At 40.2% G+C, this 288,358-nt stretch overlaps 4 protein-coding genes across 6 annotated transcripts in view; 3 read left to right on the forward strand and 1 right to left on the reverse strand.

Annotated features, from left to right (window-relative positions):
* Positions 1 to 5,357: 5,357 nt before the first annotated feature.
* LOC136885923 (dehydrogenase/reductase SDR family member 11) lies at positions 5,358 to 101,602 on the reverse strand. 3 transcript variants are annotated; one of them, XM_068230693.1, is made up of 6 exons: positions 101,404 to 101,590; positions 89,675 to 89,882; positions 21,597 to 21,726; positions 20,412 to 20,538; positions 9,185 to 9,331; positions 5,358 to 5,522 (listed from the first exon to the last, which is right to left on the reverse strand). In XM_068230693.1, the coding sequence occupies exons 1-6, from the start codon at positions 101,533 to 101,535 to the stop codon at positions 5,481 to 5,483; spliced, it is 786 nt and encodes a 261-aa protein (XP_068086794.1). In that variant the 5' UTR covers positions 101,536 to 101,590; the 3' UTR covers positions 5,358 to 5,480. The 3 variants fall into 3 exon arrangements, with proteins under 3 accessions (XP_068086794.1, XP_067014718.2, XP_067014723.2); XM_067158617.2 differs by lacking the exons at positions 89,675 to 89,882; positions 101,404 to 101,590 and adding exons at positions 29,236 to 29,443; positions 33,264 to 33,451; XM_067158622.2 differs by lacking the exons at positions 5,358 to 5,522; positions 9,185 to 9,331; positions 20,412 to 20,538; positions 21,597 to 21,726 and adding exons at positions 56,931 to 57,106; positions 62,464 to 62,610; positions 66,822 to 66,948; positions 68,131 to 68,260 and having other exon boundaries at positions 101,404 to 101,602.
* A 9,607-nt stretch (positions 101,603 to 111,209) lies between these two features.
* On the forward strand, positions 111,210 to 190,143 carry LOC136885928 (uncharacterized). The gene is made up of 13 exons (XM_068230945.1): positions 111,210 to 111,368; positions 117,869 to 118,076; positions 118,876 to 119,005; positions 123,064 to 123,190; positions 138,618 to 138,764; positions 145,072 to 145,106; positions 145,665 to 145,806; positions 155,029 to 155,169; positions 169,509 to 169,716; positions 171,754 to 171,883; positions 176,454 to 176,580; positions 180,249 to 180,392; positions 189,991 to 190,143. The coding sequence occupies exons 1-13, from the start codon at positions 111,237 to 111,239 to the stop codon at positions 190,030 to 190,032; spliced, it is 1,713 nt and encodes a 570-aa protein (XP_068087046.1). The 5' UTR covers positions 111,210 to 111,236; the 3' UTR covers positions 190,033 to 190,143.
* Positions 190,144 to 214,427: 24,284 nt separating this feature from the next.
* LOC136885930 (farnesol dehydrogenase) lies at positions 214,428 to 259,049 on the forward strand. The gene is made up of 6 exons (XM_067158629.2): positions 214,428 to 214,609; positions 238,939 to 239,146; positions 242,388 to 242,517; positions 246,756 to 246,882; positions 253,925 to 254,068; positions 258,689 to 259,049. The coding sequence occupies exons 1-6, from the start codon at positions 214,478 to 214,480 to the stop codon at positions 258,728 to 258,730; spliced, it is 783 nt and encodes a 260-aa protein (XP_067014730.2). The 5' UTR covers positions 214,428 to 214,477; the 3' UTR covers positions 258,731 to 259,049.
* An 11,677-nt stretch (positions 259,050 to 270,726) lies between these two features.
* LOC136885927 (farnesol dehydrogenase-like) overlaps positions 270,727 to 288,358 on the forward strand; it is a 24,449-nt gene continuing 6,817 nt past the window's right edge. The window contains exons 1-4 of the mRNA XM_067158625.2: positions 270,727 to 270,897; positions 281,739 to 281,946; positions 282,998 to 283,127; positions 287,085 to 287,211. Coding sequence (XP_067014726.2) covers positions 270,766 to 270,897; positions 281,739 to 281,946; positions 282,998 to 283,127; positions 287,085 to 287,211 — 597 coding nt within the window. The 5' untranslated portion in view covers positions 270,727 to 270,765. The remainder of the gene's footprint in view (positions 270,898 to 281,738; positions 281,947 to 282,997; positions 283,128 to 287,084; positions 287,212 to 288,358) is intronic.

Below are 288,358 nucleotides of genomic sequence, written 5' to 3' on the forward strand. Positions count from 1 at the left end.
TATCGAAGTATTAACAAGAACTTTTTCACCCAGAACCGAATCCAGCACCTTCACCTCTCCCTCAAGTATGGACCACCCCTGCAGATCGAGTGGCTGGGGCCCATACAAAACCACACATCCTACCAAGCCAACAGAGGGATAAGAGAAAGAAGAAGAAGAGGAATAATAATAATAATAATAAGAAGAAGAACAAATAAACAACTACGAACAACCCTACCAATACCTCAAATATGACACCCCCTTCCCAGTTTCCCCTAAATGTTAATCAATTATCCCTCTCCTCACGAACACAGGACCCGTTCCAATCACCCACCACCTAATCATGAAGTAATTACACCACACACACCATGCCACATAGCAATCATAGAAGAAACCCACAACAACCTCCTCATCATAACCCCGATCAGAAACAAATCCATTTATACCATTCTCACCTTCCTCAAAGGTCTCGAAATCCCCCCTCCAATAATGATAAATCCACTAAATAACATCTCTAAACAACCAGAATCCACACCAGCACCCAGGCCACCTCCTCCCCCACCCATCAAGCCAGCAGAAACCCAAATTAACCCCGTAACTTCACCCCCACTAGGATCATTACCACCGCCACCTACTCAATCCACACAAGCCCAAACCAACCCACAGCCAACCCAAACAGACACCAGTACGCAGACCAGGAACAGGCGTAAAATAAGCCTGCTCCCAGGCCGCACACACGCAAAACACAGTTACAGACTCGAACTCACACACGCCCACGCCCGTCCCTCATAACACAGTGCTTTAAATGCCTAAAACTAAGTCATTCTGCAGCTTCATGCTCAGAACCCACCCGCTGCAATAGGTCCGCCACAGCCACAGTGATTATAAGGTTCCTCGGTACCACGCGAAGTGTGCCAATTACCAAGGCAACCATGCCGCTTCGTTCCCTGGCTGCAATTAGGGCACACTACAGCCAGTCACGCCACCTAGATCATCCAAACCCACAACCTCCCCCGCTACTAAACCACCCAGTCCCAACCCCACCACAATCGAACCCAAGACCCACCCCAACCAACCCAAGACCCATCATAAATCCCCCCCACCCATCCATCCCAGACACAACCACCCTGCTACAGTTACTACTACTGAATCGATCTCGACCCAAACCAGATTATCAACCCCCACGCCTACCCCTACACATCCTCAGACCACCATCCCAATCAAGCATCAATCCCACCAAGGCCAATAAGACTAATGAAAAAATTCTCATTTCCCACCACGAAGCCAAGATTAACCCACTACCGGCCTAAAAGCACAACAAACCATGTCAAACCCACGAAAGCAGTAATCATCACCAACACCACCGAAGCACTGGAAACCAACAGGACGCATAGGCGGGACGCGCACACATGCTGCAATTACCGATGCTGACGTTTCTCAAAAAATTCAGTGTCAATAACAACCGACACACGAGAATACATAATCTTCCTCTTCTTCTTCTTTTGCTACGGCCGGATGCCCTTCCTGACGCCAACCCTATATAGAGGGATGTAATGACTATTGCGTGTTTCTATGGTGGTTGGTAGTGTGGTATGTTGTCTGAATATGATGAAGAGAGTCTTGGGACGGCCACATACACCCAGTCCCCGAGCCAGAAGAATTAATCAGAATCGATTAAAATCCCCGACCCGGCCGGAAATTGAACCCGGGACTCTCCGAACCGAAGGCCAGTACGCTGACCATTCAGCCAACGAGACACGAGAATACATAATATGCTTGTTAAAAACAGTGACAGGTCTCACTGATGCTAAACAGTTAAGCAACATTGGGCATTGTCAGAATCCAGATGGGTGACCATACAGGTCTACCACCTGTCGCTGAACCATACTCATTTGTAAATAAAACATCTCAACCATGGTCAAACACACCGCGCTGCTGAAGTTGCGAAGCTCGACTTCCAAATTTTTCCTAATACAGAACCTCATTATAACTAGGCCTACATCTTTAATTATTATTGTTAGTAATAGTAATATTACTATCAATCAACCTATTCTTATTATTCTTATACTTATTTCCTGAAACAGTCCAGATGAGGATCGCTAAAGCGAAACCGTTACTGGAATACAATTAAAATGGCTGTTCCATTTAAAGCGCTGTAAGAGTGGTGGTGATTATTGTTTTAAGAGGAAGTACAACTGGGCAACCATCCTCTATTAACACTAATCAGAGAGATAAGAAGAAAGGGATCCGACATTTCGAAAAAATGAAGATGTCGGCCAAAGAAAGAGTAAGGTCACGAAGGGCCTGAAAAAGAAAGATTCCTAGGTCTCGGAAACCAAATGCCGTAGGGGTCGAAAAAGAACAAGAATTGACCAAGAGAGGTCGGATAGGACAGATGAAAGTGAGGAGCCTGGCACAAGTAAGTGGAGGCAGAGCCAGGTCTCAGCTAAATGGTCTCGTGGCCGCCAACACACGCTGTCAAGTTGGGAGCCCCTGGGGCCCCTTTTAGTAGCCTCTTACGACATTCAGGGCATACGTGGATATTATGCTACTGCCCCCATTCATAGAGAGATTTCACCCTAGGAGTAGAGATCAACTGACTACTAATAGTTTGTGCTGTAAAGATTAGATGGTGATATGCACAGTCAAGGCCTAGGTACAACATTGCTCCTGGCTAAGCATGTTCTTCTTCTTCTTCTTCTTCTTCTTCTGCTTCAAGTGCCCTGTCCGGGCTACCAGAAGTGGGCGCGAACACCTTGGAGAAAGCATCCGTTAAATAACGCGAAGAGCTGTTCGGTGTTGTCTTTGATAATAATAATAATAATAATAATAATAATAATAATAATAATAATAATAATAATAATAATAATAATAATAATAATCGTATGGCCTCAGCTACCGTGTGCAGACATTTCAATTTGACGCCATCTGGCTGTCTGCTCGTCAATTTCGACGTTCCGTTTTACTCTAGGCCCCCACTAGATGACAGATCGAGTAAACCGAAACTCTCTTGGGCGTCTATGGCTGAGATTTTAATTAATTTTGTCGGGTAAACACCAAATGTGTCACCAGAGATCTTTTACATGCCGACATTGCACGACATGGAGTGTCGAATGGACTTTTTTCCGCCCTTCAAAAATCCGACTACCTCTTCCGGGTTTGAACCCGCTATCTTGGGATCCGGAGGCCGACACTCTACCGCTGATGTTTCGGAGCGATGATATCGGTGGTCTACCATCTCCTCGCTTTCCTTGTAATATGAGGTGCAGAAGCCCGTACTTTCTACCTCGTAGAGCATAGCTTAAGTACGCTGTTTTCATGGCTTTGGTGATGTTTGCCAACTCACACTCCTTAACATTTCATTATTTGTTACAAGATCTGTGCGGGATATTCCGAGCACTCTTCTATGTAACCACATTTCAAAGGCCTCTAATCTGTTCATGGAAGAAGCTTTGACAGTCCAGTTCTGATCTCCATATCAATCAGTCACTACTGAGCTGCATTTAGAAATTGCAAATTTATTGAACATATCCTTTTGTAAGTTATTCCAATCCCTAACTCCTCTTACTACACAGTTCAAAAAAATTAGGGGAATATGTTTCTGAACGTATGCCATGCTCCACAAAACAATACCTCACACCCAGGTATATTACCAACTAAACCTTTGTTGTTTACAGTTGAATATACAAAAGAACACCGATGGATTCGCGTTCATTTTCAGAACACAAACGGAAATGTCCAAATAGAGGCGGAAACTAAGTGATAACATTCCTCCAGGGTGGATTTTTATCACAGTTGGAGAGCTTCAGTATGGTGTATGTCCTCCACGAGCATTTACCACAGCTTGGCACCTACGCGGCATGCTCCGTATAAGTCGACGGAGGTCACGTTGCAGTATCAGGTCCCATTCTTCAATGAGAGACTGTTGGAGGACTTGGAGAGTCTGTGGTGGAACAGGACGCCCACGAACACTTCTGTGAAGCCTATCCCACACATGCTCGATGGGATTAAGGTCGGGACTCACTGCTGGCCATTCCATCTCTTGAATGTCTAGTTCGCGCAAGACAGTTCTGGTGATGCGAACCAACGCATGCTGTAGCAACCTCTGCTCGATGTACCCGGCATCGGTAAGATTACCACGGACGACGACAAGATCCGTGCGGCCATCAATACTGATGCCACACTTTGTCCGAATTGGTCGCCTTCCTGGACAACATTTGGCAGGTACTGCTCACGGCGGCGTCTCCAACCACGTTGACGTCCATCACGCTGTGTCAGGGGAAATCTGGACTCGTCTGTGAACAACACAGGTCTTCACTGGCGAAGTTGCCATTTGACGTGGGTACGGGCAAACAAGGCGAGCCCTGCGCCATGTTGCTGCGTTAAACGGGGCACTCGAACAGGACGTCTGGGTCGTAAGGACACTTCTCTTAACCTGTTGCTTACTGTCTGGTCAGACGCTGTGACTCCAGTGATCCTCCTTAGGTATTGTTGCAGTTATCTGGCAGTTGCTGAACGACGCCGCAACACACAGATGGTCAGATATCGGACATCCTGCGAGGTTGTCATCCGTCCACGACTTTGTCCAACCCTCCTTGCGAACTGGCCTGTCTCATTGTAGCGATTCCACAAACGGCGAATAACTGACGGAGAGACATAGAGATCCACAGCAACACGACGAAAAGTCCATCCTTCCTGGATCAAAGTGACGGCCCTTGCGACTTGAACCTCGTTAAGATGTCTCATGGGATGTGCTGGTTTACGTATAACGTGCTCAAATGACCGCAGTAGTCTGCGAACCTCACAACGACACAGAGACGTACTGCTATTGACTTTGTTTTGAGGGGTCGTCTGACATGGGTACGCCTACAGATGGAATATAACTTCGATTTGACATATCCTGAGTAGCTAAGGTCTCAAGGTATGCTGTACGACCGTTGGAAGCCCATATACCAAATTAACGGTCACATACCAGACGTTATTAAACATGTTCCCCTAATTTTTTTGAACTGTGTATAAACGAATATTTGCCCCAATTTGACCTCTTGAATTCCAACTTTAACTTCATATTGTGACCTTTCCTACTTTTAAAGACACCACTGAAAATTATTATGCTACTAATGTCATTGCACGCCGTCTCTCCACTGATCGTTGGGCACATATCACGTAGTCGAGCAGCTCTTCTCCTTTCTCTGGGGTCTTCGCAGCCCAAACGTTGCAACATTTTTGTAACGCTACTCTTTCGTCGGAAATCACGTAGAATATATCGACCTGCTTTTCTTTGGATTTTTTCCAGTTCTTGAGAAAGTAATTCTGGTGAGAGTCCCATACAGGTTCGAATGAATAGCCTATAGTTACGGAACAAGAAATAGTAAGAATCAAACTATTCTAGATTTTATTTTTCTTTAACAGTGTATTTTTTAAAGTAAAAATAATTTCAATGCATGGATGCATACAGAACAATGGAACCACTCTCGCAGAACCATTCACTTTAGCACCATCTACAGGATTTCACCCACTGGCTTGATGATTATTTCGTGAATCTGGAAAAGAAATAAGATGTTGTTGAAGTATCTATATATATACAAAACGTTAACGTACATATTTCACAAAACTCAAGCTCTTAAACCATAGGGAGTTAACAGGTGCGGTTTGTACCAAAATCTTCCAAATCGTCTCAATAGTATAGCAAAAACCTTGCATTTCTTGAAAAAATATATTTATTTTATGTAATTAATTTAATTACAAAGCCGCACCAAGATTGGATTGACTTTGATGGAGAGGTTGTCGCTATGCGACAGCGACTTACTCTGTATCGTGATAGTCCGGTAAGAAATGCTGTATATAGGGGGATAGGAACAGGCCACCATGTTTTAAGAAGTCGTAGGAGGTTCGTGGAACTAGGCAACTCATTGCCTGTTATTTGGAAACAGTAATTCAATATGCCGTGATCGAGATATACTTTCATGTAACTACAGTAGGCAACTCATTGCCTGGTATTGAAAACAGCATGTATAAATGTGACCTGCATTCAAGTAAATTATGGCACACATTTTCATTACAACTGTATTTGCTCTTTTCTTCGTCATTAGAAATTTTTTCAACGAGGAATTAATATTTTTAGTGGTGCTATTCTATTTTTAATATGAAAAACTGAAATATTTCATTTTTTTTAGAATTTAGAGAAAATTTACCAAAATGCCACGGAAATGAAAATCAATCGAGACTCGCGTAGCAATGAAAATCATGCCTCATGCAATAAATTGACATTTATGTAAGCAAATACAAATATTTTGATCAAATCAATATACATAGGTATCTAAAAAACAGAACATACAGTATTTATATTAATTACTTCTTTGTTTTGTAAGTGAAATTAAAATTAAATGAAATAATAAAAATATATATAAAACCAAAAATAATGAAAAAATATTTAATAAAAATGTCATAAAATATAATTAATTGAAAACACATTCTATTTATTGAGGCGTAGCAGCTTACGCCGGGTATCATTTAGTTTTAATAATATGCATAAAGTACATTAAGGTTATACTGACGTAAGTGGTAATACTGTCAGTGTTAAAAGTGTCAAGGTTCCTGTATATATTAAATTATTGCAGGAAAAACTTAGAAATTCTTAGCATTTGTTTTAAGTAAATTCTCCAGTTAAGTAACATTGGAGTAGGTGTTTTAATGAGAAAAATCTGTACAAATCTCAAATTTGATGACAATGGGCGACCCGTCCAAGGTTCTCTGAAAATACAGGATGTCCCAAAAAGTCAGTTTCCCTACAGTTCACCGTTATTTTAATGTATTTCCTACAACGATGTACGAAAGATTTACCAATCTCATCATTAACATCAAATGCGTGTTTAGTGCTCTGTTATAGTTCCTCTGTATTTGCTGGTGATTAGTAGGGCTACGAGTTTGATGCCATGACATCTTTTAATTGGTTCACAACAGACATTGCTAACTTGTGCAGAAATCCTGATCATAGTTCTCACATTGTAGATATGTGAATGTTTAGGTCATTTTTTGTCATTTTTTTTGCCATTTTGTATTTGTAGGTCATTTTCTAAAATTATACGGCATTATTTGGTCACTTTGTGGAATTTATCGGACTATTTTATACTTTCGGAGAAATTTTCTTACGTGTTTGAGGATTTTGAAGCATTTACGCGTGAGGTATTGGATGAATACGGATGAGGATGAATGCGGAAACCTGGGAATCTTCACAACCCTTTGTCAGAGTCGGAAGTAAAGAAATTTTGTTCACCGCTTATTTGTTGGAAATCTCCACATTCCAGGAGAGACACCTCCAATTGGAGAAGTTTTTCTCGTGAAAAGTCGAGATTTTCTTTTGAAAACGCGGAGCTAACTTCTCTGCGAAACGTAAATAATTTCATCTTGTTTTCTTCACAGGACAAAAGCCCAAAAGCGTATTATAATGTCTATAAGATAAATATAGGTTATACCAACCCGATTAGTAAATTGACTGTACAATTTTATTTAAAAATAATGTAATTTTTTAAAATTTTAGGATTATTTTACTGTAATTTTACCGTCATTTTATAGATAATTTTTTAAACATTTTTAGGTCATCAAAATCCTGGTAGAATTGTTCAGATTATTTCGATTGTTTGACCTTCAAGAAAGTAATAGTGTGTGAATTTATTAAATATTAAGCTTCCTAAGATGGTAAGATTATATTGTTTTCTCAAATTAAAAAGAGCTAATTTATTATGTTCGTTAATGACTCAATTTCCTTAATTACTCCCCCACCTAGAGAAAAATCATATTGTTACGTGTTAGTCCTGTCGTAGCCCACTTCGGTACTTCCTGGAAGGGATTCATGAATCAGACCGGGAACCTCCCACAATCTTCTTGATTGTGCTTTCATGTGGTTCCCCCGTGGGCCTTCTGTAACTGGAAACGAGAACCTTCCCTTAGCCGTACCACAAATATTCTAATACTCAGTCATCAGGATATAAAAAGGAAGCTAGCCGCGAACAGCCAGTTCGGTAGATGGATTGCGACGGTAGTATTATCCGCGAAACTTTTAGTGATACTTCGGCTCCCTAGGGCTGAATCGGTAGACCTCGGTTATCTTCGACATTTGTATTGGCAACCTTGGACACAAAAAGTGCATCGCCGTGACATCTGGCGGTGTAATTGCTACACTTTACGTACTGTTGTTATTTACACAGCAAAGCCAAAATATAGGTTAGGATTGAGCAGGATTGAGGAAAGTATTACGGGAGACGTGTCAGCAGCTAACTTACGACGACTGACCAACGAGTCATTCCATTCAGTATCTGCCGCATATTGGGAGGGGTATTGCAGAAAGGTGAAAGAACTGGAAGAGGAATACTCGAGGCACGACGGTGTCATGGAAATAGCCATGGATGAGATTGTAATTAATAGTACTGCAGATAGCAGTGCGATTGTGAAAGTGATATGTCTGAGAATTCATGCTAGGAACAAGATTCGCATCGAGAAATGTTATATAATGTGTGTGTCACACAGTTGTTGGCTTAAGATAATAAAAGTTTAGACAATTCATATCCATCGATCATACTATAGATTCAATTCAGATTTCATTTCCATTCAGTTGGCAGTATTACCGGAACCGGGGTAATTCCCTCCTTACTCCTCACCCCCGTAAAACGAAGTATCACTAAAAGTTTCGCGGATTATAGTGCTGGCTGTTGTCGGTGTCCCACCGGAGTCAGAGCATCGTCGCGCACTGAGTGAAGTACTGAGTGTGTACTGCCTTGGAGTACTGAATGTGTATTGCCTTAGAGTACTGTGTGTGAGTGGCTGACTTTCTCTGGAGTCAAGCCAACGAACAGTTGTCGTGTATTGTAGTCAGATGCCATATGTCCATATCTGTCTGCATGCAGCTGCTGTGCGGGGTGACTGGACTTGCGAGACGAAGTGAAAGTAAGGCGACTTTTCAAGGAAATGCAAACTAGAAAATTCAATAACCAAAATGATCTTGTACGAATTAATGGATATCACCTGTTTCAGAGCGGGAAAAATCACACAGGGCATTGTGAAATTACCCAAAAGCTCAAAAACTGACGATGTCTTCGACCGAGTGGAATACTTATTTTTTAAACACTCGCTGTTAACAAGTTGGCACTGAAATATAATTCTACCCAATTAAAGGGTAAATTGTAAGAATATAGATGTTTTAAATTACCTGTACATGTGGAGGCGTTGCAAGAGCGTACAGCACGGCGTCCGCAACGTCTTCGGACTCCAGGCCTGGCATATTTTTGACCGCTTCTGTCTGGAAGTTGGGGCGGTTATCACGAAATTCGGTTTCTACCTTGCCTGGGGTTACAAGCTGAAACAAAGTACGGAACTTTCTTAAGAAAGCAGTTTTTGGCAAGTGTGAAACAAGAGAAAGAATAGGAATTGTAATAAAAATAAGAATGAGAATAGGAAATGGAAACAAAAATTAGAATAATAAAAATAAGAACTTACGAAAGATTAGATAACTCAGAGTTAATGAGGCAGAAACAAAACGTATGAGTAGCACTTACGACAGGAAACACCAACTTAAGATCTCAAAGTGCAAAATCTGTTATCTGAGAGAGTTTAAGTTTTCAAAAAACCTTACTGTAAAAATAATAGAGCGAATAAGAAGAAAATCAAAATTAGAATTACGAATGTCGACCGTTGTTATCTTAGCTTCAAAATTATTGTCTAGAAGCACAATCACAGGATGTACTGGGTGGACAAAATAAAAGTTGCCTGGATGATATTGATAAGACTGACGCGGAATTGACCTTCGCACGAATGCTGGAAACCATGATTTCGATGCACCAATCTATTGCTGTCACAAGTCTGCGCGTGCGCATCTCCCGAGTACGTCATTGTATTATTACGTGTGAGTGAGTGAGAGGAACTGAAGTGTTTAGTGACCAGTTGAATGGTGCTCACGATAAAACAGCGCGTGTTCATTGTCGAGTGTTATGCGAAGCACGATTCGTGGAAAACCTGTCCGGAAATGTTTGCCCAAGAGTTTAAGACTGGAAGAGTTTTGGCAGGACCTCCAGCAAAATCTGCAATGCAAATCATAGTGTCAAACTGATGTGAAATGGGCTCTGTAACGAATAAAAAAAAGGAACTATTCGAAAAGTGTTCGAACACCAGAAAAGGAAATCCTGGAACGAAGTCCGACGAAATCTCAACGCCGTTTATCTGTGCAAGTGCAAATTAAAAGACAAATTTACTGCTGTGCATGCGTTAAAGCGTTCAGACGAAGTTGAGTTGTGCAGGTGGTTTCTGAGTAGGGTTGCCATACGTTCTGAAAAAGCGGGATTGTCCTGAATTTGAGCATGTGTCCCGACGTCCTGACTGAATTAAAAAAAAAAACCCTAAATGTCCTGAACTTGAAAAATCAGAGCAAATTATTTTAAAAAAAGTCTCAAATGTTTTTGAAAGGGAATGGAATATTTTTGGTTGTAATTCTGAAGCAGAGTCTGACGTCATTACCTGACGTTGTCATGGTAACAGGCTTCACTTACGCTAACGCTGTCTACTTCCGCCCGGGAGCAGCGTGTTGAATAATGATGAAAATGATTTTGTATCCATGTTAGCTAGAAATAAATGGGTTCAGTTTTTAAATAAATGTAAATCCAGAGAGCAATATTCTGAAGTGCTTAAATGGGCTCAGTTCTATTTCTGTTTACCTGGCCATAATGCATATGTAGAAATAATTTTTCTTTAATGAATTCACAATGGACAGATGACAGAAATAGACTGAAAGTAGAATCTGTCGCAGCAATACAATTTTAAAGAAATATCTTGGCAGGAATTTCATGAGTACATTTTAAAAATGATGAGTTGCTAAGAAGTGTGTCAAGTTCAGAAAAGTATGATTGGGATCAGCATCAGGGCACTTATGTGTCATAAATATCTTTAAGCAAAGGTAAATAAATGCTGTTTATAGTTTTCATTTATTGGTGTTATGGAGAAATGTGTAATTCCACGTGAGCTGTGTCATCTGTTACTTAAAAATCTATTCAAATAACATTGCACATTATATAATTTTGGAATGGTCTGTGAAGTACATGTTTTACATAAAGTATGATTTCTTATTATTTCTATATTTGGTTTTTAGCATTAACATCAGATAACAAGTGTATCTTTTGGTAACGGACGGGACAGTTCATTTGGAATTACCCAAATACACTGGTTGGAATCATAGGTGCTGACTTTTGCTCTTGAGCACGGGGGCAAGGAGGAAAATATCAAATATTCTTACGGGAGCAAAAACACGATTGCATCCCCGTACCACTGTATGTTTGTGCGCAATTTTCCCCGTGGAGTCGGCGCCTATGGTTGGTGTCCTGAATTTCATCCTGGACCTTACGGCAACCCTATTTCTGAGAGAAATGGTGTTTGGATCCTGAGTTTTTTATTTCTTCAGTCGAGGCCATTTCCAGCATTTTCTGTGATGTTCTTTAAAAAATGTAAATATTTTTGGGTCAGTTTTATTTTACTCGCTCTGTACAAAACAACTATCGTACCAGTGTTACTGTATGGCTATGAAAATTGCATCATAACTAAGAAAAGCTTCCAATCACTTACAACATTTTGAATATAAAATTCTCTGCGAAATCTGAGGACGTCTAAAAAGAAAAACTACGCATATAATATTTATCGTATGGTGAATGAAAACCTACAACCTGTTTTCCAGTCATTGACCGGGTCAGGGATGTGATGAATGAAGCAGATATAGGCTATTAGTACGACGGGGTCGCCACTCCCAAAGTGATAAATTAATGACTGATAAATGCTATGACATGAGAATGGAGAGTGTTGCTGGAATGAAAGATGACAGGGAAAACCGGAGTACCCGGAGAAAAACCTGTCCCGCCTTCGCTTTGTCCAGCACAAATCTCACATGGAGTGACCGGGATTTGAACCACGGTATCCAGCGGTGAGAGGCCGACGCGCTGCCGTCTGAGCACCGGAGGCTTTTATCGTATGGTATACATGAAAATTATTTATTTTTCTGCATCGAGATTAGAGTGATGTATTGGAGTGCGTGTAATGTCCCGAGGAAATGTCTCTTAGTTGGCCATCGTAAGATCTTCGTGGGCATTCTTGAGCCATTTGCTTGACAGTCTCCCTTTCAGCGAAAATTCATTTGAACATAAAGGAAGTGAAACATTACATTGTACAAGTAATACACGGAGCGAGAGTGTGAGTTTACATGTACGAATTTGCAAGCGTGTGTATGAGTGTGTACTGTACCATTATTCCTGCTATTATAGTAATCTGAACTATTCATTTCGCAAGCACTTTCAAGTAATAAACGATGTAATCTAATGAAACAAATCTCCTATGTGTCATTTTGCAATAATAATAATAATAATAATAATAATAATAATAATAATAATAATAATAATAAAATAAAAAACCCCACCGAAATCTTCTATGTGCAACATCTAACAAAATTATCAGTATCAAATATGAAATATATAAGAAAAGATCAACTAAGAATCAATGGATAACTCAGGAAATACTAGATCTACTTGATGAAGGACGTTAATACAAGAATGCAAAAATGAAGAGGGCAGCAAAAAATACTGGCGATTAAAGAATGAAGTGGATGGAAAGTGCTGGGCAGCTAAGGAAGAATGGCTGAAGGAATGGCTCTAGGAAAGGTACATGCTGCATTCTGTTAGGTCATCAGCCCAGAGGATGGTTGGATCCTCAAATAGCACCACCAAAGGCTATACAGTTATAGGGAAACAGCATAAAGAAAAATAAAGGAAATCTTTGCAGACAGGAAAACTAGGTGTATGAATATTAAGAGCTCAGATGGAAAACCACTTCTTGGGGGTAAAAGACAAGGCAGAAAGATGGCAGCAACATATCCAACAGTTTTATCAGAAGAATGCTAAAGGTGAGGTGCATTAATCGAAGCACGAATGAAAAGATACTGAATCGAATGGCTGAAAGAAGAACGATTTTCCTGGTGTGGAAATGGGAAACCACGGAAAACCATCTTCAGGGCTGCCGACAGTGAGGTTCGAACCCACTATCTTCCGGATGCAAGCTCACAGCTGCGCGCCCCTAACCGCACGGGCAACTCGCCCAGTACGATTAGGCTAAATTTGATGAGGAGAAGAAGAGATAATGTGGCAGTATAAAGACAGCAGTGGGAATAGATTTGAAATTTCTTATTTTATTGTATTAATTTTTTTGTATAAAATTTTATTCTGTTTGGGCTTTTGGACTTGGAAGAATTGTTTCGATCTCATTAACCTGGACCTATCCAGGTTACTTTAAATTCTGTTTTAAAAACCTCTTATTTATGGGTTGTATCAAACATTATCGTACGTGAATTTTAATCTTTTAGTTTTTGTTTAAATTATGAAACATACTATACTACACGCGCACAGTTCTGGAAGCGCATTTCCTGCTGCGTAAATGAAGACCTTCTCGAGCATTAATTATCACTGTGTCAGCAAAAAAGAAGATACTTTTGATTGGAGAAAAAATGTTTGTGGGTTACTGTAGTCACGTCCTAGTTCGTGAACCATGGGCAACGGTTGAGTGGCCTAGTAAGTGGTCCTGAGAGTCGGGATACCAGTTGCTATGGAATGGGAGTGGGCATCTCGGACATATTCTGAGTCGTGGCCCTACTTGTGCTCAGGCGGCTAGGACTATACAATTCACCGGTGGTCCATAACCCGTTAGAGGAGAGATCCTCACTTGGACTATGTGCAAGTAGGGTAGCATCCTGCTTCATGAATTTACCGAGCTCAGAACATTTTAAGCAAGCCTCGGACCCATGGGAGTAATGGAGTCCCACTCCCATTTGACAGGCGAGGGACTCCTTGGAAACAACTTGGCGAACGAAATAGAATTCGATGGGGAGCTATCAATATTAATGGGGCTTATGGAAGAATGAAGGTAGAACTGGCTGAGTCAGCAAAGAGGATGCATCTGGATGTGCTAGGAGTAAGTGATATTCGGGTAAGGGGAGATAATGAGGAAGAGATAGGAGATTATAAAGTGTACTTGACGGGTTTAGAAAGCGAAGGGCAGAGTCTGGGGTAGGGCTCTTTATCAGGAATACCATTGCACGCAACATAGTTTCTGTTAGGCACGTAAATGAGCGAATGATGTGGGTAGATTTGTCAGTTGGAGGAATTAGGACAAGAATTGTGACCGTGTATTCACCATGTGAGGGTGCAGATGAGAATGAAATTGACAAGTTTTATGAAGCATTGAGTGACATCGTGGTCAGGGTCAACAGCAAGGATAGAATAGTGCTAATGGGCGATTTCAATGCGAGAGTTGAGATTAGAACTGAAGGATACGAAAGGGTGATTGGTAAATGTGGGGAAGATATGGAAGCTAATGGGAATGGGAAGCGTTTGCTGGACTTTTGTGCTAGTATGGGTTTAGCTGTTACGAATACATTCTTCAAGCATAAGGCTGTTCACCGCTACACATGGGAGGCTAGGGGTTCCAGATCCATAATAGACTATATCTTAACAGACTTCGAATTCAGGAAATCTGTTAGAAATGTACGAGTTATTCGCGGATTTTTCGATGATACAGATCACTATCTGATCTGTACTGAACTAAGTATCTCTAGGCCTAGGGTAGAGAAAGTGAAATCTGTCTGCAAACGAATAAGGGTAGAAAATCTCCAGGACGAGGAAATTAGACAGAAGTACATAGATATGATTAGTGAGAAGTTTCGAACAGTAGGCAGTAAGCAGGTTCAGGATATAGAAAGTGAATGGGTGGCATACAGGGATGCTGTAGTAGGAACAGCAAGGGAATGCCTAGGAACAACTGTGTGTAAAGATGGGAAAAGGCGAACATCTTGGTGGAATGATGAAGTGAGACCAGCCTGTAAACGTAAAAAGAAGGCTTATCAGAAATGGCTCCAAACAAGGGCCGAGGCAGACAGGTATTTGTATGTAGATGAAATAAACAGAGCGAAACAAATAGTTGTTGAATCCAAAAGGGCATGGGAAGATTTTGGTAATAACTTGGAAAGGCTAGGTCAAGCAGCAGGGAAACCTTTCTAGACAGTAATAAAGAATCTTAGGAAAGGAGAGAAAAAGGAAATGAACAGTGTTTTGAGTAATTCAGGTTAACTGATAATAGATCCCAGGGAATCACTGGAGATGTGGAGGGAATATTTTGAACATCTTCTCAATGTAAAAGGAAATCACCTTGGTGGTGCTGCAAACAGCCAAGCTCATGGGGAGGAGGAAAATGATGGTGGTGAAATTATGCTTGAGGAAGTGGAAAGGATGGTAAATAAACTCCATTGTCATAAGGCAGCAGGAATAGATGAAATTAGACCTGAAATGGTGTATAGTGGGAAGGCAGGGATGAAATGGTTTCATAGAGTAGTAAAATTAGCGTGGAGTGTTTTTAAGGTACCTTCAGATTGGACAAAAGCAGTAATTACACCTATCTATAAGCAAGGGAACGGGAAGGATTGCAACAACTATCGAGGTATCTCATTGATTAGTATACCAGGCAATGTATTCACTGGCATCTTGGAAGGGAGGGTGCGATCAGTCGTTGAGAGGAATATGGATGAAAACCAGTGTGGTTTCAGACCACAGAGAGGCTGTCAGGATCAGATTTTCAGTATGCGACAGGTAAATGAAAAATGCTGTGAGAAGAATAGGCAGTTGTGTTTATGTTTCGTAGATATAGAGAAAGCATATGACAGGGTACCGAGGGAAAAGATGTTCACTATACTGGGGGACTATGGAATTAAAGGTAGATTATTAAAATCAATCAAAGGCATTTATGTTGACAATTGGGCTTCAGTGAGGATTGATGGTAGAATGAGTTCGTGGTTCAGGGTACTTACAGGGGTTAGACAAGGCTGTAATCTTTCACCTTTGTTGTTCGTAGTTTACATGGATCATCTGCTGAAAGGTATAAAATGGCAGGGAGGGATTCAGTTAGGTGGAAATGTAGTAAGTAGTTTGGCCTATGCTGACGACTTGGTCTTAATGGCAGACTGTGCCGAAAGCCTGCAGTCTAATATCTTGGAACTTGAAAATGGGTGCAATGAGTATGGTATGAAAATTAGCCTCTCGAAGACTAAATTGATGTCAGTAGGTACGAAATTCAACAGAATTGAATGTCAGATTGGTGATACAAAGCTAGAACAGGTCGATAATTTCAAGTATTTAGGTTGTGCGTTCTCCCAGGATGGTAATATAGTAAGTGAGATTGAATCAAGGTGTAGTAAAGCTAATGCAGTGAGCTCGCAGTTGCGATCAGCAGTATTCTGTAAGAAGGAAGTCAGCTCCCAGACGAAACTATCTTTACATCGGTCTATTTTCAGACCAACTTTGCTTTACGGGAGCGAAAGCTGGGTGGACTCAGGATATCTTATTCATAAGTTAGAAGTAACAGACATGAAAGTAGCAAGAATGATTGCTGGTACAAACAGGTGGGAACAATGGCAGGAGGGTACTCGGAATAAGGATATAAAGGCTAATTTAGGAATAAACTCTATGGATGAAGCTGTACGCATAAACCGGCTTCGGTGGTGGGGTCATGTGAGGCGAATGGAGGAGGATAGGTTACCTAGGAGAATAATGGACTCTGCTATGGAGGGTAAGGGAAGTAGAGGGAGACCAAGACGACGATGGTTAGACTCAGTTTCTAACGATTTAAAGATAAGAGGTATAGAACTAAATGAGGCCACAACACTAGTTGCAAATCGAGGATTGTGGCGACGTTTAGTAAATTCTCAGAGGCTTGCAGACTGAACGCTGAAAGGCATAACAGTCTATAATGATAATGTATGTACGTATGTATGTATGTATGTATGTATGTATGTATGTATGTATGTATGTATGTATGTATGTATGTATGTATGTATGTATGTATGTAAAAAAAAGGTAACTCTTATTGGTGAATGTGAAAGTTGATTTCTGTATTCTGATTGGTTCTCCTTGGTGGTTGCACCATTTCCTGTTTCTCGATCTTACCCCGCTCTTTCGGTGGGAGCGAGGTACGATCTGTGCCTTTGATCATCTGACCATCTTAGCGAGCGGTCGTGCTCATCCTTTGGTCCCCTGTTTTGGTTTTTAACTTCACTCAAGTGTGATAATTTATCTTTTTTTTTTTTTTTTTACACAGGAGTTTACCCTCGAGTTTCACGTTCACCGCTAAATTTGTCGAAATGACTTAGCTTCTCAGTTAAGACCATATATTATTTGTTTGGTGGCAATGCCTTTTTTTCTTAACTTTTGTATTATGTTGTAATTATCCCTCGGGTTTGCCTCCCGGTCTTTCTGTGTCACCTTGCATAAGTACGGAAAATCTATGCACATTATCTGAAGTGTTTTAGATGATGATGCAAGTTTACTATACCTCTGTGTTTGGTTTTATTTCTCTACTAGCAGAAGTACCCGTTCTTCGTACGGGTTATCAGAAACTGGCTTTAGTTACTCATACTATCGATGTGACTGACTTCATTAGATATTTATATCACTGGTGTATTTACTTAAGTACGTAGAAATTATTTGTCATGTTTGGAATTATAGTGTATCTTCTCCTTTTCTTCATGGGGGCCTCTAAATATTAGTTCCTAATTAGCGTCGACCTCTAAGATCTTTTGCGACCATGTTTTTCCTTCATTCCCGCCTACCTGCTCCCTTCACAAAGCTGCAGGTTTAGTGTAAGTATACTTTCGCCAGATAGTACCACAAATATAAATATTATTGAATTTATTTGTTTGATCCGACATTTCATAACTATTACACATGATAAAGGAAATACGCGATGCATAAAAGAAACTACTATAATTATCGAGAATTATAATTCTCTGGGCTTGTCACTCATGTCGCACATCATATAATGAATCTGAGTATAAATGTTGAGAATTTTTTTTCAAGTCATGCGCGCACCATCTTGACAATTGTGTACAGTATATAGGTTTCATGGTTACAATGATCGTAAAAGTGGACCAAAATATGGACACTAATAACATCAGTGATCCTACTACTCCATGATTTGATAGAAAATAGTTTAAACTATAGGTAACAGACTCCTCAAAATGCTGAAACCTAAGCCAGTACGTAAAAACGGAGGCCCGTCGGCAACCGCTGGTTGCTGTACTACGAAGATCTCCGGGACTATTATTTTTATACTTCACTCCCCTTCCATCCCCGCCCAAAGGAGTGCTATGAGCGTCTTACACAACAGTTTATTTTTTCCAGATACTAAGTCATATGTGTATCAATTTTGGTTGCCAGCTATGCCCAAACGTACATGCATAATCTCGCTGCTGTAGAATCCTGGAGCTGACGTTGCCATGGTTACGGCCGTTCGTTTCTTTATCCGATTCCTAGAGCAGGGGTAGTGTGGTTTCAAGGTTCCAATATCTCCATAACGGTTGGTTTTAGGGCCTTCAAACATGGTTTTCGAACCCGAAGGGTTTACCGAGTTTTATTCTTTGCGTCAAGGGGCTTAAAATGAGCTTTGTCTCCTCCTTGTACGACAAATTCGATTTCGCCTATATTAGCCTATTATTTTAATATTTTTATATCTCACCCCCCCCCCCGTCGCCCCCACTCAAATTGTTTTGAAAATAAAATACAGCCCATATTGCTCACCAATGTAGCTTTCTGCAGGTGAAGTAATTTTTAAAATCGGTTCAGTAGTGTCTGAGTCTATCCATTACAAACAAATATACAATTTTTTCCTCTTTATAATATTAGTATAGAAGTATAAATTACATCCCTACACATACGGTTGCCGACATGAAGGGCATCCAGCCGTAAAACAGGGTTTAATCCACATGTGAGACACAGTTCGCACCCGCAACCTCACAGGTGTGGGTAAAGTGATAGAAGAAGAAGATACTCATTTAAAAAAAAATCACCCGCTTTTTTATTCTTTTCACCCCCTTGAGTGGATTTTCCAAAAAGAGTGTGTTCATTTTTAAAGGAGATTCCAAGTACAAATTTTAAAGTCTGTAACATCTTTTTTGAGATATATGTATCCTCATATAAATAATTCAATTCCTTCCTCACTTACTTTCACCCCCCCCCCCCTTAGTGGATTTTCTGAAAACGAATATTTGTGTTCTTTTATTTTTAAAGAGGATTCCAAATATCAATTTTCATGCCTGTAACATGTTAAGTTTTTGTGATTTATTGTAGATAATTTCGCTGCTGTAGAATCCTGGAGCAGACGTTGCCATGGTTACGGCAGTTCATTACTTTATCCGATTCCTATAGCAGGGGTAGTGTGGTGCCAATATCTCCGTAACGGTTGGTTTTAGGGCCTTAAAACATGGTTTTCGGGCCCGTATGGCTTACTGAGTTTTGTTCTTTACGTCAAGAGGATTAAATTGAGCTTTGTTTCGTCCTTATACGACAAATTTGATATTTTGCCTATATTAGCCTATTATTTTTAGATCTCCCCCCCGTGCACCCCACTTCGAATTGTTTTAAAATAAAATACAGCCCGTGTTACTCACTCGCAATGTAGCTTTCTATATGTGAAGACATTTTTAAAATCGGTTCAGTAGCTTTTGAGTCTATTCGTTACAAACAAACAGATTTTTCCTCTGTATAATATTAGTAAGGATAGAAGTATAGATTTGTGTAGAATGGGACTAGTCCTCATATTAGTCGACATGTATCGTCGGATTAGGGTCTCTATGGATTTGAATTTGGTGACCAAAAATTTTAAGCTCGTTGCGCATGTCTGGAGTTTCAATTTTTTAAATATTGTAATCCAAGGGCAATTACCCTCTCCATTTTCTTTCATAGCAAAATGCCGCTTTCCACATCAATTCTGTAGTTGTCATGTTTCCTAACCTGTCTGTTTACATTTTGTGGTGGGATGCTGTGTTGAATCTACATTTGTATTGTAAGGTTTAAATTTGATTCTTTATCATCATCATCACCATTATTATTACTATTATTTGTGTAATCAGCCAAACACGGCTACAGGTAGCATGATAGGACACACCAGGACTTGTTCAGTTGGTTTTTGAAGGAAGTGTAGGTGGTAAGACCTGTAGGGGTAAACCAAGGTATGAATATGACAAGCAGATTAGAGCAGATGTAGGATGCAACAGTTACGTAGAAATGAAAAGGTTAGCACAGGAGAGGATGGCATAGAGAGCTGGATCAAACCAGTCTATGTACTGATGACTCAAACAACACATAAAATATCAACATTCTGCAGATATTTAGACATCAAAAAGAAGCTAAGGGGTAATGATAAGCAAGAATTTTTCATAATCTTTGTCTTTAACCAAATCTCTTAGAAATAAAAGAGTTTTTTGTCTGTCCTGTAAAACGTTATGTTTTACACATAGGAGGTTTCTTCCCGGTAGCGACGATGATCATAATGTAACATCGAGTCTCCAGGAATGAAGAGGTTTTACTTACAGAAATTTTCATGTTACTCTTGTGTTCCACAAAGTCCTTCCTCAGTCCTTCTGCGAGAGCTCCTACCGCGTGTTTGGTTGCGCAGTAGACGGCGGCAATGGACGAAGGGACGGTGTGGCCAGCGATACTAAAACAGAACACTGAATTCTGTTAGGAGTGAAAGAATTGAAGTGATCAGCTGCTTTTCAGTTAGTGGTAGGACTAGATTGTGGGTGTTTTGCGCATTTTGGCGCCCCCCTCTTGTTGTTTTATAACCCTCACACACCTGGAAACATTTTTACTGATTTTTCTTTCAAAATATATATTTTTGGGAAGGGTAAAGATCTGAAAAAGAGAAAAAATATTTTTAAAATGCATTTCTGCGTTACATGTTCTGGAAAGGTACCAGCACAATTGTGATAAAGTAAACTGGAGTGCTCATCCTGAGGGGGAGGGGGGTGCGGGTCTTTACAAGCACACCCCCAATGAAGGTGAGCTGCATGTACCAATTCAACCACATACCAGCCCTCCTGCCATTCTTAAATTTCTGGCAGTGCCGGCAATCGAACCCCGGCCCCCGAGGATGGCAGCTAATAACACTAACCGTTAGCTATGGAGGCGGACACAATCGTGATGGTTAGCTATTTATAGAGGACGTTTTCATGTTAAGTCACGTCCAGATTTAGCAACATTGCTTCGCAAAGCCCATTTGAATTCGCCCGCGAAGCGATCTGATTGGCTAACTTCAGTACGTAGGCCTAATATACAAGTATGAACAATCCTCTAACGCACATTCATCCGCTTCACGTTGTTTCAGACCATCTTGTATATATCTGTAAAATCAAAAGTAAGTAGGTACGTTTGTTCAATCAATCAATCAATCAATCAGAGTGTCAGCGAAATTAACCAATTATGGTTAAAATTCTCCACCGTGCCGGGAATCGAACCCGGGCCCCCTATGACCAAAGGCCAGCACGCTAACCATTTAGCCATGGAGCCGGACAATAAGTCAGTGAACTGCAGGAACATATTCCTACAGCTTGGAACGAGTGTATATGTGCAGTATAGTAATACAATGCGTAACTTAACAAGTAAACTACTGTAAGACTCTTGAAGTATACAAACTAAATTATAATTGCATTTATACGTATAGAGATATGAAATATAATTCATTACAGGGTGTGAGTACGTATCTCTATGTCTCACCTGCTTATGTGGATAATGTGCCCATCGTCTACTCCTCTTGCTCTCATATTCTGTACAGCTTCACGTGTGCAGATAGAAAGTCCCAGGACATTCACATCCAGCAGCAAGCGCAATTCAGCAGTCTTCACCTCTGGAAACAACATAATAGAACAGAGATGTATTAAACAAGATAACAAATATCGTTTGAGAAACTGAGATCATGACCCTGGAACACTTGAGCACGTATAAAGTCTTCATTAATAATCAAAATATTAACCTAGTTCTACAACTTAAATATCTAGGAGAAATCATTACACACAACTTAAACGAGAAGGATGAATAGAACTAACAAAATGAAAAAAATCTAACCTGAAGATATGTCTATTAATAGACACCAAGATCCAACATTATATAAAACCGTAACTTACACTTGTGAAAACCTGTCATAAATTAAAACCGAAAGGAGAACTGATCAGCTCTAGAAACTGAAAGAAGCATCATCACAATTTGCATAAATAAAAATATCAGGTCGAAAGACTCCGGAGAATCCTTTCTAAAAAAAACTGTCTATCGAAAGACTGACCCAATCACCAGCACACTGATGAAGAAAAGAATCTCATATACCTTTCACATCTTGTGATGGCCTGGAAATCGACTTTTACGACAACTAGTGATGAGAAATCTTGGAAAGAAGATAGGAGGGCAATGGACACACGAAATTCAGCAAGATCTCAAAGCAGTTGGACAAAAATAAAATTAATACTCTTCTTAATACTCGAACATTTTCAGCAGAAGTGACTCAATGAAGAGCTAGAATGATTTCCCGAAATGAGAAAATTACGATCGGAACGAATGAAAAAGTACTGGGCAGGTCACAAGAACCAAAAAGTTCAACCTTCAAAGAGATAGTGAACGTGAAATGACTCAAGTGGTCAATGTCCAATGTGGTTAATAATAATAATAATAATAATAATAATAATAATAATAATAATAATAAAATTGAAACAGTATATGGGAAAAATTCACAGGTATCTTTTTTTTTAATACCTTGGAGAAATAATTCTTCCTTCGGGATTAGACAGTTTGACCAATACAGACAGAGCCTCAAAACTTCAGAGGGCATTTAGACTGACATGGGATCATACAATAAACGAATAATGTCACGTAATGGTAAATTGAAACATTACAAAACAGTTATTCTACCGGAAACTCTATATGCATCAGAAACCTTAACTTTAGGAGGACATTCTAAACTTGCAGCTACTGAAATACAAGAACGTCATATTCTTAGAAAAATTTTCGGCCCCATACAAGAACATGGAATTTGGATCAAAAGGCGAAGTGCAGACCTCTATAGTTACACAGATAGTTTTATCAGTACTGTGCGGAAGAAACGTTTGAAATATTTTGGACCACATTTTTGGGGTTGATAATAATAGACTCACAAAAAAGGTTATTCATTGTAATAAATTCCCAAAACAGGAGAATAAATTGTCTGGAGGAAACGAAGAAGAGACCAGAATGAATTGAACATCAGGGAAGACATCATGAAAATTCGCGAAGTCATCAGGACCTCAGTAAATAAACACACATTTGTGGTGAAAACTAGCAGCAGGACGTCAGAAGAACGGAAGAGGCAACATAGTGAGTTCAGGAAGAGATTTTGGAAGAATAGGAAGGTAAAAGTCATCAAGCCAATGAACAGGTTCCAATGTGCTCTATGAATGGGCATAACGAAACAATAATAATAATAATAATAATAATAATAATAATAATAATAATAATAATAATAATAATAATAATAATAATAATAATAATAATAATAATAATCGCATGGCCTCAGCTACCGTGTGCAGACATTTCAATTTGACGCCATCAGCTATCTGCTCGTCAATTTCGACGTTCCGTTTCACTCTAGGCCCACTAGATGGCAGACAGTGTAAACCGAAACTCTCTTGGGTGTCTAAGGCTGAGATTTAATTAATTTTGTCGGGTAAACACCAAATATGTCGCCAGAGATCTTTTACATGCCGACATCATACGGCATGGAGAGTCGAATGGACTTTTCTTCCGCCCTTCAAAAATCCGACTACCTCTGCCGGGTTTGAACCCGCTAACTTGGGATCGGGAGGCCGATATTCCACCACTGATCAACAGAGGCAGATAATAATAATAATAATAATAATAATAATAATAATAATAATAATAATAATCAAGGTATATCAACAGTCCATACTCAAATTTCTAGGATGATACAACAGATGAAAACGGTTATTTTCCATTAACCAAAGGTAGACTTGCGAAGTATTTAAAAACGGCATGGATATACTTGAAATGAATACTGTTTTAGTAATTTTTATTTGTAATCGTTACTTTTTACAAAATTTACTTCTTGAAATAGAATTGTAATCGCTACATTCTAGTAATCGATATATATATCGCATGGGAGCAGAAATGGGAAAAGAATTATCTGATGAGGATATCTTTCTTTTAGTTCTTTCTTTCTTTCTTTCTTAATCCGTTTGCACTCCAGGGTTGGTTTTCCCTCGGACTCGGCGAGGGATCCCACCCCTATCGCCTCAAGGTCAGTGTCCTGAAGCGTGAGAATTCCGGTCGTGGGGATACAACTGGGGAAGAGGATCAGTACCTCGCCCAGGCGGCCTCATCTGCTATACTGAACCGGGCCTTGTGGAGGGATGGGACGATCGGAAGGGATAGACAATGAAGAGGGTAGGAAGCGGCCGTGGCCTGAAGTTAGGTATCATCCTGGCATTTGCATGGAGAAGTGGGAAACCACGGAAAACCACTTCGAGGATGGCTGAGGTGTGAATTTACTCAGTTGGCCTCCCGAGGCTGAACCCCCCGTTGGCAGACCTGAAGATGGTTATCCATGGTATCCTATTTTCACACCGGGCAAATGCCGGGGCTCTACATTAATTAAGGCTACGGTGGCTTCCTTCCACTCCTAGCCCTTTCATGCTCCATCGTCGCCATAAGATGTAGATTTATTTTCTTAAATCAGAAATAGATTCGGCATTTCCTCGTCGGCTAATTGGTTCAAATCCAGTCTTAGATTGTCCATGTCTCGTTAGGGTTATGTAATATCGTATCCCATAATAGGTGATCTTCAATGCCTCCAAATACTGCGTTTTATAGCTAATGATGGCAAAACTTTTCAAAATATCGATATGTTTGTTTTTCGATACATCGGTATTAAAATATCGATGTCATTAAAATATCGGTATTCATAATATCGATATATTACCGATATATCCGTTTTTAAAATATTGGTGCTATTATCCATTATTGTAAGTCTAGTTTTACGTTTAACACAATAATTAAAGGATACATTAGGTTTAATAAGTCTTTACACAGATCAGGAAACAAGCTTAAAACAATGACCAAGTAACATGACTTTTTCACTACAATGACACATTATAAAAACATTTACAGCCGAAAGATGTTATGATACATAGAAAAACAGTATATGCAAGGTGTCTAGTAACGAGCTAATAACTTACATCGAAAAACCATATGAAAAAACTAAAAACGTATAATTTGTGTACGAAGTGCATCTGATAATTATCAGAGCTCTATAAAATAACAAACCATTTTCTTCCCAACTTCTTCCTCAGCAATGCAATTATATTTGTTCGTGAAAAAAAAAAACAAAAAAAACCAACAACATCAACATGAAGATGATCTTAGGTGAATTCCCAATACCTCTTAAGTAAGCCATTCAGAAAAAGCAGCTCTGATAACAGTTTGCTATTTAATCGGTTTCTCTTTTTCCCTGATGGTGTTACCGTCCTATGAAAGCAGTCTCTCTGCTGGGACAGAGGTCGCTATAATGCTCAAGTTTTGCCAAGCTAACGTGTAAAGTGCATACACGGTATGCACGATGAATGAGTTGTGATATTATCACTGTATTTACCGAAGTGAATTGAGAAATGAAAATTCAAATTTCGTAACCGTAGAATGCAAATATTGAAAGGGTCTGAAAAAGAATCAAATAGTAGCCAAAAGTATTAACAAATACAGTAGAGACAGTACGCGACACTTCCGGATTTAGCCTTGTTAAAATGGGAGTCAAGTCGCAAGTGGCGCTCCTAGTCGCTTGACCTGAAAATTCAGACTAAATTCAAATATTAATGGAAATGTATATCCGGAAATGGATAAATAAATTACGTCTAGAAAGAAAGTGTTACTAAGATATTAACTTCAAAGTTGCTTAAGCAATTCTGAATAAATGAATGAAGAATTATTTAACAGGTTATTATTTAAAGACTGAAATTAGACATATAATCAAGATATGAAATGGACTGCTGTGAAAGGGCTTGATCTTACATTTATTCATTACTGTTTTAGCTTTAGAATTCTTGCCTGAACTTTCACGGCTAGATTTTTCTTTTTTCTCATTTAAAAGAATTGTATCATCATATTAAAACACTTGTCAACAAAAATATCGGCACATTCCTTACACACATGACGCAATGAATTAACATTTAAAAGCTGGACAATTTTCCTCTTAATATGAAGCCTACTAACAGAAAGAAAATCTATAAAATTAGCCTCAAAAACATTCAAAACTTCTCTATAAGCAATACTTGCTATTACTGTATATTAGGGTAAAGCAAATTTGCATCATCATATTGCTTCAACAAAATGTGTACATTTCTTAAGTCACCCATATTTTGTTCAATGCTTGACAACGCATTACAGCATTCCAAATGGGGTAACTTGGAAGACAACCAGCCACACACATATGCATATGTATTTTCCTCAATTAAATCAAACCCACAGATCACACCTACAACAGTACATCGGTATTGAAGGTTAACTACTGCACTATACAATCAAATATGCGTATTATATTTTAAGCCAGTTAAAATATAGGTCGAGCAGGTCAGAAAATTATAAAAATCTCTTTGTCACTGGAAGAATATATATACAAACACAATATTACTTACACTTTTTGTCACGAGTGTAACGGAAGAAAGACCGCGCATTCTTCTCTACTTCATAGTTTACTGCAGCCAAACACAGCACATACCTTTCACCTCATGTTGAGAGGAGATATCAAGGAATGACACACGCTACTATTTAATTATGTCAACTCACTGAAAACGCATAAATAACACCAAAAACTTCACACACAAATACACGTGCTCTTATGACAGAATCAGTAGTTCTCAGGTGAATCCGCTAGAGAGAGAGCTCTAATAGCTGTCCCTCGATATCTCGCAGAGTGTCGCGTATTGTCTCTACTGTATTTGGTATTAAATTAGACAGAAATATCGATATATTGGGCACAAAATATCGAAATCGACAATATATCGGACCTCCGCGACCAATCACGTGGGGAGACCTGTCGCAGTTCATATCCACCTTGAACCCACTCGCGATTTAGCATGGCATCGGTAGAGTACAAATCTTCCCAGATGTCAGCCTTCTTCGATCGTAGGTCTCGAAGCAGATGTATATAGGGTGTTGTTGCTGGAAGTAACAGCTGTAACCTTAGCTCTTCCACATAAAATCCCTCTCTGGATAGCTCATACACGAGCCGGGAAGGAGAATATTTGGAGAGGCACCTTTTCCCAGTTACCTGGCGATGCACTTCGTATGGACTATTTACTATTGCGTGCTTCTGTGGTTGTTCCTCGTGTGATGTGTTGCGTATGAATACGAACACAAACCCGTAGCCCCCGATCTACAGGAATTAGAGAAGCGATTAGGTGGTGATTATTGCTTTAAGAGGAAGTACAATTGGTCAACACACACACACACACACACACACACACACACACACACACACACACACACACACACACACACACACACACACACACACACACACACACACACACACACACACACACAAGGAAGGGCCACGAAGCGCTAACCATTCAGCCAAAGCACCAAAGGAGGCAGATAACTTAACAACATCCATGATTTATTAATATTTCGGGAAAGAGAAGCTGCAGTTAAGGAAAAGGAATTTTGCTCCATTAATTTGACTTCTTCTTCTTCTACCCCTTCGGTACGGCCGATCTTCTCGAACTCTACAGGGGAACTCGCCTCACTCTGGTGTCTCGCTTTTGCTGTACTTACAATTTTCTGTTTCAGCTCTGAAGGCAGAAATACATAATCTGTATATATATATATAATACATATTTGGGTTAAGTGAGTGAACTACGATGTTCCTGACAAGGAAGAAGTGTTCAGTATTTCCTAAAGTCTCTTTCACAAATTTATGCATGAGGAATTACCATACACACGTACTGAAAAAAAAAAAAAAAATGAAATGGCGTATGGCTTTTCGCGCCGGGAGTGTCCGAGAACAAGTTCAGCTCGCCAGGTGCAGGTCTTTCGATTTGAATCCCGTAGGCGACCTGCGCGTCGTAATGGGGATGAAATGACGATGAAGACGACACATACACCCAGCCCCCGTGCAAGCGAAATTAACCAATGATGGTTAAAATTCCCGACCCTGCCGGGAATCGAACCCGGGATCCTTGTGACCAAAGGCCAGCACGCTAACCATTTAGCCGCGGAGCTGGACACATACGTATTAAATTAGGCGGACTGGTGCTCAAGTCTATACACTGAAATAATTTTCTTAAGCCGGGCTGAGTGGCTCAGACGGTTGAGGCGCTGGCCTTCTGATCCGAACTTGGCATGTTCGATCCTGTCTCAGTCCGGTGGTATTTGAAGGTGCTCAAATGCGTCAGCCACGTGTAGGTAGATTTACTGGCACGTAAAATAATTCCTGCTTGACTAAATACCGGCACCTCGGCGTCTCCGAAAACCGTAAAAGCGTAGTTAGTGGGACGTAAAACAAATAACATTATTATTTATTAGTATTGGATTCTATAATTTAGTTATATTATGACATTTCAGTGCTCGAGAAACTACCGAAATTTTCATTAAAACTTCCGAATTTCTTACGTACAATCTCCCGATTTTTATTTGTTGACTTGGCAACGCTGCTTTTAGTCCTCAACTGCTACCACTCCCATCTGCTTTCTTATATGATCATCGGCTTTTAAGGGGTAATAATATTACCCTGACTGAATGTTTCAAATTTAACCAAACTTGCATTTTTTCGGTAAAATCATGATTAAACAAAGTAAGACTAAAGGTATAGTTAACATTACGTGATAGCACAAGATTCGGTCGCCTAAGTAGTGATACTTCCAAAGAGGGCTGCCAGCGGTCGGCGAATGAAGCATGCTTGAATATATTTCATTTTCTCAATAAATAGTGGATAGATTTTGGAAATAACCACACCCCTGAATTTGCAATGTCCATGACTAATGCTGGATGTAGCAACCACTGTGATCCCATTAGAAACAGCGAAGTTATTGCCGTTATCTCGAATGATATTGGTACTCTGGAAAAATACAGATTACGAACCCCTTGAGAACATTATTTAATTCCAATACCTTTAAAGGCCACGAGTAATTTGAAGCGAATATTATAGCTGATTCACTCTGTTATATATTATTTATATCTCGTAGTGTACACATCTTTACTGTAATCTTGTGCGGAGAGTGGTTTGATGTTGAATAAGTGTGACAAAGAACAGGTGAGTGTTTATGTTGAATTTGATCAAACACATTTGAAGTGTTGTTATCGAGCTGATGTGTTCATCAGTTACCTGTAACCTTATCGTTTCCGCCGATGGCCGCGTTGTTGATCAAGATATCGACTCCGCCCAATGTCTCCTTGATCCACTTGAACAGAGCCAGGATGTCTTCTTCCTTACCGACGTCACACTTCTTGGCGTACAGTTTACCGGGAGTCGCGTTGGTGGCATGATACCGGCCTCTGTTCTTTGCCTCCTGCCTTGCTTTGGCCACAGCTCCCTAGAATGGAATAGAAAAAATGTGCCAAATTGCCTCTTGGAAAAATCAAATAATCATTCAAGAAAGGAAACCTATTGATAATGATGAATTTATTTGCGTCTAACGGATCGCTTCCGAGAGATATCTATATGAAATGGGGAGTGGACAAGTGTAGGATTCAGCGCATCGAAAGCGGGAAATTGACTCAGGACCTATCAAACTACCACGAATGAAGTGATCAGTTTTCGAGAGTATGATGAAATGAGGACTCGTTGATAAAAGAGCCTTCTATATGTCTCTCAGTTATGGCCACACAGAAATACACTTGCTAGATAACATCGTGTCACACATTTAGTATCGCTAAGTTCGTGACGTACATTTTCATATTTCCATAAAAAATAATCCGACTGGCTTCTACAGGGGATACGAGTGATCTTCAATCCAAGTAGTGACCAGCTAGAAGTTCGAATGAACAGTCAGTAAGTTCAGGATATAGATAGAGAATGGGTGGCATACAGGAACGCTCACGGGTTTAGTTAGTCCGGTAGCATCGAAACAGTTGCTAAATGAGTACTGGAAATGTCCATTAATGTTACCCATGAATATCCAGGTCATCACACGAAAATGGCTAGAAACACTATTATTCCGTAATTACCACAGATGGGTTGAGCGTACCCAACATACATTTATTTCCCATTTGTTATTTCAGAGACTGTCAGCCCAGATTCCGGCGGAGATACATTTCTAATTAGTAAGCACACGAAACGAAGGATTACAGCGTTTACAGTTTCAAATAGCACAGGCACATGAGACTCAAACAACACAAATAGAATCTTGGGAACTACCGCTTAAAATCGATATGAACGAGTTCGACTGGGTAAAGTCTGATTCAATGCAATTCAACAATATTATCTCCACAATACTTGGCGTTCTTTGTCAGAAGGGCCAACTGATCGAGGTTTCACTTTGAGATACTTAACCTCGGGTCAAACAGCGTCTCATTATTAAGATATCTCATTTTATGCCTACGTGTACCCCAGGGGTCAGTGTTAGGACCCCCTCTCTTTTCTATTTACATTAATGATGTCTCCCAAAACCTAATGCACTGCAAATACTATATTTACGCTAATGATGTACAAATGTACCTCCATACATCTTCAGATCTAATATTTTCTGCCATAGACAAAATCAATCAGGATCTAACATCGTTTTCTTCTTGGTCTTTGAGATGTGGTCTTACGTTAAACCCAGCCAAAACGCAAGCCATCATTCTAGGATACTCGAAACTACTCGCGAAGTTCAATCGACCAGAGATTCCATCTATAAGGTTATGTAATACTAACATACCATTCATGTCATCAGTAAAAGTCCTAGGCGTTACTTTCGATGATGACATGTCATTGAAAACGCATTTCACGAACATCACCCAGGAAATATTCTCTGCATTACACATGCTACGAGGGTATAAATACTTAAAAAAATGCTGGTGGAAGCTCTGGTTTTCCCTCATTTCGTCTATTGTGACGAGATTTATACAGACGCTGGGTGCAAGTTATCGAGAGGATTACAACGTGGTGAAAATGCATGTGTGAGATACGTCTGTAACCTACGGTACTATGACCATGTAACTCCTTCATACAATCACCTGTCTTAGCCCCGACTAGAAATCCGTCGCACTGTGCATACCCTATGCCATCTCCATAAAATCCTTCATTCTTCACAGTCATTTTACCTTACTTCATATTTCAAATACATCTCTTCTTATCACATGCTTAACACCAGATCTACTAATAATTCCATCCTTGCTTTACCTACGCATGGAACTGTTATCTACGATAATTCATTCACAGTAATTGCCAACCGTGAGTGTAACACCTCCTTCCCGAAAGTATCAGAGGGTTAAGCGCTATTTGCACTTTCAAGTGAGCACTGTGGAGACATTTTATGCACCAGTAAGGATCATCTGTAAACCTGATGCTGCTACTCACAACCATTCTATTGTTATGGATGTCGTGGTAGAAGATTAGTAGAAAATTCTTACCCGATATGTTTTTCAAATGTTATTAAAATTTATGTACTACCACTTTTTGTTACATGTAGGATATTAGTTAGAATGTATCCCTTTATTATATCTAATATATTTAATTTTAATTTAATTTAATTAGTATTAAATCTAATTAGTGTAAAGTAGTACAATGCGATATATGTATATTTCACTGCCTGGTTAGATGGAAGAGAAGGTCTGAAGACTTTAATCTTGCCAGGTAAAATAAAACCTTACTAACGAACTAACTACGTGCCTGCCATCTATAGAACCTGTCTACAAATATCTACACGCTGTGAACGACCTCCAGGGAGACCTAATAAGAATGACATGAACTACCTGAAGCTAGCTACAGATTTATAACAAAGGCCCCATAAAGCCGGAGCCACGCTTGACTGCATCACTGTCTAAGAGGCCCGCCTCCCCCTTCAGGGAATGAAAACATTTTAGTATTAGTAGTAGTAGTAGTAGTAGTAGTAGTAGTGTCAGATCAGCGTATCTGTATCGGCCTTGTGAAAACAGAGTTCTGTATAAAGATCGTATGTTAAATATAATCAATCAATCAATCAATCAATCAATCAATCAATCAATCAATCAATCAATCAATCAATCAATCAATCAATCAATCAATCAATCAATCAATCAATCAATCAATCAATCAATCAATCAATCAATCAATCAATCAATCAATCAATCAATCAATCAATCAATCTGTTGTTTACCTAGTCTTTTCTTAAATCATTGCAAATAATTTGGAAATTTATTGAACAACTGCTTTGCTAAGTTATTCCAATCCCTAACTCCTCTTCCTATAAACGAATATTTGCCCCCAATTCGTCGTCTTCGGTTGAGATCCTTTCCACTTTTAAAAACACCACCCAAATGTATTCGTCTACGGATGTAATTCCACGCCATCTCTCCATTGACAGCTTGGCACATGCCACTTGGTCGAGCAGTTCGTCTCCCTTCTCCCAAGTCTTCCCAGCCCAAACTTTGCAACATTTTCGTAACGCTACTCTTTTATCGGAAATAACCCAGAACAAATCGGGCTGTTTTTCTTCCGATTTTCTTTTCAGTTCTCGAATCAAGTAATCCTGGTGTGGGATCCATATCCTGGTCTTACCAGAGACTTATACAACCTCACTATAACCCCTAAAAACCCTCATAACCATATGCAGAGATCTGTACCTTTTATTTATGTGATTACCCCAATGAAGAATGAATGAAAACCTACAACCTCTTTTTCAGTCATTGACCGGGTCAGGGGAGAAATGAATGAATCATAATTATATAGGCTGTTAGTACGATGGGGTCGCCACTCCCAAAGTGATTTATGAATGACTGATAAATGCTATGAAATGAGAATGGAAAGTGTTTCTGGAATGAAATATGACAGGGAAAATCGGAGTACCCGGAGAAAAACCTGTCCCGCCTCCGCTTTGTTTAGCACAAATCTAACATGGAGTGACAGGGATTTGAACCACGGTATCCTGCGATGAGAGGCCGAAGTGCTGCCGTCTACAACACGGAAGCTCCTACCCCAATGAAGATATGGTCTTATATTAACACCTAGGTACTTACAGTAATGCCCAAAAGGAAGTTTCACCCCATGAACGCAGTAATTAAAACTGAGAGGACTTTTCCTATTTGTGAAGGTCGCAACCTGACTTTTAACCCCGTTTACCATCATACCATTGCCAACTGTCCATCTCACAACGTTGTCGAGGTCTTTTTGAAGTTGCTCACAATCTTATAATTTATTTATTAAGCTAGGTTTTAATGCTACATTCTTCTCACCTCTATTTTCTCGACTCGTCGTGCCACAGCTACGACATGAACTCCGTGGTCTTGTAACTGGTAGGCTACAGCTGCTCCTATACCAGCACTAGTTCCAGTAACTAACGCGACACGCCCCGACCAACGCTCCATGATAATACTGTATTATGTACTCGCTCAGACGTTCGGCGCAATGCAACTAATGATGTGAAGGCTACAGCTTATAGCGTGTACACAGGCGTCTTCGCTCGACCTTGAAACATCGCCAGATAGCTGCTTTTTTTAATCACTTATCAGGGGTAACCACTCTACATGAGTGTGTACTTAGAGTGTGTGCCACTAGATGACTGGGCAAGTTTTTCTTTTTCATAATATTGTGCAATAGTGTTAATGCTAAAACTGGTTGAAGTGCTATCCCAATCGCATGTCAAAATTAGTATTAAAAATCAAATACCGGCTATTGGGCAAAATGTGTATGATTTATTTGTTCAAATATAATACAGACGATTTAATAGAGGTTCATTTCGGAGCCTTATAGTTGTTTATATATTTAGTCGTATGGTGATTTTATACAATATATATATATATGTATATACAAGGCAAAATCAAACTTTGATGTCCATCCTTCTCATCTATTCAGTAAACCAGGTGTGAGAGCGAACAAATCATCAGGAGTGCCAGGGTACGAATTAAGAGGACAGCGTTGGACCAGGTGCTCAATCATCTTTTCTTCTAGGTTACAATCTCACATCGGTCCAACTCCACTTGTACCTGAAATAATTGCAACAACCATGCCCAGTGCTTAACCTGTTGATACGGCACCAGAGGTTCTTCGGTAGGTCAAAACCGTTTGGCTTCTTTGTGGGATCAAGATGGTGGGCACTTGTTCCCAATGCTTTTGTTGACCACTCATGCTTCCAGCTTTCAGTTAGGTCAAATCCATCTGCAATGAGTTGACCTGCAGTGACACTTGCTGGTCTTCTTGAATGAAGTCGCTGCTGTGACGGATGGCAGAATTCCTGGTGCAGTGGCAAAGAGGGTAATGCAAAGATTTTCTTAGCTTCCCTTAACAGAGCTTGCTTCCGTCTTAAGTGAGGTGGAGGGATGTGACTCAGCACAGATAACCAGTGACATGGAGTTGATTTGATGGTACCAGTAATGCAACGCATTGTATCGTTCAATTTTGTGTCTACCTTCTTCACATGTACACTTCCCGACCAGACAGGAGCACAGTACTCAGCAGCCGAGTAGACAAGGCTAATGCCAGTTAAAAGTAGACAATCAGCAGAGGCTCTCCAGGAGGTACCACAGAGCTTATGCAGTATGTTGTTTCTTGCGGCGACTTTATGAGAAAGCTTAGTGATGTGCTCTTTGTAGCTCAGGGTTCTATCTAAAGTGACTCCAAGATATTTTGGGAAAGGATTATACCTCAGCTTTCGTCCGTTGAGCAGAACTCTTGGTTTGTAGTATGCAGCACGATTCGCTACATGGAAACAAGAGACTTAAGTTTTTGTTGTGCTGGGGATCAATCTCCGGGTCTTAAAGAAAGTTGACATCATCTTAAGGTCCTCCGTCAGAATTTGTTCACCGTCTTCAAAGTTATTACTCTGTGCTATCAATGCGATGTCATCAGCATATATGAACTTAGTTGATGTTGTGTTTGGTAGGTCATGAATGTACAAATTGAATAGCGATGGTGCTAAGACAGATCCCTGTGGTAGACCGTTATTTAGTTTTCGTTTGTGGCTTTTATTGTTACCTAGAAACACTTCGAATTGTCTTTCACTAAGCATGATAGATATTAGATCTACGATTTCTCGACTTGGTACAACTTGCAGTTGTACGCCTCAAATACGATTTCCAACGGGAAACCGAAAATGAAAGGCTTGTGACTGGGCAGTACCGTATTAATTGTGGAAGGATTTAAATTAAAATAATACTAATTTTAAAGATTTTAGGGCATATTTTCAAGATTTTAGTGTCTTTTTGCTGCCTGTTTAGCAGTTTTTAAATTCGCAGGTATAACAAAAACCTCAAGCTGAAATAATTATAGAAAATTCAAAAATTGAACAAACAAGCCAAATTTTCTATCTCGTAAACATCATCGGTGATAGAAGAAGTGTCCATGAGGTGAAGAAGAGAATATAAAGAAAGCTTTCCAGAGCGAAAAATATATGGTAACCGATAAGTACGTAAATTCGGAACAAGGAATGTATTAGTGCAAAGATTGTCTGAAGTGAACTCACATATGGATGTGGAAGTTGGTCATTGGGAAAACAAGGAATGTATTGGTATCAGCAGAGATGTGGCTACAAAGGAAATGTAAGAACCACATTCTGAAGGAAGTTGGTGAAAAAATGCATATGATCTCTGGGGCACATCATCAGACAGTGTTATGAAAGGAAAAGTTGTTGGGAAGAGGAGAAGGGGACGTCTAAAGAGAGTGCCATTTTGTAAATTTGGCTAAGTGAATGACGCCCCCCCCATGGCACTACAGTCCTTGAAGGGCCTTGGCCTAGCAAGCGACCGCTGCTCAGCCCGAAGGCCTGCAGATTACGAGGTGTCGTGTGGTCAGCACGACGAATCCTCTCGGCCGTTATTCTAGGCTTTCTAGACCGGGGCCGCCATCTCACCTTCAGATAGCTCCTCAATTCTAATCACGTAGGCTGAGTGGACATCGAACCAGCCCTCAGGTCCAGGTAAAAATCCCTGACCTGGCCGGGAATCGAACCCGGGGCTTCCGGATAAGAGGCACACGGGGCCTGCACGAGAATGAGCTGGAGTTAATATACAGAGCTAAGGAGTACTGCTGAAAGCAGTACTTTTTGACAAGGCTTAGCATTTAGAGAATAATTAAATAAATAAATAAATAAATAAATGAGTGAATGTAAATTATCGGAGCTTTCTCAACTAAACAAGGTTCTTCGAGCTATCGCTAGGTTCATCTACACGAGTACAAACTCAATGCCTATTTGAAAATTCTCATTGTACGTCCATCCCTTATCCCGTTTCTCTACGGGGTCGGGTATGAGGCGAGAAGATTCCTCGTAGTGAGATATTATGACCGGATGCCCTTCCTGACGCCTGTCTGTACGCTGCCCAGTTGTAGTGCAGATACGGTATATTAGATAGTATCTTGCCTGTTATATTCGCGTGTATTTTTGGGCAAACGGCAGGTTTAATTCCTATTACAGCATAGTAGGATAAAGTATACAGTACTAATATTAATCTGTCTACGTGTTTCACTTTGTTGGTAATCTTTGAGTACCTACCTACCGGTAGTTCTTGCGAATATCTAATTTTATGCCTAATTGGAATTTTCATTTCTATTTGCGCTTAGTAATAATCTAGGATACGTCTGAACTTAGTTTAAACATTATTGTAGTGTAGTATAGTAACTTATTAGAAATTAGAGTGCCTGTTCTATAATTTTGAATAGTTTTGCGAATTTCGAAATTTAATGGTAATTTTCTTTTCTGTTTGTGCTTGGTAATAACCTGTTGTAATTAGAATACGTCTGAAAGGAGTTTAAAATTATTGCAGTGTATTGTAGTATCTGTATATACTTAGTCTGAACGTAGTTTAAAATTATTGTAGTGTATTCTAGTATCTTATTAGAAAATAGTGTGTTTATCCTATTACTGTGAAATGTTTGTGTGGTATAGTACCGTTTCTGTGGTATCTGTGGTAACTCTCTTAATAGAATTCTGTTGTTGTAATTAGGGTAGCCTTAACTGCAGTTAAGAATTGGTCATTCTTGTGTATTATTCTCTGTTTCCAGTAATTAATAGCAATTTTCATCCTGTTACCGCGTTGTATGAATAAAAAATCGTACAATTAAGTAGTATTGCAGTGTAGTAGTAGTAGCCTAGATTAATTATTGTCGTGTGATCTTTGTGAACTAACCTAGACAATATTTCTTTCCTTTCATTCTTATTTTGCACAGAATAAGTTATCTTATTTTCCCTTTCTTTTCATTATTTAGTAAAGAATGGCTAAGGAATGCGAGTGTAGGAACTGTGGGTGTGGCCAGGCATTAAGGAGTATGAGGGAGGAGTTGGGGAGCTTGAGGGAGATAATTAGGATTCTCTCTGGCCGAGGCGGTAAAGGCGTGCTCGGTTCGCCCGGAAGGACGTGGGTTCGAATCCCCGTCAGGAAGTCGTAAAATTTAAGAAACGAGATTTCCACTTCCGGAGGTGCACATGGGCCTGAGGTTCACTCAGCCTACACCAAAAATGAGTACCAGGATAATTCCTGGGGGCAAAGGCGGCCGAGCGTAGAGCTAACCACTCTACCCCATCAAGCTTTCCACTTCTCCAAGGGGATTCATGGCCTGTACGGAGATGACTTTGCTTTGCTTTGCAGAGGACAGGAAGGAAAGTAGGCCTCCCTCAAAAATGTACAGGATACAGTAGGTGTAATAGAGGGATGGGAAGGAAAGGGGCAATTGTAGAAGACAGGTGGTCTAATGCTTTAAGGGGAAGGAGATTGCAGGCTAAGGGCTCCATTCAGGATCAGAATTCAGGACAGGTATCGGTGAGAAATCGGTACGAGTCACTGCAGGTAGAACAACCGAGGGAAGATGAGGAACAGGGAACTGTTGCCGAGAAGTGTGGAAGTAGGAGAAAGGCAAGAGGTAGGAAAGGGAAATGTGGAGTAGTGGATAGGAAAAGACAGATGGAACAGGGACATGGGATGGAGAAAAGGGAGGAGGACGTAGCTTCTGCAGCTGTCAGGGAAGATGGGACTGACCAGGAAGAGAGGGAATCAAATGAGGTGGGTAGGGTTGAGGCTCTGGTCATGGGGGATTCCATCGTTAGACATGTGGGGAATGTGTGTGGAGGAAAGGGTACCAGGGTAGAGTGTTATGCAGGAATTAGGTTAAGTCAGATGTTGAGGAAAGTAGAAGAGAAGGAGGAGGGAAACGGGTAGGCGGCAGTGTTTCACGTTGGTGCTAACAAGGTAAGACAAGCGGGTATAATAGCAAAATAGTTGGGGATGTGTGGGACCTGGTAAATGCAGCACGGGAGAAGTTTTTTTTTTGCTAGGGGCTTTACGTCGCACCGACACAGATAGGTCTTATGGCGACGATAGGGGGGGGGGGAGTTTAGGAAGCGGAGATTGTTATCAGTGGAATACTGTGTAGGAGGGATACTGACTGGAGGGTGATTGGGTATTTAAATGAGACTATAGAGTGGGTATGTGGGAAACTGAGAGTGAGATTTCTAGATCCTAATGTGTGGGTAGGAGATAGGGATCTGCGCTCAGATGGCCTTCACTTAAACCGCAGTGGTACATATAAGTTAGGAAGATTGTTTAAAAGGGTTATAGGGAGATACCTTCAGGGAAACAGGGTGGCCTAGGGAGCGGTGTTAAGGGAACAGGCAACTGGAAATCAAGTAGGGATGACATAAAACTGTTAGTGCTCAACTGTAGAAGTCTTGTAACGAAAGGAATAGAATTAAGTAATTTAATAGATATATACTTACCAGATATTGTAATAGGAGTTGAATCATGGCTGAGAAGGGATATAATGGATGCAGAATTTTCTCACGGAACTGGAGAGTGTATCGTAGAGATAGGATGGGAATGGTAGGAGGGAGAGTATTCATTCTGGTGAAAGAAGAATTTGTAAGCTACAAAAAGTTAAGGATGACAAACACGAAATTCTAGGGATTAGGCTCATCTTTAAAGATAATAGGCAACTTGATGTCTTTGGAGTGAACAGACCAGGAAAGGGTAGCGCTGACGCTGATTCAGAATTATTTGATAAGATAATCAGCTATGTTGGAAATGATATGGAAAGGAATGCGATAGTAGCGGGTGATCTCAATTTACCAAATGTCAATTAGGAAGGTAATGCGATCGACAGGAAGCATGACCAACAAATGGCAAATAAGTTAATATGGGAAGGCCAACTGATTCAGAAAGTGATGGAACCAAATAGAGGGAAGAATATTCTGGATGTGGTGCTGGTAAAACCAGATGAGCTCTATAGAGAAACCGAAGTAATAGATGGTCTTAGTGATCACGAAGCTGTTTTCATGGTAATTGAAAATAATTGTGAAAGAAGGTAAGATTTTAAAATTAGGACTATTAGGCAGTACCATGTGGCTGATAAAACAGGCATGAGGAGTTTTTAATAAGTAATTATGATCGGTGGAAAACGGTAAATAAAAAAATAAACAGACTCTGAAATGGGTTTAAGCAATTTTTGAGGAATGTGAAAATAGGTTTGTACCTTTAAAGGTGGCAAGGTATGGCAAGGATCCACTATATTATAACAGAGAAGTAAGGAGACAAAGAAGGAGGTGCAGGTTGGAAAGAAATAGAGTTAGAAATGGCCGTGGAAGTAAGAAGAAATTGAAGGAACTTACTAGGAAATAGAATCTAGCAAAGAAGTCAGCTAAGGATAACATGATGGCAATCATAATTGGCGGCCATACTAATTTTAGTGAAATATGGAATGTATGTATATGTATTTTAAGGCAGAGACAGGTTCCAAGAAGGACATTCCAGGAACCATTAATGAACAAGGCGAGTGTGTATGCGATTATCTTCAAAAGGCAGAATTATTCAGTCAGCAGAATGTTAAGATTGTTGGTTACAAGGATAATATCCAGATAGAGGAGGTGACTAATACTAAAGAAGTATTAAAATGTACCTATGGCAGCTATGACATTTACAGTAAGATACAAAAGCTGAAAACTAGAAAAGCAGGTGGAATTGATAAGGTTTCGGGGGATTTACTAAAGACAATGGGTTGGGATATAGTACCATATCTGAAGTACTTATTTGATTATTGATTGCATGAAGGAACTTTACCAAATGAATGGAGAGTTGCTATAGTAGCCCCTGTATATACATAGGAATGGGTGATAGACATAAAGCTGAAAATTTCAGGCCATAGACATAGTTGCGAAATTAATAACTGGTTTGATAGAAGGCAGTTTGGGTTTAGGAAAGGTTATTCCAGTGAATACCAACTTGTAGTATTCCAGCAAGATATAGCAGATATCTTGGATTCAGGTGGTCAAATGGAAAGTATCGCGATTTACCTGTCCAAAGCATTTGATAGGGTAGATCATGGGAGACTACTGGCAAAAATGAGTGCAATTGGACTTGACAAAAGAGTGACGGAATGGTTGGCTCTGTTTCTAGAAAATAGAACTCAGAGAATTAGAGTAAGCGAGCTTTATCGGTCCCTGTAATAATTAAGAGGGGAATTCCTCAAGGCAGTATTATTGGACTTTTACGTTTTCTTATATATATCAATGATATGTGTAAAGAAGTGGAATCAGAGATAAGGCTTTTTGCAGATGATGTTATTCGTTACAGAGTAATAAGTTACAAGTTTGTGAGCAACTGCAAAATGACCTTGATAACGTTGTGAGATGGACAGTAGATAATGGTATGATGATAAACGGGGTTAAAAGTCAGGTTGTGAGTTTAACAAATAGGAAGAGTCCTCCCAGTTTTAATTACTGCGTTGATGGGGTGAAGGTTCCCTTTGGGGATCATTGTATATACCTAGGTATTAATATAAAGAAATATCTTCATTTGGGTAATCACATAATTGTATGGTTATGAGGGCATTTAGGGGTTGTAGTAAGGATGTAAAGGAGAGAGCATATTTGTCTCTCGTGAGACTTCAACTATGGTATGTTTCCAGTGTATGGAACCCTCATCAGGATTACTTGATTCAGGAACTAAAAAACCTCCAAAGAAAAGCAGATAGATTTGTTCTGGGCGATTTCCGACAAAAGAGTAGAGTTACAAAAATATTGCAAAGTTTGGGCTGGGAAGATTTGGGAAAAAGGAGACGAGTTGCTCGACTAAGTGGTATGTTGCGAGTTGTCAGTGGAGAGATGGCATGGGAGGACATCAGTAGACGAATTAATTTGAGTGGTGTCTCTAAAAGTAGGAAAGATCACAATATGAAGATAAAGTTGGAATTCAAGAGGACAAATTGGGGAAAATATTCGTTTAAAGGAAGGGGAGTTAGGGATTGGAATAACTTATCAAGGGAGATGTTCAATAAATTTCCAATTTCTTTGCAATCATTTAAGAAAAGGCTATGAAAACAACAGATAGGGAATCTGCTACCTGGGCGACTGCCCTAAATGCAGATCAGTAGTGACTGGAAGATAAAAGAAAACTTAAAAGATATATCAACTCTACCACCTGGTAAATTTATGGTTGAGGTTGTGATATTTGATTAGTCCCTTCATCATCAGAGAGCCGATGACTATGATGATGACTTCACATTGTAACAGCTGTAAAATTCCTACCAATTTTGAAATAAAAATGGCGCCTAATCGTGAGGCTCAGCATTAGTCCATGGAGTACACACGATGAGCTATAAGTTCTTTGAACAGTGTGGTTCTGTTATTGTTTGGAAGTACACTGGTTGTGTTTTTTGTAAAACTTCTGTAGTACTCACGCAAGTTTATAACATAGTAATCATGGCTGACGGTGGGCGAATGGACTCTGCCATTGGTTGAAGGTTACGCCAAAGAAATGTCGTTCCCATAATTCAAGACAGCCCGAAGTTATGACCAACTTACGCGATGAAAAGACCTAAGAGAATGAGGCAATGTAAAAGAATAAGCATATGAAATAAATAAGAATAACAATATCTGATCTTTGTTGTCAGCCATATTGATCATATTACGCGGTAAAAATTTATGTTACATTAAACTACAAATAAAAGTGGTAAAAGAAGAAACATTAAATAGTGAAGTGACTGTAAGTCATTTTAAGAAGGTCCCCAGTTCCTTTTCCCAACTGAAGTGACTGAGCGATCAAGTGGCATTGCGCTACGCTTATTTAATACACCATTGTCCCCATAGTAAGTGCTGTCGCAATGAAATTCGTGTGAGAATCCTTACATTCTAGAACTGATTGCGATATTGAACAGTTGTCATAGCTATCGCCTGTGGCAGTAAACTAAGTGCACATTCCCAGTGACTGTGTGAACCCTAAAACCTACCGAACTCGTGTGTTGTGCTGCTCTAGTGACAGTGTGGTGGCATATATATACCTGTGTAGATAGCTCTTTTGGAAGGGTCTACGATGATTTTTGGGGCTCCCTCTAATGAGGGTGGAGATGACACCCCACCACTTCCACCATTTGACGAGTTCTCTCCTCTCCCAACCCCTGTAGTGAAACCTGCTCCCGTAGATAGTCAGATTAATGTAATGAACCCTGGAACCTTTGGCTTCATTCCAGAGATCCTCCAGCTTCTTAAATTAGTCACAAATTCTACAGCCATCCCTTCTCAAGTCACTACCCAATCTATAGTGACAAATTGTGAACCTACTATGACTAACAAGGTTGTTAAAACAACCCCCTCCACCTCCGAGTCTAAAGTAGTTAAATCCAAATCCACCAGAAAGGCTATATTCCCCGGAAGAGTTAGAAGGACAACGCAACTAATCAGAAAATAATGCGCCCATTAAAATAAGTAATGCTTTTTCAATTCTCGCTGGGAGCAACCAACCGTGCGGTAATCAGCAATCCTCTTCTGCCAGGAGAGTTCCTGGTTAGACAGAAGCGACTCCCGCTAGAAGTGAACCGGAGGCTATGGCCTCAACTTCACAGTCCCGGGACCCCGAATCGGTCCCAAGTGAGGTCTCACCTATGGATGAAGAACCCATTTCGGTGCTCAGAAAAGGTAGGGCCCCCCAGTAATTGTTTTCGACAAAGTTAATTTTTCCCGTGATATTAAATACCTTAAAGGCATTCTCAGTGGGGAGTTACGAGTAATCAATAAACGTGATTGCTTAAAATATCACGCTGATAACATCGAGGATTACAAGAAGTTGAAAACATACTTAAAAAAATTCAAATGCTCCCCACTACACCCATCAGTTACCCCACCTCAGACCATTAAAAGTTATTATAAGAAATCTGACCGAGACCGTCGATATTGACGATGTAAAAATGGAACTAACAGAATTAGGATATGCACCTATAGATGTGCACCAGTTCTCAAAAAGAGACGACAGTACGAGAGTTATCAAACTCCCAGTATTCTCCCTGACACTTCCCCGGGGAGAATTCTCGGAGACGATTTAGAGCGTGCGGTATACCTGCGGCTGTAAAGTGAAAATTGAGGCGTTGAAAAGTGGCAATACCTCAGTACAATGTCATAAGTGCCAGCGGTTAGGCCACTCAGCTAACTATTGCTACATGCCTTTGAGGTGTGTAAAGTGTGGTTCCGCACATGCTCCAAATCAATGTCCGCTTAAACCCGAGGAAAAGGCGCACTGTGTTAACTGTGGTGGCGATCATCCTGCCTCTTGGAAATGGTGCCAGTTATTTGTTAAGCAGGTGGAGGCTAGGAAACAGACATCACCTGCGCAAAAACGCACGATTATCCAGCAAGCTAGACAGGTCACTAGTGACTTTTCTTTTGCGAATCCTTCAGGAGGAGACGCCCCTCCTGCCTCCTCTGCTCCAGGAGTGACGATAAGTGACCTCTCCGGTATACGATAAATTTTGTCTTTCTTAAGGGAACTTAACCTCCCCACGTTAGTTCTCATATTACGTGAAACCGCTATTAAGCTCAGAGAGTGTACCGATATATTTAGTAAAATAGAGGTACTATTTAACGCCTTCATGAGTTATTATGACTCAGAGTAGGCGACTGTCTGATTATGGACTCACTATATGTGCTTTTAATTGTGAAGGTGTGACTGACCAAAGACTTGAGCTCGAGGCCTTCGTTTCGGACAATAACAACGATGTTTTACTGTTATCGCAAACCTATCTTAAACCGTATATAAATTTTAAACTACGTAACATGGCAGTATACAGACTCGACAGACCGACGCCTAAGTGTGGAATAGCCGCATGTATTAAATCGAAGATAGTACATCACGTGATACTTTTCCCCTCTGACATGACTATGGAATGTATCGGTGTAGAGGTAAAACTGAACCACCTCCACTATCGTATATATTCCGTTTACTCAAGACCTAAAAGTCCTCCGCAACCAGCAGACTTGGACTTTTTACTAAACCAACAAGATAGGGTTCCGATAATAGTAGCCGGCGACCTTAATTCAAAGCACATAGACTTCAAATGTAGAACTACCAATCCAAAGGGAAGGATTCTAGCTAGTTTTTTGCATGATGATAATGCTCTGATTTACACCTCTGATGAACCCACGTACAATCCGTGGTCATCAAGGTTAAAACCAGACATTTTAGGCGTTGTTCTGTGTAAAAATTATTACAACTCGATTGAGGTTAATGTACACAGAGTTCTAAATTCAGATCATGCACCAATCATTTTTAATCTTACGTGGACATATCAGAGAGCGCCTCTACCTGACGTCAGACCTGGTATTAATTTTACTAGATATAATCGACATATCTATAAAAATATTAATACCAGGCTCACTTTCGAGACTAAAGACAAAATAGACTTTGCCATTACTCATTTTATTCATAAAATGCGTAATGCAATACGACACAGGAATACCTCCACCTGGTGCCAACAGAACAGGGTTTCACAACCAGTCACCAGACAACCAGACTCAGACACCAGATCTCCTTAAGGATTTGATCCAAATTAAAAATTATGTCAGGAAGCGCTGGCAGAGATTTCGGGACCCTGCTGATAAAGAAGAATTCAAACAATTGAAGAAAGTTATACAGGCCAGACTACTTGAACGTAAGATTGAAAGATGGGAGTCGCTAACTGCGACCTTAACTAAGAGCGGCAGTGACATTTGGCGCGTCACTCACTCCCTTACCAGATCTACAGCAAAAAAAGCCGAGGCTTTCGCAGATACTTTAGAGAGTCAATTCACAGCCAATGGGCTACGGACGACGAAGACATTGTTAACATTCATGACAATATTCCGCGAAATGTTTCGAAACTTAGAAGACAGTGGACAACGACCATGAACGAATTTGACACAATTACTTCTATGGAGACTCGACGGATCATCAGACAACTACAAAAGGGCAAAGCCGCAGTCCCAGATAGTGTAACAACAGAGCACTTAAAACATTTGCCCCCCAATGCATTGAAATTTTTGGCAGATATTTTCAATGCTTGCATTTCCATTGGCTACTTCCCTATTGAATGGAAAATAGCGAAGATAATAATGATCCCGAAGCCCGGAAAGGACTATCTTCTCCCTCAAAATTATACACCCATCTCATTGCTGTCCCATATTTCAAAGATACTTGAGAAATGCCTCTTAAGACGCCTCAATTCTCACCTCAACAGTCATGACATAATACGACCCGAGCAGTTCGAGTTCAGAACAAAACGTAGTGCCCGGCTACAGGTACTACGACTGGTATACGACATAACGACTGCCATAGATATCAGGCAGCCGGTCCCTGCTGTATTCATGGACATCGAACATGCATTTGATACAGTGTGGCACCCATTATTGTTATATAAAATGCACTTTGATGCCCATGTACCGCCTTACCTGACTCGAATGGTAGCCAGCTTCCTGGACAGAAGATCGTTCTTTGTGAGTGTAGATGGTGAGTGCTCCTCCATTCGCGTAGTGGAAGTGGGAGTACCCCAAGACAGCACACTTTCACCGGTGCTCTACAGCCTCATGGTGAAGGACCTTCCAAGATTACCACACGAACGTATAGCGCAGTACGCACACGATGTTACACTTTACGTTATAGCTAAACGGCATCTGAGCTTTAAATATTTATCTGAATATTTAAAACTCTTTGAGGACTGGTGCGACGTTAACGCGACGAAGACGGTTGCCATGAACTTTACTAGACTCAAAATAGATCCCCCGCCACCGACTTTTAACAATACCTCCCTTCTAAGGCAACCCAGGACAAGATATTTGGGAATGACCCTGGATAGGAGACTTTTATGCAGAGATCATATTGCTCAGGCCACCGCTAGAGCGAAAGTCCGTATGTCCGCTCTGTACCCTCCCGCCTGTTCAACTCAAAAAGACGATGTACCTAGCCTGCATTAGGCTTCTCTTAATGTTCAGCTGCCAAGTCTGGGGATATATCCCCAAGATATATATTAGAGCACTGCAGGTCGTGTAAAACAGGGTCATATCCATTATGACCAACTCCCCACGATTCACGAATGTACGAAGACTACACACCTCCCTACAAATACCAAAAATACGCAAGTTCATAGACAAGACAGCTCTAGGTGTATTAGGCCGTATCCCTGCCGGTCCTCAAGATCGCGGCATCAACATGATTAGAAGACTTTTCCAAATTTCAAAAATTGCCTACTAGGCGTAAAACCCGAGGACCGTGGCTAAAAAGCTAAAACTGATGCGTGTTAAAGTAGGGGTTTTTCATTCCGATCATGTATTTTATACATGACCGGATACGATTTCTCCCCGATAGCGAATATCTTTAAGGTCAGAAGAAACTTACCTTAGGTGAGTTTCTCTCTCCTTAATTAAAAAAATCAGATACATACATGTAAAGGGACCAGGTTTAGGTCCTGGGACAGGAAGATCTATATGTGAGACCAAAAAAAATCTGGCTGTCTTGAATTATGGGAATGACGTTTATTAGGGCAAATCTTCAGGCGATGGCAGAGTCCATTCGTGCCACCGCCAGCGACCATTATATATGAACACACCAAAGAGAAATAATAACATGTTGAAATAGTTGAGACGTAGCTATGCAGTAATTACGATTCAGAACACACTTGAAAGCATAGATTTCGCTACGTATGCTTTAATATGAATAGGAAATAGAGGCCTAAAGCCGCGCGACTTATGATTGAATATTAATAAGAAATAGAGACCTAAAGCCGCTTTGCTTTGCGGCTTCTAACGTTTGCTTGTTCACAGACCGATGGCTTTGTCAAGAGGTTAATATTTGCTTCTTCACAGATCAATGGTTTTGTAACTAGCCGGACCTAACGAATCCATACCAATCGCTTTGTCACTAGCCATGCAGTAATTTCGGATCTGAACAGTGTAAAGATTAGATTACGCCACTTATGATCTATATATTACATTGTTTTATGAAAACTGAAGTGAGTCAGTCCGGCCATTCTATCCGGTCGATTTCCTTCATTGTTTTTTTTTAACTGAAAGGTATTCATGCACAGATTTTTCAGCAGGTACTATACATCACTTTACGTCCGCCTTCCTCAAATTATTTGACTTTTTCAATTTTTTGTCTCTTTGAAGCAATCATATCTTTGGTTCTGATTGAGGTACGGAGTTCGTTTTGACCTAAAAACACTCAGTGGATCAAGCTCTTTCATTTCGACACGACATTTAGTAAAAATGAAATTCTAAAGGATATTCAGAGTGCTGTTCCCGTTTCCCAAGTGAAACGATTTACAAAGAAGCTCCCCAATGGAGACGCGCGACCAATTCCAGTCTGCCTCATAACATTTCGAGCCCAACACCTACCTCAACATATTCACATCCTAGGAACACGATGCGAAGTTCAACCTTACATCTTTCCAGTGATGCAGTGTCACCGTTGTTTAAGATATAACCATTCAGTAACGCAATGTAGAGGACAACAACGCTGCATTAGGTGTGCGGGACCCCACGACGTTAGAACTTGTTCTGACACTGCACCACCAACATGCATGTATTGCCACGGTCCACACTTAGCCACTGATAGGGATTATCCCGAGTACAAGAAATGGTTCGAAATCAAAAACCTTATGGCTCAGAATAATGCATCTCAAGAAGTAGCAATCCATATGTACCATAACGGGAATTATTCTACTGCTGTAATGGCCCCGTCTTTCAATTTACAAAGCAGTGAAGAATTCCCTCCTCTCTCACAATCAGCGGTCCCGTCTCAAGCTGACTTTCAGCCACATGTAGCACGCACGGATATTCCGCCGGCTAACATGCAGTCTCGGCATCCAGAACAGGGTTCTCAGCAAGTAAACAACATGACCAACTCGCCGTTAATCTCACAGCACCATCAACAACAAATAATGCCTCCTCGAAGACAACAAACGCCGATGAGTGTGCATCCTCGCACACAATAGCAGTTGCATCGGCCGCAGAGAACTCCTGCCCCATCTACACCGAAACCTACTTATCCATCTATTCAACAACGTCAGTATATTCCACCACATTTTCCTGTAACACCAATATCCCACAATCCCTATCCCCCACGACCACATAACATCTTGAAAACCACCTCCCAAAATTATGAGCATCTTAATCTTATCATGCTCCTCATTAATCAAGCTCAATCTACAACGCCCGAGGCCTTTAACCCCGCCATAATACATAACATGACCGCAAGTATATTTACTTCAGATAATGAATAAAATACCTCAATGGAACGAACGATCCGTACTTGCGAATAAAGAGATTTTACAGAGAGTTTCATACACTGAAGGTATTGATTTAGCAACCTTGAGTGAAACTTGGCTTAAGAACGTAACCTTTCCTGGCTATAATTCCATTCGACAGGACCGAGAAGACGGTTATGGAGGGGTTGCAATATTAATAAAGAATACAATTCCATACATATAAGCAGTAATTGATCACTCGCAGATTGCAAGTTTTCAGACTGTTGCCGCAAGAGTTCGCACTAACAACCAAGATATTACATTGATCTCATTATATAGCCCACCACGAACAAAAAATCAGCTTCAAGAATGGTATCGGCTTACGCAGCAGATAGAGCCACCTTTCCTATTTAGTGGTAATTATAACGCACATAGCACAACATGGGGTTGCGAGATAAATGATACATATGGCGAGGCTGTCTTACAAATAGTAGTTGAGTTCAATTTATTTGTATTAAAAGATGGATCGGCTACCCTGTTACCAGTACCGGGACAACGTCCCTCCGCTGTCGACCTAACCATTTTTTCTTCTAATATATCATCTGATTTTCATTGGAAAATCTTGCCGAATCCGATGGGTTCTAATCATTATGCTATCACCATTTCGCCTGTTTTACCATTTCGTCCTTCACCAGTCAAACCCACTATTAAATGGAACGTTCAAAACGCTGACTGGGTCAAATATAGAAGGGTGATAGACGCAAATATACACTCTGTGTTACATCAAAAAACACACTTGATAAATACAACGCCTTCGTACACACCATTAATTTAGCTGCCGCTATATCCATTCCTGAACGAAAACAAACCAACATCTCAAAAAGATTCCCTACTCCATGGTGTAATTCCGAATGCAGTCGACAGATAGCGAAGAGAAATCAGGCCCTTGCAAGTTAAAACAAGCAACTACAATGGAAAATTTCCTCAATTACAAGAATATAGATGCGGCAGTCAAACGCTTTCTGAAAAGGGTAAAGAAGAATAGCTGGAGATCTTATTGTGAAAAACTGACCAAAAATACACCCCTATCGCAAATAAGGTCACTGGTTAACAAAATGAAGAAAAAACCACCAGCCCCTAAAGCACTTCAATGTTAGACATAAGAGTTTTCAGATCTTACTGCTCCACCTACGACCTCGCTTCCCTCAAAACAGCGTCAACAGTTGGAACTTTCCCGCCCTACGCAAGATATTCTTACATCACCTTTCACGTTACATGAATTAGAACATGTTTTAAAAACTACTGCTAACTCTGCGCCTGGATATGACCATATACATTATTGCATGCTTTCTAACTTATTTCGCAACGCCAAGGAAATATTGCTATTACTTTTCACATATAATATTTGGAATGAAAACAATTTTCACGACGACTTGACGACGCAGATTATTGTCCCAATTTTAAAACAAGGTAAAGATCCGAACGAAGCTTCTTCTTACAGACCCGTCGCTCTATCTTCATGCATCGCTAAAACTTTTGAACGCCTGTTGAAATTTAGTCTGGAGTGGTGGTTAGAGTTTCACAATTTATTGCCTCGCTCTCAACATGGGTTCCGAAAAAGTCGATCTACTTACGACTATCTCAGTATTCTGACTACGGACATCGAACTTATATTTCTAAACTATGGTTACCTTACCGCCATATTCCTCGATATATCTGGGGCATATGACAGCGTTATTATACAAGTACTTCCAGAAATGCTACAAGACCTGGGTCTTCCCGAAATATACGTGCGAGGTATACATAATTTATTTTTCCGGAGGACAATCTATATTCGAACCCAAGATAACATCTTGTATGGGCCCAGAGTAGTAAGAAAAGGACTCCCTCAGGGTGCTATACTGAGTCCTTTACTGCATGCCATCTACACTGCAGATCTCGATCACATGTTTAGACAAACAGTCAAAGTTCTACAGTATGCAGATGACGTATGTATCTACGCATCATCTCAGTCACTTTGATTAACATGTGTATGGCTAGATGACGCTACAAGGAAACTCCACACCTTGACCTTTCAAACAGGTCTTAATTTGTACCCAACAAAATCCTCTATTATTGTCTTCACTCGAAAGAAACTCCACTCAACATCACCATATGTACATCTTGGGCCATATTCCTTCCCCTTACGGAATTCAGCCAAGCTACTAGGCTTATACCTATAAAGTAAACTTACATGGAGAACCCACGTCGAGTACCTGGCAACTAAAGTGGGCCGAACGTTAAACATCATCAGAGCATTATGTCGAGTCTGGTGGGGAGCTGACCCATCCGTTCTACTACTATTATATCGATCGTTAATACGATCTGTACTAGATTAAGGTTCCATCTTTTTCGGCAACGCACCGCAGTATGTTCTTCAAAAACTAGATGTCCTACAGTTCCGCGCACTCAGAATATGTCTCGGAGCCATGAATGCAAGTCCTACTAACGACTACTGGTAGAGGATAAAGAAATTCCCCTTCAGATAAGACGAGATCTGCTTGCCAACAACTTTCTTCTGCAAAGCTCGTCCATAACTAGCCACCCTCTCACATCTAAACTGCACCGCCTCCTTCCACTGTGTGACAGAGGAACAAACAGAAGACTACGGACACCTCTATTGGTCAAAAGCATCAAGAAATTACAGTACACAATACCCATTACTCTTCAAGATACATCGCTTCCAGTATTTCGACAGAGGTATGAACTTTCAGTATTTCAACCATACACATTTCATCTTCCAGATTTTATAATCTGCAATACAAATATCAACGAAAAAGTAACAAATTTCATCGATGCATATTGGGGCTGTTATACTCAAATATACACAGATGGGTCTAAGACCGAAGAAGGAGTCGGTTATGCGTACTACTGCCTTGCACTCAACACTTGCAAAATGTTTTCCCTTCTCCACGAAGCTTCAATATTCACAGTTGAAATACTTGCCATTAAATCAGCCAGGACATGTTAATTCTCACGGACTCCAAGAGTGCACTTCAAAAACTAGAACGACCATGCAGGAACAGTCGTTTCAATAAATACATCATGGGCATCCTAAGTAGCATATACCAAACTAAATAAAACGGAAAGGAAGTTCATCTTATGTGGATCAAAGGCCATACTGGAATTACAGATGAAAGTGATGAGCCTGGCACAAGTAAGTGGACTCAGCTAAAGGGTCTTGTGGTCGCCAACACACGCTAGCAAGTTGAGAGCTCCTGGGTCCCCTTTTAGTAGCCTCTTACGACAGACAGGGTATACGTGCATGTTACGCTACTGCACCCATTCATAGGGGGATTTCACCCTAAGAGTAGAGATCAACTGGCTTCTAATAGTTTGTGCTGTAAAGATTAGATGGCGATATGCACAGTCAAGGCCTAGGTACAGCATTGCTCCTGGCTAAGCATGTTCTTCTTCTTCTTCTCATCCTCCTTCTTCAAGTGCCCTGTCCGGTCCCCCAGATTTGGCGCGAACACCTTGCAGAAAGCATCCCTTTCCTTAAATAACGTGAAGAGTTAATCAGTGTTATATTTGATGTTTGGGAGTGATGATGTCGGTGGCCTACTAACTCCTCGCTTTCCTTTTGTTTTTCCTTGTAATATGAGGTGTAGAAGCCTGTACTTTCTACCTCATAGAACATTAGCTTAAGTACGCTGTTTTCCTGGCTTTGGTGATGTTTGCCAACTCACACTCCTTAACATTTCATTATTGTTACAAGATCTGTGCGGGATGTTCTTAGCACTCTTCTATATAACCACATTCCAAAGGCTTCTAATCTGTTCTTGGAAGAAGCTTTGACAGTCCAATTCTGAACTCCATATCAATCAACTGTAATATACTGTTAATTATAATAAAATAATCATAAATATAATTACTGAAAAACTTTAATTTAAATTAATAACAATAATCGATCGAAATGTCCGTAGCATGGGCGCCAGAGTCCACCAGAATGGATCCCTCGAATTTTAATAGAGCATGATAATAATTATTTCTCTCCCAGGTAGTGTACATACAACCTGCGTAATGGTACATCTGCTTCAGACCTTACCTAACCTTCTGAAAACGACTAAATAGGTAGGGATTGTACCTAGGTTCATCAATAACTCCACTGATTCAAAAAACAAACAAACATATTCTCAACAAAATCTGTGTATGAGTACCTCATCAACACACCAAAATATATATCGTCGCTCGACCGGTAAAAGGTTGTATTCCACAAAGCTCTTCCTATCAATTACTCTCCTTAAGACTGGTAACGCCTCCCAGCCACGTATGGATATGCAGTCCATCAGAACAAATTTTGTTGTGTTCATTTTACTATGCCCATGTGTAAAAGAAAATGAACCTTACAGTAGGTACTGTATGAATGCTACTTGTTTTACGTCGCACCGACACAGATAGGTCTTACGGCGACGATGGGACAGGAAAGGGCTAGGAGTGGGAAGGGAGCTGCCGTGGCCTTAATTAAGGTACAGCCCCAGGATTTGCCTGGTGTGAAAATGGGAAACCACGGAAAACCATTTTCAAGGCTGCCGACAGTGGGGTTCGAACCTACTATCTCCCGAATACTGGATACTGGCCGCACTTAACCGACTGCAGCTATCCAGCTCGGTACTGTATGAATGTACGTTTGCATTACGTATTTACGCACTTCTAGTGTACAATGGATGTAAGGTTCATTTTCGTTTAATCATAGACATAGGAAAAATGAACACAACAAAATTTGTTCTGATGGACTGCATATCCATACGTGGCTGGGAGGCGTGACCAGTCTTAAGGAGAATAATTGATAGGAAGAGCTTTGTGGAATACAACCTTTTACCGGTCGAGCGACGATATATATAATACAGCCACAAAATATTGCTGGAAGACTCCATATTGACAACAACATCAATTAAAACAGTGGGAAAGCGAAAGCGAGGACTAAGCTACCATTTGCAGACAGTCCGTTGAACAAGCACATGTATGTAGATCAGTACCCTTCACTGTCACTGTATCAACACGCCATACCGATTCTCATAATCGGCGCTTATTATATCACACAGATACTGTACCAGGAAATGATTTTGGGGTTTGAGCATGGGAAGGATCTCACGTAGTGACCGGTGTTTTTTGGAGCAGGTACAGAGATGGATAATATAGCAGGGCGAATAATAGATGGTAATTCCTTTTTTCATAAAATTTATTAATAATAGCCACAGATATATCACCCTGCAATTGCAACTTAATTTAATATTTGCCAAAATGTAAAAGAAAAGATTTGTGTTATGATTTTCTTGTCGTCTGTTTGCTTGAGAATTTCAAAAATAATTATAGTTCTTCTGTAGATCATGAATAGCCTACAGTCTCTCTAAATTTTTAAATCACAAAATAAACACACACTTGTCATGGAAAGATAAATTAAATATCTGAACTCTTGCAGAATGTATTTCAGTTTGTTTAAATTGAAAAGATGAAATGGATAAAGCACTTCAATTAATTAAATGACTTAGAAAGGAATTTATAGCAAAATATGAATTTTTTAACTGACGATGAAATTATGAATTAATGTCCATACGCATAACTTATAATAGCACTGTACTGAACAAAGTGCTCCGTAAAAAGTCAGTCAGTGGTGATTACTCAATCAGATTGTGTGAAGATCTGCTTACTAATGTGGGAGTTGTGCTGTACGGTGTCTGGAACATTCCGCGGAGTGCGGAATGAGACTCGAACTCATCACCGTAGACTCCCTCGTAGACGTCCCTCGATGGGTACCATAGCTGAAGACATCATGTAAATCCCTCGTTGGAAGCGACGTTTGAAGTACCTGGATCTCGTAACGCTTTTGCCAAGATTTCCGTGGTTCTTGGAAGTAATATCGGAACACGGAAACTTCAATAGGCACTATTGAAAATATTACGGATATTAATATCACACACCATCGTAATACACAGTTCTACTCTTATACTGATTTAACGGCGTTAAATTAACATTCACAGTCCATGCTGCAGAAACACAGTCTTTATATAAACAGTTCATAAGCACTTGAAAACGTGATCTATCACAGTCTCTGATGGAGTATCATTAACAGATTAAGGCTATTTTATGGTTGTGTTCACACCACCCTAGTCCGTACTACTTAATCTTATTGTAAAAAGTTCTTAAGGTGCACTGTTTTTCTCACAGTGGTGATCGAATGATCGAGAAATTACACAATGAAACTAGTTGATTCTTGCCCTGTTCTGTGACGAGTAAATAGAGTATAACACAGTTCACTGTGAGGGAAATATGTCTTAGAAGTGGTTTTAAATTACTATTTCAGTTTGTCATACGCAATGATTTATGATATTAGTACAGTTTAGAATTATGTGGAATTACTACAGTTCACGGTGTCGTATTTTAGTTAGTGAAATATTAGATACTTCTGGTCTTACTTCCTATTATAGCTTCACCTCTATAATAAACTTGCAAATATTATATCACGCTAATTCACCTTGAAAACGTCCATAATCTTACAGTCGTCGCGGCGCGGCGGAAACTTTACGTACGGCACGACGTTCTTTAACTATTATAACAGCGGTTGAGCACGGCCACTATTATGTCCTCGCGAATCGCGACGGAGCATACTTTCTACACACACTGTGCACACATTGCACTGACAGGACTGCACTGCACTGTCTATGGCCTTGGCCCAGTGGCCTATATATACACGTCAGGCGGGCAGCGCTTGGAATCAGGTGATAAGGGGCGAGTATTTCTCCCAAACTTTAAATTGTCATATTTCAGAAACCACTGGACGGATTGACTCCAAATTTGCAGGGTTTTACTTTCAGAATAGTAGCTATAATTCAGCGTTGGTCTAGTGTTAATCGGTCCAGGCGTTAAAAAGTTCGTAAAATAGCCGAGAAGCTTCTGTAGGGGAAGTAAACTTCGGGCGGCGGTGACGTCACTAGACCTTGCTGAACTCGCGTTCTCATTTGTGTCGTGCAGTAGATACGAGAACATTCTCTTACACAGCTGTTCATACAGCGGGACTGAATTGTATGTTAGAAAATAAAGTTTATAATTTATATGTGCCAGGACTTAGGCCTTCCTGTTACAATACTGTACCTCATGATTCTGTGTTCACTGACTCTAACACTTGTTTTGAGGATATATTCACTTGAGCAACACACGTTTGTCGTTCTAAAACGTAAATTCTGGAAAGTCTGAGATATAGCACCCCACAGCTTTCACCGACATTTTATACCAAGCCACCACAAGTGCTACAATACTCAGTGCCTAAGCACTCCACAATTGTAGGTCAGTCACGTTACATAAACATAAGAAAACTATCCTTCACAAACGTTTGAAGTCAAGTCCAGTACCATATAGTACAGCAATGTCCCTCCAGTACCGTATCAGAAGTTGTAAGTGCACCAATCTTTTCTTCGCCGTATCATCGCATGCCTATATAGACATCAGTTTTCCCCTTCTTCTCATATGATCCGTCTGGATTCATCCTGGCCAGCCAATCATGAGTAGATGCTCTAGACAAGACCACATCCTGAATCTCTTCCTGGCCCCAAGAAAATAACACCATCAACTTACACTAGGCTCTTTCACATGAGTCATCGGAACTTTTTGACTACAATAACAAGTCCACCTCATCAGACTTTGGGATATACACATGAGTCATACGAATTTTCTGAGTTGTGATAGCAATGATTTTCGCAGTCGTTGTACAAAACAAATTACTCATACCGCATATGGAGATCTTCCAGGTTAAAATATTAAGAATAAATATACAAATGAATTAATATAATAATAATAATAATAATAATCATAATAATAATAATAATAAATCGCATACTGTCAATAATATCCCACTTCTAAATATAGTGCGAGGGTGTGATATATGTACTATCACACAATCACAACTGATCTGCATTTAGGGCCGTCGCCCAGGTGGCATATTTTCCCATGTGTTGTGTTCCTAGCCTTTTCTTCAACAATTTCAAAAAATTCGAAATTTATTGAACATCTCCCTTGGTAAGTTATTCCAATCCCTAACTCCTCTTACTGTAAACGAATATTTGCTCCAATTTGTCGTCTTGAATTCCAACTTAAACTTCATATTGTGATCTATCCTACTTTTAAAGATACCACTGAAATTTATTCGTCTAATAATATCATTCCACGCAATCTCTCCACTGACAGTTCGGCACATACCACTTAGTCGAGCAGCTCGTCTCCTTTCTCTGAAGTCTTCCCAGTCCAAACTTTGCAACATTTTTGTAAGGCTATTCTTTCATCGGAAATCAGCCAGAACAAATCGAGATATTTTTCTTTGGATTTTTCCAGTTCCTGAATCAAGTAATCCTGGTGACAGTCCCATACAGGTTGGAATGAATAGCCTATAGTTACGAAGCAAGAAATGGCAAGAAATCAAATTATGCTTGATTTTGTTTATCTTTAACAGTGTATTTTTAAAATTAGGAATCGTTTCAATACATAGCTGCATACAGAACAATGGGAGCACTCTCACAGGAACCATTCACTTTAGCACCATCTACAGGATTTCACCCACTGGCTTGATGATTATTTCGTGAATCTGGAAAAGAAATAAGATGTTGAAGTATTTTAATAATATGCACTAAGTACATGAAGGTTATACTGTCTTAAGTGGCAATAACGTCAGAGTTAAAACTGTCAAGGTCCCTGTAGACAAAATTATTGTAGGGAAAAGTTGGAAATTCTTAGACCTGCTCTTAACATTTGTTTCAGGTAGGATTACAGTACGTATTTTTAATGAGAAAAGTCTGTACATATCTCAAAATTGATAAGCCTTTTTCGGGAATAGAAACTGCGAGAAAAGGGTTCTCTAAAAATACAGGATGTCCCAAAAAGTCAATTTACCCTACTGTTCAGTTATTATAATGCATATCGTACAATGACGTACGAAAGATTTACTAATACATGATAGGTAAGATTTGTCATCATTAACAACATCAAATGCGTGTTTAGTGCTCAGTTTTAGTTTATCTGAATGTGCTGGTGATTAGCAGGGCTACGAGTTTGATGATATATCATCTTTTAATTGGTTCACAACAGACATTGCTAACTTGTACAGAAATCCTAATCATTTCCACATTGTAGAAATGCTAATTTATTAGGTCATTATTTTTGTCATTTTTTGCCATTTTCTATTTGTAGATCATTTAATACAATTATAGTCATTATTTGGACATTTTATGGAATCTGTTACATTATTGTATACTTTTTGAGTCATTTTCTTACATATTTGAAGATTTTGAAGCATTTACGCGTCTGGTATTGGATATTATCGCAACTTCTTCACCACTTATTTTTGGAAATGTCCACATTGCAGGAGAGACACCTCCAACTGGAGAAGTCTACGTCGTGAACAGATGATTGAGAAATCTTTAGGAAACTATCGACTCGAATAGAATTAGAGGGAGAAACAACGATATTAACACAATGCTGTCCGCTCACGTATCAATACGTGTTTCCAAGCACGGTGCTCTGCAGCCGATCACGTATAAATACGTGTTTGTGCATGTCTGTCTTCTGATGCCATCTAACGGTTATTAAGGAACTATTTGGAGATTATCGTTGATGTGCCTAAATGGTAGAAAAACTGCGCTTCTTTTAGTACTGGTTTTGCCCGTTTTAGTGCGTCAGTTGCATTTGTTTTTGCCTTCGAATATCTTCCGTGTATCCATCAATGCTAGTAAACAAAAATGGCAGCCCCGGTAAACAAAAACAGTGGACTGGCTCCTGGTGATATTATACATGAATTATACGCTGATAATTTGTCATATGTTTCCCGTGATTGTGAGGAGAGTGAAGATGAATTGTCTAATGATAATTCTAGTGCTAGTGTCATGCATTTATGTGGAAGTGATACGTTGAATGACACGTTTATTGCACCATGTGAGCAATGACCTGATGCTTCAGATAGCAAAGATGGTCTAGATGTAAGTATTGTTGATAATATTCTCCCTATTTCTGGCAGTGAGTGGCCTAACAGGATATTATACTGTTTTTGGAGTCTTTCTCGTGGACGCCTGGCGTTAAAATTTCGCCGACTGAACCTGAAAATATAGGTTGTGATGTCAAGTTGTTCATTTGTAATGATTTGTTGGCGTATATGGTGGAGGAATCAAACATATATCAATACCAGAATGAACCGAAATATAAAATCTCACCAAAAACTTTAAAGTGGACAGATATAACTGTGAATGAACCCAAAATTATTAAATTATGATACCCTGCAATAACTGCATGTCTCTGCCAAAACCTTCCGGCCACAGGGGCCAGTTATACGTCAGATGGGCCGGACAGCAATGTGTTAATTATTGGACGCATTTCATTCTTAATTGAACATTCCCGCTCGTGAGATCAGTTATGTCAAAGAGAATGTTCCTCGATTCTCAGAAGTACTATAAGAAGAGGTTAAGTAGCTAAGATTATTCTCAATCAGAAAAACGCACACAGCTACATTATTGTAGTAATGAATTAGGTGTTGTTTTATATGATAACAATATAAAAGAAAAATGAGAATGGTCATCGCTTGGCACGAAAGAAAAGAAATCCAACTGCAGTGCAGTCGAATCTATCTGATAATCGTATGCCAATAAGTAAAGTAAACCTTGAAGTAGAAACTAAAGTGCCTTAAAGCAAGACATACAAGGCGAATGTGGCATCAAAATATTGAGATATTTAATTCGGTGTATAATATTGCACTAATTGAATTATATAAGTTGCAGGTTACTCTATGACGGATCAGAAGGAGAACTGTCATGCTGAAAGATCGGCCAATGTAATGATACAGGCCTAAACCGGGATGGAGTCCCGGCGGGCCTGGAAGATGTGGTAATATGAAAATATGACAATGTTCCGAGGACCGGTATGATCGAATTATATCTTCAAGATCTCAGCAGTTAAGATGAGCACAAAAGACTTGGCCTTTATTGGTTCTATTATATTGTACATTGTGTAGTTACATATTTTCTTTCACGTTTATTAGCGTAATGTGTTATACATAAAGCAACTTGAGCGACGATGTAGAATCATTTATATACGTTTTATAATGTCGATGGGCGCTCTAACCCTCCTAAATGATGGCATAATTGGAATTCGAATTGATGATGTGCTAATTTGATCTGTTTCGAGTGCTCAGTTATAGGTTGTTATAGGGGAATTTCATTATGATTTAGCTATCGTTTCCTTGATACGGTTTCTTTTCCATGAAATTAATTTGCCAATTTCTTCATGAAAAAGTCTTATTGGAAGTATTTGAAATGTATTTATTATGAGGTGAAGTGCAAAGAATTTTTCCTTATGAATAAGATATTTCATATGACCTGACCGAGTCTTCATAAAAGAAACGTTTCATTAAACCGCATTGCATACTGCTTATAGAAGTCACATGTGTTTAGAATTCGGAATAATTGTCTTCGGTAGTTATGAGCTTGTATATTCGAATGAAAGGTTTTATTAAGCATGATGCGTATATGAAGTTATATGGTTTGTGAATGTTAGGGTGGTCGATGTGATTGATTATGATATGATACGCGATTGTTATGTTGGATTATTTATTGGGGAAAAGGCGTTACGTATGATGTAGTGTTGTCTTCGAGAAATCCCAAGAATGTTGATATTGGAATATAGTATATTAGAGGCTCATCATGCGAATTTGAATGTGATACGGCGGAATAGACAAGCAGTTAAGATTTTATAATTATACCGTGAAGGTACTGTTTTCCGAAAAATGTTTTCGAGGTGGACGTGTGAATTATCGTCGGTAATAGTAATGTGATACAGGCATTATATGAACGAAAATAGATACATATAGAATGAAATTCTTCGAATAAATGTTACCCAATAAGACATTTAAGTTGCACTTTGATTTTTGATTAAGAATAAAGTTAGGGTCATACTACCCAATGTACAACCTACTTACTTTCGGTATTAGTGTAGTATTAGTGTATGCGTCTTGTAGATGTTGACAGAATTTCAGCAGTCCAGAGGAGAGACCGTGGATGAATCCAGATGTTGGTGTGTCTTGATCATTCCAATTCATGATTGTTCATTATAGTAGCATGTAGATTTGAATATCTATTTTTGTTTAGGTGCAGCAGCTTGAGGACACCATAATTATATTCTTCTGTTTAATACTTCTTCAATTTATTATCCGTGGTTAGCTGCAGAGTCTAGTTTTTGAGTGTTCTGTAATATTTATTTTTAGGTTCCACGGCATTGCATGTATTTATTTTAGTAAGCCCTCAAGTTGTTAATTAGAAGTCGTTATTTTATATGACGGCTGTAAATGATATTAATGGGTTACTAAAGAACAAGGTTTCTGGTCCAAAATGGACATAGACATGAACGAACGAATATTTTTTTATTTGTGGCGGATAAGATAAATAATTTGAGATTATTGTACCATCAATTGGATTTTTAAGCCTTCAGCAACTTTCGTATTAACAATGATAGTTTATTGACCCACCTTTATTCATATTGCTGGATTCGCGTGTATTTATCTTTAACATCAGGTAGGTTTGCCATCATTGTGAAGGTAGAATAACAGTATAGCGCCATATGAGCGGAAGAGATAATAACCAACAAAATAAATGTTAATGTATAGTTTAAAAAGTATCCAACCATGTTATAAAGATTTTATAATATTATTGTTGATTATATTGTTATCGATGATTGATTTCATTAAATCGGAATATCCTTCCAACTGAACTAGTTTTTCAGTATTTTCATTTGTATATTAGGATTTCTATTACCCTCAGGTAGATTTAAGCTATAATTTCTCACGATGGTAATATCAACGTGCTCATGATTATTATGAACTGTAACTGGTGCCTAATTGAACCTTCACGCCCATGAGTGGAATCCTATGTATCACCGTTGAGCAATGCCATGGCGTATTTACAACATTTCTTCGAACCCCAGTATTATACATTTGCGCAATTACGGTTACAGTTTACCTTTTTGGATTCCAATCTCGAGCATGAAAGGTTAAATTGATTGTAAATTGATTGTAAAAATTAATTTAAAATTTATGTCATTTTTTAAAGTTTTCGAATCATTTTACTGGAATTTTGCCGTCATTTTATACATCAGTTTTGAAATTAGTTTAGGTCATCAAAATTCAGGCCCTTGTGTTTAGAAATACACCATTTCCTTAATTATCCTCCCTATAGAAAAATCTTATTGTTACGTGCCATTCCTGTCGTTGCCAACTTCGGTACTTCCTGGAAGGAATTAGTGAATCAGACCGGGGACTCCCCAGCCTCTGCTTGATGGTGCTGTCATCAGGTTTTCCTGTGGACCTTTTGGAAGTGGAAATGAGAACCTTCCCTTAGCCGCATCACAAAGATTCTAATACTCAATCATCAGGTTATAAAAAGGAAGCTAGCCGCGAACAAGCAGTTCGGTAGTTGGACTGAGACGGCAGTAGTGCTGACTGCCATCAGTGTCCAGCGGGAGTCAGAAAATCATCGCGTACTGAGTGAAGTACTGTGAGTGTACCAGCGTGAATTTTAGATCCATTTGGAGTGTTTGTGTGAGTAGTGGACTCTCTGTGGAGTCGAGCCAACGAACAGTTGTCGTGTATTGTAGTCAGATGCCATATGTTCATATCTGTCTGCACGCAGCTGCTGTGCGAGGTGACTGTACTTGCGAGGCGAAGTGAAAGTAAGGTGACCTTTCAAGAAAATGCAAACTAGAGAATTCAATAACTAAAATGATCTTGTACAACTTAATGGATATCACCTGTTGCAGAACGGGAAAAATCATACAGGGCAGTGTGAAATTACCAAAACTCAAAAAATGACAATATCTTCAACTTATTTTTTAAATACTCGCTGTTAACAACTTGGCACTGAAATACATAATTCTATTCAATTACATGGTACAATTGTTTTAAATTACCTGTACATGTGGAGGCGTCGCAAGAGCGTACAGCACAGCGTCCGCAACATCTTCGGACTCTAGGCCTGGCATATTTTTGACCGCTTCTGTTTGGTAGTTAGGGCGATTGTCACGAAACTCTGTTTCTACCTTGCCTGGGGTTACAAGCTGAAACAAAGTATGGAGCTTTCTTAAAAAAGAAAGAAGCTGTTGCTGGCAATTGTGAAACGGGAGAAAGAATAGGAATGGAAATAAAACTAAAAATTAGAATAAGAAATGAAAAAAAATGATAATAATAGAAATAAGAACTTATGAAAGATTAGATAAACTCAGAGTTAATGAGGAAAAAGCCAAATGAATGCATATCACTGGACAGGAAACACCAACTGGAGATCTTCGTGTGAGTGAGTGAAAGGAGCAGATGTGTTTAGTGACCAGTTGAATGCAACACAAAATGGTGCTCATGATAAAACAGCGCGTGCTCATTGTCATGCGAAGCACAACTCTTGGAAAATCTGTCCGGAACTGTTTGCACAAGAGTGTTGTAGCAAAACCTCCAGCAAAATCAGCAATGCAAAACTTAGTGGCAAAATGGCGTAAAACGGGCTCTGTAGCGAATAAAAACCGCAACTGTTCGAAAAGAGTTCCAACACCAGAAAACATTGCTCGAGAGATGGAACGCGTAGAACGCCCGCCGTTTGTCTGTGCAAGTGGGAATGAATTGATCGTGGTTTCGAAGCATTATTAGAAAGGACCTGCATCTGTATCCTTACAAATTTACTGTTGTGCATGTGTTCAGGCGTCCAGACGAAGTTGAGTTTTGTCGGTGGTTTCTGAGTGAAGTGGAGTCAAGGTCTTTTGGATCCTTGATTTTTGATTTCTTCAGATGAGGCCATTTCCATGTCCAGCATCCTCTGTTATGTTCATTAACAAGGTCCGATTCCACGTTAGTCCTATTGTAAATATTTTCTGGGCAAGATTTATTTTTCCCATCCTGAACAACACAAATTTCCTCCCACTGTTACTGTATGGCTATGAAAATTGTATCTTAACTAAGAAAAGCTTCCAATCACTTACAATATTTTGAAAATAAAATTCTCTGGGAAATCTGAGGACGTCCACGCATATGAAGGTCGATCAAATCTAAACGGGATTTTTGTTCCTGAACATCAACAGGTGGTAAGACTGACCCCGCGCTTCCACTATGCTTAGGCGGGACCGTCAGGAGTGGGGAGAGCTTGCTCTTAAATATTTCCCGCCGTTTCGTTCGTAACGCTCACGATGTCGGAGCAACAGGTGCACACCTCCACTGCGCAACACATAATTATACAATTTCTTGCTTGTGAAGGAGTTACAGTGGTGGAAATTTGCTAGAGATCGACTGTACAGTTCGGTGATCAAACATTCTCAATGACGCGTGTGTGCAAGGAGTGGCGGAGGAAATAGGTGGCAGCATCAGTGAAAGCCAGTACTCGACTGTCAGCTGGCGAGGTTCTTGCAACCGTTTATTTGCGATCGGCGAGGTATTTTGCTGATTGATTTTTTGCATGAGCGATGCACAATCAATGCTGCTTACTACTGCGAGCTGTTGAACAAGGCGAGGGTTGCATATCGCCGTAAAAGACGAGACCAACCGATTCGACAATGAGCGGCCTCATACTGCAGCTCTATTTCCAAGCTACAGGAAATGCATTGGACTGCACTTGATCATCCTCCTTATAGCCCGGACTTATCACCCTGCGATTTCCATTTGTTCGGACCGCTTGAAGAAGCTCTAGGAGGGCAACGATTTGAAGCCGACGAGAGTGTGGAAGACTTCGTGGGCAACTGGCTGGTGCACGACCCTGTTCTTTTTACGATGAGGGCATCAAAAAGCTGCCTATAAACTGGGACAAATGCATTTCCAAAGCAGGGAACTATGTGGAGAATAAATTGTAATTGCCTTGTGTTTTTCAATAAATGACTTTAAACAAAAAATAAAATCCCATTTAAATTTGATCCCCATTCGTGTTATGTTTATCGTATGGCATACATGTAAATGATTTATATTTTTACATCGAGAGTAGATATTTATTGGAGTGCGTGTGATGTCCCGAGGAGAAAGTCTCTTAGATCGCTATCGTAAGATCTTCGTGGTTACATTCTTGAACTATTTGTCTGCCTTTCAGCGAAAATTCATGTTCACATAAAGGAAGCAAAACACTGTATTCTAGACCTACAAGTAATACGCTGAGTGAGAGTTTGAGTTTACATGTACGATTTTCAAGCAAGCTCGTGTACGAGTGTGTACTGTACCATTATTCCTGCTATTACTGTAATCTGAAGTATTCATTTGGCAAGCACTTTAAAGTAATAAACGGTGTAATCTAATGAAACAAATCTCCTCGTGCCATTTTGCAAAACACATGTCCCATGTGCAATATCTAACAAAATTATATTAATTCAATATAAAATATCAAATATATAAGGAAAGATCAACTAAGAATCAATGGATAACTCAGGAGGTATTGATGAACGACAAAAATACAAGAATGCATAAAATGAAGAGGGTAACAAAGAATACAGGCGATTAAAGAATGAAGTGGATAGAAAGTGCAGGACAGCTAAGGATGAACGGATGAAGGAATGGTCCTAGGAAAGGTAGGACCATACAGGAAACAGGATAGGAAACATTGCAATTAGAGAATGGATGTGGAAAGCGACATGGAACCCTGAGAGTTGATGGAACGTGGCCTTTTGTTGTGAAAGAAAACGGAAAGGGTAATTCCATACAGGAAAATTAAGGAAACCTTTGGAGAAAGGAAAACTTAGGTATATGATTATTAAGAGATCAGATGGAAAACCACTTCGAGGGAAAGAAGACAAGGCAGAAAGTTGCCAGGAACATATCCAATAGTTTTATCAGATGAATGCTGAAAGTGAGATGGATTGATCGAATCACGAATGAAGAGATGCTGAATCGAGCTGCTCAAAGGAGAATGATTTGGCTAAATTGGATGAGAATAAAAGATAATGTGGCAGTATAAAGACAGCACTGGGAATTTATTTGAAATGTCTTATTTTATTGCATTAATGTTTTTGTATAAGATTTTATTCTGTTTCGATTTCTATATTTGTGTAGAATTGGATTATCCCTCACGTTAGTCGACATGTATCGGCGGATTAGGGTTTCTATGGGTTTGAATTTAGTGACCAAACATTTTTAAGCTCGTTGCGCATGTCTGGAATTGAATCTTATAAAACATAATTTCTCTTTGTAAAAGTCTTTCAATTTAGAGTTTCTGATTTGGTTTAATTTTTTTTAATGTTGTAATCCAAGGGCAATTACCCTCTCCGTTTTCTTTCACAACAAAAGGCTACGTTCCATCACCTCTCAGCGTTCCATGTCGCTTTCCACATCCATCCTGTAGTTGTCATGTTTCCTAACCTGTTTGTTTCCTGTACATTTTGTGCTGGGATGCTTTTTTGAATCCAAGATTTTTACTAAGGTTTATATTTAATTCTTTATCTTGTTCTTCTTCTTTCCGATGAGGCCTGCTAAGGACTACGTTCTAATTTCAATTCAGTTCTTCATACTGTGTTGTTTTCTCTTCCGCTCCTTCCAATATTCTTTCATCCTTTCACTGTGCTGTTTCCTTCTGTCCTCGGAGCACTTCGCACCAGGCTTCTTGTTCAATCTTCCTTGGAATCCTTCCATACTTACTACCCTCTTTCTAAAAATGTATCTGTCCATCGTTTCTTCTTCTCTTATATTACTTCTTTCTAAATCTTTCCTTACTCCTCGAATCCAGCTAGTTGTTGCCTTTTTGTCTCAAAGGTATTTGAAAATCCTTTTTGTTAATCTGGAATCATTCATTCTGTAAATATGTCCGAAAAATTGCAAATCTCCTTTTCCTCGTGGTTTCTGTTATGTTATTATTATTACCATTATTTGTGTAATTAGCTAAAAATGGTTACAGATAGCATGATAGGGCACACCAGGACTTGTTTACTTGGTTTTTGAGGGAAGTGTAGGTGGTAAGACCTGTAGAGGTAAACCAAGGTATGAACATGACACGTAGATTAGAGCAGATGCAGGATGCAGCAATTACGCAGAAATGAAGAGGTTAGCACAAGATAGAGTGGAATCTCCAGTTTGTGGACTGATGACTCATACAAAACGTCAAATATCAACATTCTGACGGTAATTAAACATCAAACAGAGGCAAAGGGGTAATGATAAGCAAGAATTTTTCATTACCTTGGTCTTTAACTACACCCCTTAAAAATGAGAGTTCTTTTGTCTCTCCTGTAAAATGTTATGTTTAAGCATAAGAGGTGTCTTCCCGGCAGCGACGATAATCATGATGAAACTTTCAGAATGAAGAGGTTTTACTCACGGAAATTTTCATGTTACTCTTGTGTTCCACAAAGTCCTTCCTCAGTCCTTCTGCGAGAGCTCCTACAGCGTGTTTGGTGGCGGCGTACATGGCAGCAATGGACGAAGCTACGATGTGGCCAACGACACTGAAACAGAGCGTTGACTTCAGTTGAAGTGATCAGCTGCTTTTCGGTTAGCGTTAGGACTGGATTATGGGTGTTTGCGCGCTCGGGACACAGCACAATCTGGCATCGCCGTCCTATTGTTTTATAACCGTCACCCACCTGGATACTTTATTATTGATTTTTTCTTTCAAAAGAGGGTACAAGTTCTGAAAAGGTAGGTAGGTAAGGGTTTTTCTGCCCGAAGGCAGGTTCGAACCTCCGCAGAGGTGTTCCTGAGCCGGAGTTTACGTGCGGTAGGGTGGCCAGTTCCTTTCCGCTCCTCCATTCCCTTACCCCCGCACCAACAGCGCGTGGCAACCCATCCAACTCCTGACCACGCCCAATGTTGCTTAACTTCGGAGATCTCACGGGATCCGGTGTTTCAACACGGCTACGGCCGTTGGGAGCTCTGAAAAGGAGAACATTATTTTAAAAATGCATTTCTGCTTCACACCTTCTCGAAAGGCACCAGCACCAAGCAAACAAGTTATACACACTGAAAGTACATGGAGTATACATTACATCACTTAAATGCAACATCGTGCGTTATAATTTAAAAAAATCCGACTGCAGATGGAGGCTAGAAATGTTCGTGAAATACTTTGATACTGAGTGACCCACTTCTACTGGAAGACGAAAGTGTTAAAATAAAATATTGATTTTCGAAGGAATATGCTGGAATTGTCATTACCACAGTCAGAAATGACTTAATTAAGAATCCAAGAGGTGCCTCTATATCTTGCGAACTTCAAGTTTTCACAGCACTATGGACATGCGAGCGGAATGAGGTTAGTCATTATTATCAGTGACATAATTATTACTAGTGAGAATAATATACCGCTGAAGTATGTGTATTGATGTTCTTGTTTATTCGAATATTCTATTCCATTCGTACTAGCACACGGTTCCTCGAAAGGTTTTGTTCCCAGATAATCAAAAAAAGCTATCACAAAGGCGGTGGAGGTGAAGACATACGCTAGTGAACTGCAGGAACAGATTCCTACAGCTTGGAACGAGTACTATGTGCAAAGCGTTAAACTACTGTAAGGCTCTTGAAGTATATAAACTAAATTATAATTGCATTTACACGTATAGAGATATGAAATATAATTCATTCATTACAGGCTGTTAGGACGCCTCTCATTAAAATACAGTAAGTCTCACCTGCTTATGTGGACAATGTGCCCATCGTCTACTCCTCTCGCTCTCATGTTCTGTACAGCTTCACGTGTGCAAATAGAAAGACCCAGGACATTCACATCCAGCAGCAAGCGCATTTCAGCAGTCTTTGCCTCTGGAAACAATATAATAGAACAGAAATGTATTAAACAAGATTACAAATATCCCTTGAGAAACTCAGATCATGAGCATGGAACACCTGAGCATAAATAAAGTCTTCATAAATGATCAGAATTTTAACTTAGTTCTACAACTTAAATATCTTGGAGAAATCATCATACACAACTTAAACGAGAAGGATTAATAGATCTAACAAAATGATGCCTGTTAATAGACACCAAGATCCAACATTATAAAACCGTAACTCTCCTGGAAGCCACTTACACTTGTGAAACCCTGACCCAAATTAAAAACGAAATAAGAACTGATCATCTCTCAAAACTGAAAGAAGAATCATCAGAACTTGCATAAATTAAAAATTATCAGGTCGAAGGAGTCCGGAGAATCCTTTCTAAAAAAGACTGTCTATCTAAAGACTGACCCAGTCACCAGCACATTGATGTAGAAAAGAATCTCGTATACCTTTCACATCTTGCGACGGCCTGGAAATCGACTTTTACGACAACTAGTGATGAGAAGACAGGAGGGCAATGGACACATGAAATTCAGCAAAATCTCAAGGCAGTTAGACTCGAGATAGTATAGTCCTCTCCGTGTAAGGACGTACCCTAAGGGTGCAACCTTACCCTTTCTCCCCTGTAATATTAAGGTATCGATTTATAGTTACTTTTCTTGCTGTTGGGTATTTTGCAGGTCTTTTTCAGTGTCAGTAACCATACAGTTTAGGGACCCTACTTGCCGATACGACGTCTTACATTAACCATTAATCTGGCACGTTGGCAACGTTCAATCACTGTTCTAGCATGAATTGCGTGTTGCCACCGCATCGCCGTTAAAGTCACTAGTGATACATTTGCGAGAATATTTAAAGCATATTTTCTTTTTCTGTGGGACTGTAAATCTATTTGGCTAATACCAAGTAAGTAGAATTGTGGCATGTTCGGATAATGCATTTATTAACATTGTTTGCGTGAAATGATTAAAGTGCTGAAGTACGTCAGTCTCATGTCTAGATCTACCGGTACATGAAATAACTCTTGCAGGACGAAATTTTGGCAGTAGAACTTATAACATTATTATTTTCAAATCCGCAGTGAACTTGAAACCTGACCTAATTTCCGTTCACGGAGCTTGGCACATTAGTATTCCTATATGTTTCCTGACAAGTTTGAAGATATAACCAGCCTGCAGGCTGAAAATATGCCCAATAATTTCTCTCCTTACTGGTTACCGGTGTTGAAGAGAGAAGGAAATGTTCGCGTAAAAGAAAGGGAAGTCATTGGATGTCTGGAACTTTCTAAAATCACACTGCAAAGACTTATTAAATAAATTGCATCGTTTAACACGCCCCTCTTGTCAAGAATATGGTTATAGTACCCTTAGTGTATATCAAAATAAAGACGGATAATTTGAGCGAGAAAGTGTGTTTATTTCCTTAATTCCTCATTGAGCGTGGGAATCGACGAGATATTCATAATTATCTTGATTTATTTGATCTTATCTTTTATCATTTACTAGGGTAGGGAAACATTGATTATCGGTGTTTCCTACATTGAGGTTAGTTTGTTATGGTTATGTCTGGTGATTTTAATATGTAACCAGGCAGGTTGGCAGCAGTGATCAGCCATTACAAAAAAGAGAAAAGAAGAGCATCGGGTGGTGATATTTACTTTCTGGGGTATTTCCTTACGTGGAAATTACTATACATGCGGAGAACAAACATAAAATTAACAACCTTCTTAAGACTCACAAATTTTCAGCAGAAATGAAACATGGAAGAGCTACAAAGATTTTCCGAAATGAGAAAATTACGATCGGAACAAATGAAAAGGTACTGGGCAGGTCACAAGAACCAAACAGTTCAAGCTTCAAAGAGAAAGTGAACATGAAATGACTCAAGCGGTCCAATGTCCAATGTGGCCAGTGAAGTTAATAATAATAATAATAAAATTTAGACGATTTATGGGAAAATTGAAGAGGTATCTTATTTAAATACCTTGGAGAAATAATTCTTCTTTCGGGATTAGACAGTTTGGCCAATACAGAAAGGGCCTCAAAACTTCGGAGGGCATTTAGTCTGACATGGGATCATACAATAAACGGGTAATATCACGTAGGCTAATGTTAAACTGAAGCATTACAAAACAGTTAACCTACCGGAGGCTCTGTATGCATTAGAAACCTTAACTTTAGGAGCACATTCTAAAATTGCAGATACCGAAATAAAACAACGTCAAATTCTTGGAAAGAGTTTCGGTCCCATACAAGAAAATGACATTTGGATCAAAAGGCGAAGTGCAGATCTCTACAGTACCGGTAACACAGACAGTTTCATCATACTGTACGGAGGAGACGTCTGAAATTTTTTGGACACATTTTTAGGATGGAAAATAATAGACTCACAAAGAAGGCCATTCACTGTAATCAATTCCCAAAACAGGAGAATAAATTGGCCCGAGGAAACAAGAAGAGACCTGAATGAATTCAACATCAGGTAACACATCATGAAAAACCGCCAAGTCTTCAGGATCTCAGTATATTAACACACATAGCAGCAGGACTGGTACAAAATGGCCAGAAGAATGAAAGAGGCAACACAGTGAGTTCATGAAGAGATTTTGGAAGAATAGGAAGGTGGAAATCATCTAGCCAATGAACAAGTTCCAATGTGCTCTATGAATGGGCATAACGAAATAATAATAATAATAATAATAATAATAATAATAATAATAATAATAATAATAATAATAATAATAATAATAATAATAATAATAATAATAATAAAGAAGGCATATCAACAGTCAATACTCAAACTTCTAGGGATGATAGAACAGACGAAAACGGTTATTTTCTATTAACCAAAAGCAGACTTGCGAAGTAATGGAAGTACTTGAAATGTATGCTGTTTTAGTAAATTTTATTTGTAACTGTTATTTTTTCAAAATGCAGTCTTTACTCCTAATTTAATTCTTGAAATGAAATTGTAACCGTTACATTCTAGTAATCGATGTATATCGCATGGGAGCAGAAATTGGGAAAGAATTATGAGATGAGGATATATTTCTTTTAATTCTTTCTTTCTTTCTTTCTTTCTTTCTTTCTTTCTTTCTTTCTTTCTTTCTTAATCCGTTTGTCCTCCAGGGTTGGTTTTTCCCTCGAACTACGCGAGGGATCCCACCTCTACCGCCTCAAAGGCAGTGTCCTGGAGCGTGAGACATTGGGTCGGGAGGATACAACTAGTACCACCAGTGTGTTCGTAACCTCCGTGGCGTGCAGTTGCTTGTGTGTTCGTTCCGTGTGACTCACGCTCACTTATCGTACGGCAGTGCGGACTTAGTAGTTGTGTGGACATTTATTCGTGCCTTTCAGTGACTACGTCTACTAGTGTGTAGCCCAATGAGATGCCTTGCAGTTTAATTAGCAGTTAGTGCTATGGAAGGAGGCCTATATGGCAAGGGCGGTCATCCCCTATATCACAGTCTAATGTGCTCATACCGAGCAGTATACAGCAGGTGCCTCAGAGCGTCGGGAGTGCTTTGGTGGTTCTAAATCCGCCCCTACCTACGACTGTAATATGGAGGCGAGTTTTCCATCTGTTGTGGCGGCAAACAAGCGAGCATTAGAAGAACCTTCAAGTAACATCGATAAGAAACAAGCAGTTACACCAGAAAGCGCTACAGGTAATGTTTCACAACAGATATATATTATCCCAGTAATTAAGAGTCTAGCTCAGCTTCTAGTCAAGGTGATAGTATTTCTGACTTGAATGCGGTACCAGCTGTGTTTCCTCCTCAGAATGGCGGAGCACCGCCTCGGCTCAGTGCATATGATTATAACAAAGCTAATCGGCATCACATTGATTCTTCGTGGCCTTACTACACCTATGTGGAAGGGAAAGAAGGAAACATAGGTAACCTACATCCGATGGCGTTTGGTAAAATGATTTATCGGGGGTGTCCATCTCAACGTCTAAATATCAAAGATATTCCTTCCATCGGGGAAAATCGTCTTAAAATGGAATTTCATTCAGCACAAGCAGCAAACTGGTTCGTTAGTTCTAATTTCTTCTCCTCACATCAATTAACAGGTTACATTCCGTCTCACGTCATAACTCGACAGGGTGTCACTCGAGATGTACATACAGAAATAGAGGAAGACGAACTATTACAAGTGATCTGTTAAAATCAGACGAGTCTGTCGTATGTATGGGCGCACACTGAAGGGCAATGTTTCAACTGCTGTTCCAATACGGAGTTGTGTGGTTAGCTTTGACACTCAGACTCTGCCAGACAGTGTGTCAATATATGGGGCACGTTGTGAGGTTTCTCCATATGTGGCTCCAGTACGTATTTGCTACAATTGCTTGCGCTTCGGACACATTGTTAAACACTGTTGCTCACAGTGTAGATGCAATAAATGTGGTGTGTCACATACTCCAAACACCTGCTCACTGTCTCAGGTTCAGTGTGTACATTGTTAAGGTCAACGCAGTGCCCTCAGTAAAGAGTGCCCCGAGTATAACAAACGATTAGAGATAAACGAGGTTTCGGCCAAATATAACATGCCATTCAAGGAAGCTAAGGAATCTGTTATGAAAAAAATCATATGCTGAAGTGGTTCAGCCATTACTTCTCACACATGAGCAAACTTTTCCTCCCTTACCAAGACAAAATCACAAAATTACCGTTTTGCAACGTCGGCGACTTCCTCCGGAGTTACCCAGAACATCTATTCCCCACCCACCGGTAATTTACCATACCCATGAAGTCAGTGGGGGTCCAGTGGGCCAAAATCTTTATCCACTTCAGCCGCACTTAATAGCACCCCGTAGTGCAAGTTCCTTGCCTGGCAGCTCTTCTCAACCACTCCTTACCTCATCATAATCCCTTATTACCGGTATCCTTAACCTAGTTACACAGCTTCTACGTGAATTATCCTATCAAATCGTGGTATCCCTTCGGAATCGGAACTTCACGAAATAACACAAAATATTCATAGAGACTTTTATTTTAAAAATATTTCAGTGGAATAGCCAATCAGCGCTGGCTCATAAACACAGTCTTCAAAAAGAATTACACGATCGGCACATCAACTTAGCAGCATTATCCGAGACTTAGTTTCGCGCTGGTATACCAGTTATGTTTCCTGGATATCGTGTTCTGCGTTCAGACAGAGATGATAGATATGGAGGAAGTGGTCTGTGAATAGGCAACAGTATTCGTCACAGAGCAATATCCCTTACTTTTTCCGGAATTCTTTCATTCCAAGTGGTAGCGGCTTGTATCTTCCTCCCCACGGTGGCATTTACATTAATATCCATCTATTGTCCATCACGTATTGTAATTCAACCAGGTGAATGGGACAGTTTATTTAACCAACCGGAACCTCGATACATTATATGTGGAGATCTGAACGCCCATAGTGTAGCATGGGGGTGTACTTATGCCAACCGTGCTGGAATAGCCCTTCAAGATATGATGGATGACTACCACCTGGTCATACTCAACGACGGTAGTCCTACTCTTATATCTCGGTCTGGACATCGAACTTCGGCAGTAGATGGAACTATTTGTTCTCCAGCCATTGCTGCCAACATAACCTGGGAAGCACGACGATACTCCCTGGGATCTGATTTTCTTCCTATCGAAATTCATTTCCAAAATAGCTACGCCTTACCTACAACCTTCTACCCCACCACAAAATGGAACACCAATCGAACAAATTGGATTGCCTTCAGCGAGAACATAGACTCCGAACTTCGTACTGCAATTCTCCCTACCAACTCACTTAAAATACAACTGTTTAATACACATTATAAATGCTGCAACTTCGGTTAGTATCCCAGTGAAACAGCCTTTCTGTTTTCCGAAACATACCACTACTCCGTTGTGGTACACAGAATGTTCCCGAATGATTGCAAGAAGAAAACTCGCCTTTAAACAATATCGACGTCTTTCTTTCTGGGAAAATTATTCTAATTATCAATGCATCAATGCACAGGTCAAAAGATTTTTAAAACAGGAAAAGCTATCCAGTTGGCGAAGATACTGAGAAACCCCGCTTACTACAATCTGGAATAATGTAAGATCCTTAAAAAGGGGTGGGGAGTAGCTCCCCACGTTCTTCGTTTCCGTCTGATTGCGTCGAGGCTTTTCATAGTCATATTGCTCCACCGACTGTGCCGCAATGGCCCGTTGGCGCTTTTCACCCAACTGGGATCGCAATCATTTTCTGTTACGGCCATTTACTTACACGGAAATTCAGTGGGCGTTAAAACATAACAACACTGCCCTTGGTAAGGACAGCATCCGGTACTCGATGTTATCCCATCTCCCTCACATAGCACATGTTCTATTATTAGACAACATATTGACACGGGAAGTATTACCTTTGGATTGGATTACTCAAATTGTCATCCCTATTATGAATCCTCGAAAGGACCCTAGTGACCCTTCTTCTTATAGACCAGTTGCTCTTCCCTCGTGTATGGTAAAGACTCTGGAAAGGATAATGAAAGCACAACTTGAGTGGTGGTTAGGACACCAGCAGCTGCCTCCTCGGTCGCAGTATGGATTCCGCCGTGAAAGAGTAACATTAGACCATCTCGATATATTCACTTCTGCAATAGAACATGCTTTTGCGATTAATGGAAATCTTACGGCTCTCTCACTGGATATCAGCTCAGCTTATGGTAGCGTCAGTATACCAGTTCTCTTCAGTAAGCTTCAAACATTCCATATCCCTCCAGCTTTTATATAAGGTCTTCAGACATTGTTTCAAGAACAATAAATCTACGTACGAGATGGACACAGTCGTTTACATGGTCTCCCACAGGGCTCAGTGCTCGGCCCGTTTTTGTATACAACATATACTGCTGATCTTGAGCATATGTTCAGTCACTCGATTCAAGTTTTACAATACGCGGACGATGTGTGTATTTACATTACTTCCTCTAGCTTCGAGGTTATATAACTTCGTTTACATTATGTGGCTTGCAATCTGGAAAAACTGTTGCATAATAATGGTCTTGAATTGTCTCCATCGAAATCTACTGTGGTGACTTTTACCCGGAAGAGGACTTTACCTCAGCTTGGTGTTATCCATTTAGGACGATTCACATTTCCAGTGAAATCATTATTACGCCTAGTGGGTATGCACGTTGATAGTCGACCAATTTGGAGTTGCCATATTGCTCACATTCTTCCAAAAATTGAACGAGCAATTAATATTCTCCGCTGTATGACCCGTACCTGGCGGGGAGCTGATCCTGTTATACTTTTGACTCTGTATCGTTCTATGATACGCTCCATGATTGATTGTGGGTGTTTTTTTGTATGGGAATGCTCCTGCATACGTCACGAAGGAACTCAACACCATAAAATTTCGGGCGATCCGCATCTGTTTGAGTGCTATGAAATCCACACCAACAAATGCTCTGTTAATAGAAGCTGGAGAGTTATCGTTGTAAATGCGCCGAGAAATGATAGGCAAGAAATTTCTGTTACAACGTTCTGCTATTTCACAACATCCCATTCTAATTACACTTCAACGATTGACCGTTATCGAGGCGAGACATGGACGACGCTCACGATACAAGCTACAGCTTCTGTTGCGCTGCTACAACGAACTGAAAACGATTTTCTCATTAACTCTCAAAGCTCGAACCATGCCCGGATTTGAAGCCAGCTTTCAGTATTCTTCACATCGACTGCTGATATACTATCTACCTAGCTATCTCACCACAGAAGCTCATACACAGAACTACATTTCGGCTCTGATTCACTCCGTGTGGCCCAATAGTACTTTCATCTTCACGGATGGTTGCAAATTCGCAGACTCGGTGGGATATGCATATTACTGTCAACAAAGTGAAGAATGCGGTAGGATACAACTGCCACCAAAACCCTCTATTTATACAATGGAAATTTTAGCCATATGTGCTGCACTTCGTTTTCGTCCAAACAAGCGATTCGATTCTGCTCTCATCATTACGTACTCCCAAAGTGTTATGAAGAAATTACAATATCTCGAGTGAAATTTCTAAACACATGGTTCCTTGTATGACATCGCGGAGCGAGCTTTTACTATCTACTATGAAGATTGCCTCATAGAATTTATTTGGATCAAAGGACATAGTGGAATTTCCGGCAATGAAAAAGCTGACGTACTAGCGAAAAGTGGTGCACCGGAAGGGCTATTTACAGCGCTGCAACTCCCACGGATGGACTTTATTCCCACTACTCGACAACAAATTCGTCACAAATGGTCCACAGAATGGGAAACATGTGTCGTACAAACCAACATCCCTCCTAAGCCTAAGTTTCATCGGTTACGAGGTCTAGCGGTTTCCGTAATCAGAATGCGGCTCAATCATGGATCATTGCCTTCACATCTACATCGCATAGAAGTTTTGGCTTTCACCGCGCTGTCGATGTCAGTATGCGGAGGATGTAGATCTCAACTACATTTTTTTTTTTAAGTGTAGCCTTTATGAAGCTTCTCGAAGCCACTTTTTATTTGAACTATCTAATCTACAAGTGCCGTTCCCGACCAGCCGCTGCATTGGTGTTGCACGGTGAAAACAATTCAGTTCTCAATGCTGTGATGGATTTTTTGAGAAGCGCGGAAATAAGAATTTGACTTTGTGCTCTTCTTGTGTTTTGTGTTGTGTTTCCTTTTGTGTCTTGTTTGTTCTCCCTCTCTTCTCCCGGAAGAGAGATTCAGTGTCGTATTCTCTACATGAAGACTGTGGCCGATTTGGTTTTTTATTCTTATATGTACCTTGCACTGACAATTTATATTTTTTACATCTGCGCGTGCTTGTTAGTGTGCCTTATATATGGAGGTTGATCAAATGTTGTACCAACAAAGGTCAATTAAATTAAAAAGAAACCAGTACCTCGCCCAGGTGGTCTTACCTGCTATGCTGAAGAGGGGCCTTGTTGGGGGATGGGACGATTGGAAGGGATAGACAAGTAGACAAAGAAGCGGCCTTAGGTAAGACACCATCCCACCATTTGCCAGAAGAAGTGGGAGGTGGTGGTGATAATTGTTTCGAGAGGAAGTGCAACTGGGCAACCATCCTCTATATTACACTAATCGGAGAGAGAAAAATGCAAGGGATCTGACACTTCGAGAAATGAAGGTATCGGCCCCAAAGAAGACAAAGGCCATGAAGGACTTGAAAATGGAAGGCTCCCTAGCCCTCTAGTGCTCTAATACCGTCGGGGTCGGAAAAGAACAAGAGTTGATCAAAGGAGGTCAGATAGGATAGACGACAGTGAGGAGACTCACACAAGTAAGTGGAAGCAATACCAGGACTCAGCTCAGGGCCCCGTGGTCACCAACCCACGCTCCCAAGTTGAGAGCCCCTTTTAGTCGCCTCTTACGACAGGAAGGGGATACCGTGGATGTTATTCTACCACCCCCACGCATAGGGGAATAGAGAAGTGGGAAACCACGAAAAACCACTTCGAGGATGGCTGAGGTAGGACTCTACTCAGTTGACATTCCGAGTCTGAGTGGATCCCGTTCCAGCCCTCGTACCACTTTTCAAATTTCGTGGCAGAGCCTGGAATCGAACCCGGACCTCCGGCGGTGGCAGCTAATCACACTAACCACTACACCACAGAGGCATTCAATTTTTAGTTCTACTACAGCAGACCCAGAGAGAGCCTGAGCGAGTTGGCCGTGCGGCTAGAGGCGCGCAGCTGTGAGCTTCTATTCTGAAGATGGTGGGTTCGAACCCCACCATTAGCAGACCTGAAGATGGTTTTCCGTGGTATCCTATTTTCACACCAGGCACATACTGGGCCTGTACCTTAATTAAGGACACGGTCACTTCCTTCCAATCCTAGCCCTTTCCTGTCCCATCGTCACCATAAAACGTACAGTAGATCTATTTTCTTAAATCAGAAATAGATTCGACATTCCTCTTCCGCTAATTGGTTTAAATCCAGTCTTAGATTGTTTATGTTTCGTTAGTGGGTGTTTCTTCTTCTGTTAGGGTTATGTAATATCATATCCTCTAATAGGTGATCTTCAATGTCCCATACACTACTGCGTTTTGTAGCAATTCCCGCATTTTCTCGAATCTATTTTACCATAAGTAGGGTAATTCCGGTAGAGTTGCTGCACTTTTTATGTCTTTTGTTATATCTCGGTATATTTACTTTAAAAATTGTTGCAGATTCATCGAGCATAATTTGAAAACATGTACACTTGATCAGGGATGAACAAAATATTGGCAATTGAAAGTAAATGGGAGAAAGGAGTGAACAAAGGAATTGTTGCATCTGCGGCGTCTCTCCCTGGATCCCGGTATAGATGCCGACTTTGCTCGGGAGAGATGCCGCGAGTAAAATAATTAATGACAAAATCAAATTTAAGCCAATTTCTTCAACTTTAATATAACCGAACACTAGAACGTACTACAAGACAATTATATCCACATAATATAATCATTCAATGGAAAAAATCTATCTGATAATTTACAACATTAAAATCATATTTTAATTTCGATTTACTATAAATGTGCATGTGCAATGGATTCTTACTGTGATATATAAAACCCCACGGCACTTAACACCCTTGAAATGGCTCTGGCCTGCACAGCGACCGCTGCTCAGCCCGAAGGCCAACTATCAGGGAGAGACGCCGCACCCTCCTGTTTTCATACCTCAAGGCTATCATGGCCCAAAATTAGCTTACTCTCAACTACAGTTATGTTTCTGACGTCTACTGTACTAAAAACGTCTGATTTAAGCATTTGAAGCCAACTTAATATACAATAAATTAACACACGCAAAAACTTTGTCAGGAGGAAACATGTACTCGCCTCATGATATCGGCTATAATTGGCGTAATATACGAGCAAATTTTGTCACACTCGCAGACAGTAGTTCTTCCTTAGAAACTGAAAAACCACACATATTGCCATCTAGCTGTAACGATGGGAACCTTTAGCTACAGTGTATGCGGCATCTCTACCGGGGCGGCATCTGTCCCGGATTTACCTTATCAAATTATCGTTGTAAGATATTATCTATTTTCGTTTTTACCGTATTCGGTGACGTGACACTAGCGCATATCGTATCAAAAAATCACGTCAAGGCAAAATTTCTCTAATCTGTCAGCCCGTCTCTTATCATGGGGTGCACTGTAAATCACGAAGGCAGTGGTCAAGCACTCGATTGAAGTGTCTGTATTTTATTGCTTGAGAAGGACATACGATCAGATATCAATTCAAGACAAGCACAAGAGGTCTTTGTAAGAGTTTAAATAAATGGTTATATAATATGTAATCAACAACTCAGGTTTAATCTTTAAAAGATATCAATGAGGAGAGGCGGAGTCGTACTGTTATCTTAAGGGGCTCTATACACTATCAAGCGATATGCGCTACAAAATGTTTTGCACAAACATTTTCATGGTGTACGGCACGGATTGACTATAGCTAATTCCATGTTAAGAAAACAATATAATACTCTCTCTTATCGAATTGATCTGCTCAACATTATCACGGGAAAATGGCGGCACATACATTTGTGAAATTCAGTACCCTTAAGTTCAAGACAAAAAGCAGAGGAAACTAAGCTACAAATTATTTTTATGAACTAAAGAGGACGGGATTTTACAGGGGCAATTTTTGGTTTGTACATAAAAAAAAAACCGTCCGCCTCTGTGGTGTAGTGGTTAGCGTGATTAGCTGCCACCCCCGGAGGCCCGGGTTCGATTCCCGGCTCTGCCACGAAATTTGAAAAGTGGTACGAGGGCTGGAACGGGGTCCACTCAGCCTCGGGAGGTCAACTGAGTAGAGGTGGGTTCGATTCCCACCTCAGCCATCCTGGAAGTGGTTTTCCGTGGTTTCCCCACTTCTCCTCCAGGCGAATGCCGGGATGGTACCTAACTTAAGGCCACGGCCGCTTCCTTTCCTCTTCCTTGCCTATCCCTTCCAATCTTCCCATCCCTCCACAAGGCCCCTGTTCAGCATAGCAGGTGAGGCCGCCTGGGCGACGTACTGGTCATACTCCCCAGTTGTATCCCCGACCAAGAGTCTGAAGCTCCAGGACACTGCCCTTGAGGCGGTAGAGGTGGGATCCCTCGCTAAGTCCGAGGGAAAAACCGAACCTGGAGGGTAAACAGATGATGATGATGATGACGATGACATAAAAAAACCTCAGCATTTAAGTTTAAGGTAAAAAAACCAATTATGGTTAAAATTCCCGACCCTGCTGGGAATCGAACCCGAGACCCCTGTGACCAAAGGCCAGAACGCTAACCATTTAGCCATGGAGCCGGGCACAGAAGGAAAATGAAGGAAGGCAACGAAGCGATGTCTCTTCCTGACATTGTGGTTCCTCCCTAGAAATATATTTATGAAAAAGAAAATAATATAACTTATAGTTATTTTAATAACTGAGGACAAAATAGCCTCATCCTTTTTTTTCTTTCTTAAGCAGTTTACCCTCCAGGGTTGGTTTTCCCTCGGACTCAGCGAGGGATCCTATCTCTACCATCTCAAGGGCAGTGTCCTGGAGCGTCAGACTTTAGGTCTGGGGATACAACTGGGAAGGAGGAGCAGTAACTCGCCCAGGCGGCCTGCTATGCTGAACAGCTTGTGGTGCGATGGGAAGATTGAAATGGACAGACAAGGAAGAGGGAAGGAAGTGGCCGTGGCCTTAAGTTAGGTACCATCCCGGCATTTGTCTGGAAGAGAAGTGGGAAACCACGGAAAATACTTCAAGGATGGTTGAGGTGGGAATCGAACACCCCTCGTACCACTTTTAAAATTTCGTGGCTGAGCCGGGAATCGAACCCGTGCCTCCGGGGGTGGAAGCTAATCACGCTAACCACTACACCACAGAGGCGGACATCCTTTCCTTTCTACCTTCGATAATACATAACAAAGTACAGTATAATATCCCTTAATAACGAGGAATTATGGATGTCTCAGAGGGGGTGTGTTCACTCCCTGTAGGACCATAAGAGCTGTACTGTTTTCTTTAACGTGGAATGAGCTATAGTTGCACAACTGTTTGAAATAAATTGGGAGGGACCGAAATAATTTGCGCAACACACTCTGCTTGATAAGCGGTTTGAACGTCTATGGCTTTATGGCAGTGTTTGACGATAGTTGACCGTGTGAAGACCTCACCTGTATCTACCTGAGTCCGGTTTAGTATGGCGTCAACACAAAACGTTCATAAAGAATTCTGGCGAGAGCTCATTTCAGTATTGAGAAATGTTAATGGAGTTAAACTATTAAAATAAAAAGTTAGCAGCTTTAATTTGATCAACACATTCCTTTAATTAGAAATAAATTTCAAGAGATAGTAGTAAAAGGAATATACAAGATTTTATAACCTTATTGTTAGTTATTGTTAAGAAGTTTTGATTACCGTGGTATATGTGATGAATGTGGAATACTATGATGATGGACAATTTGAGAAGTGAATAAATAAGGAAATATAATTCTCGTAAGTTTTCCCTTCAGTTTATCGCGAAGTGAAGAGTGAGGTGTATAAAAATAGGAATATGAAGGATGCGGCGTATGAGAAACTGGTGGAGAAGATTAAGGAGATTGATCCCAAAGCAGAGAGGGCCCTAGTGCGTACCAAAATTAATACCCTTCGTACTTCGTACCGTACGAAATCCAGAGCAGGAAGTGAAGACACAATTTGTGGCATTTCACCGATATAGATTTTCTGAGGGACCAGGTGACTGAAATGCAGGGAACATCCACAATGGACAATATCAATGAAGATGTCAAGGGCATGGAGGAAATTAATGATAATGTAAACGTTCAAATTTCTAAAATGAACTGAGGTTTGCACAAAACATTGCAACCTGTGTGTACCAAAGTTTGCACATACAGGACGTTGCACAAACCCATTGTTGCGCAAATTGCTTGATCGTGTATGGGGTACTTTAGAACTTCAATTTTTGACATTGGAGTTTAATATCAACCAGTTGATTGCAATTTAGAAGGAAGAACTTGGATCCAAGGAGTTAAGGCGGCGAAGAGTAAATAGTGGCCAATGGGGAGATTGGTGAAATTGGAGGAGAATGATAATATTTTCATATCTGTGTAACTTTTAGAGAATAACCATCAATGCTACACTGGGACTAAATAAGGACTGAAATATCAACAAAAAAGGGAAAATGAGAGGGATAATTTCGTGGCTGATAGGAGAACATAAAAATAAAGCAATAAGACAAAAAATAGGAAAAATCGGTGTATTTTTTGCAATAAACATATGGAAACACTATGAAAACAAGAAAGATCAGAGAGAAAAATATAGATGGTAAGGAGGCAGTAGCGGTGTTTGGGAATTAGAAAAGGGGGCGAGAGTTACCGCCTTAAGTGCGGTAAAAATGGTTATTTGAGATTTTGATGCAATATTACACAATAAAACTTTCACCAAAGGAACAATATTAAAATTCAGTAGAAGTACGGCGTGAATATACAATTAAAATAATTTAGTATTTGACTCCAATTTTTTTTTTTTTTTTTTTTTTTTACAATTGGCTTTACGTCGCATCAACACAGATAGATCTTATGGCGACGATAGGATAGGAAAGAGTTAGGAGTGGGAAGGAAGTGGTGATGGCCTTCATTAAGGTACAGTCCCAGTATTCACCTGGTGTGAAAATGGGGAAACCACGCAAAACTATCTTCAAGACTGTCGACAGTGGGATTCGAACCCACTGTCTCCAAATAGCAGATTCTGGCCGCACTTTTTTTTTTTTTTGCTAGTTGCTTTACGTCGCACCGACACAGATAGGTCTTATGGTGACGATGGGACAGGGAGGGGCTAGGAGTGGGAGGGAAGCGGCCGTGGCCTTAATTAAGGTACAGACCCAGCATTTGCCTGGTGTGAAAATGGGAAACCACGGAAAACCATTTTCAGGGCTGCCGACAGTGGGGTTCGAACCTACTATCTCCCGAATACTGGATACCGGCCGCACTTAAGCGACTGCAGCTATCAATCTCGGTGACACTAAAGACACTAAAGAGACCGCCAAACTGACAAATGCGCGTGGCAAGCGGGTGAATCATACCTCAGTGTCCATGACTTTGGCTAATACATACCCCTGTACCCTTCCTCACAGCACATGCTGTCTCCACTACTTGCTGTGGCGCTATAGAAATCGGTTAGACGCGACGAACGACATTTTGTGCGTATTTCCACTAGTTATTTTGTTAATAATTAAAGAAAATAAAGGAAAGAATTAGCGGATAAGACAACAAGGCTTGTAGAAATTCCTATAAATCTTACTTTCAGCCTACTGTAATGGAATAATAATGTAATGTTTTCTCCACTAAGGAAGGAGGTGTGAACTGCGTCGGACATATGGATTTGGCCCTGTTTTAGGGCCGGATGCTCTTCCTGACGCAAACCCTGTATCGAGGGATGTAATCACTATTGCGTGTTTCTGTGGTGAACCAGAATTTCACACTCTTGTTCAGTTATTAAACAGAGAATGGAAGGCACCATCAAAAGTATGTAATATTATAAAAGGAATGTGACAAAAAACATGTAAAGAAGGTGAAAACAGAGAAGAAGCATGTAGCAAGTAGTTTTTTTTTTTGCTTTACGTCGCACCGACACAGATAGGTCTTATGACGACGATGGGATAGGAAAGGCCTAGGAAGTGGAAGGAAGCGGCCGTGACCTTAATTAAGGTACAGCCCCGGCATTTGCCTGGTGTGAAAATGGGAAACCACGGAAAACCATCTTCAGGGCTGCCGACAGCGGGGCTCGAACCCACAATCTCCCGATTACTGGATACTGGCCGCACTGAAGCGACTGCAGCTATTGAGCTCGGTGTAGCAAGTAGTAAGGATGTGTATGTAGAGCTATTTTACATCCTATGACTTAGTCTAGGAAGGGTCTCAAAACTACGATGGGATAAACAGGGACGAAAATAACAGTGGCCTTAATTAAGGCCTAATGTAAAAATGGGAAACCACAGAAAACCATCTTCAAGGCTGCCTACAGCGAGGTTCGAAGCCACCATCTCCCAAACGTAAGCTCCTGGCAAGGTGATCAAAATTGCGTAGCCATCTCGTTGAGTTTATCTTCTTATGATCCAGGCATTCACCCTAGTGTGTCCATGAATACACTGTGCTAACATCGTACGATTTTTAAACCTTCAGAGTCGCTGAAGGAACAGGTACAGGAAAAATGAATTTACGACCAGTGTTGCCAACTTAGCGGATTTTCCACTAAATTTGGCGGAATAGGAAGACTGTCGGCGGAGAAAAATATCATTTAGCGGACAGCGGATTTTTTGGCGGAATTCTAGATTTATTTTAGCGGAATTTAGTGTTTTATCAATTTTACGTTTTTAAAAAAAATTCGTATTGCAGTCCGTCTCCGAGCTGTTCCGTATTTCTTGTCAGGAGCTAGCAGTCACATGAGGAAAACATGTTATTTGGATTTGATGTTATGAGATCATGGTATCATAAATTTGTAATGCGTGGGGAAAGGGTACTTATCTCTTAGTTGACGACAGATAATGAAACTGTGAAAGAGTAGCATATATATTTATGCTATGAAGGAAGACGTTTAATGAACTGGCCTGTTCTGTGTGTGGCCCTTGAGGTAGGGGATTCACCTAGTTTGCACCCGGCACTAAAACGCCTACAAGTTTTATCCCGCCGGCTCGCAGGCAGGGGGTTAATCCCAGTGAAACTCACAGATCAGGCGAGTGCAGACATTTATTATTATTATCATTATTATTATTATTATTATTATTATTATTATTATTATTATTATTACTATTATTATTATTATTATTATTATTATTATTATTATTATTATTATTTGAGATCGGATTTCTTGGCGGAATTTTAGCGGAATTTTTAGTAGTATTTAGCGGATGTTGAAAATATAAGTTGGCAACACTGTTTACGACGGCTTCGAATAGATAACGTTAGCATCCTGACCTACTTTTTTCCGTGTATTTCACGATGGTGCAGGTTCCGCTTGTTTGATTGCTAATCGCCACTTCTATCTATCGAGGGCACTTGCATGACCTCCCTGATTCTGTCCAGCCACAGTTTCTTCGAGCGTCAAGGGGATTCATTTCCTCCGGGATCATAGCGGAGAGCTGTTTTTGACAACGAATTTTCGCCGCTTCTAGAGACATGTCCACACCACCGGAGCCGTGTTTCTCCCTTTTAGTCCTTAATTGCTGCTTGTCCGCCTCTGTGGTGTAGTGGTTAGCGTGATTAGCTGCCACCCCCGGAGGCCCGGGTTCGATTCCCGGCTCTGCCACGAAATTTGAAAAGTGGTATGAGGGCTGGAACGGGGTCCACTCAGCCTCGGGAGGTCAACTGAGTAGAGGTCGGTTCGATTCCCACCTCAGCCATCCTGGAAGTGGTTTTCCGTGGTTTCCCACTTCTCCTCCAGGCGAATGCCGGGATGGTACCTATCATAAGGCCACGGCCGCTTCCTTCCCTCTTCCTTGCCTATCCCTTCCAATCTTCCCGTCCCTCCACAAGGCCCCTGTTCAGCACAGCAGGTGAGGCCGCCTGGGCGAGGTACTGGTCATTCTCCCCAGTTGTATCCCCGACCAAGAGTCTGAAGCTCCAGGACACTGCCCTTGAGGCGGTAGAGGTGGGATCCCTCGCTGTGTCCGAGGGAAAAGCCGACCCTGGAGGGTAAACAGATGATGATGATGATGATGATGAATTGCTGCTTTCTTATATGTAGAACCCTGCACAGATATCTGTGAAGTTAGTGTCTTAGAGGATGTAAACTGTATAGCAGTGTGAACAATTTCTAAATGATCATGTTTATTGATTTCCACTCAGGAATACTCTAGAAATCTCGACAAGTCAGTCTTTCGTACATTTCGCGTAGTTATTTTTGCCTGTGGTGAGACGACTCTTGACAACGGTATGTGAGAATGGTGATGTATAAAGAGCCTGGAGTCCATACAGCCGTATAACTGGCTCGTGTTCGCAATTAATGGAAGAATTGAACAAAGGTTCCGAAAGAGAAATTCTCAATAATGTTTGTAGTTGTCGCAAGAGGAAATCTCTCACAAATCTGTGTCTGTAAGGGGGCTAATGCCGGGTGTCAGGCCTATTGTATTATGTCAACAGTACCGAGCTCGATAGCTGCAGTCGCTTAAGTGCGTCCAGTATCCAGTATTCGGGAGATAGTAGGTTCGAACCCCACTGTCGGAAACTTTTCCGTTTTCCGTGGTTTCCCATTTTCACACCAAGCAAATGCTGGAGCTATACCTTAACTAAGGCCACGGCCGCTTCCTTCCCATTCCTAGCCCTTTCCTGCATCATCGTCGCCATAAGACCTATCTGTGTCGGTGCGACGTAAAACAACTAGCAAAAAAAAATTTCTGTCAACAGATCTATACTTGGTGTTAAAACATGATGGCCTCATTCCTGGAAGCGAGCTGGAAGCCAGCTGTCAATCACTGCCTGCACCCTGCTGAGTGAACGAGTTCTAAGTGATCCTTGTTTGGTTTGGCGAGTTTGCCAAACCACCCTCTTCAGTCTTTACCCTTTCTTCGTGTCGAGTGCATTAGACGATTTGGCAACTCCGGTTGCAGTAGACGTAGTAAATCCTATAAGCCGATCATAGACACCGGGCTGCCGCTGTAGAGTAGTGGTGTGAGGCGAGGATTAGATTAGATATTTATTTCAATAATTAATTCCAACGAGCCAAAGACTCATACAGAGGAATTGTGCAATGAATGATATATTCAATGGCGGATATACAAACTCTGAATACTTACAATGATATAATCAGGTGACTTAAATAGGGAAAGTAGAGACATCAATACAGAAAGTGTAAAAAATAAAAATAAAATACCATTCAATAGTTCCTTAATTATACTAAGATACTTAAACTACTTAGTACTACAAGTGAGTAACAATGCAGCAGGATTGACAAAGCGGGGCGAGTGTTTGTTTTAAACATTACATATTTATATTTCACTTATGAAGTATCTAATCCATAGATTTTCCTTTGCCTTTCGTTTGAAAGTTATTAAAGTAGGGGCAATTTTTACGTCAGCAGGAAGTTTGTTGTATGCTTGAATTGCTGAGAATTTACAACTGTTCTTCCCATATTTTGAAGAGTGGATGTGATACAAGGCCAAGTCATCTGCATGTCTAGTTTGATACCTGTGGTTGTCTGAATTGGTTATTAAAGTAGTGTTGTGAAATATTATGTTTCTTTTTATTTTATACATTAGTAAGGCAGAATTAAGCTCTGTAATTATGCTGAGAGGTGGAATTTTAGTCTGAGTGTATAGGTCTTTTACTGGGGTGTATAATATACAGCTAAACAGTTGCAATATCCGCAGATACCTCATTCGCGGATGCGGAGCGGAATATATTTTTTATATCTACGCAGAGCTCTGCTTATGTGATCATCGGCTTCTAAGCGGTACTAATATTATCCTGACTGAATGTTTCAAATTCAACAAAAGTTGTACTTATTCGGTAAAATCATTATTAATGGAAAGAAAGCTGAAGGTACGTACATAATTAGACGCACAATAGTTAACATGATAGCAAAAGACTTGGTTGCCTGATTAGGGCTGCCAACGGTTGGCGAATGAAGCATGCTTGAGTATTTTCTCGATAAATAGTGGATAGATTTTGAAAGTAACCACACACCTGAATTTGCAATGTACCGGGCGAGTTGGCCGTGCGCGTAGAGGCGCGCGGCTGTGAGCTTGCATCCGGGAGATAGTAGGTTCGAATCCCACTATCGGCAGCCCTGAAAATGGTTTTCCGTGGTTTCCCATTTTCACACCAGGCAAATGCTGGGGCTGTACCTTAATTAAGGCCACGGTCGCTTCCTTCCAACTCCTAGGCCTTTCCTATCCCATCGTCGTCATAAGACCTATCTGTGTCGGTGCAACGTAAAGCCCCTAGCAAAAAAAAAATTGCGATTTCCATGACTAGGGCCCGGATATTTATGACATGTCATATTTTAGTTCTTTATATTATTTCAATGAAAGATTCAAGTTAAGTATGATTTTATCTACGGTGCCTAAAATTAGGCAATTTTAACGGGTCATTTTTTTTCACCTCCGTACAGGCCATGAAGGCCCTTGGAGGAGTGGAAGGTAAAGGCTTCCACCATTGTTAACCTCGGCACGTGATGGGGTAGAGTGGTTAGCTCTACTCCCGGCCGCCTTTGCCCCCAGGAATTAACCTTGTACTCAATTTTGGTGTAGGCTGAGTGAACCTCAGGGCCATATGCACCTCCGGAAGTGGAAATCTCGTTTCTTAAATTTTACGACTTCCTGACGGGGATTCGAACCCTCGTCCTTCCGGGCGAACCGAGCACGCCTTTACCGCCTCGGCCAGGCAGTTTAACGGGTCATACAAAGTCATATTTTGGCTCCTTTAACGTTTTTTGTAATTTTACGGTAATATTTCATATTATGGTCTTATTTCCCCGTGAATTTTCTTTTTTTTTTGTCATTTTTTTAATCTTTTCATTTCATTTCATTTTCGCTTACCTGGTTTCAGTCGTCTCGAAGACGGATTTTTTACATTCTTTTAGTGTTTGTCTGTAATTTCTTACAATTATCTTTCTTAGAAGTATGTATTTATGTGAATTATGAGGGCAAGCTGTATGCGGATAAAGCGACAGAGAGGTGAGCCTCACTTTAACTCTAATGATTTGACGTATTTAAAATATGGCCCAATAACATCCTGCAATGTTGAGCGATCCTTTTCCCGTTACAAGTCAATTTTGCGTGAAAATCGTTCCTATTTGTAAACTTAAAAAAAATATTTAATTTGCTATTGTAATGATTTCTTATCACCCAACAGAATGTGAAATTTATTTCATTCTGTGCAAAGTCGAGAGTTATCTTTCGAATTGGGTAATTAAATAAATTCAAAATATAATAAATTAATATTATTACAGAACATTCTTGATTTTAAAAATATATTTTCAATGTACTGTGACAAGATTTCGAAAATGTGACCAAAAACTTTCAAGTCATATTTTAATACAATTTAGGTCATAAATGCTTGCATATTATTTTCTAACATTTTTAGGCCATAAACATCCGGGCACTATCCATGTACTAATCAGTGTGATCCCATTAAAAACAGCAAACTTACTTCCTTTATCTCGACAGATATTGGTACTCTGGAAAAGATATTATGAACCCCTTCAAAACATTTCTGAAGTCCAATATCTTTAACGGTTTACGAGTTATTTGAAGCGAACATTTTAGCTGATTCACTCTGTTATATATTATTTATATCATAGTGCACATTTCTTCATTGTGCAGAGAGTGGTTTGATACAGTATCAGTGAAATATGAAAAGGTGAGTGTTTATGTTGAATTCGATCAAACACATTTCAAGTGCTGTTATCGAGCTGATGTGTTCATCAGTTACCTGAAATCTTATCGTTCCCGCCGATGGCCGCGTTGTTGATCAAGATATCGACTCCTCCCAAGGTATCCTTGATCCACTTGAACAGAGCCAGGATGTCTTGTTCCTTACCGACGTCACACTTCTTGGCGTACAGTTTACCAGGAGTCGCGTTGGTGGCATGATATCGGCCTCTGTTCTTTGCCTCCTGCCTTGCTTTGGCCACAGCTCCCTAGAATGAAAATGAAAAAAAAAATGTGCCCAATTGCCCTTTGGAAAAATCAAATAATCATTCAAGAAATTAAACTTATTGATAATGATGAATTTATTTGCGTCTAACGGATCGCTTCCGAGAGACATCTATATGAAATGGGGAGTGGACAAGTGTAGGATTGATAAAAGAGCCTTCTATATGTCTCTCAGTCATGGCCTTCCACCAATACTCTTGCTGGGTAACATCGTGTCACACATTTAGTATCGCTAAGTTCGTGACGTACATTTTCATGTTTCCATAAAAAATAATCCGACTGGCTTCTAGAGGGGATACGAGTGATCTTCAATCCAAGTAGTGACCAGCTAGGATTTCGAAAGAACAGTCAGTAAGTTCAGGATATAGATAGAGAATGGGTGGCATACAGGAACGCTCACTGGTTTAGTTAGTCCGGTAGCATCGAAACAGTTGCTAAATGAGTACTGGAAATGTCCATTAATGTTACCCATGAATATCCAGGTCATCACACGAAAATGGCTAGAAACGCTATTATTCCGTAACTGCCACAGATGGGTTGAGCGTACCCAACATAAATGTATTTCCTATTTGTTATTTCAGAGACTGTCAGCCCAGATTCCGGCGGAGATACGTTTCTAATTAGTAAGCACACGAAACGAAGGTTTACAGCGTTTACAGTTTCAAATAGCACAGGCACATGGAACTCAAACACACAAATAGAATCTTGGGAACTGCCGCTTAAAATCGATATCAACGAGTTCACATACGGTTGGTCGACTGGGTAAAGTCTGATTCAATGCAATTCAGCAATATTATCTCCACGATACTTGGCGTTCTTTGTCAGAAGGGCCCACTGATAGAGGTTTCACTTTGTGATACTTAAACTCGGGTCAAACAGCGTCTCATTATTAAGATATCTCATTTCATACCTGCGTGTCCCCCAAGGGTCCGTGTTAAGACCCCTTCTCTTGTCTATTTACATTAATGATGTCTCCCAAAACCCAACGCACTGTAAATACCGTATTTACGCTAATGATGTACAAATGTACCTCCATACATCTCCAGATCTAATATTTACTATCATAGACAAAATCAATCAGGATCTAACATCATTTTCTTCTTGGTCTTTGAGATGTGGTCTTACGTTAAACCCAGCCAAAACGCAAGCCATCATCCTTGGATACCTGAAACTACTCGCGAAGGTCAATCGACCAGAGATTCCATCTATAAGGTTATGTAATACTAACATACCATTCATGTCATCAGTAAAAGTCCTAGGCGTTGCTTTCGATGATGACATGTCATGGAAAACGCATATCACGAACATCACCCAGGAAACATTCTCTGCATTGCACATGTTGCGCGGGTATAAATAATTTTTTCCTGAAAAACTCAAAAAATGTTGGTAGAAGCTCTGGTTTTCCCTCATTTCGACTATTGTGACGCGGCTTATAGAGACACTGGGTGAAAGTTACTGAGCAGATTACAACGTGGTTGAAATGCCTGTGTGAGATACGTCTGTAACCTACCGTACTATGACCAGGTAACTCCTTCATATAACCACCTATCTTGGCCCCGACTAGAAATCCGTCGCACTGCGCATACCCTATGCCATCTCTATAAAACCCTTCATTCTTCACAGTTATTTTACCTTACTTTATATTTCAAATACCTATCTTCTTATCACAGTCTTAACACCAGATCTACTAATAATTCCATCCTTGCTTTATCTACCCGTATAATTGCTATCTACGATAAATCATCCACAGTAATTGCCTGCCGTGAGTAAAACCTCCTTCCCGAAAGTATCAGAGGGTTAAACGCTATTCGCACTTTCAAGGAAGCACTTTGGATACATTTTACGCACCAGTAAGGATCATCTGTAAACTTGATGCTACTACTCACAACCATTCTGTTGTCATGGATGTTCAGGTAGAAGATTAGTCGAAAATTCTTACCCGATTTGTTTTTCAAATGTTATTTAATTTTATGTAGTACCTCTTTCTTTTAAAGATGTCCGGCTCCATGGTTAAATAGTTAGCGTGCTGGCCTTCGGTCACAGCAGTCCTGGATTCGATTCCCAGCAGGATCGGGAATTTTAACCATCATTGGTTAATATCGCTGGCTCAGGGGATGGGTGTATGTGTCGTCTTCATCATCATTTCATCGTCATCATTACCACGATGCGCAGGTCGCCTTCGAGCGTCAAATAAAAGGACCTGCACCTGGCAAGCCGAACATGTCCTCGGACACTCCCGGCACTAAAAGACATACGCAATTTCATTTCAGTTTTAAGAATTTATCCTTTTATTATATCTGATTTATTTAATCTTAATTTTATTTAATTAATTATTCATTTAATTTGTATTCAATCCAATTATTATAAAGCAATACAATGTAATACATGTACATTTCAGTGCCTGATTAGATGTGCCAGGTAAAATAAAACCGACTACCTACCTACCTACCTACCTACCTACCTACCTACCTACCTACCTACCTACCTACCTACCTACCTACCTACCTACCTACCTACCTACCTACCTACCTACCTACCTACCTACCTACCTACCTACCTACCTACCTACCTACCTACCTACCTACCTACCTACCTACCTACCTACCTACCTACCTACCTACCTACCTACCTACCTACCTACCTACCTACCTACCTACCTACCTACCTACCTACCTACCTACCTACCTACCTACCTACCTACCTACCTACCTACCTACCTACCTACCTACCTACCTACCTACCTACCTACCTACCTACCTACCTACCTACCTACCTACCTACCTACCTACCTACCTACCTACCTACCTACCTACCTACCTACCTACCTACCTACCTACCTACCTACCTACCTACCTACCTACCTACCTACCTACCTACCTACCTACCTACCTACCTACCTACCTACCTACCTACCTACCTACCTACCTACCTACCTACCTACCTACCTACCTACCTACCTACCTACCTACCTACCTACCTACCTACCTACCTACCTACCTACCTACCTACCTACCTACCTACCTACCTACCTACCTACCTACCTACCTACCTACCTACCTACCTACCTACCTACCTACCTACCTACCTACCTACCTACCTACCTACCTACCTACCTACCTACCTACCTACCTACCTACCTACCTACCTACCTACCTACCTACCTACCTACCTACCTACCTACCTACCTACCTACCTACCTACCTACCTACCTACCTACCTACCTACGAGCCTGACATCTATAGAACCTGTCTACAACTATCTACACGCTGTGCACGAACTCTAGGGCGATCTAATAAGAATGACACGAACTACCTGAAGGTAGCTACAGATTGATACCAAAGACCCCATAAAGCCGGGGCCACGCTTGACTGTGTCACCGTCTAAGAGGCCCGCCTCCCCCTTCAGGGGAGGAATGAAAACATTTTAATAGTGGTGGTGGTAGTGTAAGATCAGTGTATCTGTATCGGCCTTGTGAAAACAGAGTTCTGTATCAAGATCGTGTGTTAAATATGATAAAATGATCGGATCGGGGATGTTTCCACCTGCTCACTACTCTGTACCATCGCCTCGTGTGTTGCGCATGCTCACAGTCCTGTCACTGCTCCCCATTCATCGTCCTTCCGACTTCGTTTAGTTTTGCGTCAACCTTCGTTTAGGGATCTTCCGATTTGCTTTTTTGGCTAGTGGCTTTATGCCGCACCGACAAAGATAGGTCTTATGGCGACGATGGGATAGGAAAGGCCTAGGAGTTGGAAGGAAGCGGCCTTAGCCTTAATTAATTTGCCCGGTGTGAAAATAGGAAACCACGGAAAACCATTTTCAGGGCTGCCGACGGTGGGATTCGAACCCACTATCTCGCGGATGCAAGCTCACAGCCGCAAGCTTCTAACCGCACGGCCAACTCGCACGGTGCTTCCGATTTGAAGTAAGTGGTTCATGGAACATGTTCAACTGTTGATAGGCTAAGTTATTATTGAGAAAAAAGACCGCTTTGTGGAACCCATTGTAATGGGTTGAAAATTAATGAGGCATGGGACGAAATCGCGAGTAACGTTGGGAGCCCTACCGGATCGTGCAAGAAATAATTAGAGTATCTCCTCGCGGCTCTTAGAAGAAATGGCAGCAGCCAAGTGCAGTTGGAGACTCATTGTCACTATATCGCAGCCACCACTCAATTGACGATACAGGACCGATGGGTGGAAAACTAACAGATACGCACAGATGGTAAAGATAAGTGATACAAATCTGGAAGCCTTGACAAAAGACAACTATATCATGGTCGCGTATCAATTTTCTTGATGCAGATACGCTGATCTGTTGCAAGTACGGACCCGGCTTTAGAGTTCCACCGAGCTGCATGCTGACAGGGTCGTAGCTTTATAATACAATACACATTTTCTATCGTAGGCAGGCATAAACGTTCCTAAAGAATACGCGAACCGATTCTGATGTTCACTGCATCATTAATATTGTAAAATCGAGTTTTCTGTGTCCCAATCAAGAAAGAACGACTCTAAACACCAAATGAAATCAACTAAACATAACAACGCAGAAAGTATCATCACATCATTTCAAAATATACAGTTTTTATGTTTCAAAATATTTTAACATTTTCAGAAACATGCATAATGATTAAGGAGAGGTAAGGAATTGAAACCTTACAGTACAATTCGTCCACTCATAAAGGTCTACATTTGGTCCATGTAAGAATGTTCATATCAAATGGCGCATTAGACTATATTTCGTCCATAGGGTCATCTAGGTCGCACAGAATGGTCCATAGTTTATAAACGTCCATGTGTATATTTGGTCCATGAATAAAAAATACATATATTTGAAAAGGCATAAACATTTGGTGCACATTTTATTTTTATGTGTAAATGTGAAAAAGGATGTGAGTACTTACTTCTTCTTCTTCATAGTACCGTATCAGGTCCCCCTGACGTTGGCGATCACTGTGGCGAATGCAGAACGATCTCTAGCTAGGTGGAAAAGTCTTTCAACGCTGTGAATTCCAGTCCATTCTTTGATGTTTCCAAGCCATGATGTTCGCCTCCTCCCGACACCTCTTCGACCCTGTATTTTGCCTTGTACAATCCGCTGTAAGATGAGGTAACGGTCATTTCTAAGGATGTGGCCAAGGTAAGAGATCTTCCGGAGTTTTATTGTTTGAACGAGTTCCCGACTTGCTCTTGCCCTTCTGAGTACTTCTTGGTTCGTTAGTCGTGCAACCCACGAAATCCTGAGCATCCTACGGTGGATCCACATTTCAAAGGCTTCCAAGCGTTTCACTGATATGTTCTTGAGAGTCCATGTTTCCACACCATATAGCAAGGCTGACCATATATAGCACTTGACCATCCTCTGTCTAAGTTTTAAATTTAAGTAGTCATTGCAAAAGAAAGATTTCATTTTTGTAAATATTTTTCGTGCTATTGCTATCCTCTGTTTCACTTCTTTCTCGGGATCAAGTTGTTCAGTGACAATGGCACCCAGATATTTAAAAGTGGTTACTCTCTCAATCTGTCGGTTGTTTAGTTGTAAGATTGCCTCAGCATTGGCACGTCTGCTGAAGATCATGAACTTGGTCTTGTTTACATTTATTTTTAGTCCCATGTCCTCACTTACTGCACTGATATTATTGAGCAGGAGCTGGAGACCTTCAAAATTGTCACACAGGATGACTGTATCATCCGCATATCTTATGTTGTTAATTATGCCGTTACTACTTAAGGCATTTAAAGAGAATTAAATGTGGACGACATTGAAAGGACTAAACAGCATGGACATTACTAAACTATATTCGCACCTTTCTTACTTTGACGGCAACAGTAGTGTTGTGCTGTTGTTTACTTGTCTCATCCTTGAGCACTGTGATATTATGTAAGTAGTTAGCAGTTGTACAATGGACTCTGCACACACTTCTGTCTTCACAACGCCATTAACTTTGTTAGTGAGGGAGGACCTCAGCTATCATACTATAATATAGCGCTACCATAACAGTCGGGGTGGTAGCGTGTTTAGACAAAAGTACAAGTAACGATAAATAATCAGAAGTACGCAGTGGAATATGCAAAGATATATAGCGATACGGTAGAAAGCTCAGCATACTAGAATAATAATAATAATAATAATAATAATAATAATAATAATAATAATAATAATAATAATAATAATAAATGATGATGAGGAGTAGTATAAATCAAGGAAAATCGCGCAGTAAGGAAGAAGCTAGGCCAATACAAGATTACCAAAATAACAATGCGAAATAGAATATGTATTTAACAACCATAATTTAACAACAAGATAAATAATTGCAAGTAGAAGAAAAATCCAAAAGGGTGTGCCACATTTACAAATAATTATCCAATGGTACATAAAGGAAAGCCTGTTGAATAAATTGGAAGTGTACAATATACATCGAAACTGAACCCTGAAAGAGAAAAAGCATGAAAGGGAGGGGGAAGTGAAGTAGGATGAGGATTAGGACGGGGAAAGGATTTTCTTCGCCGGGTATTGCTGAATTTTAGTAATAGCATAGATCTAGGATGACATCAGAAAATAATTTACAATCGTCCGTAGCGCAGTGCGTGAATAGAAGCAGTCTAAGTTATGAGTTTTTAAAGGGAAGCATAACCACTCGACAGAAGAAAGTATTATAGCAGGCAATAGCCCGAATGAAAGTTTTGAGTCCAAATGCAGATAAATATTATAAGTCTTGCTCACCGAGTCGCTGTAGATAGAGTCCAGATGAAATTGACATGATTACAATAAGCACTGTTTTAGTGTGTGGTCCACCACTCCGCCACGAAGCCCGACTCAACGGTGGAAAGGCGGAGAGAGCAATTTATAGTAGAAAGGAAGATTCCAGAAAAAGAACGCAGGCTACAAGCCAGTGAGTTCTAGAAACATAATGTCACGTGGTTACACAGCGCACAGGCACAGCGAAGTGCAGCGAAGATGACGTAATCAATCAAGTAGACGACAGGTGAGTGAGGTGCATGGTGCGGCGAGAAGGAAGTAGAAGCGAGCAGCAGTAAACAAGGTAGGAATATGTAGAGTAGATTCGGCGATCGTAATAACTTTTATTCCTAAGCCTGTTATAGGAGAGGAAAGGGTAATAACAGCTGTTAAAATATAGAATTGGCTTACCTTTCTGCGAGTATAGTATTTCTGTCATATTGCATGTTTCGAAATTAAGCGCTATACTGTCACCGAGAATTTTGTTATTTTAGATAACCCCTCCTAGGATTGTAACTGCGACATAATATTTGGACGATAACATTATAATTATAATTTATGAATATTTTTGAACAAAAACCCGTATACCATATTTTGAAGTTCGCCTTCTTTTTCACATTTTGGAGTGCACCAAATGCCCGATTCGAAGTTTTTAGTGGACGAATTATCCGCATATCAAGCATAAGGCTAATCAACGTTACACATGGGAGGCTAGGTGTACCAGATCCATAATAGACTATATCTTAACCGACTTTGAATTCAGGAAATCTGTTAGGAATGTATGAGTTTTCCGGGGATTTTTCGATGATACAGACCACTATCTGATCTGTAGTGAACTAAGTATCTCTAGGCCTGGGGGAGAAAATGAAATCTGTCTGCAAAGGAATAAGGGTAGAAAATCTCCAGGACAAGAAAATTAGACAGAAGTACATGGATATGATCAGTGAGAAGTTTCGAACAGTGGACAGTAAGTAGGTTCAGGATATACAAAGAAAATGGGTGGCATACAGGGATGCTGTAGCAGAAACAGCAAGGGAATGCCTAGGAACAACTGTGTGTAAATATGGGAAAAGGCGAACATCTTGGTGGAATGATGAAGTGAGAGCAGCTTGTAAACGTAAAACGAAGGCTTTTCAGAAATGGCTCCAAACAAGCGCTGAGGCAGACAGGGATTTGTACGTAAATGAACGAAACAGAGTGAAACAAATAGTTGTTGAATCCAAAAAGAAGTCGTGGGAAGATTTTGGTAATAACCTGGAAAGGCTAGGGCAAGCAGCAGGGAAACCTTTCTGGACAGTAATAAAGAATATTACGAAGGGAGGGAAAAAGGAAATGAACAATGTTTTGAGTAATTCAGGTGAGTATTGAATAGGTTGAACCTCCAGTTATTTAATTTTTAACATCAATAATTTCAATACGGAACAATGAAATTTTTATCTTTAATTCAGGTGAACTCATAAAAGATCCCAGGGAATCACTGGAGAGGTGGAGGGAATATTTGGAACATCTTCTCAACGTAAAAGGAGATCTTCCTGGTAGTGTTGCGAACAGCCAAGCTCATAGGGAGGAGGAAAATGATGTTGGTGAAATTACGCTTGAGGAAGTAGAAAGGATGGTAAATAAACTCCATTGCCATAAAGCAGCAGTGATAGATGAAATTAGACTTGAGATGGTGAAGTATAGTGGGAAGGCAGGGATGAAATGGCTTCATAGAGTAGTAAGAATAGCATGGAGTGTTGGTAAGGTACCTTCAGATTGGACAAAAGCAGTAATTGCACCTACCTATAAGCAAGGGAACGGGAAGGATTGCAACAACTTTCGAGGTATCTCATTGATTAGTATACCAGGCAAAGTATTCACTGGAATCTTGGAACGGAGGGTTCGATCAGTGGTTGAGAGGAAGTTGAATAAAAACCAGTGTGGTTGCAGACCACAGAGGAGCTGTCAGGATCGGATTTTCAGTATGCGCCAGGTAAATGAAAAATGCTACGAGAGGAATAGGTAGTTGTGTTTATGTTTCGCAGATCAGGAGAAAGGATCTGACTGGGTACCGACGGAAAAAATGTCCGCCGTACTGGGGAACTATGGAATTAAAGGTAGATTATTAAAATTAATCAAAGGCATTTATGTTGACAATTGGGCTTCAGTGAGAATTGATGGTAGAATGAGTTCTTGGTTCAGGGTACTTACAGGAGTTAGACAAGGCTGTAATCTTTCACCTCTGCTGTTTGTAGTTTACGTGGATTATTTGCTGAAAGGTATAAAATAGCAGGGAGGGATTCAGTTCGGAGGAAATGTAGTAAGCAGTTTGGCCTATGCTGACGACTTGGTCTTAATGGCAGATTGTGCCGAAAGCCTGCAGTCTAATATCTTAGAACTTGAAAATAGGTGCAATGAGTATGGTATGGAAATTAGCCTTTCGAAGACTAAATTGATGTCAGTAGGAAAGAAATTCAACAGAATTGAATGTCAGATTGGTGATACAAAGCTAGAACAGGTCGATAATTTCAAGTATTTAGGCTGTGCGTTCTCCCAGGATGGTAGTATAGTAAGTGAGATTGGATCAAGGTGCCGTAAAGCTTAATGCAGTGAGCTCGCAGTTGCGATCAGCAGTATTCTGTAAGAAGGAAGTTAGCTCCCAGACGAAACTATTTCTACATAGGTCTGTTTTCAGACCAACTTTGCTTTATGGGAGCGAAAGCTGGGTGGACTCAGGATATATTATTCATAAGTTAGAAGTAACAGACATGAAAGTAGCGAGGATGATTGCTGGTACAAACAGGTGGGAACAATGACAGGAGGGTAGTCGGAATGAGGAGATAAAGGCTAATTTAGGAATGAACTCGATGGATGAAGCTGTACGCATAAACCGACTTCGGTGGTGGGGTCACGTGAGGCGAATGGAGGATAGGTTACCTAGGGGAATAATGGACTCTGTTATGGAGGTCAAGAGAAGTAGAGGGAGACCAAGGCGACGATGGTTAGACTCAGTTTCTAACGATTTAAAGATAAGAGGTATAGAACTAAATGAGGCCACAGCACTAGTTGCAAATAGAGGATTGTCGCGACGTTTAATAAATTCACAGAGGCTTGCAGACTGAACGCTGAAAGGCATACCAGTCCTTAATGATAATGTATGTATATAACGTATGTATTATCCGCTAATGTTCGCAAAGCTCTCAATGTAGGTAATCGTTCCGTTACCGCCGCAGAAAATATGGTCCCATTACCTACTATTATCTATCAATCAATCAATCAATCAATCAATCAATCAATCAATTAATCAATCAATCAATCAATCAATCAATCAATCAATCAATCAATCAATCAATCAATCAATCAATCAATCAATCAATCAATCTGTTGTTAACCTTGTCTTTTCTTAAATCATTGCAAATAATTTGGAAATTTATTGAACGTCTGCCTTGGTAAATTATTCCAACCCCTAACTCCTCTTCCTATAACCGAATATTTGCCCCAATTTATTGTCTTCGGTTGAGATCCCTCCCACTTTTAAAAACACCACTCAAATTTATTCGTCTACGGATGTCATAGCACGCCATCTCTCTACTGACAGCTTGGGACATGCCACTTGGTCGAGCAGCTCGTCTCCTTTCTCCCAAGTCTTCCCAGCCCAAACTTTGCAACATTTTCGTAACGCTACTCTTTTATCGGAAATCACCCAGAACAAAACGGGCTGTTTTTCTTCCGATTTCCTTTTCAGTTCTCGAATCAAGTAATCCTGGTGTGGGATCCATATCCTGGTCTTACCAGAGACTTATATGCCCTCACTTTTACAACCTTACTATAACCCCTAAATACCCTCAGAACCATATGCATAGATCTGTACCCTTTATTTATGTGATTACCCCAATGAAGAATGAATGAAAACCTACAACCTCTTTTTCAGTCATTGACCGGGTTAGGGAAAGAATGAATGAATCATAATTATATAGGCTATTAGTACGATGGGCCGGCCCCGTGGTGTAGGGGTAGCGTGCCTGCCTCTTACCCGGAGGCCCCGGGTTCGATTCCCGACCAGGTCAGGGAGTTTTACCTGGACCCGAGGGCTGGTTCGAGGTCCACTCAGCCTACGTGATTAGAATTGAGGAGCTATCTGACGGTGAGATAGCGGCCCCGGTCTAGAAAGCCAAGAACAAGGCCGAGAGGAATCGTCGTACTGACCACACGACACCTCGTAATCTGCAGGCCTTCGAGCTGAGCAGCGGTCGCTTGGTAGGCCAAGGCCCTCCAAGGGCTGTAGTGCCATGGGGTATGGTATGGTATTAGTACGATGGGGTCGCCACTCCCAAAGTGATTTATGAATGACTGATAAAATGCTATGAAATGAGAATGGAAAGTGTTTCTGGAGAGAAATATGACAGGGAAAACCGGAGTACCCGGAGAAAAACCTGTCCCGCCTCCGCTTTGTCTAGCACAAATCTCACATGGAGTGACCGGGATTTGAACCACGGTATGCAGCGGTGAGGGGCTGACGTGCTGCCATCTACACCACGGAAGCTCCTACACCTAGGTACTTACAGTAATGCCCATAAGGAACTTTCACCCCATGAACGCAGGAATTAAAATTAACATTGAGAGGACTTTTCCTATTTGTGAAGATGGCAACCTGACTTTTAACCCCGTTTACCATCATACCATTGCCTACTGTCCATCTCACAACGTTGTCGAGGTCTTTTTGCAGTTGCTCACAATCTTGTAACTTATTTATTAAACTAGGTTCTAATTCTATATTCTTCTCACCTCTATCTTGTCCACTCTCCGAGCCACAGCTACGACATGAACTCCGTGGTCTTGTAACTGGTAGGCTACAGCTGCTCCTATACCAGCACTAGTTCCAGTAACTAACGCGACACGCCCTGACCAACGCTCCATGATAATACTGTATTATGTACTCGCTCAGACGTTCGGCGCAATGCAACTAATGACGTGAAGGCTACGGCTTATAACGTGTACTGTACACAGGCGTCTTCGCTCGACCTTGAAGGAGAGTCAGATAGCTCTGTCTTTTTTTTTTTATCACTTATCAGGGGTAACCACTCTACGTGAGTGTGTACTTAGAGTGTGTGCCACTAGATGACTGGGCAAGTTTTTCTTTTTCATAATATTGTGCAATAGTGTTAAAGCTAAAACTGGTTGAAGTCCTAACCCAATCGCACGTCAAAATTACCATTAAAATCAAAAACCGGCTATTGGGCAAAATGTATATGATTTATTTGTTCAAATATAATACAGACGATTTAATAGAGGTTCATTTCGGAGCTTTGGAGTTGTATACGTCAAATACGATTTCTAACGGGAAACCAAAAGTCAAAGCCTTGTGATTGGGCAGTACCGTATTAATTGTGGAAGGATTTAAATTAAAGTAATACTAATTTTAAAGATCTTAGGGCCTATTTTCAAGATTTTAGTGTCTTTTTGCTGTCTATTTAGCAGTTTTTAAATGCGCAGGTATAACAAAATCCTCAAGCTGAAATAAGGACCGAAAATACAAAAAAAATTAGCAGACAAGCCAAATTATCTATCTCGTAAACATCATCGGTGATAGCAGAAGTGCCCATGAGGTGAAGAAGAGAATATAAAGGAATCCTTCCAGAGCAAAAAAAAAAAAAAAATAATGGTTACCGATAAGTACGTAAATTCGGAACAAGTTGGTGAAAAAATGCATTTGATCCACCAGATGGAGACTTCGAAGGCAAAACCTGTGGGACACATCATCAGGCATTGTAATTTCCTTCGTAGTATTTTGGAAGGAAAAGTTGTTGGGAAAAGGAGGAGAGGACGTCTAAGAGAGTGCCATTTTATAAACTTGGCTATGAGAATGACCTGAAGTTCTTATACAGAGCTAAGGAGAACTGCTGAAAATAGTACTTTTTTGACAAGGCTTAGCATTTAGAGAATAAATAAATAAATAAATAAATAAATAAATAAATAAATAAATAAATAAATAAATAAATAAATAAATTAATTAATTAAAAAATAAATAAACAAAGTGAGTGAATGTAAATTATAGGAGCTTTCTGAACTAAACAAGGTTCTACATGAGTACAAACTCAATGCCTTTTTGAAAATTCTCATTGTATGTCCAACCATTATCCCGGTTCTCTAATCGGTCGTGTATGAGGCGAGATGAATCCTCGTAGTGAATTTTATGACCGGATGCCCTTCCTGACGTCAACCTCATCAGAAGAGTTACTGAGATGAAATGACGTGATGTATCATAGTAGGAAGGGAGAGGGTGAATCCTGGTACCGACACAGTCTACTCCTATCGAATAGCTCCAAAGGGTCTGCTCAAGGCTTAACGTCTTCATCCGGTGGACGAATCACCATCACCTGACTATGCAGTCGACACAAAGTGTTTACAGTGCACTACGCCTTCTAGTAGCGGATAAAACAAGTCTGTTACTTTCATTGACATGTCTCGGTCTCATCCTTGAATTTGACGATATGACAGTGACTGGGGTATTTATTATTACTTGCTTTAGGTCGCACCGACACAGACAGGTCTTATGGCGACGATGGGATAGGAAAGGGCTAGGAGTGGAAAGTGGCTGTGACCTTAATTAAGGCGTGAAAGTGAGAAACAGCGGAAAACCATCTTCAGAGCAGCCGACAGTGGGGTTCGAACCCACTATCTCCCGAACGCAAGTGCAGCACGGCCACTTGCTCGGTACTGGGGTATGAGGGATGCTTGTAATGATGTTTCATGTAACCATTCCCTGAAGCCCATAGGGTTTGTTGGTGCCTCTATTTGAGTAGGCTTGACAGACTGATGTGTAATAGCAACTTTTGGCTTGGTGAGGAAAGCAACAGAAAACTGCTTCACTCACTGGGCCTCTTCAGTGACGTCGAGACCATTTATGACAGGTGATGGCGGAGCTTTTGAGGATCAAACCAGCCTCCGGGCTGAATACTCAACATAGAGAGGTTAGCTCTAAGTCCGACTGTCTTTGTCCATTGGAATAAACATGTTGCTCATTTTTACGTAGACTGAGTGTTTCTCAAGGTCACGTGCTCCTCCGTTTCTAAATTTTGGACCTGCCTACCGTGAATCGAAACCACGTCCTTCGGGATAAACGAGGATGCCTTTACCGCATCAGCAAGACATCCTATTCTCTGTATTGTACTTCCTTAAATGTATTATTTTATAGTCGTTTTTATCAACTGTACGTTGCCCAGTTGTACTTCCTCGTAAAAGATACATCAACTCGACCACGTGGCAAATTTATGGTTGAGGTTGTGATATTCGATTAGTCCCTTCATCATCAAAGAACCGATGACTATGATGATGACTTCACGTTGTAACAGCTGTAAGAGACCTAAGAATTTTGGAACAAAAATGGCGCCTAATCGTGAGGCTCAGCATTAGTCCATGGAGTACACATGATTAGCTATAAGTTCATTGAATAGTGTCTTTTGTTATTGTTTGGAAGTACACTGGTCGGGCTTTCGTGTGTCGAAGTATTTTTGTAAATAGAAGATTGTACAATTTTTGTCTATTATATGCCTCGAAGTGATCAACGTTGGACAAAAATCGAGGAAGTTCGATGGCAAACTTCCAAGCTATCGAGAGGGAATAAAATCATTTACGATAAGGGCAACGGGGCAGCTGGTGTTATGAATAGCAGCGCAGACTGAAGCAAACTCAGTGGCAACTTTTAACTTGTTTCTTTACTTGTATGGGTCATCAATAGCTTTCCATGCCAACTTATCCTGTGCTAACCATTTCATTTCCACGTAACTACGGCAAGTGACTTTAACCACAATGACATTTGTTTGTCAAGTATTAATGCAGCCCGCGGGCCAACATATTTCTAATGTTGCAAGTAGTGTAAATTACTGCAATCTTGCTTGGAGAGCGTCTGAGAGGAGAGATGTGTTCATTTCGATATCCAGAAACCCACCATCCCTAATTAAGATCATTACACGCCATTTTCAGTTCTGAAGTAGCTACTTGTATTCTTATTGACCTCTGTAAAGTGGCAAGTGATCTCCTTCCCGTGAAGAAAGTTCATCATAACCCGTTACCAACCGCAGCACAATAAAAGCACAGGGTAGACCAATCGTATTTCCTCACGAAACTAGGGGCCTAGGACCGCTTCGCGGCTTCTAACCGTCCAGACCAATGGTCTTGTCCAGATTCTATCCTAACTGTCCGCACGGCAAGAATCTTGTACAGATCCTATCCTAACCGTCAGCACGGCAAGAATCTTGTACAGATCCTATCCTAACCGTCCGCACGGCAAGAATCTTGTAGAGATCCTATCCTAACCGTCCGCACGGCAAGAATCTTGTACAGATCCTATCCTAACCGTCCGCACGGCAAGAATCTTGTACAGATCCTATCCTAACCGTCCAAACCAATCGTGTTTCCTCACGAAACTAGGGGCCTAGGGCCGCTTCGCGGCTTCTAACCGTCCAGACCAATGGTCTTGTCCAGATCTTATCCTAACCGTCCGCACGGCAAGAATCTTGTCCAGAGCTATCCTAACTGTCCACACGGCAGGAATCTTGTCCAGATCCTATCCTAACCGTGTTACACTGGTGTCACAATAATCACCACCACCAGCTATCGAAGCATAACACCGTATCCCCTGCCTGTCGTAAGAGGCGACTAAAAGGGGCCCCAGGGCCTCTGAACTTTACAGCGTAGGATGGCGTCCAGGAGGTCCTTAGCAAAGTCCTGGCATTGCTTCCACTTACTTGTGCCAGGCTACTAACTTTCATCTATATTATCCGACCTCCCTTGGTCAACTCTTGTTCTTTTCCGACCCCGACGATATTACGTGTGGAGGCCTAGAAGTCTTTAATTCTCATGCGCTTCGCGGCCCTTGTCTTCCTTTGCCCGATACCTTCATTTTTCGAAGTGTCGGACCCCTTCCATTTTTTTCTCTCTGATTCGTGTTATATAGAGGATGGTTGCCTAGTTGTACTTTCTCTTAAAACAATAATCACCACCACCACCTATCGAAGCATAGTTCTAAGTATAGAGGTTGGCAGCACTGAGCACTACTGGACAACATACTTTCCGAGAAGACCGCGAGCGAGTAAACAAACGACAGTCGTTACGCGTCTGTGAAAGTCTTGGCCCGCGGGCTGAAGTAATGATGTCTGTCATATTTAAGCGTTGGTCAATCGCTACTATTTTTACCCCGTATACCTCTCTCAAAAAGTAACTGAACAAGCCTTGGATGATCCAGATGTATCGTATCAATGTTTCTCTGGTGCACCGAGCTCAAGTTGAAGTTGAGTTGGGAGAAAATCAATTTGGACAGGGCTGAGTGGCTCAGACGGTTGAGGCGCTGGTCTCCTGACCCCAACCTGGCAGGTTTGATTCTGGCTCAGACCGGTGGTATTTGATGGTGATCAAATACGTCAGCCTCGTGTCGGTAAATTTACTGGCACGTAAAAGAGCTCTTGCGGGACACCAATAACATAATAATAATAATAATAATAATAATAATAATAATAATAATAATTGGAAAGAATCGCCAGCAGAACTGGCTTAAGAATTTCTGCAGAAAAAACAAAATTTTTAACAAATATTTGGGATGCACCAAAATTTCTGAAAACAGATATTGGCCAAATAGAGAGGGTAAAAAAATTCAAATATCTAGGGGAAATAATCCAAGAAAATGGTTTAGAAAAATCTGCAGTAGAGGAGAGGGTACATAAAATGGAGAGAGCTTATGGTGTCACCAAAGATATCTACAATAAAAGATGCCTATCCAAAAATGCAAAAATAAGGCATTACAACACAGTAGTGAAGCCAGAATGCCTATATGCAAGCGAGTGTCTGGCATTAAACTATAATTTAGATAAGCTAGAAATACTAGAAAGGCGAATCATGAGGAAAATATTAGGCCCACAAAACACAGCAGAAGGTTGGAAATTACGAAGTAATGCTGAAATATATCAAAAAATAGAAAATATATCAGATGTAATGAGGAAAAGGAGACTTATGTTTTTTGGACATTTATATCGAATGCAAGATAGTAGATTAACCAGTAAGATTTTCAGATATTTGTGGAGTAAGAAATCAACGACAAGCTGGGTCAATGAAGTAAGAAAGGATTTAGAAAAAAACAATATAACAACAGAAGAAATAAATAATAGAGAAGGCTTTCGGGAAAAAGTATTGAAAATAGAAGGATTCCAAGGTAGGAAAGTAAAAAAGACTGGTTCAAAGTGGTCTGAAGACAGAAAGAAGAAACATAGTGAACAGATGAAAGCGTACTGGAAGAAAAGGAAAGAACAAAGAAGAAGGAATTGAAATTGGCACGTGGTCCTCTGGTGGCCCATTCGAAAGAATAATAATAATAATAATAATAATAATAATAATAATAATAAATTGTATTATTATATATAATATATTATAATATTATTATAATTTATTATTATTATTATCATCATCATCATCATCATCATCATCATAATCATCTCTGGTGATGGGGCTTCGATACCTATCCCGCATGTTTGGAATCACAGAAAAATGATGTATACTTATAAAAAGGAATTAAAATTGAGATGGTGTAAATTTGCGAAATGAGGTTGCAATTGATTGCTCAGATGAAGGTAATGTTCATATTGTCTCCATATTGTCTCCAGTAGAGCTCACATCATGAGTGGCTACAGGGGCTGCTACATTCAGTGAAAATCACGAAGTTTGGGACTATCATAAAGTGGGCCAGATTCGATCGTTCTGTCTTTGACATTTACAATAAGATACAGAACTTGAACACTAGAAAATCGGCTGGAATTGATAAGATTTCTGGAGATAATACTAAAGACAATGGGTTGGGATATAGTACCATATCTGAACTATTTATTTGATTATTGTTTGCATGAAGGATCTATACCAAATGAATGGAGAGTTGCTATAGTAGCCCCTGTGTATAAAGGAAAGGGTGATAGACATAAAGCTGGAAATTGCAGGCCAGTAAGTTTGACATGAGTTGCATGTAAGCTTTGGGAAGGCATTCTTTCTGATTATATTAGACATGTTTGCAAAATTAATAACTGGTTCGATAGAAGGCAGTTCGTGTTTAGGAAAGGTTATTCCACTGAAGCTCAGCTTGTAGGATTTCAGTAAGATATAGCAGATATCCTGGATTCAGGAGGTCAAATGGACTGTATCGCGATTGACCTGTCTAAAGCATTTGATAGGGTGGATCATGGGAGACTACTGGCAAAAATGAGGCAATTGGACTGGACAAAAGAGTGACTGAATGGGTTGCTATATTTCTAGAAAATAGATCTCAGGGAATTACAGGATTTATCTGACCCTGTAATAATTAAGAGGGGAATTCCTTTAGGCAATATTATTGGACCTTTATATTTTCTTATATATATCAATGATATGAGTGAAGAAGTGGAATCTGAGATAAGGCTTTTTGCGGATGATACTATTCTATATAGAGTAATAAATAAGTTACAAGATTGTGAGCAACTGAAAAATGACCTCGATAATGTTGTGAGATGGACAGTAGGCAACGGTATGATGATAAACGGGGTTAAAAATCCGTTTGTGAGTTTCAAAAATAGGAAAAGTCCTTTCTATTTTATTTACTGCGTTGATGGGGTGAAGGTTCCTTTTGGGGATCATTGTAAGTATCTAGGTGTTAATATAAGGAAAGATTTTCATTGGGGTAATCACATAAATCGGATTGTAAATAAAGGGTACGTATCTCTGCACATGGTTATGAGGGTGTTTACGGGCTGTAGTAAGGATGTAAAGGAGGGGGCATACAAGTTTCTGGTAAGACCCCAACTAGAGTATGGTTCCAGTGTATGGTACTCTCACCAAGATGTCTTGATTCAAGAACTGGAAAAAATCCAAAGAAAAGCAGTTCGATTTGTTCTGGGTGTTTTCCGACAAAAGAGCAGCGTTACAAAAATGTTGCAAAGTTTGGGCTGGGAAGACTTGGGAGAAAGGAGACGAGCTGCTCGACAAAGTGGTATGTTCCGAGTTGTCAGTGGAGAGATGGCGTGGAATGACATCAGTAGACAAATATGTTTGAGTGATGTCTTTGAAAGTAAGAAAGATCATAATATGAAGATAAAGTTGGAATTGAAGAGGACAAATTGGGGCAAATATTAGTTTATAGAAGAGGAATTAGGGAATGGGATAACTTACCACGGGAGATGTTCAATAAATTTCCAATTTCTGTGCAATAATTTAAGAAGAGGCTAGGAAACAACAGATAGGTAATTTGCCACCTGGGCGACTGCCCTAAATGCAGATCAGTATTGATTGATTGATTGATTGATTGATTGATTGATTGATTGATTGACGTGAACACACGTTGGCCGTCGAGAAATTAAGTTTCCCCATTTCTCTTCTTGTAAACATATTTAGTCGGGAAATATAAACATGCACGACAGATCTATGAAGTAGCAATCATATACCGGCCGGACAAGTCCCGCCTGTTGTCAGTAGCGTAGTAGCAGTGGTTCGTGTTATTTTTTCCGTCGCCTGCGAGGTTCGATCTGTGGTGAAGTTTCTACGGAAATTGCGATGGGCCGCAATTTCGGGTGACGACAAGAATCCGGAATACAAAACAACTTAAAAAATACCTAATAGAAATGTAATGTTATCATTTGTATAGGTCTTACCAAACGTTTTAAGGGCACCTGCATATTTCATTAACATGATTGCTGTCCTTAAACTTTTAGTCTTAGGCATATGATTGTTTACAGGGAACTAGAGCATATTTAGAGGAACATTTGCTGATATATTTTTTAAAAATATCGTCCTTTGTTTCGAAGTTATTGAAATTCTTGTTTATAATAATTGGAAAGAAAATAGGCTAACTATTTTTTATATTTGAGGAGACCTGGACATACAATATGGGGATTGCAGTGATAATTTTTGTCGTGGAGAGACACAAAGAAGCAGAATATATTGTCATTGAAAAATATCCCCCGTTTTATAGCTCACAACAGAACCACAGAAAGTGGTAAAAACCAATCATTCCTTGTCCTTCGATGGACAGGAAACTCATACTGTCCAGCCAACGTCAAGGAATGTTTTTTTTGCCACTTTCTGTGGTTCTGTTTCGAGCTATTAAATGGGGGATATTTTTAAATGAAACATATTCAGTTGTTCTATTACAGTTATAAATATTGCTCAGGTATCTGTGTTCCTCCATAACAAGGATTATTAATGTACTGTCCAGAGCTTGTCAAGTATAAAAAAATAGCTATTTTCTTTCCAATTATTATAAACAAGAACTTCAATAACTTCAAAGCAAAGAACGATATTTTAATGAAAATGTCACCAATGTTCCTCTAAATATGATCTAGTTCGCTGCAAACAATCGTATGTCTGGGACTAATAGTTTAATTAAGGACAGGAATCATGTTCATGAAATATGCAGGTGTCCTTAAACTTTTGGTAGGACCTGTATGTTGTGTCGCTTTGTATAATGGGAGTAGGATTTGTCCAGGGGACACCAGAGGCCTGTACGCCACTTCGTGACGTGACCTAACCTAACCTAACCTAACCTAACCTAACCTAACCTAACCTATGCAGACTAAAATGGTGTTCGTCCGCACGGCAAGCCTTGTGTAGTACATTGTGACGTCGTCCGAACCACGCTATGGTGGATTTCTAACCTATCTTTCGCGGAAAGCGTACCGAAGTTTTACCTTAGAGAAGAATACTGAAGGTGAGTTGGATAGGTCAAACCATAAATGAAGATTTACTGAATCGTGCTTTTCTTTTGTGGGTGGGATCTATAGAATATAACCAAGGTATACTCTGCCTGTCGTAAGAAGCGAAGGGGTGTGTAAGGCTCCTCACCTTCACCTGTCCTATCCGACCTCCCTTGGTCAACTCTTGTTCTTTACTGACTCCAACGGTATTAGGTTTGCGATGCCTAGGGAACACCACCAAAAAACTTCGATCTTTTGAGATGTCTGTTCAGAATATATTGGGTTCACAGAATACGTAACACTAAAGTACTCCAACGCCTGAACAATCAGCTAAAGGTCATCCACATCAAAAAGAAGAAATTTGAGTACTTTGACCATATCATTTGAAATGATGGGCTCCTTCAGCTTATCTTACAAGGTAAAATGGAAGGAGGGAGAAGTAGGGGAAGAAGGCGAATATCTTGACTAAGGAATCCACGAGAATGGTATTGGCTCAGTATCCCCACTCATTTTCGAGTTGCTGAGAACAAGAACCAGATCGCTCTGGCAACAGCCGACATCCAATGAGGATATGGTACAGAAAGAAGAAGAAGAAATCGTAGAGAGTCCTTCATTTCCACATCGATACCACAATTTTTTGAAGTGTCAGACCTCTTCGAGTTTCCTTCTAATTCGTGTTAATAGAGGGCGGTTGCTCAGTTGTACTTCCTCTTAAAACAGTAATCACCACCACCAGCTTACTTCGTGCCAGCTAGTGTGTAACTGGTCGAATATTAGGCACAGTCATCATTTGACTCTCAAGGGCGCTCGTAATTGGCATGGCAGCTGATATGCTGTATCTGGCCTTGGGGAATATAAAAGGAGCGCTCCAACACATCGCGAGTACAGTAGAAAGCAAGTTACTATCAGGCACATATCATGGAGCGTTGGTCAGGTCGTGTAGCTTTAGTGACAGGAGCCAGTGCTGGTATAGGAGCAGCTGTAGCCTACCAGTTACAAGACCACGGAGTTCATGTCGTAGCTGTGGCCCGGAGAGTGGACAAGATAGAGGTGAGTGGGGAATACAACTTTAACATCACATGAATTTTATAATATATTATTGGCTTTACGTCCCACTAACTACTTATACGGTTTTCCGAGATGGCCGAGGTGCCGGAATTTTGTCCCGCAGGAGTGCTTTTACGTGCGAGTAAATCTACCAACATGGGGCTGACGTATTTGAACACCAACTTGGACTCAGAAAGCCAGCGCCTTAACCGTCTGTGCCATTAGATGAATTTAATTACGTCTCAGTTTATTGGTTGCTATAATAATAATAATAATAATAATAATAATAATAATAATAATAATAATAATAATAATTTCGTGTGGCTATTTCTAGAAGAGGGCAGCTCTTGTACGGCAGACACTCCGATGAGAATGAGCCATGTGTAGGTAACTGCGTGTTATTGTGGTGGAGGATAGTGTTGTGTGTGGTGTGTGGGTTGCCGCCGAGCCATTGGAATTAACCAATGAAAGTTAAAATCCCGGCCCGGCCAGGAATTGAACCCGGGACCCTCGCCTCTGAACCGAAGACCATTCAGCCAACGACTCGAACAAACACGTGTCCTCATACCATTTCAACGACATACCAGCCCGCAGTACTGGGAATCGAACCTGGGCCCCCGAGGTAGCTAATAACACTAACCGTTACGCTACGGAGGCGGATGTTGCTACTATGACAACACATAATATTACATTAAAATATCCTAATGATGCTTTATGTTCTAAAAAACCTTCGCTTTTTCATCTAGAATACATCTATTTTTATGATCCAGTACGAGCTCTCTCGGTAAAATATCTGTGATTCCCCAAAAAGTTTGCGGTAAGCTGTCACTATTGCAACGGCAGCAGGTTTTTGAGGGTTTTGAAGGCTTACTTTTTACAAATAAAATACAGATATTACGTGGATAATAAATGCTATTCATAGAACGTGATACACTTGGAATGAGGGTGAATAACTCGGTGTGGTATGGGTCTGTGATACGAGTAATAAGAGACGTAATTTAAGAGTATCCCTGCCTGCCGTAAAAGGCGACTAAAAGGGCCCCAGGGGATCTGAAGTTTGGAGCGTTGGTTGGTGACCACGGGGCCCTTAGCTGAGTCCTGGCATTGTTTCCACTTACTTGTGTGCTCCTCACTTTTATCTATCCTATCCGACCTCTCTTGGTCGACTCCTTTTCTTTTCCGACCCCGACGCTATTAAATTTGCGAGGATTAGGGAGTCTTTCATTTTCACGCCCTTCCTGGCCCTTGTCTTCCTTTGGTCGATATCTTCATTTTTCGAATTGTCGGATCCCTTCCATGTTTTGCCTCTGATTAGTGTTATATAGAGGATGGTTGCCTGGCTGTACTTCCTCTTAAAACAATAATTACCACCACCACCCCACAACTGACCACGATGTATTCACAACGACAGCTAACCTCCAAGTGAGAGCGCGAGTCAATAAAGCGCCATCTTATTACAGAGTATGCGTGTGACGTCAGATATTTAGCACAAATTTCGCTATTTCATGGAAACTACGTTTTCAGGTGTTCAATTATTATTATTATTATTATTATTATTATTATTATTATTATTATTATTATTATTATTACTATTATTATTATTATTATTATTATTATTATTATCATCATCATCATCATCATCATCATCATTGTTCCGGGGTATATGTGGAACGCAGAGAGATGAAAGAAGGTGTGGGCTTGAATGGGTCTATCTACCATATCAAAGATTAATTTACAACTTTAAAAATAAAGGTTATATTTCATTTCAGATCTCAAACTTAACAAAATTCTTCACTATGTGAATGTACAAAATGTCAGGTACAAAATAGCAAACAAGAATAGAAACCCAAGGGTTGGAAATTACAAGTTTTGAGCTTCCAGCTCCAATTCACAAGTTTACAACGTCGCAAACGTTGCGTTTGGTTAGATCAGGAGAGATATCTCCCAAGACACAGTTCAAGAGCACTTTGATCCAAAGGTTACAAATACGGCCTTCCAAAGGCCCCACTCAATATTACACCAATATCAGAAAGAGGTTACATGCTCTATAAATTTTACCAAGGAGACTGTGCTCCCAATTACTTACAGCCTACTCAAGGCAACATTACACAAAATCTTACAATCTGGCCTCTCTAGGCACAACCTACAATTTACAATCTAGTTAATACAGGGGTATCTAGTACCCATACTACTGGGCCTACGTGAAAAAGAAGAACAGGTTAATATTACTGGCCCTAACTCAAAATGTATGGAGGCGTACACTCGCGTTCTTTGAAAACCAAGTTTTAAAACCCTACTTGGGCTACGTCGACCACTCCACCTCAAGTGCTCAGGCTAGCAAGGAGGCCCCTATTGTCAACACATAATCAGGTCCAACTTGCATCAATATAACTCCACCTCCCAATCAAGAAAGCTATTATAATGTGGCATCATCACAACACTATTTTATGTATATTATGCACATAATTTTATTCGCATAGCCGCTTACGGTCTTTTATAATTGACAATTCGTTGTTTTGAACAACAGTTTTAACATATGATTTTAATTGGACTTCATGCTTCACATCATGTTCACACTGCACCATTTTAACATTGAAGAGTGACAAGACGCTATTACGCCGCGTCACAGGATACAAAGACATTGCATTTACTTATTTTAATGTGTCCTCGCCTTATTTTTAATGTTATGTATTTGTATTTGTGACTGAAGATGTCCTATAAGAGGATGAAGCATGTTTCACGAGTGTAATTTAATGTAGTCTTTTTAATAAAGACAATTACGTATTGTAAAGGTAGAATTATAAAATCTAAATTTTCACAAGTTGGACACGAATGCAGTCACAGATACAAACATGATAAGACTCAATAGTATTAAAGGGTATCGTAATTAATATTTGATCGGCAGGGTCAATGGAACATTATTTGTCACAGGACGAAAATTGTCACCTATAACCTCAACCAAAGGTATGGTAGTATACTTGTTTAGCATGGATCTGTTTTTGAATTCACTTTCACTATACTTCATTGGAACATTTGGCCGACGATGATATACTCGTGGTCGTTTTAGACTGTTTACCATTTCTACAATTTCTTCGTCGGAAGAAGATGAGAAAGCCATAGAAAATTTTAACAAACACAATTTTAGCTGCTGATACTGTAGTACTGTGCACGCGTCCACCAGTTAACAAATATCTCTGTTCTGTAAAAATGGGACATGTAACTGCAAGTACTGAGCCTTTTTCTTAAAAGGGACATTACACACATCCTGTTAAATATCGGTTATGCATTTATTATTATTATTATTATTATTATTATTATTAATATTATTATTATTATTATTCGATAGGGTACTGTACATAATACTGTACTTCCTACGTTTCGTAAAAGGAAAGGTGTCAAGAATACAGTACTATTTTAAAGAAGATACTGGATATTGAAGAAGCAACTCTTTCAAGATTTATTGATGAAGTAGCTGAATTACCCGTCGTTGATGGATGGCCATTTATAGCTACAACAACCACCACCACCAGACTGTGAAACCAAACCACGCTGACACAGGCTAAGGACTTGTGTGCTTCGTTCATTCATTCTTTTTTCTTTCAGAAATTTTTAGCCCATGCCTGCTTCCGTGAGTTTTATTACTATCTGCGCGGTTCATTTTCGGTTCATAAATCAAGAAAAAAATTCCCGTTATTTGAAATATGATTCTGCACATGCATTGGATTTCTAATAAAACCCTCATTGCCGTTCAGTATTTTGAAATAGCACTTATACTCCTGACCTATTTTCCTACTACAATTTGCATTCCTTCCCTAAAGGGGGAGGTGGAATTCCTAGGGCCAGTTTCATCAACTAGTGTTAAAAATCCGCTAACGTGGCGTTAGTTAACGCTTTGTTAGGATTTTAACATGGCGTTATGGAACGCGTTTCACAGGACATTAAAATAAGCTCGTTATCTAACGTGGCGTCAGAAGCGTTTTCCTTTAACGATACAGTCAACAGTGTGTAACATTAAGATTATTTCACTCTTCTGAACGGTGCCGGGCAGAATTTTATTCATTTGTCACCTTTGACCTGGACTCTTATTTGCGCGGAATAAGAGGTCTCATTTAAAACTGAACATACTTGGTAATAGGACGATATAGTAAATTAGACTACTTACTGAAGAAAATGATAGTGGAAGGTGACAGGAAAAAACGTGTTGTGGGGGGGGGGATAATTTTACTTCACTGGAGAAAGAGATTATTGTCAATTTGCTTTCTAAATATGGAGGAATTTCGGAGTTAAAAGAAAAGAAAATGGCATATCCCTGGATGGAAAAGAAAACCCGTGAAATGAGTTAGCAAATGAATTCAATAACCACTGGAATGTGACCACACGGCCAGTAAAATAAATAAAATACCGGTTCGACAACCTGAAAAGTAAAGCTAAAATAAATATTCAGGGACAATTTGGAACGTGGAACAGTACAACACTAGAGGTGATACATTTGTCGGAACATCTACAAAGATGACTTTGGAGTTTATTAAATTAATAACAATAATAATAATGTTCAGGGGAGAAATTCCAGTCTGCGTTCAAATTAAGACAGGAATGAGACAAAGAGACGGGTTCCCTCCTCTGATTTTCAACTGTGTTCTGGAGAAAGTTATTCTAGAATTGCGTAAACATCTGAGTAATGAAGGTGCTGAGAATGGGGTTAGACTAGGTTGTAAGAGAAACAATCTAACAATTGGAGCCTTCGCGGATGATTGGCGATTTTTTAATTCACTTGACGCAGCCGAAAACCAAATAATCCAACTTCAGATGCAAGCGGCTAAGGCTGATTTCATTTGAGAAAACACAGTTCATAACAAAGACAAGCAATCAAAGGCATTTATATTGACAATTGGGCTGCAGTGAGAATTGAAAGCGGAATGCGTTCTTGGTTCAAGGTACTTACAGAGGTTAGAAAAGGCTGTGTTCTTTCATCTTTGTTTTTGATACTTTATATGGATAATTTCCTGAAAGGTATAACGTTGCAGGGAGGGATTCAGTTAGGTGGAAATGTAATTATCGGTTTGGCTTATGCTGATGACTTGGTCGTAATGGCAGATTGTGCTGAAAGCCTGAAGTCTAATATCCAATACTTTGAAAATAGTTGCAATGATCATGGTATGGAAAGGAACCTTCCCAAAACGAAACTGATGTCAGTAGGTAAGAAATCCAACAGTACTGAATGTCAGATTGGGGATACAAAGCTGGAACATGTAGATAATTTAAAGTATTTAGGATGTGTTCTCCCAGGATGGTAGTGTAGTGAGAAGGAATCAAAGTGCAGTAAAGCTAATGCACTAAGCTCGCAGTTGCGATCAACAGTGTTCTGTAAGAAGGAAGTCAGCTCCCGGATGAAACTATCTTCACACCGGTCCGTACTTAGACCTACTTTGCTGTATGGGAATGAAAGCTGGATGCATTCAGGATATATTATTAATAAGTTAGAAGTAACAGACATGAAGGTAGCAAGAATGAGTGCTAGTTCACAAAGAGGTGGGAACAATGGAAGGAGGATACTCGGAATGAGGAGATACAGGCTAAGTTAGGAATGAACTCGAGGGACGAAGCTGTACGCATAAACCGGCTTCCTTGGTAGTTTATGCGAGGCGAATTGAGGAGGACTACTTAGGAGAATAATGGATTGCCACGTTCTGGAGCCAAGCCCTTAGTACCAGTCTTCGCGATGATGAAAAGAAATGAAAAACGAAGTAGCGTAGTGTTTTAGTGCCGCGATTGTCCGAGGACAAGTTCGTATCGCCAGACGCAGGTCTTTCGATTTGACTCCCGTAGGCAACCTGCGCGTCGTGATGAGGATGAAGTGATGATGAAGACGACACATACACCCAGCTTCCCTATGACCAAAGGTTAGCACGCTAACCATTTAGCCATGCAGCCGGACAACGGGATGATGAAATGTGATCAGCTCATCCAAATACTAGAAAGCCGAGTTGTTAGTGTGAGCTGCAGAAGAGGTTTCCAGATGGTGACGGAAATTTTCAAGAAGATTTAGCTCCTTTACCATACTTCAAAGAAAGTGAAAAATTCTTCATTGAGAACAACATTCGTGTCTCCGAGTGGCCAGGGAACTCTTCTGACAATAATCCAATAGAAAACGTGAGGGATATTTGCAAAAAGTACTCTCAGAAAATTTGACGGTTCCACAAAAACACGCACAGTCTCAATTCACAGCGTGCTTTCATGTTAATGAACTTAGAAACATGTGCTCAAGGCTTGTGGAATATATGACAAAATTGTGTAGAGCATCTTATAAAAGAAAAAGGAGCCCATATTAGTTATTAGGAAAGATTAAGGGCATAATGCCAAGAGATGTATAATGCGGTTTTATTGGGTTACGATTAATTCGCATGGGATTGTGAGTTCCGTTTCATGCTCTTGGCTTCAAAAATATGACATGATAACGTGCAATATGGTAGCTGTAAAAAATTAAATTTCGATTCTTTTTCCAGGAAGCCATTGCCAATGCGAAGAAAGATGCGAAAAGTCGCGGCCGGTATCAAGAACCGAAAGGGAAGCTTGGTAAACTGTACGTCAAGAAATGTGATGTCAGTAAGGAAGCAGACATCCTGGATCTGTTCAAATGGATCAAGGAGACACTGGGCGGTGTTGATATCCTCGTCAACAACGCTGGACTTGGAAAGGATACCGGTGTAACAGGTGAGTAATGTTTGTTATGAGATGAGCAGGGATTGCGCGTGGGTCACCTCGATTGATGTTAGGTATACGCGGAGAAGGATGACGTTATGGCCAGTGAGAGAGTGAGCGCGTACAGTGGTTTGGGTACGAGTGCTCACAAGACTTACTGACTGTAGTTCCGGAGAGCAAAGAAGTAACTTTACCGTGTGATACAAATTACTGTAGAGCCCGGATTTTTATGCATTAATAGGTTAGAATGCAAACTTACTGAAGCATGTAACAAGTATAGTCTACCTTCACAAGGATTATGCTATGGGGTTTGCATAAACATTAGGGGTACTGCCCATCAAAACCCCTACAATTTATGTTACTCTTGCTACATTATTGAAGAGCGGGTGGCCTACACTTCATACTAACCAAATTAGTTTGCAGTCTAACCTGTCACTGCATAAAAATCCGGACTTTACACATTAGTAAGGGGCATGCAGAAAATACAGAGCACCAAATACTCTCTGCAGTACATGCATGGAGAGGATTTTGGCAAGGAATATTTTCTTATTTTGCCAACAAAATATAATGGCAGATATAACTATATTCTTTACAAACCACTGTAATGGCAAAAAAAGAACACAAAATAAAAAATAAACGTTAAAGCACGGCAAGAGGGATCCTCAACATCAAAATCACATCCAGAAAATTATAGAGAATAGTCCAGACTGTGTACAGCTCTGTAGTGTACAATGCAGAGTACGGTGAAATTTCAAGTCCTCGTTTATTCTCTCACTAATGCTTATTTTTATTCCTTTCTGTTACAACGCAGAAGCCCCAACAGCAGACTGGAGGATCATGCTCGATGTTAACGTTCTTGGACTCTCCATCTGCACTCGTGAAGCTGTTCAGAATATGAGGGCCAGAGGAGTGGACGATGGACATATTATTCACATCGGCAGGTAAGATTATCTAATACTAGCAGTACTAGTAGCTTCGCCCCCAAGGAAGTCACATATAGAAAGCGGATTTGAACCCAGTTGGTAACAATATTGAACAGTCCAATAATCTTACCTCAGTACAAAATCTGGCTACTCTCATGCTCTTCCCGTTAATTGCACTGCTATTGACAACCTATCCTTCATATTCCCTGCTGGGACGTAACACACTGGTTCATCATAGTATTCCAGCTATTCGATCCCTAGTCTGACCATCTTTTGAATGAGCAGTGTGCACACTTAAGGCAGTGGCTCACTTAGTGGTAATAGTATGACCTGGTTTAGAATTACATTTTAGGCCTATTCCAAATTATAGTATAACAGTTCATTAATAAACTCAAAATCCAAACCTCAAGAGAGCCTTTTCTTAAGAAGGGCTTCTTCCTCTTCACTTTTATTAAATTATACACTGACTGACAGAGCAAATGCAACACCAAGAAGGAGTGGTCAGAACTTTATGCCAATTGCAGGGTAGAGTGACGTCACTGAGGTATGCTCATGATGTGAAATGCGCCGCTGTGCTGCGCACGTAGCGAACGATAAATGGGACACGGCGTTGGCGAATGGCCCACTTCGTACCGTGATTTCTCAGCCGACAGTCATTGTAGAACGTGTTGTCGTGTGCCACAGGACACGTGTATAGCTAAGAATGCCAGGCCGCCGTCAACGGAGGCATTTCCAGCAGACAGACGACTTTACGAGGGGTATGGTGATCGGGCTGAGAAGGGCAGGTTGGTCGCTTCGTCAAATCGCAGCCGATACCCATAGGGATGTGTTCACGGTGCAGCGCCTGTGGCGAAGATGGTTGGCGCAGGGACATGTGGCTCGTGCGAGGGGTCCAGGCGCAGCCCGAGTGACGTCAGCACGCGAGGATCGGCGCATCCGCCGCCAAGCGGTGGCAGCCCCGCACGCCACGTCAACCGCCATTCTTCAGCATGTGCAAGACACCCTGGCTGTTCCAATATCGACCAGAACAATTTCCCGTCGATTGGCTGAAGGAGGCCTGCACTCCCGGCGTCCGCTCAGAAGACTACCATTGACTCCACAGCATAGACGTGCACGCCTGGCATGGTGCCGGGCTAGAGCGACTTGGATGAGGGAATGGCGGAACGTCGTGTTCTCCGATGAGTCACGCTTCTGTTCTGTCAGTGATAGTCACCGCAGACGCGTGTGGCGTCGGCGTGGAGAAAGGTCAAATCCGGCCGTAACTGTGGAGCGCCCTACCGCTAGACAACGCGGCATCATGGTTTGGGGCGCTATTGCGTATGATTTCACGTCACCTCTAGTGCGTATTCAAGGCACGTTAAATGCCCACCGCTACGTGCAGCATGTGCTGCGGCCGGTGGCACTCCCGTACCTTCAGGGGCTGCCCAATGCTCTGTTTCGGCAGGATAATGCCCGCCCACACACTGCTCGCATCTCCCAACAGGTTCTACGAGGTGTACAGATGCTTCCGTGGCCAGCGTACTCTCCGGATCTCTCACCAATCGAACACGTGTGGGATCTCATTGGACGCCGTTTGCAAACTCTGCCCCAGCCTCGTACGGACGACCAACTGTGGCAAATGGTTGACAGAGAATGGAGAACCATCCCTCAGGACACCATCCGCACTCTTATTGACTCTGTACCTCGACGTGTTTCTGCGTGCATCGCCGCTCGCGGTGGTCCTACATCCTACTGAGTCGATGCCGTGCGCATTGTGTAACCTGCATATCGGTTTGAAATAAACATCAATTATTCGTCCGTGCCGCCTCTTTTTTTTCCCCAACTTTCATCCCTTTCGAACCACTCCTCCTTGGTGTTGCATTTGCTCTGTCAGTCAGCGTACATTCATTTTATTCGAAATTATCAGTAAAGAGGGCGTACGGCACGGATTGACTGTAGCTCATTCCATGTTTAGAAAACAATATTGCTCTTATCGAGTGGATCTGCTCAACATCATCACGGGAAAATGGCGGCACATACATTTGTGAAATTTAGTACTTAAGTTCAAGACAAAAAGCAGAAGAAACTAAGCTACACATTATTTTTATGAACTTATGATATTGATACAACTCCATGTATTTAAATGGAACGGCACGAATACATACAGCTTGCCTAAAAGTTCAACCACCGAGCTCGATAGCTGCAGTCGCTTAAGTGCGGCCAGTACCCAGTATTCGGGAGATAGTGGGTTCGAACCCCACTGTCGGCGGCCCTGAAGATGGTTTTCCGTGCTTTCCCATTTCACACCAGGCAAATGCCAGGGCTATATCTTAATAAAGGCCATGGCCGCTTCCTTCTCACTCCTAGCCCTTTCCTGTCCCATCGTCGCTATAAGACCTATCTGTGTCGGTGCGACGTAAAGCAAATAGCAAAAAGGAAAAAAAGTTCAACCACGTACGAATTCAAATATGTAATTATCTTCAAAATCGGACAGTTACTTTTTGAGATATCACTAAAAGCACATTTGGGCTTTTGCGTGTCCCATCAGACAGCGTACGATCAGCCAAGGATATGTTGACACGCATGCTGTTTCCTGGCATTGATTCCAGCCACAGAACGGATACCAGGCATGTGCTGTAAACTATCGTTCACATAATGTGATGTACCGTAACATACCCTGGGTGTCCAACGTTACTGTATGACACAACGGGGAAAGGAGATTAAAGCTTCTTTGTTTTGTTTTGAAATTCATGTGTAGCAGGTTGCGCTCAGTTTGGCGTTTTTCCCGACGGATGTGAATGGGAAGGATTCGGAAAGGATGTCGGCCGTGGCCTATCTCAAAGGTACCAATCCGGTATTTGCCTGGTGTTGAATATGGGACACCATGGAAATCACTTTCAGGTCGGGCGAGGCAGGACTCGAACCCGAATGCACGCTACTACGTTATTCATTTGCTTTTCTAGAAGGAGCTCTTCAGGTGTTCCGTGTTATGTTTATTTCTCAATTCTCAAGCCAAAGTTATTATTTTATTCCTTTAAAAAACATCAACCCTGCCTGTCCTGTCATTATTTCACCTGTCATACACACTTTGCAAACCCATCACATGTGTACGATATGCTTACATGCCTGGTATACATTCTGTGGCTGGAATCACACCCAGGAAACTGCTTGCGCGTCAGTATGTCCTTGTCCGACTGCGCGCTGTCGGATGCGGCATGCAAAACCGCGCGTGATTTTCTTATTGATATCTCAAAAAAGTAACTGTCCGATTTTAAAAAATACTTACATATTTTACTTATGCGCAGTTGAACTTTTAGGCCAGCTCGTGCTGTTCCATTTAAAAATATGGAATTGCTATCAATATCTCGGATATTAATCACCTCATGATAATACGTAGCACACTATTTTCAAGCCCCTGTGTATCATTTACGAATATGAAAACAGAATACCGATATCATTAATGGTTTAGACGTTATTTCCGTGTTAACATCTTAGGTGAATACCCCTGTATCATTGTCATGTCAATCACGGGTAATACAGCTAGTCCTGTATATCAGGGCCTCTCAGGGCGCATGCGCCAGTGCATTGCGCGGTGCACGGTGCAAAAGACGACTTCGCTTGGTTGACCACAGTGCAGACCCCCACCCCTCTATTTGGAGCAATAGCGCTGTCTCTCCCCTTCCCCGCACCTGTCGCTGGCTCTGTCTGCCTCCCCCTTCCTCACTTGCTCCGTAGTGCTCCAAATCCGAGCCGTGTTGAGCCGGGCTTAGCCGAGTCGCCCCGAGACGACGCGCTGGTCCGAGCCAAGCCGAGTGGGACCGATGCACTGTACAGAGGACCTCTGAGCCTCAGTTTGCACGCGAAAAGATTTTGGGCGTTTGAGAGGCCCTGCTATATATATGTGTGCTAGGCCCTGAGAAGAAACACATAATATGATGCGGAACATTGTATCAAGCGGAGTTTCACTGTTCATTTTTCCAAACAATCTTTAAAAAAAATCTAACTCATCATACTTACCGAAGTCTGTAATGTGTTGTGTTCTCTCCTATTCAATAAGCTACTCGCTCGTTCATACATAAATTATATTTCTTTTTCAGTATTGCTGGACACTCTATTGCAACGCCCAAAGTTACTATGTACTGTGCTACCAAGAGCGCTGTACTGGCTCTCACGGAAGGACTGAGGAAGGACTTCGTGGAGCGCAAGAGTAACATGAAAGTGACGGTGAGTTACTTCATGAACATTAATAAATTGAAGTTGGAATAAAGGATGACCGTTAATCAGTAGAGCAAGCTAAGCTCAGGAAAATGCCTTCTATGAAATGATGCTTACAGAGCTCTTCTTGCAGTTTCAGAAGAAATAATAATTTATTACAGCTGAAATACCATACAAAATAGTTAAATCTTACTGTATTAATTAATGCTATAGTTATTTTAGTGCACTTTGTTACGAGGTATTTGTCACATTCTGATTGCACAGTTTACATACACAATTTTCGCTGGAATTGTGGTACGATTTGATCGGCATATTTTGTGATGAAAACCGTTTCGTAGTTCCCGATTTTCTTTCACCCAGTTTATCTCCATCATTGTGCTTGTAGCGTAGAAGTCCCTCTTAGCCTCTCTTGTTTCCAGATGTTTTGTATATTATTCTGTAGCTACTAGTAGCAGTTCTTTCTTCAGGTCCTCTGCATAAAATGTTTCCTTGGCTAGTATATAAACCATTCTTATTGGTGCTGATTTTCCAACTCTCAGTGCATTTTTGAAAAAGCGGGCTTTGGCAATTTCTATTTCTTTTTCCGAAGTCTCTGAGGTTTAGACGATCCTAGATCAGTTCTAATCCATAAGTGAGTATTGAGATAAAGTGGTATCCAGTATCCAGTAATCGGGAGATAGTGGGTTCGAACCTCACTGTCGGCTAACCTGAAGATGGTTTTCCGTGGTTTCCCATTTTCACACCAGGCAAATTCTGGGGCTGTACCTTAATTAAGGCCACGGCCGCTTCCTTCCCATTCCTAGGCCTTTCCTATCCCATCGTCGCCAGAAGACGGTGCGATGTAAAGCAAAGAAATAAAAGATACAGTTGTGTATCTAGAGACAGAGCTGAAAGATTATTTATGGCCGGGATTGCTCTTGTGTCTGCTGCAGTTTTTTCTTGACTAAGATATCTACGTGGCTTTGTAGTACCACAGTCTAGTAATAATAATAATGGCGTATGGCCTCCGGAGAGGCCTGGTGCAGATCTTTTTCTAGTAGACGGCCTATTAGGCGACCTGCATGTCTGTGAAGATAAGGGCCGTACCTAGGATGATTTCTAACGTTGAATACGCCACACACACCCAGCCCCCGAGCCATTGGAATTAACCAATTAAGGTTAAAATCCCAGACCCGGCCGGGAATCGAACCCGGGACCCTCTGAACCGAAGGCCAGTACGCTGACCATTCAGCCAACGAGTCGGACACCACAGTCTAGTATACCAGTCACAAAGCTCTGATGAAATTTTTCTACCGAGGAGACTACAACGCTCCAAGCGGCGAGGAAGAGGAAACGCTGTAGTTCACTACAGCTGTACTGATTAAAATGCAGTCAACATATTACGGAAACGCGTAACTGTTGAATATCTCCATTATTACAGCTCATACGGTTAAAAAAGTGTCAGATATAAATGACTTAATGAAATTATATAAAATTAACATTATTATGTGCTAATAAACTTTTATTTCTGAATATATTTCGAAGTTCGTGAAATAATACAGTACTCCTGTTCCGATATACAGTAAATACGGAGAAAGAGACAAAAAGGTCGGTCGGTCACTTGCTTTCTTGGCTTACGCTGCGCGAACCATCAACGATAGACCCCAAGTGTAAGCATACGAATTGTAGAGCATAGAAACCTCTGTGAAAGTATATACCTATTTCCAACCGGTTGCCCTCTAAAAGCGATTTTATGTTATGTTATAGTCCGCGGTAAAAAAAAAATCTCCGTAAAATTAAATACATATTTCGATATTATCGTCGAACTTGTCGAAATAAACCGTTTGACCTCCTCCACTATTTTAATAAGTATTGTAATAACCTTGTCAGGACATTATTTGTGTGAATTGTTCAGAAGTTATGACCATTTTAGACTGTAGTGGTAGAGCGCGTTCCCTGTTGTCTGCTAGCAAGTTGCCTCAACCTCGCCGTAGAGGTGCTAGCGTTGCTCTAGCTGTCAAATGGACGAACCTTTCTCTTATTAGAGCCTCGCGTTCTAGTGAACTGTTTCATGTTCTTTGGAAACATTCTTTGTGTCAATTCATTCTATGTTTAACTCAGTCTGCAAGTCCTTGTCCAAAAGATAATCTTGAGAACATCATTTGTGTACTAATTTATAGGAATTTGGTGCAAGTGTAGAAATTGTACAATTCTTTATAAGTAAAGCCCAGATTTTCATGCCGTAACAGGTTAGATTGCAAACTAAATTTGGTTAATAGGAAGTTTAAGCCACCCGCTCTTCCATAATGTAGCAAGAGTGACATAAATTATAGGAGTTCTGATGGGCCGTACCCCTAATGTTTATGCAAACCCCATAGCATAAACGTTGTGAAGGTAGACTATACTTGTTACTCTCTTCAGAAACTTTACGTTCTAACCTATTAACAAGCCCATATCCATTTCAATAAGTAGAAGAGCTTCGCGACTGGGTTATTAGACTGTGGTAGTATTACCTACGTCTCACGAGAAGTCACGACATCTTGTACGTATGGCACAAGTATCCGATACTATATTAAGCTACAAACACTAGTCGTGATAAAGAATGCGAGCTCTCTGAGAGAGATGCTTATTCATTATGCAGTACTTATGTGTATCTAAAGCGCAATTGCTCTACCAGTTTGAAACTTCAGAGCAGCACCATAGTTCACAAGAGTCACAGCGGACGGAACCGATATTTATTGCCAGGCCTTGAGATTGGCACATGCGCAGCAGTGATGCTTATCCTCCGCACCCCTTACCCCGCATGCACGTGACTTCCCGTCAGACGACCATAGTAGTTTTACAGGGTAATTCCAAGGTATCTAAAATGACTAACACCGAACTCGATAGCTGCAGTCGCTTAAGTGCAGCCAGTATCCAGTATTCGGGAGATAGTGGGTTCGAACCCTACTGTCGACAGCCCTGAAGATGGTTTTCCGTGGTCTCCCATTTTCACACCAGGCTGTACCTGAATTAAGGCCACTCCTAGCCCCTTCCTGTCTCATCATCGCCATAAGACCTATCTCTCCCCGGTGCGACGCAAAGCTACTTGTAAAATAGAGACTGAGAATTTTTAGAGATTTTCCATTAAGAGTGATACATGTCTACATGTGATTTTCCCTCCTTTCCGAAATGTTATTTGGACTGTATTTTCCGAATTGATGGCGAGGTGATTTTTCTTTACACTTTTCTCCATTTCTATTAGAGATCCTTGTACGTCATTTTTATTGGAACACTCCAGCACTATGTCATCAGTGTATAAGTTTTGTATCCGTTGTATTGTACTCTGAAGGATGTCTGTAATATCAGCTGTGGCAATGTTAAAGATATTATTTTCCAGAGAGATTTTCCCATATGAGTTAAGGTCGCCCGAACCTCCTTTCCCTTTGTGTAGTATCCTGATGGATAATTTTGAGAAAAAATAATGAACATGGCAACATCACTCGTTACCTCTACGTGCTTATGTTGTAAATATTCCTGGCATAGCAAATGCGCACATGTAGTGTCATCTGTTGGCTTTCTCTGTTATATGGTTGGGTACTGTTTGGGCACACTGTGCCGGTGCACAGTCCTGTTCCGTTGTTCCGGAACACCGAGTGTCAGTTGTTTCGAAACATTCTCAAGCGAGACCGAGACAGTGATTCGCTGTCCTATCAATAGCGCCACTATGCACTGCCTTTCACCTACTAGCAGACTGTGTGCCTCCACGTGCTGGAGTGTTCTGTGTTCTGTCATATCCTCTTTGTTCTGTGAATCCAGTTGCACTGTCCATTGGCCTTCAGTACAAGTGAATCACTTGTTCGGTTTTGTTTTCAACTGCTCTATAAGAGTTTTCGTTGAAGCCTAGTAACATACTGTTGTTTATAAGTTTCATTTCCGTATTGATGGATATTACTTTACATAAAAACAATATATATACAATTCTCCACCTTATCAATACGAGTTTATTTTACATTACAAATATTCAAGACTAGTTTCGACCCCTATGGGGTCATCCTCAGTTGACAATTGTAAATTGTTCATAAAAACATCACATAGTAAAAGTTAGACTAGTTTAGGCTGATCATTAATGTTTGGTGTGTCTAGTACATGACTAGTGTGCATTGTTCATAAAGACACATATTACCTTACTGCTATTACTATCCAATTTTAAGTTATATAGTATGGAACACAGATATGTTTGTGTAACTCAACAGTGACAAGTTCAAATATTTACAGAATTGGCTGTTGATTAGTCACATGATATAATAGAACACAGGCTTGAACATTTTTGATTTAAGTATCAGTGCAACATCTTGCTTTTGTACATACTAGAAGCTAAATTCATTTTGTAAAGTCATTACATTCTGATTGAAACTTAGTGTGAGGTTAAAATTGAATAAAAATATATGCTAATGTGGACATTAAAATATTGTTAAAATGGGCATATAATCAAAAACAGTGGTATGTATGCCACACATGTCTAGTATAAAAACTCATTACACTGGTGCTGTTAGTGTGCAGTACAGCATATACACTGATTTGGAATAAATGGATTTGTATATATATCGTTCCAACAAAGTGGATCCATAAAAATATAAGATGTATAGGTAATTAGTATTATAATGATCCACTGCAAATTAGGTAATGCTGTTGTTTATCTGAAGATCTGTTGGCAGCTACAGATGTTAAAGTTATTAAAAATGTTAATGGAGCATGTTTTCTTCCGTAAACGCGATGTTTAAGATTGGTGGCATTAGTCAAATATGATGAAAGTTATGCGTCTTGGTGCGTTCTGGAAGCTGGTATGTTATGAGAAACCAAGGTGGAGTGTCTGGAAATAGAAATAAAAGTGTGATAATGTTGTGGATAGAAAGTGTGGTAGTGAAACGTATGTCGTTTACTTACGTAAAGTGCTGGAGCCGTGCGTTCTTAGTAGCTGCCTGTTGGGATCTGGTGCGCGTAGCTCTGAGATTGTAGTTAGCGGCGGTAGAGGGGAGGTTTGGGGGGATAGGTGGAGTGTTAGTAGTAGGAGTGGGGTTGGAGGGGAGAGGGTTTTGAGGCGGTTGATTTGAACATATCGATTTTTGCTTGTTTATTCTTTTGATATAGAAATCTTTTAATAAGGGAATTACTGCATGAAAAAGGATGTTGTTTCTGTCTATACTTTCATTTAGGTTGAAGTTTGGATTCACATATTTGTCTAAATTTATATAAAATTCTTCTGTTATACTGAGTAAGGGACTTTTTGGGTTCATGTTAAGGATTTGCATGTCGTTCTTAATGTCTGTGAAATTATGTTTTTGATCGTCAATATGCTGACCCATAGCTGAAAAATGTCTGTGTTTGACGGCGTTTACATGTTCATTATATCGTATTAAAAAACTTCTACCGGTAAGTCCTATATAGCTGGCTTGGCAGTCGTTACATTTTAGGCGATAGACTCCTGAATGATTGTATTTGTTTGTGTTATTAACTAATTTGGAATTGTATAGTATGTTGGTGTTGTTTCGTGCTGTTTTGTATGCTATTTTTAGGCCTTGTTTTTTGAAGATGTTTGTTATGGGATGTATATGGTTATTGTTATAAGTAAACAGTGCATATTCTTTTTTATTTTTAGTGATTCTGGTTAACTTGGTTTTAGGTTGGTTTTTGACTTTATTGATGATCCGGTTTATCATTTCTCTTTTGTATCCATTTTGTTTTGCTATTTCATGGATTGTGTTTAGTTCTTTATTTAGATTTTCTTTTGAAAGTGGAATGTTGTATGCTCTATAGATCATACTATAGTATGCAGCTCTTTTATGGGCATGTGGGTGGGTGGAGTCTATCTTTATTGTATTTGATGTATGGGTAGGTTTCCTATATATATTGTATGTTAGGTGGTTGTTATGTCTGGTTATGGATATATCTAAGTAGTTTATGGTGTTGTTGTGTTCAGTGTCCATGGTAAATTTAATGTGGGGATCTATTTTATTTAGTTGTTCTAGGATTATGTTTTCATTAGTATGTCTGTTGTCCATGATTATAAATGCATCATCGACAAACCTGCACCAATAGATTATATTTTCTATTTTTTTAATTTCTTGATGTTCTAAGTGATCCATATATATATCAGCTATTATGCCTGATATTGGTGATCCCATGGGTAATCCTTTTTGTTGATAAATAGTGTCATGGAACTTGAAATAGTTGTTATTGATAGCAAATTGTAGAAGTTTAATAAATTCATCTATTTCCAATTTGCTTAGCTTACTGTGGTTATAAAGGTTGGATTCTATGATAGTGATAGTTTTTTGTGTGGGTATATTAGGATACATGTTTGTTATATCATATGTAGCTAGCTTGTAAAAATGTTCTATTCTAATATTCTTAGTAATGTTGCAAAAATCTATTGAGTTTTTTATGGTTTTGTTTGCTTGAAAAACATAATGTTTTTTGAGGAATTTTTGTATGTATTTGGATAATTTATAAATGGGGCTTGGTCTATAATTTATTATGGGTCTCATAGGAATGTTGTTTTTATGGATCTTGGGATAAGCTTTAGCTGTAGGTATCCCTGGATTCATATTGGTTAATTTTGCAGTTTCCTGTTCGTTCATAAGAAAATTGGTGTTTTTTAGGAGAATTTTTAAGTTTTTCTGGATACTGTTAGTGGGATCTTTAGTCTTAATTTGAAAGGTTTCATCTTGAAAGCAGGTTTTTGTTTTTGTTATATATTCCTCTTTATCCATAATAACTGTAGTGTTTCCTTTATCTGCCTTTGTTACTATTAGGTTATTTTGCTGTATTTTATTTTTGAGTACCTTAATTTGTGTTTGGTTTGTGATATCTTGATTCTGAGGTTTTTGAGTGATCTTATCAACATATTGTGGTAGTGTTTTTTTGATTTCGTATCTAATTTCATTTTGTTTTTCTTGGGGTATTTTATTTAGAGCATCTTCTGTTTCAGTAATAATGGTGGCTATGTTTTCAAATACATAACATAACTGGAAAAACTATTCAGTATTTGAAAACATAGCCACCATTATTACTGAAACAGAAGATGCTCTAAATAAAATACCCCAAGAAAAACAAAATGAAATTAGATACGAAATCAAAAAAACACTACCACAATATGTTGATAAGATCACTCAAAAACCTCAGAATCAAGATATCACAAACCAAACACAAATTAAGGTACTCAAAAATAAAATACAGCAAAATAACCTAATAGTAACAAAGGCAGATAAAGGAAACACTACAGTTATTATGGATAAAGAGGAATATATAACAAAAACAAAAACCTGCTTTCAAGATGAAACCTTTCAAATTAAGACTAAAGATCCCACTAACAGTATCCAGAAAAACTTAAAAATTCTCCTAAAAAACACCAATTTTCTTATGAACGAACAGGAAACTGCAAAATTAACCAATATGAATCCAGGGATACCTACAGCTAAAGCTTATCCCAAGATCCATAAAAACAACATTCCTATGAGACCCATAATAAATTATAGACCAAGCCCCATTTATAAATTATCCAAATACATACAAAAATTCCTCAAAAAACATTATGTTTTTCAAGCAAACAAAACCATAAAAAACTCAATAGATTTTTGCAACATTACTAAGAATATTAGAATAGAACATTTTTACAAGCTAGCTACATATGATATAACAAACATGTATCCTAATATACCCACACAAAAAACTATCACTATCATAGAATCCAACCTTTATAACCACAGTAAGCTAAGCAAATTGGAAATAGATGAATTTATTAAACTTCTACAATTTGCTATCAATAACAACTATTTCAAGTTCCATGACACTATTTATCAACAAAAAGGATTACCCATGGGATCACCAATATCAGGCATAATAGCTGATATATATATGGATCACTTAGAACATCAAGAAATTAAAAAAATAGAAAATATAATCTATTGGTGCAGGTTTGTCGATGATGCATTTATAATCATGGACAACAGACATACTAATGAAAACATAATCCTAGAACAACTAAATAAAATAGATCCCCACATTAAATTTACCATGGACACTGAACACAACAACACCATAAACTACTTAGATATATCCATAACCAGACATAACAACCACCTAACATACAATATATATAGGAAACCTACCCATACATCAAATACAATAAAGATAGACTCCACCCACCCACATGCCCATAAAAGAGCTGCATACTATAGTATGATCTATAGAGCATACAACATTCCACTTTCAAAAGAAAATCTAAATAAAGAACTAAACACAATCCATGAAATAGCAAAACAAAATGGATACAAAAGAGAAATGATAAACCGGATCATCAATAAAGTCAAAAACCAACCTAAAACCAAGTTAACCAGAATCACTAAAAATAAAAAAGAATATGCACTGTTTACTTATAACAATAACCATATACATCCCATAACAAACATCTTCAAAAAACAAGGCCTAAAAATAGCATACAAAACAGCACGAAACAACACCAACATACTATACAATTCCAAATTAGTTAATAACACAAACAAATACAATCATTCAGGAGTCTATCGCCTAAAATGTAACGACTGCCAAGCCAGCTATATAGGACTTACCGGTAGAAGTTTTTTAATACGATATAATGAACATGTAAACGCCGTCAAACACAGACATTTTTCAGCTATGGGTCAGCATATTGACGATCAAAAACATAATTTCACAGACATTAAGAACGACATGCAAATCCTTAACATGAACCCAAAAAGTCCCTTACTCAGTATAACAGAAGAATTTTATATAAATTTAGACAAATATGTGAATCCAAACTTCAACCTAAATGAAAGTATAGACAGAAACAACATCCTTTTTCATGCAGTAATTCCCTTATTAAAAGATTTCTATATCAAAAGAATAAACAAGCAAAAATCGATATGTTCAAATCAACCGCCTCAAAACCCTCTCCCCTCCAACCCCACTCCTACTACTAACACTCCACCTATCCCCCCAAACCTCCCCTCTACCGCCGCTAACTACAATCTCAGAGCTACGCGCACCAGATCCCAACAGGCAGCTACTAAGAACGCACGGCTCCAGCACTTTACGTAAGTAAACGACATACGTTTCACTACCACACTTTCTATCCACAACATTATCACACTTTTATTTCTATTTCCAGACACTCCACCTTGGTTTCTCATAACATACCAGCTTCCAGAACGCACCAAGACGCATAACTTTCATCATATTTGACTAATGCCACCAATCTTAAACATCGCGTTTACGGAAGAAAACATGCTCCATTAACATTTTTAATAACTTTAACATCTGTAGCTGCCAACAGATCTTCAGATAAACAACAGCATTACCTAATTTGCAGTGGATCATTATAATACTAATTACCTATACATCTTATATTTTTATGGATCCACTTTGTTGGAACGATATATATACAAATCCATTTATTCCAAATCAGTGTATATGCTGTACTGCACACTAACAGCACCAGTGTAATGAGTTTTTATACTAGACATGTGTGGCATACATACCACTGTTTTTGATTATATGCCCATTTTAACAATATTTTAATGTCCACATTAGCATATATTTTTATTCAATTTTAACCTCACACTAAGTTTCAATCAGAATGTAATGACTTTACAAAATGAATTTAGCTTCTAGTATGTACAAAAGCAAGATGTTGCACTGATACTTAAATCAAAAATGTTCAAGCCTGTGTTCTATTATATCATGTGACTAATCAACAGCCAATTCTGTAAATATTTGAACTTGTCACTGTTGAGTTACACAAACATATCTGTGTTCCATACTATATAACTTAAAATTGGATAGTAATAGCAGTAAGGTAATATGTGTCTTTATGAACAATGCACACTAGTCATGTACTAGACACACCAAACATTAATGATCAGCCTAAACTAGTCTAACTTTTACTATGTGATGTTTTTATGAACAATTTACAATTGTCAACTGAGGATGACCCCATAGGGGTCGAAACTAGTCTTGAATATTTGTAATGTAAAATAAACTCGTATTGATAAGGTGGAGAATTGTATATATATTGTTTTTATGTAAAGTAATATCCATCAATACGGAAATGAAACTTATAAACAACAGTGGAAAAGCCAACCAGGCAAGAAGAATAGCACACAGATATCAAAATCTGAAGATTAAGATCACAAATATTGTCAAAAACATCACTTTCTTAAAACAATGCCTACTTAATAATCTAACTCCTAAATTTCTTAGGAAATATAATAATAAACATAGAAGCACATATCAAACCCAAAACACCCAAAACAAAACCAATCGAATATGGCTGAAAGAAGAAATTAAATTCATGTATAGGAAAAAACAACACCTAAACACACAAATGTATGAAGCGCACCTTAAAGCCTCACATGAGCTACCACACACATACTGGAGCAATTTCCAACAAATAACTAACGAAAAGATAGAAAACATAGCCATACAGAAGCAGAATACCTTAAACAAGAAACTTAACGCACTCAAGACATCACTAAACCAAACCAACCATATACAACATAGACAACATATTACTGTTTCTATTGATAACAACCAACATATTTTCCATCCCCCACTCCAAAACCTAACTAACACAACATTCAATGAAAAAGAAACAATTATACTGAGCAAGGGACCAAAACATAACTGGAAAAACTATTCAGTATTTGAAAACATAGCCACCATTATTACTGAAACAGAAGATGCTCTAAATAAAATACCCCAAGAAAAACAAAATGAAATTAGATACGAAATCAAAAAAACACTACCACAATATGTTGATAAGATCACTCAAAAACCTCAGAATCAAGATATCACAAACCAAACACAAATTAAGGTACTCAAAAATAAAATACAGCAAAATAACCTAATAGTAACAAAGGCAGATAAAGGAAACACTACAGTTATTATGGATAAAGAGGAATATATAACAAAAACAAAAACCTGCTTTCAAGATGAAACCTTTCAAATTAAGACTAAAGATCCCACTAACAGTATCCAGAAAAACTTAAAAATTCTCCTAAAAAACACCAATTTTCTTATGAACGAACAGGAAACTGCAAAATTAACCAATATGAATCCAGGGATACCTACAGCTAAAGCTTATCCCAAGATCCATAAAAACAACATTCCTATGAGACCCATAATAAATTATAGACCAAGCCCCATTTATAAATTATCCAAATACATACAAAAATTCCTCAAAAAACATTATGTTTTTCAAGCAAACAAAACCATAAAAAACTCAATAGATTTTTGCAACATTACTAAGAATATTAGAATAGAACATTTTTACAAGCTAGCTACATATGATATAACAAACATGTATCCTAATATACCCACACAAAAAACTATCACTATCATAGAATCCAACCTTTATAACCACAGTAAGCTAAGCAAATTGGAAATAGATGAATTTATTAAACTTCTACAATTTGCTATCAATAACAACTATTTCAAGTTCCATGACACTATTTATCAACAAAAAGGATTACCCATGGGATCACCAATATCAGGCATAATAGCTGATATATATATGGATCACTTAGAACATCAAGAAATTAAAAAAATAGAAAATATAATCTATTGGTGCAGGTTTGTCGATGATGCATTTATAATCATGGACAACAGACATACTAATGAAAACATAATCCTAGAACAACTAAATAAAATAGATCCCCACATTAAATTTACCATGGACACTGAACACAACAACACCATAAACTACTTAGATATATCCATAACCAGACATAACAACCACCTAACATACAATATATATAGGAAACCTACCCATACATCAAATACAATAAAGATAGACTCCACCCACCCACATGCCCATAAAAGAGCTGCATACTATAGTATGATCTATAGAGCATACAACATTCCACTTTCAAAAGAAAATCTAAATAAAGAACTAAACACAATCCATGAAATAGCAAAACAAAATGGATACAAAAGAGAAATGATAAACCGGATCATCAATAAAGTCAAAAACCAACCTAAAACCAAGTTAACCAGAATCACTAAAAATAAAAAAGAATATGCACTGTTTACTTATAACAATAACCATATACATCCCATAACAAACATCTTCAAAAAACAAGGCCTAAAAATAGCATACAAAACAGCACGAAACAACACCAACATACTATACAATTCCAAATTAGTTAATAACACAAACAAATACAATCATTCAGGAGTCTATCGCCTAAAATGTAACGACTGCCAAGCCAGCTATATAGGACTTACCGGTAGAAGTTTTTTAATACGATATAATGAACATGTAAACGCCGTCAAACACAGACATTTTTCAGCTATGGGTCAGCATATTGACGATCAAAAACATAATTTCACAGACATTAAGAACGACATGCAAATCCTTAACATGAACCCAAAAAGTCCCTTACTCAGTATAACAGAAGAATTTTATATAAATTTAGACAAATATGTGAATCCAAACTTCAACCTAAATGAAAGTATAGACAGAAACAACATCCTTTTTCATGCAGTAATTCCCTTATTAAAAGATTTCTATATCAAAAGAATAAACAAGCAAAAATCGATATGTTCAAATCAACCGCCTCAAAACCCTCTCCCCTCCAACCCCACTCCTACTACTAACACTCCACCTATCCCCCCAAACCTCCCCTCTACCGCCGCTAACTACAATCTCAGAGCTACGCGCACCAGATCCCAACAGGCAGCTACTAAGAACGCACGGCTCCAGCACTTTACGTAAGTAAACGACATACGTTTCACTACCACACTTTCTATCCACAACATTATCACACTTTTATTTCTATTTCCAGACACTCCACCTTGGTTTCTCATAACATACCAGCTTCCAGAACGCACCAAGACGCATAACTTTCATCATATTTGACTAATGCCACCAATCTTAAACATCGCGTTTACGGAAGAAAACATGCTCCATTAACATTTTTAATAACTTTAACATCTGTAGCTGCCAACAGATCTTCAGATAAACAACAGCATTACCTAATTTGCAGTGGATCATTATAATACTAATTACCTATACATCTTATATTTTTATGGATCCACTTTGTTGGAACGATATATATACAAATCCATTTATTCCAAATCAGTGTATATGCTGTACTGCACACTAACAGCACCAGTGTAATGAGTTTTTATACTAGACATGTGTGGCATACATACCACTGTTTTTGATTATATGCCCATTTTAACAATATTTTAATGTCCACATTAGCATATATTTTTATTCAATTTTAACCTCACACTAAGTTTCAATCAGAATGTAATGACTTTACAAAATGAATTTAGCTTCTAGTATGTACAAAAGCAAGATGTTGCACTGATACTTAAATCAAAAATGTTCAAGCCTGTGTTCTATTATATCATGTGACTAATCAACAGCCAATTCTGTAAATATTTGAACTTGTCACTGTTGAGTTACACAAACATATCTGTGTTCCATACTATATAACTTAAAATTGGATAGTAATAGCAGTAAGGTAATATGTGTCTTTATGAACAATGCACACTAGTCATGTACTAGACACACCAAACATTAATGATCAGCCTAAACTAGTCTAACTTTTACTATGTGATGTTTTTATGAACAATTTACAATTGTCAACTGAGGATGACCCCATAGGGGTCGAAACTAGTCTTGAATATTTGTAATGTAAAATAAACTCGTATTGATAAGGTGGAGAATTGTATATATATTGTTTTTATGTAAAGCCTAGTAACATATACCGTACAAAAGAATGTCACACCGGAGTTCTGTTTGTGATATTTGTAAGCACACATACTGACGGTGTAATTGTGACCGGTGTATTTCAGAATTAATGAAACTATTCTTATCCTAAAAGCAACACTTTTACAGGATTTTTTGGGTACATATTTCAGAGTTCAGAGTGATTTCTCAGGTTCGGTGCAGCTTTACACTGGCCGCAACTACACACAGCACGTCCGATACAGGCGCTTTCTCGCTGACGCGGTGCATGCCATGTTGTCTCACGAAGTTCTCTCTTTCGCGCAGTTACAGTTCCGTGTGCCGTGTGCTGGCACAATGTACCGAAACACTCCACCTCAAGCTCCTAATATTTCGGAACAGCTGAGTTCGCCTCACACCACTACTCTACAGCGGCAGCCCGATGTCCATTTACTACGTCTACTGTAGCCGGAGCTGCCAAATCGTCTACTGCACGCGACACGAGGAAAGGGTAAAGACTGAAGAAAGTGGTTAGGCAACCTCTCCACACCAAACAACGATCACTATTCTATTAAAACAAGGTGTGTGTTCTGACAACTCGCAGTGCGAAGGAGCGGGAGCGCTGTGTTGCCAAACGATTCGGCTGTAGTTACTGCAACTACAACGAAAGCCTCTCGCTCTGTGCTAGGCGCTGCGGAAAATAATATCCATGTACTGGGATCATGAGAGTGTTAGAATAACATTAAATATCGTTGCTATTATTCCACGGTGGCTCAGCAGTCACTTGATCAACTCAAATATCGTAAGATAAACTCTTAATTCTCCTCCCTCACAGGCTTTTATCAGTCTATTGATATCATTTTTAGGTATATTTCAGCAGCAGAATGACACTTTGACTGGCCTGCTCAACAATCTGGGTTCAATTTCTGGTGAGGATGGGAGAAATATCTAAGGGTTTTGTGTATAAAGAGGACTCGGGATCGTTTAGCAGTAACTGAACCCTCGTGATGCAAGGACAGGTACTTCATATGGCACAGTACCTTCCTTCTTTCCCAGTCTCTTTATATTGGGGGTTAAATGTTGGGTATTTCCTTCGACCAATCCCCCTGTGGGTGGAGGCGGGAGAATAACACCCACGGTATCCCCTGCTTGTCGTAAGAGGCGACTAAAAGAGTCTCTTAATTTGGCAATATGGATTAGAGTCCTTAGCTGAGTCCTGGCAATGTTTCCAATTAGTTGTGCAAGGCCCCTCACTTTCATCTCTCCTATCCCACCTTACCTCGTACTTGGTCAACTATTGTTTTTTCCGACCCCGAGCATATTTCATTTGGAGGCCTAGGGAGTCTCATTTTTCACGTCCTTCGTGGTCCTTGTCTTTCTTTGGCCGATACCTTCATTTGTCGAAGTGGGTGACCCCTTCCATTTTTCCCTCTGATTAATGTTAATAGAGGATGGTTGTCCAGTTTTACTTCGTCTCAAAACTGTAATCATCACCACCACCACCTCATCGTCGGCAATTCTTGTGGTGTCAGGTCTGTTATTATTGAGGCGGTCCGCAATCATCATTTAGGTCTTCGTGCTGTTCACCATAAGCTCTGCTTCGTATAACTCATTTAATTATTAAATGCCAAAACCTTCCATCCAGAGATTATACTGTCAGTTCTCAAATCAATGTGTCTGTATTGAAAAATAATGTTCGTTCTCTCTTTGTTATTACAGTGTGTAAGTCCAGGCAACGTGTCAACAGAGTTCATTAACAATCTTCCCTCCATCAAGGGAGCTGACTTCGATAAGTACCCTGCCCTGCGCTCCGAGGACGTAGCAGACGCTGTGACTTATGTCCTTTCAACACCACCTCATGTACAGGTAAATACAAACTGATACATATCTCTTAAAGGGCGGAATTCATAGTCAGCACTTATACATAAGTGGAACCCTTAAGTAATAAGGGATCACTTATAGTAAGTATTCACTTATATGAGTTTACATTTCACAGGCAACGCTTAAAGTGCACACTCATTGATACAGTAAGTATTCAGTGGAGATGTGGCAATGCTGTATATTATGCCCATGCTTCCTGGATCGTGTAAGCTACTACTGCCTACCGAATAGTGGGATGATCTATGGTGTTTTGTTTATCGAAGGACATCGCGCGACATTTTTCAGATTAAAAGATCGTCAATATTGTATTTGGTTATCAGAATGGATAACAAAACAGCGAGCTGAGACGGCATCTGCAAGAACTTGTGTCGAAGTACAGTACATGTACATAATATAGAACAAGCAGACACGCGAAGTTTCTCACGACGTGGGAAAAACTTGTTGTGGACAATACAAACTACGAAAATGCCCAGAGTCTAATTTTCTTCTTAATATAATATGTTTATAGCTATCCAGGTACTCTAACCTATACAAATATTCATCCAAATGTATAATATCTAGCCTTACAACGCTTTTAATGATTTGGCGAATATATCCGTAGCCCTTACGTTGTAATAGGCCTGATTACTTCCGCTATAAAATGTAAATACAGTAGAGTCTCGATTATCCGACCCAAACGGGACCTGGGGTATGTCGGATCAGCGAAAATGTCGGATAATACAGAATTACTTTGAAAATTAACTAAAACAAACAGGAAGCCCGTACTGTATTACTAAAACAATAACATGTTTTACAGCACTCTATTTATTGAATTATCAGTTCAATTGCACAGTACATGCAGTATTGAACGAAAACATTCCAAGTATCTTACGAAAAGAAACTTGCCAACAATCAAGGAGTTTCCGCCGAGATTTCCTCTTCAGTGTTTCCAGTACACCTCGGTCCATTGGCTGGCATAATGATGTCACGTTAGGACGGAGGAACGTGATTTTGATGTCACCACTTCTAAGTTGCTGTTCATTTGGGTGTGATGGAGCGTTGTCTAGTTGAAGGAGAGGTTTTCTAGGGAGAGTGTTTGAAGCTAGAAATTTTTCTACATCTGGAACAAACTGTGTAACAAAACAGTCTTTACAGATGTCAGCAGACATCCAGGCAGCCTTCAGATTCGTGTAATGGACTAGAAGAGCATCAACAGAAATATTTTTATAAATGCCCTAGGCTTCTTTGCTTTACCAATCATAAGCAATTTTCCTTTTAAGTACCCAGTAACATTACAACAGACAAGAACAGTAAATCTTTCCTTACTACGCTTGTAGCCAGGTGCAGACGTCTCGGCTTGGGCTGCGAGAGTTTTTGATGGCAGAATCTTGAAATTTAGCCTAGTCTCATCACAATTAAAAATCTGTTAACCGGTTAATCCTTCAGCAAGTATTATTACTTGACATTCCTTTTTAAATTTCACAACCTCGTCGGATTTAGCTGACAGTTTTTCTCCACAGATATTAAGCTGCCTAATTCCGTACCGTTTTTTCCACTGATGAAGCCACCCAGCACTGGCAGTAAATTTAGGGTCCCCTTCATTAAACCTCCTTCTGGAAATACACCGCCTTTTCTTGCAGAACGGGGCCAGATATTGGCAGGTCCTTTAGTCTCCACCAAAAGTTTAAAATTAAGTCTACCAGTGTCGGATAACACGGAATGTCGGATAAGCGAAGGTCGGTTGAGCGAGACTCTACTGTAGTATGTTTTGATGTGCGATGTCATAATTTCAGAAACTTCTGATATAATCCGGCAAATGATTGGTTGACTAACCTGATATACTGTAATTAGCACAAATCGACCTTAAAATAAATGGTGGTAGTGCAATACGTTCATTTTCCTTATAACTCAGTATCGTCCTTTACCATTCCATTGGCCTACAGTCTTGACAACTTATCAACTTGTAACACGTTTCCAATTAATTCAGCGAAATAATAATAATAATAATAATAATAATAATAATAATAATAATAATAATAATAATAATAATTTCGTATGGCTATTTCTAGCCGAGTGCAGCCCTTGTAAGGCAGACCCTCCGATAAGGGTGGGCGGCATCTGCCATGTGTAGGTAACTGCGTATTATTGTGGTGGAGGATAGTGTTATGTGTGGTGTGTGAGTTGCAGGGATGTTGGGGACAGCACAAACACCCAGCCCCCGGGCCATTTGAATTAACCAATGAAGGTTAAAATCCCCGACCCGGCCGGGAATCGAACCCGGGACCCTCTGAACCGAAGGCCAGTACGCTGACTATTCAGCCAACGAGTCGGACATAATAATAATAATAATAATAATAATAATAATAATAATAATAATAATAATAATAACGTGAAATTTAGAGGTGGCATAAAATCTGAAAACAATATCTTCATTAATGGTGAGATAGTGAGTCCTCTAGAGGTTATGTTCATTCTCTCAATCAAAGGAACAAGAATATTCATAAATCTCATTTTACTAAAACGAAACCTTCTTTAAATTGTTGGTCACATTACATTTCGACAGGATTTTCCATCTCTACTGTGTGCACGGAAAGCATTCTGTGAATGAAATGCAACATATTCCGCAAAATCATCCTCCATCTTGCTGCAACATAAGTGGGACACTTAAGTGGGTAATATGAAATGAGACCTGGCTTATAAGGGGCACTTATGTATAAGTGCTGTCTATAAATTCGGTCCTTAATGCATTCAGGTTGGATATCCATTATCCAGGTAGTCCAAGAAAGTTCAATAAGTGTTAAACTTTTCAAATGCAAAGAAGATAAGTAAAAGTTAACACTTAAATGCATGGTGAAGCATACCAGCAACAGGATGTGGGTATCTCTGGAAGGAATTTTGTGAAATGCTCTTCAAGAAGCGGATGATGGAGTAAAAATTAATGGCAGTGGTTCAACAACAATGACACTGTAATGTTGACTGAATGGTCCTCAGAGTCTGGTAGACAGAATCGCAGATAAAGGGGTTAAACATGAACTCAAGATTAACACCGACAAGACGTCACTAGAGTTCGTAATGCACGCACAGTCTTATGAACATTTGTGGGGAAAACGTTGAACAAGTACTAACTACCTTTTTGGTTTTCGGAGACGCCGAGGTGCCCGAATTTTGTCCCGCAGGAGTTCTTTTACGTGCCAGAAAATCTACCGACACGAGGCCGACATATTTGAGCACCTTGACAGCTGGATTATTGACAACTTGGACTCTGATTTAAAGATTAATGTACGAATACAAATGGTTCGTGCTAGCTTTCTGAAAATGAGGAATCTGTGAGACAGCAGCCTTAGCTTGGATCCCCCTATCGGTGGGGGCGGTAGAACAACACCCACGGTATCGCCTGCCTGTCGTAAGAGGCGACTAAAAGTCCTCGCTTTCATCTGTCCTATCCGACCTCTCTTGGTCAACTCTTGTTCTTTTCAGACCCCAACAGTAATAGGTTTCTAGTCATAATAGGTAGTCTCATTTTCACGCCCTTATCTTTCTTTGGTCGATACCTTCATTTTTCCAGCTTCAAGGCCCACCACAACTTCGTCAGCTGCTATGTTGCTTATATTTAGTGCTTCTGTACGAAACTGGTGGTGGTGATTATTGTTTTAAGAGGAAGTAGAACTAGACAACCATCCTCTATTAACACTGATCAGAGGGGAGAAATGAAACTTCGACTCCTTGGCTGAATGGTCAGCGTTGAGGCCTTCGGTTCAGAGGGTCCCGGGTTCAATTCGCGACTGGGTCGCGGATTTTAATCGCGTGTGATTAATTCTTCTGGCTCGGAGACCAGGTGTTTTTCCCAACACTTTCCTGTTAATATTCATACAGCATACGACACTACCAACCACCAGAGAAACAGGCAATAGTGATTACATCCCTCCATATAGGGTTGGCGTCAGGAAGGGCATCAGACCGTAAAACACGGCAAAATCCACAGGTGCGACGCAGTTCGCATCCGCAACCCCACACGTGTGTCGGCAAAATCGGTAAAAAAAGAAGAAAAGAAGAGGGGGGAAATGGAAGGGGTTCAATACATCAAAAAATGAAGGGAGCGGTCACAGAAAAACAAAAACCACTGGGAAAAGAACGAGAGTTGACCAAGAGAGGTCGGATAGGACAGATGAAAGTGAGGAGCCTGGCACAAGTAAGTGTAAACAATGCCAGGACTCTGCTAAGGGCTGTGTGGTCGTCAAGCCTCGCTCCCAAAGTGAAGAGCCTGTGGGGCCGCTTTTAGTCGCCTCTTACGACAGGCAGAGGATACCGTGGGTGTTATACTATCGCCCCCAGCCACAGGCGGTGGAGTATGGAACTGAAACATGGAATTTGAAATGTAACACCATTAAGGGGATGGGATGTTTACGAGACGTGGGTTTTTCGAAGGATGTCATAGACCGACTACATCTCCAATGCTTGGTACGCTGGTGCATGAGTAACGAGCGAATGTCGGTGTGTAAAATCAGTAACAAAGTCAGACTAGACTGCATTGGGTCATATTATGAAGAACGGCAAATACAACCTCCTACAATTTACCATACAAGGTGAAACTAATAGTCGTCGAGGCTGAGGAACTTGTGGTACAAACATTCAGTCTTCGAGCCATAGAAGCTAACCATTGACGGTTAAAATGCTCGGCCCGGTCGGGAATGAAACCCGGGACACCTTGTTCCAAAGACCGGCAACAGAAAATTACGAATAAGTGAAATCGAATCAAGGTGTGCCAATGTTACTGCAGGGAGTTCGCCATTGCGATCAATGGTATTCTGTGAGACTGACTTCCTGGACGAAATTGTCTGTACACCAGCCTGTTTTCAGACTGACTTTGTTCTATAGGAGTGAAAACTGGGTGGACTACGGACACCTTCTTCGAAGTCTGATGTAACAGACATGAAAGTAGTGACAATGATTGCTGGAACAAACAGGTAGAGAGGCAAATTAGGAGATGAATAAATTAACTCTATGGGTGAAGTTATGCATAAGAACTCTTCTTCGATGATGTGGGAATCATGTGACGTGAACGTAGGAGGTTAAGTGGTGTATAGCTCATTCCACGTTAAGAAAACAGTATTGCTTTTATGGACCTACAAGGAGTGAACACACCTCCTCTTAGATACCCATAGTTCCTCTTGATTAAGGGATATTATACTGTACTTCGTAACGCATTCTGAAAGACAGATAAAAAGGATGAGGATGAGTTATTAAAATAACTACATAACATTTTATTTTTCATAAATATATTCGTAGGGAGGAAGCACAATGACGGGAACAGCCACTGCTTCGCTGCCTCCCTTCAGTCCCCCTTCTGTGTTGCTCTGGTACAAGCCTCGTGTAGTCCCTCACTCTGTGAACCGCCGGCAGCTCACTTCTGTAGTGAAGTCATCTACAGTATTTATTTGTTGCCTCGGTTTTTATAGCCTTTGTTGCCTGGAGAAATTTATTAAATGCATCTCTCAACGCTCGAGTCCATAAAAAATATTCGCCTATTTTCTCCCCCAATTTACCTTGCACTTCAATCCTGAGGTTTTTTTATGTACATACCAAAAATAAATAGCCCCCGTAAACCCCCCGTCCTCTTTAGTTGATAAAAATAATTTGTAGCTTAGTTTCTTCCGCTTTTTATCTTGACCTTAAATACTGAATTTCACAAATTTATGTGCCGCCGTTTCCCCGTGATGGTGTTGAGCAGAGCCGTTCGGTATGGCAACCCTGTTGCCTTAAGAGCAATATTCGATAGATAGTAAGGGAGGTAGCCATGGAGGGTAGAGAAGTGGAGTGAGATCAAGACAAAATTATTGTTAGACTCACTTCTAACAATTAAAATATAACAAGTATGAAACTAACAACGGCCACAATGCCAACTGCAAGTCGAGGATTTTGGGGGGAGACAATTATTTCATTGAGGCTTGCAGATCGAATGCTGAAAGTTATAACTAGAGCCCGGATTTTTATGCGATAGTAAGTTAGAATGCAAACTTACTGAAGCGAGTAGCAAGTATAGTCTACCTTCACAACGATTATGCTATGGGGTTTGCATAAACATGAGGGGTACGACCCATCAGAATCCCTATAATTTATGTTACTCTTGCTACATTATGGAAGAGCGGGTGGCCGACACTTCCTACTAACCAAACTAGTTTGCAGTCTAACCTTTTACTGCATAAAAATCCGGGCTTTAGTTATAACAGCCTATAATGGAGATGGATGTATGTAATGGGAATCACAATCATTTTATTAGCTATTCATTCATATGCACTCTTTCCTATGATTTCAGATTCACGAGCTTATACTCAAGCCTATTGGAGAAATGTTTTGAAGAACCAGCATAGGACAAGTACTTCGCCACCTCCTACCTCCTTGGGAAGTAATCCTACATCACAAACGAGTTCATGTCTTGAACAGCTTCTAGTGCACCTACAACTTATTGCAAGCACTTTATAACACCGACTTCGTTCAAACTTTGAATATGTTCGAGCTGAATACTGAGCTTTGTAATACGTTCTCGTTGATGAAGATTTTATTTTTCATCCCCAAAACGTCATATTGACATTTAATTAACTTATGGCCAATAAAATGTTTGGAAAAACGTCTTAAAAGGAGTTTACATTTATTTCTGATAAACCTGTGTTGAAGAATGGCAATTAACTTACTTTTTAATACAATAATGCCATGTTAATACCGATTCTCGTTTCTTTGCCTATTTTACAAGATGTATTCTTGAAAATCCATCAGTAAAAATACTGCTTTCTCCATTGAATGCTGATAAACTGTTGAGAATCCTCCATTCCCAAATACTGCTTCCCCATATTGAAGATTGAGAGATTACTGTAAATTACGATTATCAAATACTGCTTTCTCCTGTTGAAGATTGTTGAGAAACCTGTACGTTACTCTGTATACAGTAACGAATAAGTTACAAGAATGTGAGCAACTGCAAAATGACCTCGATAATGTTGTGAGAGGGACAGTACGCAATGGAATGTTGATAAACGGAGTTAAAAGTCAGGTTGTGAGTAACACACATAGGAAACGTCCCCTCAATTTTAATTACTGCGTTCATGGGGTGGAGGTTCCTTATGGGGATCACTGTAAGTACCATACCTAGTTGTTAATATAAGAAAATATCTTAATTAGGGTAATCACAGACCTCTGCACATGGTTATGAGTGTGTTTAGAGGTTGTAGTAAGGATGAAAAGGAGAGGGCATACAAGTATCTGGTAAGATCCCCAAATAGAATATGGTTCCAGTGTATGGGACCCTCACCAGGATTACTTGATTCAAGAACTTGAAAAATCCAAAGAGAAGCAGCTCGATTTGTTCTGGGTGATTTCCGATAAAAGAGTAGAGTTACAAAAATGTTGCAAATTATGTGCTGGGAAGACTTGGGAGAAATAAGACGAGATGCTCGACTAAGTGGTTTGTTCCGAGCTGTCAGTAGACAGATGACGTGGAATGACATTAGTAGACGAATAATTTTAAGTGGTGTCTTTAAAAGTAGGAAGGATCACAATATGAAGATAAAGCTGGAATTCAAGAGTACAAATTGGGGGAAATATTCGTTTACAGGAAGGGGAAGTAGGGATTGGAATAACTTACCAAGGGAGATGTTCAATACATTTCCAGTTTCTTTGAAATCATTCAAGAAAATGGTAGAAATGCAACAGATAGGGAATCTGCCACCTCCTCCAAAATGCTGCTTCCCAAAGTTGTAGGTTGATAGTTTCAAAATCCTCCAATCCCAAATACTGATTCCCCTCACTGAAGATTGAGTGATTAATGAAAATTCTCCATTCCCAAATATTTCTTCTTCCCATTGAAAATCCTCCGTTCCTAAGTACTGCTCTCACATTGAAGGTTGAAAGATTTTTGAAAAATATCCTTCCCAAATACTGCTTCTCCCACTGAAGATACAAGACCAGATGAAACGAACACAATATTCAGTTTGTAACATTTTAAACTATTATATAAAATAAATAAATACTTCGCTGCTTGAGAAACGTGGCCAGCAGACGAGCAATAATTCCATTGTGGCTCTTTTGCCACATAAATTGTGATGAAGGAAAGTTATGAAGGTACAAGAAAGAATATAATACTGTTTTTGTTGAAATTGTAATTTGGGGAAAGGATCCAACAAAAGCCTGATGCAGTTAATGAGAATTTGGAAGATCAGAGAATAAGAAGAATAAGAAGTAATTATGTTATCGCTGGACATGAGAATGGGAAGAAAATAAACAATAGAAATTGAAGATAAAATTATGGAGTGCACGACAGAAAAAATATACTTTGTTGCCAGGTTTTAACGACAACTCTTAACTGAATATAAACCAGTTGTTTGTACTTCCTCTTAAAACAATAATCACTACCACCATATTAACACTGTATTGAAAATTAACCAGCACGTTAAGATCCTGGAGTTTCATCAAGCTTTTTCCAGAGAAATGTTAAGACATTTTGTTAACTGTCAGGAGAATTATGAACAATAATGATAAAGAAGGCAGTGGTACGAGGAGAACCGTAAGGTTTTTGATTGCGCTTCGATGTTCTTTTGCTTGGGAGACGTGTTCCATTAAAATTGCACATTTACATTCAATCAACGAATTTCATTATCTACGAAAAGAAAGTTGTCCTCAGTTTATGTTAGAAGAAAGGAGAATTTAATTACTTGGTTTAGTAGTATACCAAACTACAACAGCAGATACGCAAATAATTGGCGGTAAATTTCCTTGTTTGCTCGAACAACAATGAATGTTCATTTACTTCTATTTTTGTTGACTACTCTTGCATCGGTCATTGAACAGAAATTGAAGCAAGCCATAAGGACTCCATTTTCTGAACTTTATACCTACAAAACTATTTTACAACAGTTTGGAAGTATATGAGATACAGTACTAACACTCATGCAGACTTGGGTTCGAACCCCACTGTCGGCAGCCCTGAAGATGGTTTTCCGTGGTTTCCCATTTTAACACCAGGCAAAAGCTGGGGCTGTATCTTAATTAAGGCCACGACCGCTTCCTTCCCATTCCTAGGCCTTTCCTATCCCATCGTCGCCATAAAACCTATCTGTGTCGGTGCGACATAAAGCGAACAGCAGACTTGGTCGGAAAATATCAATAAGAAGACATATTTATATTTTACGAAAGATTAAATTGCAATTCACTTTTAAACTAGTGATAAATGAAACATGACCTACCTGTAGATATCTTAAAATTTTACCCATGGATGGTAAAAACAAATCATTAAATATAAAAGATGTAGTAACCGAAATACACATCACAGAGAAACCAACCTCAACGATCACACATATCTGAAGAACTCCCTCTCTTCGCCATACTAAATGAATTAAAATTCTGGTGAAGAAATAGTTCACGCCGTTTTTTCTTTAGATATTCATTGCACTGAAGGTTACTCTGACACGAAGTACGTCTGAAATGTGGATAAGGTTGTATTGCATGAATTTAGGCAGTGGGCGGCCACTCAGGACGATATTGTATGCTATTAGTTTTTATCACTAAAGGTAAAATCAAATAAAGTATTCTTTAATTCATTGCAGCATATTTGTTTCCTCCAAAAATCATTATCATGCTTCCTTTTTCTAATACATGTAAAGTCAAAGACTATAGTCACGAAGCAACCCTCTCCCTCCTCTCTCTTGTGCGATCATTGACTATGGTTCTGTCGTATATAACGAGTTTCTGAAACTTTTAACACAACACTATAGAGGGTACAAAACGCATAGGTTCGTTACTTGACACGTAACATTGTATCATATACAGCTGCAGTGGTTGAAATTCCATTAACGTCATGAGATCTTAGTAGCTGTACAAAAGTCTCAAACTGAAGACCCCATCCTACTTTTATAAAGCATTTAAACCTACGGAGTCGGTACATAGCAGAGATAATGTATGTATGTATGTATGTATGTATGTATGTATGTATGTATGTATGTATGTATGTATGTTGGGCATTCAGCCCGAAGGCTGGTTTGATCCTCTGCAGCTCCGCCAACAGCTGTCATAAATAGCCTAGGCGTCACTGAAGAGACGTACTAGGGAAATGAGGAGCGAGGTAGTTTAGAAGTTTAGAAATTCCCTTCCATCGTGCCACTAAATTTAACAGATCTTTTGTTTGCATGGCATCGCGTACCTTTACTGATTTTAACCTTCATCGTTTCTCAAGTACCACTAACTATACTTAGCTAAAGTAGTCCTTAACATCTATCTTCCAGGAGGAGTATGCAAGGGGCTGACCTTACCCATTTTACATATAATTTAATTAGCAAAGTTTTAATCCACTAACTCAATACTAAACAATAATTGTAATGCCGATGTATGCATTACAATGTATTAGGGGACTAGTTTCGACCCTGTGTGGGTCATCATCAGCCTAAATAAGGTATATGTTTTATTTGTTGATATCCAGGAACAATATTTTGTCATAAATTGATAAAATTAATCAAATGAGTAAAATGTGTAATGTGATAACATGTATATAAAATGGTGAAATGCCTGAAATGTTATGTGAGATGAAATTATATCGTGGTACTGATCAATAGACTCATGGTGTTCCTCGCATAGTGTTACTAATGACAAGTAATGTAGACTCATGGTATTCCTCAAGTAGTGCTACTAATCATAGGTAATGTAGACTCATAGTGTTCCTCACATAGTGCTACTAATCACAGGTAATGTAGACTCATGGTGTTTCTCGCATAATGGCACTGCTCCTATGTAACGTAGACCCATGGTGTTCCGCACGTAATGGTCCTAATAACAAGTAATCACACGGTTCTAATGTCATCATCCCTTGGTCGCCACTTTTAGTCGCCTCTTACTACGTGCAGGGGATACCATGGGTGCATTCTTCATCTGCATCCCCCAGCCATAGGAGTGACAAATAATAGGGCTGTTTAACAACATCATGTAGTAGTAAACATCATGTAGTAGTTGCAAGGATAATGTATACTTAATTCACATGCAAGTTCTGACCCCTGCCAGATTGTAAAGCTTATAAAAAGTCATGAGTAGAGTCCGGATTATTAGGTGCTGATAGGTTAGAATGCAAACTTACTTAGCCAGTAACAAGTATACCGTACACTGTACAACGATTATGCTATGAGATTTGAATAGATATTAGGGGTACAGCCTCTAGAACTCCTTGAATTTATGCTACTCTTCCTACGTTGTGGTACAACGGGTTGCATCACACTTCCTACAAACCAAATTACTTGCATTCTAACCTATTACCACCTAAAAATCCGAGGTATAGTCATGAGATCAATTTCCTCATACAATGACCCTACCAGTTTAACCGGGAACAACTCAAGTGTAGTTAATTTAAAACATAGAAAACGTTAAAGCATTCATTAATAAGAACATGTCAGTGTATGTTGTGTTGATGAAATGAAATGGCGTATGGCTTTTAATACCGGGAGTGTCCGAGAACAAGTTCGGCTCGCCAGATGCAGGTCTTTTGATTTGACACCCGTAGGCGAGCTGCGCGTCGTGATGAAGATGAAATGATGATGATTAAGACGACACATACACCCAGCCCCCGTGTCAGTGGAATTAATTATGGTTAAAATTCCCGACCCCTGTGTGCAAAGGCCGGCACACTAACCATTTAGCCATGGAGCCGGACTGTTGTGTTGATGCTTGTAAGTTGTACGAATTGCTTCCTTTCCCCACGCTAAATAAAAGTAGTGAAGGAGCATAAGTAAATATAAAATTCATAGAGTGTGAAGAAATGAATTTGTTTTAAGGTTAGTACAGAGAGACTGTGCAATTGATTTATTAAAAGGGACAAATGTAATACCTGAGTATTCTAAAAGGACAGCTCCTACTGTACATGGAACAATTGACTTGGTTAGTTGTTGAGGTAAATAAGTATTTGTATACAGCTTCTGAATCAACTAACGTAACGATAGTATGTAAACAGACCAGTGATGTAACTCTGAATGGAATTGATTGATACGTTGATATGTTATGAACCAGGTACAGCGTACGGATCAAATGAGATACGGTCCACTGGTAAGGTAAATACCACTTATAAAAAAGATGTGATGCCTGATGTTTTGTTAGAATACGGCTGTTGTGAACATTTAGGTCCACCTTTGTGGTGTAGTGGTTAGTATGAATAGCTGCCACCCCCCGGAGGCTCGGGTTTAACTGCCGGCTCTGCCACGAAATTTCAAATGTGGTTCGAGGGCTGGAACGGGGTCCACTCAGCCTCGGGAGGTCAACTGAGTAGAGGGAGATTCGATTCCCACTTCAGCCATCCTCGAAGTGGTTTTCCGTGGTTTCCCACTTCTCCTCCAGGCAAATGCTGGAATGGTAGCTAACTTAAGGCCATGGCCGCTTCCTTCCCTCTTCCTTGTCTATCCATCCCGATCTTCCCATCCCGAAATAATCCCTTGTTCAGCATAGCAGTTGAGACTGCCTTGGAGAGGTCCTGGTCCTCCTTCCCCGTTGTATCCCCGGCCCAAAGTCTCAAGCTCCAGGACACTGTCCTTGAGGCGGTAGAGGTAGGATCCCTCTCTGAGTCTGAGGGAAAACCAACCCTGGAGGGTAAACGGATTAAGAAAGAAAGAAAGAAAGAAAGAAAGAAAGAAAGAAAGAAAGAAGTGATTAATTAGGTAGCAAGTTAAAACTAACAGATGTAACAGATTTAAAAGAAATGTAATACGCAGTCTGCTCACGCATATAGACGATCATTAGCATTCAGACAAGAAGGTCGAAAATGTAAAAATGAATTATGGATAGAGAGAAGGAAATTTACGTTAAGAATATGTATTCAAACTTTAATGTGTAGTAGGTGATAGCTTGAGCTGTTGTAGCCCTATTTACCATGTTAATGTGCTGTAAATGTTGTTGCCCAAACGTTGCCAGCGTGTTTAGCAAGAAACACTGGGATATTGCTACCAGTTGCTGCACTAGGATTTGTTTTAAGCAGAACGTAATAAATGAGAGTAGAATTAGAGCGAAATCATCTGATGATGTGAGGCTGATGAAATAACCTTCGCTCTCTTATCTTCTAAGTCCCAAAAGACATCCATCAATCCATGAGGAAATATACACCGTTGTAATGTTTTCATGAATTGTGGAAGATTATTTTTCACTGTTATTTATAATCATTATTTCTTTGTAACTGAGAAGCAGGTAACAGTTACATGAAAAAAACGCTGTCGATCAACACTGAAAGTCCTCGGACACTCTCGACACTTCTAAAATTAAAATTAAATTAAAAACTAAAAAAAAAAACACGTTCTTGGGAAAAGTAGAAGTTCTGTCAAGCAGTGAAGAAAGCTTCACTGCAGATGTCGTATGACCGACACACGACAGAAGGCGTTTCTACTCGTTCATTCTCCCAAGGTCCATATACACAGGTCTGGTCACGCTCCCAGAATTCTTTGCGGCAGTGGCCATTTTGAGACTGAAGCTCTCTAATATTGCTGTCGTCTGCATGTTATCCAGTGCAATAAGATATAAGTTATAATGAATGGGTTATTGCGTCGCTCAAAAGTGTGAAAGTCACTCATCTACAGGGACTACTTTATTTAGATTCCCGAGAGATAAGAATAAAAGGGAAAAATGGGTGCAGAATTGCCGACATGATAAGTGGCAGCCAACAGAACACCCACAGCCTTATGAGGTTAGTATAAATTATGATAGGAAAAACAAGAAATAATCACCAAGTTTACTATCTTTGCTTTCTTAAAAAGCTTGTCTACCAATCTACTTTTACTGACCATATCTTCATTATAATATTTTCCTGCAGCTTCACTTTGAGGAAGTAGAGTAGAGGGAGCAGGTGGAAGGAAGCTGCTAAAATAGAATGCCATCCCTACACTCTCGACTTTCCTAATCCCCCGAAATCTTTCTCGAGTGTCAGTAGGGCCCCGATCGAAGGATAGCTGCCCTCAATAGGACATGGAACTGGTAATTGTTTTTTTTTACAACGTGCTTTACGTCGCATCGGCCCAATCATTTGCGTGGTTTGAAAATGGGAAACCGTGGAAAACCACCTTTAGAACTGCCGACGGTGGGGTTCAAACGCACTATCCCCCTAAGGCAAGCTGATAGCTGCGTGCCCCTAACCGCACGGCAGCTCACTCGGCACTGGTAAAATAAATTATATCATTATGTTAATTGAAAAATATTGTAATTATTGCTCAGAAATTACTACTCATAAATCTTATTAGTAAGAGAAAGACGCCGATTGTCGCTTTGCAACGGATTAATATTGCAAGGGGGTAGGCCCATTAGTCTAAAATAAACAAACCGTACACAACTGCAGGTGTAATTAAAACTTTGTTCCATTATATAGCACGTATTATAATACTAGACTCGTGTCCTTATCCCGAGATGGTGCGGCTCCTTTTTCAGGCAAATCCACAATGGAGATCAGTTGCATGTACCATTTCAATCACATACCAACCCTCCTCTCATTCTTAATTTCTGCCAGTACCGGGAAACGAACGCTGTAGCTAATACGCCATTACGCTACGAAGACAGTTTTCTAATATTTGTGTGTATTCGTGTTACTAGGAATGTAGCCTAAATTGCTGGCTATAATATTTATTGTAATAATACTTTTATAGCCCTTAACCTATATGTAATTACTTAATTTTAACCGTCTGCACTTCTCTGATCATTAAATTATTTGATGATGCTTGTTGTTTTAAGGGGCCTAACATCGCAGGTCATTAAATTATTTTGTTCATGCTTAGGTCCTACTGGCTGAAAAAATTATGATTATTTTGGCATATAGTCTGTTTTTAATTCAATTACAATTGCTCACAATACACGAAACCCGGGTTCTTATAGATGACAAAATAGATATCTACGTAATAGAAACTTTCCAATCTGTGAGGCACACAAATATTTCGAATGCAAATTAAAACACTATAAGCATATCTGTAAAGATCACATATTAAATTTTTTTTCTTTGCGTTTAGGCCATCTGTGGACCACGGTGCTTGTGTTCTAGCTGTGTTTTTGTGGTCGTCTGCCCCTTTTAGCGTACTGGATTGTGTTCTTGTGGCCTCTTGAGCCTTCCTGTTGGCCCAGTATTCCTTCATTTTATTGCTGAATTCTTTCCTGCGCTCCTCTGACCAATTCCCGAATCCTTTGTGGCTAGCTGATGTAAGGGATGATAGGAAAGGTTTAGTTTTGACCATTAAACGGTAAGCATTTCTGTCAGTAATGGGACTTGATTAGTATTAAGCTCTGCAAGATCTTTGTCCACTTGTTTGGTCCAGGGGAATCCAGTAGCTTTGCCTTTGTTAGCGACCTTGAAGATCTTATGGGATGATCTATTAGGATCCATTCTGTATAGGTGTCCATAGAAAGTCAGACGTTTTCTCCTGATGGCATCTATGAGGTTTTCTTGATGCTGGTAGAGCTCATTGTTGGGTTTGTACCATCGCCTTCCATCTGGTAGGATCCTTGGCCCTATTATTCTTCTCAGTAATTTCCGTTCTTGCACTTCCAGGGCTCTCAGTGAGGTCTTTTTATTTAGGGATAGGCATTCTGCTGCGTAGAGGACTGATGGTCTGACTACTGCATTATAGTGTCTCAGTTTTACATTCTTTGATAAATGCTTTGAGGCTTTGAGGCATACAGTTTTCACATATTATATTATATTATATTATATTATATTATATTATATTATATTATATTATGTGATTTTTACAGGTTATGCTTATAGTGTTTTTATTTGCATTTGAAACTGTTGTGTGTCTGAGAGACTGGAAATATTTTATTACATTTAATAAGTCCACACTGGTAAATACGGTGTCTTTCTTAACAAAAAATATAGATATCTTGGTATTTAACAGGAAAACAACCAATTAAGGCAGATTAAACTAATTTTAATAGTTTTGTGTTCTTAAATCCATTTTTTAAATCCGAAAATGCCTATGTGCAACATGGAAATACTGTATGCAACGCCTTCAATGAGTCCCAAAACGGCGATTCGATAAGCAACATTCGTGTCCTGACCTGTGTATAATGAGAGACCTTGCATTGTTCTACAGTGCCATCTAGCGGCAGGAGACATAACCATAATAATCTCAACACAAGTTACATAACGGGTATTTTTAGTTCGCAACAGCACTCTATAAATTGCACTGTCATCTTACAACTCTCAAGTACTGTTTATCTCGCCAACCTTGGCTTGCCTGTGAGAATATAAACGAGCTCTGCCTCACACATAGCAAGTTCCTAAGAGGCAGATATCATGGAGCGTTGGTCGGGTCGTGTAGCTTTAGTGACAGGAGCTAGTGCTGGTATAGGAGCAGCTGTAGCCTACCAGTTACAAGACCACGGAGTTAATGTCGTAGCTGTGGCACGAAGAGTGGACAAGATAGAGGTGAGTAGGGAACACAACTTCAAAAATTAATAATTTATTTTGAGTCACTGATATTGCTCACGGCAGACAAGACGGCTCATGGCAGCGAGAAGACGTTTAAATATAGTGCGGATAAAGTATCATATATCGAATATCATTTAATTTCAGTTGTCAGTCATTAATCAATGCCCCAGAGGAGTGCGACAGGTTTCGGCAGCTCGCACATTTAGTAACCTCGCCGCTAGATGGGGACTTCATTCATTCCTTTTTTGATTAGTTCGAATGACTAGAAACAGGCTGTGGATTTTGCGCTCGCTATCCACGGGCTTATCAGGGTGAAGCCGAACTCCACCGACAAACTTACGGAGGTGGTTCAGGGATACCGTCTGAGTATATTGGTTTACGGAACCGGTGGTCCCCGTGGCTTGTTACACAGTATTCGCATTTCGTTTGGTTTGTTGCCCCAGTTAGTTTTGTACTTGCATTGCAGTGAAAATAACAAATGCTATTTCTTGAAAAACGCCGTAGTGCCGGAATGTTGTCCCACAGGTGTCCTTTAATGTGCCGAAAGCCAACGATGCCGTGATCATCGTGGTCAACGTTTTAAACAATACCTGTAAGGGAACAGTTCTGCATTTGTTTACTGCTGAGGTGGGCTGCTTTCCGTATGGTTTGGTTATTGCAAATTACATGCTTTGCATTACTCTGTGTTTCGTATAGTACGTTTTGGTTATTGTATATTAGGTACATTCTTTATATTACTCAGTGTTTTATTTAACGAAGAACATATTTACGATATTTTGATTATTCCAAAGGGAAATTTGACAACATTTTTGTCTGCCTTTTCGATAACAATGAATCATCATCTTATTCTTATAATTCATTGAAGTAATGTAACGATTAGACCTATTATTGTCCTCCGAGTTTCGGGTTCGATTCCCGGAACTGCCAGAAATTTGAGATTAGTAGGAGGGCTGGTATTTTGTTAGGTCCCGAGCGAGTTGGCCGTGCGGTTAGTGGCGAGCACTGTCATCTTGTATTCGGGAGATAGTGGGTTTGAACCCTACTCTCGGCAGCCCTGAAGATGGTTTTCCGTGGTTTCCTCACCAGGTAAATGTTGGGGCTGTACCTTAAATAGGGCCACGGCCGCTTCCTTCCTACTGCTATCCCTTTCCTATTCAATGGTCGCCATAAGACCTCTCAGCTTGTAAAAAAAAAAAAAGGTGCTTGCAGTTCACTTCCTCCGTCCGGCTCTATGGCTAACTGGTACTATGAGACCTGGGATTGGTTTCCGAGAGGGTCGGGGTTTTATTGATGAATTCCTCTGGATCATAAAGTAGGTGTGTGTACCGTCTAAAATCTTAGATATCAGCCTAGGCAGTTCCCCATCTTCACAGTCGCACAGGTCGCATGTGGGAGTCAACTCGGAGGACCTGTATCTAGGACAAACGTAGCAGGGGACAGAGTTCATAACTCTCTCCCACTTAGAACAGAGGTTACGGATAGTGGATGCCTGTACCTTCCACCCTTACAAGAGCCTTCTTCCCTGTACGGAGATGACTTTGCTTTGCTTTCCCTCTACTTCCAAATAATATGTGAATATTCTGTTTTACGATCGTGTTTTGTGTCGAACTGGAATAAGTTAATAATTCCCAAGTGATATCATGTAATGTAACGTAAGTAGTTGTAATACACACTCTGTCTTCTCACGCCACTTCTAAAGTTACACAAGGTGTGGAACTACGCAATCATGCAGCAAAGGTCTGCAGTTATCTCTTGCGCAATGTTTGGATGAACTTTACTCTGATAGCCTGTATCTAATCATGTTATCTACCACCTCTTCTAGCCAAAGTACTCCACCTACTTTAATCACAGTTTCATCTATTCAAGTTTCTTGCTTTATGATCCCCATTGGGAAGAGAAATGTGAGCCCCCTATCAAATTTCCTTATTATTCTATAATAATAATAATAATAATAATAATAATAATAATAATAATAATAATAATAATAATTAGAGCCCGGATTTGTATGCAGTAACAGGTTAGATCGCAAACTAATTTGGTTAGTAGGAAGTGTCCGCCACCCGCTCTGGCATAATGTAGCAACAGTAACATAAATTTTAGGAGCTCTGATGGGCCGTAACCCTAATGTTTATGCAAACCCCATAGCATAATCGTTGTGAAGGTAGACTATACTTGCTACTCGCTTCAGTAAGTTTGCATTCTAAGATATTAATGCATAAAAATCCGGGCTCTAATAATAATGTTAATAATAATAATAATAATAGTACATTATCATTATAGACTGTTATGCCTTTCAGCTTTCAGTCTGTAAGCCCCTGTGAATTTACTAAACGTCGCCACGATCCTCTATTTGCAACTAGTGCTGTGGCCTCATTTAGTTCTATACCTCTTATCTTTAAATCGTTAGAAACTCTAACCATCGTCATCTTGGTCTACCTCTACTTCTCTTACCCTCCATAACAGAGTCCATTATTCTCCTAGGTAACCTTTCCTCCTCCATTCGCCTCACATGACCCCACCACCGAAGCCGGTTTATGCGTACAGCTTCATCCATCGAGCTCATTCCTAACTTAGCCTTTATCTCCTCATTCCGAGTACCCACATGCTATTGTTCTCACCTTGTTGTACCAGCTACTTTCATGTCTGTTACTTCTAACTTATGAATAAGACCACCCAGCTTTCGCTCCCGTAAAGCAAAGTTGGTCTGAAAACAGACCGATGTAAAGATAGTTTCGTCTGGGAGCTGACTTCCTTCTTACAGAATACTGTTGATCGCAAATGCGAGCTCACTACATTAGCTTTAATACACCTTGATTCAATCTCACTTACTATATTCCCATCCTGGGAGAACACACAACCTAAATAGATTAAATTATCGACCTGTTCTAGCTTTGTATCACCAATCTGACATTCAATTTTGTTGAATTTCTTACCCACTGACATGAATTTAGTCTTCGAAAGGCTAATTTTCATACCATACTCATTGCATCTATTTTCAAGTTGCAAGATATTAGACTGCAGGTTTTCGGCACAATCTGCCATTAAGACCAAGTCGTCAGCATAGGCCAGACTGCTTACTACATTTCCACCTAACCGAATTCCTCCCTGCCATTTTATACCTTTCAGCTGATGATCCATGTAGACTACGAACAGCAAAGGTGAAGCCTTGTCTAACCCCTGTAAGTACCCTGAACCAAGAACTCATTCTAGCATCAATTCTCACTGAAGCCCAATTGTCAATATAAATGCCTTTGATTGATTTTAATAATCCACCTTTAATTCCATAGCCCCCCAGTATGGCGAACATCTTTTCCTTCGGTATCCTGTCATATGCTTTCTCTAGATCTATGAAACATAAACACAACTGCCTATTCCTCTCGTAGCATTTTTCAATTACCTGGCGCATAGTGAAAATCCGATCCTGACAGTCCCTCTGTGGTCTGAAACCACACTGGTTTTCATCCAACTTCCTCTCAACCACTGATCGCACCCTCCCTTGCAAGATGCCAGTGAATACTTTGCCTGGTATACTAATCAATGAGATACCTCGATAGTTGTTGCAATCCTTCCTGTTCTCTTGCTCATAGATAGGTTCAATTACTGCTTTTGTCCAATCTGAAGGTACCTTACCAACACTCAGGGGCGTATTCTCCTTGAATGCAAGGCATTCATTGCATGCGTTATGATAAACAAAGAACTGTCTCATGTACGATTTTAGGTTGTTTCAAGTCAAATATTAACGATTTTATCTCTCAGAAGTTCAAAAGGTCCGCGCAACTGTACTAGTTCCGTTGCTTGACTACGTGTGGTGCTGGTGTAGTCTCGCCGTCTACTCCACTCTAGCAGACAGCAAATGGAGGAGTTAAGGATGTAAGGCATTCAATCTTAAGATTGCATTCGTTGGCAGACGTAGTTCTGAAACACTCCGAACGATGTCGCTGCAATTGAAACATGGTCAGAATTTGTCACCCCATACCCGTGCTACCCTCTGCCATCTGTTAGCAACTTGGAGAAAGTCGGCATCTTTACAGCGAACGGGACCCACAGATTACCCTCCAGCGAGAACCCAACGTGACGAAACTGACCAATGCCGCTGGGGTGACTTACCTCCAGTGCTTGACTTGTGGCTAACTGATTAGTGAGTTAATTCATTGTGTGTTTTGCTGATTAGTGAGTTCATTCTGTGTGTGCTGTTCCTGTGCTATTCGTCGTTTTTGCGCACATGCGGTATTAACGATGGATGAGTCTAAAACGAATGTAATTGTAAATCAGTTTGAAAAGCCGTTTACTGGCCGTTCGTTTGATGAAAGGATTCATATAGTTAAAGCCGGGAGACCTCTACCTTCCCTCGTAAATTTCTTCTTATTCTTATTCTTAATCTGCTTACCCTCCAGGGTTGGCTTTTCCCTCAGACTCAGCGAGAGATCCCTCCTCTACCGCCTCAAGGGCAGTGTCCTGGAGCTTCAGACTCTGGGTCGGGGGATACAACTGGGGAGTATGACCTGTACCTCGCCCAGGCTGCCTCACCTGCTATGCTGAACAGGGGCCTTGCGGGGGATGGGAAGATTGGAAGGGATAGACAAGGAAGAGGGAAGGAAGCGGCCGTGGTCTGAAGTTAGGTACCATCCCGGCATTTGCCTGGAGGAGAAGTGGGAAACCACGGAAAACCACTTCCAGGATGGCTGAGGTGGGAATCGAACCCAACTCAACTTAGTTGACTTCCCGAGGCTGAGTGAACCTTGTTCCAGCCCTCGTACCACTTTTCAAATTTCGTGGCAGAGCCGGGAAGCGAACCCGGGGCTCCGGGGGTGACAGCTAAACACACTAACCACTACACCAGAGAGGCGTACCCTCGTAAATTTAAAAACAGAAAACAAGAATTGTGTACGCACGTTCAGTCCAGAAACTTACAGTAAAACTGTTTGTCTCGAGTTCACCTACATGTAATTAGGGTGAGTAGAATTGAAATTTACTTAATACATTGTGTTAATTGCATGGTTACTAGTTGCATGCCTCAGTGTAGATTCCAGGATACGCCACTGCCAGCACTCCATGCTAATCTTACTACTCTATGAAGCCATTTCATCCCTGACTTCCCACTATACTTCACCAATTCAGGTCTAATTTAATCTATCCCTGCTGCTTTATGACAATGGAGTTTAGTTACCATCCTTTTCACTTCCTCAAGCATAATTTCACCAACATCATTTTCCTCCTCCCCATGAGCTTGGCTGTTCGCAACACCACCAGGAAGATTTCCTTTTATGTTGAGAAGATGTTCAAAATATTTCCTCCACCTCTCCAGTGATTCCCTGGGATCTATTATGAGTTCATTTGAATCACTCAAATAATAATAATAATAATAATAATAATAATAATAATAATAATAATAATAATAATAATAATAATAATAGATGAATATGATTACAAAAGGCGGGCTTGATGTATCCGGAAAAGAGAAAGAAAAATGATAAGAAGAATTCTAGGTCCTAATGTAAAAAGAATGGAATGAGGAGACTCAAATATAGCTAAGAACTGTATCAAAGAACAGAAGGAGTTGCTGAATTGATGAGGAAGAGAAGGTTACAGTTCTATGGACACTTGTTGAGGATGGACAGTAACCAACTGACGAAGAGAATCTTTGACTTCTTCAAGAATAGGAAGACAGAGCTGATATGGTTTCGAGAAGTGAGGTTGGACTTGACGAAGATGGGGATTTCGGCTATTTTGCTTTACGTCGCACCGACACAGATAGGTCTTATGGCGACGATGGGATAGGAAAGGCTTGGGAATGAGAAAGAAGCGACCGTGGTCTTAATTAAGGTACAGCTCCAGCATTTGCCTGGTGTGAAAATGGGAAACCACGGAAAACCCTCTTTAGGACTGCCGACAGTGGGGTTCGAACCCACTATCTCCCGGATGCAAGTTCATAGTTGCGCGCTCCTAACCGAGGGGTTTCGGAAGATTTTATCTGGGACAGAAATAGATTTATACAATTTGTCCAATAGTTCCGCCGTTTTTAGGAGACTGGGAAAATACTAGTGAGAAAACGAAGATTTTATTAGGAAGATAAAAAGGAGGAAGTAGGCGAAAGAATGTAAAGTTGCTGCCAGAGAGAAGGTTAAAAAAATGCCGCAATGATTGTCAAACCTGGTTCATAGAAGGCCGAAACAAAGCAGAGAGAGAGAGAGAAAAAAAGTAATAGACCGTTTTGCTTTTCAACGTTCAGCGTTGAGTCTGCAAGCCTCTCTGAATTTACATGTCGCCTCCACAACCCTCTATTTGTGGCCTCATTCAGTTCCATACCTGTTATCTTTAAATCGTTAGAAATTGATTTTATTATTATTTTTTCAAATCAGCGCTAAGATGGTCAAAATTTCCCTTGTTCTTGTCATAGGTCTCAGTGTGAGTTATTGGCATCAGAAATGTGTTCTTGGATGCCATCTGCAGAGTGCAAATGGAAGTATCAGAGCAGATAAGTCTGACGCCTATAGCTCGCCCCGAGACCTTGGCCATCCATGACAAGGAAGGAAATTCAACTATCTTGGCGCTGCTTCAAAAAAAATAATAATAAAACACACAAAACAAGCCGGTGCCACATACTTTCGGAATTTTTATACTACAATGGCCCCTACATATTGCCAAGTCTACAAAAAAATCTTCGTGGTGATACTTACAACCAGTTAGAGTATACATTAATTATATTACCTATTTTTTTGATTTTTGTGTGACCTTCCAACAGTTAAAAATTCATAACTTCTAGAATACTTGGACTAACTCAATGAAATCAGGCGACATACATCCTATTAGATGTAAGAGCTAAGATAGAAAATTACGGAGATCTAGTGGCATGATTTTAGATTCTAGATGACATTTCTTGATTTCTTTATATGGACCTAAACTTTTGACCGGTACTGTATCTGGTGGCGCAAAATGAGTTTTGTATACGGACAAGTCTATGTGCTGCAGTGTGCCTGAGAGACGCTAGTTGCTACCGAAGTGTTCACGTCGGCTCCTGGAGACTTCGTGAGGGTCTTCATTTTGCCCCAGATAGCTCAGCAAGAGTTACCCTTACATTAATTAGCCTTCCTTTCCCACCGGGCGAGTTGGCCGTGCGGTTAGGGGCGCGCGGCTGTGAGCTTGCATCCGGGGGATAGTGGGTTCGAATCCCACTGTCGGCAGCTCTGAAGATGGTTTCCGTGGTTTCCCATTTTCACACCACGCAAACGCTGGGGCTGTACCTTAATTAAGGCCACGGCCGCTTCCTTCCAACTCCTAGGCCTTTCCTATCCCATCGTCACCATAATACCTATCTGTATCGGTGCGACGTGAAGCCACTAGCAAACAACCTTCCTTTCCCTACTTTCCCCTTCAAGCTAGGTGCTTCGCGCAGGTTTGTACCATCAGACAGTAGTCGCACTTCCTGCATGTGCTGTCAGGAAGGGACGCAAGGTATATTTTGGCCAAGGTTATGTATGCCGCACGCAATCAACACTCACTGTGTTTTATGTCCAGTGTCTCATTCTTTCTTAAGTCCGTCAGTTACTTCTGTTGTTATCTTAGATTTCCAAAACTTGATAATGTCATTATCTCGGATAACGCTCACTTCTGTATTCACTACAGAATGTATTATCTCGGTTTACCAAAACTAAGTTTTCATTTCAATCTGTGTCTGAATCGCAAAGTTTTCATACTGAAGCACGGAAAACAAATGACTACGTGCTTCCGCCACTATCCAATTACAAACAAGTTTTGATTGCATAAATTACGTCCGCTATAGAGTATAAGCAAAGAACGAAGCCTAATATGAGTTTCGAAGAGTGAATTGTTATTGAATTTTGTAGCGGAAAGCATTAACAACACAAATTACAGTCTACACATTGTATATTTCGCTCAAAAAATAACGCAGTATTCCTTAATTTTTCATTACAAAGTCACCCAGTCGTGTACTGTACACGATAAAAGCTATAATTCTGAATTCTCTTATGCATACCTGTCAGTGGCGAATTTTCCATACATGCGATTGATGTGTAACATCCCTTGTATTTTCAACGAAAAATAAATAATAATTGTTCATATTTTAATGGAAGTTATATATAAAATTCAAGCGCACAGTTATCGATACTCAGAGATGGATTAAACGAGCGTCGCCGGCTAGTGACTGTTACTAAATGTCAAACTACTCCAGATATGGCAGCACGAGCATTGAACCCTTGTTGTTTGTTGATCTCTTTAGTGGGGTTGGAATGCGGAACGAGCAGTCACATCCGTTAAGAGGGCGGTGCAAGGTGGAATCCTGTAAGTTATCGCTTATAGCTGGGATTTATTTGCTATTTCATGAAATACGAGTACTGGAGTTCTTGCTTGTGAGTGGTTCTTTTCTTGGCTATAATTGATGGTATGTGTGTTGTTGTCATATAAATTACTATTACTAGTGGACCCCTGCACTGCTCCACAGCCGGTCAGATAACTCATCTTGATATGCCTGTTGTAGTCATGCTGTTTCTCCTCCCCATTTCAATAATTTTAAGAACATTTAATACCGATAATATAGTTTATGGATTTTCCAACAATAAAAAATGTGTTCATTTTTGAAGATTCCAAATACCAATTTTAACGTATGTAACATCTTCAGTTGTACGATCCCGCCCGTATGTGTGTCTTACCCTACAGTTTTCTTTCCCAAACAGTAAGTCATAATATGTTTACCATACCGATTGGGACCGAACTTTGACTTAAACGGCATTCAGAGTGTCACAGTTCATCTCAGCTACCCCAAAGACTATGAATTCGTCACTATTACCGTCATTTTCGGATTTTTAAGTTTCACCTCCTTCCTTTGGGGGTTTCTTGACCCTGCAGTAATTTTTCCAGATAAAAGCAGAAATAAGTTTTAAGGAACACGTCATAATCTTCACATACTGTTGGGTAGGCAACCCGCTGATCGGACTTGTCTTGCGGTTTGCTTATCTTCCCCTATTTTATTTTTCACCCCTTAGTGCCGAACTACCAATCAGATTTCGTTCAAACCACTTCACAATCCCTCTCGCCTTGTCGCTGCAACCATTGATCTCTTCTCTCTGCGATCCTTTTCATCTCTCCATAACCTTGGCATCCCATCATCTCAACTACCTCTTCAATGATCTTCTTCCGTGGTTTCCCTCAGACTTTCTTTCCCATCACCTTGCCTTCGAACAAGTTCTTTATGAAGTTATTATGCCGGAGAATGTGACCGAAAACTGACGCTTTTCTCCTTTTTTTTTCGTTGTTATTAAATGTCTCTGGGTGTTTATTTCTCTAAGCACTGCTTCATTAGTTTTCTTCTCAATCCAGCTAGTTCTTGTCATCTTCCTCCATAGCCACATTTCCACTGCCGCTAGTCGTTTCACGTCCTCCTTCAAGAGAGTCCATCCTTCACAGCCGTATAGCAGCACACGACAAATGAACGTTTTGATAAATAATTTCTTTTGTTCAGTATTTAAGGATTTATTAGTTAAGAGCTGCTTCTTCTCCTCAAAGGCTTTCTTACACAGGCAAATCCTTCTTTTTATTTCCACAGTGCATCTGTTGTCATCGGTTAATAAAGAACAAACTGTGAAAATTTTAGCGAAATCGGTCCAGTAATTTTTGAGTCTATTAGCTTCAAAGATACCAACATCCAATTTTTTATATATATATATATATATATAAATATATAAATTCTGTTTCGTGCGCTTCTAGTGTAAATATCAAACAAAGAAAATGTGGGAATGATGCGATTTTGAAATGACATCACACCGATCAGAGAGTAGTTCAGCAGGCAGGATGTAGGAGCGCCAGGGTCACACGTTTGTACCGCGCAATTCGAATTGAATTCTAACCATTGTTTAATTGAACGATTATTATGAGAAGCTTTTTTTTTTTTTTTTACGGAGAAACGCAGAATTATAAATGAAGGACAACCGCGTCCAACTCTGAATGTAAATACACAACTTAAGTCGTGTGTTCGTCATTTAAACAGATATACGAATGAAACAGACCATCAGATTAGTGGATGTGAGGTCTTAAATAAACTTTTCTATTGGCCTTGTTTGTTGTTTTCTCTTGAAAAATGTGTTTGGGATGGTGGTCTGTTTGCGTTGATGTTTGCAACTTTAAAAAAAAGTTACATTCCCTGAAGCAGAAGTCAGGAGTAGCCACTGCTTCCTATGTTTTGGGAATTCCAGGTTATGTTCGATCATGGATAACACTTGACAGTGTCGAGGCTTCAGATATCGGCGTCATCGTAGTCCTCCAAATATGTCGCATGTTCTTTTATCTACCTAGGGCGTTTATTAATTGCATAATCTTGATCATATTACTCGTCGCTGTGATTTTCTCTTTTAATTTGCCATTCCAGCCTTCTACGAGCTGCCATCTTGATTTCCCATTTTACCGACCAATCAGATTCCGGTACAATTTTAAACTGAGATAATACCCGTTACCCCAGATGATGTTGTTGGTGAATACAAACATACTTAATTGTTATCTCGGTTTGCGTAGCTTTAAACCAAGGTAAAAGCTAATACTCACGGGCCTCTGTGTGTAGTCAAGTATTAAATGGCCATTTTTATTGCATAATCACGCCTTACTTCTATTTAATTGTAATAAATTTGCAATTATTGCTTCTTTGGTGACAGTTTTGTTGTATAGTATTGGATCAAAATCTCAAAAATTATTATTACACCGGTTAAGTTGGTAAACTGTCAACTGTCAATAGAAATTCACTCAGAGACTTACCATTTTGTAGCTATTTTTTTCAAATTTGTTGTCTACCCCAACCCCCACATCCCCGGAAATTTTTGGTGTCTACACATTTTTGTGCAACCCCTCCCCCCTCCCCCCCCCCACGAAGCACTTCTAATTACCAATCGCTACTACGGTTAACTGCCATCTTACGTGCACAATTCGCAGAAATTACTAGCATCATGATTTTGTAGAACGCGCCAATCTTTGTTCTCCAATCCTCCTCCATGAGTAAATGGTTAGCGTGCTGTCCTTTGGCCACAGGGGTCCCGGGTTCGATTCCCGGTAGGGTCAGGAATTTTAACCATCATTGGTTAATTTCACTGTCACGGGGGCTGAGTGTATGTGTCATCTTCATCGTCATTTCATCCTCATCACGACGCGCAGGTCACCTATGGGAGTCAAATGAAAAGATCTGCACCTGGTGAGCCGAACTTGTCCTCGGACATTCCTGGCACTAAAAGCTATACGGTATTTCATTTCATTTGTTTTCCATTACTCATTCCCTTGTGGAAGCTAAACTTGTATACTGGAACTGTTTTATCCTTTTCACTCAGCACGGATTCAATGTCCATTTCGTCCGAATGCGAAATACACTCGTAGGCCTGTATCCAGCAACGCGAGTAAAGGATTTTCTCTTGATTTAATACTAAGAAAAAAGAGATAACAGTTAATTTGTATTTGCCAACAAAATTATCTCGGATAATGGGTATTATCGTGCTTTAAGCCTTCAACAGGAACACTTTCGAGATGGCAGTTCGTCTGGAATATCCGACCGAAAGAGAAAATCACAGCGACGACAAAGCTTACGCAATAAAACACCTTAGGTCAGGGATGGCGAATCTTTTCCAACTAGTGTGGCATTTTAAGCCTGGTTTGTTATTCTCAACTGTTTACTGTGCCACTTGTTATTTTTCCTTTCTTATGGCTCACAACCCCTCCCCCCAATCACCCTCGACTTCCATCCCCAATTTCAAATTATGTTTCATAACATGCTATTACATATATATTGTTGTCATTAATGCTTTCACGTCCCGTACTTAAAGACATGATACTGTATAGGTTTTTGGGCTTATGCCGTGTCAAGAAAATAAGGTGAAATTCGTAACGTTTCGCAGGGAACTGTGCACGAGAAAGGCAGTCGAGATTTCTTCTGAGGACGCAGAGCACAGTTCCCTGCGAGACATTAAGAATTTCGCCTTATTTTCCCGACACGCCATAAGCCCAAAAGCCTATACAGTATCATGTCTTTACATATATATTGTAAAAGAATACATTTGACTGTATGTTCCGTGGTCGCATTTTGCCAATTCCGCATAAATACATTTTTAAATATTTAAGTTTTAAGAGTACCTTATATTATTTGTAAAAATAATAAGCGTCCACTGTAACACACTTCGCCATTAAGTATTATTAGATATAAAAATTAAAAAAAACTAATTTTGATAAAGGACTTTAAGTAAAATCTCGTTCTCAACTTTATTGTAAAACTTGTTGCTGAATCTTAGTAGCTCTGCCATTTATGTTAGGTTCGTAATTTCTTGTCTTCAGTAACACACAAGAAGCACTTAGGTCTGACCCAAGACGGTTTCTAACTGTTGACTGCACAACGTTCATTGTAGAAAATAGCTGCTCGCAGGCGTATGGGTAATTAGTGTTGTAGCAAGTTTCTTCACGGCCGAAAACTTTTGTCGGAGGCTGTTCCACTGGTTAAGTACTTATGAAGTTCTCCGGCTCCTGGAGAGAGTATTCACCATCAACAGCACATTCGATTTTCACCAATGCTTCACCAGGTTGTACGAATTTGTCAACCCATACACTGCTTTCCTGAAATTTAGTCATCACCATTTCTGAACTATCAATATACAACCACAAGAAAAAAAAGACGGTAATATAATTCATTTTTTGAATATCAGGTTTTGAAATAATTTGCGATAATTTCTCCAAATCTCGAAATTGGGATAATCTCTTGACAGCTATTTGTCTTAAAAAATCGAAACAATAAACAGTTATACACTAAGAATAATTACGTAATGCTGGCAAGCACACACAAGCCAAACTTCGCTAATTGACTGTTGTGGGTGAGCGGATGATTCGCCGGTCGCATCTGATATTTATCTCACTTGACTTCCGGACCTAGCAGTGTTGCAATGTTGCCTTACTGCACTTTGAATGGAACTAGAACTTAGATTGTCGGAATTTATTTCTTAAATCTGAAACACTATTACTACAGATGCACGAGATATGGATAGTCTATAGTACAAAACGTACATAAAAACGTTAATATATGCATGTTGTGTGCCATCGAAACCGTGTTCGCGTGTCACTAGATGACATGCGTGGCATAGGTTCGCCATCCCAGCCCTAGGTGGATAACATAAGACGCTACATACTTTGAGGCCCAAGACGACACTCATTTTGAAACACGTTACGTTAAAATAAAGGTTGGACGCTTCCAGTCTTGTCCATGACCGCACATAACCTTGAATTCCCAACAAATGGGTAGGATGAATTCTCGATTATAGCTTATATTTTATCTTGTATGGAACACGATTGGGTATGGTTTATAACGAAGACCTAGGGAATAATGTCTGATTTTTTAAGTAAAGTGAATGTGTAGGCTAGAATCTGTTTTCTTACTTTCTATGATGTTAATGTTCCCTGGTACAAAATTATATAACGATTCCTTCTCTTGGAACGTCTTATTAGGGTTCCTTCTTAGTTTCTGGTCAATAGTGGACATAAATTTAGATCAAATATAGTCGTAATATTGAAAGATATGTTCTGACAGTTCATAGAGAGAGAGAGAGGTCCGTTTACTGCCTGCCTGGGTGTGGAGAAGGGAGTAGGGGGTTCCGTTGCCATGGAAACGTGGGCAGACCCACTGCCGTTGCCATGGAGATAAGCGTGCTCGCTGGCTCGTGTTCCTTGGAGTCGCCAAACCTCTCACTTCTGAGTTACGTACAACAGAACACAGCGGTCTGAACGAACCAACAAGTGAGAAAGGAATGCCGAAATGTGGCAACACCGTGCAAATGCTCTTCCCTCCAGCCCTATCTGTTGCAAATACCGAGTTGACTTGCGTTTCTGTGAGAATGGGGCACTACCTGTGATGAATTCTAATGTTGAAGACGGCACACACACGCCCCCGAACCATTGGAAATAACCAATGTAGGTTTAGGTTTTGTAGATTTGGAGAAGAAATATGATCGGGTACCAAGGGAAAGATGCTCACCGTGATCGATTTTGGCCTTCCAGGACATCTCTCTTTTATTATATTCGTTTTGCATTCGTCTCTAGTCTAGTTCCAGTTTCTATTTCTTTCCCTGTTGGCTTCTTTATCCGGTCCTGCTTACTGAAACTTTCTGTTCTTGCAAACTTTCCATGCTTTCTCTCCCAGTACTTATACTCCATGTATTTCATCTTTTCATGGAAGTGTTTAAAACCCGTTCTTTCAGCAGTCTCACGCAGATTCTCCAGGCCTGCATCTTCCTTTCCGGTTACATCCTGGTGAACGCTACTCTTTTCTGTTTTGCCCTATAAAATACTTACGGTAGCCACTTTTTCCTCAGGAAGCCGTAGCCCAAGCGAAGAAAGATGCCAAAAGCAGAGGTCGTTATCACGAAACCAAAGCGAAGCCTGGTAAACTGTACGCCAAGAAATGTGACGTCTCTAAGGAAGAAGACATCCTGGCTCTCTTCAAATGGATAAAGGAAACACTGGGTGGTGTTGATATCCTGGTAAACAACGCTGCAATTGCGAAGGAATCCGGTCTTACAGGTAAGTACAAGTGGAACTATATTTTACAATTAGCTTTACGTCGCACCGATACAGATAGGCCTTATGACGACGATGGGGTAGGAAAGGGCAAGACGTGGGAAGGAAGCGGTCCTGGCCTTAATTAAGGTACAGTCCCAACATTTTCACGGCCAACTCGCTCGATAGTAGAACTAATGTACTGTCACGAATCGAACACCTTATTGCCCTAATTTATTTCAGGACGACCCAACAGATGCAAATGAACACACACACACACAATTCTATTCAATTATGAATGGCCACAATTACTAATTGCTGTCTATTGACAAGTATCATCAGGGAGTCCCGTCTCGTTGGAATTACCTGATAGGTCTATAATCCTATTTACAGCCTCGCCTTACTTCCACTTATCCAAGTCCAGTCACTCCATACAGCAGTTGCGTGCAGACGGCTAGGTTTGAACACACGCTACTCGCCACACAACATACGATGACTCTTTCCTGATTCGACTCCAGTGATTTACACAGTCACATGCAGTGAACAACTAAGTAACAACAGTTCAACAGTGCTAAACAGCAGGACAATACTCCTCACAACAATGATCATTAACACGGTTCCAATTACACTCACTCTTGTCGCTGACGCAGGGCGATTCTAAGTCCACAGACGTACACACACACAGCACTCTAAGGTAGTACACAGTCTTCTATCCCGTGCGCCATTCTTCTTGAGGACGCACACAACCTTACCTCATCGGGATGCTAACTTATACGCAGAACCCCTAAGGCCGCCTATCACGCCACTCCACTCCACTTTTCAGACATTCTGATTTTCCATGCTGTTCACTTCCGGCAACTTATTGTCCCCACCACATCTTTTGCGTCTCACTTGGACTTTGGACCATGTACGCACGAGCTACCTGTGGCCAGGAGTGGAAGGGATTTCAGGCCATTTAACAGCATCCTGCTCCAGATGGTACCCAGTTCGACACACTGACTGTCAAATAGAACAGGTTCTTCACCGTTCCTAGAGGATGGCTCTGCCGTGAATCTTGCAATTTTCAGGTGCGTATTTCTCCCTTGTTCGACGACTGCGTTCCGGTTGCAAAACAATGCTCTGCACTTATTGCTTTGGACCCCGTTGTATATTGTGTGTTTCGTCAAGATTGTCGTCGACAACTCAGCAGCTGTCCCTTGTAAGTTATGGGCCCGGTTTATTCAATCTTGGTTAAAAGAACACTAACGCACTGTTTGTTAACATAGCGTTAAAAATTTAGCAGCTTGTTAAGATTCTTGCGTTTATCCAAACATTTCCCGGGAACTGTTAGCTAACACGGTGTTAACTCTCACAAGATTCGCGATCAGTGCAAATCTAGAAGGCAGTGGCAGAATCGTGCAGTTTTTGAACGCGCTCGGATGCGCTTTTACAGCTGTAAACCAAGCCGCGTGAAGTCAACATTTATTAGATTTCTTTGTCTTGACCGTGAATTTGCTGTTGCTCTATATGCCAATTAAAAAAAGTCGAGAAGAGAATGCGTAGTTCAAATTTCTCTTCTTTCGGAAATTATTTCCAAGAGTGACCCTTGGCAGAAAATTTGTAGTGAATTTAATGTGCATACTGACATTAGCCAACGTATGATCAAGCAACTGAAACAACTGTGTGAAAATAATTTATTCTGTGTCTAACTCTTTCTGGAAAAGGCATATTATATTCCAAGTATTCAAGATACAGAAGTTCTGCATCTAATGCACCTGCCATATTTTGAGTTAACAGAGAATTTAACTGCTTGAACCTGGGTAGGTAAGTTAAGTGAGAGTTTAACAGAGTGTTAGTCTTCACCAGTGTTTATTAAATGACAAGCTGGTTAAGTTCACTGTTAAATTATTTTAACAATAAGTTAAATGTTAACTGAGATTAGATAAACCGGGCCATATCGAGTTAAATCTATGCAGAATTTAAGAAAGAATGTGACCTAACATTATGAACATATAATTACCATTACACATTCCACACTGATAGGAGAAATCCTCCGCTATATTTCTGTCTGTTCCAATGCAGGTGCTCCAACAGAAGACTGGAAGATCCAGCTAGATCTTAACGTTCTTGGACTCTCCATCTGCACTCGTGAAGCTGTTCAGAATATGAGGGGTAGAGGAGTGGATGATGGACACATCATTCATATCAGCAGGTAAAATTATCACATAATAATTTATTTAGTGTATCGCATATGGATATGAATTTACTGAAACAACTGTGTGAAAATAATTTCTGAAAGTTAAAAGAATTCGAAAATCCATCCACTGACTAGAATTCAAAAAAGACGAAGATGAACATTGATTATGAACTTAAAACAATCAATGGATCCGAACCCCAATGCCCCACTTTTCCAGAAAATAACTTAAAACAATGGTATAAACTGAATAAGGGGCTGATTCTACGATGATGCTTGCTGTCTAAAGGGGTCCAGGTCACCGGCTCCTCTTAATATTACTAATAGCTGGTAATGTAGAAGCATGATATTTTTCACGTAGCGGTACTAATCACAGGTAAACTTCGTGACTTTCTTTTAGGATAATAGGCTATTCACGAAGTCCTCCGATTAATACCACTCTTCTTTAATTTTTCCTAACGATCTTTTCGATATCAGTAATATAATTAACTAGTATCGATATCGCAAAAATATCGAACATCGTGTGTCCCAGACTGATCACGACGGAGCTGTTACTACGATCACTGTACCATGCATTGCTCCCATATCTTGACAGTCATTTGCAGCATTGCCGGCTCTATGTTTGTCTCAGTTGTTACCTTTGCTGGTCAGTTTGCTTGTAACATCGTTAGTATTCATGATGGATGCAACTTTCGTCGTTCGAAAAGTGTGTATGTACCGGTTATAACGACTCCGAAAGGACCGCCAATTAACGGTCGTTATGGGCGATAGTCGCACAAACCGGTTATAACGACTCCGAATGGACCGCCAATTAACGGTCGTTATGGGCGATAGTCGCACAAACCGGTTATAACGACTCCGAAGGGACCGCCAATTAACGGTCATTATGGGCCACAGTCGCACAAACCGGTTATAACGACTCCGAATGGACCGACAATTAACGGTCATTATAGGCGATAGTCGCACAAACCGGTTATAACGACCCCGAAAGGACCGACAATTAACGGTCGTTATGGGCGATAGTCGCACAAACCGGTTATAACGACTCCGAAGGGACCGCCAATTAACGGTCGTTATAGGCGATAGTCGCACAAACCGGTTATAACGACTCCGAAGGGACCGCCAATTAACGGTCGTTATAGGCGATAGTCGCACAAACCGGTTATAACGACTCCGAAAGGACCGACAATTAACGGTCGTTATAGGCGATAGTCGCACAAACCGGTTATAACGACTCCGAAAGGACCGCCAATTAACGGTCATTATGGGCCATAGTCGCACAAACCGGTTATAACGACTCCGAAAGGACCGACAATTAACGGTCGTTATAGGCGATAGTCGCACAAACCGGTTATAACGACTCCGAAAGGACCGCCAATTAACGGTCATTATGGGCCATAGTCGCACAAACCGGTTATAACGACTCCGAAGGGACCGCCAATTAACGGTCGTTATAGGCGACAGTCGCACAAACCGGTTATAACGTCTCCGAAGGGACCGCCAATTAACGGTCGTTATAGGCGACAGTCGCACAAACCGGTTATAACGTCTCCGAAGGGACCGCCAATTAACGGTCGTTATAGGCGATAGTCGCACAAACCGGTTATAACGACTCCGAAGGGACCGACAATTAACGGTCATTATGGGCCACAGTCGCACAAACTGGGTTTTAATGTAGAAAACATTTCTTATCACACAATGTAGCGGTCCCCACACTACCAACAACGTAAACTGTGCCGAAAGGTGAAGTGTTAAAGGGCCCGGAAAGGTTTCAAATTTTATTGGATAGGTCTATCAAACTAAAAAAAAAATGGAAAAAGTAGACAATCACTTCCGGCCTAAATGGGAGTTCTGGAAAAACAGCACAAAATCGCTTGTTTCTTTACTCGTTTAATTTTTTATTCAAATCCCAGCCAAATTAACTTATTTACATAATTATTTCTGTAATGTGTTCCTTGATTCAGTACCCTCAGACTTTTCTTGATTTTTGAAAAATGTCCGCACCGAATGTAGTTATAAGGGCTTAAGTCAAAGAATGTATTGACTCACATTAGCGCTCGTAGTGATGCTTAAGTGAAACAATGCATTGACACACATTAGCGCTCGTAGTGGTGCTTAAGTGAAGCAATGCATTGACTCACATTAGCGCTCGTAGTGGTGCTTAAGTGAAACAATGCAATGACACACATTAGCGCTCGTAGTGGTGCTTAAGTGAAACAATGCAATGACACACAGCGCTCGTAGTGGTGCTTAAGTGAAACAATGCATTGACTCACATTAGCGCTCGTAGTGGTGCTTAAGTGAAACAATGCATTGACTCACATTAGCGCTCGTAGTAGTGCTTAAGTGAAACAATGCATTGACTCACATTAGCGCTCGTAGTGGTGCTTAAGTGAAACAATGCATTGACTCACATTAGCGCTCGTAGTGGTGCTTAAGTGAAACAAAGCATTGACTCACATTAGAGCTCATAGTGGTGCTTAAGTGAAACAATGCAATGACACACATTAGCGCTCGTAGTGGTGCTTAAGTGAAACAAAGCATTGACTCACATTAGCGCTCATAGTGGTGCTTAAATGAAACAATGCATTGACTCACATTAGCGCTCATAGTGGTGCTTCAGTCAAACAATGCATTGACTCACATTAGCGCTCATAGTGGTGCTTAAGTGAAACAAAGCATTGTCTCATATTAGCACTCATAGTGGTGCTTAAATGAAACAATGCATTGACTCACATTAGCGCTCATAGTGGTGCTTCAGTCAAACAATGCATTGACTCACATTAGCGCTCATAGTGGTGCTTAAGTGAAACAAAGCATTGACTCATATTAGCACTCATAGTGGTGCTTAAATGAAACAATCCATTGACTCACATTAGCGCTCATAGTGGTGCTTAAGTCAAACAATGCATTGACTCACAATAGCGCTCGTAGTGGTGCTTAAGTGAAACAAAGCAATGACTCACATTAGCGCTCGTAGTGGTGCTTAAGTGAAACAAAGCAATGACGCACATTAGCACTCGTAGTGGTGCTTAAGTGAAACAATGCATTGACTCACATTAGCGCTCATAGTGGTGCTTAAGTGAAACAATGCATTGACTCACATTAGCGCTCGTAGTGGTGCTTAAGTCAAACAATGCATTGACTCACATTAGCGCTCGTAGTGGTGCTTAAGTGAAACAATGCATTGACTCACGTTAGCGCTCGTAGTGGTGCTTAAGTCAAACAATGCATTGACTTACATTAGCGCTCGTAGTGGTAGAAAAAAGGCAAACTACCAATCTAATCGACCGCATAATGATGATGAAGAAAAGGATTATAATTTTTAGAAATAAATAAGGAATATATTTTCATATTTTATTTACCTGAAATTAGTAGCTCATGTCCCTAGGATGTTTTCAACATTGAGTTGCTTACCTCACGGGCTAGCTAGAACTGTGATTCTTTTGGTGGTGTTCAAAATGTCACATCTACAACTTTTAGGCTGTATACTTTCGTGGTTAATGAACAGAATAAAAGTTAAAACTTCAAAAATCATAAGTGAAGTAAGTACTGTTTTTGCGAAACAGCATCTGGAAATGGTGCTAAGGGAAATTTGTCTTATAATTTTTACACAGCACGCACAACAATAATAATATGCCAGCAAAATAGCGACAATGTAAACTGATCTGTAATGTCGATCATGGTATTGGCTAATAAATGAGGCGTTGCCATTCACGATTTCACGGCCCGTACTTATAGACTTGATATAGGCTTTTGGGCTTATGCCGTGTCAAGACCATATGTGCGTACACCTGTTTTGTGATCCTCTCAGACTGGATCTGATTGTTTCGTCAGCTTCCACTTCGAACGCTAGCGCTGTACCGCGTCCGGGACGCCATCTGGTGACGAATGAACGTACCATTTCCACTTCTATTGGGTAACGTCTAAAGTCAAACCTCCTTGTTTTAGAAGCCTTTCTTGTGGACAGTCGAGATTTTTAATCTGATGGCGCAGAGCAAAGAATTTCGCCTTATTTTCTTGACACGGCATAAGCCCAAAAGCATATATCATGTCTAAATGAGGCGTTCTTTCGGTCCTTCCAAATTGTAGAAATCATTAAGTGTGATACTCTCAATTCCTTCGCGATGATGACTTTTGTATACCATTTTGTAATCGCCATATTATTTGTACTTTTCTTCAATCCTAATCACTTTCCGTTTCTTTTGCAACGCCTTCACAGTCTTGATTGTTTAACAGACAAACAGATTTGAAATCTACAATCTACTGAAAAGAAGAGTTTCAAAATAAGTTCTACATTGTGGTCAGCAATCCCTGAACGCGTAAATAAACAAAAATCTACATTGGACGTTATAGACGATACATTTATCTGAAAAAGTGATAGAAATATGTCTTTTACGATTGTCGTTATAAGCGATGTCGTTATAAGCGATATTTTAAGTACATTGTTTGTATAGCATTTAGACGAGACCATTAGATTTCGCCGTTATGTCTAATACATAGTTAAAAGCAAGGTGGAAATAAACGGTTCCGACTGTGTAAGTCCCTCCCCAGAAATATATTTTTGCTAATTTTTCTTTCATTACAGCGGTGCTGGACACCAGGTGTTAGACCACCTTGGTGCCATGTATGCCGCCACCAAGTTCGCCGTACTGGCTCTCACTGAAGGACTGAGGAAGGACTTCGTGGAACACAAGAGCAACATGAAAGTCTCGGTGAGTTAATATTATGTCTCATTCTAAATGATCAGTGGCGTTTCCTGGGCCAGAAATTCAGGCTTTGTTATACATAAATATTAAATATAAGCCCGCACATTTCGTCTCCCCCACCCCCTATATCTTTAACAGTTAATTCAGATCATGAAATGAATTAATGTACGAGGGTTGGTGCAAAAGTTATGGCAACAATTTTTTTCTGGAACATATCACTCCGGGTGGAAAATGTGACATATACAGACGAAAGGACAAGGTGTTAACTACTGTGGACAATGAATAGCACTTAAATATCGTAACACACTAATTTATTACGGTAGTATACAGGGCAATATGGCCTTCCCGGTGCAAAAAGACGACAACACAGTACACATAAAGTTGACACGACAAACCTGGGCCTAAAGACCCTTAAAGTAGTCCTCTGCTACTGACACCACACACTTCCACCGATGTGTTAGGCGCTGAATACCATCTGCCTCAGCATTTGTCGCACCATGTGTGAATCGGGTCACCTGTTGGTGCACAGCATTAGCAATGCCCTCTCGTGTTGCAAACCGCCTACCATCTAGTGGCTCCTTAATCTTTCGAATGAGATCAAAGTCGGCGAAATGTCGGGCGAGTACGGTGGGTGCTCCAATTTTTCCCATCCCCTACGTCGCAGTAGCTGCCCTACACACTCTGATTTATGTGGTGTTGCATTTGTTGTGCAGGATTATTGCAGTGTCCACAAGATACGGACGTTTCACCCGAACACCACGTCGTACTTGTCGCACCAGGAAGTTCCTGTAGTACTGTGCGGTAACTGTTCTGCCATGTGGAACAAAGTGGCAAACAATGACACCCCTGACATCATACGCGACGATCACCATCAATTTGACTGGGGATGGATTCTAACGGACCTTCTGCCTCCTTGGGGATCCAGCATGCTGCCACTCTGCGGACTGACGTTTCAGTTCTCGTTCGTATGCCCTGGCCCAAAATGCAATGATGGCGATTATTCTTGAGAAGATTTGATCGCCGTCCTGTTGCCAGCGTTCATGGTGGTCGGAGCATATCGCATAGCACACCCACCTTTGAACTTGCGTCAGTGCATGCGGTACCCACCGCGATGCGAGTTTGCGCAGTTGCAGCTCATTACTCAATATCCTGTGGACGGTGCGTTTCTCGATGCCACTTGCCCTCTCTCACTCCAGTAGCTTCCATCGTCTATCTTCATCCAGGAGCTGCTCGATGATGGCACGTACCATGTCGGTCCGCACACTGACAGGTCGTCCCGAACGTTGCTCACCACTGGTTGACACACGTCCTAGCTGAAACTTTCCTACCCACCGTGCTACTGTACGGTATGGTAGGGCATTATTCCCAAGGGCTTCCACTAATTCACTGCGACATTTCATCGCATTCCTCCCTCGGAGAACGGCTATTTTGATGTAAGCGCGCAGCTCAACACGGGTTACTTCCATCTCGCACGACACTCACCAACTGACTGATTTTCCAGCCCTCGCTGCGCTACTACCAGCTATCACAGAGCCCTCTGTTCTTCTGCATACACACTATGCCTGCAGAACGTCCACACGACACATATACGTTTGTGATCCGTTCATATATCTACAAGAAAAAAATAGTTACCATGACTTTTGCCCCAATTCTCGTAATAGGAAGACATGGAGAAAAAGAAGGAAATATGTAGGCAATTACGATTTTCTTTCAGAGGTAAAATACTTATAGTACTTTGGCCAGTTGAGTCACTTCACCATTGTAAAATACTTTAATAATATACATATTGCAAAACTGTAGTACAGAAAATTAACAATCCACCAACGGCAGCCCTGAAAATAGGTGGGCATCATGATCGGTCACTGTCCTTCACTTGTTTCCTTTCTTCGCTACAAGAAAGTGATGAAAAACTAGTGTTTAATAGTTTTCCTATGTTTTCACAACCCATATTAAAACATTTCAACTCCCAACTTGATTGTGTAAGCAATAATACACTCGCACTGAACTCGAAAGTAAAAATCAACATAAAGCGTTGGAAACTGAAACAACGCCTTGGTTTCGTTTAGCAAGCACGAGACATGGGGAGTAAGAGCGTGTGCGCGCATGCGCCATTCCAGGGAGTAAAGGTGCCGAGTCGTTTGAAAGAGAACCAAGGTCTTGGCGGCGTGGCAGACGGTTCCGAAATAACTACAGTATATGGAGCGGAACAACGAACCATAATACACATTTAAACAAATGAAATAAAATCATTAATGATTTTTCTTTCCATTTCATATGGGCACTGACATACAACTTACACACCCCGAGAAAACGCCACTGTAAACATTTCCAAACACAAAACGTTGAACTATCTTGTATGGAAGGATCATTATACAATGTCCCTAGCAATGGTCTTTCATAATAAAATGCACAGTATTTATTTGAAAGTTGTCGAAGGCAGCTAGGATGCTAGTCGTACGATGACATCACCAACTGCGGTTGCGCAGTTTCCAGCAGCCTCAAGCTGGCAGCTGAGCGGAGTGATGTGATATTAGCATCTGAGAGTAATGAATTAAATATTTTAGAATGTATGTTTTATATTTTATTTAGCGGGGACCTTTAATGCCGGGAGTTGATTTGAGATGTCGGACGTGGCATGAAGGGACTGAGGTGACCCTCACTTTGGGGGAGGGGTCACGATTTGCGGGGTATCCAATTGACCTCTATAGCATGTCCACGAAGTCTCGATTTTGTATTATTACTAGCGCCAATTCTTCCCCTTAATACAACAAAAATACACATAGTTTTGAGTATTATTGCTTCAGTTATGGATTGTGGCAATACACTGATGTGTATATTCGCAGATTCAGAAACAGGAGTAAAACTTTGCTGTGGCAATATGAAGAGAGACAATATGTTAATGAAAAACATATTAGCATTTAAAAGTATCAGTGATTTTGTGAATATCCTGAAATCCCCTGAAGTATGAAGGAGTCAAATGTTTGGCAATATTCCATGGCACTGTAAATAGGCTACCACGTGAAATCCCACCTCACGTCAAAATGTTGTGACTCTTGTATGTTAGATTCTAATTGTGCTCTCTCCCTACAGAAGAACTCATAAAATCAGAGCCCCCAAATTGTAATAAAGTTCAGCATGCCCTGCAAAGTGTTTTTTAACCTACTAAAGAATAAACAGAAGATTGCTACATAAAGTTAAATATTGAAGTCCTACCGAAGCAATATGGTCTAAGACATACATGTTTATTAGTTTCGATCAAAAATGGCATTTAATAAAAAATATGAAGTCATGGGTTATTTTAAACTATGTCAATAAAACACCTTCCATTTTGATTAAAAAATTGGCAACCGTACATCAAGTGCACATTGATTTCCTTGCAATTTGATTTACGTCACATTGACACAGGTAGGTCTTACGGCGACGATGGGATAGGGAAGGGCTAGGAGTGGGAAGGGGACGGCCGTGGCCTTAATGAAGGTACAGCCCCAGTTGCCTAGTACGAAAATGAGAAAGAACTGAAGAAACATATTCAAGCCCACTATCTCCCGAATGCAAGTTCATAGCTACCTATCCCAAACCACGCATTCAATACAAAATTGATTGTTATCACTGTAATGTACACTATCTTGCATTTCCATTGTATGATAGAGTAATTTATATCCTCTTCATTCCAGTGCGTCACCCCTGGACTTGTGGAGACTGAATTCCGGGATAATCTTCCCTTCTACCAGGGGATGTGTAAGAACTTGCCTGTCCTCTACTCAGAAGATATTGCTGATGCTGTACTTTATGCTCTTGGAACACCACCTCATGTACAGGTAATTGCAAATATTTAACATTCGAATTGATCTTTTGATTTCAAAATTCTCATATTTCATTAATAAGGATGTTTTGCACAGGAAATTACATTTATTTTGCCAAATTATACATCTTTATTTCATGTCGTTGGTTTGTATAATATAATATAATATAATATAATATAATATAATATAATATAATATAATATAATATAATATAATATAATATAATAAAATAAAATTATTATTATTATTGATTTAAGCCCACTAAGGAGCGCTGGTGACTAGTTCTTCCTCGATGCTCTTCTTCGTTCCCAATATCTCTTGAGCCCTGCTGATAATTTCTCCTTTCTCTCCTGTGAAAGGGGCTTCCGACTTCTAGGAACTCTAGGTGGTGGGGTCCAAGAATGTACCATAGCATAAAATTTGGAACGATCTTCTATATCAATATCTGAAGTCCCAGCCGAATCCAAGTCCTTCTGTACTTCATTAAGCCACAAGCTTCCAGTCTTGTAGCTTTTAACCAAAGAAAAGATCTTCTTGGTAAGCCTGTTGCTGTCCATTCGTTGTAGGTGTCCATAGAACTTAAGCCTCCTACGTCGCATGCTGGTATTGGCTGATTCTAACTGTCGATACAGCTCAGAGTTCGATTTAAGTCTGTAGGTTCCATCTGGGAGCAATCTCGGTCCATGAATTTTCCTGAGGATACGTCTTTCGGCTTTCTCTAGATCATCCATTGTGCCTTTTTTGTTCATCAGGAGGGTCTCTGAGGCGTACAAAAACTGTGGTCTGACAACAGTTTTGTAATGACAGATCTTAGCATTTTTCGAAATGCACCTCTTATTATAATGGTTGTGGGATAGTTGGTACGCTGCATTGAGTTTGTTACATCTTTCTAGGATGGATGTACCGTCTCTACCATTGGGGTGGACCCATTCACCAAGATAGCGGAAGCGATTGACTTTCCCAATCGTTCCATGTATGGTCGTCAAAGGGGGGTTACCGGGATGCCGAGTCTCAAAGTACTTAGTTTTGTCATACGATATGTGTAATCCAGCCTTCACCGCTATCTCGTGCAGGGCTTCAATAGCAATGACATCATCCTTAGAGTTGTTGGTTAGGATTGCAATGTCATCTGCGAATGCTAGGCACCTGATCTCAATCTTTCGAGTCCCGGCTCCAATGGCAACTGGTTTGATTTCTAGATTCCTCAGTGTACATTCCCAGTTCTTGATGACTTTATCAAGCACTAGATTAAACAGAATGGGTGAGAGGCCATCACCCTGCCGTACTCCAGTTTTTATCTTGAAAGTCCGAGATAGTTCTCCCCTGAACTTCACCTTAGATGTTGTATCCGTAAGAGTCTGTTGGATGAGGGTGCGTGTGTTGTAATCAACACCTCGTTCTTCCAGTACGGAGAAGAGTGTCCGGCGGTCGATGGAATCATAAGCTTTTTTAAAGTCGACGAAAACCACAGCGATGTTCATACTCCTTACTTGTTTTAGTTGGAGAATGGTTTTTAGGTTGAAGATCTGCTCGGTACAAGACCGTCCCCGCCGAAATCCTCCTTGATATTCACCAATCGTTCGATCACATTGGCTTTCTACATTGTCCAGTAAAGTCCTTAACAGCACTTTGTATGCTACTGACAGCAGAGATATCCCTCGGTAGTTGTTGACATCACTGCGGTCACTTTTTTTTATGTAAAGGGTGTATGATAGCTGATTTCCAGTCATCAGGGATCCTGCCAGTCTCCCAGCAATCGATCAAGATCTGGTGTATGGCCTCTGAGATCTTATTTCCACCTGCTTTTAGAGCTTCCGCAATGATGCCATCTTCCCCGGGTGCTTTGCAGTTCTTAAGATGTCCGATGGCATTAGCAACTTGCTGCATTGTTGGTGGGTTAGATGGGAGGTGTATCTCTGTAGGATCTTCAACAGATAATCTTTCCGTGGGCTCTTCGCAATTGAGCAGCTGCTCAAAGTAGTTTGCCAAAAGTTCCACGTCCTGGCTGTTGCAGGTGACCAACTCCCCGTCTGTATTCTTAAAGTGAAGACATTGTGGTTTATAACCTGAAAGTTCCTCTTTGAAGGCCCGATAAAAGTTTCTGGTGTTGTACATTTTGAATTCTTCATCTAACTTCTCCAGTCTTGACCGATCGTAAGATCTTTTCACACGTCTGATGGTCTTACTCGACAGTTTCCGCATCATTCTGAAATTCTCCCAATCTTCCTTTCGTTTAGTCGAGTACCACTTCGTCCACGCTGCGGCACGCTCATCAACTGCAAGATCGCATTCAGTATTCCACCATCTATGTCGTCTCTTCCTTCGAGGTTGTCCGAGGTTATCGGTCGTTTCGCATATGGTGGACTTCAGTTGGTTCCAGTCTTTCATATCTTTTTGCAAGATGTCGGTTGCAAAACGTTCTTTATTCTCCGACAGGAATTGGGGATCAATCCTTGGTGGAACTGTGGTAGAAGGTATATTTCGTTTGGGCAGTAATCTGGTCTTTATTTGTGTGAAGAAATGGTCAGAATCAACATTCAACATTCCATCCTTTACGAACTCTGACATTCATGATCTCTTTCCTGCATTTTACACTGATTGCAACATGATCGATTTGAAATGATCCTATAGCTGCGTTCGGTGATTGCCAGGTGGTCTGGTATTTTGGCTTTCTGGGGAAAACTGTGGACATGATCTTCAACTGATGTAATCTACACAGTTCAATTAAGCGCTTGCCGTTGGTGTTTGTTCGTCTATGTGCTGTGTAAGGCCCCAGTATATCTTGGTACTGTCGTTCTTTTCCCAGTTGAGCGTTGAAGTCACCTACGAGTATTTTGACATGGTGACCGGGGATCTTACCGATGTCGTCTTCTAGCATCTGCCAGAAACTTTCGAACTTTTCAGGGTTCTTCTTATTGTCATCATTAACTGGAGCATGTGCATTTACAATAGAGTATCCCTTGTTGCCACATCTTAGAGATAACACAGAGATGCGTTCGCTAGCTGATGTAAATCCGATGACAGAATCCATTATATCACGTCGTATTAAAAAATCTGTACCAAAAACGCTGGAGCCATGTGTGTTCTTAGATGCTGGTTTCCCCTTGATTACTCTATAACCTTCTGACTCAAAAGCCAGATCATCAGTAAATCGGGTTTCTTGGACTGCTGTTATTGCAATTTTGCGCTTATGCATGATGTCCGTCAATTGCTTGAGTTTTCCGGTCTTACAGAGGGTTTGAATATTGATGGTTCCAAAGTGTGTGACAGTTTTGGGTCTCAATAGGTTGGTGATATTGGGGAACTACGAATTTCCCCGCACGATGAGGTCAGGCTCCCCAGAATCCGAAGGCCTGAATGCGCCACCATTGGTGACGGGAGATTGGATACTCCCTGGGGTAGTGACATCTGCGTCGTTGTTTATCATCGTATGCGAACTAGTAAAGAAATTTACTAGGGGTGAAGACTAAACGCCTTCAGGGTTGGCCACTCCATATCTTATTCAGGAGCGTTGATTACAATGGGGTCGCCACTCCCAAAGGCATTTTAGAGCTACTGCCAGCAGTTATTTAGGCCGCCCCTTACATGGGGAACAGACGCCCTTGCAGCCGCCCCTGACATAGGAAACAGACGCTGCTGATGCCAAGTGTACTTATATTATTCCCTAAGCACTGGGCTGCCTCTTCCGCAATCTCCACCATTCAGAAGTCCATCTTCTCTGCTGTAGATTCCGTTGAGGGCTTCACTCGTAACCCTGAGCTGGGACCCTTACCAGATGCTACACACCGGGTCAGTGTGCTCTGGGACTCACATAGGCAGGGGCGCCAATCCCTGGGCAGGGCTACCTCCGAAGAGGGTCCCTACCTGCTACCATCAATAATATAATATAATATAATATAATATAATATAATATAATATAATATAATATAATATAATATAATATAGGGTAGGTAGGTAAAGGTTATTCTGCCCGAAGGCAGGTCCGAACCTCCACAGAGGTGTTCCTGAGCCGGAGTTTACGTGCGGTAGGGTGACCAGTTCCTTTCCGCTCCTCCATTCCCTTACCCACCCACCAACAGCGCGTGGCAACCCATCCAACTCCTGACCACGCCCAATGTTGCTTAACTTTGGAGATCTTACGGGATCCGGTGTTTCAACATGGCTACGGCAGTTGGCTAATATAATATAATATAATATAATATAATATAATATAATATAATATAATATAATATAATATAATATAATATAATATAATATAATATAATATAATATGTCCGCCTCTGTGGTGTAGTGGTTAGCGTGATTAGCTGCCACCCCCCGAGGTCCGGGTTCGATTCCCGGCTCTTCCACGAAATTTGCAAAGTGGTACGAGGGCTGGAACGGGGTCCACTCAGCCTCGGGAGGTCAACTGAGTAGAGGTGGGTTCGATTCCCACCTCAGCCATCCTGGAAGTGGTTTTCCGTGGTTTCCCACTTCTCCTCCAGGCGAATGCCGGGATGGTACCTAACTTAAGGCCACGGCCGCTTCCTTCCCTCTTCCTTGCCTATCCCTTCCAATCTTCCCATCCCTCCACAAGGCCCCTGTTCAGCATAGCAGGTGAGGCCGCCTGGGCGAGGTACTGGTCATACTCCCCAGTTGTATCCTCCGACCAAGAGTCTGAAGCTCCAGGACACTGCCCTTGAGGCGGTAGAGGTGGGATCCCTCGCTGTGTCCGAGGGAAAAGCCGACCCTGGAGGGTAAACAGATGATGATGATGATGATGATGATGATATAATATAATATTCCCAACCCATAATTCCGGATCGCCTGAAACTGGAGAGAGAGTATTCAATTATTCCAATTCATTTATTTGATGCACGCATTAAATTAATCTTGTTACAATTACTTAACTATTAGTACGAGGTGTGATCAAAAAGTTTCCGTTTGAGCGCGTTGCTGCAGCGGACGTGCAATGTAGCGCGACTCCGATGCAGGTATATAATCACGGACATGCAGGCAATGGCAGTCTTGTCATGCCGAGGTGCGTGCGTTCAATGCTGCCATGTGAACCATGGCTACGTTATTACCAAATGCGTCCAAACAGGACCAACGTGCTGTTATTCTGTTCTTGGCAGCAGAGTGACAAAAATTGGTGGATATCCATAGGAGAATGAAGTCTGTGAACGGGTCAGCATTGGAATTGTACACCAAGTTCCGTGCGTTTCGACAGTCGATCGGGGAAGCCAGCCTCATCCATTACGGACAACAACAAGCGGGCGGTGGATGAGGCCTATAGTCCTGATCTCTCCCCATGCGACTAACACACCTTCGGTCCGCTCAAAATGGTCTTGAAGGGTCGACACTGCCTGGCGGACGAGAATGTGCAGCAGGCAGTTACGGACTTCTTCACGCAGCAGAACACAAGTGTTCCACCACATGAAGATCTTCGATGGGATGAGTGCTTCAATGTTCACGACGATTTTGCCGAATTGGCATCCCGATTCAGGACTATACGTCCCTCGAAAGGAAACTTTTTATCGCCCCTTATACCTAAAATATTTTACTTAAAGCCAATAATGTTGATATTCATTCCCCAAACTATCGTTCCTGTTTCCCTTTCTTTTTCGTCCTAGAACTGTAGTCCGATTCTACATATTCTAGGACAAGCAAGTGTCATATCCTTCATTCTTTTAGTTATTGATTTTCTCTTTCATTTCCTTTTGCCTACATTTTTTAAAATACATCAACAAATTTTGCTATTCTTCCCGGTGAAATCAATTCTTTCATAAATAATTTAACAATTGTATAGAATTATTTCTCTCTTTCTATTTTTGATTTATATTTACCACCCGAATATTTAATTCTAAGTGCGACAGTTCTCCTAAGTACTCTCAATAGACGCGCTTCTTATTTTTCTCCACAAAATAAACAATAATTTTCTTTATGTCTATCTCTCTGTTTATTTTTATTTGTCCCCATTTGTCATCACACCACACCTCGTAATTCGCTATTTAGAAGCATTTATTTTCTTATTGACATTCGGATCATTTCATATAATTCCAATAATGTTCTTTTAGTCTTACATTCTGGACAGAGTATATGTTCAAGTTCAAGGTCCACTCAGTACAATTTTTATCACCGATACGACGATTGATGACGACGTGAACCATCTCATGAACGTTGGATGCACCACATGGCGTTTGCTGACAGGTGTCTTATGTGACACGATGATTTCAAAGGCAAGATTTCCAAGACTGTTATTAGACCAGCCCTCACTCACGGCTCTCAGTGTTGGACAAGGCAAAAGAAGCATGATCAGCAAATGCATGTAATGGAAAGGCAGATACTGCGATGGTAAGCGGGTGTCAACCTCTTGGACCGAGTGAGCAATGAGTGAATACGAGGATCATTTAGTAAGGCGATCGGTTAGAAATTGAAGGAGCAGCAGTTGCGCTGGTACGTACGACGTCGAGATGAAGATCGTCCCTCTAAGAGAGCTCTTGCAATCGAGGAACCAAGGAGGGACGCGGACATCCGAGAGCGACATGGTGGCGTACAGCCGAAAAGGCCTTGAATAGACACGGCTTTCCAGTGACTTAATTGGCGCCCAACGTGGGGAGACGTCCAACCGCAGAGAGGACTCTCTAAGGATCAGAAAAGCCGACCCTGCGTGATACTTGAGAGTGTCCATTGTGGGCACACATACGGCCAGCAGAGAAGAAGATAAAGAAGAAGAAGAAGGTCTTACATTCAGCCTTAATCATCTGCTTCTCGATATCCTTCACTCTAAGCGTTACTTTCTTGATGAATTTCTTGTCTTTGTTCTGAATCCCTTTACCATTCGTGTTTATCTGAGGCTATTTTAAATTTACTCTGTATGTAGCAGACTCTGAGAAGGAATTAAATAGAATGTTGAATGTTCTGTGTGATACATTGAAGCATTACAAACTTAAAATTTATAGTAAGAAAACAAAAATAGTAGTTGTGAGCAAATTTTCAGGGAAGCTAATACAAGTATAAAAATAGGAAAATTCAAAGCAGAACAAGTGCAACATTTTAGCTGATTAGGAAGCATTATAAATTAAGACAATAGAAATCAAAATAGAAGAAATCTTAAGAAATACCCATATAAGTTTAGAAACTAGAAAGGCTTTTGTAAAATATTTTGTCTAAAGTGTCCTACTTTACGATTGTCAGACCTGGAGTATTAGAAAGAAGGAAAGGGATTCATTGGAAGCAACTGAAATGTGAATTGGAGGTAAATGATGAGGACATGTTGGACACAAATAAAAGAAAAGACGAATCGAGATGCTCTAAAGGAAATTCATGAGCAACTGAGACTGATTAAGAATATGGAAAGAAGGAAGTTAAAACCTAGAAGTCATATTCTGAGACACAATGACATCCTAGTAAACATCTATGAAGGAAAAATTTTAGGAAAGGAAGGAAGAGGAAGACCAAGGAAGACATACTCCAAGGATGTGAGAAATTTGAGGGGATGTAAACAATAATATAATATATAATATACATAATATATCATATATATAGAATATATAATAATAATATAAGAAAGATTCAAAATGACAAATTTGGGGAAATATTCGTTTATAGGAAGAGGAGTTGGGAATTGGAATAATTTACCAAGGGGGATGTACAATAAATTTCCATTTTTTTGCAATCATCTAAGAAAAGGATAGGAAAACAACAGACAGGGAATCTACCACCTGGGCGACTGCCCTAAATGCAGATCAGTGGTGATTGATTGATTGATTGATTGATTGATTGATTGATTGATTGATTGATTGATTGATTGATTGATTGATTGATTGATTGATTGATTGATTGATTGATTGATTGATTGATTGATTGATAACCCACTTTCAGAATCTTATTTTTCAGCCAGTTTCCTATTATTATACCCATTCCGTTACTTTCACACCTGTCAACTGCTCAGTAAAATATTATATAGTCCCCACCTCACCTCACACATTCCCAAAATACTCAATCTATACTTTTTCAGCTTTCCAGCCTGTAGAAGTGTGAGTACATTCCAGTTCCAATTCTTAATTTATCTTCTTTATCTAAAGCCACTCTTCACCCTCCTAATCTACATCTGATCTCAACGCAGTCCCCTCCCGGAGATCCGAATGAGGGGAGAGTTGTGCCTCCGGAATACTGTACTTTTACAAAGATACCCATTCTATGAGTTTCTATAGAGAATGTGGTAGTATCCCGTGACTTTCTACACAACAAATCTGCAGATGGTTGTCCACCCAGCCAACCCCCCTCCTCTCCCATTCCAGTCTTGTGACCGGACATTAGTGGGGTTAGTGAGTAATAATAAAGGAAATTTGCTGTAAATATGGAGGTGTCCAAATTTTTATACTCAGAAGATCTTTAATTATTTACATATACTACGCCCTCATTGGAGCACTTAAATCAAACCATATATATCTAAGTTTTCAAAGAATGAACTGGGAATTTAGCTTTCATCATCTTAATCCTCTCCCAAAACTTCTTAATTCTTTCCGACCTCGCAGCTCTTTTTTTTTTTATCAGATATGACAATGTTTTCATGGCAAAGCTTTTAGTTTAAGTCTTATATGTTTTTCTTCAGAATCATTTTCTCTAATCGTAATTTGTTGCATTGTAGTATTCAACTTTTCTAAACTATCTTGGGCTTCTTTGTCACCAATTATTTTCTGTTTTACATTCCGAAAAGTATTTAAATAGTCGTTACAATCAGCCAAAAGATCATTACTGCATTTAATTTTCTTCACATTCCTTCATATTCCCAAGGACTTTTGGGTGGTTGAGGGATATATTTATACTGTTGCAAGTTTTCACTTAACTCGGAAACAGTAACTTATAAAATATTGAGTTGTTCATTGCCAGATTTCTGAATGTATTTCAGAGATCATTATGTGTACTTCCTTTCTCTCATTTTTAGCTTACACAGTAATCGCGTGCTTGTGTGTTTAAATGTCAGTCTTGTGACAGGGAAAAGGATTGAGTTTGTGCTGCCCAAAATGATTTTTTAAATGTAAAATGTAATATATGTTTTGTAAGAGAAAATGTTTTCTCAGAGGAATGCATTAATCAAATTCAGTATTAGTGAGATTAGGAACAAATATAATATAGGTAATGTTTAGTAACCAAACAGAGCACATGTAACTAGTTTCAAAGGTTACACAAATTTACAGCGAGCTGATCACTTGGTGTATGTATGTTTTCTCAGCCCGAAGGCTGGTTTGATCCTCAAAAGCTCCTATACATTAGATGGTCAAGGCGTACAAGGGAAATGTGGAGTGAGGTAGTTGCCCGTTGCTTTCTTCACCGAGCCATAACTTGCTGTTACACATCAGTCTGCCAAGCCTACTGAAATGCACGCACATACCGTCCCTATCAGTGATATTTTCACACCATTCATAATAGGGACAGGATGCATAAGAAATAACAATACTGGCATTGCTCATTCTTCCGTAGAATTAAAGAGGTGCTTAGTTTAATGGCACAGGCTTGTAGACTGAATGATAAAAGGAACGATACTCTATAATGAACAAGTATTTATTATTTACTTATTTTTCTACACTATGTAAGTAAAATTCTTCACTATTCTTTCTTATAATTTCAGATTCACGAGATCATCGTCAAACCTGTTGGAGAACTCTTTTGAAGTCCCTTCATTGAGTAATTCCATTAAACATTACGTGCCATCTGATAACCATACAGAACTTCAACACACAGCATCTTACATAATTTTGTTTTCACGCTTAATTAAGGTTTGAAATACATGTTTCTATGTTTACATAGAAATAGTTCTTATTTTGCAGAAACTTTTGTCAAAATAAGCGATAAAACTTACTTTTGTGTAAAATAAGCAATGTGTAAGAATTCATGTGACATGATTCAGTTTTCATTTCCCCAATATGATCAAGTTTCAATCGACAGAAATGTTTGGAATTGCTCCCAGAATTTCGTACTGCAGAAATATAATAAATTAATACACATTTTTGATGTTGAATTACTAGTTTCTTATACTTTTTCCTGTGAGAACTTCCTCCCTTTCCTCCCCCAACCCCCAATAACTGCATTTCCTATTCAAGATTCAGCCACACGCCAACAAACATGTCGACGAGAATTCTGATGAAGCTGAGAAGCACAATTGAGCTCGTCGGGCGATAAAGATGCAGAAGAACTGGGATTGATGAAGAGAGAGACTCTTTCCATCATCTGAGTAAAATACACTGAGTGGACAAGATATAGGTGAGTGGTGTTGAGGCAACGACAGGATAATATTATAGTTTGATATACCACAATGAAATAAAATGTACCATAATTGATAAGATAATGTTAGGAGATCAAACGTGCTTAATAAAATATAATAAGAAGTAGGCTATGATGAGGAAAATCGCGCAGTAAGGAAGGAACTAGGCCCAAAAGAAGATGACCAGAATAACAGTGCAAAATAATATATAAATATATTTTAACAACCATAAGTTAACAACCAGATAAAAATTTGGAAATAGAAGAAAAATCAAAAAAAGATGTGCCACATTTACAAAAGTATACAATATACATCGAAACCAGAACCCTGAAAAGAAAAAGGACGCATGGGAAGGGAAAGGGGACTAGGATGAGAAATGATCTTCTTCACCGGGTAATTGAATAGGTTAGCAGTAGCAATAGATCATAAATGAGAACTGAAGAAGCTTTCTTTTTGCAAATAGTCCGTAGCGCAGTTCATAAGTTGAAAGAGTCTATGTGAAAGTTTTAAAGCGAAGCATTGCCGCTCGACTGAGTAAAGTATTTATAATAGGCAAATGCCAGAATGAAGGTAACGTCCAAATGTAAACAAATGCGTTATAAGCCTTGCTCACCGAGTTGCAGCAGATAATGTCCAGCTGAAGTTGACATAAATGCACAGCACACAGTTGTTAGCGTGTGTAAATCCACCATTCCGCCACGAAAGCCCGAATCAAGGATGGATGGGCGGAGAGAGCAATTTAAAGAGGAAATTAAGTTTCCAGAAACGAAGCGAAGGCTATACACACTAGCGAGTTCTAGAAAGAATAAAGTCACGTGGTGCATAGTACACAAGCACGGCAAAGTGTAGCACAGCTGACGTAATCAGTCGAGTTGACAGTAGGTGGGCAGAGTACATCATGCGGCGAGCGTAGAATTGAAGCAAGCAGCGCCAAGCAAGGTAGGGAAACATAGAGTATATAGGGAGATCGTAATAGTGGGAAATATATAACTTTACAAATTCATGATTAAATTTCTATTGAGTTACTGTTTCTGCTCGCGGCAGACAACACAATTCAAAAAGACGTTCCAAGATAATGCGGATAACATCCCAGAATCCTTGCTCATTATAATGAGCCATAATTGTGTATAGAATTCTTATAGGACCCCGTCGATGTTTGGACAACGATTAAGCAGGAGATCTTTTATGATAGTCAGAATTTCATCAGTAATTTCCACGCAAAGTAGTTCTGTACTTGCCGGAGTGAGTCGAGCATTGCAGGACTGAAGTAATCCATTGACTTGTTTTTAGATAAGAAGATTACATAGCGTATAACTGTTGGTAGAAGGATGTAATGTCTCTCCTTATATCTTCCGGTGACGTCATCTCGCATCCATCAGGCGAGCGTATTTTGTTTATATTCCGGTAGTGATGCGCTGCCTGAGATTCTCCGTAGCTCAGGCGGAAGCGTGCAGGCCTCCGACCGCTGGATTCCGTGGATCAAATCCCAGTCACTAAGTGTGAGATTTCCATTGCAAAAAGCGGATGAAGGGCTGGTTTATCTCCGGGTATTCCGGTTTTCCCCTCTTTCATTCCAGCAACAGAATTTCAGCAGCCGTCACACACAGAACAGATGGTTTGACGACCGAGTTGTAGTGTCTGAGTTTGAGGTTCTTGGAGAGGCACTTAGATGAATAGGTACTACGATACGAATGATAAGCCCTTTCAAACTTGGTACATCTGGCATCTATGGCTAGGTTCTCGCTTTGATTCGCAGAGATCCATTCTCACAAGTAGTTAACTGCAGGTACTTTACGTATGGTAGCGTTTGTGAGAGGAATTGGAGAAGGGGCCTCCTTGATGTTGGTCATAAATTCAGTCTTCTGGACGCTAATCTTCAGACCAGTCTTAGCCGTTACACAATAAAGACTCTGTAAGTTGTAGGTAGCCTCCTCTATATTGTTTGCCAGTAGAATGAGGTCATCGGCAAAGACTAGGCACGGGACAATGAGGTTATCTCTCTTGTACCCAAGCTTCAGTCCAGCTCCCGGTGTAGCATCGTTCTCCATTCCCTAATGATCTTTTCCAGGACACAGTTGAAGAGAATGCAGGAGAGACCATCACCCTGTCTAACTCCTTTTCTGATTGGAAAGCTTTCGGATAGTTCACCTCTGAATCTGACCTTGGACGTCGTGTTCCTCAGAGTGGCTTGAACTAATCGTAGGGTCTTCCCATCCAGACCAAGTTCCCATAGTATGGAGAAAGGGGTGTCTCTGTCCACAGAGTCATAAGCTTTCTGAAAATCTACTAGCACCACCACTCAGGGATATCCACCTCGGATTTTGTAATTGAGAACTGTCTTAAGATTGTGTACCTGTTCAGGACAAGATCTAGTCTTACGGAAACCAGCTTGGTATTCACCTAACTGTGATTCTAGCTGTGTGGTGACTCTATTGAGCAGGGCTACAGAGAGGATCTTGTAGGTAATTTGTAACAAGGAAATACCTCTATAATTGTTGAGGTCTGTCTTACTTCCCTTCTTGTGGAGGGGATGAATCACGGCAGACGTCCATCCTTCGGGTAGGGACTCTGTTGCCCATACGTCCTTTATGATTTGATGGATGCTCTGCAAAGGCTGGTCATCTGCATGTTTCCACATCTCGGCAACTATGCCGTCTTCACCTGAAGCCTTGTTTTTCTTGCGACCACTGATGATGTCCATTACTTCTTCTCTCGTAGGTGGTTGAGAATCAGAGTTCCTGTGTGAAGGCTCACGGAAAATAAGCTTTTCTTCAGGTCCCTCTGCATGTAGTAACTTCTGGAAATAATCTGCAAGAGTTTTGGTGCAGTCTTTATTGTTCAGTTGAAGTTTTCCATCTGGCCCGTGGAGGATGAGGGTAGGAGCTGTGTACTGGGCCGTTTGCTTCTTAAGTCCTTTGTACAGGTCTCTTGAGTTGTTTTTCTGAAAATTATTTTCAGCCTGTTGCATTAGGCTCCTGAGGTAATTTCTCTTGGCACTGCAGATGGTGTTATCTGTAGCTTTTCTTTGCATGAGGAAGGCTTCATAATTGGCTTCAATTTTATGCTGGTTCCACCTAGTCCAGGCTTTACGCCTTTTTCTATAACCTAATCACACTTTGTACTCCACGATGGGTGTTTGCCTTTGGTTGTTGAGGCAGGGATAGTTTCTTGAGCGGCATCCAGCAAGGCCTTTTGTAAGGCAGGCCATCATCCTTTCTCTGTATTCTTCCTGAGGGTATCCTGAAAATCACAATCCTCATCGCACAGTCGCAGAGTGTTGAACCTGGATATCTTATGACTACTTTGGAGATTTGGTGTTTTCCTAAAGGGTTGCATATTAATCTTGACAAGTGAAAGGTAGTGATCAGATTCTATGTTGGCTCCTCGTAATACCTTCACGTTCTGTATGTCCATATGATGTTGCCGTGCTATAGCAACATGGTCTAACTGGAATTCACCAAGCATAGGATTTGGACTCTTCCAGGTTTTGGCCTTTCTAGGTAGACGTTTGAAGGCTGTTGATTTCAGGTCTTATTTGTACTTGTCACAGAGTTCAATGAGATTTTCTTCATTTCTGTTTGTTCTCTTATGGGCTGGATAATAGCCTACTATCTTCCGGTAATTCCACTCCTTACCGACTTGTGCATTGAAGTCTCCCATGAGTATGATGGAATGCTGGGAAGGGATCTTATCTAGAGTTTCTTCTAAGGTGGCCCAGCATTGTTCTACATTTTCCAGGGTTGAACGGTTTGTGTCATTCGTGGGTGAGTGGAAATTTACGATTGTGTATGCTCTATTACGAGACCTGAAGTATAACATGGAGGTCATTCCGTTAGGTAAAGTGAAATCTAAAATATGGTCCATATAGCTTGGTTTGGTGACGGACGTGAGCGAGTGAGGCTCCACAGTAATCAAGTGATTTGAAGGTGTTATACAGCAGTGAAAGTGACAAAAATTTGCGGAAGCGTTACATTTGTATTTACCAATCAAAATACACACACGTTTTGTTGGTACTGATCTAATTTCTCTTCCAAATTTGCATTGTAAAGAACATGGGTCGCCGAAACAACGGAATTGGAAGCCCAGCCTTTACCAGTGATGTCAACGTAGACCGCCTCGTGAAGTGCGCGCTGGACGACTTCATTAACTCGGACAGCTTCCTTGAAAAGATTGTGTAGGCCATTTCGACCCGCATAACAGAAGTGGTCATAAAAGAACTTGAAAAAAGTTTAAAATTTAATATCGAAGCGTTGTCAGAGTTATCTGAAAAAATTGATAAGAATGAGGCGGAAATCCGCAAACTGAAGGAGGATATGGACGCTAAGTGTGATTCATTGGAGCAATATAGCAGGAGAAATAACGTAAGAATTATCGGCATTCCTGAAAGTTCGAACGAAAACTGCGATGAATTAGTGCTCAACGTGTGCAAAGCAGTAGGTGCAGATGTGAGACTTAATGACATCGATAGTTATCACAGAGTAGGACCTCGATATCCAGGAAAAACACGACCTATCCTAGTGAAATTTGTGTCTTATCGCTCACGGCAGGACGTCTTCACGAAGAAAAGGAAACTGAAAGAATCATCTGCAACAATTTACAACTATTTACGTCTACATAGATGTAGCATCAACACTACGTAGAATAAGCTCCTACTCGAGTTATTCTGTACGCCTAATCTGCTGTTGCATGTTATTATTATTATTATTATTATTATTATTATTATTATTATTATCATTATAGACAATTTAGCTATCTAAAATACGTAAATTGCTGATTATTCATTGGATGTATTCGCATGGTGTGTTCTACTTCTAGTTAGTTTTCATTCTAGCAATTGACAATGCATACCACTAACAGCAGTAATCCCTCTGACCATAGCAATACTTTTCCTTGTCACACTTCCCCTTCCCCACCCATCCCTTCAACCTGTCTACCTGCTAGTCCATTGACCCGAACCCCACCCCTTGAAGCTACAACAAACATTCTCCAGTCAGCCCTAAATAGACATAAAAGCGCACTTCACGTATGTCATCTTAATGCCCAGAGTTTAGTTTCTCAAACTCGTATAGATGAACTAAAAGCGACTTTCATTCCACTGTCCTTTGATATCATCTTATGCAGTGAAAGTTGGTTGAAAGTCAAACATCAGGCTAAGAATCTGGAATTACCTGGCTACTGCCTTCTGAGGAATGACAGACTTGGCAAAGAGGGAGGTGGGGTCTGTGCTTTTGTTTCTTCGCGTTTGAAACCTCAAATTATATGTCAGTCGCCTCAACAGTACGAGCGTAAACCTGAGTACATGTTCATAGAGATACAGGTCGCTACTGTTAAATGCTTGGTAGGTGTTGTATACAAACCGCCTAAAGCTCGCCGTCTGAATGACTTAGAGACGGATATTAACAGACTGTTACCTATGTACGAACATTTTATAATGATGGGAGATTTCAATACAAACATTCTAGATCCAGATTCTTCCGAAGCCACCCATCTATTGAATACGTTTCAGGCATGCAGCATGGCGGTCCTCCCACTTTCTCCCACTCACCACACTAAAACTTCACACACACTACTGGACCTAATAGTAACGAACAAACCTGACAGAGTATTACATCACGGCCAGACATCTGCTCCCGGACTGTCAGCCCATGACATCATCTTTATGTCTTACGCACTGCAATGCCCCAAACATAAACCTAAGCACGTGACTTACTAAGACTATAGCCGTATTAACAACGAAACATTATTGGAAGACGCTTTTTCGATGCCGTGGCAGGAGATAACTCATAAAACTAATATTGACGACATGGTCATCACTTTCAATAACATCATACTACATATTTTTGACAAACATGCCCCTATACGAACAGCACGCGTCTGTAAAAGACTCTCCCCGTGGCTAAATGATGATATTAGATCAATGATGGCTAAGCGGGATGCAGCTCATAGGAAATATAAACATTACCCGACAGAGGAAAACTTTAACTATTACAAACGACTACGTAATAAAACGACTCAGACAGTAAGAAACGCTCGACTACGGTACTCCCATGACCTTATAAAACCTGACGTAAGACCCTTTACTTTATGGAAGTCAATCCGCCATTTTGGACTAAATAAACCGGACAAGGTAGACGATTTGGAAGTTTCTCTTGATGAATTGAATAATCACTTCGTATCCTCCCATGCACAATTAAACGAAGAAGCAAAAGAAAATCTTTTGTGTGCAAATTACAACACACCACCCGTAGGCAGAGACAAATTTTATTTTAGTTATGTCTCACCCCTTCAAGTGATAGCGGCTATCATGCGAATCAAAACTAAATCCACAGGGGTGGACAATATATGTATTATAATGCTAAAGGAAATTATCGACGCTATTATTATTCCAGTATTGACATTCATATACAATTTCTCCCTTCAAAATAGTGTATTTCCAACTGTCTGGAAAATGGCCCTTTAACGAAGATAAAATCTCCTAGACTAAACAGTGACTACAGACCTATAAATATACTGTCAATAGTAGCCAAGGGACTGGAACACATTGTGCATAATCAAATCACCAACTATCTCAACGACCACGACATATTAGACCCACACCAGTCAGGTTTCCGACGCAATCACAGTACATGTACTGCCTTACTAAGCGCGACTGACGATATAAGACAGGCTATTGATGAGCAAAAACTGACTATCCTAGTATTATTGGACTTCAGCAAAGCATTTGACTCTGTAGACCATGAGTTGCTCCTATCCAAACTTTATCACCTAGGGTTCTCCTACAGTACTCTGAGATGGTTGGGAGCTTATGTGCACGAACGCCAACAACGTGTCATCAATCAAGGTGCATTTTCTTCGTGGCAATATGTAAAAAGAGGTGTCCCACAAGGGTCAACCCTTGCTGCTTTGCTATTTTCTGTCGATATCAACGACCTAGCTAATCAGCTGACACATTGTAAACGTCACATCTATGCTGACGACGTACAATTGTACATCCATGCAAAACCAACAGACGTTTTGACAGCAATCGAGAAAATTAACATGGATCTAGAGGCCATAAGTAAATGGTCTTCCCAGCATGGACTTATTTTGAACCCAAAAAAGTCCCAAACTATAGTAATTGCCCACCCAAGACTTATTTTCAGTAATTACCGCATGTCCATCCCTGACGTAGAACTTCAAGCTTTGCCCTGCTGCAAGAGCGTAAAGATCTCGGAGTAACCATTGACCAGCACCTCTTGTGGACGGATCAGATAATATCTGTCAGTAGACGAGTTTTTCTACGTTGCACATATTAAATCATTTCAAATTTACTTTTACGTTCAGTTTAAAGAAGAAACTAGTTGAAACCCTCGTTCTTCCAATATTCGATTATTGTGACGTACTTTACAAAGATGTGAAAACCGAGCTTCGAGATAAACTACAACGTGCACAGAATGCCTGTGTAAGATTTATATGTAATCTGAAATTTTTCAGATCATGTTACCCAGTCTTACGTCGACCTCGGATGGCTACGCCTTGAAGACAGACGCAAGCTGCATACCCTGACTTCATTGCACCGAGTCCGACTCGTTGGCTGAACGGTCAGCGTACTGGCCTTCGGTTCAGAGGGTCCCGGGTTCGATTCCCGGCCGGGTCGGGATTTTAACCTTAATTGGTTAATTCCAAAGCCCCGGGGGCTGGGTGTATGTATTGTCTTCATCATCATTTCATCCTCATCACGACGCGCAGGTCGCCTACAGGCGTCAAATAGAAAGACCTGCACCTGGCGAGCCGAACCCGTCCTGGGATATCCCGGCACTAAAAGCCATACGACATTTCATTTCATTGCACCGAATCCTTACCTTACAATCCCCATCTTACCTGTATGAACGATTTCATAGCCTTTCTGAACACCATGATAAAAACACCAGAGCGCTGAGCTCGACATTGCTCGCTATTACTAAGCATAAATCCTCAACCTACAACAATTCCTTCACTGTTGTGGCCAGCCGTGAATGGAACTTCCTTCCACAGGAGGTCAGAGGGATATCAAACCACGGAAGATTTAAAAGTATGTGTTCAATATATCTCTATGAAACGAGCTCGTAGTGCGACAGTCTTCTTCTTCTTCTCCTCCTCATGGTCCTTCTTCTTCGTTTTCTTCTCCTCATGGTTCGTCTTCTTCTTCTTATTATTATTCAATTGTATTAGAAAGTACTCAGCTGTGGTTTCCTGCATAGTTATCCTTATCCCTATCCCCATTTTGCAATGTTTTTCATCCACAGTAAACACACGAAAACTATAACATTCGTCAATGTGATATATTTCTGGAATTGGACAAATTAATTGTAAATATTAGTAGGTTTATCTACATTATTATTATTATTATTATTATTATTATTATTATTATTATTATTATTATTATTATTATTATTATTATTATTATTATTGAAATTGTAATTCGTTGTATGCTGTATGTTAATTTCTTCGTAGGAAGCAAAATGTTAATTTATATTGTGTATTATAATAGTTATTTTTATGTACAGCAGGATAGCATAGTACCATAGTAATTTGTTTCAGTCTCTTTTTTTATTTATTCAGTATTTTATATATTTTTATGTTATTTATGCATTTCACTGGTTAAGTGTAAGACAGGGACACGTGTCCCTAACTTTGCCAGTTAAAATAAATCATATCTATCTATCTAACCATCTTGTGGTGTACCGCAAACCCAGTACCAAATTGTGGAAGTGTCTTGATAACAATATACAAATATATTAACAAAAACAAAAATATAATTGAGAACATTAAACATGAATATTCAACACGCAGTAAGATGAACCACCGTTGTATGTTATACAAACCCAAACTTAGCATAACAAAGCACAATTTCTTGTACTTCATTCCAAAATTCTTTAATGTCCTTCCCGGTTCTTTACAAACTACTTCATTAGGTCAAAAAATGAGTCTGAAGTGTCTTAAATCCCTTGTCAGGGATAATAAAACTGTTATGGAAGAAATAACTAAATGAGAATATCACGTCACCATATCCAATTTCTATTCAATGCTCCACCATGTGCTGTTGATCATATCCGTCATTCACTCATACCCATACTCGTACTTCAGGCATCATTTTAAAATATATTTCTCTCTATGTAATTAATATTCTAAATTACCACACACAAGGTTTCACCTTACGTGGTATTTTACTGATATCTACTCAACTCTGTTGAGGTTGGTGTGATTTTGTATAATAATAATAATAATAATAATAATAATAATAATAATAATAATAATAATAATAATAATAATAATAATAATAATAATAATAATAATAATAATAATAATTTAATGTGTGCAAGAGATAATTGCAAGTTCAATTTATTTTAAGTATTATTATGTTAATAATACTACTACTACTACTACTTCTGTAATATATGTGGTTTAGTTACAAGATAATATTTCTCAAGCAAGAATGTTACTAGAAGAGTTATGTATATATAAAACAGAGTCCTGTAAATATGTAAACGACATGATGAATGAATAAATACTACTACTAATACTACTACTACTACTACTCTTTCACCAGGTTTCCCCTTGTAGATTCTGTACACTCCGGACTCTATTGTATGCTCATCGGTAAACCGAGTCTCTTGTAGCGCTGCTATCATAACCTTGTACTTTTCGAGCACGTCAAGCGTTTGTTTGAGCTTACCTACCTTCAGTAGGGAATTCATGTTTACTGTAGCAAAGTACCCGATGTTTCTCTTTGGTTGTCGTTTTTGCAGAATTAAATAGAAGTGGGAAGCATGAAGGTGCAGTTTTCCCAGAATCCGATGACCTGCTTGTCCCAGATTTTGCGGGGGTGGATTGTTTACCACCTGGGGTACATTTCTGAATATTCGTTGTCTCCATGTTTCGGGTATTACGAGAGCCGTAATGGTGGTTATCTAAAAGGTAACGGGTTTTTAACTATCAAGGTTGTAAGCCACCAGAACTGATCGGCTCACCGAACCTGTTTCCCACTGGGATTGGTTACCCAACATTCCACTGGGTTGCTCGGTTTAACAGGGACACATCCCATTGTTGGATGCGCTAGCGAGTGGTTGGCTGTTACAAGAGCTCTGTATTATCTTAGTGATAAAGTAGTTAATAGTTGTAGAAATTTAGCAAATTTTGTGTGTGCAGGACACATTTACTTCCACAAATGTTGGTGTTTAGTGCTGGTTTGTAGCAATTGAGATTAGTGGTATTTATTTACAATTTTTACACTGGGTAGTGCCGTAGGTGTTCGCTAGATTACAAGCTGTGATTTAGGACTGCGTGAGAGAAAAGTTTTTTAAATATTATTATAAAATATCAGTAGGTTTGTTGATAAAATACTTACAAAGACGGGATATTAAAAAGAGTCGTAACTTCGGCAGTGGTTATATTAGTGCAGGTAATTGACAGTGTAGTTCAAATAGCAGTTCGACTGTCCCATCTACCACGAAGGTAACAACTTCTTCAAATAACGCGATACTGTTTAAATTTTGTTTAAAGAAAGGATTTCAACAGAATATACAGTATTTCACCGGCGAAATAGCAGTGGTTGTATTGTTATTGATTATTGTCGCTCTTCATATTCAAATATTGCATTTTTGGGTACAGTAGTGAACAAAGGATGTACCGGTAGTGTAGTCAAGTAAATATAAATAAAAATCAGCTGATCTTGTATTCCAAAAATTTGTAGTTCTGATTAGGTAGTTAAAGTATCCGTATTTTGTGTTTCGCTCCCTAGCTAATAATAATAAAGTTCATATATCCCAGTAATTGCAATTCAAGTCCCTGAAGTAGTAGGAGTAGTTTTGACAGAAATATATTTGAGAAACTATTGCAGACAACCTCGTATTTTTCAGTAATTAAGGACACTTTTATTCTCCGTCCCGTGGAGTAGGGAAAATAATAGTAATCCACCAGCTGTAATAATCACAGAACCACATTTTAGTTGAGAATTGTAGTGAAGATACGGTATATCAGATAGTATCTTGCCTGTTATATTCGCGTTTTTCTTTGTGTTCGGCAATCCTTTCGATACTTACGCATTTAACCAAACGCAAGGTTTCATTTCTATTAGAGCATAGTAGGATCAAGTAATACTAAAAAAATAATCTTCTGTCCACACGTTTAAATTTTTTGGTAATCCTTGAGTACGGTAGTTCTTGCGAATTTCAAACTTTAGGCCTAATTGCAATTTTCATTTCTACTTGTGATTAATAGTCTAATAATCTATTGTAATTAGGATACGTCTGAACGTAGTTTAACATCTGTTGTAGTGTACTGTAGTGACTTTTAGAAATTAGAGTGCTTATTCTATTATTGTGAGCATTGAGAACTTTTGTTGCTGATGAGAAAGGAAAGATGGAGGAAAGTAGGGAAAGATATAGGAATGGAGGTCGGAAGTATGTATGGGATGATAATACTAAAGAGAAATTGAGACGGTATTTGAAAGAGGAGGGCGATATATTAAGGTAGGAATTGAAAGGGCGGCAGAAGGGAACGATATGGATAATGTGCTAAAATTAATAGAACACCCTGTATGGAGGGTGGGGAAGAAAGTGAGGAGAAGGGTAGAGGGAAAAAAGAATAAAATGAATGGATGGTTTGATGAAGACTGCAGGAGAAAACGTGAGGTTGTAATGAGAGACTTAGCGGAGTTTAGAAAGGAGGGTGTGCAAGAAAAAAGGAAGGAATATTGTAAACTAGCGAATGTACCCGTGCTTCGCTACGGTATTCTACATTGTATTCGAATATCGAAGTAAATAGTGTACATGCAGTAAATAAGATAGTTTTAAAATTGCATGTCTCTTAGCGTTATCCGAGAAAGAGCATGGGGAGGTCCCCGTACGTTTCCAATGTAAAGTGTTTGTTACGGATTTGTGATATAACGGCAGGCTCACTTGCCTACTGGCATTCACAATCAGGTTGGGAAGTTTACATTATAATTGCAGGCCCCATTGCCTACTATGCGGACAGAATCGATTTGGGGAGTTTTCGTTAAAATGGCAGCCCCCCTTTCCTACCTCCAGACAGATTACAGTTTTTATTATAATGGCAGGCAATTACCCTACTATCACTCGAAATTGAGTTGTGCAGTTATCATTATAATGACAGGCCCCTTTTCCTACTGCCAGCCAGCGTACTGCCAGTCACACCAAGTTGGTGAGTTTCCATCAAAATAGCAGGCCACTATGCCTAATGCCAGTCACATTTTAGATGAGTACATTTCTTTATAATGGCGGGCACCCTTGCCTACTGCCAAACACAATCGGGTAGGGGAGTTTTAAACAAAACTGCATGCTCACTTACCTTCTGCAAGTCAAATCGAGAAGGGAACTATTCATTACAATTGTAGGCCTTCCTTACTAATGACAGTTACACAGGAGTTGGAGAAGGAACCCTTTCCTACTGCCAGTCAAAGTCGGTGTGGGGAGTACTGATTACAATAGCAGACCGACCCTTTCTCGATCGCTAAATCGACATCAGTGAATATATATAGATCGACATACGAAAGTATATGCGTGTTTACAATATTGAAGACCTTCATTTACAGATTAACTGCTACTAAACGTACGTCATATCGACAAAGGATTATACCATAAGACACGCCGGATTTAGTGGCCTAAATGGCTGGTCCAATGATATGTCATCTATTCTTGGGTCAGATTTAGAAACGTGGAACAGGGTAAAGGTTTTGTAAGATCATCTCACATTACATTACTTTTCGGATAATAATGTGACAGCTACATACGTAGTATTTGGCTCACATATGGCTACTGAGTGGGCCAATTTTCGTGAAGAGTTTGATGATTCTGTATTTCATATAAGTAATTGAAAGTATGAATAATGCATGTGAAAATTCCAAATTGACTTAACATCGATTAATAGAGAAAAATCAAACGTAAAAGGGATACAGATACGGCATAAAGTCATAAGACCAAGGTTGTAGATCATTCCAAATTGAACGGAGATTGTGCAATCCGTTACGTGATAGGAATTTCCGAAGGTCTGCACCATCATTAAAATTGCCTGCATATTTCGATATTCTTCGGGGATAAAAAATGAAAAATTTAATGATATAGGATTTTTCATTCGTTACAGGCTAAAACGTATAATTTTGTCAAATTTCAATTATCTTCTTATTCTTCTGGCAGATTATGCCACAATGTGGATTTTGGGCGAGGCGGGTAAAAATTAGGACTTTCAGGAAATCAAAAATTATGGAGATTGTTATTATTACCCCTTAAACGGAAAGCTGTACGAAAATTTCGCCAAAATAGTCAGTGTAGAGGTACACAGTCGTTACGATTTGATTTATATAGATAAGGAATCTGCTCCATGTAAAACACCTTTTGGGCTATGTCCGCTGGACTTAACCTGCAAAAGTGACCATTCATGATATCTCCCTTATTAATCCTCCTGACGAAAAAATGCACATGAAAAAAAAGGTTTAGAGGTGGAATTCCATCAGGTTTGGTCGATTTCCAGTCAGGTTGGTCTTGTTCTGTATATATTGTGGAAGACTAAAATCACCATTTCGGTTCCTTATAAACCGCCAGTCCATTCCGGAACATGAAATGTTATTTACGTTTAAAACCTACCTTTGGACAGGTGGATGCTAAATATAAATTTTGTTTCGAATGTCTTCAGTAGTTTTCAAGTTGTAAGGAATACGCTTTACACGCACCCGCTCGTGAGTTAAGTCCGATGGGACTTGTACAGAAAAACGGTCCTTTAATGATATCTCCCTTACTGATCCTCGTATCGAAATGATGCACATGAGAAAAAAAGGTTTAGACATTAATTTCTACCAAGGTAGGTAGACTTCCATAAACTTTTGTTGTGTATATTTTTTGGAAGTGCAAAATCACTGTTTCGGTTTCGTATAAACCCCCAGTTAGTTCAGGGATTTAGAAACAATATTTGCCCTGAAACCTATCAAGGACAGGTGTATTCTAAATACGAATCTTGGTGGAAATGCATCCAGTAGTTTCTAGCATTCACGTACATACGGCGTAATTAAGGAAGAAAATAATACAGTTAAGAATGTTGAAACTAATAGAAAATGGATTATAACTGAGGACAGCCGGATAACGACAAATAAATAAATGCCGTGAGTTATGGATATAATAAAGCGCTAACAGAGGAGAAATTTAGGTTCAGTGATTCTTAGGTAAACAAATATGAAGATGACTAATGGTGTTATTACTTAATCTATTCGAGGGCGGTTATAACCTCCAACGATATTCCGCCAATATCCCGCAGATGAGCCGATTGATGCCTCTCTTGCCATCTACCCAAGGAACAATCACGAATTTAAAAGCATGATGAGGAAAATGGCAATACGTTACTTCCCTACTGGCATGCAGTCAGAGACGTTGCCATGGTAACCTGTAGGTTCGTTGTCGGTCTGTCGGTCACTAAATGCAGAGCATGATACCAGCAGAAAATTGTAAATTTCTCCGTCATGTGAAGAGTAAGGTAAATTATGAACATAACGAAAGTTGTTTATAATGAAGAGACGTTTCACGTACGGTAAACGAAGTTTACAGAAAATCAATAGTATAAGAGAAAATAGAGGAAAACCACTGTGGTTTTCCTATAAACACCCCGTCTATTCAAAGATTTTAAAATTATATGCATATCGGAACCTTTCCTGGGATGAGTATACTCTAAATATGAAGTTTGGCTGAGATCTATCCAGCCGTTTCGACGTGATGGTGGGAAAACCACTCTGGTTTTCCTATAAACCCCCCGTCTATTCAAGGATTTTAAAATGATATGCATATCTAAACCTTCCCCGGGATTAGTATACTCTAAATACAATGTTTGGTTGAGATCCATCCAGCCGTTTCGACGTGATGGTGGAAAAACCATTCTGATTTTCCTATAAACCCCCCATATATTCAAATATTTTAAAATGATATGCATATGGAAAACTTCCCCGCGATGAGTATCCTCTAAATATGAAGTTTGGTTGAGATCTATCCAGCCGTTTCGACGTGATGGTGGAAAAACCATTCTGGTTTTCCTATAAACCCCCTGTCTATTCAAGGATTTTAAAATGATATGCATATCAAAACCTTCTCCGGGATGAGTATACCCTAAATATGAAGTTTGGTTGAGATCTATCCAGCCGTTTCGACGTGATGGTGGAACAGACAAACAGACAGACAAACAGAAACAATTTTATTTATATAGATTTTTACACTCGTTCTTCACCCCCTTTCCATCCCCGCCCAAAGGAGTCCTATGAGTGCCTTACACAACAGTATATTTTTTTCCCAGATATTAAGTCTTATTTGTACCTATTTTGGTTGACAGCTATGCCCAAACGTACATGCATAATCTCACTGCTCTAGAATCCTGGAGCTGACGTTGCCATGGTTACGGCAGTTCATTTCTTTATCCGATTCCTAGAGCAGGGGTAGTGTGGTGCCAATATCTCCGTAACGGTTGGTTTTAGGGCCTTAAAACATGGTTTTCGGGCCCGTAGGGCTTACCGAGTTTTGTTCTTTGCGTCAAGAGGATTAAATTGAGCTTTGTCTCGTCCTTATACGACAAATTCGATATTTTGCCTATAATAGTATAAGAGAAAATGGAGGAAAACCGTTTTTCCTATAAAACCCCCGTCTTTTCAAAGATTTTAAAATGATATGCATATCGAAACCTTCCCCGGGGTCAGTATACTCTAAATATGAAGTTTGGTTGAGATCTATCCAGCCGTTTCGACGTGATGGTGGAACAGACAAACAGACAGACAAACAGACAAACAGAAACAATTTTATTTATATAGATTGAGAAGGGAATATAAGGAGGTATTGAATGAGAAGAAAAGATGATGGAAGGAAGTGGAAGCTGAAAAATTAAATAGATATTGTAGAGAAAAAATTGAGAGGATATGGGAGTCAATAAACAAGATCAGAAGAACGAAACCGGTGGGGAAGGGGGATAAAATAGGAGAAGACGAGTGGGTTAGGCATTTTAAAAGGCTTTTAGAAGGGGAGGGGAAATTGGGTAGAGAAATAGACAAGTCACATATAGGAAGGGAATTAGAAGTAGTCATTACAATATTGGATGGGGAGATAACAAGGCAGGAGGTAATTAGAGTATTAAAAATGCTAGACCCAAGGCTGCAGGAGGTGTGAACGGTATTTCCAATAGTGTATGGAAGGAGGTTGGGGAAAATGAACCGATGTTGAGGGGGATTGTGAAATTCTTTAATAGGTTGCTGGAAACGGGGAAATTTCCTAGAGAATGGAGGAAGGGGGTATTATGCCCTATTTATAAAAATAAAGGAGCTAGGAGTGATCCTAACAACTATAGAGGAATTACACTCCTAGACTAGTTGTCGAAGGTGTACACAGGGGTTTTGGCGAATAGGATAAGAACTTGGGCGGAACAGTACGGTAGGATATCTGAGTTCCAAAATGGATTTAGGAAAGGAAGGAATACGGTCGATAATATTTGGTTTCTGGACACTTTGATTACAAAGTATGTGAGGATAGCAGGGCGTAAATTATATGTAGCAGCGATCGATTTAGAAAAAGCCTTCGATACGGTCAGTAGGGAGACGCTATTTTTGAGATTAAGGGAGGTTGGAATGTCGAAGAAAATGTGGGTGGCAATAGAAACAATTTATGAGGAAATGTTTGTGGTGATTAAATTGCAGAATGGAAGGATGAGTAAGTGTTTTGAATCGAAAAGCGGGGTGAGACAGGGGTGTAAGCTATCCCCGATATTATTTATGTTGTTTATAAATAGTATTTAAGAGGATCATGGTGGAGAGGCATGGCAATGCCCTTGGATAGGAAAAATGGAGGTTCCGGGGTTGCTCTTCGCGGATGACCTATTGATTTTGGCTTTGACGGTGAGTGGGTTGCAAAAAGGGTTGGACAAAGTAGTTGAGTATACTAGGAAGTGGTCTCTCAGAGTAAATGTAAGAAAGACTCAGATAATGTTGTGTAGGAAAAGGGGTGCGAGAAAGAATAAGGAAGTCTGGAGGCTAGATCAGGAAGAAATTAGACCAGGGGGAAAAATCGAGTATCTAGACGTAATAATTTGTAAGAATGCTTCTTGGAAAAATCAGTGTAAGAGGGCAAAATTTAAAGGAAGAGGAGCGCTTGCGGCAGTGGGGGTATTAGAAAAGAAATTTCTAGATGTTAAATACAAAATTCAGAAAACGGTGTTTAAATCACTGGTAATGGGCAAAATGCTATTTGAGGTCGAAGTATGGGGAATGGAGGAGGCCAGGGGTGAACTAAACCAGGTGGTGGCTAAATTTAGTAAGATCATGATGGACCTCCCGAACTGTACTGCCAATGCCGGTGCCAGATTAGTCTCTAAGAATCGATAGAGGTTGAAATAGCTAAGAGGGTGTTCAAGTATTGGATTAGATTGGAGGAAGGGAAGGGTGGGGCATTAGTACAAGAAACGTTTAGTTTTCAGAAAGATATGACGAATGAAGTTTACTGGGTGAGTAAGTGCAAAAAATGGTTACAAAAGATTGGATTGGTGGTATATGGAGAGGTCTGGGGGGGGGGGTGATAGGAATAAATTGGCATGGGAAAGAATAAAGGGAAGACTACTAGATAATGAAAGACAGAGCTTAATAGGGGAATGTAGTGAGAGAGTCTCTTTATCCGTGTTAAATAAATTGGTGGAAGTAATAAACCCGAAAACGGAGTTTGAGGGTAGAAGGGATAAGAGAGGTTTGTATTGGTGGGTATTGGGTGTTCCGAGGAACAGGGGATGGGTAGGTAGGGAGAATAGTGATAGATGTGTGTTATGTGGAGAGAAGTGGGAGGACCTGCATATTTTTAATCAATGCCGAGCTTTGGAGGAGATAAAGATCAAACTACTAAGTAAGAAGGAGCTGGATGTGGTAGGGGAAAGTTATAAGATGACATCTTGGTTATGTAGAGAGTGGGAGAAAGGAACGAATATAGGGAAATTCTTAAATGTGGCCAGAGCTAGATTTATAAAGAAATTGAGGGAGTAACAGGGGTTGTGTAGATAATTTGGTTCTTGCCGAGGGAGGAAGGCATTCTGCTCAGAGGAATGGATATCCGCCCTGAGCAGATGCGGGAAGGTTATCATGGTAATCATGATATCAGAAGGGGGGCGGTAGTGTTAGGGGAAAGGGGGAGAGCACCTTGCCCTGTGGAAAGGTGATCCGCCTGGGGCAAGTTGTTGGGAAGTAGATAGAGAAGTATAGGATGAGAGGAGGTGATAGATTAATGACTTGAGGAATATGAGAGTAGATGTGTTTATGAGATTAATTGGTAACAAGGGAAAGCCTGAGAAAATTAGGTAAGAGTTGAGAAAGGGGGAGGTTGAGTAGGCTTGAGGATAGTGTCAATTTAAGAATCTGGTATACAGTTTAAGTTTATCGTGGATAGTTGAAATGAAGCTTAGGTGCAAAAAAATAGTGAGATGACTGAGTGAACTAATGGACTTGGAATGGAGGACTGTCTGTTTGTGTGTAAATGAGTAGTGAAAAAATGGATTGTCTAAGTGTATTTGTGTAATAGAATCGAGATAGATTAAGTGGGACTGCAGTTAAGGAGAAAATGTTGACAGTATGGAAATTATGAAAGTAGGCCATATGAAATAAAAGAGTTAAATGGTGTAGATATCTTGATGAGGATTGTAAAATGACGGATTCTTGATATTTATATACTAAGTCTAATAGCATGGAAGAACTAAAGAAGTAGGATAAGTCTAACAGTTTGATGTAAGTGTGGTGTTGTAGATTGAGAAGACTGAGTTGACTAATGGACTTGGAATGGTAACTGTTTGTTTGTGTGTAGTGAGATGTGAAAAAAAGGTTAAATTGTTTTAAGTGCGATGATGAGGGATGTTAAATGGTTTTTAGTTGATGGTTAAGTCTTAAGTTTAATAAGGTGAGATGTAGTGGGCGAGAATAGTGCGAGAGAGGAGAAGGTAACGTATCACGGGAAGAGGGAGGGGTTGGGTCTTGACCCACCCCAAAGAAGTTAGGCTTGAGCATGTCTGCACGGGAAGAAAAAGGAGAGGTAAGATAGAGAGCTGACAATGAACAGAGTAGGTGTGACGTACATAGCGGAAGTGTGTGGCAGGCCATGTGTTGGGTCTGGTTTCCACCAAGTTGGCTTGTCACACATGGTAGGGTAGGAATGCAGTGTCAGAAAGTGTAGGTGAGATATGAGATCAGTTCTCACGTGGCGATGCTGGTGGCTGCGGTCAACGGGTTGGTGGCCATGTATTCCATACCAGGGCTGACGCAGCGACCAGTCTACTAACATTTTAGGTGGTAGGTAGGAGAAGAGGAATAGGGTAGTTTGTAGTGCGGTGCTTCCTGCACGTATGCTGGCTATCCGCGTACGTATGGGAGGACATTGAGTAGATGTAGAGGTAGATAATTAGGTTACGTAGTTTCAGGAAAGATGTAGTGCCTATTGTTTGTTTGTTCTGTGTTACACTCTGTCTTTATTACCTGTAAGCCGATGGTGTACACTAGGGTGGATAATAAAGATATGTATGTATGTATGTATGTATGTATGTATGTATGTATGTATGTATGTATGTATGTATGTATGTATGTATTATTTTGAGTAGTCTTGCGAATTTCAAACTTTAATTGTAATTTCCATTTCAGTTTGTTCTTAGTAATAACCTATTGTATTATAATTAGGATACGTCTTACCGTAGTAGGTATCTTATTATAAATTAGTGTGTTTATTCTATTACTGTGAAATATTTGTGTAGTATAGTATCTGTAGTGTCCATAGTATCTGTGGTATCTGTATTAACTCTCTTATTAGAATTCTGTTGCAGTAATTAGGGTAGACTTAACTGCAGTTAAGAATTGTGTAGGCCTAATTCTTGTGTATTACTTTCAGTTCTCAGTAATTAACAGCAATTTTCATTCTGTTAGGGTGTTGTAGATAAAAATTCGTTCAACTAAGTAGTATTGTAGTGTAGTAGTAGCTTATATTAATTACCTTGTTGTTGTGTGATCGTTGTGAACTATCCTAGACAACATTTCTTTCCTTTCATTTTTATAGGCAATATTTCTTTCCTTTCAATTTTATTTTGCACAGAATAAGTTATTTTATTTTTCCTTTTCTTCCCATTATTCCGTAAATAATGGATAAGGAGTGCAAGTGTAGGAACTGTGGGTGTGGCCAAACATTAAGGAGTCTGAGGGAGGAGTTGGAGAGTTTGAGGGAGATAATTAGGATTCTCTCAGAGGACAGGAAGGAAAGTAGGTCTTCCTCAAATAATGTACAGGATACAGTAGGTGTAAAGGAGGAATGGGAAGGATATGGGGGAATTGTAGAAGACAGGTGGTCTAATGTTTTAAGGGGAAGGAGATTGCAGGCTAAGGGCTCTGTTCAGGATCAGAATTCAGGACAAGTGTCTGTGAGAAATCGGTACGAGTCATTGCTGGTAGAACAACTGAGGGAAGATGAGGAACAGGGAACTGTTGCTGAGATGTGTGGAAGTAGGAGGAAGGGAAAAGGTAGGAAAGGGAAATGTAGTGTAATGGAAAAGGGAAGACAGGTGGAACAGGGTCATGGGAGGTAGAAAAGGGAAGAGGAAATAGCTTCTGCAGCAGTGAGAGAAGATAGGGCTGACCAGAAGGGGAGGGGATCAAATGAGATGGGTAGGGTTGAGGCTCTGGTCATGGGGGATTCCATCGTTAGACATGTCAGGAAAGTGTGTGGAGGAAAGGGAACCAGGGTAGAGTGTTATCCAGGAATTAGGTTGAGGCAGATGGTGAAGAAAGTAGAAGAGAAGGAAGGGGGAAAGTTGAAGGTGTTAGTGTTTCACGTTGGTACTAACAACGTAAGACAAGCAGGTATAAGTACCAACATAGCTGAGGATGTGTGGGATCTGGTAAATGCAGCACGGATGAAGTTTAAGGAAGCGGAGATTGTTATCAGTGGAATACTATGTAGGAGGGATACTGACTGGAAGGTGATTGGGGATTTAAATGAGACTATGGAGTGGGTATCTGGGAAACTAGGAGTGAGTTCTCTAGATCCTAATGGGCGGGTAGGAGACAGGGATCTGCGCTCAGATGGCTTTCACTTAAACCGCAGTGGTCCATATAAGTTAGGAAATTTGTTTAGAGGGTTATAGGCAGGTACATTCAGGGAAACGGGGTGGCCTAGGGAGTGGTGTTAAGGGAACAGGGAACTGGAAATCAAGTAGGGATGGCATAAAAATGTTAGTGCTCAACTATAGAAGTATTGTAAACAAAGGAATCGAATTAAGTAATGTAATAGATATACACTTACCAGATATTGTAATAGGAGTTGAATCATGGCTGAGAAATGTTATAATGGATACAGAAATATTCTCACGGAATTGGAGTGTGTATCGTTGAGATTGGATAGGAATGGCAGGAGGGGAGTATTCATTCTGGTGAAAGAAGAATTTGTAAGCTACGAAAAAGTTAAGGATGAAAAACATGAAATTCTGGGTGTAAGGCTCATCTCTAAAGATAATAGGCAACTTGATGTCTTTGGAGTGTACAGACCGGGAAAGGGTAGCGCTGACGCTGATTCAGAATTATTTGATAAGATAATAAGCTATGTTGGAAATGATAGGGAAAGGAATGTGATAGTAGCAGGTGATCTCAATTTACCAAATGTCAATTGGGAAGGTAATGCGAACGACAGGAAGTATGAACAACAAATGGCAAATAAGTTAATGTGGGAAGGGCAGCTGATTCAGAAAGTGATGGAACCAACTAGAGGGAAGAATATTTTGGATGTGTTGCTGGTAAAACCAGATGAGCTCTATAGAGAAACCGAAGTAATAGCTGGTATTAGTGATCACGAAGCTGTTTTTGTCGTAATTAAAAGTAAATGTGAAAGAAAGGAAGGTATTAAAATTAGGACTATTAGGCAGTACCATATGGCTGATAAAAGAGGCATGAGGGAGTTTTTTAAAAGTAACTATGATCGCTGGAAAATGGTAAATAAAAATGTAAACAGACTCTGGGATGGGTTTAAAGCAATTGTTGAGGAATGTGAAAATAGGTTTGTACCTTTAAAGGTGGTAAGGAATGGTAAAGATCCACTATATTATAACAGAGAAGTAAAGAGACTAAGAAGGAGGTGCAGGTTGGAAAGAAATAGAGTTAGAAAAGGCTATGGAATTAAGGAGAAATTGAAGGAACTAAACAGGAAATTGAATCTAGCAAAGAAGTCAGCTGAGGATAACATAATGGCAAGCATAATTGGTGGTCATACAAAATTTAGTGAAAAATGGAAGGGTATGTATAGGTACTTTAAAGCAAAAACAGTTTCAAAGAAGGTCATTCCACGAATCATTAATGAACAAGGGGAGTGTGTGTGCAAGGATCTACAAAATGCAGAAGTAGTCAGTCAGCAGTATGTAAAGATTGTTGGTTACAAGGATAATGTCCAGATAGGGGAGGTAGTCAGTCAGCAGTATGTAAAGATTGTTGGTTACAAGGATAATGTCCAGATAGGGGAGATTAGTAATAATAAAGAAGTATTAAAATTTACCTATGATAACAATGACATTTACAGGAAGATAGAAAAGTTGAAAACTAGAAAAGCAGCTGGAATTGATAAGATTTCTGGGGATTTACTAAAGGCAATGGGTTGCTGTTCTTCCACTAGCTGGGCGAATAGCTTCGCTGGTGCCTCTCCTATATGATACTGCTGTCTTCGGATTAGTCCTTTAGTGAGGGTAATATGGAAGTACATTTCTTGTGGGTGCGCCGCCTTCATTCTGGTTGGCGCCGGTCGAACGGAGTTCCTTCAGGATGTCTTAAACCGGAATCGCTAGATCAGCATCATAGGCAATGCAGGTGTACATTATAGGGGAGGCCGACTTCCTCTTGGTGTCAGGCCTATTTGCTTTGTTACGTCGGCTGGGTGCGTTAACCCGGCCGAATAAAATGTATTTATGGGTGTTTTGTAGGACACACACCGCTCTTATCCGATATACAGAAGCAAGGCGCAGGGACGAGTCGATGGGAGAAGACGAGAGTCTGGGCTGCAATATCAGTCTCCGATGCCTAGCTCTCAGAAATACGAGCAACGTTTATTCTCACTGCTCTCAAGTTCAGTAAATGGAACAATGTGTCAGATGCTAACATTATAATGTGCTTTAGACTTCCATCATTCTCAACTGAGGTTTGGGCTTCACTGATAGACTTGGTAGCCCTCAGTATACGCCACTGAAACGTATCCTGAAATCTGGTCATGAACAAAGGCTTAGCGAAATAGTGATAGAAAAAAGTGTGCGTCTACCGCTGGTAAATAACAATGTAAAAAGGACTGAAAAGTTGCTTCGTTAATCTTTACTCGTGTCGAGAAAATTCTGAAATTTTTATGTACCATGAACCAGTGGGATGATAATAATTTATCTACTGTAACTGGTAAGATTTTACATATTTTACGTTCCTGTATCTTAAACAAAGGTCAAAGGTGAAATGTTAGTTTCTATATGTGCATTATATTCTCAGTTAGTAACATGTTGAGAAAAATTTTTAATTTTATATTTGTGTTACGAACGAACTCTCATTTAACCAACATGTGTTCAGGGTGCGGTAAGTGCTGCCATCTGCAATGTCGCTGTAAACGCAATTCTCGCGGCACAGAGCAGGCAGTTTATAGAGATTGAGACGGCGGTGATCTCAACACAAGTTACATAACAACGAGTACTTTTACGTTCGCAACATCACTTTATAAACTGCACTGTCATCTTACAGCTCTCAAGTATTGTTTATCTCGCCAACCTTGGCTTGCCTGTGAGAATATAAAGGAGCTCTGCCTCTCACACAGCAAGTTCCTAACAGGCAGACAACATGGAGCGTTGGTCGGGTCGTGTAGCTTTAGTGACAGGAGCTAGTGCTGGTATAGGAGCAGCTGTAGCCTATCAGTTACAAGACCACGGAGTTAATGTCGTAGCTGTGGCTCGGAGAGCAGACAAGATAGAGGTGAGTGGGGATTACAATTTTAAAATGAAATAATTTATTGCGGAAATACTCTATCGATCAAATCGGTAAAATTGAGTTACTGGTAGTGCTCGGGCGATAAGAAGTTTCAAGATAGTGCGGCTAACATTTACCATATCCAGTATAATTTAATTTCATCTGTCAGTCATTAAAAGGGCCAGGCTTCCCATGTAGTTATGTATTCCATTCCTATCGTTGTAAATAACTGAAATTGGAGAATGTCAGCGAATTATGATTCTGATATGGTTGTACCTGTGTTTCGTTTTACATATTTTCATTAATTTTACATGCTTTTACAGATTATGTGCGAAATGTAACAATTTTGTACATATTTAAGTAATTATTCAAAATTTAAAAGTTGTGTCAGCACGTTTAAATTTTCAAACTATAGTAAAATACGAATTTCATCTCATATAAATATACAGTCGAACCTCGATATCTCGAAACACGTACGTAGATAAATTTTATTTCGAGTTATCGAAATTTCCATTGTTGGATGCGCTAGCGAGTGGGTGGCACTTCCAAGAGCTCTGTATTATCTTAGTGATAAAGTAGTTAATAGTTGTAAAAAAATTAGCAAATTTTGTGTGTGATACATTTAGTTCGACAAATATTGGTGTTTAGTGTTTGTTGTAATTGCGATTAGTGGTATTTATTTACAATTTTCACACTGAGCAGTTCCGTAAACGTTCGCTAGATTACAAGCTGTAATTTAGGACTGCGTGACCGAGCTCGATAGCTGCAGTCGCTTAAGTGCGGCCAGTATCCAGTATTCGGGAGGTAGTAAGTTCGAACCCCACTGTCGGCAGCCCTGAAAATGGTTTTCCGTGGTTTCCCATTTTCACATCAGGCAAATGCTGGGGCTGTACCTTAATTAAGGCCACGGCCGTTTCCTTCCCACTCCTGGCCCTTCCCTGTCCCATCGTCGCCATAAGACCTATCTGTGTCGGTGCGACGTAAAGCAACTAGCAAAAAGGACTGCGTGAAAGAATAAATATCTCTTTCTTTTTAATATTATTATTAAAATATCAGCAGGTTTGTTGATAAAATACTTACAAAGACGGGATAAAAAAGAGTCGTAACTTCGGCAGCGGTTATACTAGTGCAGGCAATTGACAGGATATTTCAAATAGCAGTTCAACTGTTCCACCTATCACGAAGGTAATAACTACTTCTTCTTTACATAACGCGATACTGTTGTAAATTTTGTTTAAAGAAAGAATTTCAACAGAATATACAGCATTTCACTGGCGAAATATTTAACAGTCGTTGTATTGTTATTGATTATTGTCGCTCTTCGTGTTCAAATATTGCAGTGTAGTGTATCAAGAAAACATATCAGCTTATTCTTGTATTTCGATCATTTGTAGTTCTGAGAAGGCAGTGTCCGTAATTTATATTTCACACCCTCGATCTTTCAGTATTTATGAGCGGTTAACTAATAATAATCAAGTTCCTATATCCCAATAATTGCAATTCAAGTTCCTGGCGTTGTTTTGACAGAAGTATTTTTGAGAAATCATTGTAATTATTGTAATAATTATTGTAATAATAATAATATTATTGTATTATTATTATTATTATTATTATTATTATTATTATTATTATTATTATTATTATTATTATTATTATTATTATTATTATTATATTGGCTTACGTCCCACTAACTACTTTCACGTTTTTCGGAGACGGCCGAGGTGGCGGAATTTAGTACCGCAGGAGTTATTTTACGTGCCAGTAAATCTACGGACACGAGGCTGACGTAGTTGAACATCTTCAAATATCACCGGACTGAGCCAGGATCTAACGGTTGTGGTGGTAGTGATTATTGTTTTACGAAGAAGTACAACTTGGCAACTATTCTCTCTTAATATTAATCAGGCGGAAAAATTGAAGGGATCCAACACTTTGAAGGTATCGACCAAAGAAAGACAAGGGCCACGAAGGTCGTGAAAATGAGACTCCCTATACTCCGTAATGTAATAACGTCGGGGTCGGAAAAGAACAATTGTTGACCAAGGGAGGTCAGACAGGATAGATGAAAATGAGGCGTCTGACAAAAAAAAAAGTGGAAACAATGCGAGTACTCAACTAAAGTCGTGGTCGCCCATCCGCGCTCCCAAGTTAAGTGCCCATGGGGCCCAGGATCGAACCTGCCAAATTGGGGACAAAAGGCCAGCGCCTAAACCGTCTCAGCCACTCAGGCATGCCTATATAGTAGACTATATGTGGATAGTTTTTTGTACCACGCGTTTCGGGAGATGGTCTGTTCGAATCCCACCGTCGGCAGCCCTGAAGATGGTTTTCCGTGGTTTCCCATTTTCCCAGCAGATAAATGCTGAGGCTGTACCCTAATTAAGGCCATGACCGCTATCTTTACCTTCTTAGCCCTTCGTTGCCGAAAACCTTCGATGTGTTAGTACGACGTTAAACCACCAGCAAAATAAATAAATAAATAAATGAATAAATAAATAAATGAAATTAAATACATAAATAGATAGATAAATCAATAAATAAATAATAGATAAGTAAGTAAATAAATTAATAAATGAGTAAATAATTAGGAAAATAAAAAATGAATCAATCAGTAAATAAATAAATAAATAAATAAATAAATAAATAAATAAATAAATAAATAAATAAATAAATAAATAAATAAATAAATAAGTAGATAAATAAGTAATTGTGCATACGACTGCATGATTAGCAAAACTTTTTTTTCAATTTGCTTTACGTCGCACCGACACAGATAGTTCTTATGGCGACGATGGGACAGGAAAGGTATAGGAATGGGAAGAAAGCGGCCGTGGCCTTAATTAGGGTACAGTCCCAGCATTTACGTGGTGTGAAAGTGGGAAACCACAGAAAACCATCTTCAGAGCTGCGGACGGTGGGGCTTGAATCCACTATCTTCCGGATGCAAGCTTACAGCCGCGTGCCCCTAACCACACAGCCAACTCGCCCGGTGATTCCTAGGTTGAGCGAGTGTTTGTGGAACATACATGCAGTCAATGCGTGAGTAAGAGTTTTAGTGAATATGTAAGTATAGTCAAGAAGGGAAACGTTCGGCTTTTCCACAATATTAATAAGCTTGAGGGAGGTTATAAGATCATTTAAGTTTCGCAACAGAATTTTGCTTCGTCGAATCTCCTATTTGCTGAATACAATTTAAATCCCCGGCGAGGATTTTATTCTGATTTATACTATACAAGTGAGGAAGTATATTTTGCTGAAAGAACGTCTTGCGTTTAACACGGACCACGAAGGTCGTGAAAATGAGACTCCCTATACTCCGTAATGTAATAACGTTGGGGTCGGAAAAGAACAATTGTTGACCAAGGGAGGTCAGACAGGATAGATGAAAATCCTGGTGGTGCATAAATGTTGATTATGGCAGTATCACAAATGCGGCCAGATACCATTCTGAACCTGTTGATTCGAAATTCCATACAGACGCATCTCGAAAGCGATTTTTCTTCTTCTTCTTCTTCTTATTATTATTATTATTATTTCTGAGATTTCATGGAACGCAGAGGTATAAGAAGGTGTCAGGGTGAATGGACGGACAAGGAAATGACCTGAGCATAAGTTAAAAATTTGGTAATTAGAAAACCTAAACAAACAACAACAAATAACAGTTAACAATGAGCTCGCCAGCTCTGATAACAACAGAGGACTACAAGTCCAAAAATCAGGTACAATAGAAAAAATTATCGACACAATAATATACGTGGAATGAGCGTAATCTCTCTGAATCTGTACACTTTTATCAGAGCATCATTGCTTCGCTCATTTTTATTCTAAGAGACTTATACTCCGCACGGCCTTACTTCTAAAATGAAGTTTCGCAAAACAAATGAGCATCACCTTCCCTCTGTTGCCAGCACGCTACGCTTGCGAGAACAGCTGATGCAATATGACCGCGGTAAACAGCCCTTGTAAATTGTAATACAGTACTCAGAAAAACGAATGAATATGGATTGAAAACAAATTCACAAGAACTACACTTTCCAACAATATCTGGCACTAAAAGAGAATATATTATTAACAATAAAAGAGAATGAGGAAATAACGCATCACTAACGGCTAATGGCTGGGACAGAAAAGAGGTGATGGCCTACAAAGGGAACACTCTACTGATCTCAGAGTCACTGGAACCCTCCAACAATATGAAAAACACACTACTGTAAATATTGAAGGAAAATGCAAAAGATCGCGAACCGTACCGAATACCATACACGCTGAGAGAGATAGGTTAACCACGTGGCGAATGGAAATATTAGAGTTGGCAACTAGGTTTCGAGATCGTGCTCTGCCGATATAAATCGATATGAATGGCAGCTTGGGATTGGTTGGATGTCTATGCTTCAGCGCATAACCACCAGACAGAGCCAAAATCTGCTAAAACGGAGTATAGCTGCGAAAGATTACTGTAGTCCAGCCTCGAAGAGGCACTAGCTTCTTAAAAAATTATGCCTAACCAATTTTAAAACGGTATTTACAGTCAGTTTTGCTTAACAGTCTTTTACATACTCGTCTATAAACAATTACCAAAAATAAATAGGGGCAATGAGTACCCATTTTAAATGGCCTTAAATTTAAAATAAAAAGTTTAACTCGAACAACCATGGACAAAAGGCTAGGAGGCGAAACGCTTGCACTTCTTTTAGAAAAACTCTTAAAACCCTAAATGGGCTTAATGGCCCGAAGTTGCAGAGGCCAAGGCGAGGGGCGACTAAACGAGAAATATATTAAATACCAAAAATATGTTAAGAATTTAGAGATTTAGAAAAATTTAGTCACCCAAACCAAGTTAAATGGGAATCAACAGAGGGAAAACATTCTTTGTTCCCTTAATTTACATGTTTTCCAGCAGGGCTTAGAACAGAGTCCTCAGACTTGCCGAAAATTTACATTTAAACAATGGCTTTATAACTTTACATCAATAAAAGAAGTTTGAAACCTTCCCCTCAAGTTATCTGCCTGAAGCTATCACATGTTAAGAAATTTCTGCCTTTACCTTAAGTAGTTGGGCCTTGCCCTTGCCTCCTAATTACGCCGCACTCACTAGAATGGAGCGATAAAGATAACAATATGGCCCTAAAGCGCCCAGATTTATAGCATCTCAGAGGGGAAGATTCCAGAACTCTCTTGAGATAGGAAGAATGCCTGTACACACCCTAAATTTTCATTGGGTAGAGAAATATACACAATATTCCTGATTGGTTAATAACTTAAGGAAGCCGTAGGAGTGTTGACAACATTGATACACTTAAAACATCTAAAAAACTTAAGGTTTGTCACCTTAAAGAAACTGAAATTCCCTTCAGAATTAATTGTCCTTAATCCCGTCAGAGGGGGCACATAGGCCGATAGTAGAGACATCTATTGGTTGAAGGTCGAAGTATCTTCAGTTACATTAGTTCGGGATTCATAGCACAGATGGCCTTCTAGAAGGCGCGCAGTTCAACCGGACGGAGAAGGTACAATTATTATTATTATTATTATTATTATTATTATTATTCACTGAAGTAGTGTAACGGTTAGCACTATTACCGTCCTCCGAGAATCGGGTTCGATTCCCGATACTGCCAGAAATTTAATATTATAGAAGAGCTGGAATATTGCTTCTTGCCGAGCGAGTTGGCCATGCGGTTAGGGGCGCGCAGCTGTCACCTGGCATTCGGAACATAGTGGGTTTGAACCCCACTGTCGGCAGCCCTGAAGATGGTTTTCTGTTGGTTCCTATTTTTACACCAGGCAAATGTTGGGGCTGTACCTTAATTAAGGCCACGGCCGCTTCCTTCCTACTGCTATCCCTTTCCTATTCAATCATCGTCATAAGACCTATCTGTGTCAGTGCCACGTAAATCAACTAGTTAAAAAAAATTGTTGGGAAGATGCATGCAGCTCTCCTCTATCGGTGGTGTGCCTGAACCGACCTGCATCACCCACGGACGATAATACGAATTCTTCGCTCGGCTCTGTAGCTAAGTGGTTTTATGAGTCCCGGGATCGATTTCCGAGAAGGTCGGGGTTTTAATCTTTATAGATGAATTCCTCTGGCTCATAAACTGGGTGTGTGTGTGCCGTCTTTAACCTTAGATTCCACTCTAGGCGGTTTCCCATCTTCACAGATGCAAATGTCGCCTGTGGGCGTCAACTCGGAAGACCTGTAGCTAGAACAAAGGTAGCCGGGCACAGAGTTCACAAATCTAGAACAGAGGGTACGGATAGTGGAAGCCTGTACCTTCCACCCCTCCAAGAGCCTTCTTCCCTGTACGGAGATGACTTTTTTTTTTTTTTTCAATTTGCTTTACGTCGCACCGACACAGTACGTATGTCTTACGGCGACGATGGGATTGGAAGGAAGCGGCCGTGGCCTTAATTAATGTACAGCCCCGGCATTTGCCTGGTGTTAAGTGGGAAACCACGGAAAACCATCTTCAGGGCTGCCGACAGTGGGACTCGCACCCACTATCTCCCGATTATTGGATACTGGCCACACCCCAGCGACTGCAGCTATCGAGCTCGGTGGAGATGACTTTGCTTTGCTTTACCTCTACGTCCAAATACTATGTGTATATTCTGTTTCACGATCATGTTTATGGAATACGTGAATAATTCCCAAGTGATATCATGTAATGCAACCAGTTGCGTATACTGAGGGCTACCAAGGCTATCAGTGAAACCCAAACCTCAATTGGGAATGATGGAAGTCTAAAACACATTATAATGTAAGCATCTGAGACATTGCTCCATTTACAACAGCAGTGAGGAAAAAACGTCTCAGTATTTCTGAGAACAAGGCATCGGAAACTGATAGTATATTGCAGCCTAGACTCTCGACCCTCTCCTCTCAACCCACCACACGCGGCTTGTTGTTGTATATCAAATAAGAGCGGGGATCAGGGGGATAGGTGTACTAGGCTTCGGTCCGTCAGATCGCCACTGCCAACTATGACCCATGCGTTACTCATCGTATACAGGGTGAAGCGAAATTCGCGCACTCGGGCGTCGCAGCGCGACTCCTTACATGCCAGCAATAAAAAAATGTATCTCACAAAAGTTCGTCCTGCGAGTATATCCGGCAGAAAAAGGACGTTGAAGAGTGGAAATCTGGCAACCCTGTAACCACATGTAGGGTAATTATCTCTGTCAGCATATTTCAGTCGCGCTGTACATTTGGTGCAGTGGATAGCGTTTTGGGTTAGCATGCAGGAGGTCGAGCGGTCGATCCTGGGTTCAGGCGAATGTTTTTTCTTTCGTAAATGTAGTCCAGGTGGTATGGTATCTGGCATCTTAATCGTCAACAGAGATTGCAACGGGTCGTCTAGAAACCAGTTGCACTTACATACTACGATCCTAGAGATGGACGAACAGTCGTTTTCATTGGTCAGCTTTGAAAGACGCCTTTTCCAAGTCGTGGGCGTGAATTTATTCTCTGTTGACGATTAAGATGCCAGATACCATATCACCTGGACTACATTTACGAAAGAAAAAACATACGCCTCAACCCAGGATCGACCCCTCGACCCCGTGCATGCTATCAAAACTCTACCCATTGCACCAACTGTACAGCATGACTGACATGTTCTGACAGAGGTAGTTACCCTACATGTGGTTACAGCGTTGCCAGATTGCCACTCTAACGTCCTTTTTCTGCCGGATATACTCGCAGGACGAAGTTTCGTGAGAGACATTTTTTATTGGTGGCATGTGAGGAGTCGCGCTGCGACGCCCGAGTGCGCGAATTTCGCTTCACCCTGTATACTTCCTCACCTCATACTTCTGACTTAATTATATAGATAACAGAGTGCTGGTATTTCACTCCCGTTTCCTTCTACATTCTTGTAGGAAGACACTGGAGGGCTGCTGTTATAGGAGCAATATCGTTTTCGTTTTATTGGTAGATCTGCTAAAATGAAATGCAATCTTTCAGGTATCGTGTTCTGTTTTGTTGGCTGAAATCGAACCCGTGATCTTGGGTCGGACACCATCACTGATCTCCCGAGGAAGCTAATTAACCAGTGAACGATGGGTACGACCGCTGTAAAATTCAACATTTTTATTTGATGATGATAATAATAATAATCGACTCGTTGGCTGAACGGTCAGCGTACTGGCCTTCGGTTCAGAGGGTCCCGGGTTCGATTCCCGGCCGGGTCGGGGATTTTAACCTTGTCTGCCTCTGTGGTGTAGTGGTTAGCGTGATTAGCTGCCACCCCCGGAGGCCCGGGTTCGATTCCCGGCTCTGCCACGAAATTTGAAAAGTGGTACGAGGGCTGGAACGGGGTCCACTCAGCCTCGGGAGGTCAACTGAGTAGAGATGGGTTCGATTCCCACCTCAGCCATCCTGGAAGTGGTTTTCCGTGGTTTCCCACTTCTCCTCCAGGCGAATGCCGGGATGGTACCTAACTTAAGGCCATGGCCGCTTCCTTCCCTCTTCCTTGCCTATCCCTTCCAATCTTCCCATCCCTCCACAAGGCCCCTGTTCAGCATAGCAGGTGAGGCCGCCTGGACGAGGTACTGGTCATACTCCCCCGTTGTATCCCCCGACCAAGAGTCTGAAGCTCCAGGACACTGCCCTTGAGGCGGTAGAGGTGGGATCCCTCGCTAAGTCCGAGGGAAAAACCGAACCTGGAGGGTAAACAGATGATGATGATGATAATAATAATAATAATAATAATAATAATAATAATAATAATAATAAATGGTGCATGACATCTGTATAGGCTTGGTGGTGACCCAATGAAGATAGCGAAGACATCATAAACACCCAGTCCCCAAGCTAGGGGAATTAACAGTATGAGGGTGTTGATTCTGAAATATTAACCGGGGCCATTGGATCAAAGGGAAGCATTCTATCCATTTAGCCACAAGGCCGGACTTTAATATGCTAAACCTTAGGGTACGGTCTCCACTGACCAGGGGTTGAGCATTGGCAGTAGCGGAGGCCAGGGCAGTAGCTTGTGAAGCAGCCTTCATAACACAACAGGCTTCTTCAAAACGCTGAAGAATACACACTCATTAAACGAATCATGTGGTAGCCCACGTTTTGATCCCAGCATACGCCACTGAATGCAACGTAAGTAGATGTAATACACACTCTGTCGTCTGGCGCCACTTCTAAAATTACATCATCATCATCATCATCATCATCTGTTTACCCTCCAGGTTCGGTTTTTCCCTCGGACTTAGCGAGGGATCCCACCTCTACCGCCTCAAGGGTAGTGTCCTGGAGCTTCAGACTCCTGGTCGGGGGATACAACTGGGGAGTATGACCAGTACCTCGCCCAGGCGGCCTCACCTGCTATGCTGAACAGGGGCCTTGTGGAGGGATGGGAAGATCGGAAGGGATAGGCAAGGAAGAGGGAAGGAAGCGGCCGTGGCCTTAAGTTAGGTACCATCCCGGCATTCGCCTGGAGGAGAAGTGGGAAACCACTTCCAGGATGGCTGAGGTGGGAATCGAACCCACCTCTACTCAGTTGACCTCCCGAGGCTGAGTGGACCCCGTTCCAGCCCTCGTACCACTTTTCAAATTTCGTGGCAGAGCCGGGAATCGAACCCGGGCCTCCGGGGGTGGCAGCTAATCACGCTAACCACTACACCACAGAGGCGGACTTCTAAAATTACATAAGTAGTAGAACTGCGCAATCATGCAGCAAAGGTCTGCCATTAACTCGTGCGCAATGTTTGGACGGACTTTAATAGCCTATATCTAATCATGTTATCTATCACCTCTTCTAGCCAAACTACTCCACCTATTTGAATCACAGCTTCATCTATTAAAATTTCATGCTTTATGGTCCCCAATGGGAAGAAAAATGTGAGCCCCCTATCAGATTTCCTTATGATTCAATAATAATAACAATAATGATAACCAAGGGCATCTACAACAAAAGACAAAATAAAGCTGAGGCATTATTACAGTGTCATCCGTCCAGAAGTGGATCAGCGGTAGAGTGTCGGCCTCCGGATCCCAAGATAGCGGGTTCAAACCCGGCAGAGGTAGTCGGATTTTTGAAGGGCGGAAAAAAGTCCATTCGACACTCCATGTCGTACGATGTCGGCATGTAAAAGATCTCTGGTGACACATTTGGTGTTTACTCGACAAAATTCATTAAATCTCAGCCATAGACGCCCAAGAGAGTTTCGGTTTACTCTGTCTGCCATCTAGTGGGGGCCTAGAGTAAAACGGAACGTCGAAATTGACGAGCAGACAGCCAGATGACGTCAAATTGAAATGTCTGCACACGGTAGCTGAGGCCATACGATTATTATTATTTTTATTTATTATAAGCTTCAGAATGTCTTGCAATGAACAAAAAGGCCCGATCGAGAAAATGGAGGCCAAAGAAAGGGAGATATTTAGAAAGATTTTAGGTCCCGTCAAAGACAATACGGCTATACACCCACGTAGAGAAGATCCGGAAAAGAGAAAGTACATTTTATGGACATGTGACACGAATACGCCCAACAAGGCTGACCAACCGCATCATTACCTTCTTTCAGCAGAAGAAAACCAAAGGGGCTTGGTTCATTGAGGTGTATAGAGACCTTGAAGAAGTGGGAATCACACATAATGACATTCAGAAGTGTTCTGGGAGAAGTCAGAATTAAAAACAGCAAAGTCATGGACACAGGAGAGGAAAGAAGGACACCGAGAACGCATGCGAAATTACTAGGCAGATATCAAAGCCAGAAGTATACGACATGACTAATAATAATAATAATAAAAATAATAATAATAATAATGCTGATGATGATCATGAACTCTATTCATTGACTAAGCGATTCACTTCCCTTGCCTGCAAAAGAAGTATGAAATTCTACGGGCATTTAGCACGAATAGATGACTCACGACTGACCAAAATAATATGTTTCGTTACCAATGGAACACGACAAACCAAAGTGGGCTGGCTAATAGACACCCAAAAAGTTGTCGCAGAAATCGATCTTGACCCACTGGAAACCACAAGGACTTCATACAGACAAAAGTTCAACACCCACAAGTTTGCGCCCAAGAAAGAAACCGACGGCAAGAACGCATGTATATTATAATAATAATAATAATAATAATAATAATAATAATAATAATAATAATAATAATAATAATTGTTACGGAGTTATCCGTGGTAGTTAGAGGTGAAAGAAGGTGCGGGCTGGAATAGGTCTCAACTACAGAATTAAAGTTAATTTAAAACTTTAACAAAGGTTATATTTTCTCTTCAAAATCAACAAATAACAGATAACAACATTCAACAATTTCCACTAGGTGAAATAACAATGAAAGTCAGGTACAAAATGATTTTTCCCGTCAGGGTTTTTTTTACCAAGTTTTGGGCTTCGAGCCCCACACTCACAACCTTTGAGCGAATAGCTCAACTTTACCCAGTTACCAAATGAACAAAGGAGCAGAAAACCCCATCATTCCAAGGAGCACTTGCCCCTAATTACAATGTTAAGCATCCTACAGGCACGCAGAGATCAAATTAGGAAAGAGCAGTCCTGCTCTCAATTTTACAAGCCTATCAAAGGCCACAACTAACTTCACTCCTAACTGCCCTCAAGGCACACATACAGTGAAACAGGGGTATCTTGTACCCAACCTACAGGGCCTTCACATGAAGAAAACAAAACATCAGGTTAAGTTACTGGCCCATAATGCAAAAATAGAATGGAGGCGATAACTTGCACTCCTACACCAAGTTTTTGTCAAAAAACCTATGTGGCGCTAGGCCGATGATACAGGGGCTAATCCCAATCTATGGAGGTGACTAGTCGGCAAATAAGTTTAAGACTTTAAGACGGAAAAGGAAAACGGTTACGAAAACATAGTCACCTCAAATTCAAAATGAAGGGGAGTTCGAGAGGGTGAAGCACTCTCTATCCCCGCTTTACAGATTTGTAAATTATAGATAGACAGAAAAGAATTTACATTTTAAGAAGGTAGGTTACATACTAAAGGTTTCGAACCCTCCCCGAGACTTAAACTGCTCAGCTAGCAAGAAATAAAGATGTTAACAGGCCATTACCTTGTAGATGAACTGCCGCTTGAAGAAAGAGGCGCTTCCCGCCCCCTGCTACATATTCCACACTAAGAGAGATGTTACTGAAGTGGCCCGGAGACAAGAAAATCAGCAGTTTTTATACGCTCGTGGAAAATTCGAGACCTTTCAAGAATGAATAGACACACCCCTTCAACTTTATTGGTAGACTAGGAATTACACATGGAAACCTGAGGAAGAAAGCTATGATTGGAGGAAAATTAATTACAGAAATTACTAATTGGTTAAAATCAAAACTGGCGGAAAGAGAAGGGTTATACTGCCAACCCAAAAAATGAATGAAAGAAATTTAACAAAGAACAAACTTATGAATACCAAATTTCTTCAACAAACAGTTCCTTCACTTCGCAGTAGGGTGCATAATTATAGTTCTTAGGCAGTAACATCTAGAAGAGGACGTCCACACTTCTTGCTATATAGTAAACAAAAACACGTCGGAATAGACACAGTTCAGAAAATTTCAAAATTACACCATTTACCGTAGCGACATCTTTTAAGAAATAGTACAATTAGTTCAGTTTTCAAGGTTCCAAACTTCTCCTGTAGAGGAGTTTAAATTGGCGCAATATTTGAACTAACGGCGTGGAGGTGTACCGCCCGGTACAATAATAATAATAATAATAATAATAATAATAATAATAATAATAATAATAATAATAATAATAATAATAGTCCCTAATAATGGATGGATATTATTAGAAAAGGTGGGCTTGAAGATATACGGAAAAGAGAAAGAAAAATGTCAAGAAGAGTTCTAGGTCCTAACGTCAAAAATGGAATGAGGATACTCAGATCTAACAAAGAATTGTATCAAAGAACAGAAGGACAGAAGGAGTGGTTGAATCATAAGGAAGAAAGGTCACAGTTCTATGGACTGTTGAGGATGGACAGTGACTAACTAAAGAAGAGAATCTTTGAATTCTTCAGGAAGAAGAATACAGGGCTGAAATGGTTTCCAGATGTGAGGTTGGACTTGAGGAATGTAGGGTTCCGGGAGAATATTATCATGGACAGAAATATACTTAGACAACTTGTCCAAAAGTTCCGCGGTTTCCAGGAGACTGAGGGAACACTGGTGAGAAGCCGTTTTTGCGTTTCGCTTCCTTCATTCATTCAAGTACATTCCTACCTTAGCCATTATCTCCTCATTCCGAGTACCCTACTGCCACTGTTGCTACCTGTTTTTACCGGCCTATTACTTCTAACTTCTGAACAAAATACCCTGAGCCCACCCAGCTTTCACTCCCGTACACAGTGTAAAGATAGTTTCGTCCGGAAGCTGATTTACTTCTTACAGGATACTGTTGATCCCAGCTGTGAGCTCACTGCATTGGCTTTGCTGCACCTTGATTCAGTCTCAGCTATAATAATAATAATAATAATAATAATAATAATAATAATAATAATAATAATAATAATAATAATAATAATAATAATAATAATAATAATAATAATAATAATAATAATAATAATAATAGTCCATTGTCCCACAGCATATTGGAAGTACAAACCCCAATCAGTCTTGGAAAGTGAAAAATTACAAAATTTACTGGGATAGAAGTATAATCACTGATAAAACTATTACCTGCAATAGACCAGATATAACTTTTGTAGATAAAAACAAGAAAATCTGCTTCATAATTGACATAGCATGCCCTAATGCTCACAGTCTTCAATCAACACATACAGAGAAGATTTCAAAATACACAGATCTGGCCACAGAGATAAAAACCATGTGGAAACTCAACAATGTTACCATACTTCCAGTAGTGATTACATGTGATGGTATTATACCAAAGACACTACACAGGAGCATTGAATCCCTTAATCTCCACCCTCTCACTTACAGAGAATTACAAGAAGCAGCAATCCTGGCCACTTGCCATATAGTAAGAAAGTTGTTTTTTTTTGCTAGGGGCTTTACGTCGCACCGACACAGATAGGTCTTATGGCGACGATGGGATAGGAAAGGCCTAGGAGTTGGAAGGAAGCGACCGTGGCCTTAATTAAGGTACAGCCCCAGAATTTGCCTGGTGTGAAAATGGGAAACCACGGAAAACCATCTTCAGGGCTGCCGATAGTGGGATTCGAACCTACTATCTCCCGGATGCGTAAGAAAGTTTATTGGCATGAACCATTCACCATACACAGAGGACTAATGAGAATCGTCCACTAATAATTTTGGCCGTTTGTATGTAGTAAATATCTCATAAATATCTGTCAAGTCTATTTGTCAGCAATGTTAAGTATATACCGATATGTATGAAGCATATGTGCGTATGTACCAAATAGTACTTCTTCTATGTGCATTGTACCGAAGAAGCTCATAAACCCAATTATAAAATTGTGAATTATATATAATGAAATATCATAATAATAATAATAATAATAATAATAATAATAATAAGATGTTTACAACAAAAAGTCCATATCCTTTAATGCAGAACTCAGACTGTCATAAGACCAGAGGCTTCGTATGTAGCGGTATGCCTTGATATGAATAAAAAAGGGTTCATAGAAAACTTGGAAATTAAAGAAAGAAAGAAAGAAAGAAAGAAAGAAAGAAAGAAAGAAAGAAATATTTTTTCACTAGTTGCTTTACGTCGCACCGACACAGATAGGTCTTATGGCGACGATGGGACAGGAAAGGCCTAGGACATGGAAGGAAGTGGCCGTGGCCTTAATTAAGGTACAGCCCCAGCATTTGCCTGGTGTGAAAAATGGGAAACCACGGAAAACCATCTTCAGGGCTGCCGACAGTGGGATTCGAACCCACTATCTCCCGGATGCAAGCTCAAAGCCGCGTGCCCCTGACCACACGGCCAACTCGCCCGGTAAGCAAGAAAGAAAGAAAGAAAGAAAGAAAGATCTCAAGGAAAATTCATGGCTCAATTAAAGACAAAGGTGAAGATAGATATCAGCATAACCATGAGCTGTATACTCATGCCCAGACGATCTCTGATGCGAGAGTTGCATTTTATGGACACTTGCTAAGAATGAAACCAACACCATTATCGAACCAGATCTTTACCCATTTTAAAGATAAGAGAACCCAGCCAACTTGGTTTTTCATTTTTTTTTTATTTTTTTTTTTTACAATTGGCTGTTTGTTGCACCGACAGAGATAGGTATTATGGCAACGATGGGATAGGAAAGGGCTAGGAGTGGGAAGGAAGCGGTCGTGGCCTTAACTAAGGTACAATTCCAGCATTTTCCTGGTATGAAAATAGGAAACCACGGAAAACTACCTTCAGGGCTGGCGTCAGTGTGATTTGAACCCACTATCTCCCGGATGCAAGCTCACAGACAACTTAGTTCAAGGAGGTGGAATGGGACCTACAGGAGATGGGGATCGCTTATGGCGATAACCAAGAACGCAACCCATTTAGGAGAAAACTAAAACCAGGATTTTCAAGAAAGGCCAAAGTTGGAGAGGAGGAAGACGTGGGCGGAGGAAAGAACAAGAACAACACCGCAAAGGAATGAAGGAACATTGGGCAAAGATCAAAGCCCAGAGAAGACAGCTGAATTAACGTGCTCCTTAGTAGGGCGATATATAATATATATATATATATATATATATATATATATATAATTATAGAAATTGCTTGTCCAAACACCTCCATCTGCTAACAAAATACACAGAACTGGTAACAGAAATATAACGCCTGTGGAAACTAGAATCGGTCATCACAATTCCAATATACTGTTGTTATTCCGAGAAGCTTACACAGCTCTCTTGGCGCATTAAACCTGCATCATCACACGTACGTAGAACTACAGAAAGCCGCAGTCCTGAGCACCTGCCACATTGTGAGAAAGTTTCTAGGAATGACTTTTCCTTTGAGTTACATCAAACAACATGAAGATCCAGGCCGCAGTTCCAGTAATACCGAAGAACAGATTCCCAAAATGGGGAGATAAAAAGTTGTTTAGCAACATCATCTGAGCATATTTATTGCATAAATGTATATTTTGTAATTATTTCTGTTGTAAATATTTGTAAATATATGCACCTATAGTTTCATAAGCAAGAGGGTGACTCCTTTCTTAGGCCGAGTCAGCCCATTATGTTACCGGCATAAGCCGAGCCTTCCTAAATGGATGTAATAATAATAATAATAATAATAATAATAATAATAATAATAATAATAATAATAATAATAATAATTGCTGTTCATCAGGTAACACTATAACCTTGTATATCTACACTCTACCCCCATTTCTTGATGGCCGGAGATGAAATGTTATGAATTTATATGTCATGTTTTACAGCCGGGTGCCCTTCCTGAAGCCATTTGAGGAGCTAATAAAAATTAAATGAATTATGATGAATGAAATTGGGTAAAGAAGGTGGATGGTATCGGCTGTGATCTATGAAAATAAATTGTGCCGGCATTTGCCTGACGTGAAAATGGTAAACCAAAGAAAACCATTCTTAGGACAGCCGACAATGGACTCCAACTTACTCGTCTTCCGAATCGAGTGCTTCGCTCCATACTACAACCTATAAACGTAATCTGATAATTCCATCTTAGGTGTGAAGATTGCAATGGCGGCGATAAGCAACCATGCAGGGCGGGGAGGTCCATGGCTTGTGAGGGGCCCATGCCTGTTTCTTAATTCAGTAGCTGAAGAGTGATTTTATAAATTGATAAAGCTAGAGCACACAGCACATTATTTGTATTACAGAGAGGTATTCCAAACTTAGGCTGTCGTAGTGCAGAGCTTCTTTCGTCAACAGGAGTACTGTAGTGTGTTTCCCAACCTGTTCCAATAATAACCATCCCTTGCTGCCACTCACAACAATCTACACGGCTTTTGAAGTAATCAGCCAGTTCTGAGAGTGGTGATGATGGCGGCGATTATTGTTTTAAGAGAAAGTACAACTAGACAACCATTCTCTATATAACACTAATCATAGGGAAAAACGGAATGTATCCGACATTTCGAAAAATGAAGGTATCTGCCAAAGGACAACGGCACGAAGGGCCTGAAAATTAGACTCCCTAGGCCTCGGAAACCTAATGGCGTCGGATTCAGGAAAGAACAAGAGTTGACCAAGGGAGGTCGTATAGGATAGATGAAAGTCAGGAGCCTGGCACAAGTAAGTGGAAGCAATGCCAGGACTCAGCTAAGGGACCCGTGGTCGCCAGTCCACGCTCCAAAATTCAGAGCCTTTGGTGCCCTTTTTAGTCGCCTCTTACGATAGGCAGGGAATACCTTGGGTGTTATTCTACCGCCCCCACCCACAGGGGGTCCAGTTATGAGAACCCAGTAGTCTGCGAAGATGCGATAACAAAGACATCCCCCTTTATCTAAACTCTAAATACTAAAGATTCGAGCCTCTTTATAACTCTCAGCAGTCTGTAGCTAAGTAGGCGTACGATTGACGGTTCAGTTGAAAATTATTTAGTTCCAGGAACGAGATTATTTCTTAATATTGTGACGGTCAGCGTGTTTTGGTTACTATAGTTGGAATATATATTTCTTGTCTGTGTGTGTGTTGGTACCATATTTAATTCCTTAGGTTTCGAAAACTAAATTATGTACTTATTAATTATTATTATTATTATTATTATTATTATTATTATTATTATATTTGCGTCATTGTTGTTCATTGTAACAATTAAACTCCGGATTTTTATGCAGTAACAGGTTAGATTGCAAACTAATTTGGTTAGTAGGAAGTGTCGGCCACCCGCTCTTCCATAATGTAGCAAGAGTAACATAAATTATGGGGGTTCTGATGGACCTTACCCCTCACGTTTATGCAAACCCCATAGCATAATCGTTGTGAAGTTAAACTATACTTGCTGCTCGCTTCAGTAAGTTTGCATTCTGACCTATTAATGCATGAAAATCCGGGCTCTAGAATAATATACAACCCTGTAATATGAAATGAACTTCTAACTTTCCTTGTAAGGAAAAGGGGGGCCCATTTTTATTATTGCGGGGGACGGGGGTGCGAGCTTCTTAGCGCCGCTAGTGGAAGCTTCCACGGTATATAGAGTTATTAAGGTCTTCTTCCCGACGGAACCGTCTTGTTATTTTCTGTACAGTTTGTTGATGTTTCGAATACACTGCAGTGTTCTTTGTCTAGGCGACTGAAATACTTCTACTGGATCCGAGGTAATCAGTATACATGGCGCTAATCGATTTCGAAGGACGTGCGTAACTTCAAGCTGGCAGACAGCGGGTACGTTCCGGGATATGGGGCAGTGTTCCATACCGTACTATACATAAATTTCCTCCTCTTGGTACGAGAGTGCGAACGTACTTTCTGTTTATAAGTGTGCCATTTAGGAGGGGGCGGAGGGAAAAGGGCAGTCGCCCCCCACCCCACTTTGTGGGGAAAAATACATTTTGATTCCATTTTGGCCACTTACATGTAGGAATGATAAACAAAAATTTTACAAAACCTGTTTTCTTATCACCTAATTATTTTACAAATAATTTCAATTTTATTGGATTTACGTCACACTAAATACTTTTCGGTTTTGGAGATACCGAGGTGCCGGAATTTTGCCCTGCAGGAGTTCTTTTACGAGCAAGTAAATCTACCGACAAGACGCAGACCTACTTGAGCACCTTCACATAGGCTACCACCGGACTGAGCCAGGATCGAACCTGCCAAGTAAGTGTCCGGAAGACAACGCCTGAACCGCCTGAGCCACTCAGCCCGGCACCATAACTTTCCTTTAATTTCTTTAAATATTACAACATTTCTTAGCGGAAATACGCATAAAACGCAATTTGACGCGGCTAACTGATTCGTTCAGCACCACAGCAAGTAGTGGAAACTCGCACAGCAGCTTGTAAAACTTAGTTGCGCACTAAATGAGTTTTGTATGCGGACAAGTCCTTGTGCTACAGCGTGCCTGAGGGGCGCTAGTTGCTACGGAAGTGTTCACGTCGGCTCCTTGCGACGACGTTAGGGTGACGAAGTTTCAATTCGCTCCCATTAGTTCAGCAGTAGTTATCGCCTCCCCTAATTTCCCCTCCAATCTATGGGTTTCGTGCATGTTTGTACCGTCAGATAGTAATCACACTTCTAGCATGTGCTGTGAGGAAGGGAAGCTGGGATATTGATTTGCCAGGGTCGTACACAATGAGGTAAGAATCACCCCCTAGTCACGCGCATTCGTTAGTCAGTGTGTCTGTATAGTTCTGTGTAGTGTCCCTTACTTTCTTAGTGTGTAGTCAAATACTAAATGGGTTTTCTTATTGTATATTCGCGCCGTACTTCGATTTAATTGTAATACATGTGCAATTATTGCTTCTATGATGACAGTTTTATTGTATAATATTGGATCAAAATCTCAAAACACTATTATTACCTCGATAAGTTGACAAACTGTCAACCTATAATTTTCAGTGGAAATTTGCTCAGAGACCATCAAAGACTTATCATTTCGTGCTATTTTTAAATTTTGTTGTCTACGCTCTAGGGGCTGCCTGTCCGAAGCGGTAAAGGCGTGCTCGCTTCCCCCCGAAGGACGTGGGTTCGATTCCCAGTCAGGAAGTCCAAACATTTTAGAAACGAGATTTCCACTTTCGGAGGTACTCCTGACCCTACGGTTCACTCAGCCTACATCAAAAATGAGTACCAGGTTAATTCCTGGGGGCAAAGGCGGCCGGTCGTAGAGCTAACCACTCTACCCCAACAAGTGCCAAGATTACGGGTAGTGGAAGCCTTTACCTTCCACTCCTTCAAGGGCCTTCATGGCCTGTACGGAGATGACTTTGCTTTGCTTTGTCTACCCCCACATCCCCGGTATTGGTGTCTATACATTTTTCTCCCTCCCCCACGTCACACTTCTAATTTCCAATCGCCGCTATGGTTAACTGCCATCTTATGTGCATAATTCGCAGAAATTACTAGCAACATGATTTTGTAGAAAACGCCGATCTTTCTTCTCCAGTCCACCTCCATGGCTAAATGGTTAGCGTGCTGGCCTGTGGTCATAGGGGTGCCGGGTTCGATTCCCGGCAGGGTCGGGAATTTTAACCATCATTGGGTAATTTCTCTGGCACAGAGGCTCGGTGTTTGGCCATCTTCATCATCATTTCATCCTCATCACGACGCGCAGATCGCCTACGGGCGTCAAATCAAAAGACCTGTACCTGGCGAGCCGAACATGTCCTAGGACACTCCCGGCACTAAAAGCCATACGGCATTTCGATTGTTCTCCACTACTCATTCTCCTGTGGAAGCTAAACTTGCATCCCTCTACGATGTTTATCTGTTTATCTTTCCGCTCAGCACAGACTCCATATCCATTTCGACCGAAGACGTAATACACACGTAGGCCCATATCCGTCAACGCGAGTAAAATATTTCATCTTGCTTTAAAGCTAAGAAAAAGATATAAAAGTTAAATTTGTATTTGCCGACAAAATTATATCGTTTTAAATTTTACTGGAGAAAGTCTGTCCAGTAAAACAGGAAATCTTTCAAGATGACATTTCGTAAGCGACATTTGCACTCACATAGAGTTATTTGACTGAAAGAGAAAATTACAGTGACGGAGAATATGACAAAGTCTATAGAAATAAAGTTGTAGGGGGTTCGCTGTCTGTAATTTCGTTCGTTTTGCCAATTTTTCAGATATTTAACGTTTTAGGTCAACTCAAGACCGTATTTGTGGTTTTTATTTTTCGTGTCTGTTTGTTTGTTTGTTCTACCATCACGTCGAAACGGCTCAATAGATCTTGACCAAACTTTTTATTTAGAGTATAGTCATCCCGGGAAAGGTTTTGATATGCATATTATTTAATACCTCTGAGTAGTGTTCTTCCGTTTAATTTTCTGTAAAATCCGTGGACGATACGTGAAACGTCCCTTCGTTTTAAACAACTTTTGTTATGTTCATAATTTCGTTTACTCTTCAAATGACGGAGAAAATTACTACTTTCTGCGGGTCTCATGTTCTGCAATGAGTGACGGACAGACCGACAGCGAACCTACCGGTTACCATAGCAACGTCTCTGACTGCTTGTCAGCAGGGAAGTAACGTATTGCGTTGTTAATATTTGAACAGTACCGCGAAATGTAACCCATTATTTCACACCGTAAGGTGTTCTCTGGTATTCGCTTCTGTTCTACCTCTGTTCTCCGCTTTAATTTCTTGCCTCTGCTTTGCCTCTCTAAGCTTAAGTAATAATACCATAAGTCATCTTCTTATCTGTTCATCTATGGATCTCTGCACTTAAATTACTCCTCTGTTACCGCCTTCTTATATCCGTAACTCATACCGTACAATTTATTGAGGGGCATTTTATTTTCAAATACATCTACATTTTATTTACATATTTGTCCTATCCGGCTGTCCTCAGATATAATCCTATTTTCTATTAATTTCAAATTCCTTAACTGTATTACTTTCTTCCTTAATTACTCCGTATGTATGCGAGTGCTAATCCCGAAACATGGACACTCTTTTCTTTGAATAAATATTCCAAGCTCTTCAAATGTATAACTTTTGGCCCCGCGAAATATCGAAATATGGATGTATTTTAATGACTATGCAGGCCTTCGTTTCGAGGTAGTTGGTGGCTAAACGGAATGTCGTATCACAAAACTGACAGTAAAATTGCAGTTCAATTTGGAGAGATCTACAACTTTGGTCCTGTGACTTATTTGCGTGTTTCGATTGTTGATATGTTAGATAGCGCTGCATTTCACGATTATAATGAAATCTCTCCAGATCCATTGTGACTGGCATTAGGAAAACGGGCCTGTATTTATAATAAAAACTCTTCATCTCTACTGTGAATGGCAGTCGCCGAGTGAGCCTGCCGTTATAGTAGAAACTCCGGAACTCGATTGTGATTGGTCGTAGGAAATGTGGCCCAACATAACTTCCCCAATAGCTTACCTTACATGGGAAGCAACGTATGGTGTCCTCCCTGTTTTGCATCTCGGATAGCGCTAAGAGAACTGCAAATTAATATAATCTTACTCATTGCCTTTACAATAATTTATGGAGAAATCCGTATACAATATAGAATACCGCAGCGAAGCACGGGTACATTTGCTAGTCATGCAATAAAAGTATCCTAGGTCGATAAGATAAGACGCTACATACTTTGAGGACTACTATGGTACTGATTTTGAAATACATTTTATGTTATCTAAAGCTTCGACACTGTCAGTGTTATGCTTGATGGAACATAACCTGAATTCTCAACAAACCGTTATGATTAAAGCCCGATTTTTATGCAGTGACGGGTTAGATTGCAAACTAATTTGGTTAGCAGGGAGTGCCGGCCACCCGCTCTTCGATAATATAGCAAGAGTAACATAAATTATAGGAGTTCTGATGGGCCGTACCCCTAATTTGTATGCAAACCCCACAGCTTAATCGTTGTGAAGGTAGACTATACTTGCTACTTGCTTCAGTAAGTTTGCATTCTAACCTATTATGCATAAAAGTCCGGGCCCTAGTTATGATGAATTGTCGATTATAGCTTAGAATATATTTTTATATATCTTGTATGGCAAACGATTCGGTATGATTTTTAATGATCTAGGAAACAATACATTATTTTTTAAGTGAATAAATGTGCAGGCTAGAATCTGTTTTCTTATTTTCTATGATGTTAATGTTATCTGCCACCAAATGAAATAACAGTAATTCCTTCCCTTGGGAGGTCATATTAGACTTCTTTCTTCGTTTCTGGTCAATAGTGGCCATACGTTACGATAAACTAGTCGCAAACACCGAGCTGACTCCCGAAAGGCGACTTGCGCGTCTGTGAGAATGGGGCCTTACCTATGATGAATTCTAATGCTGTAGATCGTACAGACCGTGCCCCCGGACCGCTGAAAACCACCAATGCAGGGTTTTTTTTTTTTTTTGCTAGTTGCTTTACGTCGCACCGACTCAGATAGGTCTTATGGCGACGATGGGACAAGGAAGGGCTAGGAGTGGGAAGGAAGCGGCCGTGGCCTTAATTAAGGTACAGCCCCAGCATTTGCCTGATGTGAAAATGGGAAACCACGGAAAACCATTTTCAGGGCTGCCGACAGTGGGGTTCGAACCTACTATCTCCCGGATGCGTAAGAAAGTTTATTGGCATGAACCATTCACCATACACAGAGGACTAATGAGAATCGTCCACCAATAATTTTGGCCGTTTGTATGTAGTAAATATCTCATAAATATCTGTCAAGTCTATTTGTCAGCAATGTTAAGTATATACCGATATGTATGAAGCATATGTGCGTATGTACCAAATATTACTTCTTCTATGTGCATTGTACCGAAGAAGCTCATAAACCCAATTATAAAATTGTGAATTATATATAATGAAATATCATAATAATAATAATAAGAAGATGTTTACAACAAAAAGTCCATATCCTTTAATGAAAAACTCAGACTGTCACAAGACCAGAGGCTTCGTATGTAGCGGTATGCCTTGATATGAATAAGAAAGGGTTCATAGAAAACTTGGAAATTAAGAAAGAAAGAAAGAAAGAAAGAAAGAAAGAAAGAAAGAAAGAAAGAAAGAAAGAAATATTTTTTCACTAGTTGCTTTACGTCGCACCGACACAGATAGGTCTTATGGCGACGATGGGACAAGGAAGGGCTAGGAGTGGGAAGGAAGCGGCCGTGGCCTTAATTAAGGTACAGCCCCAGCATTTGCCTGATGTGAAAATGGGAAACCACGGAAAACCATTTTCAGGGCTGCCGACAGTGGGGTTCGAACCTACTATCTCCCGAATACTGGATACTGGCCGCACTTAAGCGACTGCAGCTGTCGAGCTCGGTAATGCAGGTTTCAGTGGAAGCTTTACACCTAAGAATAAACTACAGTCGAACCTCCATAACTCGAAACTCGATTACTCGAATTTTGTAGATCTAGAGAAGGTATATGACAGGGTACTGAGGGAACAGATGTTCACCGTGGCTGATTTTGGCCTTGTAGCATATCTCCCTTTTATTATATCCCTTCTGTATTAGCCTGTAGTCTAGTTCCAGTTTCTAGTTCTTTCCTTGTTGGCTTCTTTATCCGGTCCTGCTTCTGTTCTTGTAAACATTCCATTCTTTGCCTCCCAGTACTTACACTCCATGTATTTCATCCTTAAATGGGATAATTTCGAACACATTCTTTTCACCAGTCTCATGCAGATTCTCCAGACATCCACCCTCCTTTCCGGTAGCATCCTGGCTATTCTTTTCTTATTTTCTTCCGTAAAATACTTATGGGAGCAATATTTTTTCTCCGCAGGAAGCCGTGGCCCAAGCAAAGAAGGATGCCAAAAGCAGAGGTCGTTATCACGAAACCAAAGCGAAGCCTGGTAAACTGTACGTCAAGAAATGTGACCTCGCTAAGGAAGAAGACATCCTGGCTGTCTTCAAATGGATAAAGGAAACACTGGGTGGTGTCGATATCCTGGTAAACAACGCTGCACTTGCGAAGGAATCCGGTCTTACAGGTAAGTACAAGTAATACTACATTTTACAATTGGCTTTACGTCGCACCGACACAGATAGGTTTATGACGACGATGGGATAGGAAAGGTCTATACGTGGGAAGGAAGCAGTCCCCCCCTTAATTAAGGTACAGCCCAAGCATTTGCATGGCCAACTCGCTTGGTAGTAGAACTAATGTGCTATTACGAATAAACCACCTAATTACTCTAATTTATTTCAAGATGACCCAATAAGTGCAAATGCACACACACACACACAATTCTACTCAACCATGAATGGCCACAATTACTATTTGCTCCATGTTGGTGTCAGCAGGGAGTCCCAGCTCTTTGGTATTACTTGAAAGGTCTGTAGTCCTATTCGCAGCCTCGCCTTACTTTCATTTCTCCGAGTCCAGTCGCCCTACACAGCAGCTGCGTGCAGACAGGTAGGTTTGAACACAGGCTACTAGCCACACAACACACGATGACTCCAGTAATTTACACAGTCACATGCAGTGAACAACTAAACAGCAACAGTTCAACAGTACTATATAGTATAACAATACTCCTCACAACAATGCTATATAGTATAACAATACTCCTCACAACAATGACCATTAACACAGTTCCAGTCACACTCACGATAGCTGCTTCCATCGCTAACTCACGTCAATCCTCTGTCCACAGAAATGCACACTAACACACGCACAGTACTCATAGTCTTCTGTCCCGTACGCCATTCTTCTTGACGTTGCATACAATCTTTTCTCACTGGGACACTAATTAATACGTAAAGACTCTAAGGCCGTTTCCACACGGTCCACCGTATTCAACGCCACTCACTCCACTTTTCAGACAATCTGATTTTCCTTGATGTCCACTTCCGGCAAGTTCTAGTCCCCACCACATCTTTTGCGTCTCAGAACAATATTTTGGACCATGGTCACATTAGCTACCTGTGGCCAACAGTGGAAAGGACTTCAAGCCGGATAACAGCAGCCTGCTGTTGACGAGGCGCCACGAGAAGTGCCTCGTCTGTATACTCCCGGGCCTTTTCTACACCCGTTATGGAGTGGAGTGGGGTGGAAGGCGGTGGATTGTGTTAAAGCCAGACGGTATCCAGATCCATACACTGACTGCCAAACAGAACAGGTTCTTCACTGTTCCTAGTGGATGGCTCTGCCGTGAATCGTGCAATTTTCAGGTGCGTATTTCGCCCTTGTTTGAGGGCTACGTGCTGGTTACAAAACAGTGCTGTGCACTTATTGCTATGAACCCCGTTATATACTGCGGGTTTCGTCAAGATTGTCATCGACAAGTCCTCAGCTGTCCCTTTAAGTAGGGCTCGGATGTTTAGGAAATGTCATATTTTTTCTCTGTCTCTATTTTCTTGCCTGATTGGATTTTGGTGCAAATCAGGTGATTATCGTTAAAATTAAGTGATTTTATTTGTCATATAAATGCTTATTTTGGCTATCCTTTGTCGGTAGGTCATATTTTGAGCTATTTTCGTTTAAACTTCATATTTCGGCAGTTTGACGACAGCTGTAGCTATGCAAAATCATCTTCAACTTATCGAATGCAAAGTATTGTTCACAAAACTGCTTCTCGGTATCACATATTCAGTTAATACAAGTGGAATACCACCCTTCGTATAGAATGCAAGTCGTAGAAAGGAGATTTTCTCCTTAAAAGAATGTGTTAAGTGATAGGCTAATCCGAGATCTTTCACGCCTGATGCATTGAAGATGAATCTTGTCGTACACTTCAATTCCACCCGTGGAACAGAATGAAAGAGTGAGTTTGCACTATAGGCCCTGCCGCCCTATCATAATGTATTTAAAGACATCTAGTTATTTCGTTTAGTGGTGTTCAGTTTAAACTTTAACGCATTTGAATAATATTAATGAAATCTGGGTTTAAACGTTCCAAAATATTTCTTTTAAGAAATAGATTGATTTCTAGTTTTCTAGTACTTCAAACCACCAACACAAGATGCAAACATGTTTTGACTCTGAAAATGATGTGTGATCTGAAAATCTTAGCTAACTTAGTACTTTATAGGTTTGTATTCACAGATGATTGATAAGTGAATCGAGGTCAATAGACTATGAATAACTGGTAGACATGTATATTCAGAAAATGAATATGAAAGTAAGAATAAATAATTTAGTTAAAAAATATGTATCAAAGGATTTGCAGTTTAAATTTATAATTTATTTCAAAATTGGCATATTAATATTAATCTTTCTCGGGTCATATTCTGTAATTTTTACTTCATACTTCTTCACTTTTGATGTCATATTTGCTTGCTTATTTGGGCTAATTTTAGGTCTTAAACATCATAGCCCTACTTATAAGTTATAGACCCAGTTATTTCCGTCTCAGTTAAAAGAACACTAACGCACTGTTTTTTAACATAGCGTAAAAAATGTAGCAGGAAGTTAAGATTCTTGCGTTTACACAAACATTTCCTGGGAACTGTTAGCTAGCACGGTGTTGACTCTCACAAGATTCACAATCAGTGAGAATCAAGAAGGCAGTGGCAGAACCATGCAGTTTTTGAGCGCGCTCGGATGTGCTTTTACAGCTGTAAACCGAGGCGCGTGAAGTCAACATTTATTAGATTTCTTTTGTCTTGAGCGTAAATTTGCTATTGCTCTATATGCCAATATTAAAAAAGTCGAGAAGGTAATGCGTGGTTCAAATTTCTCTTCTTTCGGAAATTATTTTCGAGCAAACTTATGAAAACTTCAAGAGTGACTCTTGGCAGAAAATTTGTAGTGAATTTAATGTGCATACTGACGTTAGCCAACGTACGATCTAGCAACTGAAACAGCTGTGTAAAAATAATTTCTTCTGTGTCTAACTCTTTCTGGAAAAGGTATATTATATTCCAAATATTCAAGATACAGAAGTTCTGCATCTAATGCACCTGCCATATTTTGAGCTAACAGAGAATTTAACTGCTTGAACCTGGGTAGTTAAGTTAAGTTAAGTGAGAGTTTAACAGAGCGTTAGTCTTCACCAATGTTTATTAAATGATAAGCTGGTTAAGTTCACCGTTAAATCATTTTAACATGCAGTTAAATATTAACTGAATTTGAATAAACCGGGCCATCTCGAGTTAAATCTATGCAGAATTTAACAAAAAATATGATCTTACATTATGAACATAAAATTACCATGACGTTATTTTTTTGTACACATTCCACACTGATAGGAGAAATCCTACGCTGTATTTCTGTCTGTTACAATGAAGGTGCCCCAACAGGAGACTGGAAGATCCAGCTAGATGTTAACATTCTTGGACTCTCCATCTGCACTCGTGAAGCTGTTCAGAATATGAGGGGTAGAGGAGTGGATGATGGACACATCATTCATATCAGCAGGTAAAATTATCATGTAATACATTTATTTAGTGTATCGCATATGCATATGAATTTACAATAATCCCGGGATCCAACTCACAATACTGAAAGTTAAAATAAATCGAAATTCCATCCACTGACCAGAATTCAAAAAGACGACGATGAAAAATTATCTATATACTGTATTGAAAAAAATAGCTGCCTCTGTGGATCAGCTGTAGAGTGTCGGCCTCCGGATCCCAAGATAGCGGGTTCAAACCCGGCAGAGGTAGTCGGATTTTTGAAGGGCGGAAAAAAGTCCATTCGACACTCCATGTCGTACGATGTCGGCATGTAAAAGATCTCTGGTGACACATTTGGTGTTTACCCGACAAAATTCATTAAATCTCAGCCATAGACGCCCAAGAGAGTTTCGGTTTACCCGGTCGGCCATCTAGTGGGGGCCTAGAGTAAAACGGAACGTCGAAATTGACGAGCAGACAGCCAGATGGCGTCAAATTGAAATGTCTGCACACGGTAGCTGAGGCCATACGATTATTATTATTATTATTATTTTATTATTGAAAAAAATTATGAAAACTGAAGTCAGTCGGTCTGGCCATTCTATCCGGTCAATTTCCTTCATTTTGTTTAACTTGAAGGTATTCATGCACAGATTTGTCATCAGGTACTATAAATCACTTCCGCCTTCCTCAAATTATTTGATTTTTCAATTTTTCTCCTTGATGCAGTTATATATTTGGTTCTAATTAAGGTACGGAGTTCGTTTTGACCTAAAATACTCAGTGCATCAAGCTCTTTCATTTCAGCTCTTAACTCTAAAAACTGGTTGATTCTGAGGAATGTTATGAGTGCACATTCAATTTGACGTCTCATTCCTTCAACATTTTTTATCATTGAAGCAATCATATCCTTCGTTCTAATTGAGGTACGCAGCTCGTTTTGGTCGAAACACACTCAGTGGATCAAGAGCTTTCTTTTGAGGTAATAACGACTTAAATTGGTAGATTATGAGAAAAGTTATGAGTACATTTGTCTCCGTGACGAAGATCTCTTAAGGACGTTTTAACGGTTCGGCGCGTAGTATTGTTCCAAGGAACATTTAATTCAATTTCTTTGTGTGATGTATATTCACGTGTTTTGTTGGCATAATATTACATTGTATTAGCGCAGCAGATCATGTGTTTTATTTAATTAACTCGAAACTTTGCAAATACATCCGTGAGGATAGTAACGAACAACATCATACTTTGTACACTGCGGGCAGAGCCAGCGAGAAACTGCTGGTTATGAACTTCAAACAATCAGTGGATCCGACGCGCAATGCCCTACCTTCCCATGCAATAATTTGAAACAGTGGTATGAACTGAATAAGGGACTGCTCTCAAAAGTAAATCTTAAATCGAAGATGCTTGTTGTCTAAAGGGGTCCAAAATTCAGGTCACCGGTCCCTTATAATGGTAGTAATCGCTGGTAAAGTAGAGCCGTAGTGTTCCTCATACACCGGTACTGCTCACAAGTAACGTAGGTTAACGGTGTTCCTGACATTGTGGTTAAGAAGGACTTCAATCCTCAGACCGTAATATAAAAAGAACATGGCGGCCGAAGTAGTCGGACAGCTGGTATTGGCTAACACGAAAATATCACGTACATATTATACAAACGGCGGTAACTGAACATGATAAATGTAACACCATAGGGAAAATACACCTTTTCACGCAAGAAAACGCTTCACCGGAAAGTACGCACTACATATAATCAACTAGAATCACATACTTTATACCAGAAAAGAGAAAAGCTAATTATTTAGAAATTTCAAGTAGTTATATAAAGTTTCCTCTTAGATTTCACTTCGCTGGAATACATGATAAAACTCTTAAAATGATATTTATAACATAATTTTGAATGTTTCAAAATAAATCAAGGTGCAAAATCCCTCAATTTATTCCCTGTCATGGGAACTATGAAACATACTGTACTTCGTTGCCGTAGTTTTGAAGTGGTGGACAATTTCTTATATTCGGCACTCAATGAAAGGGAAGTACACCAAAAATGATACGTCCCACTAACTACTCTTTTTACGGTTTTCGGAGACGCCGAGGTGCCGGAATTTAGTCCCGCTAGGAGTTCTTTTACGTGCCAGTAAATCTATCGACACGAGGCTGACGTATTTGAGCACCTTCAAATACCACCGGACTGAGCCAGGATCGAACCTGCCAACTTGGGGTCAGAAGGCCAGCGCCTCAGCGGTCTGAGCCACTCAGCAACAGTACACCCGAAATGATAATGTTAAACCATTAGACGGCCCGCAGCACTTCATACAATGATGGTAACCTTAGCAATGAAACGTTCAGACACTAAAAGATATAACAGATGTTCACCTATTAAAGAGCATAAGTGCAAAAACTTTATTGACTCTAAACATTGATATTTAACCTACATGGATAAGCTTCAGTTCGGTGTAGTCTGCTTAATAACAGGTAACCACAGCATGATTCGGAAGGTGCTGGTAGTGTAAAACCCTGTGTTACAAATGCAACTAAACTCTCCAAGATGCCTATTTCTTCTGTGTAACAGTATACATATTGCTCCATCTGTCACACTTATAAGTTTTGTTGTACTCCAAGTTCCAGCAGATCATTTCTGCAGGCAAGCACAGATTATTGTGAAATACACTTGCATCTAAATCACTCGACACTTTGAAGCACTCAGACACTGACGGAATATATATATTGCTATTTGCTTTACGTCGTACTGACACAGATAGGTCTTATGGCGACGATAGACGGAATATAACATTATCAATTATATTCTATCTAAATTAATATTTTTTTCCAGGAACACGAATAGGTTCATCGTTTGGAATTAGAGGAAAGTCATCCCTAACCTCAGACTTATTCTCAAATTGATGTATGCACACTACAGTTTTGTATTCGACTTCAAAATAATCACGATGTATATTCCTAATCCATTTCTCTCTTACGTTTTCTACGGAATAAAACATAAAGAACAGTTATGAGAGACACTGCCATAGTTAGACTTAAACCAGGTACACAACATCATCAAAACAAACACATTCTCACATTACTGCGTATTACAGATCCTAAGTGTCCACTGACTCATATACATACACTCACATAATTACACTCTACAAAGAAACTAAAATTTATTGTCATCTTTCATGAAATTACATTGACTATATACGATAACAGCAAACCAAAACAAACCCATATTTACAACAAGTCCGCCTACTCGATTCGCCATCTTTGAATGATTAAGAGTAGCATCAAGGTCTGAGGACTGGAGTCCGTCCCCCTGTGGTACTGCGCAAAGTAAACGTCGTGTCTTTCTTTTAGGATAATAGACTATTCGCGAAGTCTTTCGATTAATGCCACTAATCCTTAACTTTACCATTAAATACTACCTATACCACAAAATATCCATGTCGACTATCGATATTTATTTATATCGAGACTACCGCAACGTCCTTACTTAGCGAGCGTGTCTCAGACTGATCACGACGTGAATTGTTACTACGATCACTATATCATGCATTGCTCCCATATCTTGACAGTTATTTGCAGCATTACCGGCTCTGTGGTTGTCTCAGTTGTTTACTTTGCTGGTCAGTTTGCTTGTAACATCGTTACTATTCATGCTGGATGTATTTATGGTCGTTCGAAATGTGTGTGTATGTACAGTCGAAACCGGTTAGAACGACTCCGAAGGGACCGCCAAATAACGGTCGTTATAGGCGATAGTCGCACAAACCGGTTATAACGACTCCGAAGGGACCGCCAAATAACGGTCGTTATAGGCGATAGTCGCACAAAGCGGGTTTTAATGTAGTAAACTTTTCTTAGCACACAAAGTAGGCGTCCCCATACTACGTAAAACGTAAAATTAAGCAAATGATTAACACACAGACTGATTTGAAATCTACAATATTCTGAAAACAAGAATTTCAAAATAAGCTCTACATTAAGTTCAGCAATCCCCAAACGCGCAAAAAACACATATCAACATTGGACGTTATAGACGATACATTTCTCCGAAAAAGTGATAAAATATGTCATTTAATACGATTGTCGTTATAAGCGATGTCGTACTAAGCGATATTTTAAGTACATTCTTTATATAGGATTTAGACGGGGCCGTTATATCCAGTACATAGATAAAAGTAAGGTCGCAATAAACGGTTTCAACTGTGTAAGTCCCTCCTCAGAAATATATTTTTGCTAACTTTTCTTTCATTACAGCGTTGCTGGACACCGGGTGTCAAACCACAAAAGTGCCATGTATGGCGCCACCAAGCATGCTGTGATGGCTCTCACAGAAGGACTGAGGAAGGACTTCGTGGAACACAAGAGCAACATGAAAGTCTCGGTGAGTTAATATTATGTCTCTTTCTAAATAATCAGTGGCGTTTCCTGGGTCAGAAGTTCAGGCGCTGTTATAGATAAATATTAAATGTAAACACGCACATTTCGTCTCCCCAACCCCCTATATCTTTACCAGTTAATTCAGATCCTGAAATGAATTAATGTAATAGGAAGGCATGGAGAAAAAAAAGAAAATCTGTAGAGAATTACGATTTTTCTTCAGGGGTGAAATACGTAGAGTACTTTGGCCAGTTCAGTCACTTCACCATTGTAAAATGTTTTATAACTTACTTTAATAATATAAATATTGCAAAACTAAAGCACAGAAAATTAACAGTCCACCATCCTGAAAGTAGCTGGGCATGATCGGCCACTGTCCATCATTTATTTCCTTTTTCGCTATAAGAAAGTGATTTAAACTGGTGTTTAAAGTGTTCCTATGATTCCACAACCCATATTCAAACATTTAAACCCCCGACTTGATTGTGTAAGCAATAATACACTTGCGCTGACCTCGAAAGTAAAAATCAACATAAAGCGTTGGAAACTGAAACAACGCCTTGGCCAGGTTTAGCAAGCACGAGACAAGGGGAATGAGAGCGTGCGTGCGCATGCGCAATTCCAGGGAGTAAAGAAGTCGAGTCGTTTGAAAGAGAATCAACGTCTTGGCGGCGTTGCAGACGGTTCCGGATGGTGCTGGGAGTAAATGAAATAGCGTATGGCTTTTAGTGCCGGGAGTGTCCGAAGACGTTCGGTTGGCCAGGTGCGGGTCTTTTGATTTGACTCCCGTAAGTGACCTGCGCGTCGTGATAAGGATGAAATGATGTTTAAGACGGCACATACACCCAGCCCCAGTGCGAGAGAGATTAACGAATAGTGGTTAAAATTCCCGACCCTGTCGGGAATCAAACCCGGGACCTCTGTGACCAAAGGCCAGCAAGCTAACCATTTAGCCATAGAGCCAGGCTGTGCTGGGAGTAACTGCAGTATATGGAGCGGAAAAACGAACCATAATACACTATAATGTAACGTTACATTTAAACAAATGTAATAAAATACAAAGGGCACTAGGAATATTTTGCAATACGCAGAAACGGTTTCCTGTACACCTCTGTTATGGTGAGGGATGAAAAGAGGGGTGAAAACCGGTCTAGAAGACAGCAAGGTGCGACCTTCACACCAGTTGTTACCAATCATCGCGCAATCATCCGCTACAATTTTGCTCGTGGATTAACCATTGACCAGTGCCTGAAGGAAATGACTCCTGTGTTGGGGAAAGACTGTCCACATCGGACAACAATTTTCCACTGGTACAAAGACTTCCAGAGGGGAAATTTTGGGGTTGAAGGCGATCCTCGTTCTGGGCGACCGTCTGAATCAGTGACTGAGGAAAACATTGAAGCTGTGAGGAAAATGTTGCAGCAAGAGAGGCGGCTGACATATCGGCAGGTAGAAGAGACCCTCCACATCGCTGCACCAGCTATTCATTCAATTCTACACGACCATCTCCATGTTAGAATGGTTTGTTCCCTTTGGGTGCCCCATTTACTTTCAGAGAAATAAAGGGCACATCGAGTGAAATGGTGCCGAAAATGCTAAAACAGTTTGAAAATGGGACTTTGCGTAACGTCAATAGCATCATTACAGGTGACGAAACTTGGCTTAATTATTATGATGTCCCAGCAAAATCCCACAATAAGATGTGGCTGCTTGAAGATGAGGGCATTCCTGTGACTGTGCGAAGGTCAAGGTCAGTGAATAAAAGGATGGTTGCAGTATTCTTCACTAAACGGAGCATCCTGACTCGGGTTGTGCTATAAACACAAAGGACAGTTACTGCGAAGTGGTACAGTGAGACTTGTCTGCCTCAGGTCATCCAGGCTCTCAAGCGGCTCCGTCCAAAGTCACGGTTCAACACTTGGCTCTTGCATCACAACAATCCTCCAGCATATCGTGGTAATGTAACAATGGATTTCTTGCCAGATTAGGGTTTACTGTGCTTGATCACCCTCTATACAGTCCTGATCTTGTCCCATGTGACTTCGCACTCTTCCCAGAAGTGAAGATGAAGCTGAAAGGGCGGCGCTTTGCATTCGGCGAGGAGCTTCTAGCAGCATGGGATCAAGAGTGTGAAAATGTAACCGAAGAAAAGTGGCAGAGTTGGTTCAGTGACTGGTTTCGACGTGTGGAGAAGTGTATTGAGTGTGTTGGAAATTATTTTGAAAAGGTCGACAGCGTTCACTCACATTGCAAAACTTTCCTAGTGCTCTTTGTAATTTATCATTTTTCTTTCGATTTTATTTGAGCACTAACACACAACTTACACATCCTGAGAAAACGCTACTGTAAACAATTTATTTATTTATTTATTTATTTATTTATTTATTTATTTATTTATTTATTTATTTATTTATTTATTTATTTATTTATTTCAACGGGTCTGTACAGAGTTGCCTCCATGTTTGACGCTGTGGAATCTTTAAGCCTAACCAATTTCTTCCTGCTCAACTTACCAGACACATAACAAATAACAGCTAAGCAAACATAAAACAAAACAATATAGTAATTAGAAACAAATGGCCCACGGTCAACTCACTTCCGGATATCCGTTAGCCATGGCAATAAAGCAGCTGGATAAAAAACAAACACAAAATAAAATAAAACCTCGGCAGTACGGCACAAGAAGACTAAATACCTTCACATCACTCCTGGCTGGTCTCGCAAACCTAGCACATTCCACCTTAGCTATTGCCCTATCTCTTGACATAATCAGGTTTGCTGAGCCAGCCACCATGTTGCAATACATGCCACGGTAGTGTGCCACAAACCCCACACGTTACATTTACCACATGCACTACTTCCTTGTTGTCAGACAGCAATACCTAACTTCATCTCCAAAACAACGTCTTTTCGAACAAACATAATCACTCTTACGTTCACTTATAATTCAAATAACTCCTGATCACTCTATGACCAGCCTCCATCCTTATCTCACCAAACTTCCACTCAACCTCTTCAAAACAATATCTTCTCAATCAACCACAATCACTCTTACATTCCCTTATAATTCACATAACTCTGATCACTCTACGACCAACCTCAAACCACCTTTAAATTCTTAGATCCACCAGCAACTTACTAAAATAATCATCCATACATACCAACTAAACTTCACTACCTTTCTTTTCATTCAAACATAATAACTCCGATCAGTATATGACCAACCTCCAGCCACCAATTACCACAATCAACTATTACTTAGAATCCAGGCCACCTTCATTTAAATTACTAAACCCATCTGTTAATCATGTACCATATCAAGCTCGCTATACATTACAATTGGTATATATTTAAAAAAGACACAGATTCATCACTAACTTGCTACCAGCTCATTCATCATTCCCCACTACACTACACTACCTCTCTTAGCATTCAACTTATCTTTCTTACTTCTTGTTACTATGCCCTCCTCACTGTTATTTTTCTTACCCCACATCCTTTAGACTTAGGCTTTTCCCTTTAGTCATCGTCTCTCTCCTCTTTGCCGTCTCACACGTAACTTCACTTTCACTATGCCTTGTGCCACTTACCATTTCTTGGGGTTCTGCCAGCTCCACTCGCCACCTTCTCATATAATTTAATGTCTCAACGAGTTTTTCCATAATATCTCTGACCTGCCTCTCCTCGGATCTTGCCTCTATACTAGACTCACTCAACACACAGCCTCCTATTGACCTTTCTTCAGCACCAAGTCCATCTTCTCCGGGACTATTTTCTAAAACCTGCCTTTCTTCCACTCTCACTCCCATCCCCTCTTCCATTGCCTTGAGTTTGGACATCGACCACCTCCGCGTCCATTTCCCATTGGACACTACCAGAATCTGGCCCCTGATATGCGCCATCAACACTTTCAGACTTGCCCTCACTAGATGTTTCGTTAGAGTCTTGTAATTCTCATTCCCGTCTCTTCCTATGTCCCTTTTCATCGACATTTTATCACCCTGCAGATTTCCAGCATTCTTTACCACAATGTCTGCCATCAATGTGGATAGCAGTGTCACCTTTATTTGGTCTACTCCCCCTCATCTCTCCTACTCTCACAACATCGTCTATATCAACCAAGCTGAAGTTGATTTTTATTTTATGTTCAACAATATCTACCATTTTATAAATAATGTCCACCTTAGCTCCTATCTTCTCTTCCTTCACACCATAAATAAATATTGATTTTTTCCTACGTTCTTGACTGTCGTCTGCTATTTCTTGCTTCGAGTTCCTCACGTCCTTTTCCAAAGTTTTTATTTTCTCCCTTAGTGATACAATTTTCCTGTCACTGCTTTCCATTTTAGTTCTAGTTTCCTTCATTTTCTCCTGGATCCATTGCCGCGTCTTTTATGCTCCTTAACTTGCTCCTGTAATATCCGTTTTAGCTGTTCAAACGAGCAGAGGTTCTTCCTTAACTATCTTCCTTATAACTTCTATATCCTCTCAGCTCATGTTGCCACTGTTCTGAGGGCCAGGATTTACTTCTATGCCCCCAATCACTAACAGTACTGTGACCACCGCTGCCACCAACAGAAACTCCCCCTTCAGTCCTATCTCCTTCTTTTCTTCTGGTTGTTCCCTTATTTATTCTTCCTTGCCGTCTTCCTACAGCGACCCTAAACTGCTCCAAAACGATCATCTTCCTTGTCACACTCCGATTGACCCGTGCACTCCCCCTCTACTCCACTCTTCTCAACTAGCACACTCGCCACGGCACGTCGGTCCCCGCTGCTTGCTTAGGCTAGAATCCTGTAAACAATGTACATTTCCAAATACAAAACATCGAGCAATCGTGTATGGAAGGATCATTAAGCTTTGTACCGAGCAATGATCTATCATAATAAAATGCACAGTCTTTATTTGAAAGTTGACCAAGGATGGTGTTCGTCGTCAGCAAATGCACCTGTGGTTGCGCAGTTTCCAGCAGCTGAGCGGAGTGATGTGATATTAGCATCAGAGAATGATAAATAAAGGTATGTAGAATATTTTAGAATGTATACTTTATATTTTATTTTGCGTAGACCATTATTGCCGGGAGCTGATTTGATATGAAGGGACTGAGGATGACTACTGTGGTAACCCTCACTTTGGGGGAGAGAGTCACGTTTCCGGGGTATCCAATGGACCTCTATAGCATGCCCACGAAGTCTCGATTTTGTATTATTACCAGCGCCAATTCTTAACCTTAATGTAACAAAAATACACATTGTTTTGATTATTATCTCTGTTATTATTGCCTCAGTTATTGATTGCGGAAATACATTGATGGCGCGTATATTTGCATATTTAAGAAACAGCTGTAAAACTTTGCTGAGGCAAAATGAAGACAGAAATGTTAGTGAAAAACGTACTAGCATCTAAAATTATCAGTGATTTCGTTAATATCCTGAAATCCCCTGAAAGTATCAAGTAGACTGAAGTTAGAAACAGATGTCCACCCGAACTAATAAAATCAGAGCATCAAATTGTAATAAATTTTGGCAAGCCCTGCGAAGAGTTTTTTAACCTACTAAAGATTATAGAAGATTGCTGCATAATCAGTTTCAAAATATCGAAGTGTTACGAAGAAATAGGGTTTACGACATGAAGGTGTGTGAGTTTTGATCGAAAATGCCATTGATTTTTCTTTTGCAATTTACTTTACGTCGCATCGACACCGGTTGGTCTTACGGCGACAATGGGATAGAAAAAGGCTAGGAGTGGGAAAGAAGCGGTCGTGGTCTTAATTAAGTTTTACAGACCAAGCATGTGCCTGGTGTAAAAATGGGAAACCACTGAAAACCATCTTCAGGGCTGCCGACAGTGGAGTTCGAGCCCACTATCTCTTCATTGCAAGTTGAGAGCTTCTTCTTATTATTCTTACGACGTCGTCTCCAAACGGAGGTAGACGATTCACACGGCCAGCTCCGATCTTGACGTTGCAGCCATGCCATGTGGATTTATTGGAATATCTCTCAGGATCTTTAATGCAGTGGTTTCCCGTTGCCTTCTGCATCCTAATGCTGTTGACTAAACTGGTTCTTCCGCCTTTGGGAATAATTTCTTTTCCCCAGGGCAACAGAGTGCTCTTACCTATACCCGCTCATCCACTCTCAAAGAGAATGTTGGCACTTGGTATAGGGGATCTCCTTATACCGGGAGATAATCGGTCCTTTAGCTGCCTCTGTGGATCAGTGGTAGAGTGTCGGCCTCCGGATCCCAAGATAGCGGGTTCAAACCCGGCAGAGGTAGTCGGATTTTTGAAGGGCGGAAAAAAGTCCATTCGACACTCCATGTCGTCCGATGTCGGCATGTAAAAGATCTCTGGTGACACATTTGGTGTTTACCCGACAAAATTCATTAAATCTCAGCCATAGAAGCCCAAGAGAGTTTCGGTTTACTCGGTCTGCTATCTAGTGGGCCTAGAGTAAAACGGAACGTCGAAACTGACGAGCAGACAGCCAGATGGCGTCTAATTGAAATGTCTGCACACGGTAGCTGAGGCCATACGATTACCGGGCGAGTTGGCCGTGCGCGTAGAGGCGCGTGGCTGTGAGCTTGCATCCGGGAGATAGTAGGTTCGAATCCCACTATCGGCAGCCCTGAAGATGGTTTTCCGTGGTTTCCCATTTTCACACCAGGCAAATGCTGGGGCTGTACCTTAATTAAGGCCACGGCCGCTTCCTTCCAACTCCTGGGCCTTTCCTATCCCATCGTCGCCATAAGACCTATCTGTGTCGGTGCGACGTAAAGCCCCTAACAAAAAAAGAGGCCATACGATTATTATTATTTTGTTATCAGTCCCTTCATTCGTTAGCCACCTGCATAAAAAATATTATTTTTATATGCAGTCGTTGCCCCCTCTCTACCCCGGGGAGGTGAATGTCAGGATTTCACCGTCATTGAAACAAGGATCAAATCGCGCGGCCAATTGTTTGACACAAATTGATTGCTAACACTGCGATGTACACTATCTCTTATTTCCATTGTATGATAGAGTAATTTATATCCTTTTATTTCAGTGTGTGACCCCTGGACTTGTGAAGACTGAATTCCGGGATAATCTTCCCTACTACAAAGGGATGTGTGAGAACTTGCCTAGTCTCTACTCAGAAGATCTTGCTGATGCTGTACTTTATGTTCTTGGAACACCACCTCATGTGCAGGTAATTGCAAATATTTAACATTCGAATTGATGATGATGCTTGCAGTCTAAAGGGGTCCAAAATCCAGGTCATCGGCCCCATATAATGGTACTTATCGCTAGGAAAGTAGAACCATGGTATTTTTCATGTTGCGGTACTAATCAAAAGTAGCGTAGAATAGTGGTATTTCACACATTATGGTACTTCTCACAGGTAATGAAATTCGCACATGTAATAGAGACCTGTGGTGTTTTGCACATTGCGGCGCCATTTACAGGCAACGCAAACCTATGGTGTTCATCACTAAACACAGGGACACGTACTATCCCGTAGTGTTCCTCATCTAGTGGTACTAATCACAGGTACTGTAAACGCCGACAGCGCACTCTGTTGCTACTAAACACAAACCTATCCTGTAACATTCGAATCAATATTTCGATTTCAAAATTCTCATATTTCATGAATAAGGATGTTTTGCACTGGAAGTTACATTTATATCTTTAATTCATGTCGTTGGTTTATAGAATACTAGCTGATGTACCCGTGCTTCGCTACGGAATTCTACATTGTATACGGAATTTTAGTGTACACGTTGTGAGCAAGATTGTATTTAATTGCATAGCTCTTAACGTTACCCTAGAAACGCGACGGTTAAGTCACCAAACATATTTTCTCATATGAACTAATTAATCAATCAATCAATACTGATCTGCATTTAGGGCAGTTGCCCAGGTTGCAGATTCCCTATCTGTTGCTTTTCTAGCCTTTTCTTAAATTATTTCAAAGAAATTTATTGAACATCTCCCTTGGTAAGTTATTCCAATCCCTAACGCCCCTTCCTACAAATGAATATTTGACCCAATTTGTCCTCTTGAACTCCAACTTTATCTTTATATTGTGATCTTTCCTACTTTTAAAGACACCACTCAAACTTATTCGTCTACCAATGTCATTCCACGCCATCTCTCCGCTGACAGCTCGGAACATACCACTTAGTCAAGCAGCTCGTCTTCCTTCTCCCAATTCTTCCAATCCTAAACTTTTCAACATTTTTGTAACGCTACTCTTTTGTCGGAAATCATCCAGAACAAATCTAGCTGCTTTTCTTTGGACTTTTTCCAGTTCTTGAATCAGGTAATCCTGGTGAGGGTCCCATACAATGGAACCATACCAGAGACTAATATGCCCTTTCCTTTACATCCTTATTACAGCCCCTAAACCCCCTCATAACCATGTGCAGAGATCTGTACCCTTTATTTACAATCCCATTTTTGTGATTACCCCAATGGAGATCTTTCCTTATATTAACACCTAGATACTTACAATGATCCCCAAAAGGAAACTTCACCCCATCAATGCAGTAATTAAAACTGAGAGGACCTTTCCTATATGTGAAACAACCTGACTTTTTACCCCGTTTATCAGCATACCATTGCCTGCTGTCCATCTCACAACATTATCGAGGTCACGTTGCAGTTGCTCACAATCTTGTAACTTATTTATTACTCTATATAGAATAATATAATCCGCAGAAAGCCTTACTTCTGATTCCACTTCTCTTTACTCATATCATTTATATATGTAAGAAGACATAAAGGTCCAAACATACTGTCTCGAGGAATTCCCCTCTTAATTATTACAGGGTCAGATAAAGCTTCGCCTACTCTAATTCTTTGAGATCTATTTTCTAGAAATATAGCAACCCATTCAGTCACTCTTTTGTCTAATCCAATTGCACTCATTTTTTTCCAGTAGTCTCCCGTGATCCACTCTATCAAATGCTTTAGACAGGTCAATCGCGATACAGTCCATTTGACCTTCTGAATCCAAGATATCTGCTATACCTTGCCGGAATTCTACAAGTTGAGCTTCAGTGGAATAACCTTTCCTAAAACCGAACTGCTTTCTATCGAACCAGTTATTCATTTCACAAACATTTCTAATATAATCAGAAAGAATGCTTTCCCAACGTTTACATGCAACTCATGTCAAACTTCCTGGCCTGTACACAGGGGCTACTATAGCAACGCTCCATTCATTTGGTATAGCTCCTTCAATCAAACAATAATCAAATAAGTACTTCAGATATGATACTATATCCCAACCTATTGTCTTTAGTAGAATATATCCCCAGAAATCATATCAATTCCAGCTGCTTTTCCAGTCTTCAACTTTCTCATCTTATTGTAAATGTCATTGTTACCATGTAAATTTTTATACTTCTTCAGCATTAGTCTCCTCCTCTATCTGGACATCATCCTTGTAACCAACAATCTTTACATACTGCTGACTGAATACTTCTGCCTTTCGAAGATCCTCACATACACACTCCCCTTGTTCATTAATTATTCCTGAAATGTCCTTCTTTGAACCTGTTTCTGCCTTAAAATACCTATACAAACCCTTCCATTTTTCACTAAAATTTGTATGACTGCCAATTATGCTTGCCATCATGTTATCCTTAGCTGCCTTCCTTGCTAGGTTCAATATCCTAGTAAGTTCCTTCAATTTCTCCTTACTTCCACAGCCATTTCTAACTATTTCGTTCCAGTCTGCACCTCCTTCTTAGTCTCTTCATTTCCATATTATGATAAGGTGGGTCTTTACCATTCCTTACCACCTTCGAAGGTACAAGCCTGTTTTCGCATTCCTCAACAATTGCTTTACACCCATCCCAAAGTCTGTTTACATTTTTATTTACCGTTTTCCACCGATCATAGTGACTTTTTAAATCTGCCTCATGGCTGCTTTATCAGCCATATGGTACTGCCTAATAGTCCTACTTTTAAGACTTTCCTTTTCATCACGTTTATTTTAACTACGACAAAAAAAAAAGCTTCATGATCACTAATACCATCTATTACTTCAGTTTCCCTACAGAGCTGATCTGGTTTTACCACCAGCACATCCAGTACATTTTTCCCTCTAGTTGGTTCCATCACTTTCTGAATCAACTGTCATTCCCATATTAACGTATTTGCCATTTCTTGGCCACGATTCCTGTCGTTCGGATTTCCTTCCCAATTGACATCTGGTAAATTCAGATCTCCCGTCGCTCTCTAAACAACAAATTTGCAGATATCTGTCAACCCAGCTAACCCTCCTCCTTTCTCATTCCATACTTGTGACCGGATATTAGCGGGGTTAGTGAGTAATAATGAAGGGAATTTGCTGTAAATATGGAGGATTCCAAATAATTATACTCAAATGATCTTTATTCATTTACATATATTATACCCTCACTGGGGCACTTAAATTAAACTATACACATCTAAGTTTTCAATGAATACACTGGGTATTTAGCTTCCAACATCTTCGTACTCTTCCGAAATATCTTAATTCTTTCCGACCTCGCAGCTCTTTCTTCATCAGATATGACATCGTCCCTACTCTGGCAAACTAGCGAATCTGCAAATTGTCAAGAGGTTGGAGGAGCTGAAAGAAGTTGTGATTACTCATGTCAAATCAATTTTTATATTTAATTATTGGTTTCATGTGTTAGGCATAAGGAACGGGTTGCAGATGTGAGACTTTGTCAGAGGGTAGACAATATTTAACCAATAAAATCTACACCAAAACTTCAGAAGTAAAGATTCCCTAGTTTGTCACTTTCGCTAGTTTGCCAGAGTGGGGACGACATTGTTTTCATGGCAAAGCTTTTAGTTTAAGTCTTTTATGTATTTCTTCAAAATCACTTTCTCTATTCATAGTTTCGTTGCATTGTATCCAAAAGTAGTTAAATACTGGAGTTGTTACAATCAGCCAAAAGATTATTACTGCATTCATTTTAATTTTCTTCACATTCCTACATGTTCCCAGGAACTTTCATACTGCTGCAAGTTTTCACTTAACTCGAAAACCGTAACTTATAAAATATTGAGCTTTTCATTGCCAGATTTCTGAATATAGTTCATAGATCATTATGTGTACATGTTTTCTCCCATTTTTAACTTACACAGGAATCGGTGTGCTTGTACGTTTAAATGCCAGTCTTGTGACTGTGTAACGATTGAGTTTATGGAGCCCAGAATAACTTTGTAAATGTAAAATATAAGATATATTTTGTAAGAGAAAAGGTATTCTCAGAGGAATTCGTGAATCAAATACAGTATTAGTAAGATTACGAACAAATATAATATGGGTAAAGTTTAGTAACCAAACAGGGCACACGTAACTAGTTTCAAAGTTTGCGCAAATTTACTGCGACATGATCACTGGTGTATGTATATGTATATTAGGTTCTCAGCCCAAAGGCTGGTTTAATCCTCAAAAGCTCCTCCATCAGCTGCTATACATTAGATGGTCAAGGCGTCAGTGAAGTGGTGTACAAGGGAAATGAGGTGTGGGGTAGTTCCCCGTTGCTTTCCTCACCGAGCCATAAGTTTCTGTTACATATCAGTCTGCCAAGGCCACAGAAATGCATGCACAAACCGACCCTATCAGCGATATTTTCACACCATTCATAATAGGGACAGGATGCGTAAGAAATAACAATGCTGACATTGCTTAGTTCAATGACAGAGGCTTGTAGACTGAATGATAAAAGGAATAATACTCCATAATGAATAAGTATTAATTATTTACTTATTTGATCTACACTATGTGAATAAAATTCTTCACTATTCTTTCTTATAATTTCAGATTCACGAGATTATCGTCAAGCCTGTTGGAGAAGCCTTTTGAAGTTCCTTCAGTGATGTAATTCCATTAAGCATTACGTTCCATCCCATAACCATACAGAATTTCAGAACACAACATTTTACACAATTTTGTTTTTGTGCTTAATTAAGGTCTGAAATAGTTCTTATTTTCGGGAAACGTTTGTCAAAATAATCGATAAAACTTACTTTTGTGTAAAATAAGCAATGTGTAAGAATTCATGTGATATGATATAGCTGTCATTTCCTCAGTATCATCAAGTTTAAATTCACAGATATGTTTGGAATTACTTCCAGAATTTTGCACTGGAGAAATATAATAAATATTCATTTTTGAAGTTGAATTACTAATTTCTTATACTTTTTCCTATGTCAACTTCCTCCCTTCCCCCCCCCCCACCTCCCAATAACTGCATTTCCTACTAAAGATTCAGCCATACACCAACAAACATGTCGACAATTCTTATAGGACTCCGTCGATGCATGGAGAACAATTAAGCAGGAGATCTTTTATGATAGTCAGAATTTCATCAGTAATTTCCATGCAAAGTAGTTCTTTACTTTCCGGAGTGAGTCGAGCATTGCAGGACTGAAATTATCTATTGACTTGTTTTATGTAAGTAGATTACATAGCGTAATTGTTGGTAGGAGGATGCAATGTATCTCCCGGTGACATCACCTCGCATCCATCAGGCGAGCTTATTTTGTTAATACACTGGCTGAGAGTCTCCGTGGCTCAGGCGGTACCGCTGGGTTCCGTGGTTTAAATCCCGGTCAGTAAATGTGAGATTTGTGTTGCACGAAGTGGAGGAAGGGCAGTTTATCTCCGGGTATTCCGGTTTGTCTTTCATTTCAGCAGCCGTCACATTTCCTATCCTCACCGCTAGATGGAGGCTTCATCCATTCCATTCCTGATCAAGCCGAATGACTGGAAAAAGGCTATGGAATTTCAATACGCTCGCTATCCACGGGCTACAAAGACAGGGTTGTAGTTGAGGGTATACAGTACACCATATGTCCTCTGCTTAACTCCACTAATTACAGTATGCCTTATGATTTCTCGCGTATAGGCCTACCTCCTACTTTGGTTTCTTTTATTTTTAATTTCGCCATTCTGTCAGTGAGTTTCAACTCTTCAGCTACGCTCGTAACCGTGAACATCGTAGGTTCAACTTGATGAATAGGATTCGGAACTTAAGGACCTCAGAAGTACAAAATATGCAGGCAAACAAGCCCTAAAATCTAGCCAACTATGGCCTTAAAAAAGGTCAAATATGACTTAAGCATTTTAGAGATAGTGATAGCAAGTATTAGAGTATTACTAGCATCAAACATGTCAAGAAGTGACAAGTGGTAATATAGCAAACGGACAGAGTTTCAGTAGGTAAATTAAAACTTTATACATTCATTATCATAGCCCTGAAATACAGTTCTCGTTCTGTTTATCTAAAACATTAATAATAATAATAATAATAATAATAATAATAATAATAATAATAATAATAAAAACAATAATAATCTGAATGATAAGGAAATATCATGACCTGTACCAATACTCACAGAAAATCTCAGACACATTTAAGAAAAGACGTTCGAAATTTTGTGGACAGATACTCAGAATGAGTAATCATAGATTGACCAAAAGATTTCTGAACCTAGCGCTATCAATGAAAGTAAAAAAAACCCTTTATCTTAAATAAAAAACGGGAAAATTCTTAGACATCAGAAAACGACTGATGGGACATGGAGGAAAAGGAGAAATAAGGATCTCTACAAGTATTCCGAAAAGATCACGGACACATTGTGAAAACGAAGACTGAAATTTTACGGACATCTCGTTAGAATGAATGACAAACGCCTGACTGAAAAAATATTTGGATATATAATTGGATTGAGGAGGACAGCGAAATGAGTGGAAGAGGTTAAGAAGGACCCAGAGGAAATTAAAATAACACCAGAATTGATCCTCAACAGACAGAAGTTCATAACTCGAGTAGATGACCACAAATTCCACGAAGAGCAGCGGAAGAACAGGCCATAATTTGTAATATCTGAGGAGCAGGGAAAAATAAGGAGTGAACGAATAAAGAAGTTCAGGGAAGAGAAAAGAAGAAGAAGAAGGCTGGCCAGAAAGCATTAAGTTTCACGCGGTCCACAGTTGGCCAAATTCGGAAGCAAGAAGAAGAAGAAATTAAAAACAATTGGCTGCTCGAAGTTAGAAAAGATTTTCAGGAAATAGGCAGCTTGGCTGACGCATGCACTTGAAGCTTTCTTGTTCTGCGAGGTGGGCGGAGCTGTAGGCCCTCCCCCGACAGCAATTTACGGTGACAGCTGTGTTAGCCAGATCTAAGTTTAGAAAATTAATCGACAATCACCGCTTAAACATCCAAGCTCTACCACCAACATAACCTGGTCAGAAGATCGCAAGAAAAGCCACAGCGAGAAGAAAAAGGCAACGACATCTGCTAAATAAGTTCAATCGTCCTCCTTAGCTGGGCATAACGAAGAAAGAAATAAAAATAATAATATTGGAGTAATTGAATGCTCTTTCGTATCTGTTGGCGTACGTTCTTACAGCATCTCTTTCCCGGAATCATGTCTTGTAAATCTGCCGCCTATCTGTTTCGGAAAAATAGAGAAAAATACATCTACTACAGGGTCTTGGAACCTTATGTTTGATTTTATGGCCTTAAAATGCTGTTTTCGGGGTCCCTTATCGAGTAGAGTTTCTCGCAGTGAAGGACATAAAATGAGGTGCGTCGCTCTTTCTACGACAACTTCAATATTTTGCTTGCCTTATGGATTTTTAAATTTTCTTGAATTAAAATTGTTTACAGTCGATGGTCAAATTGTCACTTACATTAAATGTAACTTAAAAGCTTTCCAGTCTGTCGAACACACAAGTTAAACATCAATACAACACTATAACGTACCTGTAAAAAAAGAAATAAAAAAATGAAATGGCGTATGGCGTTTAGTGCCGGAAGTGTCAGTGTGCCTAATACAAAGCACTTCAAATAACTGAAGAATATCTGTAACCGGCCAGGGTAGGAATATCAGTACTGCCTCTAAACTGTTACAAAATTATCGCTCGCGCCTGCGCATGAAGCGCTCTTAAAGGGACCTGCTATATTTCGTAATATCCGTCAGTCAACCAGAAACTACCTAACCTTTCCTTGGTTTCGCTCAGACAGTTACTTTTGTATTAGGGTCTACAGTGGAATATAATGGCTCTGGAACAGCTTACTATGATGGAATAGCAGTGGCGTGTACTGAACCTAATCTACCCCAACGCTGCTGGGGTAAAGAACTTTGTATTAACATTTTCTTTCCTTAGAACGCTTTTTATAATGTTTAAAAACTGCTAACATCTAAGCCAAGCCAATTACAGCTGTCTCGAGAATCCGCTCGCACTACCGCAGTTCTGTTTCTCCAGTGAGCTAGGTTTCCTTGCCGGCGCGAAAGAGAGCTATCCCAGCTTGGCTGACGCATGCACTTGAAGCTTTCTTGTTCTGCGAGGTGGGCGGAGCTGTAGGCCCTCCCCCGACAGCAATTTACGGTGACAGGCCAGCTAGCTTAGGTAAGGTAATGTTAGTTTTAATACTTGACAGTCGAAGTCTTCAGCGCCACACACTAGATATTACAAGAAAAATATCAACATTTTAACAGTATAGCCAATTGCACTTCGTCTTGATAATAAAAATAGAGCCAGTATATGAAATCAGTTGTAATACAGAAGAATATATTTTAGTCTTGGGTTTCGGCATGTATACAGTTCCTTCGAGCAATTCATTGATGGCACGTGTAGAGTATGTGTTCCGACAGCCGCAGAAAATTATTTAGGTTGCCCAGCATGAACGCAGTGTTAAGTGCGAAGTAAAAGAATTTTGTATTTGGTTGTCTGTGATGGTGGTATATGGTGAATTTTTGTAGTGTTTCTCTTGTATTATAGGTGAAGGTTTCGCGAGTTCTGTGGCATTCTTCATGAATATAACGTGTGTTATACGTCGTGAAAAATATTTTATCTCGTTTGTCGTTGATGCACGTACACTCAGTATGCGAGTGAAACTATAAAACTTCAACGACAGTAAATTATCAGTTAAATTTTTAAGTTTAGATTAGGTTTTTAAAGTAAAAAACAAATAGTCCCAGTGTATTTTTGTGAAAACCATGACTGCACTATCCCGAAGCGTCACCGGATGAAACTGTAAGTACATTGTTTAAAATCTGCTACAGATTAAGTTATGATGGTGTCGTCACTGCCGTGAATATCAATTTGGAAGTATGTGCGAGCGTGTGGTTGAAAATATTCTTGAAATATATTTCTCAGGTAGACCTTTCGACAGCCTTATAAAATGGTAATGTTGACTTTAGAGAGTTTAGTGGGGCTATGATTGTTTATATATTTTTTTAAACCTTTTTTTGCAGCTGGGGTAATGAAAATGTTCACCGTACGCCACTGTGGAATAGAATACGGTATCATGTAACTCCCACCTCTATTTTTTCCACTACTGATAATCCTTATCACCCTTTTGTGGATACAGGCATTTTTATTCGATTTATTGCAACTCTTATCTTCTCTGTGGGTGCAGTCAAAGGATGCATTATCTATACCCACTGCATGTCGTAAGAGACTACTGAAATAACTTACACTAGCTCTGTCGTCTTCTACGCCCAAACCACATTCATGATATTCTGCTTTTCCATGTCACGGACAAAAATGAACGAAGCAGAACTTTTTCTTAACCATGAACTGAAGCCACATTGTGGAACACCTGTGTGTGCACCGATACTTGGTTATCACCGTCGTAATGTTCTAATGAACTGTTATTTTTAAACTGTTATTTGTACTCGTTATTTTTTTTTTTTGTAACTAAGACAAGATCGACGGTTATATGCAAAAATTCTTACCGGCACGCTAAAAAACAAGCAAACAAAAACTGAATATTTAACGGCGTAGGGTGCTGATGTAGGTGCACCTTCATTTACTTCAAAGTATGTAGTTACTTATTGTAAATTGTTTTCGCTGTTTCTATTTCTCATAGTTTACTCTCTTCCCATTTCATTTCTTTTATTCTTTATTTTTTTCTTTTATTCCTTCATCATTCACTTTTCTCGTTTCAAATCTTTGTTACCGGGCGAGTTGGCCGTGCGGTTAGGGCCGCGCAGCTGTGAGCTTGCATCCGGGAGATAGAGGGTGCGAACCCCACTGTTGGCAGCCTTGAAGGAAATTTTCCGTGGTTTCCCATTTTCACATCAGGCAAATGCTGGGGCTGTACCTTAACTAAGGCCACGGCCCTTTCCTTCCAGTTCCTAGCCCTTTCCTATCCCATCGTCGCCATAAGACCTACCTGTGTCGCTGCGACGTAAGGCCACTAGCAAAAAAAAAAAAGATAGCAAATCTTTCTTTTGCACGTTTTTGCCGAATGCTAATCAAATCTTTTATTTTCTCCATTATTAAATTTGTTATTGCATACAACTGACTACAGTGTGTTCACCACGACAGCAAACCTCCAACTGAGCGCGCAAGTCAACACAGCACCATCTTATAACAGAGTATGCGAGTGACGTCACATATTCGGCACAATTTTACCTTACTTTGAAGCGTTATTTCAAGAAAACTACGGTTTTTTTTGTTTGTTTCTTTTTTTTTTTTTTGCAACAAGTAGCGTCCTCCTTTATCTGCCAATTGAGACATTAAACATAATCGTACGTTAAATATTCTCGGTGATAAATGCGTTCTAACCAAACACTAAGAGCTTCTTAATATTTTCTTTCATTGTATCCGCTGTCGATGAACGGCGTTAACAACTGTGCTCTTGGGAAAACTAAATGTAACCTCGTCAACCTGCCAGTCCATCACCTCCCCTAACTCGTTTCTTCCCCTCCCCACCTCCGACGTACGAAATCATACGTTTCCTACGACCCTGCACCTCCTAACCTTCCATCTCCATCCTGGTACCCTTATCTAAACTTCACTCCTAGCGCACACCTCCTCATTCATCACTTCAACTTACCCTCCTCTTTACGCTAATGCTCCTTCCCCAACTAACTGAAACTCCCGGCCAGAGTGAAGGCGTTACCTTCAAGGGAGGGGAATGAAAATATTTTATGTCTTTCAAACAATGAACAAAGCTATACTCCTTGGCACGTAAGCCTATACATTAAGGGCACAACCTTACACTTTCTCCCCTGTTAATACCGACTGTAGTGATTTTTAGTTATTTTTCAACTGTTGGGTTCAATACACTGTTGCTAACCATACAGTTTAGGGACCGTACTTGCAGATATGACGTCTTGCAGTTACTGTTAATCTGGCACGTTGTCACTAAACAGTCATGGTTTATTTCGTGACTTGTCAGAATCACGTATTGCCACTGGCGTATTGTTAAAATCACTAGTGTTACAGTTACGGGTGTAAGTAAAGCACATTATCTTTTCCTGTGGGATTGTAAATCTGTTTGGTGGACACAAAGTGTCTTCATAGACCTACGTGTGGAGTCCTGCGAAGGCAGGGCTCACCCATTCCTTATCTATCTTTCTATCTATCTATCTATCTATCTATCTATCTATCTATCTATCTGTCTATCTATATATTTAAATCTGTTTGGGTAATACTAGGTAAGTAGAACTGTGGCATGCTCGAATAATGTATGTGACAACGTAGTTCGTGTGAAGTATAGATGCCTGAAAAATGACGTAGCAGTTACTTTGTCACAGTTACATGCCTGTCACTGTTACTGATGTAATGAGGACAAGTTATCGAGTAATGATAACAGAATAACGTACTAGTGAAAACAGTAACTGGGTGATGGTGGTGGTGGTGATTATTGTGTTTTTCTTTTTGTTTTTTGTTTTTTGCTAGGGGCTTTACGTCGCACCGACACAGATAGGTCTTATGGCGACGATGGGATAGAAAAGGCCTAGGAGTTGGAAGGAAGCGGCCGTGGCCTTAATTAAGGTACAGCCCCAGCATTTGCCTGGTGTGAAAATGGGAAACCACGGAAAACCATCTTCAGGGCTGCCGATAGTGGGATTCGAAGATTATTGTTTTAAGAGGAAGTACAACTGGGCAACGATCCTCTATATAACACTCATCAGAGGGAACAAAATGGAAGGAGTGCGACACTTCGAAAAATGAAGGTAACTGCCAAAGGAAGACAAGGGCCACGAAGGGCGTGAAAATGAAAGACTCACAAGACCTCCATACTTAATACCGTCGGGGTCGGAAAAGAACAATAGTTGACCAAGGGAGGTCGGATAGGATGGATGAAAGTGAGGAGCCTGGCACAAGTAAGTGGAAGCAATGCCAGGGCCCAGCTAAGGGCCCCGTGGTCGCCAACCCACGCTCCAAATTTCAGAGCCCCTGGGGTGCAGTAACTGGGAACTGTCGCTAGTAGCAGCTTACAGACACAGAATGTGACCTTCAGAGTTCAGATAGTGCGCATGTCCTCCATGTGAGAGCGCTTTAGTAGGAGATTGCTTTAAGTCAAATACACTATAGTGTATAATATACTCTCTAGTGTACTTGTTTATGTTGCTGCTGTCATCTGGTAACTGAAATGTAAACTGTTCAGCCTTAATCGTTGACTCAGACATCGTGCAGGACAACCTACATTATAATATTATTATAAGTTTCAACCGTATAATTTCTCTTGTACCATAAATAAATTAGTAAGCTAGCTTTCCATATTGATATTACAGATAACGTAACATTACGATCCTCTTGTAGCAGTTTGTGTCGAGGTTTGGCAGACAGATCATCATGTTTTCTTGTCTTCAATCCTTGAACGGGGCATTGTCAAACTCACTTCTCTAGATTTCAGAAAAGATGCTATGTTCTCTTCTCATTTCATCCATTGTCTGCCTCTCGTTAACTTTATATCAAATAGGAATGCGTGTTTTTGCTGCACCGACTTTCAACAGTGTAGTGATCCGTGCTCGCATGTGCGAGTGAATGAATGGGACTTCGCAACACAGACAAGCTTGAAGCCGTGACCAATAAAAGGTGAGTAACGTTGGACGTTATTTTCAACTGATACTTTTCACAGTTACTTTATTGTAGCAGTGACAGATATAGCAGTTACAAGAAATAACCGTTTGTCACACCTCTAGCGTTAAGTGACGAACGCAGCATTGTGTGAATTACGGTCTTATTTCGTCCAATACTTGCGTATGGAATTCGATTAGGATGTCTAAGATGCAAGAAAAATCCGCAAAGGACTCCTCCGAAAAGAAAAGCAACATTACCTCCACTGTACAGATCAATTCAAAAATAAGGTTCCTAGAAGGAAACCATAATTTAATTTCATCAATTGGAAATGTCAAAAACATTTAAGCTCTTTTGATCACTGACAGGAGGCTGTATACCGCAAATTGCCGCATTTCTAGTTTTATTTATATTGTTTTGCTGTCGTAAATGTTGGCAATGTGTTCGCAATGAGGTGCTTGATATTGAGAGCTGATATCGTCCCTGTCCTGCCAAAACGGCGAATGTAACAATGCTCTTCCTATCCATTATTTCCCTTAAGACTGGTCATGCCTTCCAGCTATATATTGATATATATGCGGTCCATCAGAACAATTTTCGTTGAGTTCATTTTCCTATGTGCGTGTGTAAAGGAAAATGAACCTTAAATACATCACACTTTAGGAGTGGGCAAAGGTCATGCAAACATACATTCCTTCAGTATGGTACAGTAAGGTTCATTTTCCTTTACACACGCACATAGGAAAATGAACTCAACGGAAATTGTTCTGATGGACCGAATATCAATATGTGGCTGGAAGACATGACCAGTCTTAAGGGAAATAATGGATAGGAAGAGCATTGTAACATTCGCCGTTTTGGCAGAACAGGGACGATATAAAGGCCAATGGCAGGCATTTATACAAGTGGAGGCACATGATTCCCCTAGTGCACTGTCACTGCACTGTCCTACATAGGAGGCTTGCAGTGGTGTCTCAACGGCGCACCAGCGCCTGCGTCTTGGAAAGGTGTAGCATTCCAGCTTATGAGCCCATTGCTACACAGGGGTGAAACGACTTACCAAGGGAGATGTTCAATAAATTTCCAGCTTCTTTGCAATCATTTAAGAAAAGGCTAGGAAAACAACAGATAGGGAATCTGCCACATGGGTGACTGCCCTAAATGCAGATCAGTAGTGACTGATTGATTGATTGGACGCTGGTAATTTCACGATTGAAAAAGCCTAAAAAGCTTAAATGTTTTTAAGATCAGTTCAGTTCAAATGGAAGAAAATTTCGTTATCAACCTAATATAACCTAACCTAACCAAACCTAACCTAACCTTACCTAACCTAACCTAACCTAACCTAACCTAACTTAACGTAACCTTGTCTTGTCACGACTTTGGTAAGGTTTGCAAACTTAGCCTTTGTGTATTCTTATTGACTTACGGCACATGTACATGTTATATAATTGCTTGTGTGTATTTTTACATCCTGGTTCCTCTTCAGTTCGACAAATAATAGCAAACTTCAAGAAGGGAGCTGATTTTTTTACTCAACACAAACACGGAAGAATATGGTTATAGAATAGAATAGAATAGAATAGAATAGAATAGAATAGAATAGAATAGAATAGAATAGAATAGAATAGAATACTCCCGTCCCCCAATTCCGGATCGCCTGGAGCTGGGGAGAGAGCATTCGGGGCTGTTACTATACTGAATATGAATTATTTTGTCCTAGACATTAACAATATTATATAGTCTAGGACAACATGTATCTTCCCTACCTTATCTTACTAATTGAACGAATTTTTATTTATTACGTTATAACATGAAAAGAAAAGTTAGAATCAAAATGACAAATTTACATTAAATATATACTAAATCTAACCTAAATCTGTCTGGTCGCGACATCCCCCCTGATGAGGAACTCCTACCACCCTTCCCAGGGATGTCACGACCAGACCCGTCTCACGAGGCTCCGAAATCGAAACCTCGTAGACCCCTTAAGTTGTCAATATTGTTTCCTCACCACTCCTTCGTGTGACAGCCCACATGTGCGCGGATGACCTAGCTCAACATGTAGGCTGTCTCGCCTGTATTCCACTGCCGAGACGGAATCCATAACTCGGCTCATATTTCGCTGACTGATTGACAACTTGTTTCCTCTGATTTAATACTGTTCACACCTATATGGTTATAGTAATGTATAGAGCCCGGATTATTAGGTGCTGATAGGTTAGAATGCAAACTTACTAAAGCCAGTAACAAGTATACCCTACACTGTACAACGATTATGCTATGAGATTTGCATAGATATTAGGGGTACAGCCTCTAGAACTCCTTGAATTTATGCTACTCTTCCTACATTGTGGTACAACGGGTTGCATCACACTTCCTACAAACCAAATTACCTTTCATTCTAACCTATTACCACCTAAAAATCCGAGGTATAGTAATGTACGTATGTTCAGTCCGTCAGCGATTCCGCTGGTTGGATCCTCAACAGCTCTGCCATCAGCTGTCATAGATGGCCTAGGCATCACTGAAGAGGCGTACTAGGGTAATGAGGAGTGAGGTAGTTTCCCGTTGCCTTCCTCACCGAGCCAGAGTTGCTATTACATATCAGTCTGCCAAGCCCACTGAAATGCATGCACCGACTGACCCTATGAACAACATTTTCACACCATTCATAGCAGGGACTGGCTGCAGAAGGAATGGCATTACTAGTATCGCTCACTTTCATATTGTCAAAGCCAAGGATAAGACAGAGACAGATCTATGAAAGTAACAAAATTGCTCTAGCCTATACCAGAAGACATAGTGCACTGTAAACACTAGGTCCTGCCAGCAAAGGCATTTATAATAATGCATATATCAAAATAACTGCAGAAATATGTCCAGAGGCTGGTTGGATCCTCAAATAGCACCACCAAAGGTTATAAGGAAACCCCAAAAACCAATGGCAGCACCAAAATGAGGCGTACTAGGCAAGATGAGGAGTGAGGTAGTTTGCCATTGCTTTCCTCACTGGGTCAGAAAGTACTATTGCAGCATGACTGACCCTATGAGCAGCACCTTTCATAACACTCAGATGCACTAGTCGTGCTCTGAATGTCATTACTCAGCACTACCCATACCCCAGCAACTATTCCATATTGTCACAGCCATGGGTGTTGACTGGGACTTCGGTGGAAGCTACACTTTACTCTGGCCTGTGTCAAGAGATGGATGTAAAAGTACTGTATCCATCAAGAAATGACAGCAGGCAGCGGCAGAAATATATAATATTAAATTAATAATAATTTCGTGTGGCTATTTCTAGCCGAGGGCAGCCCTTGTAAGGCAGACCCTTCGATGAGGGTGGGCGGCATCTGCCATGTGTAGGTAACTGCGTGTTGTTGTGGTGGAGGATGGTGTTATGTGTGGTCTGTGAGTTGCAGGGATGTTGGGGACACCACAAACACCCAGCCCCCGGGCCATTGGAATTAACCAATGAAGGTTAAAATCCCCGACCCGGCCGGGAATCGAACCCGGGACCCTCTGAACCGAAGGCCAATACACTGACCATTCAGCTAACGAGTCGGACAATTTTAAATTGAGTGAGATAGAGTGCGTGTATTTCCTTAATTTCATATTAAACTTGAAAACCGACTCAATTATGAATATCTTTATTGATCATTTATTATCATTTGCTTGGGTTAGGGAACCTCCATTGTTGATACTTACACTGAGGTTAGTTTATTGATGGTTTTGTGCCGTGATTTCAACATGTAACTAGTCAAGTTGGCAGCAGTGGTGAGCCATTAACAAAAAGAGAATAGGGCGGTAATATTTTTCTTTTAGTTTATAGCAAGCACTACGTGACTATTACTATACACTGCAGACGTCGTATCGCCGATAATAACCTCAATAAAAATTATGTAACAACGGTTGGTTTGATGTTTACTTCTTTTCACTCCATAAATTGCACTGTCATCTTGTAACACTCAAGAACTTGATTATCTCATCAACCTCGCCTTGACTCGCTTTAGAGAATATAACGGAGCTCCACCACGCATACAGCAAGTTGCTAACAGGCAGACAGCATGGAGCGTTGGTCAGGACGTGTAGCTTTGGTGACAGGAGCTAGTTCTGGTATAGGAGCAGCTGTAGCCTACCAGTTACAAGACCACGGAGTTCATATCGTAGCTGTGGCTCGGAGAGTGGACAAGATAGAGGTGAGTGGGGATATAACTTCAAAAATTAATAATTTATTTTGAGTTACTGATACTGCTCACGGCGAGAAAGATGACTCAAGGCGGCGAGAAGACGCTTCAGTGCGGCTAACATCGCAGAATTCCTTGGCAATAATGGGCCATGATACTGTGTATACAAATGTTATAGGACCGCGTCGATATCTGGAGAACGAGTGTTTGTGAAACTTGCATGTGGTAAATACCTGAGGAGGAACTGAACTGGATATAATAATAATAATAATAATAATAATAATAATAATAATAATAATAATAATAATAATAATAATAATAATAATAATAATGTCCGCCTCTGTGGTGTAGTGGTTAGCGTGATTAGCTGCCATCCCCGGAGGCCCAGGCTCTGCCACGAAATTTGAAAAGTGGTACGAGGACTGGAACGAGGTCCACTCAGACTCGGGAGTCAAATGAGTATAGGTGGATTCGATTCCCACCTCAGCCATCCTGGAAGTGGTTTTCCGTGGTTTCCCCACATCTCCTCCAGGCAAATTCCGGGATTGTTTCTAACTTCAGGTCACGGTCGCTTCCTTCCCTCTTCCTTGTCTATCCCTTCCAATATTCCCATCCCCCAACAAGGCCACTCTTCACCTTAGCAGGTGAGGCCGCCTGGGAGAGGTACTGGCCATCTTCCCCAGTTGTATCCCCAACCCAGAGTCTGAAGCTCCAGGACACTGCCCTTGAGGCGGTGGAGGTGGGATCCCTCGCTTAGTCCGAGCGAAAAACCGACCATGGAGGGTAAACATATTAAGGGGAAGAAGAAGAAGAAGAGTTTCTCTTATCGATTGGCCGGCAGGCGCGCCCAGCTTATCTGCCTCCCGTTGACTCATCACTGCCCGCATAGCAACAAGTACAGCACTTCGCTCATTTTATCCGTGCTTGACATGAGATACCAATAAATATTTTTTACTATTGCTAGTGACTTTACGTCGCACCGACACAGATACGTCTTAAAGCGACGGTGGGTCAGGAAAGGGCTAGGACTGAGAAGAAAGCGGCCGTGGCCTTAATTAAGGTACAGCCCCAGTATTTGCCTGGTATGAAATTGGAAAACCACGGAAAACCATCTTCAGGGTTGCCGACAATGGGGTTCGAACCCACTATCTCCTGAATACTGGAAACTGGCCGCACTTAAACGACTGAAGCTATCGAGCTCGGTATATCAATTAATAATAATAATAATAATGTTATTTGGTTTGCGTCCCACTAACTACTTCTTACGGTTTTCTGAGGCGCCGAGGTGCCGGAATTTTGTCCTGGTTTCAGAGACGCCAAGGTGCCGGAATGTTGACTCGCAAGAGTTCTTTTACGTGCCAGCAAATCTACCGACACGAGCCTGACGTATTAGAGCACCTTCAAATAGCACCCGACTGAGCCAGGATCAAACCTGCCAAGTTGGGGTCAGAAGGCCAGCGCCTCAACCGTCTGAGCCACTCAACCCAGCATAACAATTATTATTAAGAAAATAATAATTAAGGATTAAGAAAATAAGCTCGTACCTTATGACAGGAGATTTTAACATTTTTGTAGCCTGCCATGATGAGCTCTACGAAATCCCCGCTTTTGTTCAGGTCGTCTTAGGTATTTTGTAGGCATATATTCTAATCTTTCTGCAATTTCATTTACTTTTCCCTCGTTAAGAGAAAATATAGAAGATAATGATAGCATTATAATCTATTCCAGGGATGCCAACCTTTTCCGACTAGTGTGTCAACTAATGTCTTGTTTATTACTTTACTGTCTAGATGAAAGTGAGCAGCCTGGCACAAGTAAGTGGAAAAAATGCCAGGACTCGGCTAATGGCACAGAGGTTGCCAACCCACGCTTCCAAATTCAGAGCCCCTAAGGTCCCTTTTAGTCGCTTGTTACGACAGGCAAGGGGTACCGTGGATTGTATTCTTCGTCTGCGTCTCCCACCCACAAGGGGATTCACAGAGATCTTTCACATGCCGACATCGTACGACATGGAGTGTTGAATGGACTTTTTCCTGCCCTTCCAACTACCTCCGCCGGGTAGTTCTTGAGATCCGGAGGCCGACACACCACGAGTGATCCAGAGAGGGAGATGGTTAGAGTAAAGTAAGGGAGGGAAACATTCGGTTTATCACACTATAATAATAATAATAATAATAATAATAATAATAATAATAATAATAATAATAATAATAATAATAATAATAATAATAATAATAATAACCGAGCTTGATAGCTGCAGTCGCTTAAGTGCGGCCAGTATCCAGTAATCGAGAGATAGTGGGTTCGAACCCCACTGTCGGCAGCCCTGAAGATGGTTTTCCTTGGTTTCCCATTTTCACACCAGGCAAGTACCTTAATTAAGGCCACGGCCGCTTCCTTCCCTTCCTAGGCCTTTCCTCTCCCATCGTCGCCAAAAGACCTATCTGTTTCGGTGCGACGTAAAGCAAATAGCAATAATAATAATAATAATAATAATAATAATCATAATAATAATAATAATAATAATAATAATTGTACCGGGCGGTACACCTCCACGCCGCTAATTTAAAATTTGCGCCAGTTGAAACTCCTCTGCTGGAGGAAGTCTGAACTTTATCTACGGTATTAATTTTCTACTTTCTCAGAAGATGTCACTACCTGGAAATTTTGGAGTTTTTGAACTGTGTCATTTTCGACGTATTTTTGTTTTGCTTGTAGTAAGAAGTGTGAACTTTCTCTTCTAGAGGACACTACTGAAGATCAACAATAGTGCACCCTAGTGCGGAGTGAAAGAACTGTTTTTTTGGAGAAAATTTAATTTCAAAAGTTTGTTCTTTGCTAAATTTCCTTCAGTCATTGTTTAAGTTGGCAATATTAACCCTTTCTTTCCCCTTGTTTTGAATTTAGCCAATCCCAAATTTCTTGAATTAATTTTCCACCAATTATGTGTTTCTTCTTCATATTGTGTAGGGGTTTTCTTGGTTAGCCAATAAAGTTTTTGTGGGAGGGTGTTCTCATTCCCCAAACGCCTCGAACTTTCCGCGAGAGTATATAAACTGCTGATTTTAGGGTCTCCGGGCCACTTCTGTTCCATCTTTTCGTGTGTAAAGTACATAGCAGGGGGCGGGAAGCGCCTCTTTCTTCGGCGGCAGCCAACAACCAGGTAATGGCCGATTAATTACTTCTTTTCTTGCTTGCTCAGCAGTTTAACTCTCGGGGCGGGTCCGAAGTTTTTCCATTATGTAACCTTCCTTAAAATGTAAAGAAACTTGTATCTATTCTATCTTTTAAACTACATATTGGGATAGAGAGTGCTTAACCCTCTCGAGCTCCCACTCATATTGTTTTGAGGTGAACTTATTTTCTCAACCTATTCTTCCTTAACATTATGTAAATTTCTTTCTTTTCTAAAGTCACCTCCGTAGTATGGGATTAGCCCTTACATCAGTGGCCTAGAGCCAAATTAGGTTTTGAAACAAATACATTAGGAGTGCAGATCGCCTCCTCTCAAATTGTTATTTTAGAGGTCATGTAATTACCCTTTTTCATTTAATAGACCTCAGTAGGTTGGGTATGTTACCCCTGTGTCTATGTCCTGAGAGGACAACTTGAAGGTGGAGTTTGGTGTGGCCTTTGAGAGGCTTAAAGTTTGAGAGCGTGTGGCTCTTTCTTGAAAATTAAGTGTTGTATGCCTCGAGGAGGCTTTTCTGTGTAATTTGGAGCAAGTGCTCTGGAACATGAATGGGGTTTTCGGCCCCTCTGGTAAAACTTATTTTGGAGTAAAGTTGGGCTAATTGCCCTAGAAGTGTGAATCCGGGGCTCGAAGCCCAAATACTGTAAATATTGTAATTGCCCCTTTTGTTGCCTTGCTACTCTGTACCTGCCGTAATTGTTATTTCTTAATTTTGAAAAGAAAATATAACCTTGTTAAATTTTAAATTAATTTTACTTTCGTAGCTTGAGACCTGTTCACCACCCCGCACCTTCTTTCACCTCTAACTACCACAAAAACACGGTAACAATAATAATAAAGGAAAAAGGGGTACCGCCTTCAGTTCCGGAAATCCACAGAAGAATGATCTATTATTGCGGCATACTTTAGGAAAAGAAGGCTAAAGTTAATGGACATGTTCAGAGGCTTCCAGAAACCAAACTAACCCACCAGATCCTTGAAAGAGTTGATAAACTGAAGATTTATTTCCCTTTGACACAACAAAAGCGGACATAAAGAACTCACAGATTCAACCTGATGAAATTCTGAACCGAAATATATATAGAAAGAAAATTGACAAGTGGGAAGTTACTCCAGGGAATGAAGTACCAAAAAGAGCAGGTACCAAATGGACGGAAGAAAGCAAAAGGATCTTTGGTAAACAGATAAAAGCATCCTGGACCCTCCGCAAAAGAAATCATAAATAAAGCTTCATGTGTTCCGAAAGGGACCATTACGCATAATAATAATAATAATAATAATAATAATAATAATAATAATAATAATAATAATAATAATAATAATAATAATAATAATAATAATAATAATAACGTTTAGTAAATTCTCAGAGGCTTGCAGACTGAACGCTGAAAGGCATAACAGTCTATAATGATAATGTATGTATGTATGTATGTATAATAACGTTATTTTTTACGTCCCACTAAGTATGGACGGTTTTCTGAGACAACGAAGTGCCGGAATTTTATTCCGAAGGAGTGTTTAATGTGCCAGTAAATCTACCGACACGAGGCTGACGTATTTGAGCACCTTCAAATACCACCGGACTGAGCCAGGATCAAAACTGCCCAGCTGAGGTCAGAAGGCCAGCGCTTCACCCGTCCGAGCCACTCAGCCTGGAACATCCACAATATCAGTCAGGTTCATGGAGGTTGTGAGGTTATTTTAATGCAGGTTTCACCGCAAACTCCATTCTCCTATTCGCTCAAGACATTAAATCCCCAGCGAGGGCCGTTTTCTCTTTTATACTATGTAGGTGTGGAAGTATACTTTGATGAAAGGATGTCTTACGTTTAACACGGTTTTGGTTCCCTGGTGATGCATAAATGTATGTTAGGCTGTGGTTGGGAACGTCTCACTTCTACTAGCGCTTTACCGTGCTAGTAGCTTGTACACGCTTTAGCGCTTTTTTCTTAATACTTGACTGTGCGAGTTCTTTACAAGCGAAGGAGTTCTGTGTAGGTGAAGAGTTGTTTTTATATGAAAATAATTTGCTGAAATCTGCTTGCTTTCTTTCTTTCTATCTTTCTTTCTTTGCCCATGTACCATCCAGGGTTGGTTTCTCCCTCGGACTCAGCGAGGGATCCCACCTTTCTCGCCTGGAACGTGAGACATTGGGTCTAGGTTACAACTGTGAAGGAGGACCAGTACCTTGTCCAGGTAGCCTCACCTGCTAAGCTGAACAGGGGCCTTGTGCGGGAAGCGAAGATTGGAAAGGGTAGACAAGAAAGAGGGAGGGAAGTGGCCGTGGCCTTAAGTTAAGTACCTTCCCGGCATTTGCCTGGTGGAGAAGTGAGAAAGCACGAAAAGTCACTTCGAGGATGGCTGAGGTGGGAATCGAACCCCTCCCCCTCTACTAAGTTGACCTCCCGACGCTGAGTGGACACCGTTTCAGTTCTCGTACCACTTTCCAAATTTCATGGCAGAGCCGGGAACCGAATCCGGGCCTTCAGGGGTGATGACTCATCAAACTAACCACTACGCCACAGATGCAAATTATTACAATGATATAGAATTTATCAAAATATTTACTGAAGACCTAAACTACAAGGGAAAAAGGATATATGTCCATAAATTTCACAAAGTCACAAAACGAAACAACACTCTAACTTTGTTCTTTTCCTACTTTGTAGGAAAAGGTTACTGATTTTTAAGACCTCTTGTTGCTGGGTTTTTCTGACCTTCATTCGTGGTTTGGGAATTCGTTGCAGTTCGTCGTCTGGGTGTAGGAGCAGGTCTGTATGGCAAACCATCGAAGAAAGCATGATGTTCTTTCTTGCAATATCTCTTCAACTTGGGAAGCCTGAATTCTCCTGGTGGTAAAGTCAATCCCTTGGAAGTGTTGTGATTGAATGTTCCCAAAAACAATTATACATGTCTCGATAATAGAGTAGACGAGGATGTTCCCTGACTATCAACAGTTCTTTTATACGTCTGGACTTGAAAGGGCTTTTCTTCATGTATTCTGCACCAAGAAAGTCAGTCCAAGAACGAAACAGCATCTGATCCTCGCACGAAATTACTTCAAATGGAGTTGGTTTTGTCCTTGAATTAGCAATGACATCATTCCGCTCTACAGGTGACCGCTGATTCATTAACCCCATATTTTGGTCATATTATATGAATGGCCACGAATGGGAAAGGTCAAGCGCTTCACTTCATGAACAATATAATGCAGAGTGTGAAAAACAGTAAAGTTCTTATTTTGGCCTGCTGCTGAGTCACAAAGTATGTGGAGATCTTGTACGTCGGTGTCCAAGTAATTAAAAATGACATGAAAAATAAGTGATGATACTTCATCTGCACCTTTATGACCACGTGTCTCTGTGTAAGTGTAAAACACTGATTGCTGTGATGTTAAGATGTGTACACACAAACCAAAACACATGAAAGGTGGCAACGGTAATGTACCTCATTAGTAGTAATGTTCGGAATGCTCATTTTTTCTGAAAATTGAAAACAATAGCCTCCTTTCGAATATTTTTTGTGCCGTGTACCTTGCTGGTTTCTTACGTCCGTACAATGTATGTGCTCTCTTGAGATGCAAAACGCGTTGTGTTTCTACCTATTTCAGTTTATTCCTTATATCTTGCATAGTATCAATTTTATATCATCCTCGAGTGTCAGAGAGTTTGCTGTGTACTCATCGCAAAACCTGATATTAAATTAAATTTTGAATTGAATATGGTACGGTATGACTCACAGCTTAAAGGATAGTCTGGGTACGTTTCAAGGTATATATTGTACATTTTCTTAATGTTAGAGCAAACTAAAGCTGAATTAAGCAGGGAGATGAGGGAAAATAAAGAAGAAGCGAATCGGAGAATGGACGAACACAGTAGGCAGTTACGCGATCTGGTGGTAAAAAATGAACATTTTAATAAGCGATTAGAGGAACAAAAAAGTGAATGTGAACGGCAAGGGAAAGAGGTAGAAGAAAAGTTTGCGGAGCAGAGAAGTAAATTCCTGGAATTAATGGGGAAGGGAAGCAACTCTACTAGGGAGGAGGTAATGAGGCAAGTCACTAGTATTGATAAGAGAGTTGAGACTCAAAAAGGGGAAATACGGGTATTCAAAGACCAGGTCCAACAAGAGATTGACACAGTAAAGCTTAGAATAGAAGATGAGACACGGGCAAGTGAAGAAAGGTTTGCGATAGCTGAAGAGAATAAGATTGAAATTAGGACACTGAAAGAGAAGCAGGTTAATTTGGAGAGCGAAATTGATAGGAGAGACAAAGATGTAGAATGCCGGATGGAGAAAGCAGAAAATCAGTTAAAACAGGTGGCAAAGGATAAACAGGTTTTCACGGCAAGGCAACGTCTAGGAAATAGCTACATTAGGGAAATTGAACTACCTAAATTTAATGGGAAACAAACGAACCCGCTAGATTTCCTTAAGATGATAGAAAAACGGTTTGAAAAGCGTCTAGAGGAAGAGTCTATGGACTGGGAAGACGTTATAGAAAATATTGACCATGCTTTTGTAGGAGAAACTCTGTCTTGGTTCATGGTATATAGGCAAACGATGACGAACCTGAAAGAATTCAGAAATAAGTTTAGAGAGAAATTCTGGAACGAAACGGTACAAGCTCGGGAGAGAGAAAGGGTGGTATTTGGGAGGTACAAACCGCATGAAGGAGTCACTATGACCGAATATTTCTTGGCCCGTGTCATGATTTGTCAGAACTTAGATGGTATAACCGAGGGGTCTGATGTAGTTAGACTACTTTTGAGACATTTTCCGGACATCACACACATGGTTCACTACTTCAGCAGATAAAACATTGGGTCCGTTGCTTTATTTTCCCCGACCATCACTATAAACATTTCCTTCGGTCATTTTGATCTGAATGGCTTGCACCCGTTTAGGCGAAATACCATGAATTGACAAGAAGCTTTTTAGCAGATAGGAATTTCGTGAAGTACTTCCTCTTCTCTAACTATCCTAGCTTTATAGCTCTAGCGAATCCTCATCTTCTATCCTGCATGGTTTGTGTGTTTGAATCCCATGACATGAAATAAGTGAGATGAAATATGCTGACTGTTCATCATAAGAGGAAAGAGAATTAAGCTTTTTAGAATTTCTAATCTTTCCTCTTGTGAAAAAATTTCAAAACACTTCAACCGTATACACTGACAGTCTGGTCCCATTTCATAAGTTTCTTACTCACAACTTCCATGCGTCCATACTTAATTCTTTCCTTGGCTGAAGTAACATGCTTTTGTTCATCTTGCAATTCACCAATATCACCTACACATTCATCGTTCATTCTGTAGCAATAAATTATATTGCAAAACAGCAATTAACGTAAGGAAATCATACACCAACAGTACACAACACACTAAAAGCAAAAAAATGAAATGTCGTATGGCTTTTAGTGTCGGGATATCCCTGGACGGGTTCGGCTCGCCAGGTGCAGGTCTTTCTATTTGACTCCCGTAGGCGACCTGCGCGTCGTGATGAGGATGAAATGATGATGAAGAAAACACATACACCCAGCCCCCGTGCCACTGGCATTAACCAATTACGGTTAAAATCCCCGACCCGGCCGGGAATCGAACCCGGGACCCTCTGAATCGAAGGCCAGTACGCTGACCGTTCAGTTGAACAGTACGAATAGATCCTACACCCAATTCTGCGACGTCCAGTAGCGCCATCTCAATTATCGTTATTTGTGGACATTCATCCTTCTTCAACTGTACGCTTCACTTTTTGTGTATATTGTCGCTTAATTTGGTGGTGATGGTGGTGATTACTGTTTTAAAAGGAAGTAAAACTAGGCAACCATCCTCCTATATAACACTAATCAGAGAGAAAAAACCGGAAGGGAACCGACACTTCGAAAAATGAAGCTATCGGCCAAAGAAAGGTAAGGGCCACCAAGGGCGTGAAAATGAAGGACTCCCTAGTCCTCGAAAACCTAAAGGCCGATCTCCACTGATTAACATTTAACAACAACATGTTAAATGTTAACTGGTGACACCATCAACATGTTAAATGTTAAATGTTGAATACTGTTTCATTTGACATTGTGTCCACACTTAATAAACATGATAAACTTGACTTCCTTTGTTTATATACAAGTAGTTCATCATATCAGTTTGTGGTAATACATTTAGGTGGTGTCTGGTATTTTCAAACAAGGACAATGGACTCAGATGAAGAGGATTTGGGCTTTGTTATTGCCATTGTTGCTTCTTGTTATTATTTAGAAATGCAGTTCTATTAGACACATTTCCTCCCCTCATCCTGCTCATTGCTTCAAAAGCAACCCACTTTGAAGTATAAATTTTATCCCCTCCCGCCCCCGACTTTTCTGATTATTATTTCTTTTTGCAATACTTGACTGTACTGGGAGCGGAGGGATGCTAGGTTTTTCCGATGCACTCGCGGGAACAATTATAGATAATTTAGAGCTCCTGAATAATGTCGGCTTTCTTCGCTTTATCCCTGTACTCCTTTGATGAGACATCCGACAAACAAGGCATGTCTATTATATCATTAATTAAGTCAAAATTAATGTTGCTCCACTCCATTTATGACTATAAATTTTAGTATAGTGCAGAGAGAACGACACACGTGCGCATACCGGTACTGTATTTGTAGCTTACAACTAAAAGAGAATGAGTGTTGCGGAATGTTGTAAATATAATTCTACTTCACGAGAAGCACGTCGTTTGCATTGTTTGGCTATCTGTTGACATGGAAATGGAAAGGAAGTTGCCGAAGCTGTGTCAACATCTCACGAACAACGAATTGACTTGACATGTTTTCCACTTGGAGCGGAAAACACGCCAACATGTTAAAAGTGTTAACTTCAACATTCTGAGTTAACATGCAAAGTCAATTGGAAGACACAATCACAATATACATGTCAATTGTAACGTGTTAAATTTAACATATTGGTGTTAATGTTAATCAGTGGAGACCGGCCTTAAGAGCATCGGGGTCGGAAAAGAACAAAAGTTGACCAAGGGAGATCGGATAGGATAGATGAAAGTGAAGAACCTGGTACAAGTAAGTGGAAGCAATGCCAGGACTCAGCTAAGGGCCCCGTGGTCCCCAATCCACGCTCTAAAGTTCAGAGCCCCTGGGACCGCTTAATTTGGTGATCCTAATGAATAAATCAGTATTTTTCCTTAATTGTCTATATTGTGGATGTGGCAATGAATATTAATGCCAAAATTGCATGCATATACAACTAGAGTACAACTAGAGATGCAGTACTTCGAGAATTATTTGGAATAAATGGGAAAATAGGGCGTAAAATGGAATCTTCATACAATAATGGTGTCGTTCAAATATGTACATTAGAACGGCTTACTCCTCTGCTCATACTATACCCCACACACAGTCCCCCATCACAACACTGTGCTCTATTTCTAACACCTTCTTTCTTGGGGTGAAAGAGTTCACCGTGTTCCTTGATTGAAACTTTTTCCAGGGTCCAGGAAGTCTCTAGTTAAACAACTGGAAACAAGGTACAATGGGATGCACGTCCATGTAGAGTTCTCTCTTTGTTTTGGTGTATCAAATCCACAGGTGACGTGGATTCTGTATATTGCGATACAGGTATAGTTGATGAAAAAACAAAAACTTACGGTAGCGATTTTCTCCTCAGGAAGCCGTGGCCAAAGCAAGGACGGATGCAAAAACCCGAGGACGTTATCACGAAAGCAAAGCGAAGCCTGGTAAACTGTACGCCAAGAAATGTGATGTCTCTAAGGAAGAAGACATCCTGGCTCTCTTCAAATGGATAAAGGAAACACTGGGCGGTGTCGATATTCTGATCAACAACGCTGGACTTGTAAAGATGGCCGGTACAACAAGTAAGTTGAGCTACCGTACTTATGATTAACAGCATATAGTTAAACCAGTGTTTTACCAACCGTTTTAGCATGGTAATGTTTTTCGGGCTGGGTATCCACCTGGAATTATTGCCATTCAATTAGCGTGGATAGAAAACCGACAGTGTGGTAACCAGGCAACCAGTATTCGTCATCTTCCTCACGTGTGACAGAACTCTGCCTTCTGTATACAGTAGATCAAAATTCCGCCGAGATTTAAACTATCTCCCACTGTGTTTGACTGGTGTTTCGTCTAGGTCAGGGCAAAGCACCTAACACACGGCGTCACCAAATGCAGCAGAATTTTTCTCCTGTGACATGGCAAGAGAATGTTGTGTGCTGGATGAGCTGCCATATTTTTGGACGTAGATCAAGACGCTACGTATTTCTTTCGTTGTTTCGGAACTGCCAACGGCGGTAGCCGTGTTGAAACACCGGATCCAGTGAGATCTCCGAAGTTAAGCAACATTGGGAGTGGTCAAAATATGGATGGGTAGCCACGCGCTGATGGTCGGGGTTAAGGAGATGGAGGGGCGGAAAGGAACTGGCCACCCTACCGTACGTAAACTACGGTTCAGGCACACCTCTGCGGATGTTCGGACCTGCCTTCGGGCAGAAAACCCCCCTTTTATCGGAACACTTTATCTCCTCTGTAGGTAGAGTGTAGGCCTACCCCTCAGTCAGAGGTGTACAACCAAAGTGTCCGAATTTGCTCGTCTTGTAAGTCCAAAACATATCCATGATTCTATTTTCTTCCATGTAGTGGCGAAATGTATAAAAAACTCTGTTTTCTTGTTTTTTAAAGGGGTACCTTTGGTATATTTATGAAAATTGTGTTATAAAGCAGGTGACTCAAACTTCAGTTCGTATGTTAAAAAAACAGTATTTATTCGTGAAAGGTGACGGACTCCGTCAGGATGGTTTCATGTCACCTATAAGATTGTGTTTCAACCTATCAATGCTTAAAAAACTGATATGTGTGGTTGAGTTTCTTCGTTGGTAAACAGCTATATTTCTCTCTGTTCGAATGCAGATGCCTCAACAGAAGACTGGAAGATTCAGTTGGATGTTAACGTTCTTGGACTCTCAATCTGCACTCGTGAAGCTGTTCAGAATATGAGAGCAAGAGGAGTGGATGATGGGCACATTATTCATATCAGCAGGTACACTTACCATATATATATTCCAAATACCTTAATTTAGGGAAAATATTAATCTAATTATACCTAATTTAGAACTCTTGTGCCTAAGGTAGTAGTTATTGTCTGAATAGAACGTAGAACTGGGCAACCATTCCATCTTAAATGCTAATCACATACGAAAAATGGAACATCAAAAAGAGAAATGTATTTATATCTTTGGACGTATTTCTTAACTTCTGGCAGCATTTAATGTTTGAAGCACCTTGCTTACATGCCTGTTCTTTACACGGATTGCGAAAATTGTGCGAATTAATGTTTGTTTGATTTTTCTAAATAAAGTCTCCAAATCTAAATTATGTGCAAAATTACCATTTCCTACGTTATTCGTCGGTCAGGCGGGCTTGGCTCTATCAAAAACACTGTCATTACACAAAAGGTTTAACATTAAGTTTGAAGTCAGTTTTATACGAAATATATCTAAATATCAGCGAGAAATCATTCCAAAGCCTTTCCTTCCCCACCACTCGTCTTAACCCTTTCCTCCTTCAAATATCGTAAAACCAATCATCCCAGTATCTTTGTTAGCACGATTGTATCTTTTGTATGCCGAGTTTCATAAAAGTATACCCTGCAACAATCGAACACTCATATATATGTACATAAAGAAATTGTATCGGTGGTCTCTAACGTCGTTATAACATGAATATAGAATAGAAAGTTTTGTAATTGAACAAAATTACCATTTTTGTACTGTGAAAACGAATAATATGAGTTTTCTTTATACATACTGGGTGGGAGAAATAAAACTCACCTGGAAATTATTTACAATAGGACTGACGCGGGACTTGTTAATGAACATCACAGATGATGCTGGAAATGGTCTTATCTAAAAATGAAAAACTGAATATCCAAAAGTCTTGACTCCACTTCACTCAGAAACCACCGGCAGAACTCAACACGCGAAGATTCGTCTGGGCACTTTGAGGCACGCACAACAGTAAATTTATAAGGATACAGATGCAGGTTCTTCTTGTTAACGTTTTGACACGACGATTTCTTAATTCCCACTTGCACAGATAAACGGCATTTCGATTTCGTCGCCCTTCGTTCCAGGCTGCCCTTTACTCGAACAATGTATTCTGGTATTCGATTCAGATAGTTACGGATTTTATTCGCTACAGAGCCCGTTTCGAGCTGTTTTGCCACTAAGTTTTGCATTGCACACTTTGCTGGAAGTTTTGCCAAAACATTTCCAGTCTTAAACTCTTGCGCAAACAGTTCTGTACAGGTTTTCCACAAATCGTGCTTTGAATAACACTCGACTATAAACACTCGCTGTTTTATCGTGAGCACCATTCAACTGGTCACTAAACACGTCTGCTCCTCTCACTCACACGTAATGACACGGCGACGTATTCAGAACATGCGCACGCGCACACATGTGACAGCAACTGATTGGTGCATCGAAATCACGGTTTCCAGCATTTCCTGTGATGGACAGTTCTCCTGTTCATTAACAAGGATCAATTCTGCGTTACTCTTATAAATATGATCAGGATATTTTTTCTACAGCTCTTCGATGTAGAATCATCCTTTGATAGATTGTCCGAAATATGGTGAAGTAAATAGGTTACTGGATTAGTGAACTTAACACTGTTGATTTGAAATATTTATATGCTCCAGTTAGGACTGTATCCTTTTGCGAAGGCAGACTTGTGTTTCCTGATACGAACAAAATCACACTTCTGAAAGCGATGGCGCTGTGGATCAGCTGTTTGCGATTACAAGATGAATAGCATCTAACTGTGGTGTGTTTTTGGTAACAAGACATGACTTTGTCCCGATGGCACGATGAGGCGTATTGTAGGTAGACACAAGTCTAGGTAGCAGATCAATCCAGCGATAAGAACCTTGAGCTGTAAATTAAATATTGCTGTACGTAGAATAATGATAAATACTGAGTGACTTGAGATAAGAAGAAAACAATTCGATGTAAACTCTTTACCTTGATTAGTCTGAAGAAAACGTGGGCAACGCTTTCACTGTGGAGCAACACGTTGGAAGGCGCCCATTTAAGCAAACGTGTTATTCGTCGTCGTGGTAATAAACTGTATGTAAAATGACTTAGTTTTAATAACAATTTCAATTAATGGATTAATAAAGAGGACGTGCTTTTAAACGTTGGATTAGTTTTATCCTAGAACCTCTGTCTCTCCTCTCGACTGGTTCTTAAACATGTTAGTCAACATCATTACTACTAGTTAAATAAGTATTTGGAGTAAAGTAGGACCAAGCAACAACTGCATTTTGTTTCATAAATCGTATTTATTATAGCATGTGTACATTTTTCATTCATCAAGTAAATCTATTTAGTCCTGTCTCACATAGGTTTTCTCTTCTGTATTCGTCTTCTAATGTCTACACCCAGCAATAGTTTCATTTTCATTGCATCGGCAATGACAAGAGTTGCTATCTTCACGTGACGTCATACGCTGCATAGTTCTACGAAGCATATTTTCATCAGCTACACGTCTCAGTTCAGGTTTGTTTTCACGTTTACTAGCACGGTAGGCAAAATAATGCTTTTGTAAGCAGCATCCAGTATATTAATACCAGGATCTCCACACACTAAGCGAACATCGAATCGAGTGCCAGGTCCACAGTATTGCTAGCTACGAAGATGAAGCTCAAAAGGAACAAGAGGAATTGCTTTATTGATAAGTCCATGCCCAGCATGCGTTTTCACCTTTCTCCCAGCAAATCTCTTCATCTTTTTCTGCGCCTGCTTGTGCGCTCTCTTCCCAGTCAAGGTAAGTGTCCATAAGCGAAGTTAACCCGTTAGCTTTAGGTCCGTGGCACAGTTTAAACAGTTGACACGTACCACACTGTCTCACTGAGGGTCTCTTAGATAAACGTACTCGTTGATGATGTAGTCTACAAGTCTGAAGCTCCGTCCACTCACGAGGCACTTTCTCCCATACATTCCTTACAGCCCGCAGCTACATTCACTAGAAATGCCTTTGATAATGCCTTCAACTCTTCTTCAGTAAAAGTGTTTAGTTTATTACTGCAAGCATAACATATTACGATCACCTTTTTAACATCCGTTACACTTAGTATCAAACAGGATATACATGATTCCTTTACTCTACAAAATGTTTCTCACTGACGAGATTTGAACACTGCAGTTTACATATTATGTTGCTCATCTACGAGCATGCATTGCGTAACAAGCAATCATAAGGCATACACACATGGCATAAAGGTCACTTCATCGTTTCCACACTGTGCTCCTGGAGAAGAGTTTAAAATTATGCAGATTATATACATTTAGATCGATAACTTCACATGTTGATGGCAGATACTCACGCAACCATTCCTTCTTTTCACAACCCTTAACAAACACTAAATCTGTTCCTGACAAATAAGCGTTCATGATCATGGCTAGAAAGCGATAAGGAATACCTTTCTACCAATCACCTGTCCGTTGTTCAATTCCTTGGCTCAAGTGGCAGTAATTAGTTACATATTGCCGCTGCATAAGGTTGGATTTCCGAATCCAGGAGGCAAATATTTCATTAAACCTTGCACAAGACAGCCTAGAGAGCTGTCACTTGACACGTGACCTGTCCCACTATTATGTTCCACGCGTTAAACATAGCAGTAGGTTAAAGTTTCGAGTATGATCTCCACCTCCGCAACCACCCCCACCTCCTCCTCCCCTCCATCTCCTCCACAACCTCATCATCTTATCAGAATTAGCTAAAGGATGCACAAGTGGCCATCCACGCCAACTTTTCAATTAGCGCGCGTCCACTTTCCAAATTTCCCGCGCTTTGAAATGTCACAGTCATGTGACCGGCAACAGTAAATCAGCGCTTAGTCTAGTATCGGCATAAGTATCATACTAAAATTTATTTTTCTGGGTTAATTTGTTTTCATCCTCTTGAGATATTTTCTTGTGTGCTTACATTACAGCACTGCTGGGCATGAAGTACTGACTTGTCACATTGCCATGTACTGTGCCGCCAAATCCGCAGTAAGGGCTCTCACTGAAGGACTGAGGAAGGACTTCGTGGAACACAAGAGTAACATGAAAGTGACGGTGAGTTAATGTTATGTTATATTCTGAGCAATGAGCCACTTTATAATATATATTACTATTTGTTTACCCGGTACTGCCCGGGTACTTTCTAAAATGTTTACTTTTAAGATTTGTATCACCTGTTAATTGTGTGAAGTGAACTTTCCAAGGTGGTTTTTATTTTGACGTCAATATTTTACGAAATCTTGTCGTTTTAGAGATATTGATATGTGTTTAATTTTAGATTTTTTCGCGTTAAATTTTGTCCTTGTGGCAACCTAGATTGCTTGGGAAGTAGTTCATACTTTGGGATAAAAATAAGTGATAAATGCATGTATTTACCCGTCGCACTGTCGATATTATGTACACGATTCCAACAGTCATTAGCAAGGCTGGGATGTCTATGTAAACACCTGTTTGCTCAACCGTTAGTTATAGTAAAAAGTTGTCATGTGCTTACGAACTCGGATATTTCTAGTGATTTAAAACACATTTTATTTTCCATATTTGTCTATATTTCCAGTTTTAGTACATATTTTATATATCAGCGGGAAAACACACATATATTTACAAAATTTAATATTTTATTTTAAATATCTTCAATATCTTATGGTTTCGAAGTTGTTCTTCCCAGAAAATATATATATTCAATTTGCTTTACATCGTACCGACACAGAGAGGCAATGATGGAATAGGAAAGGACTAGGAATGGGAAAGAAGCGGCTGTACCCCTAATCGGTACAACCTCAGCATTTACCTGGTGTGAAGATAGTAAACCACGGAAAACCATCTTGAGAGCTGCCGTAGTGGGATTCGAATCCACTACCTCCCAGAAATAATTTAAAATTTATTCTACTAGCATTAATTAATCAACGCTGGATTCTAGTATTGCCATGAAATTTGAAAAGAAAGTTCTGCTCTACGGAAGTTTTCCTTCCTTGCCGGCTTTGGCCTTGTCACTCAACCCACTGTGATCACTATCCAAAAGTTGAAACTGTTGTTTTGTTACTTCATTCAAATTCTACAACAATATTACACAAGCCCGGAAGGAGGAATGTCTTAGCAGATGCATTAAACCGCAATCCGGTCGAGAAAACCACAGATCATCCGATTGAAGTATTGAGTGGAGGAGAGGAGAAACTCGTCCGAAGAATTCGATATCTACCTG

This window comes from Anabrus simplex, chromosome X (genome assembly GCF_040414725.1).
Source record: "Anabrus simplex isolate iqAnaSimp1 chromosome X, ASM4041472v1, whole genome shotgun sequence".
Taxonomy (NCBI): Eukaryota; Metazoa; Arthropoda; class Insecta; order Orthoptera; family Tettigoniidae; genus Anabrus; species Anabrus simplex.

Bases quoted from the DNA above. Each gene is read 5' to 3' on its own strand.
- LOC136885930 (XM_067158629.2), top strand. From the start codon at position 214,478: ATGGAGCGTTGGTCGGGTCGTGTAGCTTTAGTGACAGGAGCTAGTGCT. The intron at 246,883-253,924 runs GTGAGTTAATAT...CTTTTATTTCAG, and splicing joins AGAGCAACATGAAAGTCTCG to TGTGTGACCCCTGGACTTGT. The intron at 254,069-258,688 runs GTAATTGCAAAT...TTATAATTTCAG, and splicing joins GAACACCACCTCATGTGCAG to ATTCACGAGATTATCGTCAA.
- LOC136885928 (XM_068230945.1), top strand. From the start codon at position 111,237: ATGGAGCGTTGGTCAGGTCGTGTAGCTTTAGTGACAGGAGCCAGTGCT. The intron at 138,765-145,071 runs GTAAATACAAAC...CTATGATTTCAG, and splicing joins CAACACCACCTCATGTACAG to ATTCACGAGCTTATACTCAA. The intron at 145,807-155,028 runs GTGAGTAACACA...AGTTCCTAAGAG, and splicing joins ACGGAGTTAAAAGTCAGGTT to GCAGATATCATGGAGCGTTG.
- LOC136885923 (XM_068230693.1), bottom strand. From the start codon at position 101,535: ATGGAGCGTTGGTCAGGGCGTGTCGCGTTAGTTACTGGAACTAGTGCT. The intron at 89,883-101,403 runs GTGAGAAGAATA...TTTTCATTCTAG, and splicing joins GGAGAGTGGACAAGATAGAG to GGAGCTGTGGCCAAAGCAAG. The intron at 9,332-20,411 runs GTAAGTAAAACC...ACTTTGTTTCAG, and splicing joins AGAGTAACATGAAAATTTCT to CTTGTAACCCCAGGCAAGGT.